This window comes from Sorex araneus, chromosome 2 (assembly GCF_027595985.1).
Source record: "Sorex araneus isolate mSorAra2 chromosome 2, mSorAra2.pri, whole genome shotgun sequence".
Classification (NCBI taxonomy): Eukaryota; Metazoa; Chordata; class Mammalia; order Eulipotyphla; family Soricidae; genus Sorex; species Sorex araneus.
Window position 1 is genome coordinate 279,039,047 of NC_073303.1, and position 288,358 is coordinate 279,327,404.

Here is a 288,358-nt window from a genome sequence, read left to right on the forward strand (position 1 = left end):
AAGTAAACAAAAGGTGGGTGTTAAAAGCATATAAATGGCACAACTAGGCAGGACTGGGAGCACAGCACTGAGGGGCAGCAGGCTCAGAGGGTGGTCGGAGAGCATCCAGCAGGCTGAGTGCATGTCTGGGAGAAGACAGCTTCCAATTCTTACCCCTGGGGTGTCCTCTGTGCACTGCTGGCAGTGATCCTGATGTAGGCAGGTAGATAGGGAAAGACCCTTGGCAATGAAAATTTAGATTTAACAGAGTCTCTGGGAAGGAGACTCTTAAGACTTGCAGATTCAAGAAAACAAAAGACCGGAGGAAATCATCAGCAGACCCTGAGGATAATGGACCCCTCCCCAGGAGGTTCCCCAAAGAAGGCCATCACCACTCCCAAACTCCCTGGTAACCTCCTTAGCAACGAACTTTCACCTGGAAAGAAGCCCCATGTGAGAGCAGGTTGAAGAAACCCTATAAAAGACACCTTGAACAAAGGAAGGGCCACATATACTGCCTGAGCCCATGTGCTGCTGCACCTATGTGGCCAAGCACATGTGTCGCCCACATCTTCTCTCTTGAGATGTGTACTTTCATGCTTTCATACTTTTGTGTCTAAAGCTTGGTAATGCGTAGGGGCTTCCTCCACCCTTGGAGAAGCCCGCGTTCTCTCTTGAGCGCGTTCTTCTTCTTTTTTTTTTTTTGCTTTTTGGGTCACATTTGGCAATGCACAGGGGTCATTCCTGGCTCATGCACTCAGGAATTACCTCTGGCGGTGCTCAGGGAACCATATGGGATGCTGGGATTTGAACCCGGGTCGGCCGCGTGCAAGGCAAATGCCCTACCTGCTGTGCTATCACTCCAGTCCCGTTATTCTTAATATTCTCTCTCCCACTTATCCCTTCCTTCTTCTCTCAGAAATCTCTAAATAAAACTTATTTACTTCACTGCTTGTCTACTCCTGAAATTCTTTTTCGAGAGCGAGACAAGAACCCAGTAACTCTGGGTCCTGGGTGGTATAGGCGGTTGGGGAGAAAGTGACCGTCTTTCTCCTCCCCACTTCACGTAAGTCACCCATGGGGCCCACCGACATCAATCCCACAAGCATCCCTAGATGTGGACTCAAACCAAAAATTAAATAATAATTTTATATAATTTTCAAATAATCGAAGGAAAAAGAAGCTAAGGGGTCAGAGATTGTATAGCATGTATGGCCTTGCACACAGCTGATCAGGGTTCAATTCTTAGCACTCCATATGGTCCTCTGATTCTGCCACGAGTAATCCCCAAGTACCAAGCTAGTGGTAAGCCCAGAGCAGTTGGGTCACCCAAAACCCAAAACTAAACCAAAAAAAAAAAATGCTTGGGAAACTGTGGAGAAAGTTCTGGAAGCAACCAGAATCAGAAGACTGAAAGTAGCGAATCATGAAATATTTTCCAGGAGAGATTTTCTTCTTAATAAAAAGGTAAGGATTTCCACTAAGAATTGGAAATCAAGGTGTAATGACCTGTCTAGGACATGGGCATATGGGAAAAGTTTAAAATTGCCCACACAACAGTACAACTGTAGCACTGTCCTGTTACACTGTCATCCTGTTGTTCATCATAGATTTGCTTGAGTGGGCACCAGTAAAGTCTCCATTACGAAACTTTTTGTTACTGTGTTTGGCATATCAAATACGCCACAGGAAGCTTGCCTGGCTCTGCTGTGTGGTGGGATACTCTCGGTAGCTTGCCGGGCTCTCTGAGAAGGATGGAGGAATAGAACCCAGGGTGGCCATGTGCGAACCAAACACCCTACCCACTGTGCTGTCGCTCCAGTACGACATAAAATAAAAATTAAAAAAACAAACAAAAAATGTAGCCCACACCACAGCTGAGAAACCTTCCACATGAAACATCAATAGTAAAAGGAGCTCCATTTGTAATGCCTGTTGAATACTGCTTATCACACTAGAGACTTTACACATGGTAACCTGCTAAAATGAAAAAGCTTCCAGTTTGATGTCTGCCTCTGATTGCTTCATGTCTATCATTTTGAGGCAGGGAGGGGGTCACGCCTGGCAATGCTCAGGAGCTACTCCTGGCACTGCACTCAGGAATTACTCCTGGCAGTGCTCGGGGGACTGTATGGGATGCCGGGGTACGAACCAGGGTTAGCTGTGTGCAAGGCAAACACCCTACCTGCTCTACTATCACTTTGGCCCCTTTATCATTTTTTTTGGACCATCTTCCTTGATTTTTATCTCCTCTCTTTCTGCTGGGTAATCTCCATCTCTCCCCCTTTTTAAATCTTTGTTCTTTTGAGAGGCTGCCAGGCACTGCTCAGGAAACCTGGGGGCCATGCTCGGTGATACTTGGCTAATCAGGCTCTGGGTTTTCGGTGCTACGACCCAACAATAGGAAGCTACTTGGGCTGGAGAGATAGCACAGCGGGTAGGGCATTTGCCTTGCATGCGGCCGACCCGGGTTCGATTCCCGGCATCTCATATGGTCCCCTGAGCACCTCCAGGAGTAATTCCTGAGTGCACGAGCCAGGAATAACCCCTGTGCATCGCCAGGTGTGACCCAAAAAGCCAAAAAAAAAAAAAAATAGGGAGCTACTTGCCCTTTGGAGACCTCTTGGGAGTTTCCAGGGCCAAAGCCTGTGGTGCTTGGGGTCTTCAGGGTTTTACCTGGCGATGCCAAAAGGAGTTATATAGAGTCAAGCTTTGAACTTGGGTCCTAGAGCATCCAACGCATACCGCCTTGACTACTAAACTGTTATTTCAGTCTTCCCGCCCTTATTTCTGTCCGTGTGAAGGCGACTTTCAAGTCTATATTCATGTTAGGGCAAAAGTGAACTTCGCTGTGCTGGCGGGTTGAGAATTGTATGAAAGATTTGCACACAAAATCTGAAAGGCTGATAGTCAAGAGATTATTGTCCAGGTTAAGTGGATAAATCTTCCCCAAATGTGCAGGTCTCTCTTTTATGAGGCATGGTGAGATAGAACACGTTCAATGTCACGTGTTCTATCTCACCATGCCTGGTCTTGTGTATGACTTCCAAAATCTTGTTGTTGAGCCTCTCTTGGATTGTACCCCACCGATTCCCTGATGCCTCAGCTTTCCTCTGACCAAGCCAGGTGCATGTGGAGAGTGGAGGGAGGAATCCTGTGCTCTGTACCTGTCCCTGGGCCTCCCTGAGCTGTACCCAGCATTCCTGTCATTCATCCTGGCTTTCCTCATCTCTGGCCATGGCCATGTGTCAGTGGGTGAGACTCCTGTGCTCAGCACCCTGTTACTATCTGGGGCTTAACCCCTGCTTGATCAGGAGTTTTCCTGGGCCTCTGAGCCCTTCCTGTTTCCTGGCCCTGTCCAATCATTCTATTATCTATTCTGATTGGTGACCTTTTTGTTGGTGAGATTTAAATTGACCAACTAAATTCACCTGCTGCTCCACCCTTCCACTCCCACTGTTTCACCTGGTTCCTAGATTTTTTTCCTATACTGGAGCCCTAGATCCTTGCTCATGATGTTGTAGTTGGGGGTATAGCACTTGCCTAGCATTTGGGTTAATCACAGCAAATCTCTGGCACCTCAAAAAATAGAAAGTCGGGGACTGGAGCGATAGCACAGCGGGGAGGGTGTTTGCCATGCATGCGGCCGACCCGGGTTCTATTCCCAGCATCCCATATGGTTCCCTGAGCACTACCAGGGGTAATTCCTGAGTGCAGAGCAAGGAGTAACCCCTGTGCATCGCCGAGTGTGACCCAAAAAGCCAAAAAAAAAACCCCCCAAAAATAAAAAGTCGAGGCTGGAGCGATAGCATGGCGGGTAGGACGTTTCCCTTGCATGCGGCTGACCTGGGTTCGATTCCCAGCATCCCATATGGTCCCCTGAGCACCGCCAGGGGTAATTCCTGAGTGCAGAGCCAGGAGTAACCCCTGAGCATCTCTGGGTGTGACCCCAAAAAAGCAAAAAAAAAAATTTTTTTAAAAAGTCTGCATCAGAACAATAGTACAGCAGGTAGGGTGTTTGCCTTGCACAAGACCAACACAGTTTGATCCCCGGCACCCCATGTAGTTAGTGCCCAGAGACTGCTAGGAGTGATACCTGAGTGCAAAGCCAGGGGTAAATTCTGAGCACTGCTGGGTGTGGCCCCCAAACAAAAATAAACTGGCACCTTAAAAGAAAAAGAAAGTCCCTTAGTGCACTAAACCATTTTACCTAATGGCCTGCTGGACATTTTATTTCATTTGGGTATTTGCCAATAACTTCAAATTGTACATATTAAAAATTTGCATTCATTATTTTCCTCCAAACCTCTTTTTTTTTTCTTTTCCTCCCTGCAGACTTCCTTATCTCAGTGACTTTGTAGAATAGGGTTAGGTGCAGAGATTCTGGAATACCTTGATTTTAATTCTTTTTTTTTTTCAGCTTTTTGGGTCACACCTGGCAATGCTCAGGACTGACTCCTAGCTCTGCACTCAGGGATCACTCCTGGCAGTGCTCAGGGGACCATATGGGATGCTGGGAATAGAACCTGGGTCGGCCGCGTGCAAGGCAAACACCCTACCCGCTGTACTATCGTTCCAGCCCCCTGATTTTAATTATTATCTCACATTAGCTATGTGACTTTGATCAAACTAGTGCCTGGGCCTCAGTTTCATCATATGTGATAGTGACACTTATAATAGTATTTAGCTCAGAGTCAGTTGAACAGTGAGCTAATATATTTAAAGTTTATATCAATGATTTATATATTTGTCTATATATCACTGATTTATATCAGTGCCTGGAACATGGCAAGCCCATGCAAGTGGTAGTCATTATTACAGCAGAATTAGAGCTTGGACCTCATTCTACGACTAAGCCTCAGTTTCAGTCCCTATTCATCATTCCTAGTGATTTAGTCTCCTTAACACGTCTTATTTCTCACTGCCATAAACTTAGCTGGATGCCCAAGATAAAGGGGCTGCACTTTTTTTTCTTTTTGCAATTCAAAGGATTTAATAAAAGTTCAAGATTCATGTGACAAATGACTAAGATTTTGTTAAGAGTTCAACTTTCGCCTTCTCCCCCATTTGTCTCATCTTGTTTTTATCTCAAGTATTTCCCCATCGATTTCTCCCCCCTCCCCACGTTCATGTACACATACACACACACACAAACAGACACATTTTCTAGTCTATGATTACATGAACAAATCCCACAGTGATTTAGAAAACATTTCTACATAAGTTAAATGGTTACCACAAATTATTTATTTATTTATTTATTTGCTTTTTGGGTCACACCTGGTGATGCACAGGGGTTACTCCTGGCTTTGCACTCACGAATTACTCCTGTCGGTGCTCAGGGGACCATATGGGATGCTGGGAATTGAACCCAGGTCGGCTGCATGCAAGGCAAATGCACTACATGCTGTGCTATCACTCCAACCCCAGTTACCACCAATTTTTTAATATGCCCTTTAACTTGACCAACATCTGCTTAGTATATGACTCTTGTCCCATCCTTAAGCATACTTTAAAATTGTCGATCACCCTGGAGAGGTATAGCATTTAATTTTCTAGTTACCCTTGTTTTATTTGGGCGTGGAAGGGAAACAGAAATTTAAGTGTTTAGAATCAATCTTGATTGCTAAAGTATATTCTTCAGTAATCCTTTTAAAGAGGATATACAAAAAATAAAGTCAAAATTCTTCAATATCAAAAAAGATCTTCGTTTGGGTCTGCACATTTTTTTTTCTTTTTGGGTCACACCCAGTGATGCTGCTCAGGGGTTACTCCTGGCTTTGCACTCAGGAATTGCTCCTAGCAGTGCTTGGGGGACCATATGGGATGCCGGGGATCGAACCCGGGTCGGCCGCGTGCAAGGCAAACGCCCTACCCGCTGTGCTATCGCTCCGGCCCCTGGGTCTGCACAGTTAAAACAATATTTTAATACCATGGCTTACAAAGTTGTTCATAATATAGCTGCTACAGGTTTTTGATATTCTAACACCAATCCCACTACCAGAGTGACCTTCCCTCCGTCATTGTCCCCATTTTCCTAACTACCTCCCAAGCCTGTCCCTTTAGCAGGCACACAATACTTTATTTTATATTGTTTGTGACAATTAAATAGCTAACAAAATTATCAAAAATACTTCAGCTTTAGGGGGCTGGAGTGATAGCACAGCGGGTAGAGCGTTTGCCTTGCACTCGGCCAACATGGGTTCAGTTCCCAGCATCCCATATGGTCCCCCAAGCACCGCCAGAAGTAATTCCTGAGTGCGGAGCCAGAAGTAACCCCTGGGCATCACCAGGTGTGGCCCAAAAAGAAAAACAAAGAAACAAACAAAAAATAATTCAGCTTTATTATTTCATTATTTGGTTTGCGGGCTATACCTAGAGATATTCAGGGCCTACTCTTGGATGTACTCTGAGATCATTCCTAGCCTGTCTCAGAAAACCATATGTGGTACCTGGAAATGAGTGTGACTTCGCCATGTACAATGCAAGCACCTAACCCTCTCTAACATTGCTCAGGCCCTTCTAACCTCAAAAAAACAAAATAATACCAGCCCACACTGCTGGGCTGAGTATTGCTGGGAGTAACCTTGGACCTCTAAGCACTCTAACCCTAATGACAACAATAAAAGACTGAAATATGAAATAAATAGTACCACATGAACAAAAATAGGCAAGGTGCAAGGTTTGGTCTGGGCCTGTAACTTGTTAATCCCTGTGTCCGGGACAAGATCATGTTTTTGATGAAATACTACAGTAGCATCTTTACTGGTCTGTCAGCTTCTAATTTTGCCTCCTAAATTCAAATCTATGGATCATTATCTATGATCCCCCCTCTATGCTACTTTGTTTTTCTCTTTGTCACACCCGGCAATGCTCAGGGGTTACTCCTGGCTTTGCACTCAGGAATTACTCCTGGTGGCGCTTGGGGGACCATATGGGATGCTGGGAACCAAACCCGGGTTGGCCGTGTGCAAGGCAAACACCCTACCGGCTGTGCTATCACTCCAGCCCCCCCCATTATGCTATTTTCAAAGTTTTATTTAAACATTTTGGTGACATGGGGGCTGGAGCGATAGCACAGCGGGTAGGGTGTTTGCCTTGCACGCTACCAACCCGGGTTCGATTTCCAGCATCCCATATGGTCCCCTGAGCACCGCCAGGAGTAATTTCTTAGTGCACGAGCCAGTTGTAACCCCCAAGCATCGCTGGATGTGACCCAAAAAGCAACAAACAAACAAACTAAACAAACAAACAAACAAAACACAGACCCATTTTGGTGACTACACTGTAATTCTGGGGCCTGCTTCCTGAGTGGTGTAGTGGTTTGGGGGACATTCCCTGAGTTGTATAGTGCTTCCGGGGACATTCCCTGTGATGCTGGGGGACCATTTAATGTCTGCATGCAAAATATGCTCTCTAGAGGCCGGAGACATAGTACAGAGGGTAGGGAGCTTGCTTGCATGCAGCAGAACTAGGTTCCATCCCCCTCATCCTATATGGTCCCCTGAGCACTGCCAGAAGCCATTCCTGGCTCAGAGCTACAAGTAATCCCTGAGCATCACCAAGTGTGGCCCCAAAACAAACGAAACAGGCTTTCTAATCCTCTGAGTCATGTCCCTCAGTCCATTTGTAACCCATTATTGCCCAGGGGTGTATTTATAGGTCTAAGTCTTTAAGGACCCTAAGATGTAGCATTCCAATAGATACATTGTTTTGTTAGGGGTTGGACCACAGCTGGGGGTGTTCAGGGTTACTCCTGGCTCTCTGTGTTCAGGGATCACTCCAGGCAAAGATAGGTTGCTTGCTCTCTCTCTCTCACTCCCCCCCCCTTTCTCTCTCTCTCTCACTCCCCCCCCTTTCTCTCTCTCTCTCTCTCTCTCTCTCTCTCTCTCTCTCTCTCTCTCTCTCCCTCCCTCCTTCCCTCCCTCCCTCTCTCTCTCTCTCTCTCTCTCTCTCACACACACACACACACACACACACACACACACATAGCTGCAATACCAAACTCTCATCACTCACTTGACAGGTTTTCCCCTCTACCTTCACTAACAGTGCAATGTGGAAGAGTCAAATTTAGAACTGGCTGCTGAGTTCTACATGCTTCAACAGAGATCTCGGGTGTAGTGCTAAGCCCTGAAGAGTAGATTATCGTCTGAGCCCGAGACTACACAACCCTCACTCAGGTCGTACCAGAGCCCATGTGAAACAGGTAGGAGTTATGAAGGCATGGAAATGTTCCTTGCTTTCTTTATTACTGTTCTTGGTTTTGGGCCACACCTGGCAGTGCTCAGGGGTTACTTGTGGCTCTACTCAGGAATTACTCCTGGCTGACTTGGGAGATCATGTGAGATGATGGGGATCAAATCTGGGTAGGTTGCATGCAAGGCAAGTGCCTGACCTGCTGTACTATCGTTCTGGCCTTGGGACAGAAATTTTCTGAAGACAGGGAATCTAGATAATGGAGAAATAGGCCCCAGGGACATCAGGCTGTATTCTAAAGTTCCATTTTAAATAGACTGTTTGGAATGCAGAACAGATTTTTCCTTAGAAACAATGCTATGAATAATTGCAGTTATTTTCCCAGCAAAGTCTACACAAGCTTGTTTAACCCATGATATAACAGAAGTATCTGGTAAGATGTTTTAGATTTGCATTGAGAGCATCTCTAACTCTTTACCGCTCTGAATTATAAATTAGCTGTGTATATAACTGCCACTCCAACTAGACTGTGAACTCTTTGAGGACTGGAAACTGTTGAATTATTCATCTTTGTATTCTGAATGCCTGGCATATAACTGGCAATAAATGTTGGTTGCATAAATGAATGGACAAATTTAATAGACATTTGAATACTGTTGAAAGTGTCTTGGGGAACAAAAACAGCAACATTTAGTGGGCACCTTAATACGTGTCTGGCACGATGCTAGATGGATGACCATTACCGCAAGTTGCTTGGTGTAGGCTTGAGTTAGGGATGAAAAAGTAAAGACAAATTTAATATATGAGCTATAAAATAAATTGGCTGACTCACTAAATAAATGTTTTTGGATGAAAAATCTACATGGATATATTGATTTGAAGAAGTGTCATAAAGATACCAACAGGAAATAACATAAAAAAAGAAGTAGTTCTATCCAGGGTTCTAGTACCGAGGGAAAGATATGACCACAGCTAATGAGCAGAAAATGGAAGAGGAAGTGTGGCCATTGGAGAGGAATAGTCAGGAAAAAACAGAAGCATTGGTCTGCATTCAGCTTGATTTAATTCCGTTTGGTTTACTGCTCCCTGTGGAGATTTTTTTCCCTCTGGCCAGGCTCTAAAGATGAAAGGGTTATGAGTTTAGATAAACATATTCTTCTTCTTTCATAGATTGAGGTTAATTAGGTGGATTTCTTTCTAGAATGACAGTATATGAAGCATTAGTTTAGTTAAATTTGGGAAGATTAGTCAATTCAGGCTGCTATATCATAATACCATAAATGGGGAGATTTCAACAACAAACATTTATTTCTCACTGATGTAGACGCTGGAAGGCTGAGACGGCGGTGCCAGCACAGCCACAGCGCTGAACAGCTGACTGAATTGAGAACAGCTGACTTCTTGTTGTACCCTACCATGGAGGAGAAAGCAGAGAGAGAGCGCTGGGGCCTCTTTCATAAAGCACTAATTCTATTTAAGAGAGCTCTACTTTTATCCTTAAATTGCCAATGATAAGAGAATAGATTTAATAAATACTACTATTATCATTAGATTATTAATAATCCAGTTACATCCTAAGGCCTTACCTTCTAATCTGATTCACTATAGGATTCAGTATGTATGACCGGGGGAGATGCAAATGTTCAGTCCAAAATGGATGATTGCCGTATAATAAAGGCAGTGGGATGGCAATACCAGGCAGTGATAGAGAATGCAGCTTGAAATGGTGGGTGAGAGAACACTATTTCTAGATTGGGTTTAGCTGGAGAAAGAAAAAGAAGGAGCAGAGAAAGAAGAGTGAAAGAACAGGGGAACGAAGAAAAAAATATCTATTTCTCAATTTTGTAAAAGGCCTAATCTTCAGAAAGTCCCTCTAATTTATTGCCAGAATAATTTTTGTTCTTTGAAAGCATAACTACAGCTACTTGTACTTTTGTTTCGTTGTCCCCAAAAGACTAGAGTGTAATTGATAAACATTGGTGATCAATATTCTGAATAGATCAAATCAATCTACACTTCTGATTTTAAGAATGTTAGCTTTGATTCAATCAAGTTAGACAAAGAACTGTCTTTCAATGTGCGTGGCAGGGTTGGAGAGGTAGTAAAAGGTGCTTGTGCCCTGGCACCATGTGGTCCCCTGAGCACTTCCTGATATAATCCCAGCGCCCCCCACCAAATACTCAAGATACTATGTTTCTCAAGGAAAAGCAAACATTTGTCCATGCTTTTAGAATGCATTACTGGGGCACTGGAGCAATGTACGAGGGTGTGGCATTTACCTTGCACATGGCCGACCCAGGTTTGATTCCCAGCATCCCATATGGTCACCTGAGAACTATGAGGAGTAATTTCTGAGTGCAGAGCCAGGAGTAACCCCTCAGCATTGCCGGATGTGACCCAAAATAGAAAAAAAAAAAAAGCATCTACTGGGGAGGGAGTTTCTTCCTCTATGGAGTTTCTAGCCATTTGTCTCTTTTATTTATTTATTTATTTATGTCTGTATTTATTTATTTATTTATTTATTTATTTTAAATTTATTTTAAATTTTTTATTAGTGAATCATCGTGAGGTACAGTTACAGACTTACAAAGTTTCGTGCTTGCATTTCAGTCATACAATGGTCGAGTACCCATCCCACCAGCAGTTATCTCTTTTTGATTGTTTTTAGGCCACACCCAAAATGTTCAGGGATTACTACAGGCTCTGCATTCAGGAATTAGTTTGTTATTCTGTTTTGTAAGATTCAGTTTCTTTATGTCCAGCATATGAGGAAGATCATTTTGTGTCAGTCTCTCTCCTGCTGATCACTTTACTCATCGTGAAACTCTTCAGGTTCCTCCACATAGCAGCACATTTCATAACTGTATCTTTTCTTATGTTGCTTCCAGATTTGGGCGGTTATGGGTAGCACTGCGAGGAACACAGGTATGCACATGTCTTTTCTCCATTTTGTTCTAGGACCCTTGGGGCATATTCCAAGAAGTAGAGTTGCTGGGTCAAATAGAAGCTCAATTCCTAGATTTTTAGGAATATCTGTATTATTTTCCAAAAGGGCTAGACCAACTGACTCCCACCAGCAGTGAGAATTCCTTTCTCTCTGCATTCATGCCAGCACTGGTTGTACTTGTTCTTTTTGCTGTGTGCCAGTGTCTGTGGTGTGTCTATGATGTGAGATGATATCTCATTGTTATTTTGATTTGCATCTCCTTGATGATTAAGGATGTAGAGCATTTTTTCATGTGTCCTTTGGCCATTTGTATTTCTTCTTTGAATAAGTTTCTGTTCATCTCTTCTCCCCATTTTTCATGGGGTTGGATTTTTTTTCCTTGTAAAGTTCTTCTAGTGCCTTATATATGTTTGATATTAACTCCTTATCTGAAGGCGCGCCAGCTCCTTGAACTATCTCCCACGCCCTAAAGTAGCACCTTGTATCTATCTATCTTTTTATTTTTGGGCCACACCTGGTGATGCTCAGGATTACTCCTGCCTCTGCACTCAGGAATTACTGAGGATATCCCAGGCATAGCTAGGATGGGATGTCAGCAATCGAACCTGGGTCTGCCGTGTGCAAGGTAAGCACTCTCCTCACTGTACTCTCTCCAGACCCAGAACCTTGTATTTTTGTTGGGTCTATAAACCTAACTAAACATAAAATATGAAAGAGTCTCTTAAAATGATTTCTATTTTTGTTTTGGGGACACATCCAGTGCTGCTCAGGGGTTATTCCCGGCTCTGAGCTCAGGGATCTCTCCTTTCCTGGTGGGCTTGGGGGACCACATTGGATGCTGGTCATCAAATCTCACTTGGCCAGGTGCAAGGCAAATGCCCTAGCCACTGTACTATGACTCCTGCCTCTTAAAATGAACATTTAGGATTTGGTTTTCACAACATCTAATTAGAGAGAGAGAACAAAAGGGAATACCCTGCCATAGTGGCAGGGTGGGGTGGGGGGAGATGGGATTTGGGGCGTGGGGAGGGATGCTGGGTTTATTTGTGGTGGAGAATGGGCACTGGTGAAGGGATGGGTTCTCAAACTTTGTACGAGGGAAACATGAGCACGAAAATGTATAAATCTGTAACTGTGCCCTCACGGTGACTCACTAATTAAAAAATAAATAAATCTAAAAAAATAAAATTTTTGGGGAAATAAAATAATAAAAAAAATTAAAATAACAGTGTTTTGGTAACACACACACACACAAAAGATTTGGTTTCTTCCACAGATTGATCCAAGAACTTTATTGGATCAATTATGAAACTCTATGAACAGTTTATTTATAAAGCATGGTTCAACTTTAAGTTGAAGAGACTTTGTCTATCAGGAACTGGTTTAAGAGTCTCTCTCTCTTTCATACACACACATCAATAAAATTCATCTTAATTTGGGCTGTGAACATCTCAGGAGATTTTTGTAAAAAAAAAATTCAGTTATGAGAAAATCAGCAACTTAAAGCACTGCAAGTAATCACTTGCCTAGGGTGCTAATTTATGCTGTCCAAATGGAAAACAGTGATTATTTTATTCTCAGCGAGTCTCCTCTGGGGGAGAAAAACCTATGTGCTGTGGGAGAAGATCTTAGAGTCTGGGATAAAAATAGAACTGCATATTACAACAGCTTTATTTTAATGTGAGCTTTAAAATGATCTGCAGGGGGGAGGAAGGAAGGGATGGAACTTTAAAACAGTGAATTTTTTGTTATCTGTTATTCCAGAAACAAGATATCCAAATATATTTCTCAGAGCATTAATTTCTGCTTTGCTGCTAACACAATTAAGGATTTGTTTTTTGGGGTGACGGCAGCGGTGTTTACGGCACAGTCCTGGTGGATTTGGGGCACCAAATGGGATGCTGGAAATGGAACCCAGGTCTGCTGCGTGCTAGGCAAAAAACGCCCTGATCAGTACTATCACTCTGGCCCAAAACTACTTGCATTTTTTTTTTTCTTTGACAATGTGGGGATTAACCCAGGGTCTCACATATATAAGGCAGGAGCTTAACCATACCCCCTGGCTCTGTAAGTTATTTTTTTGCTTCCAGGGAGCAAACTCAGGACTCGTGTATCCAAGGCACGTGCTCTACCAATGAGCCAGAAGTTGGATTCTAACACGTGTGTCGTTAATATGCCGGGCCTTGAAAATCAGTTCTTAAATACTCGAGACTATACGGTGTGCTTGATTTCACCTATTGATCTCTACTTAGTGGTGGGCCCCTCAAACTTTAAAAAAATTTTTTTACTTTTGGGGGTTACTCTTGGCGGTGCTGGGGTGGGGTGGGGGGACCATATGGGATACCGGAGCTCGAGCCTGGGCAGGCAAACGGCCTTCGCCACCAGCTATAGCTCCAGCACCCAGGGCGCCTGAAACTAACACGTGCTCAAGCCGCAGATTTGACAAACATCGTAAACTTCCCTGGGCAAAAATGTGCAGAGAAATCTGCAGAGTGACAAAAACGTGCCAAGGGCTTTGGTGCCTAGAGGTAATTGTCCCTTAGGCTGTTTCGGTTTGGGCTTCTAAAAGCGCTCGTGTGCTTGCCCAGAGAGGCGGGAAGTATATGCCTTAAAGCCCTCTGGGGTTCGCGTATCCTCGGACCTGCAGCGAAAGCACCGGGCCAAGGTTCGAGTTTTTGTTTTTTTAAAGCGCCCTTGCCAAGGTCTCGACTTTAGACCTTTCGGGTCTGGCTTTTCTGAAACAGGAGGACGCCGTCTCCCTGAGACTTGCTCACGGCGACAGGCTGAAAGCAGCGACAAAAGGGGCTCTTCGGCCGTTAAGCAGGAGCGGCGGGGCCGGCCGCCCGGGGCGCAGGGGAGCGTCGGCGCGGCCCGCCAGGCCCTCCCGCCGCGCGCGCCGCCACGTGGGCCGAGGCCGCTTCCCGGCCCGCCCGGCGCCCGTGCAAGGCGGCTGCGCCCCGGCCGGCCCTCGCGGGGGTCCCGGGGCGCCGCTGGGCGAGAAGGGTCGCGCCGGGCCGGTTTCCTCACAGGGCGGTCGGCCGGGCGCCGAGGCCCGGGGCCGCGCGCCACATGGCGCGACTCGGCGGGGCTCCGCGTCGCCGACGCGGCTCCGCTTCACGGCGGAGCGCCCACCCCGGGCCGACGAAACGCGTTTTAAGCACAGATTTTTTTTTTTCTTTCCACCGGAACCCCAACGCCCAGGAGACGGGCCGGGGTCCGCCTGAGGGGGAGGGGCGGAGCGCCCGGGCGACTCCCACCCAGCAGGCGCGCTCCCGGAAGCCGTAAGTGGGAGAGCCGGGCATGCGCAGCGCCGACCCAGCTGGGCCGGCGGCGGGGAGGGGCGGGCGCGAGCCGGCTGATGTGTTTATCCGGTCTTCTGGGTGGGCGGTCAAAGCGCACGCGTCGGGGCGCCAGGCGGCGGCGCGGGGCAGGGGCGTGCGCATGCGCGGGGCGCGCCGGCAGCCCTGGGAGGGCGTGGAGGGGGCTCTTAGAGGAGAAGCAGGGGAAAAGGGAAGCGAAGGGAAAGCAGAGGGCGGGGGGAGGGGGGGCGAGTGTGCTCTGCGCATGCGCTCGAGCGCTAGCGACGACGGCGGCGGGGGAGTCTCGGGGATGACAGTGGCTTTGCCCGTTGGGGTAACGGTCGTCGTCGCCGGCAGGGCCTGAGGTGCTGCACCGTCCGCGGGGCTCCACCGAGGCCGCAGTAGCCCGGGCCCTACCGAGCTCTAGCGGCGCGTGGAGTCGGGGTGAGGGCGGCGAGGCACGGGGGGAGGGGCCTGCGGCGAGGCCGGGCCGTGGGTGCTGGGCGGCGGCGGGGCCTGGCGGCGTGAGCGCTCCCTGCAGCCGCGGCCGGGCGTGCTCCGTGGGCGGCGGCGGCCGTCGTGCTCGGCGGAGGAGGCGTCCGAGTGTGTGTGCGCGGCGCGCCGAAGATGGCCGGGCAGTGAGGGGGCGGCGCTTGTGCCTGGTGACCTCGGAGTGAGCGACAGAAGAGCGAGGGGCGCCGCGGCGGCCCTCCCGGGCCTGCTCCCCGCCCCCTCCCGCCGCCGCCGCGGGCCCGCGCACTTCCTCCCCGGCCCTCCCCACTCGGGTGGGGGACGCGCCCGGCCGCCGCGCCGCGCCGCGCAGCCTCGGGGGAGCGCCGAGGCTCTTCACCGCCGGGGGCCCCCCGCATCCGCCATGGAGAGCGCGGCGGCGGCCTCCGCCTGCCGCAACTGCCACCCCCGCCGCCGCGGCCGCTTCGGACACTAACTCGAGCGAGGGAGCCGACGCCCGCGCCGTTGTCCTTGCCGTCGCCGCTGCCCTGCTCGCCGGGCGCGGCGATGGAGTGAGGCAGGGCCCTCTGCCGCCCGGAGAGACGCGAGCCCGCCCAGCCCGACCCTGACGAGGCGCCGGCGCGCCCGGAGATGCAGCTCGCGCGAAGGCCGCGCGCCGCGCCGCGGGGCTAGACTGAGCCGAGCCCGGCCGCGCGCCCACGCCGCGCCCTCCGCGCCCCGCGGCCGTCCGGGACTCTCGAACTCTGCCTCTTTCTCGCACCCTCCCCCCACCTCCTTTTTTTTTTTCTCTTTTTTTCTTTTTTTTTTTTCTCTGCAAGTCTCAGGGACAGGAGGAGGGGCGCCACGGCCCCATGTGTGGGAGGATTGCTTCAGTTCCACAAACTTGCACGGATTTGGGTTACAACTTTGGCCCGTGGCTCGGCCCCGGTTCCCTCCGAATTGCTGCAAATTCGCCATTGTTCCCGGGCTGCTGGCAAAGTTGGAGCCGGAATTTCTTTTCACCCGGGAGCCGGCGGTGTCGAAGCGTCTGCAATGAACCCCGTGAATGCTACTGCTCTCTACATTTCCGCGAGCCGCCTCGTGCTCAACTACGACCCCGGAGACCCCAAGGCGTTTACCGAGATTAACAGGCTCCTGCCTTACTTCCGACAGTCCCTCTCGTGCTGCGTTTGCGGTGAGACCCCTTTGATTGTTTCCCCTTTCCCGTGCGTGCCTCTCCGACCCGCTCGCGCTAACGGGAACGGCCCCGCGGCCGGGTCGTTGGTGTGAAGCTTTTGTTCCTCGTGTGGTAGGTGCCACGGTTTCTGGTTTCGAAATTTCGCTGAACGATTTTTTTTTTTGGCCCGCCCGGCGTTACAGGAAGGTGAAGTCTTTTCTAACCGCTGAAGCGCCGCGGCTTGAACGTTTCAAACGGTCGATTTCGCCGTGGGTTAATTTCTTGGCATTTCTGACGCTCTTAAAAAAAATTAATGGCTTTGCTGCGCGTGCATATTATGACTTGATTTAAAAAATTTATTTTGGTGGGTGGAGCTAAGGCTGTAGTATGGGGCTCAGTGCATGCCTTGCATGGGCCCGATCCCCGTTCGATCCCCGGCACCGCATACCACTCCTGCCCCACCCCGGGGTGGGGCGCCGTGCTTCCGCGCGCCACCGCGTCCTTTCAGCAATTCATCCGCGGGCCGCCTGTGTTCTCTTCGCCAGGGGTAGCCCCCTCGGCCCCCCGCAACCTTTGCAACTAGAGCTCACTTAATAGTACCGTGGTAAAAGGTAGTTAAACCTGGTTAAATATGTACCGTGCCCGGCTTGCGTTTCCCCAACCCGGTATGATGTGTGGGCATAAGCCGATGTTAATGAACTTTGGGCATAAGTATCCAGGTCCCCAGGTTCTTCAACTAATAATTTTGACGGTGAACAGACTGATGGCACTTTTTGCTTGGTGGAATTTTTGTAGGATTGTTTCTTTGTGATGCTAATACAGTGTGTCTTGGTGTAGATGGTTATTTTAAGCGTTTTGATTGCAAAGATGTTCGTTTGTGCTGCGGGATATTTAGAAGTTATTTTTGAGAGTGGAATAATTGCCTGATCAAGTGTTTCAAAAGTGATAATTGGATTAACTGGCATACTCCTTTCTCTCATCTGAACTGAATGCCCCCACTTTAGTGCAGGGAATCAAATCCAGGGTCTCACACATGCGTGGCTGATGTTCTAACCACGTACCCTGGCCCTTGGATTGAAAATGCTAATTCACTTCAGATGTATCCAAGATGTTATGTATAATTTTGACACTGAAGGGGTTCCCAGAGGTGCATATTGTGCCTTATTCTTTGTACACTAGATACTTAACTTTCTACTCATTTTAGTAATTGAGGTAAAATATGGTTGAGTGCCACTGTGGCTGATAACCGACAACACCGTTATTGAGGACTTGGCCCTGAGCAAATCAGCAAACTGCCCTAGGCCCGGGTTTCTTTGTTTTTACCTTTCTGGTTTTTGGGCCACACTGCAGTGCACAGGGGCTCTGCCCCATTTCATGCTTGTGGTAACTCCTGGTGTTCTTTCAGATACTACTGGTGGTGGGGGATATGCAATTGGGGGCTTTTCTCATGCAAGCTCAAGATTGAGCACTTTGTGCTGCTCAGGCCTATTAATGTGTAAAAGGGGATCTTTGGTCTATATGCAAAGATTTTTTTTTTCCTTTAACTTTCACAAATAGAACGGTAAGGATTTGTATGATTCTGATTTTACCCTTCTCCCCTACCTACCCCCTTTTCTGTTACACCAGGTACTCAGGGGCTCTACCAGGCTCAGTGCTCTGGCAATGCTGGTTGGAGAGGTGGATGGTGAGGGAGATAGGCCCCCTCTCCTTTGCTTGGAATGGAATCCAGACCATTGTACTCATCATCTCCTTCCTCCCCCTTGTTCCCTTCACCCCCTTATGGAGTGCTTTCTCTATAGGTCTTGCCAGTTCTTAATACCTTCCTGACAGGAGATGGAATTGTTATAAATTGCTTTTCAATAAACCTTGTTTTTTTCCTTTTGACCATGTGGTTGGGGACTCCAGTCCAGGCCTCCATATGTAAGTTATGTACTCTTATCACCCGGCCTCCGGGTCACATTCCTCTGCCTGGGGCACGCTGTTGTGCTGGTGGAAAGGGAAAGCGCAGGGCTCCCTACACCGGCCTTGTAGAACAGCAGATGTCATAGCAGATAACCAAGATTCTGGTAAGTCTGCCTTTTTACTAGGTCCTCTCTTTTAAGGTTCAAGTGGTAGTTTGAGCCTTATAGATGCTTGGAAATTTGATACTTACCAGTAATCTTTATATCAGGTGTAATCTTAGCCTTAGCTGAAAAGCATGAACTTTTTTTTTGGGTTTTGGGCCGCAGTGGACAGTGCTCAAGAGTTACTCCTGGCTGTACTCAGGTGTCATTCTTTTGGCGCTCAGATTATATGAGGTGCCCTGCTGTACTATCGCTCTGGCCCTGAAAAGCATAAACTTTTAATAGGGCATATGCAGTCTTATTTCACAAAAGTAGTAAATATGTAAAATAATTTTCTTGATGTTGTAAATAAGGGGTTTGTTTCAACAGGTCCTTCAATATCTGACCCAGTCTTAGCCTTTTAAGACTTGTTATATTCAACTGCCTTTTTGCATAATTTATCTGGTTAAGTCAGATTGATGTGATTTGCCTTTTCAAATACACATACCTCTGTTCCTTTACCTTCGTTCTCTGAAGTTCCTTCTGCCTAAAAGGAACATTTCCTTCCTTCCTTCCTTCCTTCCTTCCTTCCTTCCTTCCTTCCTTCCTTCCTTCCTTCCTCCCTCCCTCCCTCCCTCCCTCCCTTCCTTCCTTCCTTCCTTCCTTCCTTCATTGTTTTTGGGTTACACCTGGCAATGCACAGGGGTTACTTTTGGCTTGGCGCTCAGGAATTACTCCTGGCAGTGCACAAGGGACCATATGGGATGCTGGGAATCAAACTCGGGTAGGCCGTGTACAAGGCAAACGCCTTACCCGCTGTGCTGTTGCTCCAGCCCCAGAAACATTTTCTAAAGTCTTAATTTATCAGCTGCTTTCTTCTCTTAGAGAAATCCTTTTTGTCCACTCCAGCAGAAAGTTCTGTCTTTTGAACCTCACTTTAAACTTTTGCTCCAGTCAGAAGCATTATTTCAGTGCAGTTTTAGTATTGTCTAAAATGCTGATGTCTTAAATACTATTTTTGTGTCCCTCTTGACCCACCCTCTCCTACCTGGTTAGTTGCTTGTAGGTGTTTATGACATCAGGAATGAAGTTGAGAATAGGTTGAGGGAGTTTCAGAAAGTAAAAGGCCTACAAACTTGGCAGTTAAGTTCAAATTTTAGCTCACCCGTTTTCTGTGTGGGCAAGTTGCTTTAACTTTTGGCCCTAATTTTCTTTGTTTACAAAAGGGGGTAATTACATATAAATTTCTAAAACCTTGTGTTTCATATGGGATTATTTTTAAATTGTGGGGGGGGACTTCTGAGTTCAAAAGTCTACTTTGGTGTCTGGAACACCCTTGGTCCAGAAGAAACTGAAGTGTCAAGTCATTTATTCTCAGGCCTAGATTATTGACTGGAACTACAGGTTTTGTTATCATTGTTCTTTGAAATGTTAATTAGTTGATTGCCCCCCTTTTTTATTGCTTTGTATACTAAAACCTGAAGTTTAGTGAACTGGATAGCAGTGCTCCAATTACTGTACTAGTTTCTAGGCCACTGAAACCAAGAATATCAAGACAAATACCAAGACTATCAAGACATGAATACTATTTTTATATGTCATTTTTTTCCTGTCTTCTAAATGATGGACTTGATTTATGATTTGATAGGCAGCAGAATTTCTTTCAGTGGTATGTGACTTGATTCAACTCTTGTTCTAGGAATTTAAATTTTTTTTTTTTCTTTTTGGGTCATACCCTGCAATGCACAGGAGTTACTCCTGGCTCATGCACTCAGGAATTACTCCTGGCGGTGCTCTGGGGACCCTGTGGGATGCTGGGGATCAAACCCAGGTTGGCTGCGTACTAGGCAAATGCCCTATCTGCTGTGCTATCCTCCAGCCTTGGGATTTAAAGTTTTTTGTTATCTTTCATTTCTTTCCCCCATAATTTTTTTTGCTTTTTGGGTCACACCCGGCATGCTCTGGGGTTACTCCTGGCTTTGCACTCAGGAATTACTCCTGTCGGTGCTGGGGGAACCATATGGAGATGCTGGGAATTGAAACGGCTTGCTTCGTGCAGAACACTCTCCTGTTGTACTATCGCTCCAGCCCTGCCCCTATAACTTTTTTTTTTTTTTGCTTTTTTTGGGTTACACCCTGCAATGCACAGGGGTTACTCCTGGCTCTGCACTCAGGAATTACTCCTGGTGGTGCTCAGGGGACTAAATGGGATACTGGGAATCAAACCCGGGTCGGCCACGTGCAAAGCAAATGCCCTACCAGTTGTGCTATCGTTCCAGCCTCCATTGTTAAGACTAAAAGCAAAATCTTATCATTGGTTTTTGCTACCACTCTTGACATGGGAGGGTAAGCGCCATGCTTGACAGTTACCTGGCTTAGCACATATTAATGAAATTACCTTTAAAACGGGAAAATTTAGGGACCAGTGAAATAGTACAGTGGTACTTGCCTTGCTGTCAGCACACCTAGGTTCAGTCCCATGCACCCCATATAGTCCCCTTTACCCTGCCAGAGTGATCCCTGAGCACAGCTGGGTGTGACCCAAAACCAAAAAAGTGGGGGGAAAGTTTCAAAACAGAACAATGTACTGTTAGACTTTTTATGTCATTTATTTGTACATATATACACACAAACACATATATCCATTAAATTGATCAAGTTTCCTGAAAGACTCATTTTTCTTTTATTTTCAATTTGTTGTCTGTGAACTCACGCTGGGAATTAGTGGTGATCCAGTTCTATCTAGAATTCTGTTTCTCTTTATAAATAGCAAGATCCTTCTAAAATAAAATTTGAGGGGCTGGAGCGATAGCATAGCGGGTAGGGCGTTTGCCTTGCATGTGGCCGACCCGGGTTCGATTCCCAGCATCCCATATGGTCCCCTGAGCACCGCCAGGGATAATTCCTGAGTGCAGAGCCAGGAGTAACCGCTATGCAAAGCCAGGTGTGACCCAAAAAGAAAAAAAAAATTGAATATACAGCTTGGAGTAACATTTTTTTGGTTTTGGCTACAACAGAAGGTGCTCAGGGGCCACTCCTGACTCTGCACTCAGAAATTACTTCTCGAGGGCTCTGAGGGGACTAGTATCTGGGATGCCAGGGATCAAACTGGGTGGATGCCCTACCTGCTTTACTATCCTTAGGGTGGTCCTAGGAGTAAAATTTTTTTAAAAAAACTACGCATCTTTTAGATGAAGGCTGAAAAGTTCATTTGACTAATCATACATAAGTGTTGTATTAATATTTCATATAGCTGGAGTTCATTTGATTATTTTGGGAAGGAGGTTGGCCCATACTCTGCTGGGGGCTGCTCCTGGCTCTGTCTCCCTGCAATGCTTGGGGACACCACCTGTCTAGTGGTGAGGTTGGTGCTGGGTATCCACATTGTGGTCAGCTACATGCAGGGTTAAGTGAGTCCTACAGTTCTGGTCATTTAATACTTAAGAGTTTATTATTTAAAGAGCTGGGGCTGGAGCGATAGCACAGCGGGTAGCGCATTTGCCTTGCACGCGGCCGACCTGGGTTCGATCCCCTGCATCCCATATGGTCCCCTAAGCACCGCCAGGATTAATTCCTGAGTGCAAAGCCAGGAGTAACCCCTGAGCATCGCTGGGTGTGACCCAAAAAGCCACACACAAAAAAAAGAGCTAAATTTTTCCATTATAGTAAACATAAAATTGACCATTTTCACCATATTTGTCTTTGGTTCAGAAGTACTAAGTGTATTTATATTTTTGTGAAACATTTTCAGAATTTTTTAGCGAGTTTGGGGAACATCATTTTACATTGTGTTTCTGAATTAAACTATGGGTTCCTAATAAATGGAATAAGTCTTTTTTTAATCATTGGTTGTTTATTTAGCATAATTTTAAGATTTATGTTCAGCCTTTCTTTGAAAGTTGAATAATATTTTCTTGTGATTTATTTTTGTTTTAACTTTTTTATTGAAGCACTGAGAAGTAGACCCTTACAAAGCTGTTCATGATTGGATTTCAGTCCTACATCCATCCATCTTTCAGTTCATCCCTCCACAGTGTACTTTTCCCAGCACCAGTGTCCCTAGATTCCCTCCCATTACTCCACACCCCTGCCTGCCTCTATGGCAGGTGCTTCTCTCTGTCTCTGTCTCTCTCCCCCTCCTCCCTTTCCCCCTCCCCCTCCCTCCCTTCCTCCCTCCCTCCCTCCCCCTCTTCCCCCTCTCCCTCCTTTTGGGCATGTGGTTTGCAATATTGATACTGAAAGGTTATCAAAACCATCCCTTTACCTACTTTTTATTTATTTTTATTTAAATTTTGGAGTCACTCCCGGCAACGCACAGGAGTTACTCCTGGCTCATGCACTCAGGAATTAGTCTTGGTGGTGCTGGGGGACCATATGGGATGCTGGGAATCGAACCCAGGCCAGCTGTGTGCAAGACAAACGCCCTACCGACTATACTATCGCTCCAGCCTTTTACCTACTTTTAACCCTCAGATCTTGTTCAGCATGATCATTCCCAGCAATTATTGTCATCCTGGTCTCTTTATCTTACCTACCCTCAACCCCGCACACACTTGTGGTTATTTCCAACCATTCACCAGTTCTCCCAGCCCCTGTTTTCCCTAGCCATGGATTATTATAATCTTCTACTATCTGTCACTGTCATCCCGTTGCTCATTGATTTGCTCGAGCGGGCATCAGTAACGTCTCTCATTGAGAGACTTACTGTTACTGTTTTTGGCATATCCAATACGCACGGGTAGCTTGCCAGGCTCTGCGGAGTGGGCTCCATACTCTCGGTAGCTTGCCAGGCTCTCTGAGAGGGGCAGAGGAATGGAACACGGGTCGGCCTTATGAAGGATGAACGCCCAACTGCTGTGCTGTCGCTCCAGCCCCTTTTACTATGTATTTTCTTTATATACCACAAATGAATGCAGTCATTCTATATCTTTCCGTATCCTTCAGACTCATTTCACTCAGCATGATATTCTCCTTGTCCATCCATTTATAGGCAAATTTCATGACTTCATTTTTCCTGACAGCTGTATAGTTTTCCATTGTGTAGGTGTGTCATAGTTTTCTTTATTCATTCATCTGTTCTTCAGCACTCAGGTTGCTTCCAGATTCTGGCTATGGTGAATAGTGCTGCAATGAACATAGGAGTGCAGATGGTGTTTCTGCTTTGTTTTTGAGTCTCCACGATATAGTTCCAGAAGTGGTATTGCTGGTCAAATGGGAGCTCAATTTCTAGTTTTTTGAGGAATGTCCATACTATTTTCCAGAAAGGCTGGACAAGCAGACATTTCTACCAAAAATGGAGAGTTCCCTTCTCCCCACATCTGTGCCAACACTGGTTGCTTTTTTTCTTTCTGGATGTGTGTCAGTCTCTGGCTTCATTGTAATTTATATCACTGTATCACTGTCATCCCATTGATCATCAGTTTCCTCCAGCAGGCACCAGTAATGTCTCCATTTGTCCTAGCCCTGAGATTTTAGCAGCCTCTCTACTCGTTCTTCCCAGTGGTGCCGCATTGGAAGCTCTTTTAGGGTAAGGGGAATGAGACCCATCATTGTTACTGTCTTTGGCATATCAAATATGCCATGGAGAGCTTTCAGGCTCTGCTGTGTGGGCAGGATGCTCTTGGTACCTTACCGGGTTTTCTGAGAGGGAGAAATAGACAATAAGAAGTCAGGAGCATTGTTTTATAGTCTCTGGATCTTGGCCACTGATGGGATTGCACCGCACAGGGGCAGTTTGGGTGTGGCTGCCAAGCTACTGGAAAATGGGGGATCTGGGTGGAGGAAGCCCAGTCCCCATCTGAGCAGTCTTGGAGATCTCAACCCCCAAGTCCCACACACCTAGGTTCTACATTTTATTTATCTAGTCATAGTGATGGACGTTTGTTTTGCTTATAGCTCTAGGTTATTGTGGATAGTGTTGCTTTGGACATGAGTGTACAAGTAACTCTTTGATTCTGCTTTTACAATTCTTTTGACTATATATCCCCAGAGAGGGGGATTGCTGGATCATATGGTAGTTCCATTTTTAACTTTTTGAGAACCCTCCATATTGTTTTCCATATTTCCAACTCTTACAAACCTAACTATAGAAAAACGATCCAATTTTTTAAATATTTTTGGTCACTGTATTTTTTTTTCTTTTTTCGGTCACACCTGGTGATGCACAAGGGTTACTTCTGGCTCTGCACTCAGGAATTACCCCGGCTGTGTTCGGTTACCATATGGGATGCTGGGAATCGAACCCGGATCGGCCGCGTGCAAGGCAAACACTCTACCTGCTGTGCTATTGCTCCAGCCCCCTATTTGTATGTTTTTTTTAAAAGTATAAGTCATTCAAAAAAAAAGTATAAGTCATTCTACTGGATGTCAGGTGATAACATGGTTTTTATTTGCATTTCTCTGGTGATAAGTGGTGTTTATAATCTTTCATAAAGAGTTGTTTTTGCTCATAGTAATGTATCATTTTGTATATATTTGGAGGAGGATCATTATCAGTATTCTTGAAAATTTATTATAGCACTAAATTTTTATTAACTACTTGTGAAGTGCTGAAATTGAAAGGTGAAAAAAGACACACTGTCCTAACCCATATGTTGCTCAGTCTTATGGGAAACCAGCAGTTACTGGATAAGGGCTGTTAAAGCTATTTCTGTTACAGCAAATCTCAGGTGTCATAATAGACTTGTAAGTTAACTTACAAGTTAACTTTATTACACATATAAATTTTCAACAGTTAATCATAAACAGATATTTTCCCCTTGCATATGATATGTTCTTGAGTAACTGCATCAAAGTTTGAGCAAACCTGGTTGGTATTAAAGCAGAATTATTTTTCCCTTGGGTCTTAAGTTCATTGGTTCTTTCTGAATTTGGAAGAATTCTTTAGGGAGCATTTACATATAAACTGCTAAGGAAGAACTATTTAGTGATTTGTCTCGGCAGGTATACGTATATTCCAAAATAATATATATTTAACTGCTTTTCCTGAGAAAAGTATATTTGCAGTTTCTCCTTTAATATTATATAAATTATTTTGTATTTTAATATTAATTTTCACTTGGATGTTTATGAAAAATGAAATTATTAGTGAAAGGACTCCCTGTATGCATTGTTCTTAATGCCTAGAGAGATGAAAAGAGATATTGTCCATTAGTCCTTTTCATATGATAAAATCATCTGAAAAGTTGATAGTATTTAAATAATGATTTAGGGCAAGGTGGTAACTGTAGAATTAAGAAGGAAAAATTGTTTTCAGTCTGGTAAAATTTAGAGTGTATGAGACTTGAGCTAGACCAAGGAGAATGGTGAAGTTAGTGGATATTTTCAGAAAGGCTTAAGGGTAAGAATAGTTAGCTTGTTTAGGCTGCAGAAAGTCAAGTTTATCTGTAATGAGACTTGTAGGAGAGCTCTGTTGTGATTACACAGGACCTTTTTGTGTGGGTAGCCTTGATACCATGGTAAGGAATATATTTACCCTTATATCTGACGTACGTTCTGTGTATTAAATTGAATTGTACTTCCATCAGAGTCACCCAAAGGACTTAATATTCAGATTTCTAGTTAGACTGAATAGGGATCTCTGGAGCCTTGTATTTTATATTTCAAACCCCTCTTTTTGATAAGGGATTTTCAAATCACTTCCAAGCATTTGAGAAAGCAGCTTTTTTTTTTTCTTTTTCGGTCAAACCTGGCGATGCACAAGGGTTACTCCTGGCTCTGCACTCAGGAATCACCCCTGGCGGTGCTCAGGGGACCCTATGAGATGCTGGGAATTGAACCCAAGTCGGCCGTATGCAAGGCAAAAGCCCTACCCGCTGTGCTATCGCTCCAGCTTCCGAGAAAGCAGCATTTTAAGTAGGAAAGCAGTATGATTGAAATTTTATTTATTTTTTTGGGGGGTCGTTCAGACCAGGAGGTGCTTAGAGGTTATTCTTGGCTCTGCACTGAGGAATTACTCCTGGTGGTACTCAGGAGACCTTACTTAATGTCAGTGGTCGAATGTGAGTCGACTGTGTACAGGTGCTCTGTCTATTTTAATATTGCTTCAGCCCTCAAATTCTATTTTGAAAGAAAAGGTTAGTTTAGTGATTAAAACAGACTGATTACTGGAATAGGTTAAACCCCGATCAGGGGACAGCACATAGCATATGTATCCATATAGATGCCTGGATAATGATAAGGATTGAAAAAGGAACAACATAGGAATATGAGGGGAAAAGTTACTCCTCTGACATTTAATAATATTTTTTTGATGTGCTAGGAATTAAACCCAAATAAAAGGCAGTGCTGGGGCTGGAGCAATGCACAATGGGTAGGGCATTTGCCCTGCACGCGGCTGACCCGGGTTTGATTTCCAGCATCCCATAGGGTTCCCTGAGCACTGCCAGGAGTAATTCCTGAGGCAGAGCCAGGAGTAACCCCTGTGCATTGCCAGGTGTGACCCAAAAAGCCAAAAAAAAAAAAAAAAGCAGTGCTAAGAAAGAGAAAATAAGTGATCAAAGTATATCTACACTTTCAAAATAATTTGCAAACACTTATTTGAGGCCACCCTTTCCCCATCAATAACAAAAAGGTTAAAAAACATTTTTGATTTAAAAATTAGAAGAATTTAAGAAACTTTTTTGTTTGTTTTTGGGCCATAACCGGTGGTACTTGGGGTGGGCTTTTAGCTGTGTGCTAGATCACTCCTGGTGGGGGAGCCCATGGGGTCCTAGGGGTTTTGGGGATTGACCTCTAGTTGAATGCATGCAAAAGGGAAGCACCCTAGCCAATGTACTGTCTTTGAAAACATGTTTTTCATTTGAATTGATTTATTTTTTTGAGGCATGTATTTGCTTTTTAATTGACTATTGAAAGAAACCATGTGGAAGATTAAAGGAGCATTTTATAGGTGTTGTTTATTAAGCAAAACAAAAAAAAATTTGAAGAAAACCAGACCTGGGTCTACCAAGAGGAAAATTGGTGCTATTTCTCTGATCTCAAATTAATTTCTCTTTGACTTGAGCTTTTTTTTTTTTTTTTTGTGAAGCATGATTGTTTTTATTGAAGAAAATATACGTAGATGTTAGGGGAGAGAAAGGAATACGTGAACATGAGCTAGTGGAGGCCGTATCCTATTGCTCCTGTCCTGACAGTGCTGTCTTGACCTGCATCTGATGGTATGAGGATGTGAGGGCATCAGGGCTGATGCTGCTGGGGATAGAACTCAGGACCTTGCACATGGTCTAAAACAGTTCATTTATCTGTTATTTGTTAAATTATGGAGTGATAGCGTAGTGGGTAGGGCATTTGCCTTGCACGTGGCCAACTGGGTTTGCTTCCTCTGCCCCTCTCAGAGAGCCCGGCAAGCTACTGAGAGCATCTCGCCCCTGCCCGCATGGCAGAGCCTGGCAAGCTCTCCGTGGTGTATTCGATATGCCAAAAACAGTAACAACGAGTCTCGAGACGTTACTGGTACCTGCTTAAACAAATCGATGAACAACGGGATGACAGTGACAGTTATTTCCCCTACCTTCTAAGCAGTGTTCTGGCGCTTGGAGGCTATTCCTGGCAACACTTCATCAAATGGACCCCACAGTTCAGTGCTAGGGCTGGGTGATGCAGTGCTGCTTGCGACTCACTGGTGGTGGGGTTTACTGGGGTACTTAGAACAGTGTGTTGCAGGGGAATGTGGTGTTGAGTATCTAACTTGGGGCTTAGGCATGCTAAGCATGCACCCCTGGCTTCTGAACTCTACTCCCAAACCCCCATCTGATCTTTTTATGGTGGCATCAGTTTTGTTCTAAAATGAATCCAGAGATCATTTCAATCAATGTATGTGTCTAGAAGGTACCTAATCTGGTATTAAATGTTTAAAACATTTTGTTTCTTTTGTTTGGGGGTATAATTTTGGCACTCTAACTCAGATATAAAAAGGCTTGAGAATTATGTGGCAGAGGCAAGTTCTCTAGTACAGCACTTGCTGAATGTATATCTGGTTTCCAGAAATTATTTAAGTGATGATAAAAAGCCAGTTAACTACTAATTTGGAAAAGATTGAATGGATGAACATTTGTGAATCTGTAGGTTATTATTTGTATTATTATTAAGACCCTATGTAGAACTTTTTTTAAAAATTTTGCTTTTTGGGTCACACCTGGCAATGCACAGGGGTCACTCTTGGCTCATGCACTCAGGAATTATGCCTGGAGGTGCTTGGGGGACCCTATGAGATGCTGGGAATCAAACCCGGGTCCGCTGCGGTGTGCAAGGCAAATGCCCTACCCGCTGTGCTATTGCTCCAGCCCCTGTGGATCTTTTTTTAAATGACAGAGAGAATATATTCAGCATTTAGATTGTACCTTGACAATGCTGCCAAAGGCTGAATCTGTGTGAATGGATTATGTATCAGTCAGATTGTTATTCTCATACCACAAGAATCAAGTATATATTAGAGTTGATTTTTAAAATTTTTTAATTTTTGGACTCTTTGATTCTCAGGGTTACAGGCTCCACACTCAGTAATTACTTCTGGCAGTGCATGGATGGGGGTGGGGTTGGCATGGGGGAGTGTCTATACAGGATGCCAGGGATCAATCCTGGGTCAGCTGTGTATTGCTCTGGAAAAGTTTTTTGATTGAAAGTAATAAATTTTTTGTATTTTTGGTTGCATCTTGTGCTCAGGGCCTACTCGGGTGCAAAGGGACCATACTATGCTGGAATTGAACCTGGACATCCTGCAGCCACAGCAGGCACTCAGCTCGTTGAGCTATCTCACTAGCCTATGAATATGTAATTCTGTCTAAAAGGTCACAAATGGAACCCAGTTCAATTTAATCCTGAGTTTTATATGTATTTACTTGTATTCATGATACATATTTATGTATTTAATACGTTTAATACATTCAATTAAGAATTTTGGTGCTATAAACTTCTAGGTTGTATGTAGGCTGAACTTTGTTGGGATCTTTTTACTGAGAAGTCAGCACAGTGCCACAGTATTGGCTTCCATAGCCTATATTGAAACATTTTAGATTAACTTAATAATTAAGATCTGAACATACAGAATTTATGTAGGATTCCAGTGGCTCTAGAATTTTGCAAAACTCATGTGAGATTTATAAAATCTTTGATCCTCACATGACTACTTATAACAGCCTTTTTGTTCTTACGACCCCATCTTCCATTATTGACAGTTCATGTTCTTGTTTTTTCTTTTCTCAAAAAGATTGCCTCTCTTTTTAAAAAAAAGGGGAGTTCTCCCAGGTGGACTCAGACAGCACTTCTAGTGGCTCTGTAATATTAGGAGATCATATAGTGCTGGACATCTAAGCATTTTACTGTCTCCCTGTTCCCTTATATCTGTGTTTAATCGTGGTTTATAATCTGCTTTAGCCCAAGTGAAAAAAGCTAACATTGTTAGATGCCTTGAAGAAGTAGAATGGTGCTGTATAAACAAAAAGATCTCATTGGTAGATAGTGTATCTATTTTTTCCACTTCCAGTAAGTAGCTTTGTAATCTTAATGAAAGTCCGTTTTGTTGAAAATGAAGTCATGGAAAATAAAATACCCTTGATTTCCAAGGTCACTTCTAAGACTAGTATACTCTATCTGTTACACATTTATTAAGTTCTGGTTTAATGTACCAACTCTGACTAGAGTTAATGGGCTGGAGAGATGGCTCACAAGCTAATAATAAGCCCTGCCTTGCATGTAGGAGGCCCAGATTCAATCCTCAGCATCACGTGATCCCTTGGGCATTTCCAGTTGTTTCTACCCTTTTAAGCCCCCCAACCACCACAAAAATTTAGAAAGTGGCCTTCACTATGTGATACCTTAGTGGTGATGCAGATTGTGATATGTATATGATAGAATGTGCACAGTGCTCTTTGAACAAAATGAGGGGTAGAATTTAGGAAAACCTTTTGCAAGTCCTATTTGAAGAATAGTTTTCCATATAGGAAGGAAGAAGGACATTTTAGGAAGAACAAATCATAGGAAAAAATAAGCATACCATGTTTTGGAATGATCGGTGGTGTGAGAATGGCTTATGGAGTTACAGAGAAAGCTTTCTAATAATAAGGGGAGAATACATGGGGCCTCTGTCTGAAAGGCCTTAATATGTCATTCCAAGGACTTTGTAGCCACTTGACCAACCAGGGAAGGACTGGAGACACAGTGCTGCTTGTGCTCAGTGGTACCTGCTGGAGGGCCACACTGACCACCCCAGTGGTGCTGAAGTGTGATGAAGAACTTGATTTCCTTAGGTTCTGGGAATGCTGCTGGGCTTTGGGGAGTGTCAGAGCTCCTTGGGAATTGTCCTTGGCTAGAGGGTCACTAACTTCACTGCTGCCACCTTTCTCAGAGTAGCCTGTTTCCAAAAAGTAGTCCTTAAAAAGTTTACGCAGGTGGGGGCCGGAGCAATAGCACAGCGGGTAGGGTGTTTGCCTTGCACTCGGCCAACCCGGGTTCGATCCCCGGCATCCCATATGGTCCCCCAAGCACTGCCAGGAGTAATTCCTGAGTGCAAAGCCAGGAGTAACCCCTGAGCATCGCTGTGACCCAAAAAGTTAAAAAAAAAAAAAAGTGTACGCAGGGCTGGAGTGATAGCACACCAGGTCGGGCGTTTGCCTTGCACGTGGCCGAACCGAGTTCAATTCTCAGCATCCCATAGGGTCCCCTGAGCACTGCCAGGAGTAATTTCTGAGTGCAGAGCTAGTAGTGACCTCTGTGCATTGCCGGGTGTGACAAAAAAGAAAAAAAGTATATGCTCCCTCTGATTCCTCCAACTTAGAATAGTACCACAGAGCCGACTGATTCAACTATCAGAACTGAACTAACATTTCTCTATCTTGTTATTTTTCTCTACAAATGATAATCATAAGAGCACCTCAGTAAACTTTTTATTTTTTATTTCTTTTTTGCTTTTTGAATTGCATCTGGTGATACTCTGGTTACTCCTGGTTCTGCACTTGGGAATCACACCTGGCAGTGCTCAGGGTACCATATGGGATCCCTGGGATTGAACCCGGATTGGCCATGTGCAAGGCAAACACCCTACCCTCCAGCCCCCACCCCAGTAAACTTGACTGTGTTCCTGATAAAAGTTGAAGATACTCTGCAACATTTGAGTGTGCCTTTCCAAGATCACTGTACAGCTTGGCACCGTTCAGTCAAATGTTTTGTAATGGCTTAAGTTACCCTGTGTTGAAGCCCAAAGCTTCAGACCAGTGTGACTTACCTTGCAACATGGGTTCTTTCTGTAGTTTGTAAAGCTCTCGCACCCATTCTTTATCTGTATGTATATGTAACTATAGATAAATTAAACAATCAGTAAAATTGGGCCATTTGGGAATGAATGCTGGCAAAAAGTATGTCATGTAGTTCAGCAGTAAACTTAGAAAATTTTCTATTTAAGAACCTAAGGGCCGGAGAAATAGTAACAAGAGAAAGACACTGAAGTTGTATGTGGCTGGCCTTAGTTTAATCCCTGATACCAAAGATAGGCCCTAAGCACTGCCAGGAATGATCCCTGAGTGCAGTCAGGTGTAGCCCCCAAATGAAACAAAAGTTCTACGTTTTAGTGGTGTTGGCAGGGTGGGGGTGTCCCTTCTGTTTGGGGCTGCATGGTGCTGGGGAATCAAACCTTGGACCCACATGGCAAAGAATGTGCTCTCTAACCCTTTTATCCATCTTACTCTTCTTAAATTTATTATTATTTTTTTGCTTTGGGGCTACATGCAGCAGTCTCCTGGCTCTGTGCTCAGGGATCACTCCTAGAAGGGCTTGATGACCGTAACGTAGTGCTGGGAATGGAACCTATGTTGGGTGAAGTGTTAATCTCCGGTACTATCTCTTGGACCCCTATTTTTAAGCTAGCCATTTGGTGTTATTATTTCTTTAGTTATTATTAATAAAATTAAGGGAAACCTTACAGAATTAAAGGAGTAAATATCTTTTATCTTTGCCTTAGGAGTTACTGGTAGTTTCAAATTTTCTAATTACTTTTGGTATGAGTGTTGGTAAGTAAATTAATATGTTGGTGAAAGGCTCTTGTGATGGAAAATTTACTTTATTGAATGAGTATGTAGAAATGTATCTTTTATGATATTTCATGTTACTGTTTCTTTCTTTCTTTTTTTTTTTTTTTGCTTTTTGGGTCACACCTGGCGATGCACAGGGGTTACTCCTGGCTCTGCACTCAGGAATTACGCCTGGCAGTGCTCAGGGGACTATATGGGATGCTGGGAATCGAACCCGGGTCGGCCGCGTGCAAGGCAAACGCCCTACCCGCTGTACTATCGCTCCAGCCCCCATCATGTTACTGTTTCTTGTTTTCCTCAACATCAGAGGGCTGGGGCTGTGGAGAAGATTAGCATAAAAGACTGGAACTTAATGCAATCTGTATTTAAAAATACTTAAATTCATTAATTTCATTAGATCTTATAATGGTATTGAAGTTGCCCAAGAAATTGTACTCTGAGTGATTTATACCAGTATTTTTTTTTTCCCAAAAAAACAATCCGTTACAGTGAAATCACAAAGTTGTTCATGATTTGGTTTCAGGCATATAATGCTTCGGCACCTGTCCCTTCACCAGTGTCCTCCCATTCCTGCCAACTCCATTTGCCCCCCACCCATCAGACCATTTGTACAAGAGGCTCATATACTTTTAGCTCTTTTTTTTTTTTTTTTTTCTGTTCTGCTTTAGGGTCCTGGGGTATATTCCAAGAAGTGAAGTTGCTGGGTCAAATGGAAGCTCAGTTCCAGGTTTTTTTAGGAATGTCCATATTGTTTTCCAGGCGGTCTGGGCCAGTCGACATTCCCACCAATGAGAGCCCTTTCTCTCTGCATTCACACCAACATGGGTATTCTTGTACTTTTTGATATATGCAGGTGTTTGTGTTGTGAAGTGATAATCTCTTTTTGATTTGCATCTCCTTGATGATTAGTGATGTAGATAATTTTTCATGTGCCTTTTGTCCATTTGTATTTCTTAAAGTTTCTGTTCATCTCTTCTCCATTTTTTCATCATGTTGAAATTTTTTTCTTATAAAGTTCCACCAGCAGTGCTTTATATATCTTCTGACATTAACTCCTTATCAGATGAGTACTGGGTAAATAAATTGCTGTCTGTGGGCTGTCTTTGTATCCTGGTCCTGTCCTTTGAGGTGCAGATTTTTTTCTTTTCTGGTCACACTTGGAGATGCACAGGGGTTAAGTCCTGGCTCTGCACTCAGGAATAACTCCTGGCTGTGCTCAGGGGACCATATGGGATGCTGGGAATCGAACCCGTGCAAAACAAACGCCCTTCCTGCTGTGCTATCGCTCCAGCCCCAGAGGTGCAGATTTTTAGGTTTAGTCCCATTTGTTCATCTTTGCTTCCACTTGTGTGGTCAGAAATGTTTCATTCTTTTTTTTTTTTTTTTTTGCTTTTTGGGTCACACCCAGCGATGCTCAGGGGTTACTCCTGGCTTTGCACTCAGGAATTGCTCCTGGCAGTGCTTGGGGACCATATGGGATGCCGGGGATCGGGGATCGAACCCGGGTCGGCCGTGTGCAAGGCAAACGCCCTACCCGCTGTGCTATCGCTCCGGCCCCAGAAATGTTTCATTCTTAATGATGCCTTTAGCTTTAATGATATGAGAGTTCTGGTTATACTTTCCTCTGTACCTCAATGGATTCAGGTCTCATATCATGGCCTTTAATCCACTTTGATTTGACTTTTGTGCATGTTCATTATTTTTGCACAAGAAATTGTACTCAGTCATTTATACCAGCATTTTCCTTTTTTACACCTGTAGACCTGATCCACAGAGTGGCATGATTACTACTGATACTATATCAGTATTCAGAGATGAATTCATATATGGGTTTGCTTTGAAATATTGAAGAACAGAAAATAGGTTGATGAAACAAATGTGGCATAATCTTAATTATTAAATCTGGTTGTAGGTATATGGCTAGTACTATTTTCTTATTTTGTATATTTGATTTCTCTAGTGAAAAATTAAGACCAGAGGCTAGAGTGATAGCACAGCGAGTAGGGCGTTGTTTGCCTTGCATGAGGCCGATCCGGGTTCAATTTCAGCATCCCATATGATCCCCTGAGCATGGCCAGGAGTAATTCTGAGTGCATGAGCCAGGAATATACCCCCTGTGCATCGCCAGGTGTGACCCAAAAACCAAAAAAAAAAAAAAAAAAATTAAGACCATTAAGAAATCTATATTAAATATCTTAATTACTAAGTTATTCCCTTACATTTCCAGAATTATTAATGTGATAATCTAAAACTAGATTTCTCTTAATTTATAATTGGCTGATTTGGGGCTTGAGAACAGGGCAAATAATTAGACTTAATAGCTTTTTTATTTGCTTTTTGGGTCACACCTGGCGATGCACAGGGGTTACTCCTGGCTCTGCACTCAGGAATTACTTCTGGCGGTGTTCAGGGGACCATATGGGATACTGGGAATTGAACCCCGGGTTGGCTGCATGCAAGGCAAACGCCCTACCCGCTCTGCTATTGCTCCAGCCCTCTTAATAGCTTTTAAAAAGGATGTGTGAATTGAATATTTTCCTTGCCTTTTTTAGTTTGTCTAGGTTCAACATTTAAGTCAACAGTTCTTAAGCTTGAGGGAAATCGTATCCTTAGAGTCACTGTCACTTTCATCCCATTGCTCATCGATTTGTTTGAGCGGGCACCAGTAACGTCTCTCATTGAGAGACTTATTGTTACTGTTTTTGGCATATCCAGTACGCACGGGTAGCTTGCCAGGCTCTGCCGCGAGGGCTCGATACTCTCGGTAGCTTGCCGGGCTCTCCGAGAGGGGCGGAGGAATTGAATTCGGGTCGGCCGCGTGAAAGGCGAAAGCCCATCTGCTGTGCTGTCGCTCCAGCCCATCCTTAGAGTAGTAGGTATTAATAACAAAATCCCAGCTCTAAAATGTCCCTTTTCTTTTTCTTACTGTAGTACCTGCCTTTGTAGTGGTATTTGTCAGGTATAAAGAGCATTCTCTATGAAGCTTTTTTTGTTTTTGCTTTTTGGGTCACACCCTGGCACGCACAGGGGTTACTCCTGGCTCCTGGTGGTGCTCGGGAGACCATATGGGATTCTGGGAACCCGGCTTGGCTGTGTGCAAGGCAAATGCCCTACTCGCTGTGCTATTGCTCTAGCCCCTCTATGAAGCTTTTGAGAGTTTCAAAACAACTTTTATTATATAAAAGAAGGTGATTTCTGTAGATTCAAAATTCTGGGCAGTGTAGAGAGGAAATATTTTGTTGTGAAGTCTTAAGTTTTTAAATGTTGAAGATAGACCTTTTTTGGTTTGTTTTTGAGCAACACCAGGTGGTGCTCAAGTCTTACTCCTGGTGCTGTGCTCAGGGATCACTCCTGGGTATTCTTGGGGAACTGTGTAAGGTGCTGTGGATAGAACCATGCAGCTGTGAACAAGGTGGGGACCTTTCTGGTACTGTCCCTCTTCTCAGATCTGTAAATTATGCATTTGAATGTTTTTTTTCCCCCCTTGCACTTGAGTGCTTGACTATATGGGACTTGATCTAGTTAAAGTAAGTTAAACCCTCCCCATCTTTCTCCAGGTTTTATATAATATTCTAGGGTTTTTCCATTGGTCTTCTGTGAGCTCCCAGCATATTTCAAGGGGGCTATGATGTTAGATTAGGAGGCAGGTCATAGAAAGGAGGGATGGGACACATGAAGGAAAAATGGTTTGAAAGGTATCAAATCCCAGGGAAAGTTTAAGAAGCACTGGTACCGCTGGCAAGTATATCACTGGCAAGTGATATATTTGTCCCTTGACTCAGATTGTCTGAATGTTTTTTAGCTACAAATTCTAGTATGGTTTCATGTCTTTATTAATTATGGGAATAATCCTTTTTAATGAAACATTTCTAGGTTTATAGTTAATTTGTGGGGTGGCCCCGAAGTGGTAACAAGACCTAGGGGCTGTTCTACGGTAGTCAGCCAGCCAAGTTTGTGCTTCAGTCTCGGGCTGAAGGTTGTAGAACTGGGGACTCCAGGTCCAGTGCCTAGGAGGCCATGTGGTACTCGAGTTGAACCTGGGTTGGTCCCATGCCAGGCATACAGCCGAATCCCTGTACTGTCCACCTTGAGCTGTAGTTAATTTTTATTTATCTATTTTTTCCTTTTTTGGGTCACACCAGGTGATACTCAGGTTGCTCTGCATTCAGGAATTACTCCTGTTGGTGCTAGCGGGGACAATATGGTATTCCGGGAATGAAATCCTCGTTGGCCTCATGCAAGGCAGAACTCCCTACCCGCTGTACTATTGCTCTGGCCCCTGTAGTTGACTTTTAATGGAGTACGTTTGCAAATTTCACTGGGCTGTTGTTGGAGCTACCTTCTCCATGCCTGATTTCTAAATCATGTGACCTATAAAAGAAAATAGGTGTTGCTTTGGCTTCATTACTTTTGATCCCACTTGTCTTGCTTGGTAACCCGCAGGAGCTTTTGCTGGTTTAAGTGTGAAGATCTTAAAGGTGGATTCTTAAAGTAGATCCTTAAAGCAAGGATGTAGTTGCTTTCTCATTCCTGATTGTATATGTAGGTTATCATTTGGGAGATGTCAAACTGGAGGAGCATTTTGACCTTCTTATTTTCTTTTAAATTGCTGTACTTGTATATTGTATCTTGTCAGGAGAATTTGAGTTCAGTATAATGCTATTTTGATTTTTAATTTTATTTTGCTAAAAATAGAGGTGACTCCTTTATGTGCTTGTGGGCCATGTATTGAACTGATGAATTGAACTCATGACTTCCCACATGTCAAGTATGTACTCTGCCACTTGAGTAATGTCCGGAATATAAAGCCATTTAAAACATTTAAGATGTTGGGTGTGTGACTCAGCAGTAGCGCACTTGCCTCAAAGTGTGTGAAACCCTTTGGTTGAAGTCCCTGGTACTGAAAAATAAAAAAAATGCAGATTTTTAAAAATAAATCTTTTCCATTGTCTTTGTATCCTGATAATTCTATAGGGGAAAAATTTGAGTTTAATATTATGTGATTTTTAAAAAATAAATCATAGTCTTCCCTTATTGTAATTGCATTTTGATTTCTTTTCCTTAGCATATAATTAGTGTATGTGCAATAAGATGGTTTATTATTTTTTTCTAAAGTTCTCAAAACTGTTTCTCTGGCAGCCGGGACTAAAAGTAAGTCTCTCTTAAATGATACCCTTTTCATAGTGATTAACACAAAATGATTTTTGTGCAATATGTTGTAGAATTATGTTGCATTACTTTGAGGTCCGGAAGGTTTTAAGCCTATTTTGTTGAGTGACAAACTAGACTTTGGGAAGAGGGTAAAGAAATGGTCATTGACATATTCTTGAGGGGAGAAACACAGAATCAGAGAAAGATTCTGGCTTAGGTAAAGGAATAGGGAATGTGATATGAAAGTGAAATGAGCTATTGAGTACATTTGTTTCTTGTAAGATAATATTTTTGTTACCTTGTCTGGTGAGTTTTAACTCATCTAAATTTGTAATAGATTATACTTTGATCTTTATGAAATTTTAATTTATTTCATTAAAATCATTGCTTTCCTTTTTCCCTCTTAGGACATTTGCTGCAAGATCCCATTGCACCCACCAACTCCACCTGCCAACATTATGTCTGCAAAACTTGCAAAGGCAAGAAAATGATGATGAAACCGTCCTGTAGTTGGTGCAAAGACTATGAGCAGTTTGAGGAAAATAAGCAGTTAAGCATCCTAGTGAATTGCTACAAAAAACTATGTGAATATATAACACAGACTACATTGGCACGGGATATAATAGAAGCAGTCGACTGTTCTTCTGATATTTTGGCTTTGCTTAATGATGGATCATTGTTTTGTGAGGAGACAGAAAAACCCTCAGATTCATCCTTTACTCTGTGTTTGACACATTCCCCTTTACCTTCAACCTCAGAACCCACAACTGATCCTCAAGCTAGTTTATCTCCAATATCAGAAAGCACTCTCAGCATTGCTATTGGCAGTTCTGTTATCAATGGTTTGCCTACTTATAATGGGCTTTCAATAGATAGATTTGGTATAAATATTCCTTCACCTGAACATTCAAATACGATTGATGTATGTAACACTGTTGACATAAAAACTGAGGATCTATCTGACAGCCTGCCACCTGTCTGTGATACAGTAGCCACTGACTTGTGCTCTACAGGCATTGATATCTGCAGCTTCAGTGAAGATATAAAACCTGGTGACTCTCTGTTACTGAGTGTGGAGGAAGTACTCCGGAGTTTAGAAACTGTTTCAAATACAGAGGTCTGTTGTCCTAATTTGCAGCCCAATTTGGAAGCCACTGTATCCAATGGACCTTTTCTGCAGCTTTCTTCTCAGTCTCTTAGCCATAACGTTTTTATGTCCACCAGTCCTGCACTTCATGGGTTATCATGTACAGCAGCAACACCGAAGGTAGCAAAATTGAATAGAAAACGATCCAGATCAGAAAGTGACAGTGAGAAAGTTCAGCCACTTCCAATTTCTACCATTATTCGAGGCCCAACATTAGGGGCATCTGCTCCTGTGACAGTGAAACGTGAGAGCAAAATTTCTCTTCAGCCTATAGCAACTGTTCCCAATGGAGGCACAACACCCAAGATCAGCAAAACTGTACTTTTGTCGACTAAAAGCATGAAAAAGAGTCATGAACATGGATCTAAGAAATCTCACTCTAAAACCAAGCCAGGTATTCTTAAAAAGGACAAAACAGTAAAGGAGAAGATTCCTAGTCATCATTTTATGCCAGGAAGTCCTACCAAGACTGTGTACAAAAAACCCCAGGAAAAGAAAGGGTGTAAATGTGGGCGTGCTACTCAAAATCCAAGTGTTCTTACATGCCGCGGCCAACGCTGCCCTTGCTACTCTAATCGCAAAGCCTGCTTAGATTGTATATGTCGTGGCTGCCAAAACTCCTATATGGCCAATGGGGAGAAGAAGCTGGAGGCATTTGCTGTGCCAGAAAAGGCTTTAGAGCAGACCAGGCTCACTTTGGGCATTAATGTGACTAGCATTGCTGTGCGTAATGCTAGTACCAGCACCAGTGTAATTAATGTCACAGGGTCCCCAGTAACGACGTTTTTAGCTGCCAGTACACATGACGACAAAAGTTTGGATGAAGCTATAGATATGAGATTCGACTGTTAAATCAGTGGGTCTTTAAACCTACCTCTGGTAGGGAAAATAGCTACAGTTTTACGGCAGCTATGGTTTTGTTGGTTTAACTTGCCGGAGCTCCTGCATATAGATCACTTGTATCAAGTGTTTTCATTGCTAAGTTATATGTGTTAGTGTCGGGGAAATAGTTTGCAGATAATGGAGGAGTAACCCTACAACTATATGTCCTTAGTTCTTACAGAACCTCATAGTTTGAGAACAAATGCTGATGCAACTGATTTATACAAAATGAACTTTGGCAAGGAAAATAACATTAACCTCATTGTTTATGGTCATGCTTTGTGCATAATCAAAGTTTATGATTAAATGTAAGAAGTGGTATCTAGTCAGTCCATAAAGATTGTGCAAAGTTTTGTGGAAAAGTAGCCATTACTTTTCATTTACTGTTCGGGAAACTCAGTGTTGCCTTAGGATGCCATTGATGTTTCTCTTGTTGAAAAGCTGATGTGTCCAGCACAACCTTTGTGCTGACATAATACCATTTCCGATCATGAAAATTGGCTACTGGTGTATGTAGCAGTTCTTAAATCAGCAGTATTATGAAAGAAAATTTGCCCCTCATTAGAATGTTGAAGAAATCTGTCTTTTTAAAAGTGAACAGACTGAAATTCTGTCAGACTGCAAATGTCTAACTCTTTATGCTACAGAACTCTTCTGAGTTTATTCTAGGGACAAATTCAAAATCCTTCACTTGGAGCAATGTTCTAATTAAATGAAGTGGAGAAGAGCAGTTTTATTCTGAAGGTAATTAGACTATAGATGACATTAAAATTATTTAAAAAATAAAATTATTAAAATGTTTTAATTAGAAATTGGGATTTAAAATTATTTGGAATAATGCCCCCATATGTATCCAGATTTATGCATTATACGTATTGCCATTGGCCATTTTGATTTTTTAAAAATTTCCTTGAATAGTTTGCCACTTTATTTTGAATATGCTCCCCCTTATTTTTTTAGGGTGCTATTCTTATGAAGGCTTTTTATAGAAGCCTAATAAAAAATGTTTTTTTATGAAGCCTGTGCATTTGGGTAGGTTTGAAGCTAGGAAGATTTTCTTTAGAATGCTCTTTTGCATGTAAAGCACAAACTGTTTGAGTTTCAGTGCGCTTCTTCCTATGGGGAAGACAAGTGAGTCACATTCTGTTAAAGGGAAATCTAGTCAGTTGCTTGAAAGAGCACAGTCCACACAAAACAAGGGCTGACTAGGTTGGAAAGAAATGACCTTATGATTTAAGAGTTGCTGCTTTGACAGTGCTTAAAGAAAAATACTGCTGGAAAAGATACAATTTCTACTACGTTCACCATCTCATGAGATCTGGCATATGTTGAAGTTATGTTTTGATTTGGCACACAGCATGTTCAATGATGGTTACTCGCCTAATACAAGACATGGAGAAGAAACCGTTGGACACAGAGCAGATGACACCTCCTTCTGTTTTGTAGTGTATCCTGGTGTCATTTTCTGTGAATGTGGTCAGGTAGAGTTGTTTTTGTTGTTGTTGTTGGGCTTTTTTTTTTTCTGTCTTTTTTGGTGGGGTGGGGGTGGGCTAAAGCCATAGGAAGAAAAATGTGATGTATGTGTCCAGTATGTACTATTTTGTTTTTTTGTTTTGCAAGAAGAGTTGAACTATTTTTGATAACAAGAGTAAATGGTGGAAAATGCTTCTTAGTTGTCTTGTCTTTATTTGCTTTCGAAGTTTTGGAATTTTATTTAATTCCTTTAAGTGTTAGCAGTGTCTTAAGAAACATGTATTTGCCTAAAGTTTGTAACAGTTTTGTGTTGAACCCAGATGCTCTGCTATATAAATTTGTAAATCTGTTCTTTATTCAATAAGAATCGCTTAAAAAATGGCTAGAAATAAGATTGTATACTTGGATGATTAGGTATATTTTGCAACTCTCCCAAACTTCCCTACCACTCTTAAAATTCACAAGGTACTTTATTGCTTCCCGGGTTTGATAATTTTAGATTTGTGTTTTGATGCATGGGAGGTTGGCAATATAGACACAGTAAAAAATTAATATGTGAGGGCCTTGATTCTTCTGTAATATTGCAATGAGGAATTCAGGTTGTTCTTAGCACAAGTTTCTCTTTTTTATGCTGGTATTCTCACTGCCACATTTTTTGAAACCTGTATTACACCTTTAAACCTATCAATAAATGTTAGTTTTCTAATTCTTTGTTGTAGAGTACTTAGGAGTTTGGGATAGCATGTTCTGAATGACCTATATTGGGGAAAAGTAATTAGCGCTTTATTACACTGTTTTTCTTTATATCATAAGTTATATAGGAATACAGATCAGTGCAAATTATTACTGAAGTACCTGGACTAATATCATTAGGATTTGAAACCACCCAAACAGCAACATGATGTTTAATAGGACATGTCATCATTGACCTTTTGAATTCTTACCAAGTGACCAAATGATCATTTTAGGTGATGAAAACGTTTTTTTGGTGGTGGGGGAGGAGGAAGGTCACACCATGTGGTGCTCAGGGCTTAGTCCTGACCCTGAACTTGGGGATCATTCCTAGTGATGCTCTGGGGATCAAACCTGGGTCAGCTGCATGCAATACCTGGGCCCCCAGATAATAAAAGGGTTTTTTTAAGCTTCTATTTTGGTTAGCTTTGTTTTCCCCCAGGTGTAGTTTGGTTCCAGGAAAATTCCTCTCATTTCAGTGATCTCCACCTTCCCCCTTTCTTCTTTCCTTCCTTTCCCTCCCTCTCCCCTCTCTCTCCCTCCCCAACTCCTCTGATGGGGATTAAACTCAGGTTTCATGCATGCAAAGCATGTGATTTGCCACTGAGCCACATCCCTGGCCCTCCTTCTCTTTTTTGAGGGGAGGGGGAGCGTCCTGGTGGTGCTTGGGATGCCATATAGTACTGGGGATTGAATCCCGGCCTTTAGCTTGCAAAGCGTGCACTCCAGCCCTTTGAGCCTTTTCCTTGGCCTGTTATAAATTCTTAATTTTGGTACTCTTTTAACAACTACACATTCTTTTTAAGAGGCTATATTATGGATAAAACTGATCATTGATTTCCATGAACTCCTTATTCCGAAACCTTAGTCCTCCTTCCTAGCCTGAAAGTAAATCACTTCCAGATCTGTCTGTATGGTTTCCCCAGTGGCTCAGGAGAGTTGAGTATTATTTGGATTAGGGTCATGCCTGGCAGTGATGGTGGTTCATTCTCAGTGGTGCTTGGGACCGTGTGCTGTTGGGGATCAAACCCAAGGCATCGTATACAGACCACGTGCTCAACCCATTGTGCATTGTTTCCAGCTTCATATACTCTCTGAAACTCTTGTTCATGAAACACTTGTTCATGTTTTTCCGTCACACAAAAATTAGTTGCAAGTGTGATTAAAAATAATGACAATTGGGTAGGGAGAGATAGTTCAGCAGGTAAGGCATACCTTGCACATGGCCGACCCACATTCAGTCTCTGGGATCCCATGTCCCCCATGCCAGGAGCGATCCCAGAGGGCAGAGCCAGGAGTAACCCCTGAGCACTGCCGGGTATGGTCCAAAAACAGCCCCAAGCCAAAAAACTTGCGACATTTATTTGAGTCAAAGTGATCCATATTTGATAACTTGTCTTTATTCAGTTTTGCAAAAAACGGAAAAGTAAAAACAGTTAAATCATGCAGGCTTTTCCCACCCAAATACACTTTTAACATTTCCAAAAGTTTATCAAATGACTTACCTTATATGATTAATCTAGAGTTTATAAACACTCTGATATATAGTGACAAGTAAGATACAGGGGGAATACACAGAACTTTATAGGTTTGATTACCTTGGTTAAGCTACGAAACTCACATTTCATTGAATATCATTAAGATCATGCATGATAAAGGTTTTTATCACGGGGCCTGAGATACTTTAACAGCTTGAATTTTCCATCTGGACGGTAATAATTACATTCAATATGATCTTTATCATAAAGTCAAGTATTCTATTCCTATTTCGTCAGAACTCATGTTTCTTATATTTCTTGCTAAGATTACAACGGAACACATTCTTAAGTCTGGAGATAGACTTTGGGTACCAGAAATCAAACAGGCTTACTAAAAATGGTACGGCATTGATAGTTCTACTTTGAAAATAAAATATTGAGCTAAGTGAAAAAGGAAAGGCATTAAGAAAAACAAGATTAAAAAGAAAAACCACAGGTATGTAGGCAAGTTGAATTTTAGTTTTAGTATTTACTGAGTTTAGAAACCTTTATATATGACTCCTAAAATGTATTCTAAATACTTTTTTTTGGGGAAAAAAAGGCTTTCCTTCCTTGGTAAAGGTACATGGTAAATGTCATGAATACTTTTTTTGGGCATTTTGTGTCACATCCGGTGATGCTCAGGGATTACTCCTGGCTCTGCACTCAGGAATTAGTCCTGGCAGTGCTTGGGGGACCATATGGGATGCCGGGATAGAACCCAGGTAGTCTGCGTGCAAGGCAAATGCCCTACTCGCTAAACACTGCTCTGGAACTTATATGAATAACTTATTTTTTCAGCTTTTTTGAGTCACACCCGGCAATGCTCAGGGGTTACTCCTGGCTTGCCACTCAGGAATTACCCCTGGCGGTGCTCCCGGGACCATAGTGGATGCTGGGGATGGAACCCAGGTTCATGTACAAGGCAAACACCCTACCCGCTGTACTATCGCTTGGGCCCTTATATGAATACTTTTAGCCCTAATAATGTACCAGTGTTTATGTGCTTTATGTAGAGCTTAAATATTTAGTCACTTTTAATGCTTTCTCATGTATTAGGTTATTTTAATAGTTTCAGTGAACATTTAAGTGGAAGATTGTTTTTTGCTCATGAGGGTAAAGTGACAGGAAGTTGGGAGGATATTGACACTGATTGTTAGAACTGCTGCATCTATTACTATAGCAGTTGATGGTACATTTCCTGAACATTTTCTGCTCTGTCTAACATAGCCCAAGGTTTGATTATTTCAGTGTTTGGCCTTCATACCTCATAGGGTACCAAGTGATGATGGGAAGGGAAGTGGATTCTGACATACAGGGCTTGTAGTTTAAAAAAAGTCAGGGGAAAAGATAAAAATAGATTTAAAGTTGCTTAGGGGATTTCTTGAATAATCAGAAATGTCCTTTTTAATAATACTTTCAATTTTCAAGAGTATAACAGAATTTGACTACATTGTTTTTCTCTGGAAAAGAAAAAGGAACTGAGACTTCTGTAAAAAACCCATCTACCACTAAACATAAAATAAGTTTTATGAGTAGCATCACAGTTTTCTTGAATTTCTGTTACAAATAAAAGCTGGGTAGAGTATTAGAGTAATAGTTTATTTTCAGCATGAAATAAATGTTTAGTTTAACATTCAGTGATACCGCTTTAGTTAGAATTTTCTCATATCGTTTAAACAAGCCTTCTGATAAAGAAGTATGATTGGAGCATCAACTAAATTAGAGATTAATAACATGCTAAACATTTTCAAAGTATCAGTCAAATTACTTTTTAAATTTTGGGGGCTTGAGGGCCACACCTGGTGATGCTCAGGTTAGTCCTGGCTCTACACTCAGGGATCACTCCTGGTGGGCTTGGGACACCATATTGGGTGCCAGGTATTGGATCTAGATGGCTGCATGCAAGGGGGCGCCTTACCGGCTGTGCTTTCTCCAGTCCCAATGTACTTGTTTCTATTAAAATATTTTCTTCAGGTTTATGTAAGATCCACAGGATGCGGAAGGGTTATTCAGAGCTTGCCAGCAAGGTTGTGGAAGGCCTGGTGGTTATGATACCTGAGGATGTAAAGTGACTAGCAGTTTGGCAGGTCATTATGAAACTACATTAAACCAATCTTTGAACTCCAGTACACATAAAATTAAAGGAAGTCTCTGAGATGTTTGGCAGTGCTTTTATTACCAAGGGCTAAGTCTGTTTCGAAGACCCTTTTTCAAGTTCCAGAATTGCTTGCCTCAAGTTTTCTGCAGGTGAAGGTGTCTCTTAGCTCCATGGGAGCCTTGAGGGGCCTGGAGTGCTGGGCGGCAGAGGCAACTACCAGTTCTGTGCAGAAAACTGCTTGGTGTGTTCTCAAGATCTTGGGCCATTAGTGATTGAAGAGTGCTGATTCTCTGCAGACATCGGTAGGTGATGTACATTGTAATTGATTTCGAAGAAAAGCTCATTATGTTGAGGCAAAATGGAGGAGTCTTTCAAAGTGTATCCAAATCTATCATTTAAAAACATGTTACAGTTCCTAGTGCAGATACACATTTGCAGAAACCAAAGCTTTAGAAAGCAGTATGCAAACTAGAGCATCTCTTCACAAGAAAAATTTAAAATACACATTTTCGCGTAGACACTGGCCAGCTACTCTTCGTCCACTGACTGAAGCTTTCCACATTTCTCTGAAACACTTGAAGTTATTTTACTATTCTTGTTTCCAAATTCAGAGAGAGAGGCAGTTTCTTCTGTTTCATAATCTTCAAAAGAGCTGAGAGAAAGCAAAAATGAATTACTGATTTTTAGCCACAATTTGAGCTTAAAAAAACCCCCAAAGATTGAAGACTGTTTGCTAGTGTACTCTAATGAAGCAGTTATAAACAACAGGCCACCCTGGAAATGATGCTTGCTTAGAGTATACATTGGCCTGTTAATTAATTTCAAGTTAATGTGAAAAACCATGGCCAGCGAGCTGAGCACATTTATTTGGTCCTTGGCACTGCATATGCTCCCCCACTCCTGAGCACTGCTAGGCGAGCAGTTCCAGAGCACAGAGCCAGCAGTAGGTACTGAGCACCACTGAGTGTGGCTCCCAAGCCCCCCAAAGTGGTTGAGAATGCTGTCATGCTTTCCCAAGCTCTTGGGAATGAGCAGTATGTATGACGCTAGGTTAGGAAGGATGTGAGGTCCCTAAAGTGAGCTGCATGTGAATTCACTGAGGAAACTTCAATCCTGAGAAACTTTCTCAATGACCCCAATGGGTTTCAATGACCCCAGGTACATTACATACTAGTAATGCCCATTGTGGTTATCCTTTTTTTTTTTTTTTTTTGAAGTAAAATCCCACAGCAAGTTCCCTCTGCTCACTCCTTTTTTAGCATACTCTGCATTTATATCCTCCAAAATTTCTGGAGATTTATCTGGTTGTCAGAGTTGGGTGGGGGGGATCTTGCATCTTATCGGCAGAGTCCAAATAATGCTGTTTTAACACCCTACAACATGCCAGGCAACATCTATTAACAATTACCCAACTTAAATTTGCTCTAACTCTTGCTCTTTAAATGTTAGTGCTTCCTAGGGTGCTGCACTAGGTTTAGTATTTTCCTGAGCAGTTAATCCTCTACAACTTGTTCCCCTGTCAAGGTTCCAAACCTACAAATCCAGACTCCATAATGAACCCCTTTTAAGTTAGAGGATGTTGTGCTTATTTTATGACTCTTCCGGTATAGTAAACCTGAACTTGGCCTTCCTACATCTCTGGTTTTCTGTTTAGTGAAAGCCAGTAGCATCTACCCAAGCAGAGCCAGGAACCTGTTTATCCCTTCCTTGGTCTTCACTGTCTTTTGAATCAGACCAGCTTCTCAGACCACTGAGAATACCATGTTGATCCATCTTGGCTACTCTTCTCCATTGCCACTTTTGAGTTCAGAGTAGCTTGCTTGTTTGGCTTAAATAATTCAATTTTACGAACAAGTGGTTTTCTTGTCTTCATTTAACCACAACCTACTGCCACTGTACACACTTCTTGGCCGCTTGCAGTGTCATCCCCCCCATGGGTTGACATGTGCTTACTTTTTAGTATGAGGGGTCATTTACAGGGTTCCCAATTCCCATCTTTTATTTAGGCTTTATCTTCACCTTTATAAATCTAGCACCTTTATTAATCTAGCAGAGGAATCTTGTTAACCCTTCTTGGTAGTTTTTTTAGACCTGCACGATCTGTTGCATTAGTCTTTCTTTCCTGCTGTGGCTCACTGTGGTCTAGCTACATTGAATTTGTTAAAGGTTCTCAACAAACAAACTGTATTCTGCCTCACAGTGCACACACATTTCCCCCTCTGCTTAGGACATTTTTGCTTTCTGGCCTTTTGCAGAATTGTGTCCTTCTCAAACTCACGTTCACATCATTTCTTCAGAAAATCCTTCCATGACTGGTTCATCACATTTGTTTCCTTCCTAATCATATAACTAAATGTGTTTACACTTCACTGTAAAGTGGTCATTTTGTAATTCATTCGTTACCCTGGGCTGCTGGTAAAGTGCTTGTATTGGGTGAAATGCTGAATGAAAAAGAATGTCCTCGTGCTGTAGTGGAATGAATTCTAGAAGGCTGGAGTTGGTAAACTGGTGTGGAAGTTACCTTGAAGTCATTAAAGTAAGAACCCCGAGTCATTTTTTACTTTTTACTATTTCGTGTTTTGGCCATACCTGATGATACTCAGGGATCACTCTTACTGGGCAAGGGGGTGCCATATGGGGTGCTGGTGATCGAACTGGGGTGAGCTGCATGCACACCCCTTCCCCCCACTGTACTATCTCTGGCTCAGATTTTTTATCTTGGGGGAGATATCTTTCTTGGCATTGCCCAGGGTCTAGGGCCACCCCAGCAATACTGCTCAGCTCAGTGGTACAGGCGTGGCAGTTTCTGGGTGGTCTGGCCCAGGATCATGGTACTGCTGGGCTCAGCTCTGCCTGGGGGCACCAGGACCAAGCTCAGGTGCTCAGGGACATGGGATTGAGTTCCCTGGCCTTGTGCGTGCACGAAAGGCTTACATTCTAACCTTGGGGCCATTTAAATCTTCGGATTATCTTTTTTTAAAAAAAATTTAAATAAAACTTTTACTTATTTAGCCCTACAAAATTATGAAGTTCTTCATAGTTGGGCTTTAGGCATACAAGTTTTGAACATCGATCCCGTCACCTGTGTCCATTTCCTGCCACCATTCATTTCCCCTACCTTCCCGCCCAATCATCTCCTGCTTTCCAGGAATCCCTTAAGTAGTGTAACATGTTTACCTCTTCTTTCTAAAAGTTCTCCTTCCAACTTTTACTTGTAGATCACTGGGATTCAAATGAATGTTGGACTCAAATGAATGTTTTATGAAATACTATTAACTGGCTTTTTTTTTTTTTTTTGCTCTTGGGTCACACCCGGCCATGCACAGGGGTTACTCCTGGCTCAGCACTCAGGAATTACTCCTGGAGGTGCTCAGGGACCATATGGGATTCTGGGACCCGAACCCGGGTTGGCCGTATGCAAGGCAAACACCCTACCCGCTGTGCTATCGCTCCAGCCCCACTGGCTATTTTATAAATGAGTAAAGGGGCAAACACTGGTTTGATTTCAGGACATTATCTAGGAATTGTTTTGAACCCAGTTTGGGAGATCTTACCTATTCCCAGGACATGGGATAGACTGTGATTCAGGGTTTGAGTGGGAATATCTAAGGTATGTAAACTTAGAATAAAATACTGTGGGGGCTGTGAAGATAGCTCAGTGGTTAGGGTATATGCATTTTATGCACTGGGATGGAGTTTCAACCCTAGGACCACACTGCCATCTCCAGCCCCCTACCCTGAGCTGCTGTGGTGCTGCAGGCCCCTGGGGCCCTGCAGGATGCTTTCCCTGTTGGTTCTTGGCACTGCAGGCTTGAAGCAGTGCTGCACCCTTGGGCCCTGCATCGAACCGTCTGGCCCAGTCTGTCAAGTATTGCTGGATGACCCCTGGGTCCTCTGAGCACTACTTAGGAGACTCCTTTGTGCTTCTCCCCCCAAAATCATTTACTAATTTGGAATCCATAATCTTCAGAATAGAGTGAGTGAATTATAACTTCTTTTAAATGAAAAAACATCCATTTGTCTGAAATGAATCAACTGAAATATTCTGGAAAGTAGCTATTTCTTGCTTGGGAATTTGTATCTATCAGTTATTATTTTGGATGTAAATATGAGCTAAATATATTCTAATTATGACTTTGAAGGGAGGGTCAGAATTTAATTTTTGTTACCAATCACAGTGTTTAGCATTGGGTAGCAAATATCTAGTGAAAAATTAAAATCTGGCTGATCTGTTTCACTGAATGCAGAAAAATTGAAACTTCAAAAATAAAAATACTTCAGTTCCATATAGTGGCTCTGTTTACTGGACACTAAAAATGACTCAAAAATAATTGTAATGTTATATCTCATTGGGCTGGAGCGATATAGCACAGCAAGTAGGGCGTTTGTCTTGCATGTAGCCGACCCGGATTCGATTCTTCCGTCCCTCTCGGAGAGCCCGGCAAGTTACCAAGAGTATCTTGCCTGCACGGCAGAACCTGGCAAGCTACCCGTGGCATATTCGATATGCCAAAAAACAGTAACAACAAGTCTCACAATGGAGACGTTACTGGTACCTGCTTGAGCAAATTGATGAGCAAGGGACGACAGTTCTATAATGCTGTATCTCATTATTTGGGATGTTATTGCCTTTCTTTCTCTTTGCCTCAGTATACACAAATCATTTCACCTTTATCAATCCTGCTTTTCTTCTAAATCCTCCCCCTTCACTAAAGAAAGGCTTCAAGCAATTTATTACCGATAGGCTTGATCTTCCTAGCTAGGTACATGCCTAAGGATCGCTCTGGTGGGGTCTGGCTGGCTTCCTCTGCCTATGGTGCCTGTAATGGCTAGTGCCTATGAAAGTAGCAAAGCTCTTACAAAGAGAGTATTTCAAACAAGATTATATTTGTTATGAAAAAGAAAGATTCCTTTATCAAGATTTAGAAAACAGCTCTTTAAAACGGTCTAAATGTCCTGTAATAGGGAAATGGATTGAGATGGTGTCATGTTTTTTAGTACAGCAGTGATATTAATTGTTACAAAGAAATACATCAAAGTGTAAAAAATGATTGGATAACGGAACCAAGGACAATGTTAATCTCTGTGTTCTCTAATTTTTCTGCAACAAGCCTGTATTATTTTACTGATCAGAAAAGAATTGTTTAGATTAGTCAGCTGTTAGTAAAGCACCAGAATATTCTGTTGGAAAGCGTTTTTTAAGGTAATGAGTATATTTTTGTTTTTGAGGAGTAGGGGTTTGGGCCACACCTGGGCAGATATTGGGGTATGCTGAGGTGCTGGGCATTGAGCCATAGATATATTGAACCATGTATATAACCCTGTACAATATGGCCCTAAAATAACAAACTTATAACTTAAGAGCTTGTTTCAGGTTACTGTGGGTCTCATTTTCTTTTTGCCACTTCTGGTGGGGCGTGGTCATTGGTGGTGCTTGAGCCCACGTAGTGCCAGTCCCCACTGAGCCAGCTGTCTGGCCTGGGCTTCAGTGTCTTAAGGTAGCCATGTGGAATATTCTTTAGCCTGTTTTACAGAATTTCTGTTGAGTTTCTAACCATTGTAGAAAACCTATGAATGTTAATTCTAAATATGATAGCACACACTTGTTATCTTTAGGTAGGTGACACATTCATTTGAATTGACTGATGTAACTGAGACCCTGGTCTTTCTGGCCTTCTCTGACCACAGACCACTGTGGTTTTAGATGAATTTATTATACAAATGCTGCTGTATGTTGTAATCACATTTTCTCTTCACGTAACAATTCACAACGTTTGTATCATACTCAAGTGGTGCTTGGGATTGAGCCTGGGCTCGAGCATGCAGAGCTTGTACTCCAGCCCTTTGAATGATCTCCCTGGCTGGTTTCGACCCTCAGGAGTGCAGTTGTCAGGGTTCCTGTAGGCATTCTTACAGTGAGGGGAGCTGCTGGAATATTCTGCCTGCTGCGTCCCTCAGTAAGCACATGTTGAAGATCTACCTCCCCAACAATCTCTCAGGTGCTGGAATTTTCATGGTAATAAAGGACGTTTCTTTGCCCCAGAGAAACCACGTTCTAATGGAAAGACAAACAGCCCCATTTTTCTGGCATTTATATGCTAGATTGTGTTAGATTATCTCACACTCAGTAAAAACCCACAGTTCAATGCAACAGTGTTTACTGTGTTCCGAGTGATGTGCAGTCCTGGAAATGAAGAGAACAAGGTAAGCAGTGGAATGGTAATGCTCTTTTTTTTTTTTTTTTTGTGGGGGGAGCAGGGAGGACTCCACCTGGCAATTCTCAGAGGTTACTCCTGGCTCTGCACTCAGGAATCACTCCTGGAGTACTCAGAATTGGGGTATGGGGATGGAGCCTGGGTTGGCTGCGTACAAGGCAAGCGCCTTTCCCAATGGACTGTCTCTCCAGACCCAAGGAATGATAATGCTCTAGAGACTGAAGGTTCCACAGTGTGGCCGCTATCATTGGCAGTACTAATGAGCACTGTTTACTGCCAACACGGGCTCCAGGCCTCAGGACATAATAGAAAGGTCTTGCAGTGTTTATATCCTTGAAAGTTCTGGGTGTGGCAGGTTATATCTTCATCGCACAGGGGATACTGAGGCTTACTGGTCTAGGATTACACAGCTAGGAAGTGGCAGAGCAAGGATTGAATTTAGGCTTGTCTAAGTCCTGTGCTCTTAACCATGATGTTACATTGATGTTTTCTATACAGGAAGTAGTAACAGTCGAGAGAGCTACTACTGATCAGGTATCTGTGGTGTGCCAGGTGTTTATATATTAGATTCTCGCAAGCGCTCTGGAAGGTGGTTGCTCGTATCTTCTGAAACTGAGCCTGAGGAGTCAGGTAACAGTGTCCAGCTGGTGAGTGGTAGGCAGAACCAGATCCCCTGGCTCCCAAGTGTCTTGGCTTTCCACACGAGCATTCTCTTCTCCCTGCTGCAATTCTCTTCTCCCTGCCACTCTGATGGCTGTGTCTGGGAATTCCTGTTCGGGGTTTAGATTCATTCTAATTTGTAATTCCTCTCGAGTGAAGCCTAACTTTCATAATCTTGGGATGTTAGGTTTGGCTTTGTTTTTGACATGCCAATCATTAAGCCCTGCAACGGGACCTTGTCTTGGTTGATCTTCTAGTGCTTATTCTACGAGCAGTGGCTGTTGGAGGCCCACTCCCCCGAGGCCTGCTCTCCCACGTGTGCTGTGCTGACTATCTAATCTCTCACAAAATGAGATGGGAGCAGGGTGTCCAGCAGAGCCCTCTCCAACACTCTAGTCGAATTTCTCTAGAGCTGGTCTGCATTTTCTCTCATTTGTACTTCTCTCTCCCTCCCTTGCACCCGGTCTCTCTGGGCACTAAGCCGGCCGTAGTCCGCTAGCTGCCAGCAAGTTTCTCTTTTAACACTAGCCAGGATTTCGATGCCTCTCTTTTCCCCTTAAAGTTGGGTATGAGACAATAGGTAGTATAAGGTTCATTTTTGTAAAACAGTGATCTATTTGCATTGAGACATCTAGAATTATATATCCAAAATGACAACTACACTCTCTTGGTGGAATTTAGGTGAAGACTTTTGTTTATTTTCAACATCTTCAGTGAATACATATATCTATGTAAGCAGATAAAGGAGTAAAGTAACATTAGTGTGCTAGATATGAACTTCACAAGTTACTGGGCAATATGTAAAAAACAATTTGTAATTCTACAGCCCAAAGTTAACATTGTTCATATTCTCCCCCAGTTTAAGTGAACCCTGCAGAGGGTTCCAGGCATAGCTCAGTGGCAGAGCACCTCCCTGGCAGGTGTGAGGTCAGCTGGATCCCAGGCACTGCCCCACATATGTGGGTGTAATCCTGGCAACACAAAGTGTGCAAGCACTGCAGCTGAAGTGTGCACCCTGTGAGCACCACAACTAACTGATCCTCAGCACACTGCAACCAAGTGTGTGTGATCTCGGCTAATCACAGCAACACAAAGGGAAGCAGAAAATAGGCTGCAGAGTGATACACAGACACACAATTTATTTAACCATTCTGTTACTGTACATTTTGTTGTAGTCTCAAGTTTCACTGGCCAATGATACTGTTTGGCTAGAACAATTCTATCCAAATTTCTAATCGCTAGAGTCTTTTGTCTTCAGTAACCTTTAATTTTTGAAATGTGAAAGTTCTTTATAAGAATGTTTTGGAGGGGCTGGAGCAATAGCACAGCGGGTAGGGCGTTTGCCTTGCACGCAGCCCAACCTGGGTTCGATTCCCAGCATCCCATATGGTCCCCTGAGCACCGCCAGGGGTAGTTCCTGAGTGCAGAGCCAGGAGTGACCCCTGTGCATCGCCAGGTGTGACCCAAAGAGAAAAAAAAAAGAGAATGTTTTGGAAATATAATTCTGGAGTATTTTAAATAGAAAAAGTTTTTAATTTTGAAGGAAGTTCAAATTATCAGCATTTTGATTGCTTTTGATCAAGTTCACCAAAATTTTCGCATTTTATTCTAGAAGCTTTATAGCTTTACCTCATACATAACAAGTCTGTTATCTGTTTGTGTTAATTATTCTAGTATATGGGTTGAAATATGGATTGAAGCCTTCTAAAATTTTTTTTGTATATTCAATTATTTCAGTCTCTTTAAAAAAATACTACACTTTCTTTTTTGGTTGAAAATTAACTGGCCATATTTTGAAAAGTTTAGGGTATTTCATTGATCTACCATACTTATGTTACAAAGTCTTAATTATGGACCACATTTTCTTTTTGTATTGGAACTACCTTCGGTGGTTCTTTGGCCCTATACTCAGGGACGCTCCTGGAGGTGCTCACTCAGAGGGACTAGATACTGTGGCAGGAATGGAAGTAGGGCTGGCTGCATGCAAGGGGATTTCCTTGACCCCTTACTATCTCTCTGGCCTGGCTGAACATTTTATAATACATTTTGAAATCAGACACTTTTAAGTTCTTTTCTCTTTTATAAAATGTTTGGTTTCTCTAGGTACTTTGGAGATTATACATATATTTTAGTATCAGCGTGTCAATTTCTACAACAAAAGTCTTGCTTTTTGATAGTAAGTAGGTTAAATCTGATTATGTAGTATTTTGAAGTTTGGTATTGTGTTCTTAAATATTGTATAGAATAGGGGTTCAGACATCTGCCTTGCATGTGGTTCATCTGGTTTGGTTCTCCGGCACTGCATACAGTCCCCAAGCACTGCCAGGGGTAATCTCTGAAGCACAGAGCCAGGGATAAGTTCTGAACCTGCTGGGTGTGACCATCACCCACCCCTCATCCCCAACCCCCCAATTTCTTTTGGACACTTTTTAAAATTTACTGGTGAAACCAAAATGGTTTAATAACTGAGCATTTTTTACTTGATACATAGTTTTATCTTTTAAAGTTTTTCTTGAGTCAGTTTTTGTTTTGGGCTGTACCTGGCAGTGCTCAGGGCTTGCTCCTGGCTCTGCATTCAGGTATTACTATTGGTGGTGCTTTGGGGACTATATGGGATGTTGGGGATGGAATCCCAGGTGAGCCAAATGCAAGGCAAATGCCCTACCCACACACACTCTCCATGCTGTTAGCGATTCCTTTTTTTCCCTTTAAGTTGAGGCATCGTGATTTACAGTTATTTATGATCCGAGTTTCAGGCATACAATGTTTCTAGGCAATTCTTGGGCAACCAGACTGGATGGCTGCACTCTAGGCCCTGAGCATGCAGCACTGCTTGGGTCCTGCACTATTGGGAGTGGCCTCCTGCAAGTATTGGGCACCACTCTGGCCACACATGGTGGTGCTTGGGGACACCAGGGTCACATTTAGTGGTACTGTGAGCCTCCAGGGCTACACCTGGCAATACTTTAGAGCATTTTTTCTTTTCTTTCTTAGTGGACTAGGTGTTAACATTCTCTCTTTTCCAGGCCATATTCTTCAAGTTCCCCAATTTCCTTGAGAAAACATTAATTTGAATGGCCTAACTCTATCAAGAGTTGGTTCAGGGATTAGAGACAAACCAAGACAATGAGAACCAAATCCTGGGCTTCTGCTTGAGATTGAGGGCAAGAGATTTTTCCTTTTACTTGAACTCTCAACTATTTGGTGATTATGTAATAAAAAACTTGCCCAAAACTGAAAGAAAAGCAGCCTAAGAATTCCTACAGTTAGTAATATACCCAGACTTTCCTGCTCCATATGCCTGTAATTAATTTTCTTTTTTTGCTTATGCTTCCCCCCCCTTTACTACTTTGAGTTGAATTTAAATTCTCCACTAAAATGAAGGATGCTGATTAGCACACTGGGTTAGCATTGTTTTCTTTATTCACTTGTTTCCCAGTTAACAATCTAAAGCCTTTTCCTAAAAAGGATGTGAAAGTTTTATATTTTATTTATATTCTTCTACTGACTGACTTGAAAGAAAAATTTGTGGTGCTTGGAATTTGTGACATGAAATTTTTAACAGGTGCTTAAACTCTAGCCATTATTAGAGACATATAAATGTTATCTACAGTTTCCTTTTGTATAGAAACAAAAGCATGACATGTTCCTCTGACCATTTACTGTCTAATGTTAATAGTGTCTGTAATCAATTCTTAGCTAGTTTTAAGAATCAATTTTATTACTTTTGTTGCATATCTTCCAATATCTTTAGGATGAATTTACCTTGTTGAAGAATATCCTTTAATTTTTCTTTCAGATATAGTCTGTAAAGTGTCTGAAGTGTCTTTGTTTGGCCCTCACATTTAAACAGAAACAGAATTCAGTTCAAAGTTCTTGGCAGTATTTCAGTGATAATGTTCCACTTCTTTTTGTGTTAACTTTGTAGGTAATCAGTTTTTTCTTTCCAAATCTTCAGTTCTTTTCTTTTCTTTTTTTTTTTTGCAAGATTACTCTAGTGTAGGGGTTGGAAAATTGAAGTTTGTAGAACAAATCTGTCTTGCTGAAGACAGAAATTTAATACCCATGTGTCTTATTAAAATTTTATTGGAACATAGTTATATTATTTACTCACCTCTTATGTAAAGCTGCTTTCATAATATAATGGCAGAGCTCAGTTGTCATAGTAATCTGCAAAGTCTAAAATGTTACCTGGCCTGAAAAATATTTCTGATCCTTGTTCCAAAGGATACTTAGGTTTCGATAAGCAGCTAAACTTCTGGGAATTAATTGGTTATTATTTCCACTGCCTTGTCTGTGAGGATTTTTTACCTTCCTATCATAGTAATATCCCACTCAAAAACTTTTCAGCTGTGTCCATTCTACTGTTCAGACCACGAGTTGTATTTTTCATTGAAAAATTGTTTTTCATTTCCAACTATCTGGCTAGTCTTGTTCAGTTTCCCTAAATACAGCAGGTAGACATATGTCCTGTTCTTACTGTGGTGAGTCTCCAAGGGTAACGCTTCCACTTGCTGAGCATTGGTGTATCCATTTTACTGTGGAGTTGAGATCAACTACAGCCTCTGTTTGCACTGGCTTATTCTTGGGAAGGGTCTTGGTGGGCTGCTAGTGTTTTCAGAGAATGCAAAGGGTCAGGCTGCTGGCGTGTTGGTATTTCAGTGGCTGAGCTCAGTAGCTCCCACACTCACCACTTTCATCTTTAATTTAGAGGTTGGGAATGTCTGGACCGTGGGAAATGTCGGGGCGATGGCCTGGGAAGTCATGTGGGCTGACTCTGCTACATGATGGCACAGTGTGCTCCTGCCTACAGTTTGTTTGCCTATATCACCCACCCTTGAGTGACGTTATATATACCCAGTGACCCTTGATAAGAAGATCTCCACTCCTGAGGGTGTGACCTACACGGTGATTCTGGTCTGGTCTCCCTGCTCTTGCTTTTAGTCAGATGTGGGTACGGCCCAGCTCTGGTGTTCCACCTGTTTCCTGTAGTGATGTTTTTAATTGGGTCCCACCTAGTTTCTTCCTTTGGTGTCTCAGAAACTGTAAGTGTCCCTCTTCATACCTTAGAAGGGACACTGTCCTTCTTTTCTTTTTTTTTTTTTTGCTTTTTGGGTTACACCCGGCAATGCACAGGGGTCACTCCTGGCTCATGCACTCAGGAATCACCCCTGGCGGTGCTCAGGGGACCATACAGGATGCTGGGATTCGAACCCGGGTTGGCCGCGTGCAAGGCAAACGCCCTATCCGCTGTGCTATCGCTCCAGCCCCCCACTGTCCTTATTTTCTTATGGTATGAGTGACTGTAGTCTACTATGTATTTTATAAAGGATCTGGACAGTAAACCACATAGGTATTCTATTTTCAGATAAAAAAATGACAATGTTGGCAAATTTGTAGGTTTCAACTTCTCTTTTTTTTCTTCATTTTGGGACTTTCGCTTTTGAAAATCAGACGGTATCTGGGTGGGGATATGGCTCAGGGGTGGGTGCATACTGGCACGTGTGAACCTCTGATTAATCCTCTCCAAGAGTATATTCCATCCAATGACCCAATTCTGTTTTTAGTTTAAACTGCATGGTCTGTATTTTTCTTCTGTGTGCATATTTTATGATTTAATTAGAATATTTAGAGTATGATTTTGTCTTTTCAAATGTTTATTCCCAAGCCTTCAACTTGATTTGTCAGCTTTAAAGGATATCTGCTAAGGTCCTGCTAATAAACTTACAAATAAATTTATTCCTCTCCTCCATGTCCCTATTTTAGTTACATTATTTTCTGAGTTTATTGTGTTTACGGTGCAGTGGAATAATATGAAGCTCTAAAAAATAACTCAGAATGTTATTAGATAAATCTATGGGACAATCTCTAATTTGTATTTTCTCCTGATCCCTTACCATTTTTTATAAAATATTCCTCTAGGGGCCAGGAATATAGCTTAAAGGGCTAGTGAGCACGCTGTGTGCAGGAGGCTCAGGGTGAGTCCCCACTGCACGGTGCCCTAGGACCCCTACGGAACACACTGGGAGGAGTCCTGGAGCACTGCATGGGTGTGGCCTGAAAGCAACAAATCACTTTTCTTCACATCCTCAAGGTCCCCCAAGTAGAGGGTGAAGCCTCACTTATACCTCAGTGATATAAACTATGAGTGTTTGGTTCACCATTACCTTGTCTCCAGTCTTTTATTTTTCCTATTTTGATTTTTATTGAGAATTAACTGGTATACAAAAGGTTGTACACATTTAATGACTACATCTTAATGAATCTGGGCATATGCGTATCATTCTCTGATACCATTACTGCAACTAAGGTACTAAATGTATCAGTCACCTCCTTGTATTCTGTGTTTTTTTGTAAGATCATTTAATGTGAGATCTATCCTTAACATAAAGTGTACAACATCATGTTTCTAAATGTAGGTGCTATGTTTTGCAGCAGATCTCTGGAACGTATTGATATTGTATATCAAACTTTATATGTAAGTGTGAAAAAAGCAAGGTACCAAACAATACTGTACTACTATTTGTGTAAAGAAAATAAATAAATAAATAAATAAATTGGAGATAGAGCTCAGTGATATAAGATACAAGTGTCAGATTTATGTCCTCCATATTCTCCTTTCCCCTCAAAAAAACCCAAAAGAAAATAGCAGTGTATGTGTATGGTGCGTATCTGCTTATACATAGCCATGTATGTATCCAGATGATAGGATGGGAGTGGGGGGGGAGGGAGTGTCTTTGGAAGGGAACATAAGAAAATGGTAATGCTGCTTGTGGGGAGAACATGGCTAATTTTCACTATACCTTGTTTCTTTATTGACTGCATGTTTTAAAATTCATCATATTAATAATAAGGATTACTTGAGAGCCTTAGAGAAACACTGACAAAAAAATTGAGGAACTGACAAAGGAATCACTAGATGATTATGGAAACGAAAGTTGCTGAAATGTTCTAAGCAGTGAAACTCTTGAATAACTTCTAACAGTGGTTTCCTTATGGAGCTGTATTTTATAAATTATGTGAAGAAATTATATCCTGTTATTTACTTCTAATGCACAAAACTATACAGGACAAATTATTAAAGATGACCATATTTATCATTTAAAAAGCTTCAGTTTTGTTAGCCTCATCCTGAATTTATTTACTTACTGGCTTTTTGGATCACACCTGGTGATGCTCAAGGCCTACTCCTGGCTCTGCACTCAGTAATTACTCCTGGTGGTGCTTTTGGGACCCTATGGAATGCCGGGGATCCAACCTGGGTTGGCTGCGTGTACGGCAAACGCCCTACTGGCTATACCATCGCTCTGGCCCCTCCTGCTGTATCTGAAAGGTTTACTAACATTGCTTACAAAATAGTGTGACTGCAGATACCTCGGTTTCCAGTGAAAGGTACAGTTCTTTCACAGTGAATCAGGCAGGAGAAGACGTCAGGAAAATAGTGGACTAGGGAACAGAAAACTTGAGAAAAGTACTTAGCTGAAATTGGTGACAATCACTCAATTTTAATGATATTCAGGACCATAATAACATCATTAGCCTATTTTTTCTTCCTTTTATTTTTGAGTCACACCCAGTGGAACTAGGTGGCAGGTGAGTCCCAGCTTGGTGCTCAGGAGGCCATGGAAAGGCAGGAATTGAACCAGAACTCCCACATGCAGAGCACATGCTCAGCCTTTGGACCATCTCCCCGAGTTCCTGCCCTAACTAATTTAAAGAAAATATATACATTTTTGTCACACCTGGCAACTTGCTTAGGAACTACTGCTGGCTTACTAGTTGGGGGTCACTTTTTTTTTTTTTTTTGCTTTTTGGGTCACACCCAGCGATGCTCAGGGGTTACTCCTGGCTTTGCACTCAGGAATTACTCCTGGCGGTGCTTGGGGGACCATATGGGATGCCGGGGATCGAACCCGGGTCGGCCACGTGCAAGGCAAACGCCCTACCCGCTGTGCTATCGCTCCGGCCCCAGTTGGGGATCACTTCTAGTGGTAATCTGGGGACCATCTGGCGTCGGGAACTGAACCTGGCGCCTCACACGTGCAAGGCAAGTGCGCTGGTCCTACCCACATCCCACCCACCCACGCCAGCCTAATTTTTGACGGCGGTTTTACCATTCCCAGCTGGAAACTCCTGTGAGAGGCGCGCGATGCCCAGGGAGGCGCACTCACCCTTCCTGGAACTGCGCTTGCGCAGACTCCTCCGCAACGAGCGTCTCGTACTCCTCGGAGGCGAACCTGTCCCAGTCGGATGGCTCAGGCCCGTCGTTCTCAACATCCTGCCAGGAAAGATGATCACGGAGTCAGCGCGAGCGGGCGAGATAAGTCATCACAAACGCTGCATCACTGTCAGAAACCGGTTTCCTCTTGACACGGTTCAAAAGGGGTGCAAAGGTCAAAGTCACCTCCCCCAATTTGTGACACCTGCGGTCACAAATTCTAAGTATTCAGCAGTCAGGTTCTTTAGATCTTTATTCTTTGCACTGCGACTAGGGAGCTTTCTTTATCCTTCTCGCCCATGGAAAATTTTTATTATTTAAAAGCCAGCTCAGACACCAAGTCTACCTTCCCAGAAACAGCCAGCCTGGCTCTCTCCATTTCTCCTGAAGTCAGACTTCACTGCCACCTTTGCCCTTTTTCTTTTTTTTTTTTTCTTTTTGGGTCACACCCAGCGATGCTCAGGGGTTACTTCTGGCTCTGCACTCAGGAATTACTTCTGGCAGTGCTTGGGGGACCATATGGGATGCCGGGGATCGAACCCGGGTCAGCTGCGTGCAAGGCAAACGCCCTACCCGCTGTGCTATCGCTCCGGCCCTGCTTTGCACTTTTTCATTTACATCTCTTCATAACCAGTGTCTCCAACTCCATCTAGGACTTACTGAGCACTGATTAGTAATGTTCTTTGCAGATCAGAACAGAGCTCTATCAAACAATCATTGACATCCACCTTATAAAGAGATGGAAAAGTTAAAAAAGTCGTTATTTTGTGGGGGGATGTGGGTTTCCAAGCAATGTGAAAGGCCTGGAAGCTGCTCCTGGTGCTCCTCGGGTCGGACCCAGCAATGTGGAGTGGCCTGGGCACAGCAGAGCTGCCGCTCAAGCCCAGTTCCCTGTATGTGCAAGCAAGTGCTCTGATCACGTACCCATTTCTCTCGTGTAAAGGTGAAAACTTTAAAGTAAAATTTAAAAGCACTGGGCCAGCTGCATGAAAGGCAAGTGCCCTACCCACTGGACTATGGCTCTGACCCCGGTCTCTGGGTTTTTGTGTATCTTAAATGTACTTTTCTCTACCCAAGTGTAGACTGACTGCAAATAGTTAGCCATGCACAGAAGTTATTAACACTTGAAAAAAGGTTATCTAAGGTTGTCTGTCATGGAGAACACTTATTTATTATGGAGAAAGCTTTTTTACTCTGCTACCTGGAAATGAATAGATAGTACATTAAATTCAGCCCAACTTTTTAATACTGATATACCAATTGACATTTTCTAAAATCAGAACTAATTTTTTCAAAACTATTCTTTTTGGGTTACACCCAGCAATGTTCAGGGGTTACTCCTAACTCTGCACCAAGAGAAATTACTCTTGGTGATGCTTGGGGAACCAAATGGGATGCTGGGGATTGAATCAGGGTTGGCCATGTGCAAGGCAAAATGCCCTCCCTGCTGTACTATTGCTCCGCCCCCCCAAACTTTTTTTTTTCTTTTTGGGTCACACCTTGTGGTGCATAGGGGTTACTCCTGTCTCTACACTCAGGAATTACTCCTGGCGGTGCTCAGGGGACCATACGGGATGCTGGGATTCGAACCCGGGTTGGCCGCGTGCAAGGCAAACGCCCTACCTGCTGTGCTATCGCTCCAGCCCCCCCTCAAACTTTTTTATATCTGGTGCCTAACGTATATGTAAATACACATATACTTATGGGCAGGAGCAGACTGAAGCGATAGCGCAGCGGGTAGGGCGTTTGCCTTGCACGCGGCCAACCTGGGCTCGATTCCTTCGCCCCTCTTGGAGAGCCCGGCAAGCTACCTAGAGTATCTCGCCCGCAAGGCAGAGCCTGGCAAGCTACCCGTGGCGTATTCTATATGCCAAAAACAGTAACAAGTCTCACAATGGAGACGTTAGTGGTGCTGGCTCAAGCAAATCGATGTAAGTACACAGGCCAAACAATTCAATGGCAGCAGATTTAGGTAACCCAAACTTGAAGAGTAGGTGTAGAGAGAGAGATGACTGAGGCCCTTAATTTTTCTTTTCAGTATATGATAACATGTTTGTTTTTGGGCCACATTTGGTGATGACCAGGGATTACTCTTGGTTCTGTGCTTGGGGGCTGCTATGGGTAGTGTTCCAGGGGACCATGCAAGGCTAGGGATAAAACCTGGGCTCCTTCACACAGAGCATGCTCTGAGACTTGCTCTAGCTGGCCCCTGATAACATGCATACCTCTTTAAATATCACATTATCTACAGCACTCAGCCCTGAATATGGTAGCCCTTAAACAGAAGTTAAAATCATACAAGTAAGTACCTTCTGGACTGCAAAGGGATCTCTCTGCTCGTGGTCTAAGTATTTCTCCAAATTAAAGAAAGTGTCATAAAAGATGTGAGCCATTCTGCATCTCTTCAAATCTCGTAGAGTTATTTTGCCTACAAAACAAATGAAGAAATACGGTAAACTTCCTCCAAGTTCTACTTTGGTAAGTTTTATTTTATTATATTTTTTGGTTTGGGGACCACCCCTGGTGGTGCTCAGGGCTGACTCCTGGCTCAGTGCAATCCAGGATCACTCCCGGTGGGGGCTCAGGGGACCACATGGGCTGCTGAAGATCAAACCCTTTGTACTATCCATTGTACTATCTCCCCGACCATACATTTCACTACTTTAAAGTATATAATTCACTTTTAAGTGACTTTTAGTTTCTGCACAGTGTTATGTCGTCCATTACAGAGTTCCTAATATTTCCATCCCCTGAAAAGGAAACTAACCATCAAGCAGTCCCTCCCCGTTTCCCTCTCACTATCACCTCCCACCCTCACCCCTCACCTCAGGCCCTGGAAATCTGCTTTCTCTCTCTCTCTCTCTACAAATCCCATTATGGGGTGGGGTGAGGAGAGTGAGGTGGATGCTTTGGGTCACAGCAGGTGGTGTTCAGGGGCTCTTTCTGGCTCTGGGCTCAGGAGTGGCCCCGGGTGGTTGTGCCAAATTCGAACTAGAGTCTGCAGCGTGCAAGGCAAGTGCTGTGAGACCTGTGCTGTCTCTCCACCCTCCAGTGTCCTGTTTCTTAAACAGGATTCCCCACAGATTCCTGGGTCTGTACGAATAGCAAAGGAAAGACCTGAACACTTCTGTTTTTGGAAAACATGTTTTTGGACGGAAGGCTCTGAAAGTGACCCCTCCCTTCCTCCCTCCCTCCCTCCCTTCCTTCCTTCCTTCCTCCTCCTCCTCCTCCTCCTCCTCCTCCCTTCCTCCCTCCCTCCCTCTCTCCCTCCCTCCCTCCCTTCCTCCCTTTCTTCCTTTCTTTCTCTCTCTCTTTTTTTTTTTTTTTGGCTTTTTGGGTCACACTGAACAAAACACAGGGGTTACTCCTGGCTCTGCACTCAGGGGACCATATGGGATGCTGGGAATCGAACCTGGGTCAGCCGCATGCAAGGCAAACACCCTACCCGCTGTGCTATCACTCCAGTCCCAGTGTCCACAGTTTTAGACAATCCAGGATCATATTCTCCATTGTGTTACCTATGTGGAAATGCCCCTTCACTTATCATCTCACCATCGCTGGCTGGCTTCACCAAGTCAAGCATCTGGCACAGCAGATCATGGAACGGCAAGGGCTCAATGCCCATGGCCTCCATGCGCTCACACTGCTCCTCATAGAAGTACTCCAGCTCATACATGGACAGGACGCCATCTCCATCCACATCCATGCAGCGGAACCAGTATTCAACACTAGGAGAGAAGGACATATATTAACAACATTCTTTTTTTCTCCCTTTTTTGAGAAGCAAAATAGTTTTATTGAAAGAAATTTAGAGATGTGGGCAGAGAGAGACAGAGACAGAGAGGTCTGAGATGGACCCGTGTAAGTTTCTTTATTCACTCAGTTTATCACAGCATGTCCTTCTCACGGTTACAAACATGTATGCATTAGACTTAGACATGATTCCACCACAAAATCCAAACAAAATGGCAGATTTCTTCTTCCCTCTGTTTTCCCTTTCTTAGAACCAACTACTTTCATCTTCTGACTATTGATTTTTATCTTTTGGGGGGGGGGGCGTCCAAATTGGACCACACCAAGCAGTGCTCAGGGCTACTCCTGGCTCTCTGCTTAGAGGTGTCGAACTGGTTTGGACACATTCAAGGCAGATATCTGACCTGCTGTACTACTGCTCTGGCCCTGGAGTTTATCTTTTTATTTTCAGATCAGATGTTATACCTGGAGCCCTGATGCCTGTTGACCCAGTACTTCCAGTTCTCTCCAACCCCCTTGGTTTCTTCTCTTTCCTCCTCTCTAAACACTGGGTCAAGGGGGCTCTAGGCATCCCTTTTACTACACTACGTTTCTTCATCTCGTGTCCCATATCCCACAGATAAGTGAGATCAACCTGCTTGGCTTTCTTCTGGCTCACTTCCCTCGACATGATTATCTTCCAGTTCCAACCAAGATTGCAGCAAATGGCATGATTTCATCATTCCTTGCAGTTGCATAGTATTCCACTGTGTGTATATACTACATCTTCATAATTCAATATCTTACTCGCTGATCTGTTCAGATTTTCCATTTCTTTATGATTAAATCTTTTTATTTATTTATTATTTGCTGTTTTGGTCATGCGTGGCTATGCTCAGGGGTTACTCCTGGCTCTGCACTCAGAAATTATTCCTGGCAGTGCTCAGGGGACCATATGGCATGCCAAGATTGAAGCCAAGTCGAATGCTGTGCAAGGTAAACGCTCTCTCCACTGTACTATCGCTCTGGTTCCTAAATCTTAAATAGGGTTAGTAACGAAGCCTTTACATTTCCCATTTTTCCAGGCTAACCAATTTCTAGCAGATAAATGTTCATGGTGATTTCATATGATCCTTTTTATTTCTGTGATATAAGCATAATGCCCCCTCTCTTACCTGGTTTCATCTGAGTCATTTCCCTCCATATTCCAGTTGATGCAGAGTGTGTGAACTACACGTGTAGAAGGCTGAAAATCACTGGTCTAGCTAATGGCTCATTAGTTTTATTTACATATGAATAAGAGGTTTGTTTCACTGATCTTTTTTCCTAGCTTACATTTTCATTTATTTCTGCTCTTAATTTTTATTATTTCTGAAAACTTCAGATTATTTTTTTCCCTCATTCCTAGATAAACTTTAGCTTATTTGGTATGTGTACACTTTTATTCTATTTTATTTATTTTTTTCTTTTGGGGTCACACCCAGTGATGCACAAGGGTTACTCCTGGCTCTGCACTCAGGAATTACTCCTGGTGGTGCTCGGGGGACCATATGGGATGCTGGGAATTGAACCTGGGTTGGCTACATGCAAGGTAAATGCCCTACCCGCTGTGTTATTGTTCTAGCCCCCTGTATACATTTTTAATGCAGTTATTTGTTGATGTAACTGTCCCTCTTAAAACAGCTCTGCTTCATCTATAAACTTTTATATGAGGGTGGGGTGAGCACAGCCAGCAGTGCTCAGGGCTTACTCCTGACTGCATAGGAATCAGTCCTGGCAGTGCTCTGAAGGCCATATGCGGTGCCTGGGCTCAAACCTGGGTCAGCTGTATGTAAGGCTCGTGCCTTACTGGACTCTCTGCAGTTTACTTTTTTTCTTCAAGCTTTGGTATACCGCGTTTTTTGTCTTCTATTGCAAGAAACTATAAACTTTTAGTAAGATTTTGTTTAGCACAACACCATTCAGTTCCATCTGTCCTATATAGTAAAAGGCAAGGTTTTATCTATTTTTAATGGCTGAGAAGTATTCTGTAATCTAGCTACCTATCTGTCTGTCTATCTATCTATCTATCTATCTATCTATCTATCTATCTATCTGTATGCCTACCTCTATTTTTTTACATCTTCCTCTTTTTTTCTCAATTTTGGCAGTGCTTAGGGTTTATTCCCAGCTCTGTCATCAGGGATCACTCCTTTTGGGTTTGGGGACCTTTGGGGTGCCAGGGATTAAATCTGGACTAGGTTGGCTGTGTGCAGGGCAAACAACTTCCCCGTTGACTATCTCTCTGATCTTACCACATCTTCTTTATCCACTTATTTTTAGGCACGAGTTATTTCCAGATCTTGTCTGTCATAAATAATGCTTCCATGACTATTGACATGCATATCTTTACTACTTAATATTTTTGTGTTCTTGGGAATAGATGTCAAGGAGTGAGTTACTAAGTCATATGGAAGTCATTATTCTTCTTCTTCTTATTTTTGCTTTTTGTGTCACACCTGGTGTTGCACAGGGATTACTCCTGGCGGTGCTCGTGGGACCATATGGGATGTTGGGAATCGAACCTGGGTCCGCCACATGCAAGGCAAATGCTTTACCTGCTGTGCTATTGCTCCAGCTTGAGGAAGTCTTATTTTTAAGTTTTTGTGAATTTTTTTGTATCAGTCCCACTACAGTGAATTAGTTTCTTTTTTCTCCATACCCTTGTCAGCATTTTCTTCTGGCTTTTCTGTTGATACAGGCCATTCTCAGTGGTGTTTGGTAACCTCATTGTTATTCTGATCTGCATTTCCTTTACAATTAGTGATGTTGAACACTTTTTCATGTGTCTGTTGGCCATCTGTCTTTTTTGAGAAAAGACAGCTCTTTTCAGCTGTTTTTCCCATTTTTGATTAAAGTATTTATTCATTTTTTGAGCTATACCCAGCTGTGCTTAGGACTTACTCTGGGCTCTCAATTCAGGTATCACTCCTGGCAGGCCCCAGAGACCATGTGGGGTGTCAGGGATTGAATCCGGGTCAGCCGTATGCAAGGCAAGTACCCAACCTATCACCTAGTACTATCACTCCAGCACCTGAAGTTATTTGCTTAGTTCTTTATATATTCTGGATAACAGCCTGACAGATTATTCACTCCTCTTCAGTGGCATGTCTTTTAAGTTAAGCAGTGTAGAAGCCTTTTATTCTTGGTTTAGCTTTCTGGCTTTTGTGGGGAGGGGTGAAACCAGGCAGTGCAGAGCACTTGCATGAGAGCATGAGCACTGTCTCCATCCCTCGCCTCTGCCAATGGAACTGAATCACTGAAAATGTCTTTGAGTCCAATGTCATGGCGAGTTCTGCCTATGTTTTCTTTGATGTACTTTGTGAATTATGGTCTAATTAAAGACATAGAGGCTTTTATTTATTTCAGATTTTGGGCTACACCCTGTGGTGCTCAGGGCTTACTCCTCAATCTGTACTCAAGGATCACTCAGGGGACCATACACTATGCTGGGGATTGAACCCGGGCCAGCTATGTACAGATAAGCGCCTGGCTCGCTGTACTATCGCTCCAACCCTGCCTTGGGAATTTTGATGGTAATGCCCTTAGTCTGTACAGTACTTTGGGGTGGGATGATCTTATTAACAATGTTACTTCTTCAGTGAACAAGTAACATGTTTCCATTTCTTTGTATCTCCTGTTTCTTTTAATAGCAATTTATAAGTTTTTTTATATCATAAATATTACAAAAAAATCTGGAAAATTCTTTAATCTGCTCATAACTACTTTTGGTTTGTTTGAACTTTCATAAAAATGTAAAAATTGCACAAGTAAACAATTTACTGAAGGGAATGTTATTCATCCACTACCAGTTATTCCCAGAGAAAAAGCATTTCTTCATAGCTCTGTTGGTCATGGATGAATTGCTATTAATAGTCTGTGAATAGCATCATGGATACTCCCACGGGGACAGGACTAGTTGCTAATAATTTCTACGATGTAAATAAGCTTAATGACCCATAATGGAAATGGTAGTGCATCCTTCTGGAGATGTTTGAAGCTTTTTTTTTTTTTTTTAATTTTGCTTTTTGGGTCACATGCAGCGATGCTCAGGGGTTATTCCTGGCTCTGCACTCAGGAATTACTCCTGGCGGTGCTTGAGGGACCATATGGGATGCTTGGGAATCGACCTGGGTCAGCCACATGCAAGGCAAACATCCTACCCCTTCTACTAATACTCCAGCCCCAACACTTAATTCTTGTCCAGCGTTATCATCTCCAGCTATTGTCATACTAGTCCCTTCTCTATCTTACCTACCCTCAGCCCCCCCCCCCCACATACACTTGTGATTGATTCCAACCACTCACCAGTCCTCTTACCCCCATTTTTCCCTGGCTGTAGTAATTCCTATATTTTTAAAATACACTTTTACTAGAACCATAAAGGTGAGCAGTTAGAATGACAGCCTAATAGAGCTGTGTATGGGCTCTCAATTGAAGGAGAGCCAGGAAAGATGAGTGATATTTTTTCCTCCGCACCATATGTGGGCCACTCTCCACATGTTCGGACGAGCCTCACACATGGGAGAGCCGGTGGAGGAACCCAGGTGTGTGGGACCTGGGGCCGAGATCTCCAAGGCTGCTCGGATTGGGACTGGGCCTCTTCCACCCAGATCCCCCATTTTCCAGTAGCTAGGCAGTCACACCCAGAGACTGCCCCAGCGCCGTGTAATCCCATCAATTGCCAACATCCAGAGACTGTAAACCAAGACTATAAACTAATAGCCTAGTTCTCCCTCTTGGAGAACCCGACAAGCTACCTAGAGTCTATTGCCCACTTGGGAGAGCCTGGCAAGCTCCCCGTGGCGTATTCATATCCAAAATACAGTAACAGATATATACATACCTCTCAGAGACCCCGGCAAGCTGCCAAGAGTATCCCGCCTGCATGGCAGAGCCTGGCAAGCTACCCGTGGTGTATTCGATGTGCCAAAAACAGTAACAATAGGTCTCATTCCCCTGACTCTGAAAGAGCCTCCAATCATTGGGAAAGACAAGTAAGGAGTGGCTGCTAAAATCTCAGGACTGAGTGTAATAGAGACGTTACTGGTGCCCGCTTGAGTAAACAATAGGATGACAGTGATACATATGTACTATATTTTTCTATAAAAATTTTTTGATTGTGGTATCAGTTTACAATAGTGTTAATATTAGCGTTGTATGCTAACACTGCATGATACCCCTCACCAGAGTGTCAGTATGCCTCCACCACTATCCTACGTCCTGTGCTCCTTTGTATTGGTGATCTCAGGCTGTGTCTGTCCCCTGGCTTTGTTTCTTTAGGAATGAGATCATGTGGCATTTGTCTGTCTCCTTCTGACTCACTTCACTTCATTACACATCCTCCTGTTCCATCCAATTTGATGCAAAATTTCCTCTTTTTCTATGACTGAGTAGATAGATGTATTAGTAGGTATATATACCATTTGGTATATGTACCAGTCATCTGTTGCTGGACATTCTTTCCCAGTCTTGGCTATTGTCAGTAATACACAAATGAACCCAGGAGTCATTATCTTCAAGTTGATGTTCTGGTGTTCCTGGGGAAGATGGAGTAGACTCTCTCCCTGCCAGGTCCTGCTGTAAATGCCAGCCCTGAATCTCTCGTCTGGTAGCGTTCTTGACTTGGCCAGGTTTTGTGCAAGGTTGGAGTACTGATTTTTGACTTATCCCTCCCTTTTCTCAGAGCAAAGTTCTAGCAATCACTTCACAGCCTTTTTCCTTCTCTAGAATCTTGTTCTTTAGCTTTTAAGTTGACTATTGCTCCTTATTCCACAGCGGAAAATCTCTTGGAGATGGTGGTTGGATTCTCTGGTGAACTTTATCAGCAGGGTTGCATAAAGGATTTTGTACTTAGTTCTGTTTTTCATGTTATTTGATGTCTTTTTTCTTGGTTTTTGGGCCACCACTGGTGGTCCTTAGGGGGCTATGTGGGTTGTCTGGATTTAAACCCAGATGGCTGTGTTCAAGACAAGCAGCCTACTACTGCTCTGGCCTTCGAGTGTCATGAGAACACTCTTAAACTGATGGCTTTTTATGTCATTTTGGCCCCATATCTCGCTTTCTTCTTGATTTCTTCTTTTTTTTGAGGGGGGGGTCACACCTGGCGATGCACAGGGGTAACTCCTGGCTCTGCACTCAGGAATTACTCCTGGCGGTGCTCAGGGGACCATATGGGATGCTGGGAATCGAACCTGGGTCAGCCGCGTGCAAAGCAAATGCCCTACCCGCTGTGCTATCACTCCAGCTCCATTGATTTTTTTCTTTGAGTTTTTCAGTAGCATGCCATTAAATTTCCACTTAGTTGTGAATTTCTTCCTGTTAATGTCTAATCTCATACCACTGTGTTAAAAGACATGTGCCACAATTCTGTTAAATTTGTTAAGACTTGTTTGTGGCTAACATGATCCATCCTGGAGGACTCAGAATGCTTGAAAAGAACATGTGTTCTGGTGCGTTGGGAGGAATTTTCTGTTTATGTGTGTCAGCTTCATTTGATCTACAGTATTGTTTCAGCCTGCTATTTCCTTATTGATTTTCCATATAAAGTTACTGATCTACTGTTGAAAGTAAAGTCTTGATCACTTGTTGTATTGCTATCTCCCTCATCGATTCTGTCACTATCTGCTTTATGTATTTGAGTACTCCGATGCTGGGGACATATATATTCACAAATGTATATTCTCTTGATGAACATATCTCTCTTACTATATGTGAACTGATCCCTGGCTATTATTTTGGTTTCTCTCTAGTCATTTAAATTATTTATTTACATTTATTTTTTTGCTTTTTGCTTTTTGGTGATGCTCAGGGGTTACTCCTGGCTCTGTACTCAGGAATTACTCCTGGCAGTGCTTGGTGGACCATATGGGATGCCGGGAGTTGAACCCAGGTCAGCCATGTGCAAGGCAAACGCCCTCCCCACTGTGCTATCACTCTAGCCTCTAAACCAATTTTTAAACCAATTTTTATAGGTAAGGGATGGGGCCTGTGGTATTGGCCTGAAATAAAGGTGGGCGTGAAGGTCTGTGGGGCAAACAGTGCTGTCACCAGGGGGTGTGTATACTCCTAGGCCCACTGGAGTTTGGCCTGTAGGGACACTGCTGATCCTGGAGGATGGCTTGCAGCAGCGGCCTAGCCTTTGTAGTCCTGGTCTGGTTCTGGGGACCGCGGGTGGCTGTCTCCTGCACGGTGCTGCGGTCCACAGCAGACTTGGGCCACTTTAGTTTCCTGCTGCCCAGAGAAGGCTTCCTGAGCTTAAGTGATGAGGTGACACAGATAATGTGCTATTTTGTTCGCTACCTACTCTCCTCAGCGTATTTGTTCTGATTTTTGTCCTCCTCTTGGGTGCCTTGACCTCCTCTGGAATTCTCAACTCTTGAGAAGACAATTTTGAGCATAGACAGTTGTTCAAATCAGTGTTTTTCATGGGGACAAGCAATGGAAATTTCTATGCTGTCATCTTGGTGACATTGCTCTCTTGTGGCAAATTTTAAAATGACATATGGTTTATATCACATTTCTTCTTTGGTTTTGCTGACTATTTTGACTAACTGTCCAGTTTTCCTATCTCCTAATTTCTTCTGCTTCATCTTATTTGGCTTGTTGATACTGCTGGTCTTTCTGGGAGGTGCCCTTGGCTCTATTTTCTTTTCTTTTTCTTTTTTTTTGCTTTTTTGGATCACACCTGGCGTTGCACAGGAGTTCCTCCTGGCTCTGCACTCAGGAATTACTCCTGGTGGTGCTCAGGGGACCATATGGGATGCTGGGAATTGAACCCGAGTCAGCCGCATGCAAGGCAAACACCCTACCCGCTGTACTATCGCTCCAGCCCCTCTTTTCTTTTCGTTCTTTCTTTCTTTTTTCTTTTTTTTTGCTTTTTGGGTCACACCCAGCGATGCTCAGGGGTTACTCCTGGCTTTGCACTCAGGAATTACTCCTGGCGGTGCTCAGGGGACCATATGGGATGCTGGGAATCAAACCTGGGTCGGCCTCGTGCAAGGTAAATGCCCTACCCGCTGTGCTATCGCTCCGGCCCCATGGCTCTATTTTCTTAACACTGTCTTTTATTTCTGTTACCAAAGTTTTCCTTTGCCAGAGTTCTTTTTTGGTTCCCTGAATGCTCCTCTTATAAAGTACAGTTCTGTGGAAAATTTCTTTTATCTTTCTGAGAATAATAAGTGTCTTTGTTGCTGCTGGTTTTCTTCTCCCTGAAATTGTTTCACTCGTTACTCCACCCCATGCTCCATCTCTTTTATCGGTTTCCTTTATTAAGAAGGTTTTTCTACATACTTCTTGAATACTAATTAACTTTGTTCTCTGCTCATATTTAAAGCATTGGTTTCTAAAAAGGAAATTGAAAGTTCTGCCCTTTGCTGACACTGGACTTGACTTTAAAATAACCTGGTGTAGGTATTTTTTTTCTTGAACTGGTCAGATATCCCTAAAAAAAAGCTAAATATTCGTCCTGGAAAGGTTGCCAGATTTCCATCAGCTGAGTGAGGAAGAACACCGGGCGCCTCAGTATTCAGTGTATATATGCTTGTTTATTCTATTTAGGTACACTAAGATCCATGTGAACCTTTAGTCAGAAAGACAAATTCACTATTATAAGAAAATGAATTTATCAGATGTGTAAAGTGCTTCTGAGAAATCTATTTTCAAAACTCTTCCAGCTTTGCCTAGGATGTGGCTGGGTGGGGTGTGCTGGCCCTTCATGTGTCAAGTCCTGGTTTTGATTCCCGGCGCCGCAAAACAACCACCACCACCAAGAAAACCCCTCCAGCCTGATGCTGAATGTTACCATCAAAGAATATTCCTTTTTTTTTTTTTGTAACCCCAGCAATGCACAGGGGTTACTCCTGGCTCTGCACTCAGGAATTACTCCTGGCGGTGCTCAGGGGACCATATGGGATGCTGGGAATCGAACCCAGGTCGGCCGCATGCAAGGCAAACACCCTACCTGCTGTGCTATTGCTCCAGCCCCACAAAGAATATTCTTTAAGAATATTTCAGCCTCACGCTGAAACTTTTTGGGGGGCCACTCCTGGTGGTGTTCGGAGGACCATATTGAGTGCCTGGTCTCAGACCAGGTACGCTGCTGTGGGCAAGAGCCTGAATTCCTGTCTATCTCTGCAGTCCTTAACAACATTTCTGATTGTGAAAAAAACAAAGAAACAAAAATCACCATGTAGAGGCAAATCTCATAGGCAGAGGGCCACCACAAAACGGACTAGGTAGCTGTTACACTGCGGTGTTATTTTTTGTGTGGTAATGTTTTGAGTGTAACAAAAAGGGGCAGCTGGATATCCTTCAATAGGCCTCTATGTCTCCTGCCATCCTGAAGTTTCTATACTGAAATTCCTATCACTTCATACAAATTAGGACAATAATCAGTTTTCATTTGACAAGTACATAGTACAGAAGTGAACGGCAAAAAATTTACTGAAATACAAACTACAATACTTAGGCTTAATTTTCAATTAAGAACAGGACGGAAATCTCTACAATCAATGAAGCCAGATCCTATACTTCAGTTACTTGTAAAAGCCCATAAAAGGAAAAAAGCTAGAATTCCAAGGAAGATAGTTACACTGCCTCAGTGTCTGCCAAAGTCACATGATCGCTGCCTTTAAATATTTGAAAGAGTATCATGTGGTGGATTAATCAAATGTAATTCTTTTAGGTATAAAGAGCATATAAGGATCAGTGTACCAATGGAGCCCGAGAGATAGTATAGTGGGTAAGGCACTTGCCGATCTAGGTTCGATCCCCCACATACATATGGTCCCCTGTGCACAGCTGCGGGTGGCCCATCCCTTCCCCAAATAAGTCCTGAGCACCTGGGTATGGCCCACCCCCTCCCAAAATGAACAAGATATGTTTTAGGCTTGGCTTGGAGCTTGAATGAAATAAGATATCTCAGTAGATAGTTACTTGCCTCTGAGAGTTTGAAAGCAAGGAACTGGCAGCTGGTTAAATACATATGAGACATTTTCTACTATTTATATATTATATATAGGGAAAATTTTATTATTGAGAAATAATACTCTAGTTTTTCCTATGCATATTTTCCTTTTTTTTTTGTTACCAAAAGTAACACTTTCTTAAGAGTTAAAAGTATTTAAAAAAAGAGAGTTAAAAATATTAACTATTCACTGCAGGAAAATTAAGAAATACCAAGGACTCTTATATGCAGCGTCAGGCCAGTGAGCTAAGCTATATTTCTCCAGCTCTTTTTCAAGCAATTTTGCCCATTTTAATTTCTTGTAATTTAGAGCTTTCTTTCTGTTATATTGGTGCCTTTTTTGGGGAAACGGGGGGACACACCTGGCTGCTCAGGGGTTACTCCTGGCTCTGCACTCGGGGATCACTCTTGGTGGTTTGGGGGACCGTATGGGATGCTGGATCTGGGTTGGCCGTGTGCAAGACAAATGCCCTACCCACTTGTGTCCAGCCCCTGTACTAAAAGATCAAATTCACAGCACTCAATTCCCTCATTCCATAAAAATAGGTAATAAAAATGCTGACTAGTCCTTATTTGTTAGGGCCAATTCACAGGTCACTTTACCTCTGTTTTTGGGCTAACACTGCTTTTGGGGGGCAGGGGGATGGGTCACATTCAGCTGTGCTCAGGGCTTACTCCTGGTTCTGTGCTCAGGAATCATTCATGGTGGTGCTTGGAGGACCATCGGCAGTACCTCGTCCAGCACCTTACTTCGTTTCCCCTGCTCTTAACAGTGCTTCCTTTGATATGCCTTGGTTATAGATTTAGTGTCAACTTCCTCTTTTTGCTTGGAGAGGACAGAGATTAAGTCCTGGTAGCCCTTGGTCAAGCTGGCCTTCACAAGGCAAGCTCTGTGATTTCTACAAACCTATTAGTTTATTTAACATCCTGGCCAAGAAAGCTTAGATTTCATACCTGGTTGGGTTCCTTTTGTCTTCTTCAGAGATCAGAAACCATACAAAATCTGCATAGCTCATTCTTCCCTCTTTCTGTACAGTTTTTCCCCTAAAACAAAACAAAATACTTGGTTATAAAATTTTCCACATAATTATTCAGGTAAGTTTGACAGACTTAGAAGTAAAGTACCATTTCTTCAGAAATGAAGTTAAAATGCTGTAAACCTAACCAAGGACAAACCCTTTTATGACATATTTTGTTTTCAAAGGCCTCCACTATGAAATTAGATTTTGGATTTGAAGAAAGAAATCGTCTGTAATTTGAATGAAAATAGTCACTGAGATGAAATGCTGTTTCCTATATTTAGATGTGAGTAATAGCCATATCAAATAATTACTATCACAAATGAAGCAATGACTATATGTTTTGTCAGGTATTACCTGATCTGCAGTGCTGTAAAATTATAGTTTGCTAAAATGAGATTATTTCAGTATTACTTATAATTCACTTTTAAATTTAGATGCTTTTTCTTACCTTGTTACTGCCCCAGAAAATATCCTTTCAATGATCCTATTTGAAGAAGCTAAATATAAATCAGAAAGAAAAAAGCTAGTTAGAAATATGCTCCATATAGGGATTATTTTTGGGAAATTGTTTTTAGTAGCTACAAGCTAAAACAATACTTGCCACAATAAGACTATGACTAGTTAAGCTTTTACTTATAATTCATGTTTTTTGAAAAAAGAATCTGAGATGGCTTCATCAATCTATCCACCAATCCATTCATCTACCAATCACTGAATGCAAAAACAGAAAAAAACGGATGTGCCTGACAGCAGGATTTTATTTATAGAGTTGAGCGCCCAGTTAATTCTGAACATCCTGAGATAAATAAGACCAAGAAGTATTGAATTTGTATTGATCTTATTATCCAATAAGACAAGACAACTTTTCCTCTGAAACAAGACAAATTTTATCCTAGCATTAAATTCAAATGTGAACTAATTCTAAAGAAGGTAATTTAAGTAAAACAATGGAGAATGCTTCCCAATAGAATTTTATGAAAGATACAGAAAGATACCATAAACATACTTATTCTATCTAAGTACAGGATATAATACGATATAATGTAAAATGTTAAAAATCACTACAGTAAGTTGTATTCAATACAGGGAAAGCAGAACTGATGAGTTGGTTCAAAGGGCTAGTGTCTACTGTGCATATGGGAATTCTGGTTTAATTCCTGGCTCTGCATGGTCCTTGAGCACCTGGAGGTGTTCAACAAGCAAAAAAGGAGAGAGGAGAGAGGCAGAGAGAGAGAGAATACAGGCTGATTTTATTTTCAATGCTAGGGACCAAACCCAGAATCTCACACATTAGAGGCATGTGTTATACACTAAGCCACATCCCTCGCCCCTTATATGTTGCTTTTTGATGAATCCACACCAGTATACCTCACTGTAGGCTCAGAAATCACTTCATTTTATTATTTTTTATTTTTTTATTTTTGGTTTTTGGATCACACCCGGCGATGCACAGGGGTTACTCCTGGCTCTTCACTCAGGAATTACCCCTGGCGGTGCTCAGGGGACCATATGGGATGCTGGGATTAGAACCCGGGTCAGCCGGGTGCAAGCCCTACCCGCTGTGCTATCGCTCCAGCCCTTCATTTATTTTAAATTGTAGGTTGGGAACATTATATCTGATACCTTTGAATGATCTTACAACTGAGAAAGACATTCATGTGAAACAGAGGCGAGGCTGTGGCTTTAGACCCAGTGGTGTGATGAAGATAAGGCTCTCCTTTTTAATTTTTCTATTTAGTTTTTGGGCCATATCCAGCATTTCTCAGGGCTTATTCTTGGCTCCATGTTCAGCATCACTCCTGGTGGTGCTACAGAGACCATCTGTGGTGCTTTCGGACAGGGCCAAGGCTAACCTTGTGCAAGGCAAATAAGTGACTTAGGCACAGTCTTCTCCTTCCTACCCCAGGATGCTCTCCTCTTCCGTAAGTGCCCCAAGCAATGACAAACACTCAAATTCCAGGATCAGCGATGAGGCTGTTAGAATTAGCATGTAATTTCTCTGCATAGGGTTGAGCATAGTCAGCACAAAAAATACATTTGCAGAGAAAATACCTTTTCTGAAATTAAATTCCAAATTTCAAACCCCTAGGTTTCTAAAACATCAGAAACTATCTAATTAGATACATTACTTTCCTCTTTGTCTGTTTTTTCCCTTGGCCACACCTGGTGGTGCTCAGGATTTACTCCTGGCTCTGCACTAAGGGTTCACTCCTGGTGGGACTCTGGGGACCAAATGGAGTGCTGCAGATTGAACATTGGTTGCCCACCTGCAAGGCAAGCGCCCTACCTGCTGTACTATCACTCTGGCCCCTCCTCTTGGCTTTTTATAAATACTGCATAGTGGAAATTCACATGTAACTCATGCCTTTCAAATAAAGGGCTTTTTTTTAAAAGGTGGTTGTTTTTTTTCAATTCATTATTTCAAAATAAACATCACTCGTCACCAATTTATCAAAATCAAGACTTATCCCTAAACCCTTTTTTCCTATACCTGACTTATAAATAAACTATCTTTACATATTCTCACTTAAAAGTTACTGTCAAAGGCTTTGGAACTGGAGATTTTACCTGGGAGTGGGGGTGTCTCGGAGGGGCATTAGGGACCCTGGAGGAGGGAAGTGGGCGATCTAGTGATGGGTGTGGTGTGTGAATGATATACACATGGAAGTATACTCAACAGTACCGTAGACCATGGTGCCTCAATGAAAATGGTAAAGAGAAAAATAAAGATTAAAAAGTTATTGGCCCTTACAGAGGACTTATATTAGATATGAAATTTAAGAAATGGTAATTCCTCTAATGAATGGGGACCATTAATATAATTCTCACTTTCCTCAAAATGGTTTTATCTTAGCCTCTACAGCATCACTCACCCTGGTCATTGTAACGAGAGAGATCGTCCTGGCTGATGTAGAGGTCGTGATCACTGTCCAGTTCCCAGAATTTACAATAAATAACATAGAAATGTTCGTAGGAGAAGTAATCTGTGATTTGGTTGATATCTTCCTCTTCTTCCAGAAGAGCCAGCGTCTGAAATGATATGAACAGAGGGATTACTTTGTCCTAAGCACTTTTTTTTTTTCTTTTTGGGTCACACCTGGAGATGCACAGGGTTTACTCCTGGCTTTGCACTCAGGAATTGCTCCTGGCGGTGCTCAGGGGACCATATGGGATGCTGGGAATCGAACCTGGGTCAGCTGCGTGCATGGCAAACACCCTACCCGCTGTGTTATTGCTCCAGCCCCCTGTCCTAAGTATTTTTTATTAAAAAATTTCTGGGAGTTTTGGTGCGACATCAGTGGTGCTCGAGGATTACGTGCAGGGATGATATGTGGTGCCCTGATTCAAACCCGAGTTGGCTGTGTGTATGCAAGACAAGTTTCCTAACCACTGTGCTCTATTGCTGTGGCCCCCAAGAAGATTGTTTTAAAATGATGAAATGTTAGCCTTGGTCATTATATAGACTCTAGTTATTTTTTTAAAAACACATGAGCTCCACTACATTTCTCTTCCCTTTTATTTATTGTTTTAAACATTTCATTTATTTTTAAGCTTTTGGGTTTGTTTTGGGGCCACACCCGGCAACTGTTAGGGGTTACTCCTGGCTCTGAATTCAGGACTCACTCCTGGTGCTGCTCCAAGGACCGTGACGATCGAACCTGGGTCAGTCGCATGCAAGGCAAGTACCCTACCCCTGTACGGTCACTCTGGCCCCTCTTCCCTGTGTTGCTGATGTGATGAATGGGGTCAGTACTTGGCTGTGGTGCTCATATTCGCTTGGATGCAGTGTGCCAGACATCCTACAGTACGGTGGCACCAATGATGATAAACGGTGCCACAATCATTTTTATAATTCTATGATTATGAATTAATAATCATTTGTAATGATTATAAATGGCTGCTGGGCTCATTCTCAACATGTGAGCCGGTACCAGGGATCAAACTTGTGGCTTTATGACTGCACGGCAGATGCCCTACCACTGACCTTTATAGAGCCTCCTAAGTTTTTATTTCAAGTTTGAAATATGGCTTTGAGACAGAATAACATGGCAAGAAAGAAGTGAAACCTGAAACACAAAGGAATGTACAACAAGTTCACAACAGATGTCAGCATAGGAAACCACATATGCAAGATGACAGTGGACTGACATATTCAAGGAGAAAATCTTCAACTTTGGGTCCAAGGCTATCATTCACATTTGTGGGAGTGTTAGGAGGGACCCCTGGGAAAATGGTGGAGGCAAGTGGGCACGATGGTGAAGGGTCTGGTGTTGGGATACTGTATGCATAAAACTCTACTATTGATAGTATGACAAAACTGTAAATCATGGTCGTTAAAAAAAAAAGCTATGGGCCCGTAGTGATAATACAGTGGGTAGAGTGCTTGCCTTGCATACTACCGGCCCAGGTTCAATCCCCAACACTGCTGGGTGTTTCCCAAAACCAAAACCAAACAAAATTAAACATATAAGAGCCCTAAATGGGAAATTAGAAGGACTGGGACTAAATGACATATATAGGGTCCTCCATCCTCAAAAAGATGAATATACATTATTCCCTAGTACACATAGAACATTCTTCAGGATAAATCATGTAATAAGGCATAACTCAAAACATATATACATTTACAAATATAGAAATCAGGCCACAGTGCCATGAGGGTAGCAGTTAATTATAAATTAAAAAAAAAAGATGAAAAAACCTCCAATACCTAGAAGCTGAACAAACACTGCTAAATAACATATGTATTAAAGACAAAATAAAAGAAGAAACAAAAAACTTCCTTGAAACTATGAGAATTAAGTAAAACTCAAACTATCATAATCTCTGGGTCACAGCAAAAGCTGTAATAAGGGGAAAATTCATGGAAATTTTCCTACATAGTGCTACATAAGGAAAGAAGAAAAAGCTCAAATCAGCAGCCTAAACACAAGTCTTAAATACCTGGCGAAGGAACAACAAATGAATCTCAAAACTTGTAGAAGAAAGGAAATAATAAAAATTAGAGCAGGAACTGGTGATATGGAAATCAAGAAAGTAGAGACAATGAAAGCAGGAGCTGGTTCTTTAAAAGAATAAATAAGATAGACAAAACTTTGGCTTTACTCACAATTTATAAAAGGGAAAAATGCCCAAATGAATCATCAGAGACGAAAGAGAAATTACAACAGACCCCTCAGAAATTCAAGATGTCATCGGAGTTTACTATGAATAACCGTGCTGTAAAGCTGGAGAACCAAGGAAAGAAATGGAAAGATTCTTAGAAACACTTAATTTATCAAAACTGAGCACGGAGGAAATAGAAAACCTGAACAGTCAATCACAAGCAAGAAAATTAAAACAGTAATTAAGAATCTCCCCAAGAGGGGTTGGAGTGAAACTACAGTGGGCGAGGTGTGAACACATGGCCAACCTGGGTTCGATGGTGGGCTTGGGGCACCTTATGGGATGCTGGGAATCAAGGAGTAAGTCCTGAGCATCACTGGGTATGAGCCCACAAGAATATCTCCCAAAATAAAGGACTTGCTTCAGCTACGTTAACTGGTGAGTTCTGGCAACCTCCAATGAAGACTTAACTACCTTTAATTCCTTAAGCTCTTCCGAAATATTGAAAAAATAGGAATCCTTCATAACAGCTTCCAAGAAGCCAACATTACACTAATACACAAAGCAGATAGATACTACTAAAAAAGGAAATTTTAGACCAATTTTCCCGGTGAACATTGTGCAGAAATCCTCAGTAAAATAGTTGCAGTCTAACACTAATCTAATAGCATGACAAAATGATAGAACATGAAGAAGTGGGAATCTTCACATGGAGGCAAGGATAGTTTAACTGCATCAATAAAAGATAAATCATATGATCATGTCAACTAATGTAGAGGAAGCTTTCAACAAGATTTAAAGTTCATTCATGATTAAAAAAAACCAATTTTCGGGAGAAACCTTCCTCAAGAAAGTTTAATTGCCATCCATATTAAACCACAGTCAGTATCAGTTATAATGGTAAAACCTTAAAGTACTCCCCCCTTGAATCAGGCACAAAAGTGGACTCTTTCCACTTTTGTCCAATATAATGTTATAGGTGCTAGCAAGACCAATCTAAAAAGAAAAATCTAAGAAATTAGAAAACAAATTGTCACTGTTTGCAGATGACATAATATAATAAAAGAACCTAGAAAGCCTAGAAATGTCCCTAGAAACAATAAACCAATACAGCAAATTAGTCGGCTACAGAGTAACATACAAAAATCTGTTGTATTACTTTATGCAAATAATAAACTAGAAGAGATAGAAATCAGAACGTTTTACTGCATTCAAAATAATGTCAAAAAATATCAAGTATGAAAGTAAGGAAAGAGTAAAGTGAAAATCATCTGCCACACAGGGAGAGGGGGAGTGGGAGGGTGGGTATGCTGGGGTTATTGGTGGTGGAACATGTGCACTGGTGAAGGGATGGGTGTTTGAGCATAGTATGACTGAGACTCGATCCTAAAAGCCCTGTAACTGTTCTCACGGTAACTCAATTAAAAAATAAATTAGAAAAATAAAACAACAACAACAACAACAACAACAAAATATCAAGTACCTAGGAAAACTTAACAAAAGATCTACATTATGAAAACTAAAAGTTCTTAGTTTTGAAGTCATGAAATTTGCTTATAAATGGATGGACATGGCAAGTTATGCTGAGTGAAATGAGTCAGAAGAAGAGGGACAGATACAGAATGACTGCATTCATTTGTGGTATATAAAAATATATATAGTAGAAGACTAATATCTCTGGCCAGGGAAAACAGGGGTTAGGAGCACTGGTCAGTGGTTGGAATCAACCACAGTGTGTGTGGAGTTGAGGGTAGGTAAGACAGAGAAGAGATCAGTATGACAATGATAACTGGGAATGATCACACTGGACAAGAACTGAGTGTTAAAAGTAGGTAAAAGGGATATTTTTGATAAACTTTCAGTATCAATATTGCAAACCATAATTCCTGAGAGAGTGAGGAGAGAGCGAGCAAGAGAGAGGAAAGTGTCTGGTGGGGGGTTGGGGGGTGATGTGAGGGAACCTGGGGACACTGGTGCTGGGAAATGTACACTGGTGGAGGAATGGGTGATGGAACACTGTAAGACTGAAACAACTTTGTAAGGGTTTATGTCAGAGTGATTCAGTTGAAAAAACAAACTAAAAGTCACTTATAAAAGAGAAAAGAAGACTTTAGGAAGTAGAAAAATCTTCCACATTCATGTATTGGATCAATACTGTCAAAATGATAGTACACCGGGTAGGGAATTTGCCTTGCACTAGGCTGATCTGGGTTTGGTCCTTGGCACTCTGTATGGTTCCCCAAGCCTGCCATGAATGATCTCTGAGCACAGAGCCAGGAATAAGTCCCTAGAACTGCCAGGTATGACATCAAAATAATAATAATAATCACTGTCACTGTATCACTGTCATACCATTTCTCATCGATTTGCTTGAGCAGGCACCAATGTCTCAAGTGAGACTTGTTGTCACTGTTTTTGGCATACTTAATACGCCACGGGTAGCTTGTCAGGCTCTGCTGTGCAGGTGAGATACTCTCAGTAGCTTGCCGGGCTCTCCGAGTGGGATGGAGGAATCAAACCTGGGTCGGCCATGTATAAGGCAAACGCCCTACCCACTGTGCCTATTGCTCCAGTCTAATAATAATAATAATAATAATAATAATAATAATAATAATAATAATAATCCTCTTCAACAAGTGGTGGTGGTAAAACTGGGTAACCATTTTTAAAACATGAGCTGAATCTGTATCTCACAGCTTACACAAAACACAATTCTAACTGTATCAAAGACCATAACCCATAAAATACAATGAAAAAAAATATAGGCACAGTGCTCCAAGATTTAAACCTCAAAGTATTTTCCATGGCATGACTTTATTGGCAAAGGCAACAGAAACAAAAACAATGGGACTACATCAAGTTAAAATTTTTCTGCATGGAGAGATGCAGATCAAAACAACTTTGAGATACCACCTCACACCACAGAGACTAGCACACATCCAAAAGAACAAAAGCAACCGCTGTTGGAGAGGATGTGGGGAGAAAGGGACCCTTCTTCACTGCTGGTGGGAATGCCGACTGGTTCAGCCCTTCTGGAAAACAATTTGGACGACTCTCAAAAAATTAGATATTGAATTCCCATTTGACCCAGCAATACCACTGCTGGGAATATATCCCAGAGAATCAAAAAAGTACAATCGAAACAACATCTGCACATGTATGTTCATCGCAGCACTGTTTACAATAGCCAGAATCTGGAAAAAACCCGAATGCCCCAGAATGGATGACTGGTTGAGGAAACTTTGGTACATCTATACAATGGAATACTATGCAGCTGTTAGAAAAAAGGAGGTCAAGAATTTTGTAGTTAAGTGGATGGGCATGAAAAGTTTCATGCTGAGTGAAATGAGTCAGAAAGAGAGAGACAGACATAGAAAGATTGCACTCATCTATGGTATATAGAATAACAGAGTGGGAGACTAACACCCAAGAACTGTAGAAATAAGTACCAGGAGGTTGACTCCATGGCTTCGAGGCTGGCCTCACGTTCCGGGGAAAGGTCAACTCAGAGAAGCGATCACCAACTACATTGCAGCCGAAGGCCATGTGGGGGAAGGGAGTTGCGGGCTGAATGAGAGCTAGAGACTGAGCACAGCGGCCACTCAACACCTTTGTTGCAAACCACAACAGCTAATTAGAGAGAGAAAGCAGAAGGGAATGCCTTGCCACAGTGGCAGGGTGGGGTGGGGGGGAGATGGGATTGGGGAGGGTGGGAGGGACACTGGGTTTACGGGTGGTGGAGAATGGGCACTGGTGAAGGGATGGGTTCCCAAACTTTGTATGAGGGAAGTGTGAGCACAGAAGTGTATAAATATGTAACTGTACCCTCACGGTGATTCTCTAATTAAAAATAAATAAATTATGAAAAAAAAAAAAAAAAAAAAAAGAAAAATTCCTGGAGACACCATTCAGGGCAGACAAACATGGAACCCAACCAAATGCTCGCAGAAAATAAGGTAGAAAGTAAATATCTTACAGCCATATATGGGATGGAAATTTAAATGACCAAAGACATTAAATCGCAGTGACATAGCACTCTGTGGACTGCACTTAACAGCAACTCTGGGGAAAACCAGGGTGATGTTGAAGACAGCTCTAGAGTCAAGACCCCTGTGCTACTTCCTAATGCTGTCTGAAGTTTCACTGATTTTTCTTTGCCTCTGCAGAGGCTCTCTGTCCACTGGAAACCTTTCTAGCCTGTGTCTTGTTTTGGGAAATGCTCACAGAGAGGAAAGAAGATACTTAGCTGGAAGAGAAAGGTCCTTGACTCTGGGGAATTCAATCCTAATTCATAGTTAGATTTCCACAGATTTCTGATCACTTAAATTTTTTTTTTGATTTTTATTCTCTATTGAGTCATGGCGAGATACAGATTTACAAAGCTGATCATGGTTGGATTTCAATCATACTTTTTCCAATACCTGGCCCTCCACCAGTGTACATTTCCCACCACCAATGACTCCAGTTTCCATCCCACCACCCTCCCCACAGTCTCTTTCTATGCAGACACTTACCCTCCACTTCTCTCTCTCTTTCACTCTTTCTCTCTTCTCTCTCTCTCTCTCTCTCTCTCTCTCTCTCTCTCTCTCACACACACACACACACACACACACACACACCTCTTTGGGGTATTATGGTCTGCAATACAGGTACTGAGAGGGTATCATGTTTGTTCCTTTATCTGTTTTCAGCACACAGATCTTATGCAGAGTGGTCATTTCCAACTATCTTTGTCATGGCCGTCCCTTCTCTATCCCAACTGCCTTCTCCACCAGCCCTTGAGGTAGGCTTCCAACAGTGGCTCAATCTTCCTGGCCCTTGTTTCTACTGCTCTTGGGTATTGGTCTCACATTACATGTTTGTTGATATTCCACAAATGAGTCAAACTATTCTATATTCTGATCACTTTCTTAAAAAATGTATTATGTTTGTACTTGATATATTCTCCACCTTCTGCCTTCATTAATTCTAACAGAAGTAATAGTTTACTGCATGGCAATTTCTGAGTTCAAATCAGAAGCAGAAATCTCTGGTTTGAGTTTCAGTGCTTCTCCCTATGAGGAAAAAATTCTAAGACCTAATTTTATGGCTTGAAAACTGAATGGTAATAAATCCCTCTGCATAGGGTTAGAGGAAGGTTTTCAGTGTTATCCGGTCAAAGCAATAGTACAGTGAGTAGAATACTAAGCCTGGCACACTGCCAATCTGGGTTTGCTGCCCAGAAGGACCTATAGTCTTCTCAAACCCCTCCAGGAGTGATCTCTGAGCACTGAGCTAGGAGTAATCCCTGAGCATGACCTGGTGTGACCTCCCATAAACAAAACAAAAAACCGATATGATCATACACGAGATATCTTCTAATTGATGCTCACATAGAGTAGAATGTTCTAATGACATCTGGATATTTAGATTGTGTAGACACTGAGAACAATAGAATTTTAGGGCCTGTTCAAAATGAGAATTCAGAATTTAAAATGGCAAATAAATAATTTAAAGTGCTATTCAATGATAAAGGGGAAGACCTTATAACGCCAAAAATCCAAGTGCTCAATTCAAAGAGCAGTGCATTTTTGCAAAATAATTAGCTTTCTCACATATTCCTGTAATAATTATTTCTTAGATATTTTTATTAATGATGTCTTTCTATGACACCACTTTTGTGATATTTTCTTAAGTGAAAATAAAAGGTAATTTAATATTTTCTCTGCTAATATTTAAAGTTTGTTTTCTGTTTAAGAGTTTAGAGAAGTTTCTTTGGGATTCACTAATTACTGGAATGTCATGTAAGTTTTTAAGATTATGTTCAATTTTGTGACAATTTGTAGAAAAGTTGTTTTACGAGAAATGTGTCCAGACTTCACAGTAGGTTACCGGCCCCTCTGCCGGTTCCCCGTGGTTGCTTGGTGGCCACTATTTTCCAGAGGCCAATGGACGACCAGGTATGGGCCTGCAGTGACGAGACACGGGGGGGGGTGCTGGGGTGAGGGGGGTGCTCACGGGATGGGGGTGGAGCCGGCCCTTTCCTCCCCCACCCCAATGAGACCCCGAGTCATCACCCATGAACGGGCCTCTGGCTACTGATCAAGCAGCTTTAGCCATGATCCCAGAGACTCAGAAACAAGTCTCAAAACCCAGCGGCTTCTGGCAGAAATCCCTCCAGATTTAATTATTAAAATTTCAAAATTCCAAAATTGCACAGCCATGACATCATATGCTATTAATAATCAGCAATAGAATACAAGTTGTCTAATGTTGCCTTTTCTGCATATCTGCGTGCTGGGTCAAAATCCCAAATAATAATGGTGGGTCTGGTGTAGAAATATTGAATGTAATCAAAGTAGGAAGAGATGTGGAAATCATGTGCCACACTCTTAGGGGGACGGGATGGGATGGGGGTTACTTGAGGGTTTTGGTGGTAGAAAATGTGCACTGGCGAAGGGACTGGTGTTTCATCATTGTATGACCAAGACTTAAACCCGAAAGCGTTGTAACTGCTCTCATGGTGATTCGATAAATAAATTTATTAAAATGAAAAAAAAAAAAAAAATAAAATTTTTCTGCATGACCAAAAAAAAAAAAAAGAAGAAGAAGAAAGAAAGAAATAAAAGAAAAAACAAAACCAGGCTAAAACTAAAAGACACCAACTCAATGGGAGAAAAATATGCACTTAACATACTAAATGGTTTTATATCCAGATATATAAAGAATTCACAAAGATCAACAATAACAAAATCCAAAAGCCTTATTAAAAAATGGGGATTGGAAATGAACACATACTTCTCTGAAGACAGATGGCCAGTAGGCACATGAAACAAGTGCTCATCATCATTTGTTGTCAGAGAAATCTAAATTAAGGTGGGAATGAGATACAATCTCATACCAGTGAGAACGTCACATGGTAAGAACAAACAACTGGGAATGATCTGTGTTGGCAGGGGAAGTGATGGAAAAGAGCTTTTATCCACTTCTGGTGGGAATGTTGTCTGGTTCACTGGTTCACCCCTAATAGAAAACGGTATGGAGATTTCTCAGAACACTAAGAACAGAGCTGCTGTATGACCAGCAGTTCCACTTCTTGTTCTCTATCCCTAAGACACAAAAACATTAGTTTGAAAGGACATATTCACACCATTATCCATTACAGTGATACAGTGATATCCACTGCAGCATTTAGTCCAATAGTTAGGAGATGGAATTGACCCAGGTATCCTGGGTGGATAATGAAGTTGTGACGTGCGCGCGCGCACACACACACACACACGCAGGAATACTATGCAGAAACAAGAAATGATGTGATCATGTATTTCACTGCAACTTCAGTGGAAATTAAGGATCTCATTTATTTTTTGTCACCCAGTGATGCTCAGGACGAACTCCTGGCTCTGCACTCAGAAACCACTCCTGGCAGGGCATGGGGGATCATAGGGGACACCAGGGATCAAACCTGGGTCAGCCACATGCACAGCATATGCCCTCCCACTTTACTACAGTTCTGGCCCAGACAGAATCTTATTATAAGTGAAGTAAATTAGAAGAAGGACAATTTCAGATAACTGGACTTATGTGTGGTATAGAGAATAATAAGACAAGGGAATGCAAGGTACCAAAGGGAGGACACTTTACCCCTGACCCTAGGAGATGGAAATGGGAAGGAAAGGGAAGAAAAACAATGGATGGTGGATGTAAGAAGAGATAGATGGGAGATGATATGGGCAGGGTTCAGCTGGCCGTGGGCACTTTGATGGTCTAGAGGTGTGGTACATCTATATATCTAAACCACACAGCCAACAACACAGGAAGCATAAGACCCAAACTACAATAACCAAACTCCAAAATGTTCCTACATAGGAGACCATCTGGGGGATGGGATGGAACACTGGTGACAATGATGGTGGGGCTGGTGTAGGAATACTGTATGCTTGAAATTCTATTATGGACAGCTTTGTAAACCATGGTGCCTTAATAAAAAAATTAAAATTAAAAAGAAAAGGAAAATATGGGGCCAACTCTAGTTCAACACCCACCACAGATATGGTCCCCCGAGTATCTCCAGGAGTGCTCCCTATATATAGAACCAGGATGATGCTCTGAGCACAGGTGTGGCCCCAAACAAACAACCCCCTAAAACACAACCAAAATATGGCTATATTTTTAGAAAATAAAACAAGTTCAGGGCAAAAGTATGCTGCATGAGGCAAATATATTAATTTGATAAGATATCTTAATAATTATAAATAATTGGGGCTGGAGCAGCAGTACAGTGGATAGGGCATTTGCCTTGTATGCAGCCAACCTGGGTTTGATCCCTGGCATCGAATATGGTCCCATGAGAACTGCCAGGACTTATTCTTGAGTTCAGATTGAGGAGTAATCCTTGAGCATAGCTGGTGTGGGTCCCCCAATATAAATAACAGTTAAGTGATTGGGAAACTTCTAATGTATATACACATATATTTATTTACATGTACATATGAGAGAACATATAACAAAATGATGTTATCTGTATTAGGGTAATAAAATGTGACTCTTCTGTTTTCCAAACTTGCCTGCAATGTTTCGTTTTACAAAATGTTCTTTCATACGCATAAAGCAGAATATAAAAATAAATACAAGCATATCCTCTCGTGTTCACACAGCTGACTGTCATAAAATGAAAGAGCAAGTTTCTGCTGTCAGTGAGTATGGCCTTAAGGAGGTAAGCTGGCAGGACCTATCAAATGAAAAAAAGCATGGGACATTTCTTTTTCTTTTTTTTCTTTTTTGCTTTTTGGGTCACAGGGGTTAGTCCTGGCTCATGCACTCGGGAATCATCACCCCTGGCGGTGCTCAGGGGACCATATGGGATGCTGGGAATCAAAGCAAGGTCGACCACGTGCAAGGCAAATGCCCTACCCGCTGTAAGCATGGAACATTTCATCCAAGATTTTCCCTTGAGTAGTCTCTCTAGAGAAGATTTTACCCATACACCTAAGTGGAAAGTATGGGGGTGTTCACTGTATTACAATTGTGAGACGAGGACAATGAACTGAAAGAAGAATAAGTAGTATACTCATTCCATATGTTATGCAGGAGTTGAATCACTTCTATATGGATGGAAATGAACATCAAAACTTATTATTACATGAGAAAGACAAGTAAACAGAAAAATAAGTATTACCCTACTGGGGCTGGAGCGACAGCATAGCAGGAAGGGTAGTGCTTGCCTTGCTGACTCGAGTTTGACCCCTGGGATGCCATGTGGTCTCTGAGCCCGCCAGGAGTGGTCCCTAGTGCAGAGCCAGGACCAAGCCCTGAACACCCCCAAAACCAAAAAATGTAGCAAGTAAATGGCCCTCCTCCCCAAAAAAAGTATTATCATACATATTTAAAAAATATAAATCTATATAACCTATGTATATAAGGGAATAAAATAACAGATAATATAGGTAATTATTTTATATATATACATATATGTCTATAGAAACATATAAAAGTTATATATACTTTGACATATTGGTGTATCTGTTCTACAGCTTCCCTTTTTAGCATGTCTTTACTCTGTGTGCCCCAGATGAAGAAAAAAAGAGTAAATACGGTGACAATAGTAGCTAAAGATTCACTTAAAACATCTGATTCTGCTGGAGCGATAGCACAGCGGGTAGGGCGTTTGCCTTGCATGTGGCCGACCCAGGTTCGATCCCCAGCATCCCATATGGTCCCCTGAGCACCGCCAGGAGTAACTCCTGAGTGAAAAGCCAGGAGTAACCCCTGTGCATTGCCGGGTGAGACCCCCAAAAAAAAAAAACAAAACAAAAAAAAACAAACATCTGATTCTTTTAATTTGATTTTCTACTTTCTTTTTCCTTTTTTTTGGGGGGGGGGCATATGTAGAGATGCTCAGGGGTTACTCCTAGCTCCGAACTCAGGAATCCTTCCTAGCAGTGTTGGGGGACCATATGGAATGCAAGCACCCTATTCTCTGTATCATCTTTCTGGCTCAATTCCACTTTCTTTAGATGAAGAGATGCTTGAACAATCAAGCACGAAGATTACCACAGTAAAAAGCTCCCACTGGTGGTCAAACTTTCTCACTGTATAGCATATAAAGTAACTGAATCAGTGTTTCTTAAAATGAAGTTTTAGTGCTTATCTCAGCAGGGGCCACATCATTTCAGTGCTACAAGAATCCGGTGGCAATTCCTTCTCTTCCCTGAGGCTCTCTCTCACCTTTCAGTTCTGGGCACTGGAGTCTCTCCTCCCGTCCTTGAAACAGTCTCTAGTTTCTGGGCATTGGTTTATGCTGCTTCTTCGTCTAGAATCCCCTTTTAACATTCAATTATTTTTTTTTTCATTTTGGAGAACAGATAATCTCTCCTGTCAGGCTCAGATGATAACCCTGCGAAGTAACTGCATATTTCTCTAGACTGTTTCCAGGTGAGGTGGGGCAATCTGTACTTGTCTATGTTTCATGTCACAAGGCATGTCTAGGGGCAGGGACACACCTCGTGTGCTGCCAGAGCTACTGGATAAGGAGATGACTGAGAACGAGAGCCTGAAAGTCGTGACAGTGCCTGGCATCTTGGTGACATAGCCGTTAAATAAGAATGCTATTTAAATTACTCTGGACGTAAATCCGAAAAGGTGCATACTTGCAAAAAGTTGCTTTTCCTTATTTCTGTCGAAGTAATTTTTCCACTCCAAGATCTGTTGACTGTGTAGAATATTCTCTGAATAACCTGGATCCAAAAGGAAAACAAAGTCAAAGAAGAACATCAATAAATTAAAAGGAAACAGACATTATCAAGCAGTGACAAAGTGTTTTGATTACAAAATTCAGATACCCAAATAGTGGGGTAGGGGTGGGGCGAGGAGGTGGATGGACTAGTAGAAATAAATGGATATTGGTGGAGGCTGTTGGGCATATTGGTGGTGGTAAGGGTGCAAAAATTTTGTATATCAATATCAGAAATGTCAATGCTGATTAACCATGTTACTTATTAAAAGAAAGAGGGGCCGGAGACACAGTACAGTAGGCACAGCACTTGCCTTGCATGCAGCTGACCCAGGTTCAATCCCCGATACCCAATAAGGTCCCCCTAGACCCTCCAGGAGTGATCCCTGAGGAGAGAGCCAGGCATCAGTCCTGAGCACCAACAGGTCTGGCCCAACCCCTGGAAGGGAGGAAGGAAGGAAGGAAGGAAGGAAGGAAGGAAGGAAGGAAGGAAGGAAGGAAGGAAGGAAGGAAGGAAGGAAGGAAGGAAGAAGAAAGGGGGAAGAAAGGGGGAAGGAAGGGGGGAGGAAGGAGGGAGGGAAAGAGGGAGGAAGGGAGGAAGGAAGAAAGGGAGGAAGGGAGGGAGGAAGGAAGAAAGGGAGGAAGGGAGGGAGGAAGGAAGGAAGAAAGGAAGGAAAGAAAGACAGAAATCCTTAAATGTAAGTAAGATTTTTCCAAAGACTAGTTCTGTGAAGCCATGATTGTACAAAAAATGGTGAAACGTTTCTTCTCACCACAGTATTTAGGAAAGTAAGAGGATTCCTGCATTGGGTAGGAGAGGGGATTAAGTGCTGTGTAACTTTCTCTACTTGGCCCATAAGCCAGACTCTGAGGTAGGGGTCCTTTAGCATAGATGAAGTATCTTTTTTGAAAAACACCACTGACCAAGCAAGTGAAAGCAAAGATAAACAAATGAAACTACATTAAACCAAGAAGTTTCTGCATCTTCTGGGAATATACCCCAGGGGCCCAAAACACAATACAGAGAAGCCATCTGCACTCCTATGTTCATTGTAGCGCTATTCACAATTGCCAGAACCTGGAAACAACCCAAGTGCCTGAGAACAGACGACTGGATAAAGAAACTATGGTACATCTATACAACGGAATACTATGCTGCTATTAGGAAAAATGACATCATGAAATTTGCTTATACACGAATGGGCATGAAGAGCACACGCTGAGTGGAAAGAATCAGAGGGAGAGGGGCAGACACAATGATCACATATTTGTGGGATATAAAAAATACGATGAGAATAATACTCAAAGACAATAAAAATGAGGGCCGGGAGGGAAGTTTACCACAAGGGGAGTGCAGTTAGGACAGAGAAGGGACCACGGTAACAGTGGTCACTCTGGATAATAATTGAGTGCTGAAAGGAGGTAAAGTGGTAAATATGATAGAACCTTTCAGTAACACTACTGCAAACCACGATGGGGAGAGAGAGAGAGAGAGAGAGAGAGAGAGAGAGAGAGAGAGAGAGAGAGAGAGAGAGAGTCTGCATAGAGGCAAGCTGGTGGGGGGTGCAGGCGGGAAACTGGGGACACTGGTGGCGGGAAATGTGCACTGGTGAAGGGATGGTTCTTGGAGCACTGTATGGCTGAAACCCAATCACGAAAAACTTTGCACATGTATCTCATGGTGATTCAATTAAAAATAAGTTTTTTTTGGTGCTTCCAGGAATTGAACCCAGTCCTCACACACTACAAAGCATACGCTGTACAGCTAAGCCATACCCAGTGCCCTAGCGAATACATCTTAATATTGCATCCTTAGCAGTACTTTGGCAGCATCCATTAAAAATGCTGGAGAGGGGACTGGAGCGATAGCACAGCGGGGAGGGCGTTTGCCTTGCATGCGGCCGACCTGGTTCTATTCCCAGCATCCCATATGGTCCCTTGAGCACTACCAGGGGTAATTCCTGAGCGCAGAGCCAGGAGTAACCCCTGTGCATCGCCGCCGGGTGTGACCCAAAAAGCCAACAAACAAACAAACAAACAAACAAACAAAAACGCTGGAGGATTTTTAGCAGAGAAATTATAGGCATAAAACTAAACATCAGAATTTCATTTGTCCATGTACCTTCTCGAAAGTTAAAGTGTGGGGGGTATGTGTATATACTGGGTCTCCCTAGCAGTGTACTCCGAGGTCCTGACACCGTACGTGGTGGTCCTCAGTCAGTAATGGGAAGTGTGGCTCAGTACAGGTGCCCGAGGCTGTGGTGCTGCTTTGGCACTTTGGTGCTGCTTGGGGACTCCAGGCGGGCCCGGTGCATGTGAGTCGTGAGCCCTGACCTCTGTACTGTCTCCTCAGCCCACAATACAGAATACTGTAACAACCTTTCCTGTGTGAAACTGTCAGTTTTGTCCTTACTTATTGATTTTGAAATAAAGTCTGTTTCCTATTTGGATTTTGTATTTATTTAATAAAAATTTTTATATGAAATGCGAAAGTATGTTATACTTAAAATCACAAAATTAGTTTGTATTTATTTTTGCTTGTTTTATTGTTTTTTGTTCTTTCTGACAAAATATTGTAAACATTTTAATGGTTACATGTTTCCTATGCTAGCCTATTTAGCTAATACAATTTTTTTTAAAAAAGTATCCATATTCTATTTCCCACAGTCTGTATCTCCTGATTCAGTGGTCCCTTCTACATCTGCGCATTGGTTGGGCTATAGATTATGGATTCTGCAGCTTAGCTTTTCTGGGTAGGGGCACCATCTAGTGGTGAGCGCATGCAGCTGCTGGTTCCACATTAGGGCTGGCTATTTTGGTCGCTCTTTCAGGTAAATTAATAAAGGATAGTTTTAAAGATATCAAATAAAATGGAAAACAGTGAGAACAATTTAATGGCTAGTGCAAAAAGTGATATTTGACAATAATCCAGGGATTTAATCAATTTATATAGACAATTAGAATTGTAAGTAACTTCTTTTTATTTATTGCACTGGAAGACTAATTAATTTGTGATTATAGGTCACTAGAAATATATGTGGGTATTTGGTGGCTCTGTCAGCTAGTTTTTGGCAATTAGATAAGAAACAGACACAGAGACTTAAAAAGAGGGGCTGGAGCGTTAGTATAGCGGGTAGGGCGTTTGCCTTGCACACAGCCGACCTGGGTTCAATTCCCGGCATCTCATATGGTCCGCCAAGCACTGCCAGGAGTAATTCCTGAGCACAGAGCCAGGAGTAACCCCAGAGCATCACTGGGTGTGACCCCAAAAGCAAAAAATGAAACAAAACAAAACAAACAAACAAAAAACTCGAATTAAAAAGGTATGTCTGGGCTGAAGAGAATATAGAGGTTAAGGTGCCTGCCATCAATGCAGCTGACCCTGGGTCAGTAGGAGGGGGCGAAGGGTGGGTGGTGGGAAGCAGAAACTTGGATCTTATACTTGGCAGGGCAGTAATAGTTTCTTGATCTACTCTGTGGCAATGAAGCTTGCAAAATGTTTTTTTGCAGAATTTTTTTTTTTTTTTTTTTGCTTTTTTATGGGTCACACCTGGCGATGCACAGGGGTTACTCCTGGCTCTGCACTCAGGAATTACTCCTGGCAGTGCTCAGGGGACCATATGGGATGCTGGGAATCGAACCCGGGTCGGCTGCATGCAAGGCAAACGCCCTCCCTGCTGTGCTATTGCTCCAGCCCCTTTTTGCAGAATTTTGACTTAAGAGTTGCTGATTTTTCAGTCACCAGGAAAATTTCTTAGGATCAAAAAATTAAACTAGGGCAGGAGTGATAGTAGAGCAGGTAGGGCGTTTGCCTTGCATGTGGATTACCCAGGTCCGATCCCCAGCGTCCCATATGGTCTACCAAGCACCTCCAGGAGTAATTCCTGAGTGCAAAGCCAGGAGTAAACCCTGAACACTGCTGGGCGTCACTCCAAAAAAGCAACAAAACATAACAAAAAAATACAACAACGAAAACCCAACTCCCAAAAAACTATCAGTGATGAACAGTCTCCATTATACCTCAGTTTTCTTGGGAAATATCTGTACCTTGTTGTCAGCAATTAAAATCCTGACATTTCAGCCTGTAGTGATGGATTCAGACCAATCTAGATACCTAATATTTCATGGAGACACCATGTGAGCAAGCCACAGAAATATCTTTACCTCTAGCACCAATATCACAAAGAAATATTTTCAATTTCAGTGTTTAAAAACTCAGGTGAGACCTTCTCCTTGGAAGCCAGCATGTACCAATTTGGATAAACAATTCAGATAAACAGAGCCTTTTCACCAGCAAACTGCAAACTCAAGGAAGAACATTTCAGGAAGAGAGAAGAGGAAGAGCATAAAGCCTGAGGCAGGAATGGATTTGGTCTGTTCCAGGAAAAGTGAAGAGGCCACTGTAGGTAAGGGACAGGGCCCAGGGGCAGGGAGATAAGAGGTAAGATCAGAGCACAGGGACTGGGAGGGTATGTAGGTTTCCAAGATTATAAAGAGTCTTGGAAAGGATTATTATTATTTTTTAAAAATAATTTTATTTTATTATTTATTATTTTTTTGCTTTTTGGGTCACACCTGGTGATGCACAGGGGTTACTCCTGGCTCTGCACTCAGGAATTACTCCTGACGGTGTTCAGGGGACCCTATGGGATGCTGGGAATTGAACCCGCGTTGCCCACGTGCAAGGCAAATGCCCTACCCGCTGTGCTATGGCTCCAGCCCCCTTCAGGATTCTTTTTATTTTGCTTTTTCAGCCACACCTGGCGATGCTCAGGGGTTACTCCTGGCTCTGCAATCAGGAATTACTCCTGGCGGTGCTCAGGGGACCATATGGGATGCTGGGGATCAAACCCGGATTGTCTGCATGCAAGGTAAGCACCCTACCTGCTGTACTTGGAAAGAATTTTTTTTTTTTTCAGAGGTTAGCGGGTTGCTCAGGAGCTTTCTAGCAGTGTGCAGGGACCTGGGGCTACACTTGGTAATACCTGACCAACTGGGACAGACGGCTCAAGTGAAGATCGGAGGATGTGTTCCTGCACAGGCCCTCTGGTGCCAGGGACCACCACGCTGAGCAGTGCCTCGGGACCTCCAGGGCTACAACTTGGGATAGGGAAGGGACAGAACCAGGGCTGGGTATGTATAGAGCATGTACTGCTAACTCCAATGCGATCTCCCAGCCTAGGACGGGTTTTATTCTGAGTGAATGGGAACCTCTGGAGGATTAGAGAGGAGTGACATGACTTGACCTACATTTTCACAGGATTACTCTGTGAAGACTAGACCGCAAGGCAGTGAGGTTACAAATTGGAAGACCAATTAATGTAATCTAGGTGAGAAATGTGGGTGACTGGGTCAGGGTTCTTGTGGGGACAAACATATTTCCTAGATAGTTTTAATTGATGGTGTCATTGTCTGGCTCAAATATGATGTTATAAAATTTCTTTAATTGTTTCCGAGCCACACCCTGTGGTGCTCAGGGCATAGTCTCGTTTCTTTCTGGGATCCTGGTGGTGCTTGGGCACCAGGTGCACGGGCTGGCTTCATTTAAGGTGAGCGCCTGCCTCCTGTACTACACGTCTGGCCCCAAAGCTAAGAAGTTTTATAAGAGAAGAGAGCCAACATCAAAGTGAAGAGTGATTTCCTATTAGAGGGGAAAAAATGGTAGTATTGTGTAAGTTAACACAATTCAACATATCCAGGGTCAACAAAAAGTGCCCTTTAGGACCTTTCTCAGAGGAGAATACGCTGCAGTCAGTACCTAAGCCAGGAGCAAGAGCCACCTCACTTGAATGTGGCTGTGAATACAAGGGATGCTCTGGGGTTTGGGCTGGAAATATTCCTGAGATAACCTGGGACTCCGGCAGAGACCGTGTGAGTAAGTGCAGTGTGAGCTGCGGGCCTACGCGTGCTCACTCACAGTTCATGCCCAGCCAGTGACTGATCAGTGAGGCTGTGGTGGGAAAGAGGAAGGAGTCCACACAAAACTGCGATGCTGCTATTTTAAATTCTGGCAGGCTTTGTTTTTGATCACATGCATGCCACTCTCTTTTTAATTTTCAGTTCTAACTTCTAGGCACTTTTTTTCTGCAAAGGCTATTAAAATTTTTCTTTTAACATTATTTAGAATTACTAAACTGAGCATCAATATGCATGACAAAGCAAAGTATATATACCTTACAAGATCAGACAGGATGAATCTATTATATTAAGTCTAAGACAACTCCAAATAAAACAACCTTTCATGAAAACAGGTTCATAATAAGGCCTTTTATTCAAAGATGGTCAATTTTTTTCTCCCTCATCAGTGTTTAAAAACTGCTGAGTGAAATAATGATGTTAGTAAACTTGCTGTATTTTAATTTTGTATACAGAAGATCTCTTTATCACTGGACACATGCAAGAAAGAAATCAGGTATAAAGATTAAATTTTACTATACTTTCAGCAAGATGGGCACATTTACAATGATCATCACAATCCTATTTCCTGGATGTGTGACTTATACAGTGATAGAAGGTGAAGTAGAAGGGCACCCTCGAAGGGCACAAATTAAGACAGAAGAGGTTTCAGCCTACCGTGGTGATATATCGGGAATGGAATTCTGGAGCATCTTTCAGGAACGTGAGGCCAGGGTGTGTATCCACCACATCCTGAAAAAGATAAAAACCGAAATTAAATTACTTTAAAAAAAACAAACAAACCTAATAAATAATTAAATAATTTTAAAAAGCCTGCAGATTTTTTTCTTCCTGTAAACTGTAGTAGAGCAAACTTGTTATTCTAGAATACTGAGTAAATCACTTAAAATTTAATCAGTGTTTAAAATTCAAATTTTATGATTAAGTACCTTATTTGTGTGTGCCTAAACATATGCACAGTATACTTGAATTTTTTTAAAAAAAACTTAAATTTTATACTAAATTTGTGCTAAGTGCTGTCATTTGAGGTCTATGACAAGTTGTATTAGCCAGTTAAACTCCATTAAAATAACTATCTGAATATATCTGTTTTCAATTTAGTATCTTATTCTAAAATCTGATATCTTGTTCTCATGGAAGACTATCAGAATATTAAAACTTTGAAATACTGTTTTTACTTATTTATTTTATTATTTTTTGGCTTTTTGGGTCACACCCGGCCATGCTCAGGGGTTACTACTGGTTGTGCACTCAGGAATTACTCCTGGCAGTGCTTGGGGGACCATATGGGATGCCTGGGATCGAACCCAGGTTGGCTGCTGTTGGAATATTTCCCCTTTTCCAGATGCCTTCTGGAGTTTTGTCACAGAAACCTTTTGTCACAGAAACCTAGCTGATCTTTGACCCCCGCAGATCTAAGGGGCTAGCCAGGTTTGATTTGACTTTGTAGATTCCAGGCTCTGGCCCAGCCTAGTCTTTGGAATGTAAATTTCAGGTGCTGTCTAGTTTATAATTGACATGTAGATTTCTTGCTGCAGCCTGGCCTGGTCTTTGGGATGTAAATCCGAGTGCTTTCAGCCCAAAGAAGGCTTCGGTTTTGTTTTTGTATCTTCTTTCCGGGGGCCTAGATTAAGGGCCTGCAGATACAAGAGAATTATGTTGCCTCAATGTTCTTCCTGTAAGATCTTTTGGTGCCTTTGGTGATGTCAATGTATTGCGCCCTGTGGAAGGGCCATGATCAATAAAAAGGGTTCGGAGAGAAGGTGAGGGGGTGGAAAGTGTATAGAGGAGGGCAGAAAGTGTATAGAGGGCGGAAAGGTGTAGAGAGGACGGAGAGTGTATAGAGGGAAGACTGGAATAAACTGCAAGTGAGACCAACCATCATGGCTCCGTTCCTTCCTTCGCCTGCCACATCTTCGCCATCAACCTCCCCGGGGTGGGGGAAGTGGCCGGAGGCTACCGAGCTCGGGTGGCGGGAGAGACAGCTGCTGCCCTAGGCCCTGTGCCTGGCTCGGTGCGGTGAGGCGTCCCTTCCCTCGCCTGCGCCTTTTCTTTTTATTTTTATACAGGCTGCATGCAAGGCAAACACCCTACCTGCTGTAATATCGCTCTGACCACAAAATACTGTTTTTATTTTCTAGTAGAATTGAATGAACCCAGAATTGATTATAAATGACTGTTATTAACACCAGAGGCAACAGTAATGCGGGCATGGATAATATACTAATTGGCAAGTCAATGTAAGCAGATACAAGTTATATTGTTTTCCTTTGTTTTCTCAGAGCAGTTAGCTGCACATACCTGCCAATGCACTCTAATACCAAAACTATTTCCTTTAGTTTTTTTATTTGGGAAAAATTGTATAGTCTTACAGAAAAGTCATAAAAATATTAGATAGTCCCTTCTCACAGCTAATCATATGCTGACAACTTATAAATGATAGTACAATTTTATCAAAACTAAAAAATTGATATTGCACAACACTAAACTGCAGACCTAAATCAAATTTTTCCAGCTTCCCCCAATGTCTTTCTCTGCTCCAGGATCCTACATAGGATTTAATTCTGTTTTTGTTTATTGGGCTCTGTGAGGCAGTACTTGCAGTGCTACCAGACTGGTGCTAGGGTGTGCTGGGGACTGACCCTTTGACGTGTAGAACATGTGCTTGGGGACCTATTTCTGTTGTCATCTGTTTCTTGTAACTCATTTGTCTTTCCAAACTGTACCAGTTTTTTTTTTAAATATTAAAATCTTTGGGGGATGAGAGATAGTATAGCACGTGGAGTATTTGATCCTCAACACCCCCATGTGGCCCCCCCGAGCCCACCAGGAGTAAATCCTGAGCACCGCTGGTGTGGTCTAAAAACTGAAAAAATAAAAAACAAAGCAAAAAATTTTGGGGAGGTGATTGGACCCCAACCAGTAATGGTCAGGGCTTACTCCTGGCTCTGTGCTCCAGGCATTGAGGGTCCAACCAGGGTTGGTCACATAGGGCAAAGCACCTTGACCCCTGTACTATCTCTCCAGCCCACTGCCAGTTTAAAAATCTTTACAAGTATTTCATAACTTTGACATTTTATTGAGCTCTGGTTATTCTGGGTTTATTATACTCCTTAGACTCTGATTTTTCTTTTGGGGGGGGAGGCTCATTTCTGGTGATGCTCAGAGGTTACTCCTGGCTCTGTGCTCGGGAATCACTTCTGGCAGTGCTTGGTGGATCATATGGGTGCCGGGGGTTGAAGCAGAGTTGGCTGCGTACACGCAAGCGCCCTACCCGCTGTCCTAGCTCTTTGTCCCCAAGAGTCTGACGATTTCTCATGATGAGATTAAGGTTACAAACTTCCAACATGCCCTACAGGAGTATGGTCTGCTGGTGCCGACTTTGATCATGGCTGAAGTGATGTCTGCTGTTTTGCCACCAAAAAGTTATTTTTCCTTCCAACAGTCGATAAATATTGTGGGGAGAGATAACAATCAAGTAATTTTTCCTCTCAACAGTTGACAAATATTGTGGGGGAGATAACTGAGACTGCCAGTAAACATCCCGTTTCTCTGTAAACATTGGCCCCGTGATTTTAGTTTTCATTGCCAGAAATTGACTGCTAACATTTATGTTATTTACTTAATAGTTATCTATAGCATACTTCACCCAACTTAAGAATATGTATTCGGGGGCTGGAACAATAGTACAGCGGGTAGGGCGTTTGCCTTGCATGCAGCCGACCTGGGTTTGATTCCTAGCATCCCATATGGTCCTCTGAGCACTGCTAGGGGTAATTCCTGAGTGCAGAGCCAGGAGTAACCCCTGAGCATCACCAGGTGTGACCCAAAAAGAAAATTAAAAAAAGAGTATGTACTCTTTTTTTTAAACATAAACAGAATATTTACCAAGACAGACTGTATTCTGGTCACAGTACAAATCTCAATAAACCTAAATTCTTCAGTAACTTTGCCGGTTAGAGGGCCACGTAGCATTGGCGCCCTAGTAACAGTGACCACACCTACCACCCAGACTTGTGTCTGAGTACCACTTTCCAATAAAAGGAATCAGGGATACTTGGTGAAAAGGCTGAGATTCCAGAGATGGAGAGAGAGAAAAATTTAAGACAAGCCTGGACCATCTTGTGTTATCAGAAGATTGGAAGTGTTCCCCAAAGGATGCACTAGGTCAAGAGGACACAGAAGCCAATCTAACAGAGTCCCCAATGGCTAAATGCTAGATCAGTTAGAGCAACAGAATAATAGCACTGAATTTAATTCATAGGATAAAATAAATACCTGTGAACCCCATCTGGCTGGTACTACTGTCAAGATAATTAAAAACAAAAAAAAAGTCTAAGAAACTGTCACAGTCAACAAGAGTCTAGGCCTCTAATGTTATGTGACATTTTAGAGAGGACCTTGGGATAGTAATAGGATGTAAGGTAGGAATGAAGGAAATGTGAAGAAAGCATGGCCTTTAATAGAGTAACAATAATGTATCAATAATGGTTCATTGATTATGTTATGAAGACTAACACAAGGAAGAGCTGTTTGAATTTTATCATGCAAGTACAACATTTTAAATTCCAGCATAAGAGCTTAGTGGTGTGAGTCAACGGTAAACAGGATGTCAGAAATTTGATCCCCAACAAAGACTGTTCCACGTGGTAAGTGTGATCCACTGTTACTAGAATCTCAGCCACCACACGTGTACAGCACTCATTAGAATCTCTGCCAAAAATTTCAAGTACACCATTATTATTATTATTATTATTATTATTTTGACTGAGAAATCTTGGGCTTTCTCAGAGTGGAGGGGGGCAGCCTCCCCACCCCTACCCTGTACTCCAGGGAGCCCTGGCAGCCAAAGCTACACCCCACAAAACCCACCATGTACAAGCTCAACTGCCAAATATTCTGGCCTTTCTGCAGCGAATGTGGCTTGTGTAGCAACGCCAAACTGTATTACTGACGTCCCAGTAGGAGCACCCCAGACTGGGTGCGAATGTAACAGAGAAGCCAACTAAGCTCAATTCACAGAAACAGTAACACAGACGGGCCAACCACCAACAACAGCCTAGTAATTTCTCAGACATGGACAATGCCCCCATGGTATGTATAACAATTTTCAATTTATAATTACAACTGATATATAATTTTCACAAATTTTCTTTTATGGAAGTATTTTTTCCACTTAGTGGTAACCAGCGATATAAAATAAATTTTTTCGTGCCTGCTATTGGTGCAGGCTGGAGGGGTGGTTGGGGAAATGGGGACAGTGGTGGAGGAAAGGTGACAGCGGTGGTGGGATTAGGGTTAGAATGCTGAATGCCTGTAACAAATGAACAAGTTTGTAAATCGCAGTGTTTAAATAAAGTGGGAAAAAATGTGAAAAAAAAAACTTTGTTATGACTGCTGTACAAAAAAGTACACATTTAATATATTTAATTCATGAGTCTGAACATATGTAAGTAACCAGAAAACCATTAATATGGGAGATAAAATATATCTCCATAAGTTATGAGAGTTCCTTGCATTTTTGTTTGATTATTTTTGAAGAATACTTTACATGGAATCTACCCTCTTAACACACCCTTAAGTGCACAATACAGTTAGCTATCAACACTATGCTATAAGCACTATGTCAATAAGGAAATAAAACAAATTAAAAAGAAACTGGAGACAATGAAAATGAAAACAAAACTTATCAGAACTAATGAGATAAAGCAAAATCAGTACTAAAAGAAGGAAGTTAATAGTGAAAGGGGGCCTTCATAAAGAAATAAGAAAAAACAAAATTTAACCTTACAGACAAAGCAATTGGAGAAAGAACAAATACAAGCACTAGCAAAGGAAAATGATTAAAAATCAGAGAATTAAAGTAAAAACTAAAACAAAAACCCTGAAAAATAACAGATCAATGAACCTGAATTGGTTTCTCAAACTGATACATAAAATTTAATATTTTAGGAATGTTAAAAAACACTAATAAACAAAATTAAAATTGAAAGAGGAGAAACTATAAAAAATACCAGAGAAATACAAGGATAAGAGGCTAATGTGAACAACCAACGTCAAAAAATACCCTCGATAATCTAAAAGAAGAAATTGATACAATCTCTTATACACACACACACACACACACACACACGTCTATATATACATATATGTACATATATGTTTTTCAGCCACACCTGGCTGTTCCCAGGCCTTACTCTTGGCTCCGCACTCAGGGATCACTCCTGGTAGGTCCAGGGGATCGTATGAGATGCCGGGGATCAAACTTGAGTCATCAGCATGCAAGGCAAGTGCTCTACCCACTGTCCTATTGCTCCAGCCCCAACAGGTACAAGTTTAGATATATAGCACTGTAGCACTGTAGCACTGTCACTGTCATCCCGTTGTTTATCGATTTGCTCGAGCGGGTACCAGTAACATCTCCATTGTGAGACTTGTTACTGAATATGCCACGGGTAGCTTGCCAGGCTCTGCTGTGCGGGTGGGATACTCTCGAGTGCTTGCCGGGCTTTCCGAGAGGGATGGAGGAATTGAACCTGGGTCGGCCACATGCAAGGCAAATGCCCTACCCGCTGTGCTATTGTTCTAGTCCACAAGTTTAGATATATGCAACCTATTAAAAACAAAATGATAAGGAATATAAAGCCTGAGTCAACCTATCACAAATATGGAAATTACAACAGTAATTAAAACTTTCCCCAAATAGTTTCTCCGTATGTTAGGATCCTCAATAAAAGGAATAAAGGTTTATTTCAGCAGGAAATAGCTAGTTCTGGCTAAACACCCCAGCTTCCATAGATAAGAAAGAAAAAACTGACAGTGGGAATTGAAACAAGCCAAGAGAACTTAAAAACTGGGCACAGCCCAGAGGGGTTTGTATTGTTCATTCTGGCACCCGCTGGTTTTCAGCCTTGCTTTCTTCCCTGTTCTCTTTCTCTTTAAAAATCGTTTCCTGGGCCTGAGTGATGGTACAGTGGGTAGGGTGTTTGCCTTGCATGCAGCTGACCTGGGTTCGAACCCTGGCATCCCCTATGGTCCTCTGAGCCCGTCACGAGTGATCCCTGGATGCAGAACCAGGAGTGATCCCTGAGCACAGAGCCAGGAGTAAGGCCTGAACATAGCTGTGGTGAGCTGTGGCCTTTCCTTCCCCCCAAAAACTGGCTGGTAAGTTGACAATAAAGCTTTCTCTTGACCTATAAAAGAAACAAAATGAAACAAAAACTCCTCAAGATTTTGCCACTTTGAGCCGGAAAGATAGTTCAGTGGGTAGGGCATTCGCCCTGCCTGCGGCTGACTCAGGTTTGATCCTGGGCATCCCATATGCTCCCCAAGCACCGCCAGGAATATATTTCTGAGCGCAGAACCAGGGATAACCCCTGAGAAATGCCAGATGTGGCCCAAGCAAAAACAAACACAAACAAACAAACAAGATCTTGCCACTCTGATGATGGGCATCGTGTGGTAGTACTGCAAGTATAAAACTGGTACTGTAGGAAAACAACGCCCCCCTCCAATATGAAACAAAAACGAAAGTCATGCCCCCCACTACACGAGCTAAAAACAAAAACATGGAGCAGATGGCTTTACCAATGAACCACATCACAGTCAGACAAAGATGTCACACACAAAAGCAAACTACAGGGCCAGAGAGACAGCACGGGGGTGTGCCTGACCCCTGCTCAATCAATCCCTGAGGGACACTGGGCATAGCCGTGAGGGCGTCCAGCCTGGTTCTGGTGTTCCCTGAGCACTACTGGCGTGGCTCTTGTATGCATGGCACTGCAGAGCCCAGGAAGCACCATATCCTGGGTCCTTCCACTGAACCATGCCTGGTTGCTATGCATTGCTAGGGACGGTGCAAGGCTGCATCCTTCAAAGTGTTTAGGAGAGGCTGTGTATCACCGGGTGTGACCCAAAAAGCCAATATATGTGTGTGTGTGTGTGTGTGTGTGTGTGTGTGTGTGTGTGTGTGTGTGTGTGTGTGTGTGTGTGTGTGTGTGTGTGTGTGTATTGGGAGCAGTAAGTATAGCAATGTCTAATATACATATATTATTAATTAATGGGCTGGAGCGATAGCACAACAGGGAGGGTATTTGCCTTGCATGCAGCTGATCTGGGTTTGATTCCTTCACCCCTCTTGGAGAGCCCGGCAAGCTACTGAGAGTATATCGCCCACATAGCAGAGCCTGGCAAGTTACGCGTGGCGTATTTGATATGCCAAAAACAGTAACAACAAGTCTCACAATGAAGACGTTACTGGTGCCTGCTCGAGCAAATCGATGAGCAACGGGATGACAGTGATACAGTGATTAATTAATATAAGTTGGTCACAAAATCAATATATAAAAATCTGTTGTGTTCTTAAATGTACAAGGCAGAGGAGAAAAAAAAGAAATTAAAAAGCCTAGTTGTAGCAACTAAGCATGAAGTTAAGCTGCCAGTATTTGCAGAGGACATGATATTACAGTAAAACCTCCCTAAAGACTTCACTAAAAAAAAAAAAACCCATAGGAGTGAGGAACCTATTTATTTATTTATTTATTTATTTATTTTTTGCTTTTTGGGTCACACCTGGCGATGCACAGGGGTTACTCCTGGCTCTGCACTCAGGAATTACCCCTGGTCGTGCTCAGGGGACTATATGGGATGCTGGGATTTGAACCCGGGTCGGCCGCGTGCAAGGCAAACGCCCTACCCGCTGTGCTATCTCTCCAGCCCCTGAGGAACCTATTTAGTAAAGCAACAGGTTATAAAATAAATACACAAAAATCGGTTGATTTCTATACACAAACCGTAATAGAAAAAGAAAATTTAAAAAGTCCACTTACAGTTGTATAAAAACCCAAGTACTTAAGGATCAACAAAGGAAGTGAATTATATAAATATAAAAAACTGGCTATTATAAATGAAGAGATACGGTCTTAGAAATTAGGATAGCACTTGCTTTTAGGGGGCAGCAACTCAGAGGGGCACGAAGAGGCTTAGGGTCATTCATAATATTTTTTTCCTTGATCTGGGCATGTTACACGAATGTGCTCATACTGTGAAAATCACTGATGAGTGCACTTGTGATATGTGTCTGTGAATTTTGGGGGGAGCACTCCCAAACAGTGCTCAGGAGGCTGGGGGTCCCTTTCAGTAATTCTCAGCCAGCTTGGCCAGTGGTTGAATACCAGAGCCTGATGGTGCTGGGGACTGCTCACGCCACCCCAGAGGTGCATGGGGCCTCCAGGGCCGTTCCTGGCAGTGACCGGAAGCCACCAGGGCCGACCTGCAGATGCGCAGACCTCGTGCTCTCAAATGAGCTGGCAACGAGCAAGGCATCGGCCCTAACTCCCATACCCTCATGCTGGCCTCTATGTTTCTGTGCATGGGCGTGTATTATGTTTAATCTCAGTGTAAATATTAGTATTTAATTTTAATGAAATTATAACAAGTTAATTAAAAAATATGTATTTTCTATGAAATGCATTTTCCCTTTCTTCTTCAGGTATCCTCACTGAGAGTCCACAGGATTTACTCAAACAACAGAAGCAATGGTGCACCTTCAACAGACATGAAAGGCAGAGCTTAACTTCAAGAAGTTTGTGACCACTTGGAAGAATGAAACATTTAGGGGCTGGAGTGATAGCACGGCGGGTAGGGCAAAAAGCAAAAAAATAAAAAAGAAACATTTAGACATAAGATTAAGAAGCAATATATCAGGCTGTACAGAATGCTACAGTTAAAACAGAATCGATACTGGCACCTAGTGACACTGGAAGAGCCAGATATTAATAATCTTGTAGTAGGCTTTCTGTTCTTTTTTCTTCTTTTTTTGGGTCACACCTGGTGATGCTCAGGGGTTATTCCTGGCTCTGCACTCAGGAATTACTCCTGGTGGTGTTCAGGGGAGCATATGGGATGCTGGGAATTGAACCTGGGTCGGCCACGTGCAAGGCAAATGCCCTACCGGCTATGTTATTACTCCAGCCCCCTTTCTGTTCTTTTTGACCATAACAAAGGGCAACTGGGTCAACAGGACCAAATGCCTGGTTTCAGAAAGTGCTTCAGTGGTTGCCTTGGTGGGCAAGGGAGATGCTAAGTAGCTGCTCTCTGCTTTGGTAGAAGCAGCTAAAGTTCACCTCTCCTGTCCCACAGACTCCATGCGAGGAGATTCATTCATTTAAAAGGACTGTGTTGCTAAAACTTAAAAAAAAAAAAAGATTTTTAGAAATATAACGATATATTTCTAAAAGAAATGTAATGTTATATTTCTGAGTATATATATGTATATATGTATATGTATATATATATACATATATATATATATACACACAGACACAGACAGAGAGAGAGAGGATAGAGAGAGACAGAGAGAAATAGAGAGACACAGAGAGAAGAAAACTGCTTGCCTGCTTGCCATAAAGGCAGGCTGGGGAGGAACCTAGGGACCCTGGTGCTGGGAAATGTACACTGGTGGAAGGATGGGTGTTGTAATACTGTATGACTGAAGTCTAATCATGAACAGCTTTGTAAGAGTCTATCTCACAGTGATTAAAAAAAAAATCTTAAAAAAAAGAAATAATTTTTAGATTTGTACTGACAAAGAGTCAAATTTGAAGAATCTCTGAAACTAAAAACTGAAATTTATTCCAAGGAAATGGAAATTACCTGAAGTAAAGGGATAAAGTCCTCCTGCTCCAGAGAACAGCAGCTGGGTTTTGCTAGAAGATGAATAAACTTAGAGGCATCATCATGATGGTTATTCACCAACCTGAAAAAGAAAGAATTATCAGGAAAACTGGCTTTCATGAACCTCTACTATAAAGACTCCCAAACTGATTTGGGCTACCACCCCATTTCCAGGAAAAAAAAAGTCAGCACTCCCTGAAAATCAAACTTCTGTAAGTAAACAGAGTCCCCCTTCCATCTGCATCCAAGGTTACTATGCACCCCCCCCCCCCCCAATTATTCCATCATCACCCACTCTGGGAAATACTGGACTATAACATCAATAGCTGGTAATTTAAATCTGATCTGATGGCTTTTAGATCAAGAATCTTGTGTTGTTCCGCCTGCCCCTAAAGAACCCCAGCAGCTACAAATTCCAGAACCCAAATGCCACCATGCTCATCATGGCCAATCTCTACAGGCTTGGGATGAGCCCCCCATGCATGAGAAAGAATCCGCTGAAAAACCCAGTTTGCAGGTTTTGTGACTGAAACCTCCAGGCTTACACAGAGTAGGGAATGGGTCCCTCCTCCCATATCCCTGTGCTTCCAGCTACCTGGAAGTCAACCACGAACTGCCTCTGGAGCCGTATAAGCTCATTAACGGCCATAATCCAGAGACTCACAAATATATCTCGGAAGAGAGCAGCATGCTGCAAAGATTCCTCCAAATCACCACCTAGGTAAAAATTCAACTCCAGCTCTAGCACTGTATTTAAAATTTTAGAATTCCTGGAGCAACATCTCATACTTTATGCCACTGATATATCAAAAGTAGCGCACCACATCTGATTTGTAAATCACACATTTGGGGTGTAAAGTGAGGGCAACTGATCTTGATTAAACTTGATTAAAACACACACACATGTATGTGTGTGTGTATATATATAAATATACATATATATGTGTGTATATATATATATATATATATATATATAAGCACACACAAAGCTCAACCTGTAACAACACAACACATTAGTGCTCTCCTATACAGGGGCTTCGTGGCTCCAAGGCGAGATACAATCATTTTCACACACTTTCCTCTAAGGAAAGCATTTTTGGATCATTTTTAGTGAATTATTCATACCAAGCAATACAAAATAAATTATTTAGCATCTGCCTTTGGGGCAGGTTTGGATGGTGGTGGTAAAATTCGAAATAATGGTGGTAGGAAGGTATAATGGTGGTGGGACTGGTGTTGAAATATTGAACATAATAAACTGTAAACAACTTTATAAAAATAAAATTAAAAAAAAATCTCATGTTGTCTTTTCAGTCATTTAAAAAAGTCAGTCTGGCAGCCAGAGATGTGCCTCAGTGTTGAAGAGTTCCTGCTGTGCAAGTCTAAGGTTCTGTGTCCTGACCCTCAGCCTCTACTCTCTGCTCCACCCTGCAACATGGGGGAATCTTTATTACTTTTTATTTTGCTGAAGGGACATTTCAGTAAAAAGTCAGCAACAAGATGGGAGTGGTTCTGACCCCTGTTCGCCCTTGAGTGTGGATTAATAACAACAACAGAATGAGAAATAAGAAGATATATTATTTTTGTGATGTTTCCAAAGAGGCAACATAAAAAGTACTTAAGAAGACTTGGAACAAGGCAAGGATGTTCAATCTTTCGACTGCTTATCAACAGTTTTGATAAACTCTAGCAAGAGCAATTAGGGGGTAAAAAGTAACCAGGCAAGAAAAATATATAAAAGAAATCCAAACTGAGAAAGAATAAGAAAAATTACCACTTGTGAATGACAGGATTTGAATTTTTTTCCCTTTTTTAATTTTGGACTATATCTGCCATGTTGCTAAAGGACTGTTTTGGTGCCAGGGATTGAACCCAGGCCTCCCACCTGCAAAGCATGTGTATGAACTCTTTGAGCTAGACCTTGGGGGACTATATGGGATGTCAGGCATTGAACCCAGGTCAGGTGTGGACAAGCAAAGCCAGGAATAACCCCTGTGCATTGCCAGGTATGACCCAAAAATAAAAAATAAAAAAAAAATAATAATAACTTCAGTATTCCAAACCTTACTGACCTTACTGTCACATTGGCCACTAGGTTTGGAATACTGAAGTTATAATTATTTTTTATTTTTAAATTTTTGGGTCATACCTGGTGATGCACTAGGCTTATTCCTGGCTTTGCACTCAGGAATTACTCCTGGCGGTGCTCGGGGGACCATATGGGATTCTGGGAATCGAATCTGGGGCGGCCACGTGCAAGGGAAATGCCCTACCCGATGTACTATTGCTCCAGCCCTGTCTGAAGTTATTTTTATCTTTATTATTTCCCAAGATAATATATATATATATTTCCTTCTTAATCATTTATTGAATGCCATTTGTATGCCAGGTACTGAGATGAACACATCCACTGATTATAAAATTCTCTTACTTTAATATGTTCAGCAGTTCTGTATCACTTGCACAGTAAATTTAAGTGCCTAAGTTGGGGGCTGGAGCACATGACTTTCTCCTTGTCTGATCCCTTTCACTGCATGCCCCCATTTGTCCAACACTTCCAGGTATATCCCTGCTAGTCCCTGAGCACTACTGGGCGGGCCATTAGCACCAGTGGACCGGAGCAGCACTTCATGGCAAGCCTTAACATTGAACTACCAGAAATCCAAGCTGTGAGAAGCCCCAGGGTCCCCTGACTACTGTGTGGGAGGCCCCCACCCCGAACAAGGCCCAAGTTGGGCATTGAATTCCATATATAATTAGGCTCAAGCTTACCTACTTATCTATCTCTCTACTTTGCTAAATAAAACTTCTACCCAGATAGGGGCCTGAACATATTCTGAGTGTGTCAAATGCCTCTGTGCCATTTCTTATGTTCTCAAGTTCTCAAGTACCCTTTCACGTTGCTCTCTGAATGCTACATATTCTTCCAGGTCCAGCTAATAACCCACTTCTTTCAAAAAGTCTTCCAACAACAGAATTCCTTTTTGATCTTAGTACAATTTAACATGTGGGGTGGGGTTGGGGGTACAGTTTACTTTTATCTCTCTGGCTTGTAAGGAGAAGCAAAGTTCTAACTCTTTTTTAGCACTCAGCATAGTACTTCCATATAGGAGACTCTCAAAGGTCATTGTTTCAAGCTACAGAATGATCTTTCTTTATTCTATATGCTGAATAAAGATGCAGCATGCTGAAGTTAAATATACATCTCAAAAAATATGAAAGATCAGTGCAGTAGGTACTGGTGGGAATCACCTCTTAAGATGAAAAATGGGGTGATGATCACAACAAAAGGGGAGATGTGGGGCAAGAATCACTTTTATAGAGAAAGGGAGCACTACTACAGCAAAACCATACAGAGGTGATGTGACCAGTTTTCAGTGTGAAAAGGAAAAGTCAAATCAGGGACGGCCTGTTGCTATCAGAAGCATGAAAGAGAAAAATAAAAAGGCGAATTTTCAGTCAATGTGAGTAACCGGCGAGCTCTCTATGCAGGAGAAAATCAAACAACGAAAGCCATGAGTGCTGGCTACAGAAGGTGAACACAGCCATACTCATCTCCCAGAGCTCTTGAGACACGATAATGGTGCATTAATAGGCAAGTGGCATGTTCACCTGGGAAGGTTCTAAGAGAAGCAGCGCGTGATGCAGCTGGAGCACTCCTGCTGTTTGAGGGCAGCGCTGCCACACAGCTCCTGGCACTCTTGCAAAAATGTCGCTGAGCAACGCCTTTCCCTAAACATGTCCTGACTACTTATGAAACAGATTTCAGAGGACAGATGTGAAGCGAACATCAGAGTTGAGGCATGGGTGGGGCAAGAGATAGTGCACGGGGTAAGGTGCTTGCCTTCAGCACGGCTGACCAGGAGTGATCACTGAGCACAGAGCCAGGAGTAATTCCTGAGCGCATCTGGGAGGGGTCCCTCCAAAACAAAACAACAATAAACAAAAAGGAAGAAGGAGAGTGGGGCAGAGCAGAGGAACATGGACCCATGAAGGAGAAGCTCTTGGGGAAGGTCAGGAAGCACCCCCTGCCCAGGAACATTGGGATAGGGGGCAATTATTTCCCATTATTTTGTGGGAAATAATTTTCATGTTTGTCTTTATTTTTTAATACCAGCTAGAACTAGGGCTGGAGCGATAGCACAGCGGGTAGGCCCTTGCATATGGCTGACCCGGGTTTGATTGCTTTGCCCCTTTCGGAGAGCCTGGCAAGTTACCAAGAATATCCCGCCTGCACGGCAGAGCCTGGCAAGCTCCCCATGGCGTATTCGATATGCCAAAAACAGTAACAACAAGTTTCACAATGGAGACGTTACTGGTGTCCGCTTGAGCAAATCAATGAGCAACGGAATGACAGTGACAGTGACAACTAAAACTTAATACCTTAATAAGTCAGTAGTATTATGTTCAATCTGTCTCCGCCCTGTAAAAAATATTTTACCTGTGCCCCAAACACATTATAAAAATCATTTAAAAAAATTGTAAGAATAAACATGTGCCCTTCAAGTGTGGTAATTCAAACCATTATATTTAGCTGTTCGTTCTCCCCAAATAGCTTGACTCTGATTTTCCTTCAACTTGGCCCTGGCTGTTTTCAGTTGTTTTAAGAGCTCAGCAAGTAGCTGTCACCAGAGGGCGCTCAGACCTTTTAGCACTTGGCCCTGGGAAGCTTTAATACAGCGGCCCATCTGTACGTAGAAAACAATTTTAATGAAAAAGATAGGGACAGTTGCACATATTATGTAACTTTATAAGCATTTTCCTACAGTTACCAAAAATGAAGACGTGTGCTTCATGTCCCTTTCCCCTTTTTGCAGAGTTTATTTTTCTGAGACATAAAATCCAGAGTTCAGCTGTTGTGGCTGCTGCTTCTCTTCATCCACAAAACTGTCCACCCTGTCCCAGTGACGTAGGATCGATCTTAGGACAAAAAACTGGAGGTTACAATTTTTAACATTATGCAGTTAACTGCAGGTAAATCAGCTTGGGTGCTGTTTTCCTTTGCTATAGTTAGCCCCTGGCTCATAATGACAGGGTCCCAGGGTACTAAAAAGAATAGAGGGGCCAGAGTGACCTCACAGCAGGTAGGGTGCTTGGCTTGCATGTGGCCAACCTGGGTTCAATCCCTGACGCCCCTATGGTCCCCTGAGCCCTGCCAGGAGTGATCCTTGAGCACAGAGCCAGGAGTAAGCCCTGAGCACTGCTCAGGGTGTGACCCCCAAACCAAAGCAAAAACCAAAACGAAAAAGATCGGATTTACAATCAAGAAATTTTGTCAAAATGTTGGTGGGAAATGAGCCCTGGTGGTGGAAAGGATGTTGGAACATTGTATGAATGAAACCCAACTTTGTAACTGTGTATCTCACTGTGATTTAAAAAAATGTTGGGGTTGGAGCGATAGCACAGTGGGTAGGGTGTTTGCCTTGCACGAGGCCCACCCAGGTTCAAATCCCAGCATCCCGGGGCCGGAGCGATAGCACAGCGGGTAGGGCGTTTGCCTTGCACGCGGCCAACCTGGGTTCGATCCCCGGCATCCCATATAGTCCCCCAAGCACCGACAGGAGTAATTCCTGAGTGCAAAGCCAGGAGTAACCCCTGAGCATCGCTGGGTGTGACCCAAAAAGCAAAAAAAAAAAAAAAAAAAAATCAAATCCCAGCATCCCATAGGGTCCCCTGAGCACCGCCAGGAGTAATTCCTGAGTGCAGAGCCAGGAGTAACCCCTGTGCATGGCCGGGTGTGACCCAAAAAGAAAAAAAAATGTCAAAGCAGTTACAAAATGGGAATTATAAGAGAGAAAGAGGGAAGTAGTCTGCCATAGAGGCAAGGGGAAGGGTGGGACGGGTTTGGGGGGGAGGTGGGGGATATTGGTGATGGAAAATGTACACTGGTGGAAGGATGGTGTTCGATCACTATATGATTGAAACTCAAACATGAAAGTTTTGTAACTGTGAAAAAAAATGAGAAACACTTGATAAATATACTATTCATTTGTTTCTTAACTGAGTAATTCAAAACTAATGATAAAATATATTATAATTAAGTAATTTTTAAATAAACTATTTAGAATTCTAAATTGAATATAAAAGTATAAGCTTTCCTGTCAGATCCAAGTACAAAATATAGTAACAATAATGGGCCTCATTTCCCTAATCCTGAACGAGACAGGGACGAATGAGACGTTACTGGGGCCTGCTCGAGCAAATCGATGAGCAATGGGATGACAGTTGATACAGTGATACAGTGATATTTTAGGTGCCAAGGTTAAAAATTTAGTTATGCTAATAAGAACAGAGAGTATACTGTATTGTATTGAATTATTTGATACTTTATTTACACAGGTTAAAATCATACCGCAATAAATACTACAAATTGACTTTTGATTTATTTTCTGACAATTCCACTTGCCATTTCTTTAAGTTTTGTTGGAGCAAGTAACTTATTATATGCCTTCCAAGGAGGTAGGCTGGGGGGTGTAGGAAACCTCCACACTGGTGGAGAGAAGGGTGTACTGTGGTGGGACTGGTGTTGGAACATTATGTATGCCTGAAACAACTCTATTAAGAACAACTTTGTAAATCACAGTGTCTTGGGGCGGATCAATAGTACAGTGCATAGGGCATTTGCCTTGCATGCAGCTGGCCCCAGGTTTGATCCCGGGCATCCCATATGGTCCCCCGAGCACTGCCAGGAGTAACCCCTGAGCATCGCCAGGTGTGACACCCTGCCCATCCCCCCAAAAAAGAAATAAATCAGTGTCTTAATATATATCTGTAAAAGAAAAACATAAGCTATTTTCACAAGACACATAGTTTGAGTCTCTCTCACTCTTACTGGAATGAAATCTTAAGATCTTAAACAGAAAAAACTAAGAAAGTACAGGGGATAGAGACAGTACAGTGCGCAGGGCACTTGCTTTGTACGAAGCTGACCTAGGGCTCTATGCCCAGCACCCCATATGGTCTCCTGAACCCTGCAAGGAGTAACCCCTGAGTACAGAGCCAGGAATACCTTCTGAGCACCAGTGGGTGTGGCCCCAATACTAAATCAAACCAAAAAAAACAACAAAAAAGAAAAGTAAGAAAGTATCAGTTGTTATTAAAGAGGTATTTCTAAAGAACTATTCCATTGATTAGATATCCCAAGATAAGGAGCATGGAAAGAATTTTTCCTTTTGGTTTCTGGGTAAAACCTGGCAGTGGTCAGGACTTACTTGTGGTGCTGTGGGTCATGGAGGGGACTGGACAGTGCGCTGGGGATGGAACCTGGGTCGGCCACATGCAAGGCAAGTGCCCTACCCGCCCACTGTATTTTCTCTCCACCCCTGGCAATAATTTTCTGTATGCGTATAAGTGACTGTGAATCACTGACTGTAGCTGACTGCAGCACAGGTGGTACAGGGGAAATCAATCAGTGAGGAAGTGACACTGAGAAAGCATGTCATGAAGGCCACACCATTCTTTGCCCACCTCCAGAGGAAGTGCTCGGGGACTTACTCTCTCCACATGGCAATGAACGCCTGTGCCGACACAGATCCCGTCCTGTCTCCTCCGGCCGCCCGGAACATGGGGGCTTTCCAGTAGAGAGGGCAGCCACAGGCCTGCGAAGAGAACACACAGAGTAAGCCAAGGGCTGTCAATCTTGATGTGCCCAACAAAGGCCCTTTTCACGGCTACCCTTGAAGGCAGCCAAACTGGGGGAGAGGCAAATGTATCAGTGAGGGATGGGGTTGAGAGAGGCAGAGGGAGAAACAAGAAAATTATACCAGGTGAAAAGAAAGTAAATGCATTAATTTTCCCCCCAGTTTTCGTATAGAGATGCTTCTGTCTTCTATCCTAATAATTTAAAGCAACCAGTCTTCTCTCCTACCATAGCACAGCGGGTAGGGCATTTGCCTTGCACCCAGCCAACCTGGGTTCAATTCCTCCATCCCTCTCGGAGAGCCCGGCAAGCTACCGTGAGTATCCCACCCGCACGGCAGAGCCTGGCAAGCTCCCTGTGGCGTATTCAATACGTCAAAAATAGTAACAAGTCTCACAATGGAGACGTTACTGGTGCCTGCTCGAGCAAATTGATGAACAACAGGATGACAATGACAGTGCAGTGCTACCTTCTAGAAAAACAGAGAAGAGACTGCCACAGTCCTGCCTCCCCTTTCTTCATCTAGCAGGCAAATAGTCACTTTTATGACTAGGGCCCTGGATATTCATACACTTGACTACTATCTCTCTCCCCATTGTCTATTATGTGATTAAGGTCCAGTTTCTAGAAGAACCAGAAGAGTCTACAGTCTTTAGGAAAATAGCTATAAGCCCACTTAAATGATTATAATTAAGATAAAAGGTAAAAATCAAATGATAACACTTAACAAATTAGACACAATCACAAACAAGTATGTACATAGTATTAAAACCCCAGGAAGAACTGGAAATGAACATAAAATAACCATAATACCTTAAGAGGTACTTTATCTTATCTACTCAATCAACAAGTTCAGGGCCGCCGCCAGTGACTCTCAGCAAACCAGGCTGGCAGTTCAGTGCAAGGGCTCAGTAACGTGAGGCTACTTGGTTCCTGTGACACTGGGGCCACCAGGGCTGCTCTGTCAGTGCTGGGGGTCTCCAGGAGTGCATCCAGAAACCTTCAGGGGGCCAAGTGGTACCAAGAGTCGAACCAGTGCAAGGGGAAGACCTAATAGCTGTGCTCTGAACTATCTTCTCCCACACCGCTCCGCATTCCCTTCTTTTAAAAATATTTTTTTGGCCACACCAGGAGGTGCTCAGGGCTTACTCCTAGTTCTGTGCTCACAAGTAACTTCTGGCAGCCTTGAGGGACTCTATAGGGTGCCAAGGATTATACCTGGGTCGGCCATGTGCAAGGCAAGCACCTGACTGGCTACTATCTGTCCAGTCACTACTATCTGTCCATCTCCTTTCAACTTTCTGTTGAAAGGAGATTCAACAGAAAATCTCCTTTCTGTTGAAAAACAAAGTTTTTTTGAGCGGGGGGGTAGGCTGGAGTCATAATCTCCTGGGTATGACCATAAAACCATATAAATAAATAAATAAGGAGACAGTCTTTTTTCTTTTTTTGGGTCACACCCGGTGATGCACAGGGGTGACTCCTGGCTCATGCACTCAGGAATTACTTCTGGCGGTGCTCGGGGGACCATATGGGATCCTGGGAATCGAACCCGGGTCGACCTTGTGCAAGTCAAACACCCTACTCACTGTGCTATTGCTCCAGCCCCAAGGAGACATTCTCATACTCTATAAGAAACCTGTTTTGTCTTTTTTTCCTAGCGGGAGTGTGTGTGGGGGGAATCTATAAGTAATATATTAGCAGATTATAAATATTTGGAGACTATTTAAAGAAACATTTGTAAAGAAACATTGCAAACATACTTCTAAGGCTGAAACTCTCGGTCCCACTGCCGTTACAGACACCAGTGTCAATACCGACAAGGAACGGCTGAGCATCCTTCTCCCTCAAAGGGAAGACTTTGGGAGCTGTGTAAACGGAAACCAACATAGGGTCGAATAAAGCCGTCCTGGCTCGAGACCTCAGTGCAGGAGGAAGCCCCTAGAGGGGCGGCCCACGTCCGAATCTGGACTGAGTTACCCCCTGACAACACCCAGGGCTGATGGGCTCTGGCAGGGATGAGGATCTGGAAGGTGAGATTCGAGCTGAGGAACTGAGGGAAGGAAGGACAAGGCCGAGTTGCTCCAGCCAAGGCCACTGAAGCATGCTTTGCAAGCCAGGTGGAACTGAAGATTTCTTCAGTGTAGAGGTCAAATACCTACACCGAGGTCAGGAATGAGGGAAGGTGTTGCTTAGAAACCAAACATGATTTTGTTTATCGTGCTAAATTACGATTGCCAAGGGACAAAGCTCACAATTAATATACTTTGGATGGTAAACTGTCAAATCCACTTTACCCAATCCCAATTTTTCCTTTCATGGTTTGCCAAAGAAAAGCTCTGACATGTGACAGACTACTGGCAACTGTTGGGGTAACTAAAGAATAGTCGGTCCTGTGGAGACGGAGATGCAGAGCTCCAGAGAAAGCCCTGAGGAAGGCTAGAAGTGCCGGCTTGCAAAATCACTCGAAACCCCCATCGTTAGTCACTCGTGGAGTTTTCAGAATTGGAAGGGCTTATTTCCAGGCTCGACCCAGGAAGTGGGCATTCAAGGGGCAAAATGCCCCCTGGGGCTGTGTGCTTACTGCCAGGTCCGGGGGGCTCCTTCCGCAGTTACAACAGATTCAGAAGAGGAGACAAAAGTTTGTGGGGGAGCAAAGAAAACTTGATTTGATCTACAGAAAACCTATGATTTGATCTAAAACTGGCAGCACCATAAATAAAAAAAGCAAGGCTGTCTAGTGATACACACAGGAGATGATGATTCAACAAGTATAGCGGCTTATTTTATTTCATATTTTGGGTTTCAGAGCCACACCTGATGTGCTTAGGGCTTCATCTTGGCTCTGAACTCGGGGAACTTTGCAAGTTCCATGCAAAGCAAGTGCCTTCGCCACTGAACTGGCTCCGCAGCCTTCCCTACGGTGGCTTAATTAAAAAAAAAATTAAAAAATGCCTCATGTATGCTACTTCATTTGGTAACTCAATGATTACCGTGTAGAAAAGGACAGGTATCTGCATTCCATTCCTTAGATGAGGAAATCTGAGTATGCACAGGCAACTTGAAGGGTGATGGGTGTGTCAGGACAGTGCCACATCCGTCAGCAGGCAGAGTAAGAGGGCAGGAGAGGGCGGGCTTTGTGTGGTTCAGAAAATAGTTTCATTTTCCCCCCTCAACTAGAGAAAAACAAGACTCCGCAGGGAATCCTCTGGTTCCATTTCTGACATGTTCTTTTCTTCTTTGTGGGAGTGGGGCATGGGCCCCAGCCAGTGGTGCTCAGGGATCACTCCTGATGATGCCAGGCCACCATATATGATGCTTGGGATGGAACTCTGGGGGGCATGTGCAAGACGACTGCTCTAACCCTGCACTCCCCTGGTCTTTACACGTCCTTCCTTGCTCTTCCTCAGTTTCTGCTCTTATACTGGCTTTTATCCCTCTTAGATCCATTCCCTACTCTTTTCTTTCCGATTGTCATTTAAAGCCCTGGGAAAAAGCACAATTCACACACTGATAATTTCATCAGAAATGGATATTAATTCCCCAGGACTGTTAGAGGCGGGAGATGAATAAGCTAAATTTCCCAAGACAAGCAGATTTCTGAGAGAAGAGTTTTCTTTGCTCTTAAAAGATCCCAGTTTCCACCCCAAACACAAGCATCATTAGAGCAGACAGCACACCCCAGCGGCTTCCCAGATGGCTTCATACACTACAGTAACCCCTAAAGATTCCCTAGCACCTCCCTCCCGTCAGGCTCTCTGCTCCTGCACCAGTTTTTTTTTTTTTTTTTTTTTAATTTTACTGAATCACTGTGAGACAGTTACAAGCTTTCATGTTTGGGTTACAATCACACAATGATCAAACACCATCCCTCCACCAGTGCACATTCCCCACCACCAATATCCCGGGTTTACCCCCCCTCCCCCCCAGCTTCCCACCCTCCCCCTGCCTCCACGACAGACAATATTCCCCATACTCTCTCTCTACTTTGCTGCTGCACCAGTTTGTTGTGAGATGTCAAGCCCAGGGAAATCAAGGTCTGCAGGTATAGAGACACCTAGCGGCAGAGAAGATCAGTTTCCACAGCAAAGACTGTCAGAAAAAAAAGAATTTCCACAGCCAAGTAAAAGCAGGATTAGCTGGGGATTAGCTAACTGGAAGCACAATTAAATGAATTTTTTTTTAAACGGCTCTAAGAATAAAGAGGCAAGAATCAATAAAATGATTCAGTAATCCAAAAAAAAAATACACCCAAATTATTTTCTGAGATATGATATAGTCTTATTTTTTATATGCAATATTAGTTTTAACTTTTTAAAGATGTGAGCAAGTTTTCCTTGATACCTGAATGGGCAGTTAAGGAGATGACCTGTGAATCACGGGGAATGAACAAAAATGCTTGCTAACCATAATTGGAATTCAGAACCAAGCACAATTCAGACAATTAGATATCATAGCAGACTGCTTATTGTACCACATGATGGTCAGGTGTTGCCAATGTTATGTAAGTGACTTACCATGGCTGGTTTTCTTTCTTTTTTTTTTTTTTTTGCTTTTTGGGTCACACCCGGCGATGCACAGGGGTTACTCTTGGCTCTGCACTCAGGAATTACCCCTGGCAGTGCTCAGGGGGCCATATGGGATGCTGGGATTCGAATCTGGTTTGGCCGCGTGCAAGGCAAACAAACGCCCTGCGCACTGTGCTATTGCTCCAGCCCCCATGGCTGGTTTTCTAATTTTTTCTGGTTTCTATGCTTCAACCCTAGTAGCGTCTCATGGTGCTATATATAGAAGGATCTCTGTTCCTTTCCTTTGACATCCCAAGTACAGAGCCTTTCCCTCACTGACTAATTTTTCCTACAAGTTCCCTGACCTTACAGGGTCCTGAGGCATTCTGCTCGTCTTTCACTGAATCTGTTGGATGTTCAGGGCAGCAGAAGGTCCAAGGAGAATGGGGTCCTTAGTCAGGGGGAGGGAATGTTCAGGGGAGGGAGGTATTGGAGACAGTGCAGTCTACAGCGAGTGCATCCCAAGACTGGCTCTGCAGTGAACCGGCACATACTGCTTAACTAGCAGGCCCCTTACTCTGGGCAATTGCTCCTTGACTGCCTACCTGAAGCAATCCTTGAAAACCCATCTCTCTCTCTTGAAAACTGTTACCATGTTCGAAAAACTACATTTATGCAGCTAACAGATTATCTCCAATTTAGATAATCTAGATTCATTCTTGTTAAACTTTACTCTTCAGATTTAGACTCACAGCTTAAGTCCACTTTGATAATGTACCATCTTGGTTCAAACACCAGACTTCTTTCAAAGTTTTGGGTAAGAAAATGCTTAAACCCTGAAAGAATTTAAAAATGTATCTGGGTGGATACTATTGGAAGTTAGCCTGTTCAGGGAAGATAACATGGTAGAAACAGCAAAAAGTTAGGAGATAAATGAACTGTCTCCAGACGGGAACTAGTTCCATGACTTTAGTTAAATACCTGCAAAACTTCAGTTTCCTCATCTACACATGAGTAGAGTAAAAATTGGCGATTTCTTAATTCTGGAATGAATGAGTTTGTTTCACCAGAAATACTGAGGGGATCAACAAGCAAGTAAGATAGGAGGGGTGAGGTAGGGGAGAAGGAAATAATTTCTGCTTATCTGCCTAAAAATCATTTATTAAAAAATTATTCAACAAAAATAACAAATGTTCTAAGGTCAGTGGAGAGGACAGAGTAAGATTACAGTGGGGTATGGAATGGTTTAACCTAAAGCTAAAATGGGGCTGTAAAACCTAATCCTGTAGGTTTTACAGGATTGGGGATGAGGTGCTTAGTAGTAGAAGCCCATTTTGGAGGGGAAAGCTACAAGGTCCAGACGCAGAGGCAAGCTTTTGGTAGGGGCTGAGGATGGGGCAAGTTGGGTCAGGCTCACACAGGGAGCTTTAGTTTGAGTTTTATCTGAAAGATATAAGCCTGGAAACTCTTAAATATTACTACTGAAAGCAGGAAAGGAAAACCCTTCCCAGGAAAAGTACATGAAGTTTTTAGAACTCCCACTTGGTCTCCAACCTGCCCAGAAGAAGTCCTCAAGTCTACTGAATCTCTCTCTTGAAAAACAGATCAAAAACTCTGCTAAATCCTGAAGTATGGTCCGGATATACCTCATGATACAAATAAAGACTAACCAGACACACAAAAATACATAGCCACAGATGGTAGGAATCCCTGAATACTGCTGAGCTGGGAATGGCATAATCAAATATTTTGATAATCATGCTCAGGATTAAGTATTCTAAGAAAAAGACTGAGGTTGGAATGCAGTCACTGAAAATGACTCAGTAGATGAGGCACTGGGTGACACTTCTCATGTCTTACTTTAGAAGCAGGTATATTGGAAGATATGTAAAACTTGCTACCTACCAGCAAATCCATTTGTTTCTGAATATCATCATATTGTTAAGCTGGCCCACTGGTTCCTTGGCTGGCACTAGGGGGACTAGCCCTTTAAATTAGGAGCAGATACATTGTGAAGTATGGAAGACTTGCTTCCTAATGGCAAAGCGTTTTGCTTCTGAGTTCAGTTATAGTGTAAGCTGTCCTTCTCCTTCCTGGTCTGGCTGCAGGGCAGAGTTATTAAGATCAGTGAGAACAGGAAAGACTAATATTTGATGTGAGGGAAATTTTCCTAACAAGCAAGACTATTTAATAATTAAACCATTCGACAAGGTAGTGAGTTTCTGGAAACTGAAAACATTCAAGTAGAAAATGAATTTACATGTTATTGCTATCATCAGTATAATGGATGCATTGAAATGGGAGGTTGGACAGAAGACTACAAGAAATTCTTCTAGACTCTTGAGTTCCATGAAATAGAAGCAAAACTAGAATTTTATCAAGATCAAATTAATTTTTTAATCTGGGGGGAGGGACGACCAACCGAGAGCAAAGAGGCAGTGTGTGGGGGGGATGGGATCACCAGCAAATGGGAGATTACGCATCACTTAGTAGTTACATTACCTTTGCAATTTTTCCCATTTCATATATGTCTGCTTTCTGATCTTCAATATCCATGAAAGCAGCTTCAATTTTGCTTAGCGTTTGTTCGTGGTTACTGCAGGCATCTGGGAGTCCTTCAGGAAAGTAGAACTGTGGAATGTTTTTGGACAACGATGCATTCACAACATTGTTCACATGAGGAACTGGGGAGAGCGGTTGAGGACTACTTGGAAAGGTGGCTGGAGAGGAAAGTGGCGTTCCAGGTTTCTTTTCTTGTTTGTTTTGAATCTAGAAGGGAAATGTGGTTATGAGACACAAAGATTCCAAAGAGCATATACTTCTTTAAAGTTTTCACCAATAACAGGAAGATGGGTATAAATACAAAACCAAACCAAACCAAACCAAAAACCACAGCTGCAGACAGTAGAGACAAAGAGCTGACTCAACTGTAGGGGGCAGTAGGCGTATGGGAATGCTTATCCACATTAGATTATGCAGATTTATGCTTAGAAATTCGATAGTACATTTTCTCATTAGTGATGTGGCAGACATTTAGAGCAATGTTAGTTTGAACACCTTAAAGATCTCAGTCTGTGGGAGTGAATTAGTAAGTTCTTTTTGAAGACAATTCTTGGTCTGTGTGAATTTCCCATTAGGCAGATAGAATAAATTCTTTAAAATATGGAGATCTTGCTGGGGAGGGAACTCTAAGGGCTAGCACTTAACACTTTGCGGGATCCCCTAAGCAACTTTGGAAGTGGCTTCCCAGCATAGCTGGGTGTAGCCAAAACAAAACAAAGAAAGAAACAAAATAGTAAGATCTAACACTCAAGGGCAGGGAGGGGGGATCCGAGGCGGTGGGAGGTGGGTAGTTTCTTTCACCTTCTGTTCACCCTAAGCAGACCAGTCTAAGTTTGTTTGGGTGGAATCATTTCCAGTAACTCATACTGAGAAAGTCTTTGTTAAGGACAATAAAGTCACTTTAGTCTTAGAATGCCTTCTACTTTTATTATCTTCATTTACTTGTGACTGGGGTGTGCCACCTTCTTTCCCCCTGAGAATCACACTTCTCTCACTTTTGTTACACTCTAATAAGCAAGGATCAAGGTCATTGATTTCACAGTCATATTCTTCGCAGTTAAGTAGCTCAATTGTAGTCTATATTGTTATTTCCAAACAGGATTTGAGATGGCATACCTTGAGACACAAATAAGGACAGTACAAACAGTGAGGACATGGAGCCAGGGAGATCGTACAGGGGTTTTGAGGTGCTGGATTTGCATCCTGCTGACACAAATCTGATTTCCAGAATCACATATGGTCCCGAGTAGCGCCAGGGGTCACTTGTAAACACTACATCAGAAAGAGTCCCTGAGTACTGTTGAGTATGTCCCCACCAAAACAAAACAAAACAAAAAACCAAACATAAAAAGTGGAAGCAGTGAAACAATTAAAATTTTCCATGATTTATGAAAAGGGGTGGGAGGTATACTAACATTCAGGTAGGAGTTATTTCTGCCAATGAAGGCTAAAGTTAGTCAAGAGATTCCAAATAGTAAAAGGAAACATGGTTCCATGAAAATTTTCAGTGCTCTTGTGCTCTTGGGGCTGGACATAGTATAGTGGGTTGGGCGCTTGCCTTGCATGCGGATGACCTGGGTTCAATTCCCGGGACTCTATATAGTCCCCTAAGTCTTTCTGAGCACAGAGCCAGGATTATGTCCTGAGCACCACAAATTGTGGCCCCAAACAACAACAAATTATATTCTTTGACACAATTTTTTTTTCTTTATGGGTCACACCCGGCGACACTCCTGGCCCTACACTCAGGAATTACTCCTGGCGGTTCTCAGGGGACACAATTTTTGATCAAAGCTCCAAAGCATGACAGTAAGGCATACAAAATGAACATTATTGTTAGCTATGAATGATTTGTTTTGTTTTTGCCTCCTAAGCAACACTTAGGGGGCCTGAGCCCACTTCTGGTGATACCTGGTCCAGTAGAACAGGACTGAGGGTTTAGTGCTTGGGCCCCATGGAACTGGGGGTCACAAGGGTTGCACCTCGTTACCGCATTGTGCATGCCAGGCAGGCATCGGCTGTGGTCTTTTAGGCTCTCTCCAGACCCCTGTTTTAAACTCACTGTTAACAGGTAAGCCCACGGGCTGAGATCTCTCGAGCCTTCTCGAGAGGGGGGCAGGTGGAGTCCCCTGTGAGAGCCTAGCATGCCATCCACCTGACCTCCTCCAGCAAATAAACAGCCCAGCTTCACAGCTCTACGATTACTTTCGAGGAGATGCCGAGCTGCTGACTGTCCCAGTTCCACAGACGGGCTTGTAAAATGCTGCTGAAATTCAGAATAAAAACTTAAGCTACCCTTGAAAAACTTAAGAATTACAGGAAGATAAGCTTTTTTATGTGTAAATCTAAGATAGATTAAAAAAATAAGCTTTTAAAAATATATAAATCTAAGATGGATACGATTTAATCACCTATTTTGTTATAATGGCCCATTTCTAGTATCAACATCTAACACTAATATCTAGAATGGAATCTGTGTGTATTAATACTATTACAAATAACAAAGAAAAACAAATAGCAAAGAAGAGTTGGTCATTACAAGCCTTTGCTGTAGCATTAGGATGTCACCCATACAAAGCCCAGGACAAAATGACATTAGTGAACAAGAAAAAGAATAAAGAAAATTACTAGCTCTTTGACTTCAGAAAAGTTAAAAACCTTTTAGGTTTCTGTACTAAAGATTACAACCCCCACTTCTTGGAAAATTATTTTAAGAATTAGAGGAAATTACTGGATATAACAAAGTAAAAGCTTCAGAAAGAACTAGGTACAAGTAAGTATTTATTTAAGAAAATAAGTCATAAGGTTAAAGATTAAAGGTAACTTGATCTGGTCCTTCATATTTAGTAATAAAATAATCACTTCACATTTCTGTATTTTTTTGTTTTGCTTTTATTCTGGGGCCACACACGGTCGTGCTCAGGGCTTAATCCTGGCTCAGGGATCACTCAGGGATCACTGCTGGCAGGGCTTGGGAGACTACATACATTTTTTTTTTAACATTTTATTTATTTATTGCCTCTTGGGGTCACACCTGGTGATGCTCGGGGGTTACTCCTGGCTCTGTACTCAGGAATTACTCCTGGCATTGCTTGGGAGACCATCTGGGATACCGGGGATTGAACCCAGCTCAGCGGTGTGCAAGGCAAACACCTTATCCACTGTACTATTGCTCCAGCTCCCGACTACACACATTTTAAGGCCACAGGACTAGAGCCACTGGTACCAGTGGGGATACAACCAGTAAGTGAATGAAAACTAGTAGAAAGGATTTAGAGTAAAACATTAAATGTTTACTCTGTGATTTTGCTTTGAAAGAATTAAGTTACATTCTGAACAAACCCTGGCTCTCTGTCAAAGATTTTATTTGAATGGGGAAATATTTGATTATGTAATACTTTTCTCTGCTTTCCTTATATACTTCTTAACATGAACAATACACTGATAGGCAAGTACTTATTCACTGGTTAATTCTGTATTTAGTAAAACATTAACATTTAAATAAAAAGGTAAAGCACATTTATTTTGTACTTTTGGAAGCATGAACTTATATAATACAATAGGAAACGCATAATTTAAAACTTAATGTAGGGGCTGGAGCAATAGCACAGTGGGTAGGGCGTTTGCCTTGCATGCAGCCGACCCGGGTTTGATTCCCAGCATCCCATATGGTCCCCTGAGCACCACCAGGGGTGATTCCTGAGTGCAGAGCCAGGAGTAACTTCTATGCGTTGCCGGGTGTGACCCAAAAAGCAAAACAAAACAAAACAAAACAAAAAAAACCCACAACAACTTAATGTAGTTCAGTAAAACTGAAATTTCACAAACATTATAGAATAAAGTTAAAAATTTGTCAGATTAACCAGCAAGTTTAATATCTATTCACTCTGTATGAAACTGCTTTGCTCAAATGTTAGGAAAAAAATTAAAATCATATAAGCTGGGAAATATATCTCAATTCTCCACTTCCTTCTTTATAAACAGCATCATTTAGATATTTATTCTGAATAGAATCCTTATGCTTCTATGTCACTATACCTTATCCTTATCCAGTATTTTATAAATTTTTTCTATCAAGCAAACTTTCCTATAGGGGAACTTTATTCACAGCACCAAACACCAACTGTTCCCTTGCCTTTAACATAACTCAAGATTTCATTATTTCCATAATAAAATTTGAAGATTAGAATTGGATCACTTGGCCCTTTGTCTTTTATCTCCTCTCAGTTCAGAATGCTTGTATCTTTTAATGGCCAGCTTTTTCTACGTCTGCACTTCGGCACAATGCATTCAACCTCAACATGATCTTCTTTGTAGTGTTAGTCTTTTTCTGGAAAACTGGCATAGTCTGAGCTCCATAACCACTCTCTTTCTTATCATAATGCCGCTTTCCCTGTGTATACAGAAAATCCTTATTTTTCTTGTACTGTGCGACTTTGTGGGACTAATGCTTGCCACATTTCTTACGAAGAGTCTAGTGGGTTTTCATTACATCACCATGCATAAGAGCTGGGTCGAGGAAAGCTATTTGATTATTTTTTAAATCTATCTTTGTGAAAGACATGGTTCACCCAAATAAATAAAAATTACTGCAAGTTAAGATTAATTATGAAACTATGTTTTTTTTTTCTGAAGTGTAGGTTATCTTCATTTATATGTCCTTGATTTGCATTGTATTCAGTGTCAGAGTTTATATGGTAAGATGCTGGCTTACTTTACTAAGCAAGTAAACACAGACTCTGCAAAACAATCATCAAGACAGAAATTACAACTCACAGTCTGCTGAGGGAAGACATTCCTGTGCAGTTCACAAGTTACTTACATACACCGTATCATTCACAAACAATTAGCTATTACAAATAAAGCTTCCCTTTCTTTCTGTGTGTGGAATTCGGGAATAAGCCCAGGGCAAGCATTCTGCTGCTGAACCACAACCTGGCTCTAAAACAGACCTTTTTTTTTTTAAAAGAAAATGATCAGGATCAATATTCTTTTTAAAAGGATGTCATTACAGAGATGTATGCTATTACAGTCTGAGTCAAAGTGCAAAGAACAGTTTCAACACAGAGACTAATTTCTCAAAGATATTTCTATTTAAAATGCTAGTATTCTCCTTATTAAAAGAAAAATATTTATTAGGTTGCAATTATTGTCTCTAAAGTTGGATTCCCTCTCTACAAGGAAAAAAAAATGTGAGTACTGTACTCCAGGTCCAAGTCTATTTTTAGACCTGCTGGAATCTCTACAAATAGCTTTCTGCAAATAGCCGAATAGAGAAGACACAGATTAATTCCTTGATCTAATATCAAGTGAGCTGTAAAATTACTTCCAAGTTAGTTCACTGGGTGGTTTGATTACTAATAAACATTTTAAAAGAAACACCTAATTTCAAACCTGTGTTTGCTGAAATGACTTCAGCCGCTTCTTAAACCTTGATGGGAGAACAAAATCACAGCCCCTTGCCAGGAAAGCTAACTCTCCCCTTAAGTCCGGGTCCCTTCGAAGAGATGTTTCCTTGATCATCATCTTTGAAAAGTGGGTTTACTTAGCAACTGTCCAGCACACTTCTCAAGGGAGTCAGATTTAATAAGTTGTCAGTCTTGTCAGGTAGAAAGCTATTTTTTTTTCTTCTTTTCTCCCAAAGAAATAAAGTTCAAGCAGTGTGCTCTCCCATCCTCCAGGGACCACAGTCCATGCTTGTACTGACATGCAGCTGGCTCCCAAATACAGCCCGTGGCTCCCAATGCCTGCTCATAATTTTCAAGTTAGAAAAACAGCCCGCAATAGGCCTGCTGTTCCTTGGAGGCAGCTTTCTGTCAAATTGACTTGCTCGGAATACTGAGCCTTCTGGGAAAGAAAGAACCTACTACTGAGTACCCAAGTTAGAAACATTACAGCTAGACTTAAAATAGCTACTTCTCAGAGTGTGAACTTCTCAAACTCAGAGTATGGAAGGTGTCGAGCCACACACACCATTTTCTTCACATCGGGCAATTTTTGATTTTGCTATTTAATATTTTATGAAAAGAACAAGCTGCACTGAGAATCTGAAACTCTAATTTTAAGAGCAGCTTGTTGTTTGACCAGAAGCGAAACATCAACTCTTGGGAGATATCTAGTCAAAATATGGAATACAGTGAACTTCCATCTTCAAATATTGATAAATAAAAATATTTATTAATTTCTCTTATTTTTTGGGGGGGTGGGATGGTGGTGATGGTTAGGGACACACCTGGCGGTGCTCAGGCATCACAACTGGTGCTCAGGAAATGTCTGCAGTGCTGGTGACGGGAATGAGGACGGCTGTGTGTGGAGTAAGAGCCCTAACTCCTGTGCTTTCTAGCCCCCGCTCTTAGTTAATTTAATCAATAATAATAAAAACTTATTATTTTTTAAAACTTAACCATTAATCATACTTTTTGAAATGATTCTGGACCTGGATACAATTGAAGACTGCTAAGGTGTTGGTTAAGAAAGAAACTTTACGGTCTGGAGAGGCAGAGTGGTAGGTGAGGCACTTGCCTTGCATGCAGCTAACCCGGTTCAATCCTTGGAACCACATCTGGTTCCCCGAAGCCTCACCATGCATGACCCCTGAATGCAGAGGTAGAAGTAAGCCCTGAGCACCACCTACTGTGGCCCCCAAACAAAACTAGCAAAAATTACAGGAAAGAAACTTTGAGACATATAACTGCGGGGGGGGGGGGGGAATCTGGCTTAATAATAGTACTAAAGATGATCAAAGAACAATGAATGACTTAATGCATCTTGGATCTGCGAGAACATTTTGACTTTTTAAAAATTGTTTTTTTATTTTGCTATTTAATATTTTATGAGAAGAACAAACTGCACTTAAAATTTGAAACTCTAATTTTAAGAACAGTTTGCTTCTTATTTGACCAGAAGCAAAATATCTGAAACTCCTTAAAGATATCTAAGTCAAAAGATGGAATAAGGCAAACTTTCATCTTCAAATGTTGATAAATAAAAATATTTTAAATATTTTTTATATGGTGTTTTGTAAAATAAAAAACATTCTAACTTTTTTTGTATGGTGGGACTGCTCAAACCCAGGGCGTCACACATGCAAGGCTGCTGCTCTACCACTGAGCTATATTCCTGTATTTCAAATATTAGAAATATCCCATTACTTTGTCAGACATTAGGCATTTGCCAAATTCAGTCATTTATCATTCATTGAACTTTCAAGTCTAAAGACTTTAATGCTGCTTCTTCTTTTTTTTTTTTTTTGGGTCACACCTGGTGATGCACAGGGGCTACTCCTGGCTCTGTATTCAGGAATTACACCTGGGGGTGCTGAGGGGACCATATATGGCATGCTGGGAATTGAACTCAGGTCAGCGGCATGCAAGACAAACACCCTACCTGCTGTGCTATTGCTCCAGGCCCTAATGTTTATTTTCTAATGACATTATTTATTTTGGAATTTTGGGTCACAGTGGGTGGTATCAGGGGATGAGGCAGTGCAGGGGAATCAAACTAGGGTCAGCCACGAGCAGGGCAACAGACTTAACCCCTGTACTATCTTTCTATCCCTAAAATTTAATCAGTATTTGTTTTCTACTTCTAAAAAAACACAAACAGAAAAAAAAAAAAAACCAAACAAACCATCTTATCTCCTTTACCTTTAATTTTGTGAGAATTAAATTATTTGTTTTTCGCTATTTTTTGCAACTTAAGTTAGCTCTTTCTTGGTTTCCTTTCCAGACATTCTGACAACAACACTGGAGTGATAGCACAGTGGGTAGGGCATTTGCCTTGCATGCAGCTGACCCGGGTTTGATTTCTCTGTTCCTCTCAGAGAGTCCGGCAAGCTACCGAGAGTGTCACACCCACACAGCAGAGCCTGGCAAGCTACCCGTGGCATATTCGATATGCCAAAAACAGTAACAAGTCTCACAATGGAGACGTTACCAGTGCCCACTTGAGCAAATCGATGAGCAACGGGACAACAGTGCTACAGTGAAGTTAGCTCCTTCTTGTTTCCCTTTCCAGACATTTTGATAACAATTTGTAATGTGTACACTGAGCTTATGTCTGAACTTTTTTTTTCAAGCTATTGTGGTACTCTCCACTTATACAAAATCTTATCTAAAAACTTTCAATAAACACTATGGTTCAGAGAAGATTAGAAGAAAATCTACTGATCCAATACTTCATTTGTTTCCATAGGATTTACGAATCTACTCTTGGAGCTAAGCAGTTTTAATGTGTTTTTATTCCTTTCTCCCTAGAGTACTCTTCCTCTTTCACTGTTTGCCTTTAAATTAAAACATGAAGTTTGTCAAGAATGCTACTAAGTCTTTAGGACTATGATTCAGTGCCTTTTCAAGTAATCAAACAGCTGGTATTTGGCAGTACTCTAATGGCCCTTGGGGGGACAATAGGGAACAAGAGGGCACCCTCAGAATGTCCACCACAGTCTAAAATCAAGACGTCTTTATTTATAGAAGGGTAAAATAATTTATGCTTAATGGGCCACTCTCCTCCGTTCAGGAAATATGATAGGACCCTTCCTTAGGACACAAGTTTTTTTAGGTGCTAAAAGCCAGAGGCATGAAGAGGTCAGAGACTGGGGTGAGGAATGTGAGCCCTGAAGAAGCACTGCTCTCATTTCCTACAAGGATGCCCTAAAGTCAGGTCTTTTGCAGGCTGTGGTGCTAGAAACCAAACTCGTGCATGCATGGCGTATGCCGTACTACTGAGTTAATATGCCTGGCCCATTTCTGGTCCTTTGTATGTCCACTTTTGAGAAACAGGAGCAGGAAAGTGCCTAAAGCAAAGGAGCAAAGTTTCCTTTGAGAAAGGGCAAAGCAGGCAAGCAAAAGTCCCTTCAATTGACTATTCACTCACTGCTATTCTTACTCATGCAAGAAAAGGCCATTTAGAGCCAGAGCAATAGTACAGTAGGAAGGGCACTTGCTTTGCACATGACTGACCCAGGTTTGATACCTGGCATCCTATATGGCCCCTCAATACTGCCAGAAGTGATTTTTTTTTTTTGGAGCACACCCAGCAATGCTCAGGGGTTACTCCTGGCTCTGCACTCAGGAATTACACCTGGTGGTGCTCAGGGGATCATATGGGATGCTGGGAATCGAACCCAGGTCGGTCCAGTGCAAGGCAAATGCCCTACCTGCTGTGCTATTGCTCCAGCCCAAGAGAAGTGATTCTTGAGTGCAGTTAGAAGTAATCCCTGAGCATTGCTAGGTATGCCCCCCTAATCCCTTCCAAAAAGGACACTTAATGCTCCCATTTGCTAATTAAAGGTTAATAGAAGGTAGTGGTACAGACATGGAAGCTTGAGGGGAATTTTCTAATTTCCTTGTATTGTCTAGTATTAATATATTTTTTTTCAGGTTTTTTATCAGGTGTGGATTTGGGAGCTAGCTATCACCAAAGAGAGAGAGAGAGAGAGAGAGAGAGAGAGAGAGAGAGAGAGAGAGAGAGAGAGAGAGAGAGAGAGAGAGAGAACAGCATTCAAGTTGTTAGAAAGGCTATAAAAATTCTTTTTGTATAACAAAAAAAATTAAAACAAAAAATGGTAGGGAAGAGTTTTTATCTTTACTCTTTTCATGCTTTGACCTTATCAGTCATCATCATCATCATCATCATCATCATCAACATCATCATCATCCCATTGATCGTCAAATTTCTAGAGTGATCTCAGTAACGTCTCCATTCGTCCTAGCCCTGAGATTTTAGAAGCCTCTCTTTACTCATCCTTCCCAATGATGCTGTGTTGGAGGCTCTTTCAGGGTCCGGAGAATGAGACCCAGCTTGTTACTGGTTTTGGCATATTAATACACCATGGGGACCTTGCGAGGCTGTCCCATGTGGGCAGGAAACTCCCGGTACTTTGCCAGGTTCTCCCAGAGGAGAAGTAGGCTATAAGATATTTCGAGGCCACTTTGCAGTCCCTGGGTGTGACCACCTAGCTACTGGGAAATGGGAAATCTGGGCGGAGCAGGCCCAGTCCCAATCTCAGCAGCCTTGGAGGTCTCAGCCCTGGGTTCCACCCACCTGGGTTCCTCTGCCAGTACCTTCATGAGTGAGGCTTATCCGAACTGGCCCCAGTGCTGTGTAGTCCCATCCTGAAGACCTCTGGAACCTAGCTACAGCCATGCTCAAGGCCCCTCTCTACACATTCGGAACCCAGGTGTATGGGACCCGGGGCTGAGACCTCCAAGGCTGCTCGGATCAGGACTGGGCCTGCTCCGCCCAGATTTCCCATTTCCCAGTACCTAGGCGGTCACACCCAGGGACTTTAATCAGTATAGATTCTATTACTGGAATTCACAACAATGTAAGTAGAGAATTCTGGTATTTATTTCATACTAAACTTGAATGGAAATTTGTTTAGCAAATTTTTTGCCACCTTTGGACATCAAGATTAGACTACCCAGGAGTTTAGGTAGGAGAGAATAATGGAGTCATTGTATATCCCTCTAACTTCACTTACTGGTGTCCTCAGAAACCAAAGGCATATATCCAAGATAGATGGAGAGGATTAGATCTTGGAAGAACTGATGTCTTGGAAAAGAATGGAAATGGCCCAACTCACTGTGAGAAATAAACCTCTAACCTGCATAGCATATCATTAATACTGTGAGAATCCAGCAGCTAAGACATAAGTAAGTTAACTGATTAAGAGCATGGCCTCAAGGGCTAGAGCAATAGCACAGCGGGTAGGACGTTTGCCTTGCACGCGGCTGACCCGGGTTTGATTCCCAGCACCCCATATGGTTCCCTGAGCACTGCCAGGGGTAATTCCTGAGTGCAGAGCCAGGAGTAACCCCTGTGCATTGCCAGGTGTGACCTAAAAAGCAAAAAAAAAAAAAAAAAAAAGAGCATGGCTTCAGGGCCGGAGCAATAGCACAGTGAGGAGGGCATTTGCCTTGCTCGAGGCCAACCCAGGTTCAATCCCTGGCATCTCATATCCCTTCATCACCAGGAGTAATTCCTGAGTGCAGAGCCAGGAGTAACCCCTAAGCATTGCTGGGTGTAACCCCCCCCCCACAAAAAAAGAGCATGGTCTCTTTATCCATATAATCCAATAAGTGCTGTATCTTCCAGAAAAAAACTCCTTAATGAGGGATGCAGTGCTCCTTGCTCTGACCTCCTGCAGCACTTCACTGATCTCTCATGGACTCCATTTTTTCTATTTACACCTCAGGAAATAGCTCATCTCTCAGACTAACGGCCCCAGAAAGGTCTGCCATATCTGATTCATCTCCTACTCAGGAAGAAGTTTCCTGAGGCACAAAAGGCTGTGATAAGCACAGGAGAGAAAAATCTTGAAATTTTAAGCCAAAAATTCAAATTTCTTTCCCTACGACAACACCCAAACCAACTCTTCTTTCTACTGATTTTGGGGCCATACTCGTGGCACTCACTCAGGGATCACTCCTGGGCGTGCTCTGCAAACCTTATGGGGTGTTAGGGATCAAACCTGGGTTGGTTATAATGCAGGCAAATGTCCTATCCACTGTACACTTTGGCCGCAGATTAAGTTTCATGCATGTGGAGAAGTCCAGGCCAAGGCCAGTTGGAGAATATCCATAGAGACCCATTCCCAAACTCTATTCAGGACTCTCTCTTATATGTGTTTCTCTCCTCATCTGTCCCTAAATAAAACTATTTTATTTGTACTCCCCCCAAGAAAACCCCCACAAAAACCAGCAATAACAAAACTGCACAGGTTTAAGTGAAGAATTATGAATACTCCACATATTTAGAAACTATATTTGAGCAATAGCAACCTCCACTGTGTGTACCAGTAATGTATTAACTATGTTATCTTTGTCACTTTTTTTTTTCTTTTTGGGTCGGGTCACACCTGGCAATGCACAGGGGTTACTCCTGGCAGTACTCGGGGGACCATATGGGATGCTGGCAATCGAACTTGGGTCAGCCGCGTGCAAGGCAAACGCCCTCCCCGATGTGCTATTGCTCCAGTCCCTCTTTGTCACTTTTATGAAATTAAGTCCAACTAAAGCGCACATTTGGCAATATTTTGACAGTTGTTTTACTCTTTAATCATGAAATCAATATACCTTTTAAAAAACATTGTAAATCTTAATTTGCAATTTTTAGCAATTCATATTTTATCCTTGATTGAAATTTGTAAGATTTCATTAGACAAAGATTATAGTACAGCTTAATAATTTTTTAAAATTTATCTTAAAATTTTCCTCCAATAAAGAGTCACCCTTCCACTCCATATATTTTTTTAAAAAATTACAAATAATACATATTTGGATTTTGGGCCATACTGGTAGTGTTTAGGGTTCACTCCATGCAGTGTAGGGCAAAATATGAAGTGCCAGGAATTGAACCCAGGTCAGCTACAAACAAGGCAAGTGCCCTGCCTGTTGTACTATCTCTCTGACCCTCACCTATATTTTCAATTGAGGAAAGTAATAAAGTAATATTTTCTTGCCTTTGCCTTTACTAAAATTTTGAAAAAATAAATAATTTTCAGGGGTGATTAGGTATACTGTTTTGACCTATTAAAAGGCTATTAGCCTGTAAGGATGAAAACATACCAAAAATGACTGCAATTCCATCTGCTGGTGGTGATAAAACATAAAATTAAGAAATCATTTATTCTATGAATTACCAAATTAGGTGGGTAGGAGCGATAGCACAGTGGGTAGGGTATTTGCCTTGCATGCGGCCGCCCCGGGTTCAATTCTTCCATCCCTCTCAGAGAGTCCGGCAAGCTATCAAGAGTATCTTGCCTGCATGGCAGAGCCTAGCAAGCTCCCCGTGGTGTATTCGATATGCCAAAAACAGTAACAAGTCTCACAATGGAGACATTACTGGTGCCCGCTTGAGCAAATTGATGAGCAACAGGATGACAATGACAGTGACCAAATTAAGTGCTTTGAAAAAGTGTGATATCACCAATGTCAAAATTTGTTCTCAATAATCCATTCATTTATAATCATGAAACCCTCAGAGACCTCAGCCACATCCCCTTACTCCCTTCTTTACAAGCTGTTCTTTCAGTTTTGTTCCGCTCATCCAGGCCATCTGCACACCCCAGCTACTCCAGAACCTAAAGGGTTGTTTCTCTCCACTCACGAGGCTTTGCACATACTGAACACTCATTTACTAGTTAATGATAGCTTCACACAGAACGGGACTTAAGATGTGGATAAAAAGAAATCTGTTTTAAAAGGAGAATACAGAGACAAATGATTAATGGAGGAGAAAAATTCTATAGATCAGGACCCACGATCAAAACTCATGATTCTCTTTGAAATTCTGGGGTTATTTATTTTTCTATTTCTCCTGGCACAGTGTCTGTTATCAACCACTGGGAGTTTTCACTAGTTATTCATATTTAATGATGTTTCCAATCTTTCCAATGTTTTAAGCAAACATCACACCAAACCTTATGAAAAGTGAATACAGTTTTGCTGAGCTATTATAAGAATATCTAGATTGGGAGTCAGTAAACATCAGCTGCAAATGGAATAAACAGTAAATATTTTATGCTTTATATCTGTTGTAATTATTCAGCCCAGCAGGTGGGCACAAAGGCTGTCATAGACCATACATAAATAAATGGATGTGACTGTGATCCAATAAAAATATTTATAAACACATTTGGCAGATCAGATTTGGACATGAGCCCCAGGGCACTGACCCCACCTGATCTATTCTCTTCAGAAAACTCTCAATATCTTCCTTGTACTTTTTATTTACCTCACTCTTCCAATAGAACCTTAGTCTTCATTTACATATGCAAAACAAATTCTACTCACTCTTAGAATTCATTTTGAATTAAATATTAAGATATTTATGAGAGGGCCTGGAGCGATAGCACAGAGGGTAGGGCGTTTGCCTTGCACGCAGCTGACCTGGTTTTGATTCCCAGCATCCCATATGGTCGGTCCCCTGAGCACTGCCAGGAGTATTCCTGATTGCAAAGCCAGGAGTAACCCTTGAGCATTGCCGGGTGTGACCCCAAAAAAAAAAAAAAAGATTAGCACGGTCACTCTTTCTTCTCAGTGGTAATCATCAATATGAGCAAAATACCCTTTCTTTCATGTTCCATTACATATATCTATTAATTAAAATGCTTTGAATAACTTTGAACAACTTTTTGATTGCACAAAATGTTAAAAGTCTGTTTAATTGTACAATTTATTGCTATTTTTATAAAAATCATTTGGGGGCCAGAGCGATACGACAGCTTGTAGGGCGCTTCCTTGCATTTGGCCAATCCAGGTTTGGATTCCTGGCACCCCATATGGCCCCCTGAGCACAGAGCCAGGAGTCTGCTCTGAGCACTGCTGGGTGTGGCCCAAAAAACAAAACAAAATCACTTAGTGAGATGAAGCTACTTATCCAATTTAATTTCCTACTGCCTTCTGTTTAATCTATGTAAGAATAAAAACCATCATAGAAAATAACACACACAAACTTGCAGGAGAAGATAGGCACCAACTTTAGGACAGTGATGGTACCTGGAAGGGGAGTGAATACTGGGGAGGGGGCTGGCGGTATTGTGACGAGATCTGAGGTGAGCTTTTAGAATGCGAATGATAGTAATAAACATTTAGCAAAAAGATATGAAGTATGGCAAAATATTAAGATCTGGCAAAGCTTAATGGGCACTATTATTTTTAATATTAGTGTATTTTCTCTAACTCATACACCTTTCTATTTGTTTAAAATAGGTCTTGATGAACTGTCGTCCACAGATCAATTCTGGCCCACTGCCTGCTTTTGTAAGGCCTGTAACGAAGCAAGGTTTTTACATTACTGCAGAAAGGGCTGTTTCAAACGGACAAAGACGACATGACAGGCCTCCTAATCTCCAAAGCTGGAAACACATGGTGTCTCGCCCTTTACAGAACATGTCTGCAAACTCCTGGTTTAAAACAGTTTTTCAGAAGAGGGAAAAAAAAAAAGAAAAACCAGTTAAAATAAAGAACTAGCAGGAAGGCACTAAGTCAGGAAGAATGGTAAGGTTTTCTTGCACTATGTCAATTAAATGTCATATTGGGGCCGGAGAGAGTACCGGGGTAAGCACTTGCTTTGTATGTGAGTAACCCAGATTATACTGCTGGTACCATATATGGTCACAGAGCCCCACCAGAAGTCATCTCTGAGCACAGAACCAGGAGTCAACCCTGAGCACCAGCAGGTGAGGTAAAAAAAGAGACAAAAAATGAGCAAACAAAGTTTTATATTCTCTGACCCTTTAGTCTTCTAAAAATGAACTATCTTTTCCATTTCTATAAAAAAGAAAAGTTCATAAAATTTTATCATATTTTATGATTTTGGAACTCATCTAACAGACTAATGGGAACATCTTTTAACAAGATTTTATTTTAGTACATACTTGGCAAAATTTTGGGGCCTCGTTTGGAGCTCATTGTGGCACCCTGGGGTGTGGTCCCGAGACAGGAGCCGTCATGGGCACCTCTCCCAAGCCCTCAGGAAAAGGGCTGCTGAGGCCTGAGTTGGGGCTTCAGCTTCTCACTTTCTATATCCTGTCTCTTAGAATTTTGTTTCCTTTTTTTCAGAGACAATGGAATTCAACACACTGTATTATGGTAAGAATTTCTGACTATAATGGTTGTGAGATTTTGGGGGATCATCAGAGTAGCTGAATTCTTTTCTATTTTTTTTTTGTAAAAAATAGACTTATTATGGAGAAAAGTGAGATAATGCATTTGAATGTCTTAGCCTGACTTATCTTACAAACTGCTAGCCCTTACTATGCTATTATCATTGTGAGGTTGTTACAGAGGTATTTTCTTTCCTTTATAAAATATTAAGCACATCAGTGTTGCCTATGTAATGAAAAATTTCTTATTTTTGTCATTAATTTCCATAGTTCCTATCCCCAGCATTGAGCCAAGTTAACTGAAGATATTATCATCTGTAAGTCAATGAATGAGGAGACACATAAGGAGGATTAACAACTTAGTGAATGTAAGGCTATTTGGAAGGAAATTACTGTTTAATAATGTTAACAATGTGTTATTTTAAATTTTACTTTCATGGTAACTAACAATGCACACAGGAGAACCACAGCCACAAAACTAGTAAGAGACAAAAATTACTTAACTCTCTCTCTCTCATGGCATACCTTCTTTCCAATAAAACTCTCCTAAAAAAATTATTCATCTCATCTACAAGGTCCATCTTTTCCCCTAAAAGAGAATTCTAATGAGAATGCTAAAATAGGCAATTGTTGTTTTGAACTTGGCCATGTATCACATAAATGCTATCACTAATAGCCAATTGATTTTTAAAAAGACAGTATTTAATATATTAAAACATGCAAATTTATGGTAAAATATTCATAATACACTACCAGATTATGGGATAGAACATTACTGAAATTACAGAGGCCCCCAGTGTACCCTTCCCCTCTTCCCTAAGGAATTAACCACACTTCTGAAGATAGTGTATCCATTCATTTCTTCATACATTTTGTATAACTCTGGTTATCTCTAAACAAAACATGTCATTAATTTCGTTTGTTTTAGGACCACATCTGCTGGTACTTAGGGTTTACACATGGCTCTATGTTCAGAGACCATCCTGATGGTGGCTGGGGATCCAGCGAGGGTCAGCAAAGTACGGAGCAAGTGCCTTAACCCCTGTACTATCTCTTCCATCCATACCATTACTTTTCTAAGTGCTTTACTAATTTGGCTTTATGTATGAATTCACTCACATGAAGATATAAATATATATAAATCTCTAGTACATTCATGTGCTAGAGATAGTATTAAACAAATAGTCTGTATTTTCTTCCATTTCTTAGCCTTTAGATTGGAATAATTGTGAGTAGAAGGGATACTGTATGTTATGTGTGGGATAAAGCATTTTGGAATATGGATAAAGCACATGGAAGTACTATCCCCTCCTTCCCCTTTCATGGAATATATTAATCATATATTCCAGAAGGGGCAATGGGAAAGCTATAGGAACAAGGGGTATCTACCAATCTGAGTGATACGGAGCTCAGTTTCTTGTTAATCCATGTTGTGATATGTAAAATGAGTAAGAAATCTCTCTGAACTAAAAAGCATATACAAATGGAGTAATACTTCCTTCCTGGGATTATTCAAATGGAGTGCTACCAGTTTCTAGGTAAATTTCAAAGTCTAGTCTTTACCTTCTCTTCTTCGAAGGATTGTTGTACTAACAATACTTTCAGAGTAATGTTAAAATGCTCATGTTAAAATGCCCTAAAAGAGAATTCTAATGAGAATGCTAAAATAGGCAATTGTTGTTTTGAACTTGGCCATGTATCACATAAATGCTATCACTAATAGCCAATTGTTACTTACTGTTTTGGGCAACAGCATTTTTGTTGCAACTAGATTTTAAGTCAGCTAAAATGCCTTTTTTTTTGGTACCCTACACTGCATTTATAATCACAGAAATGCAGTAATAACAACTCTAAGGGAAGTTGAAGACTAATATAATCATGTATTGATTAATACTGTTTCAGTCAAGATGCATAGATGACTATTGCTCCAGCAGGTTACACCACATAGCCTAGGCTGTGGCAACCTACGTTTGTGCTCTTATTCTACAACATTCTCATGATTATAATTTACTAATGACCTATTTCTCAGAATGTATTCCTCCGGTGAAGTGCCATATGACTGTACTAAAAAATGTCTTGGTGTAAGACAACTTGCTTATGTTTCATATACCTAAGTTATCTTGATCCTTTTTATCTCCAATGCATAGATGAGGCTATTAAGGCAAAGTAACTTTTCTTTGATCACAGAGCTAGAAAGAGAGTGGGGAAGAGACTTGAAATCAATCAGCTTGATTCGAACATTTTATAGTGATTGAGTGAGACCATTCCTAGCCTAGGACAAGAGCTTTAGCAGAACAAAAATGGCTAACATAATCTGTTTTTATAAACTGTGCGATCATTTAAGGTGCTTCTTTTGAGGCTTGTTGGGACTCAAGAATTTGAGGTCTTACCTTGATCACCTCTGGTGTCTGCTGAATCAAAACCACTGTAGCATCTTTAGCTTTATCATCAACAGGGGAACTTCTACATATTGAATTGGGCTGGGAAGATGTTGTCAAAGTTTCCTGAAGAATCTGCATCATTTCCTTTTCTTGTGAGAGGCTTCCTCTACCTGATTTACATTCAACTAGTTCTTGAGCAAAGTCTTCAATACTTTCTAGAATTCGCAGTAAGAGGGCTCGATCCTCTTCCTCTATTTTGTGTCCATTGGTTTCAATAATTCTTGTCAGACAGGAGGGTGAGACTTTTTCCACGGTCGAAGAGATTTTAGATTTAGATTCAAAATCTACAGGGCTCTGACCAGTCAATGGACTATAACTATTTGCAGGGTTGGAGCTTTTACCCTTGGCAAGAGGGTCTCTTAGAGAGGTCTCCATTTTCTGTGAAAAAGATTCCAAGTCCATTAATAACTTATCTATTTCTTCCTGACTATTTGAATTCATAAAACCTTTGTGGTCTCCCTCTTCAACTTTAGCAACTTTTGATTTAAAATTTTCCTCAGGTAGGTTAGCAACTGACTTCTTAAAGATCGTCTTAGCAATTTCAGTCTGCATGGAGGCAGGACCTTTCTTAAGATGAGCACCATGATCTGAAAATTCTGCTTTATCTTCATTTTCCTTTAATGATTCCTGACTGAGTCCATTCTCTGTCCTTTGTCCTTTAGCTAATGCTTTCTCACCATCAGACTCTTCTTCAATAAAAAGGGTATCTATTACATTACCAGAAGAATTTTCTAAAGGATTTATGGTTAATGACTGTGATGGATGCTGGGCATCTTTTAAAGATTTGGGATCATTTTTCTCTAAATTATATAAGGAATTCACTGAATTGGTTGGAATGGGTTTTGTATTATCTATTTTCCTAGTATTGTGCTTTTCATTTTGCATTTCTATAGCCTGAAATCTCCCTGCATCAGGGGCTGTGAGCTGGACAACGTCTTCATATTTAGGAGGCTGTTCGGTGCCAAATATCGGGGAGAAGGGAGTCAGTTGTAAACTAGGCATATTACTGACAAGTTCTGTTAAGTCTATAGCCTCATTATTCCCAGACTGCATGAATTCAAATGGTAACTTTTTCAGGTATGATGCTAACCTGGTCATTACAGTCATATAAATAGTTTCAGGGCTAGAAATGGCATCATTACCATTTCCTTCATTGATGTTGCTCCCTGACTTTTTCTTTATGCACTGTTTAATGATGTCTGTGCATTTTTTCAAATCCTCAGAGCATTTCAGCAAGATGTCCAAGCACATCTTTATGTCTGTTCCAGGAGAAAAATGATCGAGTTTATGTTTTTCCAAAATTTGAGTGACTAAGTCTTCTTCAGAGATGTTCTGAAGAAGCATTGAAGCGAGGCCTGAATCAAGTGAATTTCTATGGGACAAAGATTTTTCCTCAACTGAGGAACTCCGAAGTAAACCAAAGGACGGGGAGTTCCCGTCATTGCTATAATGGCCACAGAGCAAGTCAAAATCAACTGACCTCCTATTAAATGAATCAGACTTAACTTTCCTTCCTTTTTTGTAAACTGCATGGTTAGAGTTTTTGAGTTTTTCAAGGGAAAATTCCTTTATTTTCCCACTGGCAAAACTGATTGCTTCTCCTGCAATGTCCTTTAAGTTACAGGTGTTTTGAAATGTAGATCCTTTCCTGATCCTGGGTATGCCAATAAGGGCCTGATGGGGATAGTCGCCGTCAACTGAGGAAAACCCATTTTCATGGGGTAGGAACATAGAGTCCAGGTCGGCATCTTTGAACTGAGACACGGGAATGTGCAAGAGGTCTGCACAAACGCTATGGTGCACCACAATGCAATCCACTCCATGGGCGAAGGTGTGGCAGGTTCCAGTGCAATAATGTATAGCTTGTTCAAAACGCCGGTCTATTATCACGCTGCTATAGTGGTTCACAGTACTGACCACAAGTCTGTAAGTTGCTGCCATAATATCAAATCCACTTAGTGGGGGGGATTTGGAATTCTATAGTAGTTGTTTCAAGTAAATTTTCCTAAGTGACACTTGGTGGCAATGTTCAGTGGTTTCTTGCAATGACTTTCCTACAAAAGGAACTGTCTAAATTTGAGGTTTAGTAAAACTGTCAGGATACAGTAGCAAATGCACATGTGTGCTTTTATTAGCAAATCTAATAATTTAATAATTGAGTTTTTAAGTGTTATTTAGTAATATCATCACACTACAGAACTTTTTATAGAAGAATATCTTCTTTTAGTTCTTCAACAGTTCTATAGTGAAGAAATTTATTGTCACAAATCTTAGTTGGTAGTACTGAAGTGTTATAATTGAGTCCTCCAAAGGTTTAAATTATTCATTTTTCTGTGAATGACAGGGAAACCTATGATAAAAAGAAAACAAAGAAAATATGTTTTTATAAATTAAAAAATATGATTAATATGACAGACCTTTTTATTTCCTCTTCCTTTACATCCCACTTATAGTTCATCATCAAACCTTATTCTTTGTCACATTACTGATGGGTGATATTTAAATCATGTTTTGGGTCATCGGATGCTATATTCCTTACTACCTAGAACAGCATTCTCACTTCTGCATTGTTACAATGGCCTCGGACTTGATATTTCTTATGCTTTATATCCTCCTTATCCCCAGCTTAGATAAGGATAGCCTTTATATTCCACCAGTTGAATTCATAATGTGATATCCAGCACAGAGAGATAGAGAGAGAGAGAGAGAGAGAGAGAGAGCACCAGCCAGCCTAATTACTACCTAATTACTGTTCTGGTAGCGCCGTCTTAGATTTTACCACAATTAAGTAGTCTCTCTTGCCATCAAGTGTACACAATTTATGTAGTCTTTTTTTTTTCTTAAGGTTTTTTTTTTTTCTTTTTGGGTCATACCTGGCAATGCACAGGGGTTACTCCTGGCTCTGCACTCAGGAATTACTCCTGGTGGTGCTCAGGGGACCATATGGGATGCTGGGAATTGAACCCGGGTCGGCCGTGTGCAAGGCAAACACCCCCGCTGTGCTATTGCTCCAGCCATTTTTAAGGTTTTTAAACTATGTTGTCCTTGCTTGCCAAGAAGGTTCAATCAATGCATTCACACAAAAACTGAGCTGAGTTCTATGTAAGGCACTTGCTAGATATTGGGGACACAGCATTAAATAAAACTGTTTCTTCCTGTTCTTATGGAATTGATAGTCTAGAAAGGAAAATACCAACATGCAAAAAAAAAAAAAGGTATAACTTAGATGGTGATTTGAACTACAGAGAAAAAAGTAATCTGGGTCAGGGTTTAGAAAGATGGTAGAGTGTTGTGGGGAGAAGAGCAATTGAGAAAACCACTGAAATCTAAAGAGAGACCTGAAAGAGAGACTAACCCTAAGTAAACAGGCCTGAAGTGAAAGCATGCTTGACTGACTACACGAATAACAAGAAGCTAAAGTGACTGAAGCGTAGAGAATAAGACGGTGGAATATGAGGTCAGAAGGGAAGGTGAGAGTCTCAACAATGCAGGCACTATTGACTTAGTTTGATGAACTGGGCCTTAGTGCTGTGTGAGCTAGGAAACTGAAGGCCACTGGGCAGGGGATTACCTGAGCAGACTTAAGGCTGTAAGTAGGTCATTCTGGATGCTGTGTTTAGAAGAGACTGCAGGAGGGCAAGAAAAGAAGCAGGGTAACTAATTCAAGGCTACAAAAAAATCATCAAGGAGGCTGGTGACTTAGACCCGGACAGCACAGGGAAGACATCGAGAGACTATATATTTAAAAAAAAAAGAGTCAGTATAATTTGTTGAATGACAGAATGAATGATCCTACTGCATGAAGGATGCTGCAGTAATGGCAATGATGGAAAAGTAGAAGGTGAAAGCAACGAAGTGGAACATCCAGTGCCATCAACAGTGCTGGTATTTTTAACATTACCAAATGATCTTTCTAGTATGTGGGATATAAACAAACATAGGAAGAGAGCAACAAATGGCTAAAGTCAACAGAGCATGAGAACTGGTCTAAAGAAAGGAGCTTACCAGAACTGTTCACAATAGCCAGAATCTGGAAACAACCCGAGTGCCCGAGAAGAGATGACTAGTTGAAGAAACTATGGTACATCTACATAATGGAATACTATGCAGCTGTTAGGAAAGAAATTTGCTTATAAGTGGATGGTCATGGAGAGTACCATGCTAAGTGAAATGAGTCAGAAAGAGAGGGACAGACATAGAAGGACTGCACTCATTTGTGGAATATAAAATAACATAATATGAGACTAACACCCAAGACAGTAGAGACAAAGGCCAGAAAGATCGCTCCATGGTTCGAAGCCTGCTTCATGAGCTGGGGGAGAAGGCAGCTGGGATAGAGAAGGGATCACTGAGTCAATGATGATTGGAAGGATGGCTTGGGATGGGAGATGTGTGCTAAAAGTATATAAAGGACCACACGTGATGGCCTCTCAGTATCTGTATTGCAAACCATAATGCCCCAAAGTATAGAGAGAGTAAAAAGGAAATTGCCATAGAGGCAAGGGGTGAGGCAGAGTGGGGGTGGTGGGAGGGATATTGGGGACACTGGTGGTAGAAAATGTATACTGGTACAGAGATGGGTGTTGGATCATTCTATGACTGAAACTCAATCATGGAAGCTTTGTAACTATATCTCACAGTGATTCATTACAGAAAGAAAGGAGTTTACCATGGAGGGGTACAGGGGTGGGAATTATAGGTTGGGGGGTACTCTGATAGAGGGTGTGGTGCTGAACACTGTAGACATGAAGCCCTATCATTAGCAGTTGTGTAAATCACAGTGACAAAATAAAAAAAATACCTTTCTGGGTGATGAAAATAGTCTACATTTCTATCTCCACTGACAGAGCTGCCGTTAGCCATAGGAGACTATGGGGGTATTTTATTTATTTTATTATTTATTTATTTATTTATTTATTTTTTGCTTTTTGGGTCACACCCTGCGATGCACAGGGGTTACTCCTGGCTCTGCACTCAGGAATTACTCCTGGCGGTGCTCAGGGGACCATATAGGATGCTGGGATTCGAACCCGGGTTGGCCGCGTGCAAGGCAAACGCCCTACCTGCTGTGCTATCTCTCCAGCCCCTATGGGGGTATTTTAAATGTGGCAAATAATGTCCAAGTGAAAAATCAAATTGTATTTTAATTTTGAGATTTTAAACTCAAACAGAAATTGCAAGGTTATTTAGAATCCCTACGTACTCTTCTTTCAGTTCCTTTCACTGATGATATCATATGCCATATGATCAAAACCAGGAAATTGACAATGGTACTGTTAACTGAACCCAGGGCCTTTGGGGTTTCATCAATTTTACATGCATTCACTCCTTCCTTCCTTTTTATCCTTTAATAATAATTATTACCACAAGCAGGATGATCCACCATCCTCCAAAGCCCTTCACTACTACTCTCTGTATGCACACATTCATTCATTCTAACCTAATCTCTGGACACCAATGACGTGTTTTTCAGCATTATAATTTTCCTTCTTCCCTCCCTTCATCTCCCCATCCACTTTTTGTGCTAAGAAGCCCTGAGCACACCTGAGAATGGGTGACCATACAGTATACTAGCACTTAACACCTATAATTTTATTTCAAACAATGCTTTTATGTAAAAAAAACAAAAGTTTTTTTTTTTTTAAGAAAAAAATCTTTGTTTAGGAACTCTGAGAGAGAAGAGAGATGATAGAACACTATGGTGTACAATAATTATATACTCAAAATTGGGACTTGGGTGATTTCAGAGTGGAATGCATGAAAACACACAGTTTATTTTTTTTTTAAGGTCACACCCGGCGATTCACAGGGGTTACTCCTAGCTTTGCACTCAGGAATTACTTCTGATGGTGATCATGGAACCAATGGGATGCTGGGAACTGAACCCGGGTTGGCCGCAACCATTTGCAAGGCAAATGCCCTATCCACTGTACTATCACTCCAACCCCAACATACAGTTTTTTATGTATTACAATCATACTAACTTTTGAAATAGGCTTCTGTCACTTAACATAATGATCTTGTGAATTGTTTACTTCACACTCTATATCAACAATCCTGTCCCTTTAATTACTATTATTTTACTTTATGACCATATTATAAGTTAATTCATTTACCAATTAAGGGATATTTATATTATTTTAAGTTTGGGTCCACTATAAATTAAGGTACTGTAAATATTTTTGCACAAGGCTTTTATGAGGACATCATTTTCATTTCTCCAGGTAAACACCTAACAGTGTCATTGTTGGGTTGTACAGTAAGTATATTTTTATAATAAAATGCTTAATTGTGTACTCAAGTGATTATACCATTTTACATATAGCCAGTAAATTATGAGATAAAGTTCACTCCACAGCCTCTTCAGAATTTGGGACAGTCAATACATTCTACTTTAAACATCCTGCACATTATTATTTCATTGTGAATTTTTCTATAAATAATGTTATAGATTTTTCATTTGCTTATTGGCAAATATTCTGTTAAATATTCAAATCTCTTTTTTTGTTTTGCTTTTGGTTTTGGGTCACACCTGGCAGACTCAGTGTCTCCTTCTCCTGGCTGTGCTCAGGGTTGCTCCCAGTGGTGTTCTGGGAACCATACAACTACAGGCACCAAACACTCCAGCATGCAAAGTATATAAGCTACATCTTCAGCCTGGATTGTATCTTGTTATTGAGTTCTAAGAGTTATGGTTTTAGATCAGACATTATCTCATGACTCCCCATTCCATTTTCTGAGCAGTAACTTTTGAGAGTTTTTTTGTTTTGTTTGTGGGCCACACACCCAGCAGTGCTCAGAGTTATTTACATCTGGCTCTCTGCTCATAGATCAATCATGGTAGTGCTTAGGAGACCACATTTAGTGCTGGATATTGAGCTAGCATTGACTATGTGCAAGGCAGGCCCTTTAACCCCTGTACTATCTTTCTGGCCCCACTTTTGAGCGGTTTCAGTGACCAATTCTAATAATCAAATCACTTAAATTTTTTTTTTCTTTTCAGCTCACACCCAGCAATGTACAGGGGTTACTCCTGGCTCATGTACTCAGGATTTACTCTTGGTGGTGCTTGGAGGACCTATGAAATGCTGGGAATCGAACCCGGATTGGCGCATGCAAGGCAAACACCCTACCTGCTGTGCTATTGCTCTAGTTCCTAAATTATTTTTAATTTTTTAAAAATTTTAAGTACATTTGAATCCATCAATTCAAGGTGATGAAGATTTTCTCTTATGGTTCATTTTGGTAGTTTTATAGCTTCAACCGTAATGTTCAAGTCTAATAATTCTGAATGAATTTTTCTGTATGGTATGAGGCTGTTGTAAATTATCCAGCACCATATGTCCAAGAGTCTATTCTGTCTTGGTGAATAATGTTGGAGCCCTAGGTGAAGAACAACTGACCATATATAGGGGTTTTATTTCTGATTTCCCTGATCTTTTGTCTCTTTATGTATACCAATACCCTTCTCAATCACTGGAGTTTACAGAAAATTTTAAAATAGCAATTTAAATCTTCCAAATTTTTTCTTTTTAAGAATCGTTCTGGGAAGGGCTGGAGTGATAGCATAGCAGGTAGGTTGTCTGCCTTCCACATGGTCGACCTGGGATTGATTCCCAGCATCCCATATGGCCCCCCGAGCACTGCCAGGAGTAATTCCTGAGTGCATAAGCCAGGAATAACCCTTGTGCATCACTGAGTGTGACCCTAAAAAAGGTAAATAAAAAAGAACTGTCTGGGGCCATAGCAATAGTACAGTGGTAGGATATTTGTCTTGCACACACCGACAAAGGTTTTACCTGGCACTGTTAGGAGTTATCCCTGAGGCAGAGCCAGGAGTAAGCCCGAATATCATGAAGTAGACCTAGAATAGCCAGAACAATTTTTTTTAGGTTTTTTTTTTTTTTTTTTTAGTTTTTGAGCCATACCCAGTGATGCTCAGGGCTTGCTCCTGGCTCTGCTCTTAGGGATCACTCCTGGCAGGCTTCAGGGTCCATATGAGATGCCGGGAATCAGACTCTGGTCAACTGCATGCAAGGAAAGAGTCCTACCCACTGTACTATTGCTCCAGCCCTTTCAAATATCAATGCCTCTTGCACTGATCAGGATCTCCCGAAACAATTATGAATACAAGCGGTGAATACAGAAATACTTGACCTGTAACTGATATGTATTTTTTCTTTCTGGGGGATCACACCTGGCGTATTAGGGTTTACTCCTGGCTCTGTGTTCAGGTATTACTCCTGGCAGTGCTTAGGTGACCACACAGTACCAAGGATCAAACTTGTTTGACAAGTGCAAGGCAAACACTTTAATCTCTGCACTCTCTCTCCTGTCCCGTGTACCTAATTCTACAGAAAAAGTATTAAATCTTTTACCATTAAATATGATGATAGCTGCAGGGATTTTGGTGAACACTGCCTTATAAACTGAGACAGTTTCTATTTCTAATTTGCTGAGAATTTTACAAGATTGCATATTGTATTTATTTATTTATTTATTTACTTATTTATGCCTTTTTTTTTTTTTTGGGTCCCACCTGGCAATGCACAGGGGTTACTCCTGGCTCTGCACTGAGGAATTACTCCTGGCAGTGCTCAGGGGACCATATGGGATGCTGGGATTCGAACCTGGGTTGGTCGAATGCAAGGCAAACGCCCTACCCGCTGTGCTATCGCTCCAGCCCCTGCATATTGTATTTATAATTCTGGCAAATAGTCATATACAAAAGTAGCAAAATTATAATATGAATTTTAACCACATGATTTAACTATCATGTAATCACATGATAATCTTATCAACTGTCATCCCGGTGCTCACCAATTTGCTCAAGCAGGTACCAGTAACATCTCCATTGTGAGACTTGTTGTTAACCGTTTTTGGCATATCAAATATGCCACGGGTAGCTTGCCATGTGGGCAGGATACTCTGGGTAGTTTGCCGAGCTCTCCAAGAGGGACAGAGGAATTGAACCAGGTCGGCTGTGTGCAAAGCAATTGCCCTACCCGCTCAACAAGTCTCACAACGGAGATGTTACTGATGCCCGCTCGAGCAAATCGATGAACAATGGGACGACAGTGCTACAGATAATCTTATACTTTATCTTAATTAATATGCAGAGAACTGAAGTTCAGATCAGGAAGGGAAGATAGAGCATTTCAAATTAATCAATGATTCATTTGTAACATACAAGCTACTGGAAAAATGGAAGTAGAGGAAGAAATGGCTTAAAAATGGTAGCGATGAAGAAGCAGGCCTAGTTAGGAGTAAAAAAACTGGTATTTCAAAGAAGCTTTTAAAACACTATTTGAAACTTTAAGTATACAAATGTAATTGATAACAACCTAAAAGATAAAAATTGGTTTGTAGCGAGATGTGAAGATGAGGCCAGAGCCAGAGCCTGGTTATAAACCACATGGTGCTGCTGGAATGCAGGCTGGGGGAAACAGGTGAGCTGACTTCAGCTTCAGGCATGGGTAGGACATTAAGGAGACGACAGAAGATAATATATGCAACTGGGAATCCTTGGTAGTGAAGGGATAGGAGCTGAAAATCAAGACTTAAGAATGAAGACCAAAAAAAGGCCTTAAGGTCATGAGTGGGCAACTCTGAAAGTACTTAGATGAGGAAAAAGATTAAGGATAACACTTTAGGGAAATAAGATTAATGACAATACTTTAGGGACAACACTATATGGGACAAGGATAAGGATGCAAGGAAGGAGAAAGATGATGCATTTTCAAAGGGCAGGAAGAGAAACAACTTAATAGGACATGGAAGCCAAGAGAGGAAAGTGTTTTACTGTTCTGAAATACTAAATCCCAAAGATTTTGTGTCCCAACAAACACTGGTGCTATACTTTTTTTTTAACAGGTGTTTCTTCCTAATTTCATAAAGAAATCTGGGCTGTTAACAGAACCGTAAGTAATAAGTTTAATGATAGAAAGTAGAGAAAGATGTACACATATTTTTTATATTACATTTATGAGTTTGATTTCAGGAAACATCTGGAGCAGGGAATATGAGGTAAAGAGCTTCCACTGGTATCTTAACTGATGAAAGTGTTCAGTAAGAAAATGAGGAACATAAATCATAGATGAAAGAGAAAATTGGTTGAATATTCACATCACTTACATGAAACATTTGAAGATTAAGAAGAGGAAATACTGTGGAAAAGTGCCTAATTTTTTTTTTTTATTTAACAGAGTACACAAGGTGTGATGATTCAGAAATAATGAGTCATTTAGAAATAATAAAACTAGTAGCTTGCCTGGAAAACAAGCACTCTTTGGATGACTCAGTGTGGAAACTGATTCCAAGAGAACAATTTAGAGGGCTACAAAAACATATGCCATAGAACTAATTATAGGATAAAAAAGGAGCCTAGAATGTTTTCTATGTTGCGCTCGCTGTATGACTGAAACCCAATCATGAACAGCTTTGTAATGGTATATCTCACAGTGACTCAATAAAAAAAAAAATTAAAAACACCCCACCCCCCAGCCCCATAAAACAGATAACTGAGAAAGTACACTTTAAAAGTCTCTTAAAAGGAGGGGTTTTAATTTTTTTATAAAATAAAAAAATAATGCTTTTTTATTTTTAAAACTTTATTTTATTTTTTCCACATTTTAAAAAATTAAAGCACTGTGGTAGGAAATGTACACTGGTGGAGGGATGGGTGTTGGAACACTGTATGATTGAAATCTGATCATGAAAGCTTTGTAACTGTATCTCACGATTATTTAATAATTGAAAGAAAACATTTTTAAAAAGCACTGTGATTTACAAAGTTATTTGTAGTTGGGTTTTAGACATACAATATTGCAGCACTATCCACCACGAGTGTCAACTTTCCTCCACCAATGTTCCCAAGTTTCCTCCCATATCCACCCCCACACTGTGGCCCGCCCTAGCCTGCTCTCTTGACAGCGTCTTTCTAAGTTTGGTTGTCAAAGTTTGGGTCTTTTAATTTCAGTGTTGTTGACGCTGTGGTTTTCAAATCTGGCTTTATCGTTCCTTCATACACCTTTGTACCAGGCTCCCCCTGGCTTCTCATCTGTCTCTTCCGCCCCTCCCCTCCGCTCTTTCTCTCCTTCCCTGCCCTATACTCTGGGGCCAGGGTTGATGACGGCATCTCTCCTGCATTCCCTCATCCAGTTATTCTAATTACTACACATAAGTGACATCATCCTGTGTTTACCCTAAAAGGGAAGCTTTTCTGATGCTCAAAATATTGTATGAGAATAGAACAATCAGTGCTGTTTAGGACTAATGTCCTAGCAAGAAAAGTCAAACAAGAACACATCAGCTGCATACCTAATCTGAGCATATGGAAACCAGAAAGTACTTTAAAACTTACTTTTACTTTTCCTCCAGTGGAGAAACAGGAAATGAGGCAGAGTGGAAAAGCACCAGGTGGTAGTCAGGAGCGCCTCACTCCAGCTCAGTGAGTTGTCGAGTCACTTTCTTCACTGGGATTTTGCCTTCTCTTCTAGACAAACAGGACAAAGAAACAACTTGAGTGCACAGAATGTGAACAAAACAAACATTTTCCCCTTAGTCTGAATTATGAAAACAAAACAAAACAAAACAAAACCCTACATTTCATTTGTATTTGCACTGTATTTGAAGAACTGGTTATGAATTTTTTAATACTTACTGCTTGGGAAGTTGCTGATTTTCCTAAGTACTGGCTCCAAAAGGAAACCTTGGGGGTTAAGTGTTTACCATTTCACACAGAGGGAGGCTGTGGGTGGTGGGGGTAGGGATGGGGTGGGGCTCAAGGAGAACCCATAGCAGGAGGGAAATTGAGGACATTGGTGGTGGGAAATGTACTCTGGTGAAGGGATGGGTGTTGGAACACTGGATAACTGAAACTCTATCATGAACAACTTTGTAATTGTGCACCTCATGATGACTCAATAAAAAAATAATTAAAAAAATTTTTTTTAACCATTTCACAAAAAAATTAAACAACTCTATCCATTCAATAATAGTCTGTCTGCAGGTAGTATTTTAAGAACTTTTAATTTGCATGGCTCCCTTTTCAAAGTCTTTTTCTTATTTTAAATTAGTGAAAATCAAATCACAATTCTGTAGATAAAAATCAAGTGGCTGGTTAGACAAATATATCTACAACACAGTTAGATAAACACTGATGTTCCTATGAGTCAGGTAAGTCATAGCTCGCAATGAAAGCAGGCTGAGAAAGGAGACAACTATGTGTGGATCAAGGGAAGCATCTCAAAGGACCGACTGCCTGGCGAAGAGCTCTAGGAACAAAGAGAATATGCATATTTTGGCGGGGGTGGGGGGTAGGGGGGCGGAGAGCCAGGTGTGGGCACTACCAGGAATTTGATATTTTAAAGTGTTAAGCTTGAAGGAAACTACCCCAAAGAGGGGAGGGAGAGTCAACAACGTGCCAGAGAACCCCTGAGAGGGGGAGAGAGGGAGAAGGTCTGGTTTAAATTCCGGGTGAGTCACTTTGTGTGGCATTGGAGAGAGCACTTTTGGAGGAAGACAAGACCAAAGTAGCAAGCCCAGGATGGGAGGTGTGAGAGTCAGCAAGGCCGCTGTAAGCGAAGGCAGCTCAAGAGACAGACACGACTCAGCCACAGTCATAAAACCGTGTAAATCTTTCTTCTTTGGGTTGTGGGCTTTCCCAGGTCCCTCTGCAAACACAGACTGGTTAAAACAGATGGCACACCTTACAGTCATTTTTGTTAAAGCACAGGTTTTTCTAAAAAGGCTTTATTATTGTATACTGTGCATCCAAAGTATAAAGGGCATTATAAAAAATAAGCAAAGTTGCTATACTGAGGAAACTTTAGGGATAAAAAATAACGAAACAAAAGAGAACAGGTCAATTCATTCAACAGGTACTCTCTGGGACCCTGGTGGAGACCATATTTCAGCGGCAGCCTCTTTTAGAGCAAAATTATAGTTTATTACCTATTTTTATACTTAATAAAGAGAAAGACCTTTCCATAAAAATAAAAATATAACAACACACACAGTGAATATACCAAATTTACTTAATTCAGTTCTCTCTGGAGGGGCGTTCGGCTACGGTAACGTGCAGGAGAGAAGCACGAAGCAAGCAAACGGCAAAATGGATTTTGACTGTGGTAGCACTCCGAGTATTCCAAAGGTGGAAAGGGGTAAAACGTATGGAAGCTCATGAGATTTTAGTGTTCCAGACAGAAGATGAATAATGTCTGAATCTGAAATTCTTTTTGGATGAAGAAGAATTTCCAAAAGGGAAACAAAGACTATAACCCAACACACACTAAAAATAAAGCAATTTCAAATGCTTCACATCTGTAGAACAGATAGAATGCTGAAGAAAGGATTCGGACAATTTAAAACAGTGGGTGGATGGCCAGGGAAAAACCAAGCGCTGTTCCAGTTGTGGGTACAACCGCAACTTTCCAAAGGAGCTCCCCAAGTTGTGCCCGGTTGGAAATGAGCTGAGCCTTTCCTGTGAGATATCCAGAAGCTTCAGATTCCAGAATTCCCTCTGGGTCTTTATTTCTTCAAGCATTTGGATGTACCCTGTGAGTTACAAACTACACTTATCGGGAGTTCCTTTGGGAGCTCCCCAAACTAGGCAATTTCCACCACAGCCAGAATAACTCTTTTATCTGTCTTATATATTGGATTTCAAAGAAATTTTCATTTGAAAACAGTTTCAGGGGCTGGAGCAATAATACAAGAGATAGGGCGTTTGCCTTGCATGCAGCCAACCTGGGTTCAATCCCTGGCATCCTATATGGTCCCCGAGCACCACCAACAGTAATTTATGAGTGCAGAGCCAGGAGTAACCCCTGAGCATCACCAGGTTTGAATCAAAGAGAAAAAGAAAAAAAAATTCCAAAATTAAAATAATTCCTAAAACCACAAGATTAAAAAAATCTACTTTTTATGTTATCTGCAAATACAAAGGTAAAAGTGCTAAGAATTTTTGTTTATGCTTCCTAGGTGGTGATCAGGAGGTCTAGAGGTCCTCCATGTGAATCCTGGCCAACTGGGCTGGTGATTTAACAAATGCAAGGACCCGAGCCACACCTGCGGTACTTGGGGACCTCTAGGGTTGCACCCAATCATGCTCAGGGGACTGTACAGTGTTTGGAATACAGCTGAGGTTAGCTTATGTAAGGAATGCATGACTTACCCCCCTACTATCTTTCCAGTCCCCAAAGTATAAATTTTTAATGAAGATATCTAAAGGCCATTACCTTAATATCTCGTTAAATTTAGCATCATTAATGGCAGAACAATCAGATACTATACAGCTTTTGATGTGATGCAGTATGAAAATCAAAGTATCATATATGGTGTTTTCTGTCCCAAATATCTGGTTTTAATTTATACTTCAGGTTCAGTGTTCAATAATAGAAAATGCAGTTGATAGTTTATAATACACAAAAGTTTATCAATACCATAATGAAAAATAAATTCATGACATGGATCATTCCATAAGGCGACTGGCCCGATTGCTCCCGTAAGTCAGCATAGTACTCTCACGATGTGTGTGTAGAGGTGGGGAGAGGGAAGATGGTAAGAGGAACAACATATTAAAGATTCTGAGATAGGAGCAGAGCTTGACTGTTTCAGCAAGAGTGGGAACATCAGTAATTAGACAGACTTAGGACTGGAGTGACAGCACAGCGGGTAGGGCGTTTGCCTTGCATGTGGCCGACCTGGGTTTGATTCCTCCGTCCCTCTCGCAGAGTCCAGCAAGCTACCGAGAGTATCCCACCTGCACGGCAGACCCTGGCAAGCTCCCCATGGCATATTCAATATGCCAAAAACAGTAACAAGTCTCACAATGGAGATGTTACTGGTGCCCACTCAAGCAAATTGATGAACAACGGGACGACAGTGCTACAGTGCAGAGGAGAAGCTAATGGAAGATTTTTGAGCAGAGAAATTTCATGATCTGATTTACTTTTTTAACAAGATCATGAGAACAGACTATAGGAGACAGAAGTTGAAGCAGAAAAACCAAATAGGTGGCAAAATTGCCTGGAATATTCAAGGTGAATGATGATGTTGGTTTGGACCATGCCATACATAGTAGGGCAGGGGTGAAAATGTAATCAGATTCTTGATATATTTTGAAATAAAAGCAAATGGAACCCGTTGTGTGGGTTTCATGGACAGGAAGAAAGACAAGGATAAATCTAAGAGTGATTTTAAAGACATTAGTTTTTCCTTGGTGGTGACTGTTTGAAATAAGAATAAAGGTTTGTTGTCTGAAACTAGTACAGATATACCCAAATTTATTTGACCAACTTTCCAGGAAAAACTAATTACTTAGTCCTTCCCCTGTCCATGGTTATCTACCTTTTACACCCTAATTGGTTTTTATTGAGGTACTGATACCGTTGTTTCATACTCACACCACGAGTGCCAAGCTCCCTCCCAAAGTCCCTTCTCCTGTTAATGTGCTCAACTCACAGTTCTACAGACCATACGTCAAAATTCCCTTCCAGTGGAATTGTTTAATCCCATGCTTTGCATCTTTATACTTTGCATACGAGCTTTTTTATTTTTTAAATTTACTTCCAACTGACACCTTCCAATTCCATCCAAGTGGCAACACACTGCAAACTTTCATCTCTTCACCTAGCTGGGTAGCATTCCACTATGGAAACCTACCTTATTTTAGTGAATGAACAGAAAGAACCCCCTAATGCAAATGCAGCTACTACTTCTTCACAGGACAACCCTCCGGGGAAAGGGCAGGTGGCTATCATTTATTTTGGGAAGCACTGATTACTTTTTTTTTTTTTTTAATTTTATTGAATCACCATGTGGAGGGTTACATAGTTATCAGGATTATGTCGGTTATACAATTCTCAAACACCCTTCCCTTCACCAGTGCCCATCTTCCATCACCAACCCCCCCAGTATACCTGCCGCCCCCTCCCACCTCCCCAGTCCCCACCCTTGTACATGATAAGTTTCACTTCGTTTATGCCTTATCTCGATTACATTCCATGTTTCAACACACAACTCACTATCGTTGTTGGGGTTTCCCCCACAAAAGAAAAGCAGTCCTATTGCCAAGGAGGCATTTGATAGTTCTCCACTGCTAAGAATATAGAGATATTAAGTCCCGCTGTTTGTTACATAACTTTTCTTTTTCCCCCTTGCCCCACGCCACCGAGTTCACGCCTGTTTAGTAATCGCCACGCTGCCTGACAAGGGAAAAAAACCGAAAAGGATGGTTATTTCCCGTCAGCACTGATTACTTTAAAGAAGAGAACTTGAAGAGAATCGATACGAATTGAGCCTGATAGTTTTGGAGATTAACAGATTTGGTGGTGGGAGAGGAAGAATGGTGAAACTCAGTTTCAGACATTAGCTTTGACATACCTTTTAGACATTCAGTCAAAATGTGCGGAATGCTGTTGGGGAACAGAGTCTCTACTTTCAGAGATATGGCTGATACAAATGTTAGAATCATATTTAAAGTCCCCAGGCGAGATAAGATTATAAAGGAAAGAGAAAAATAGAAATATGAATTGTAAAATATATATGGTTTTACAGAAATCTTTATTCTGATTTATAGGAATGTAAAAAGAAATGTCAAAAGGCTAAGTGCTGGGGGCAGTCAACCAGGCCGAGCAACACTGACCAACTTAACTTTCTATCATGATACAGAGCATACCTGTACCCTCCAATAGCAGCCTCTACCCATTTATGTCTATTTAAGACTGAAATATGGCCAGTACAATTAAACAACTAAAATTTTAAATAGTTGTATGCAGCTAGTGGCTACACTTCCGGACAACAGAGATTTAGAGCTTGGGGGAAAATGAGAAGGAATCAATAAAGGATAATGAAAATATATTTTTTTCCAGGGAGGGAGGAATATTAAGATAATTCAACACGGATCTCTCATGCTTCTGCACACACTGCAGATGATTCACGGACTGTCGATATGATCCTCAAGGTGAGAGAACTAACTATCTTCGCAAGAATATGTGCACAGCAGACAGCTTTGGAGATTTAGTAGTGCCATTCCTATAGTAAAGAGTCACCAACCAGGAAACATTAAGTATTTTCTTCAGGAACAAAGAAGGCACGCCACCTGTGTCGACTATAAAATATCTGGGATCTGGGGCCTGAGAGATAGTACAGTGGGTAGGGTGCCTTCTTTGTTCATGCCCAGCTGGGTTCCATCCCTGGCATCCTATATGGTCCCTGAGCACCACCAAGAGTAATCCCTAAGTGTAGAGCCAGAAGTAAGGTCTGAGCAATGCCACATGTGGCGCCAAACCCCCAAATAAATAAAAGATCTGAGTTATCATCATATGATCCAGTAATACCATTTCTAGGCTTCTGGGGATGGGTGGTGGGGTTTGGGTCACAACTGGTGGTGGTTGATGGGGGTGGAGGGGGCAATTCCTGTCTCTGTGCCTGGGGGTCACTTACGGCAGTGCCCAAGGGACCATGAAGTCCCTAAGATCAAATCCAAGTGTTGTGCATGTAAAGCAGACATTCAACCCGGATGGTTATTTCTCAATCATTTATCCAAGGAATATGAAAACAATACTCTGAAAGGGTATTTGCACACCTGTGCTCACAGCAGCATATTCACAATAAGCTAAGACACTGAAACAATCCAAATGCCCACTGCATCTACTAACATTCAAATAAAGGTATCAGCCAATACTTTTACTGATATTGTAGATTAAATGGAATCCTATTTGGCTATTAAAAAAATGAAATTATGCCTTTTGTAAAAACATGGACTGAACTTGAGGAAATTATGCTAAGAGTGTGTCATAAAGTGAGAAACAACTATTGAATGGTTCCATCCATATGTGGAATATAAATAATCAAAACAAAAAAATAAAACACAATAAAAATAACTCAAACTGCGAGAAGTGTGGTGGTTACCAGATGGAAAGCAGAAGAGTGGGGAGGGCAGCAGTGTATGATATGGGGGTGGCTGGGAAGCAAAGGGTGGGAGGGTGCTTTGATAGTGTAATTTCATTGGAACTTTGGTGGTGGGTGTAGTGAGGCTTACACGCATATGTAAAGATGCATCACTGTACTCCTGAAATTTTATAGTATTAGGCAGTGAAAAATCAAGCCAATCGATACAAAAATAAACACTTGGAGCTGTATCAAATCAAGCAGCTTTTTCACTGCAATATAAACTATGAGTGAAATAAAAAGACACTCCACAGGCTGGGAGAAAATATTTGCTCATTTGACAAAGGGAAAATTATCCAATATTCAATACATGTAAAGCTTAATGACAAAAACAAAGCACCCCATCAGAAACTGAGGTGAAGAGATGAACAGACACTTCCTTACAGAAGTCATAAAGTATATGAAAAAAATCTTATCAGAGAAATAAAAATTAAAACAACTATACGATATTATCTCACAAAATCAGTGATATTGGCACACGGAGAAAAGAAAAGAACAAAACAGGAGGTGGAGAGATAGGACAGAGGGTAGGATGTTTGCCTCGCATGTGGCTAACTCTGGTTCATCTTTGGCACCCATTTTGGTCCCCTAAGCTATGCCAGGAGATTCCTGAGCACTGCTGGGTGTGACCTTCCTCCCACCTATCCTCCCCCAAAACAGTGCTGGTATAGATGTGGGTGAAAAGGAAGCCTCCTCCACTGTTCATGGAAATGTTGACTAATTCAAGCTCTATGGAAAACAAGATGAACACTTCTCAAAAAAATAATCACTGAACTTCCATCTGATCCACCCAGCAATTCCACTTCTTTCCATCTACCTCTAAGATCCCAAAACACTATTTCAAAGACGTTTGTGCCCCTACGTTCATTGCAGCACTATTTATAACAGCCAAGATCTGGAAACAGCCTAAATATCCAAGAAAAAAATGATTGGATAAAGAGATTGTAATCTATATACACAAAGGAATACAACTCAGCTGTAAGAATCATGCGGTTTTCTTCTACATGAGTGGAACTAGAAGGTATAATGCTGAGTGAAGTCAGTCAGAGTAAGAGGGACAAGATACAAATGATCACTTGCATATGTGGAATATATAAGAAAATAGAAGGGGAGTAACAAATGACCAAAGGCAACGGAAATGAGAGTTGGTCTATGGAACTTAGCTTACTCAGCTGGGGGTGGGGTGAAAGTGGAAAGGGACCTTGGAACACGGGTGGAGAGAAGCAGACACTGCTGGGAATGATGCTAGAACACTGTATGCATGAGGCCATCATTTAGTTGTATAAATCACAGCACCTCAATAGAAATTAAAACATAAATGTTATTTTAAAATTGGGTTCTCTACACGGAACCCAGGGTAATGTGGAACTGTGTAACCTTGGACTCTGGGCTCAATGGGACCCAGGAGCAGAGATCCTCTGCCCATCTCCCCCAGTTTCCAGTGATCCAGGGGTCATGCCCATAAGCCACCTCCTGTGGGCACCAGATAATCTTGCTATAGGCCACCATCCAGATCACGTGGCTGCTTCTTCCTGAAGGAAGCATAACATGAGGCCCCCATAGCCACGTCACCAGTCTCTCTGCACCAGGCTGCTTTACTTGGGGTGCCCCAGAGGGGGGCAGGTGAGAGCCCCCAGCCCCATGGGACCCAGCCCAGCAGCCAACCTCCACAACCCAACTGCCACCACACTCCAGGCCGCTCCCCACACACTTGGGCCAAGCCTCACATATGAGTGCACATATTCCTGGACACATCATAAGAAACTCCCGACCCATTCTCCATAATTAACACACCATATTTGATGGGGTTCAGACAGTAGGCAACAAATCATTAAGGAAAAAAAAAATATATATATATGTATATATATACATACACACATATTTTCAGATACATATATACCAAAGCTCAAATAACTCAAACTTTAACAACATGTTAGTAATACCCTATAGAATGTCTTAATGGCTCCTATATGAACACTGTTTTGTAAGCATGTTCAGCAGTTCTTCATAACAGACAATATGAAATATATTCTTTCAGTTGTGTTTTGGGACAGGGCTTGGGGCTTGGGATGGAAACATCCTGAATTTGGTGGTGGAAAGGTGTAATGGTGGTGGGATTGGTGTTTGAATATTAAATGTAATCAAATATTGTGAACTGTCACTGTCATTCTGTTGCTCATAGATTTGCTTGAACGGGCACCAATAACTTCTCCATTGTGAGACTTGCTGCTACTGTTTTTGGCATATTGAATATATCACGGGTAGCTTGCCAGGCTCTGCTGTGTGGGCGAAGATACTCTCAGTAGCTTGCTGGGCTCTCCGAGAGGGGCGGAGGAATCGAACCCAGGTCGGCCGCGTTCAAGGCAAATGCCCTACCCGCTGTGCTATCGCTCCAGCCCATTGTGAACTAACTTATAAAATAAAAAAAAAATTAGGTTCTCTAAAATCAGGCTTCCTATCCTCTGACGCTCTACCACTGAGCTATGTCCCTGGTCCCAAGGAAGGGTATTTTATTATTTATCTTCTTTTTGGGTCACACCCGGCGATGAACAGGGTTTGCTCTTGGCTCATGTACTCAGGAATTGCTCCTAGCAGTGCTCAGGTGTCCATATGGGATGCTGGGAATCGAACCCGGGTTGGCCGTGTGCAAGGCAAACACCCTACCTGCTGTGCTATCACTCCAGCCCCTTCAAGGATTATTTTTAAGATGAAAGAAATGAAAACATTTTTCATGCATAAAAATGCTTTCAGAAAAGGAAAAAATGATGCACAAGGAAGAATTACAAAGTATTTAGGTTAGTTCTTTCATGGCAACAGAAGAGAAAGAGCATATATGCCTATAACTATATAAGTAATAGAGAGTTCTTTGCCTTATTTCCTTTCTGACACAGGAAGCAAGGTCAACAGCTGAAAGTGAAGATGGAAATATGAGAAGATTCAAGATGTATGATACTCACCTAGATGAATCTTAAGAGGGAATCACTAGAGAAATCTAGTAACAATGCAAGGCAACACTACGGGTCCACTTGAGTAATAATCATTAATTTAACGCAAGCTCAGCATCAGTTTTGTTTTGAAATAGAGCAAATAACAGGTTTAATCAATGCTGTGATTTATTTTTTAAAAAAAGGTTGCTGAAATGACACAGGCACAACAATTTAGGTAGTATGCAAGGAGAGAAGTTAATGACATAATGGAACCTAAAGCTCTACCCTATTTCCTGAGATTCTAACCGAAGGACTTCTAAGTAGTTATCAGCAAAGCTGCCCTATTCTAGACTTCTATGACACTTTCTCAGTCTCCTGTACCTTCTTATTTAAACGGAAACTTCCCAGGTATGCTATTTTCTCTGTTGTTCTCTGAGATAGTGACACTTTCTTCCCTACAACCTTCAAACACGATGCTCTGCTGGTGTCCTTCCTCCCTGCTTCTTCCCGCTCACTCTCCCTTGCCCTCTTCTCCAACCCTCCCTGCCGAGTCATGTATCATCAGACTCTTTCACCCACTTCTTCCCTTAATGTAGTGATTTGAATGTACTACTTCACGAATTTAGATTTGGGTCCACTGTCTCTCCAACAATGTATCTGTCATTAACTTTAATGATTTCAACATCTAAACAGATAATCCATCTGTTATCCTGGTCTCTTAGTTTCTTGTCCTATTATTCCAAAATGATAATTATGTTGATCTTGTTTGCTAACAAGTCTTAGCCAGTAGATTTTAACAACCACAGACATAAGTATATTTACTAAAAATTTTACTTTCATATTCAAAGTACAATTACCCATCTGCAGGCCTCACTGAAAGAACTATAATACTTCTGGTCTACTGGCATCTTCTGCAGGAACCATGTAGCCCTCATCAATCCACAACGAGGGCGCAAACTAGAAGAACTAGGCATACTTCCTCTTACCTTGTCCTTATATTTCTGAAACATGGAGCAGGGCTGGGGTAAAGGCAGAAACATGTGAATATTCAACCAATCCTTACTGTCTGGAGCTCTTTGAATCTAATTTAATTTTTTTTTCTTTTTGGGTCACACCCAGCGATGCACAGGGGTTACTCCTGGCCCATGTACTCAGGAATTACTCCTAGCGGTGCTCGGAAGACCATATGGGATGCTAGGAATCGAACCTGGGTCGGCCCGTGCAAGGCAAATGGCCTACCCGCTATGCTATCGCTCCAGCCCTCTAATTTAATTCTTATGACAAGATTAAAGTTATCTCCATTTTTCAGATGACAAACTGAGGTTAATAAAAATTAAAGAAAAACTTGTTCATTTTACACATACTCACAAGTGGAAAAGCAGTGATTTGAGCCCAAGTTTCTCCCACATCAAAACTTCTCTGTCCTATACCATGTATATATTAAGGCTAAAGAAGCTGAGGTAGTAACAGAATCCCTGTCATAATTCTAAATTTCTCCACTTCTAGGGAAAACAAGTCTGTCTCAAAATGTTAGTGGGCGTAAGGAAAAGAAAGTATGGAGAGAAGGAGATATGACATCTATAGAACACTAAAAGGTTGCTGTAGTTTTCTGGACAGAAAGAACAAGTGGTTTGTTTTGCTTTTCTTTTTTCTAATCTCAATTTTGCTTTTCAGAAGGCTCGAAAACCTAACACATTCACTGGAGACCCACAAAACTGTGACATATAAAATAGCTATCTAAAAAATAAAATTAAAGGGGTGAAATTTAGACTCTTAAAAGCTAATGAGTAATATTAAATGCCATCTTTCTAAATAGAGAGGATATCACCAGCTTTAATTAGAATAATTAAGACAATGAGCTATTCAACAGCTAAATTGGAAATAAATAAAATAATATCTATAAGTGAAGTCATATTCAAGTAAAATTACATAGAAGATAGACATGCCATTAGGCCAAGGACAAAGCTGATTTATTTATTTTTGGAACAAGTGACCTGTGAGATTAAATCAACAGGAGGAAATGGAAGATGCGGAGGACTCTAATCTTCTGTAATTATCAGAGCAAGAAGCAATTAAACTTAAGAGTAAAACATGAAATCTGATTTGAAGAATACATAAATGCAAAAATTCAGTGAGAGTCTGAACAGAAAAAAGGGGAATAATTTCCATTTATTAACAAAGTATTTATTAAATATTTATAGCACTGCTATAGTTTTTCAGGAAGGGGGATTTGAGGATTTGGATGGCAGTAGGATGGATCAGGGAAACAAAAGCAGAGATTAGTTGGAAAACCACTGCCGTGGACTCATCTACATATCCCATACATATGTAGCATGTATATATATATACTAACATACTAACATATATCTCAATGATTCCCAAAGGGGGTAATATTACCCCAAGGGGCTCATGAAGTAATGGAGTGGGGAGGGGGGTGATAGTGGTAGTAACCTCCAGTGCAACTGGGGGAACTTTCTGTTAATTCACTTTAAGATGGTAGATTTTCAGAGGGCACTGGGTGATTTTTTAAAAAAAACGGGATAGTAGATAAAGTACCTCTAATGTAGCTAGTGCAGAGCATAAAACAGAAATTCAATAATATTTCTTAATACATGTACTGTGAAATGCTGTTCAACATCCCCACATTTTAACTGAGGTAGGGAAATGGAACAGAAGTCTAACGAAATATTCCTGGGTATAAAGGAAACATTATTTTCAACTGATAAACTTCACAGGTTTTACAGCTATTCATCAACTGAACCCACTGCTTCACCATGTCTAGGTTTCTTTCCCGGAAACAGCACTGGTATCTTCCTTCTGAGTCCCACTCTCTGCTCTATTTAATCAACCCTAACCATGTCTAAGGTAAGATTTTACTGCACATTAGTCCATTAAAGACCACTAGTTATTTTTGCACTGATTCTAGCTCTGAGACTGCCCAGTAGAGGCATCTGTGAAACACTCTTCTATCTATGAGACAATTTTAGGCAAAAACTTATGGCCCTTGGTGTTAACTTGTCAGGTTGAGCTGAAAAATACAAATCCAGGTTTGGTCAAAATATTCACTAAGCCTGACTCACCAACTTCAATCGTCTCAAATATCCCGAGTGGTATTATGACAACCCAGAGAAACTCAAAGTTCTTCATTTAGTTGATAGTCTATAAAAGCCACTGAGGGAATTCTGAATTCTGCAGTGAGGCCCAGCAATGTTATTGTTATTGATTACTTACTGCATTAGAGAGACAACTTGAAAGTCTAGTATGTATACAAGAAGAGTCCTGCAATAGATTTTTAAAATTTTTTTTAAATTTTAATTTATTTTTTAATTGAGTCACCGTGAGAACAGTTACAGGGCTTTTAGGATCGAGTCTCAGTCATACTATGCTCAAACACCCATCGCTTCACCAGTGCACATGTTCCACCACCAAAAACTCCAGCATACCCCCCTCCTACTCCACCTCTAGCTGTGTGGCAGATAATTTTCACTTTGCTCTTTCCTTATTTTGATTACATTCAATTTTCGACAGGAAACTCACTATCATTATTTGGAGTTTTTCCTCCAACAGTCAGACCTGTCGGAATGGCGTCATTAGATTGTATGTTTTCTATTGTTGGTAATACAATAGAACTTCTAACAGGTAATTTTGCAGGTGCTTGGAAATCCATAAAATCTCTATGTGCCATATTTGCAAGCTATATCATGCAGTAACATATATTATACACAATAACATATATATTATATATATAATATAGTCTGTCAATCACTGTTACTGTCATCCCATTGTTCATCGATTTGTTCGAGTGGGCACCAGTAACATCTCTCATTGAGAGACTTACTGTTACTGTTTTTGGCATATCCAATATGCATGGGTAGCTTGCCAGCCTCTGCCGTGCGGGCTCCATACTCTCAGTAGCTTGCCGGGCTCTCTGAGAGAGGCGGAGGAATCGAACTCAGGTTGGCTTCGTGAAAGGCGAAAGCCCAACATGTCTCTCAAATTTGGGGGAGGGTTTGGGCCACAACTAGTGATGCTTAGGGCTTATTCTCGGCTTCGAGCTCAGGGGTCAATGCTGGCCGGCTTGGGGGGACCACATGGGGTGCTGAGGATCAAACCTGGGTCAGCAGCATGGAAGCCAAACACCCCACCTGCTATGTACTATCACTCCAGCACCTAAAAATGTCTCTCAGTTTTAACCACTTCTAGAATCTGACCCACACTATCATCCTTTCTCACCTGCTTGACAGTCACGGTCATCTACTTGGCGTCTCCATTTTCCACGCATGCATTGCCATACTGCTGTCATTCTCTGAATAGCACAACCAGACTAATGTAAAGCATAGCAAACCTTGATACTACTGTCTAAATTGCTGCAGTGGAAACATACAATTTTAAAGAGGTTTGATATTGTATGCCTAAAACACAAAGTATTAAAAATGAACAATACTTCAATAAAAAATTAAGTCATACACATGGTTAGTGGAGTAAGGTCTTGCATGTGTTGATGGAGATGAGGTGAGGATTAACTCTGACCATCAAAAACCATAAGCAGTAACACCACTGTAAATACATTAAACTGTATTAAGAAGAAATGTTCACAAAGCGGGGAGGGTGGGAGGAGAGGAGGAGGTCTTGGTAGAGGCATGCTGACACTAAGTGGTGGGAATGGAGCTGGAACACTATTTACCTGAAATTTTATTGTTAACTATCATAAATCATGTGTGAAATAAAACAAAAAAATCTGTGGAGGGTGTTGTACTGGAACAGTTTATGTATAAAATCCTACTAGTAATGGCTTGTAAAATACAGTGCTTAAAATAAAAACAAAACAAACAAAAAAAACCTAAAAACTTTAGGCATTATAAAATGAAAAAATATGATAAAAACATAAAATGCCCCTATATGGACTGGAGCAATAGCACAGTGGGTAGGGTGTTTGCCCTGCACACTGCCAACCCGCATTCGATTCCTTCGTCCCTCTAGAGAGCCTGGCAAGCTACCTGTGGTGTATTTGATATGCCAAAAACAGTAACAAGTCTCAGAATGGAGACATTACTGGTGCCCACCTGAGCAAATCGATGAACAACGGGATGACAGTGCTACAGTGCCCCTATATTTGGGCTGGAGAGATAGCACAGAGAGTATAACATTTGCCTCATACATGGCTATCCAGGTTCAGTCACCAGCAAAAAATAATGTCACCTGAGTCCCACCAGAACTGATCCCTGAGTGCAGAACCATGAGTTCTGGATGAAATAAACAAGCAAGGAAGCACCACAGGGCATTGGTCCCAAAACAAAACAAGTCCCAATGCTACCTATTCTGTTTTGAATAAAATCTAACCCCCTCTATGACCTAATATTACTTCAAAACTTACAGAATGCTACCCCCGGCTCATCTTTTAATAGCTTCCTCATTCTTCTCCATCTCACCACTCTGCCTCATTATTCAGCCTGTACAGCACTTGTTTGTACCTAAAACTATTTTAGTGTTCACACATCTATGTTATCCATGTATTAGAATGTATACTCTTGTATCAAACAGTACTTGCAACGGAAGAAGCCTTGACTGAAAAAGGGAAGGGAGGAGGGAAGCACACGATTGGCTGTTGCACTTCCATTTGTTCCCGTGGTCAAGGTATAGACTGGGTCGGGAAAAACATCACCTTTTATAACCAGTTTAAGGAGGGAGTTAATTTTTCTGATAAAAGGTTCAGGATAAACTTTGAACCTCAGACAGGCAGGACTGGTTTCCAACGCAGCACAGGTTTCCCCAACCACTGCCCAGATCTGCCAGGCTGTGAGTCCGGGATGCTGACCTGGAACCTGACTCACAGGTGTCCCTGACACACATGTGAACTTGAATTCTTGATCACAGTCCAAGGCCATTCAAACTCAGTGCCTCATGGGGCAGGCACATGACACTGAATCACTCAACTGTCCCAGTAAACTCATCTTGAGACTTACTTGCTTCTGCTCAAACACAGGCCCCCAGCCCTTCCCACTCCCTCATGGAGTATCAAACACAATTGGGGAAACGGAGTCTAACACTGACAAGGATATATCAAGACAACAGCTTGGAGAGAACTTATAATATATGAAATATGCAAGCTACCTTAAGGGGACTCTTTGGAACAGTTCTTATGCTAAATTGAGGAGGTCAGTGGAAAAGATGTCAAAGAAGACAAGAGAAAGTCTGAAAACAGTTCAAAAGAATTCATAGAAACAAAGATATAGTACTTGAAGAAAAAAGAACAAACAAAAAACCACAATACAACAAAGGGGCTCACAAAAGAATGGAAGATGATAATCAGCAGTGAGCTCTTTGGTGAGAGTGACAAAACAGGACTGAGAATTTTTAAAAAATCAATTATTATCTATAAGCTACATAGAATAGCACCAAGAGGAACAACATTCACATCAGAGGGCAGACTTCTTACTTGAAGAAACAATAGCGGAGACCTTCCCCAAGCTGAGAAAAATGTTAAATACTATATTCAAGAAGCTCAGAGTCTCTCTATCTCTCTCTCTTTCTCTCTCTCTCTCTCACACACACACACACGCCTCATTATAATTGGCAAAAATCAAAGATAAAGGAAGATAGATCAGAGGTTAAGGTACTTGTCTTGCAGATGGCTAACCCTGGTTCAATTCCTGGCCCCACAACAACTCCCAAACACTATCAGGAGTGATTCCTGAGCACAGAGTCAGAAACAAACTCAGATCAGTGCTCAGTATGGCCCAGGAACAAAACAAAAACAAAGAGAATCATAAAAGAGAGAAAGAAAACAAAGAGTCATATATCAGGAACCCTTTTAAGACTAATAGCATATGAAAATAGATAAAGGACCAAACATGATAGCCTCTCAGCATCTGTATTGCAGACCGTAATGCCCAAAAGCAGAGAGAGAGTATGGGGGAAATTGTCTGCCAAAGAGGGGGAGGGTTTCGGACATTTGTGGTGGAGAATGTGCACTGGTGGAGGGATGGATGTTTGATCATTGTATGACTGAAACTCGAACATGAAAGCTTGTAACTGTACCTCCCCGTGACTCAATTAAAAAAAAAAAAGACTACCAGCATATTTCTTCACAGAAACTCTATAGCTCTATAGTACAGAAGGGAATGACATAATGTGTACAAAGTGGTTAAGGGAAAAGTCCTCCAACTAAGAAGATTCACCCATTTAGATTATAACTCAGACTTGCAGGAGGAAGAGCTTGTCAGCCAACAGCTAAAGGAAATGACGCCATTAAATTGGATATCCAAGAAATACTTAAGGGACTGTTACGAAAGGAAAAGAAGTTCCAACTAGAAATAGTAAAAAAGATAAACTTTTGCTTTATATTTTTAAAAACAAAAATGTGGTGGGAGAGAAAATGACAGTGACTCTTTTTTTGGGTTTTCAAGCATTAGGTTCATTTCATCCAAATTTTCAAATTTAAGCTTATAGTTGATCCTTAATAGTAGACAAATCTGTCTACTATTAAGGTGGAGAGGGATTTACAGTAAAATTTTGTATTTAATTTCTGATATTGATAGCTCTTTTCTATTGTCTTTCATTTTCAACTTTGTTGTTATCTGCTCTTATATTTCCTACTTCATTTTTTTCTACTTCAGTGAGACTTACTGTGCTCTTCCCTTTCTAGATTCTTTTTTGCTTTGCTTTGTTTTGAGGGAATGCAGCCAGCAGTGCTTGCCGGCTATTCCTGGATCTGTGTGGGGATTTGTGGGGGTCCCTCCTGGTGGTGCTTGGGGGACCATGTAGTGCAGGATAACAGACACAGGTATCCTACATGCAAAGCAAGTGCTCTGCCCATTTAATTATCTCTCTGGCTCCCCAATCTAAGATTCTTGGGGTAGAAACAGACTATTGAGAACCTTCCTTTTAAAAATACAAGAATTTAGGGGTTAAATCGCTGACACCCCAAGCAGCCCCTAAGCTTGCTAGGCGTGATCCCTGAACACATAAACAGGATTAAGTTCTAAACACAGCCAGGTGGGGTCCCCAAACCAAAAATAAAATAAAAATTAAAATATATAAGAATTTAACACTATACATTTCTTGCAAGAACATTGTTCAAAATATTTCTAATTCTCCTTGGGAAAACCCGTTTCTCCTTTGCCAACTGAAGGATATGGTTTTAAGTTTGAAGTATTCAGAAAATTTTGTGATATTTTTCTGTTACTGATTTACAATTTAATTTTATTATAGTTAGCAAACATACTTTAATTTAAAAAAATACAAAAAAATACATGCAAAACATTTTACCTTAGATCAGCATACCACTGAAGATCCGTTATGAAGTTATGTGGCAAGGTCTTTAATTATACTATTAGTTATAAACAAATTTTAATATTTTAAAACTATTTCAACATGTAAAGAAAATCATGATGTAAAATAAAATTGTGAAAAAATTAAAAGATTCATTTTCAACCAAGTGTATTAAATTAAAAGATAGACTCAGCTCTAAATGTACATTGTATACTAAATGCACATTGGGAGGTCAGTAGCCTCCAAGATAAACACATTGCTTTTATAACTTGATCCTTGTCATTCTTCCATTTTGAACTTACAAAATTCAAATGTGGGGCCAGAGAGAGAGTGCATGAGGAGTCCATGTATGCAGAGATCCCCAGATTAATCCCGGCACCACATGACTTGCCTGCTTCAGCACTACTGGGTGAATGCAGCATCGTATCACTAGGTCCTCACATTGAGCCACCCAGCTTGGCTGGAGTGGCCCTGGGGATCCCTGAGCATTCTGAGCAATGCTTGGGAGGTGCTCCCCCAACATTAAATGCTTATTTTGCTTCTTTGGAGATTTAACTTTTTTATATCAAAATAGTGGAAATGGCTTCATGTTGTCTGTCCAGATACTCAGGGAGCAATACACCGTATATCTTTATTGCCAATAAAACCCAAACAGACAAAATACCATTTCTCTATATTTTCAAGTACATAATTTTAATTTAAAATTAAAAATTCCTAATTTAGAAAATGTGAATATAATATCCAGTTGCCCATAATTTTAGTAAGTTGAACGTGAATCCTCGTCAGAGAAAATCTATTTCTTATTTAATAACATTGGATATTCAATATCGTATTGTCAATATAAATTGACGATCCTTTTAGACATACAAGCAATTTAATTCAATTAATCTTCTATATTCAATAACATCCTACAAAATATTTTTCCTACTTTTATTTGGTGAACTAAGCTTATTTCCTTGAGAGCAGTCTTTTTTTTTTAATAATTTACTACTTTTTAAATTGAGTTACCATGAGATACAGTTACAAAGTTGTTCATGATCAGAGAACAGTCTAAAAAGATTCTAAATAATTATGCTAAACACTGCAATGAACAGAGGTGTGCATGTATTTTTAAATTTTTTTTTTAAATTTTATTGAATCACCGTGAGATAGTTATAAGCTTTCATGTTTGGGTTACAATCTCACAATGATCAAACACCCATCCCTCTGCCAGTGCACATTCCCTACCACCAATATCCTGAGTATACCCCCCTTTTCCCACCCTCCCCCTGCCTCTATGGCGGACTATATTCCCCATACTCTCTCTCTACTTTTGGGCATTATAGCTTGCAACACAGATACTGAGGGGTCACCGTGTTTGGTCCATTGTCCACTTTTGGCAGTGCATGTATCTTTTGGAACTAATGTTTTTGTGTTTTTGTTATATGCCTACATATGTAACTTTTTTTTGGCCATACTCAGTAATGATCAGGGTGCTTGGTGCCCCACAGTCATTCTTTTTTTTTTTTTTTGGTCACACCCTGCGATGCACAGGGGTTACTCCTGGCTCTGCACTTAGGAATTATCCCTGGCGGTGCTCAGGGGACCATATGGGATGCTGGGAATCAAACCTGGGTCGGCCACGTGCAAGGCAAACACCCTACGCGCTGTGCTATTGCTCCAGCCTCCCCCACAGTCATTCTTATCGGTGCTCAGGAGACTATGTGTGTGTGGTGCTGGGGAGAGAATCCAGGATTCCTACATGCAAAGCATGGTGTGCTCAGTAACTGCTATGTGTCCGCCCATAAGTTAAATATGAGGTATGCTTAGCTAATTTTTCTATATTTATAATCATTTTTTTAAAAATTTGAAATAATCTTAGATTTCCAGAAGAACTACAAAAATACTGAGAACATTTCTCATGATTGCTTCCTGTAATCAACAGAGGTTTTTTTAAGTACTAGATATTAAAATAATTTAATTTCCGCCCAAATTTTATGAAAGTACCATGAGTTATAAAGCTATTCATAGTTAGGATTTTTACATACAACGTTGCCTCACTGATCTCACCACCAGTGTCAACTTTCCTCCACAACTGATCAGAGGTTCCCTCTCCTATCTTGCCCTCCCAGCCCCAGCCTGCCATCTTGAAAGGCTCCTTTTAAGTTTTATTAAAGGCTGGGTCTCATGACTTCAGAGTAGTTGACTCTGTGGTTTGTATATTTAGCTCTGCTGTTCCTTAACAATACTGATGTACCTAAATCTCCTTGACCCCTGCCACCCTGCCACTGTTGATTCTCATCTCTTCTCCCCTTCCCTTCACTCGTTTCTTTCTCTCTCCTCCCTATACACTGGGCCAAGGATGATTTAGGCATCTTCCCATTAAATCATTGAATTTCTCATCCAATTGTTCTAAATAACACATATAAGTGCTATCATCCTGTGTTTGTCTTTCTTTGGCTTCCAGTTTCATCCATGATGCAGCACATGGCAGGATATCATTTACCACAGCTATATAGTATTCCACTATGTATCTATTCCACATCTTCATGATTCACTGATGTGTTGCTGGACATGTAGATTGATTCCAAATCTTATTGTACTGAGTGCAGCAATGAACAGTGGTATGCATACATGCTTTTGAATGAATGTTTTTCTGTCCCTGGGGTATATATATCTCAAAGTGGAAGTACTGGATCATAGGATAGCTCAATTGTAAGACTACTGAGAACCTTCCATACTGTTTTCTCTAGGTGTTGAACTAGACAATATTCTCACCAGCAGTGGATGAGAGCTCCTTTTTCACCACACTGCAGCCACCACAGTGGTTCTGTTTGACAAGTACGATTCTCACTGGTCTGAGATGGTATCTCATTGTCAACTTGATTTAGATTTCCTTAATAATAAGTGATGGTAGTTTTTCCATGTGCCTGTTGGTCATCTGATGGTCTTCTTCAGAGAAGTCTCTGTTCATTTCCTTTCTCCATTTTTTGATGGGGTTTTGGATTTTTTGGTTGCTGATTTTTGTAAGTACTTTATATATCTTGGATACCAGTGCTTTATCTGATGTGCTGACTGCAAATATTTTCTCCCATTCAGTTAACTGTCTTTCAGTTTTTGCCCATGTTTCTTTTGCCACACAAAAATTCTTTAATCTGGTGTAGTAACATTTATTTTTTATTCTGTTGCCTTTGCCAGTGGCATTGTATCACTGACAATATCTTTAAGGTCCAAATCTTGGAGCATTCTGCCTGTATTTTCCTCAATGTATTTTATAGATTCTGGTCTGATCTCGAGGTTTTTGATCCACTTTGAACTGACTTTTGTGTAAGGTATGAGATATGAATCCAGTTTTAATTTTTTATATGTGGCTATCCAGTGTTGCCACCACCAGTAAAGGCTGTCTTTACTTCACTTTATGCTGTTAGCGCTTTTGTCAAAAATTAGTTGATCATATATGTGGGGGGGCTTGTCCTTGGATATTCTATTCTGATCCGCTGGTCAGAAAGTCTATCCTTATTCCAGTATCATGCTGTTCTGATCATTATGGCTTTTAGTATAATTTAAAGTTAGGTAATGAGATACCTCCAGGTTCTTATTTTTCACTATGGTTTTGGCTATTCAGGAACTTTTATGATTCCAACAAACTTTATTATGGGCTGTTTTAAGTCCCTGAGGAATGCTGTCTGAATTTGGATAGGGATTGTATTAAATCTATATTGTAGTTTAGGTAAGATGGTCATTTTGAAAATATTCAGTCTTCCAATCCAAAAGCACAGAATATTTTTCCATTTCCTAAGGTCTTCTAGTTTTTAAGTGTTTTGAGGTTTTTGTGGTATAGATCTCCCACCTCTTTTGTTGATTCCTAGGTTCTTGAAGTTCTTGCACATTATTTTTAATAGTATACATTCATTGATCTTTTTCTCTTCTGATTCATTATTTATATATAAGGATGTGACAATTTTTGTGTATTGACTTGGTAGCCAGTCACTTTGATGTCTTGGTTTATTGTTCCTAGAAGGTTGTGTGTGTGTGTGTGTGTGTGTGTGAACTCTTTTGGGTCTTCTATGTATAATATCATGTTATGTGCAAACAGAGATAATTTGACTTCTTCTTTTTCTAATTTGGACCTCTTTGGTTTCTTTTTCTTGCCTGATAGGTGTTGCTGGTACTTCTACTATAATGTTGCATAAGAAAGGCGGCAGTGGACATCCCTGCCTTGTACCTGATCTCAGTTGGAATGCTCTCAGTTTTTCACCATTAGGAACCATAAACAGATATCGGATCTTGTCAAAAACTTTTTCTGCACTGACTGATATGACCATAAGATTTTTTATTTTCCCTTTTACTGATTTTGTGTATTATGTTAGTTGACTTCTATATACTCAACTATCCTATTTCCCTGAGATAAATCCCACTTGATCATGGCGCACAATTTTTTTTTTCAAATACTATTGGGTTAGGTTTGCTAAGATTTTGTTGAGGATTTTTGCACTGATGTTTATCAAGGAGACTGGCCTGAAATTTTCTTTTTTAGGAAATGTCTCTATGTATCAGTGTAATGTTAACTTCATAGAAAGTATAAGGATTCCTGTTTCTTTGATATTTTGGAACAGTTTAAGGATCAACAGCATTAAAAATTCTCCCCTTAAGGTTTGATAAAACTCAGTATACCCATTTGAACCAGGACTTTTGTTTTTTTTTGAGATTCCTGATTATGGTTTCAATTTCCTTGCTTGTGACCTGGCTGTTCAGACTATTTCCTCTGTTCAGTTTTGGGAGATTACATGTTTCTAAGAATCTGTCCATTTCTTCTAGGTTTTCCAACTCAACTAAATAGAACTGTTCATAGTAGGCTCTCATGATGTCTTAGATTTCTGAGGGTTCTGTTGTAATTTCTCCCCTTTCATTTCTGATCCTATTTATTTGAATACTTTCTTTTTTTTTCCTCATGAGTGTAGTCATAGGATTGTCTATCTTATTTTTGCATTGCTTTCTTAATTTCTACTCTGGTTTTTATTATTTCCTTCCTTCTCATCTTTGGATTCATTTGCTGTTGGTTCTCCAGATGTTTCAGATGTGTATTTAGGTTGTTAATTTTCTTTTTCTTTTTTTCCACCTGTATTGCTATGAGTTTCCCTTTAAGTACAACTTTTGCTGTGAATCACAGATTTTGGTAACTTGTTGCCCTATTATCAATTGTCTCAAGGAATTATTTTAATCTCTTCCTTGATTTCCTCTTTGATCCATCTGTTACTTAGCAGTGTGTTGCTCAGTCTCCAGGTATTAGAATTTCTCCACATCTTCCTTTTGTGATTAGTTTCTATCTTTGTGGCATTATGTTTTGATATGATACTTGGTATGATTTTTATGTTTGTGAATTTATGTAAGTTTTGTCTTGTGATCTATCCTGAAGAATGTTTTGTGTGTACCAGAGAAGAATATTTACTTAGCACTCTGAGGATGTAAGGGCCTTTCTATATACGCTAGTCCTGCCTCTTCTTGTTCTTAATTTAGAGCTCTTATGCCTTTATTGACATTCTGTCTGATTGATCTATCCAGTGTTGATAGTGGAATGTTCAAGTCCTCTACTACTGTTTCCATTCATATGTTTCTTTTTCTTTTTCTTGTTGAATCACTGTGAGATATACAGTTACAGAGTTTTCATGATTGAGTTTCAGTCATACAATGCTCCAACATCCATCTCTTCACCAGAGCACATTTCCTGCCACCAATGTTCCCAGTTTCCCTCCTGTCTGTCCTCCATCCTGCCCACACAGCCTGCCTCTTCATGTTTCTTCAGATTTGTGAGCAAAAGCTTATAAACTTTGCTGATCCTATATTTGTTTTGTATATGTTAAAGTTAGTACTTCTTTATTTATTGTTTCCTTAACCAATAAATAGTGTCCATCCCTATCTCTACTTCCTTTAGACTGAATGCTGCTTGATCTGACAGAAGTATGGCTGTCCCAGTTTTTTTCTGTTTACTCTTGCTTGTATGACTGTTTTCCATCAGTTTGTACCTATCCTGTGATTTTTAGATGTGTTTCCTGTAAGCAGCAAATGGATGGATTTTGTTTCCATATCCATTCCACCACTGTGTGTATTTTGATAGGAGAGTTCAGTCCACTGGCATTCAGATAAATTATTGATAGAAAGAGCTGTGTTGCCATTTCACTGTGTGGGGTTGTTGCTCCTATAATTAGCTGTTTGGTTGATACAAATGGTCTTTCAGTATTTCTTTCAGGGCCAGTTTAGTTATGGCAAATGCTGTCAACTTTTGTTTTAGGATGTTTTTCATCCTTTTCTCCCATTTAAATTGAGAGCTTTTCAGGGTAGTAGACTCTAGGTTTAAAGTATTTTTAGTGAGTAATTTGTATATGTCATTCTACTCTTTTCTCCCCTGTACCATTTCATATGAGAGATCTCTAGTGATCTTTATGTTGTTTCCCTTATATTTAAGATTTTTCTTCTTTCTAGAAGCTTTAAGAAGTCTATCTCTCCGTTTTAATTTTGATTTCTATATGTCTTAGCTATCGCTCCAGCTGAGAGTATCTCGCCTGCATGGCAGAGCCTGGCAAGCTACCCATGGCATATTGGATATGCCAAAAACAGTAACAACAAGTCTCACAATGGAGACATTACTGGTGCCCACCTGAGCAAATCGATGAGCAACGGGATGACAGTGCTCATCATAATGTTGCTGATGTGCAATTGGGTCTGGCATGTTACTGGCTTTATGTCTTGGCATTTTTCTGTTTGGGTTTATTTTGCTTGCTTAATTTTGTCCTTGAGTATCTTGAGTCTGTATATCAGCCTCCCTCAAGACAGTGGGCAGTTCTCAGCTGTGATCTTTCCCAACACTTTTCTTCCCCTTTCCTGTTTGCCTCTCCTTCTGGCATTCCTATAATTGAGAATTTGTTCCTCTTGCTGTTACCCATTAAGTAACTTACATTTTCTTCTAATCTAATACTTATCTGTTGTCAGTTGCCTACCAATGCTGGTTTGTATTTTGTTTTCAAGTTTGCCTATGTGGTTCTCCACCTGTGCAATTCTGCTACTTATAGCTTGCTATTGTGTCCTTTAGTTACTTCAGTTCATTTCATACGCAATCTCTCATTATCTGAATTAGTTCTTTGAGCTGGTCGAATTTCTCATCTAGTGATTGCTTAATTTCACTGGCAAGTGCTTGCTTAATTTCAACTGCAATGTAGTAAGTGTTGATTTCAGGTCTTCACTGACCGAACTTGAGAGTTTAATGGTCTTGAGGATCTGCTTGGGTTTTGCCTCTGTCTGACATAGCAGTTGGGTCCTATCATAGTTTCTGCACTGTTCTTTGAATTTTATGTGGATTCATGTTAGAGGTTTAGATTAAGAACTGATATGTTCAGCTATTTATATCAGAGGGCTACTGATGATACCTCTGTTGTTCAGATTATTTCCTTTACCATGTACTGCTATTAGACTATAACAAGGGGGGTTTTGAATTAGTCAGCACATTTAGCTGAATGAGATTTACGACTGTATAAAGGCAGTGAAGTATGGCTGTTGCATCCACTGGCTTCAATATGAAGAGTGTGCGTCCACACAGTTTTGGGTTTATAGAATAGGAGCTGATGTGAGATGGTGCAACCCTGTGATCTAGGGGCTGGGGCCGGTGAGGAGAAAGCTCTCAGGGTCTCAGGTTCAAGGCTTTCCATCTGGAGCCTGGCTGTGGAAGAGGGTGGGCCAGAGACATCTTAATGTTTATAAAATGTTTGATCATATGAATATTACTTGAATATTTCATAAAGAACATCTTGAAATAATTTTTCAGAATTATTATTTTATGCTCCTCATTAGTTTATGATGTTTTGACATGTGTTTCACACATGATCCATCTTTAACCAGCAGTCTTTCACACACAAATTAGACTATAAATTAGATTACATGCACTACTAAGGATGATAGTTAAAAATTGTAATGTTCCTTTTCAAATGCTTCCAAAACAGAGTGGCAAAAAACTTTCAAACTCATTTTTGGAGCCAGCTTTATCATTATACAAAAACCAGTCACATACATTAAAATATAAGAAAATTACTACATTATCACAGATAAACACCAATGCACAAACTGTCAACCAAATGTTATCAAACTGAATCCAACAATATATTAAAGTTCATATACAATGATCATGTGGGATTTATTCTGGGACTCAAGGGCAGTTTAACAACTTCATATCAGTGTAACACACCTTATGATTAAATTGAATTATACAAATTCTATCAGGGGCCTGAGAGATAGTACAAAGATTAAGAAGCTTGCCTAGAATGTGACTATGGTTCAAATCCTGGCAACAGACATGGTCTCGAGCATTATCAGGTATGGTCCCAAAGCACAAAGCCATAAATAGCACCTGAGCACAGATCCAAGAGTGGTCCCTGAACACTACTGAGTGAATCCCCCTAACCCCCTCAAATACACCTTCATCTAAATAGATAAAGAAAATACAGTTAACAAAATGCAACATCCATTAATGATCAATATTCTCTAGAGGCCATAGAGGGAATGTACATAAATATAAAGACCAGGTATGACAAGTTCATAGCAAACAACAAAATTAAAAGTGAAAAGCTGAAAGTTTTTTTTTCTCTAAGATCAGAAACAAGGTCTGAATGTCTACTGCTGCTACTTTTATTCAACATAGCATTGAAATCCTAGTTGGGGCAATTAAGCAAGAAAATGAAAATCATTTCATCAGAAAGGAAGAATTAGTCTCTATTTGTCAATGACATACTATATGCTGAAAATCCCAAACCTTCTACCAAAGAGTTAGAACTATTAAATTCAGTAAAGTTTCAGGATACAAAATCAATACAAAAAATAACTAGTTTTGCTCCTTGGGGCTGAAGAAATAGTATAATGGATAGGGCAGCTGTATTGCATGTACAGACCTGTATCAGAATTGGTAAAAAAGTATGTGTCACCCAGAAATTCAGATTCAATACAATCCCTCTAAATATTTCTATGGTATTTTCCATAGAAATAGAATAAACATGCTAAAATGTGTATGAAGTCACAAAAGCCCCCAAAGAGACAGTGCAAATTTGAGAAACTAGAGGGTTCTTATACATGAATTTCAAATGATATTGCAAAGCTGGAGTAGTCAAACCAGGTATTGGAATTTTAAAAAAAGACCCACATATCGAAATGAGCCAGAAAGAGAGGGACAGACATAGAAAGATAGCACTCATCTGTGGAATATAGAACAACAGAGTAGGAGACTAATACCCAAGAATAGTAGTATATAATACCAGGAGGTTGGTTCCATAGCTTGGAGGCTGGTCTCACATGCTGGGGGAAAGTCATCCCAGATAGAGAGGGGAACACCAAGTAATATGCGACTGGAGATCCTGCTCGGGAAGGGAGATGCGTGCTGAAAGTAGACTAGAGACTGAACCGGATGACCACTCAATACCCCTATTTGGAACCACAACACCCAAAAGGAAAGAGAGATATCAAATTGGAATGCCCTGCTACAGAGGCCGGGTGGGGTGGGGGGGCTGGGGCTGGGGGTGGGTGGGAGGGATACTGGGTTCATTGGTGGTGGAGAATGGACACTGGTGGAGGGATGGGCTCTTAAACATTGCATGAGGGAAAAACAAGCACGAAAATATGTGAATCTATAACTGTACCCTCACTGTGACTCACTAATTAAAAATAAATAAATTAAATAAATAAAAAAAGACCCACATATCAATGGAACAGAAGAGAGCTCAGAAACAAAAAAAATGCATACTGGGTCCTTCAGTTTATACACAAGGAGCCAAGACTACAGTGGGGAAAGAGAGTCACCTCAATAAATGGTACTGGAAAAACTAGATAGTCATATGCAAAAGAAACTTACACCACACACAAAAACAGTTTAAAAATGAATTAAGTGAATAAAACCATAAAATTCCTAGAATAAAACATTCATAAAGTTCCTTGAGATTGATGATTTTTAAAAAATCTGATAACTATAGCAAAAGTAAGTGCTGAAGAGGTAATATAGTGGGTTGGTTCTTGCCTTGCATTTGATTTGATCTCCAGCATTACATATGGTCCCCCAACCACCAACAGGAGTGATCCCTGTGTACAGAGCCAGGATTAGGCCATAAGCACTGCCAACTGTGCCATCTACCCATAAAAAAAGCAAAAATAAGGTTACTTATAGCCAATAATTATCTGTAGAAAATATATTATTTTTTAGCAAAAGCAAAAATAAGTATTACTATACCAAACTAAAAAAAACAAACAAACTCTTGCACAGCAAAGGAAACTATCAATAAGATGAAAAAGCAAAATTCAGAATGGGCAGATGTTACAAATCACTATCATATAAGGGGTTCATAGCCAAAACATAAATAACTCACACAATTCAATAACAGAAAGCTTAAACAGGCAAATTTTAAAATGGCAGGGGATCTGATCAGGTATTTTCCAAATAAGATATACAGAAGGCCAACATGGAAGTCTAATGCCACTAATTATTAGGTAAATGAAAATTAAAACCACAATGATACATCATTTCACACCTGTTAAAACAAATATTAGTTAAAAGGTGAGAAATAAGTGTGAGAATGGTGCAACCACTACGGAAAACTATGGGGTATGTAGTTTCTTTAAAAAATTAAATAATAAGTCAGAGAAATAGTACAGAATTATGGTATATGCCTGGCACACAACCTGCCACAATCTGATCTCCAGAATCATATAGAGAGCCCCAAGCACTGCTAGGAGTGATTCCTGAGGAAAGAGCCAGGAGTAATAGCTAAGTACTGGCAGGAATGGCTCCAAAATAAAATAAAACAACAACAATCTTTAAAGAATAAAACTATCATATGATCCAGCAAATCCCCTTCTGTGTATTTATGCAGGGGAAATAAAAACAAACATTAACTGGAAAAAAATTCTATGTTCTCATGGGTATTGCGGACAAAACACAGAAACAGTTATGCCTATGTCCATTAATGGATCAATGGACAAAAAAATAGTGCTCTACACACAAACACACATACACCAGAATATAATTCAGCCACAGAGAAAGAAGAATGAAATCTTGCTATTTGTAACAACAAGGAAAGATCCTGAAAGGCATTATGTTAAGTGAAATAAGGACAGAGGAAGACAAATGCTATATAATCTTACTTACACAGAGAAATGATTGGTGACTGCCAAAGTAAAAAGATAGAGGAGGCAAAGATAATAAAGGGTACAAACTTCTGGGTTACAAATAAATCCTGGGATATAGACAAATGTAGGTAATGACCACATTCAACCACTATCCCTCTTTTAAAAATTTTTTTTAATTGAATCACATGAGAACCAGTTACAAAGTTTATGTCATAGGGTTTCGATCATACTATGTCCCAACACCTATCCCTCCAACAGTATACATTTCCACCTCCAATATCCCCCTTATCCCTCTCACCCCTCCCCACCCAGCCTGCCTCTATGGCAGGCACTTTTCTTTTCCTCTCCCTTCCTCCCCGCTCCCTCTCACTTTCTCTCTCTCCCCCCTCCCTCCCTTCCTCTCTTCCCCCCCTCTTTGGGCATTATGACAACCACTATATCTTAATAGTTGTTCACATCACTTCAAATAATCTCTTAACAGCTGTTCACATCACTTAAAATTACTTTAGATGAAAAAATTATTATGCTTATCAATTTCTGAAATATAGTTGGTACATAAATTATTATGGCATCCAATGATTTGAACTGATTCTAAGATCAACTCTAAGTTTATTCTAAAATATCACAAAGAAGAGAAGTTGTGGTGGGCCAAAGCAATAGAACTATTTCCCCCTTCAACTCGGCAATGGGTAACCAGTGCTCACTATGTTACTAAGATCTACACCTAATGATTGTTTTACAGACACTGCATTATAGCCAGTATTTATTTTTAAAAAATAACAAGTAAACAAAGAACTTATGTCTTACCAAGAATCATAAAACATTACAAAACCACAGTAATTAAAAATGCTAATGGCACAGGAACAAACAAACAAAAAATAGAATAGGTTCCCCAAACCAACTTTGTGTACATGAAAATTTGTTAACTGATAATCTGACATTTCACTGATTATAAAAATTATAAATGTAAAAGTTGGAATAACAAGATTTTTCTGAACTGAACAACAGGTTTCCCGTTACACTCTTCACTAAAATAAATTCTAGATGACGTAAAGAGCTAAATTTTACAGTACAAGATAATTAAAATCTATGTTTATAATTTTACAACAGGAAAGACATTCATTAGAGATTGTTCTTTTAAATTCGAGTAGAGTCCAGGGAGACCATACAGGGATCACAAAGTATGCAGCTGACCCCAGTCTGGTCCCCAGCACTGCAGGCCCCCACCCCGCATGGTGAGTACAGCCCTAGAAGCGCCTCGGTACCACAGAATATAGACCTGGTGTACCCTGAGTACTGCCCGGGTGGCCTTGGCATCACAGGTTCCTGGCACTGAGTCATCCTGCAAGGAGGGCCAAATTTCACTGAGAGTGGTTCCAGGGCCCCCTGAGGACTGCTTGGGAGGCCCCTAGCAAATAAAAACCACAAGTGCAAAGAACATCAGTGCAAAGGTCAATTTAACATTGAAATAAATAATTTGCAAAGAAAGGGAGTGAACTTCAACAAATAGGAGGGAAATATGCCATTTTCTAATTGAAAAAATGATTACTTAGAACACGCTCATAAATAATACAAGGATTAGTTAGTGGCTGGGGACCAGAGACATAGTACAGCAGGTTGGGTGCTTGTCTTGCATGTGGACTAACTGGGTTTGATTCCTGGCATCCCATATGACTTCCTGAGCCCACCAGAAGTTCCTGAGTGCAAAGCCAGGAGTAACCCATGAGCACTGCCAGTGTGCCCCTTCCCCCCACAAAAAAGTGCTGGGGCTGGAGAAATTCAGTGGGAAAGATGCTTGCCTTGCAAACAGCACCCCATATGATTGCCGAGCCTGCCTGAGTCAGAGCCAGGAGTTCCCTGAGCACCACCAGGTATGAACCCCAAAGTAAAACAAAACCACAAAATACCTGTTTAGACAAGACAGGAATTAAATTTCTCTTCCAAGCAAAAACAGATGAAGGTTGATGCAGTGGCTCCACCAAAGGCTCAGAGACCATGTTTTCTAGCTAACTGAGCTACTACTACAGTCCTCATCATGCAGGACTGTCAGAACTTCAGACTTTATATCTGCATTCCACTAGATATGTAGGGGAAGGGCTAGGGAAGAGATGAGATTTCACACCCTTCTGTGAATGAATCATTAGCTAAAGCATACATGACTAAACATGGCTCCAAGGAGGCCAAGGAGCAGAGTCTCCTGTATGGGCAGCAATGGGCTAAAAAGCTGGTGTTACTACTCGAGAAGTGAAAGAAGAATCGATCATAGGAGAAGACTAGCAGTCTCTATTATACAATACAAGCTGACAGAAAAAGAAATACAAATGGTCAAATGTAAAAAATTACAAAGGCACGCGCGCAGGAGGGTGCAATGTGTGTTGTTGTTCACAGGCTCTTGGGCTGGCGCGCTCTCTTTCTCTCTCTTGCTGCTCGTGTTCGGTGCTCTTGAGCCGCTGTGCATGGACTGGCTCAAGATGGCTCCTCCTTGTGCTCTGCTTCTGTGTCTCTCTGTCTCTGTCTCTGTAGTCTCTCCTCTGGTCTCTTCCGACCTCTCTTTGTCTCTGCTTCTGTGTCTTCTCTATTGCTTCTGTGTCTTCTCTGCTGTTTCTTCTCCTGTGTCTTCTGTCTTGCCTGTCTTGCCTCCATTTCTTCTCCCTCGCTTCTGTGTCTTCTTCCTACTTCTGTTACAGTCTTAGTTTATATAGCAATCACATGGGGCAGTAACACAAAGGTGGGTTGAACATTAACAAATCAACAACAAGGGGTAAGACCACTTCTCCAGGAGATTAACAAAATCTCATCTAAAGAGATTACTCCAGATTACTAGGAGATCAGCTCAAGGGTGGGATCCAAACAAGGGTGTGTCGCTTTCTTCCTTCCTCAGCTAGTAATCTACTTAATTAGTTGTAGTAAATCTACTTCTAACATTTCTAGCAATATCATTCTGTATGAGCAAGGAGATATATCAAACTTAAAGTTTGGTTCTTCCTGAGGATATTCACTATATATTCCAGACCACAGTCCTCAGGCCAGTTTAGTCTTCCTAACCCCAGCAGGGTCCTAGTCTTGTCATTACTTTGGATCATGACGGCATTTGTCTATGACCATGTTCTCAACTTATAGTTGAGTATTGTGGCACTTTGGCCTGGCCCATTTCGATGCCAGGGTAGCTCACAGCTTGCCCTGGGTCCATTCTGTCCCTCGTTGGGACCCTGTTTTTAGGGCACTAGGAACTAAGGGAAACTAAGTCAAGAAAATATGCCCGGGAGTAAATATTATTGAAGTAGTCAGCTCCCAAATTACAAAGCATAATATTAACTCCCTTCCTATGTCCATACAGAAAGGACACTGCTTTAAGATAAACTAAGTTCCCTGAGGCAAGGCTAAAAGGGCAAACCCCATGTTATTCTACAGTCAAATACTTGAGAAAAGCTATGGAGAAGTAAAAAAGAAGACACCACATATAAGCTTTTGAGAAGCAAAACATTTTCAAATTGGAGAGGGTATGGTAATCTTCAACTTCATGATAAATATATTGAGGTAGAGTCAGTTTGGATTACACCTACCAGTACTCACGGGCTTCTCCCAGGCTCTGGGGTTACTCCTGTTGGCGTTCAGGGGACCATGTGGTGGCAGCAGTGAGCCAGAGTCGGCCCTACGCAAGGCAAATGCCTTAACCAACACACTATCCCTCGGGCCCCACGACAGAAATTTTTACAAAGAGAATATATCCAATATTATGGGTATAACTAAGGAACAATGAAAATTACTCATTTAAAAATACACATTATTATCACATCTAATTATATATTATAAATTTTATGTTTTGGTCTGGACTGGAGCTATATCAGTGGGTAGGGCGTTTGCTTTGCATGCCGCCGATCTGGGTTCGATTCCTCCTTCCCTCTCAGAGAGCCTGGCAAGCTACCGAGAGTATCCTGCATGCATAGCAAAGCCTGGCAGGCTCCCCGTGGCTTATTCGATATGCCAAAAACAGTAACAAAAAACAGTAACAACAAGTCTCACAATGGAGAGGTTACTGGTGCCTGCTCAAGCAAATCAATGAACAATGGGACAACAGTGCTACAGTACTATGTTTTGGTATAAAGCCTTGGGAACTAATTTGACAGCATCTATTGCAATTTTGGTTGTATGATTATTTGACCCAGATGTAATTCCATCTTTGAGGATCCATGAAATATTAATACATGTTTGTCTAAGTACAAGAATGTTCACTGCAATTATATTTAAAACAGGAACAGAGGGCTGGAGAGATAGTACAGTGGGTAGGGCATTTGTCCTGCATGAGTCCAACCCATGTTTGCCAACACTGGCACCCTCCAATCTTTGCCAGGAGTGATCCCTGAGTACTAAGCCAGGAATTAACCCTGAGCACACATGGGTGTGCTTCGTCCACCCCGCCAAAAGAGGAACAAATTGGAAGCAATCCAGTGGTCATTATGAGGGCAATGTCCTCACTTAATTTTCTTCACAGCGCTACTAACGCTATCTTAAATTACATTATTTTTTTCTACTTGTTTGTCATCTAGGAAATTAGATCATCTAGGAAAAGAACACAGGAAAGGAAATATATATTTATATAATACTTGTTTGGTTGAAGATTAATTAGAAACAATACATTGTCTTTTAAAACAATGAATCAAAACAGACATCATTCCAGTCTTGAATAACATAAACCAACATAAATCCTTCAGGAAAGACTGCAAGTTTGCAGACAGGCTGAGAAATGATGACCCAGAAGAAAAATCTTTGAACTTACTAACCAGGGAGACTGTGATTGGATATGATCTGTTTGCCCTTATTTCCCTGAAAAACCAACTTCTCCCTTTTGTGGAGAACACTTAGCATCTCTCAGGATGTGGGTTCTAAAACTGCTGTCAGCATGGACTGAGTCTTGGCTCAGTGAGAGCCCACCATGGAAAGAGGGTCCTAACTAGACTGCTAGAAGAATACCGACTTTATGAAGATGTTGCTGTTGCTCAGTGATAACAAACTATTGACACCTGGGCCACAGTATTAAGAGGGGACTTGACACCGTGGTTTGGTTTAGTTTACAAAGTGTTTTGGGACTCCATTTCCAAGATTGTAAAATAGGCAATATGTCTATGATCCAAAACATGGATAATGTAAGTATGCCCTTGCTATGATTTCTACATTATTAATCATATATCCAGTCACTAATCTCTACTTTTTATTTTTAATTTCAGACAAACAACGTTCAAACTGCTTTTTAAACTAGTAAGGACAAAAGCCAGGAAAGTGTGAGGATGGTAAGAATCCTGGTGAGATATAATGGGGGATGTGGACAAAGTGCAAGCAGTAGACACTGAGAACTGATCAACTCTAGTTATATTCTAAAGGTGGAATGAATAGTGCTAACTACTCCCTAACAAGCAGGGATTGGATACAGGATGAAAGAATTAAGGATGACTCCAAGGTTTTTATCCTGGCTACTGAAAGAAGGGAGCTTCTAATTTACTGAGCTGTAACAGACAGGTGGTGGAAAGAGTTCTTTTTTTTTTTTTTTCTTTTTGGGTCACACCCAGCAATGCTCAGGGGTTACTTCTTTTTTTTTTTTTTTCTTTTTGGATCACACCCAGCAATGCTCAGGGGTTACTCCTGGCTTTGCACTCAGGAATTACTCCTGGCGGTGCTTGGGGGACCATATGGGATGCCGGGGATCGAACCCAGGTCGGCCGCGTGCAAGGCAAACGCCCTACCGCTGTGCTATCGCTCCGGCCCCTCAGGGGTTACTTCTTAAGGAGGAAATAAGAGGTTCCATTTTGGAATGTCTATAAGACATACAAATGAAGATATCAGGTAAGTGCTTTGATATCAGAATGAGATTCAGAGAAAAGGTCTAACTGGAACTAAGATTTGGAATCCCTGGGCATGTAGCTGTAGGTATAGAGAGTTTAAATCATTAGATTGTCTCAAATGCCATGGAAATAGGATTGATAAAGAATAAAGGTTTGAGAAATAAACAGCACTCCTACTTTTAGAGATCAGGGGGGTGGTGAGGTATTAGCAAAAAGACTGAAAAAGAACATCCAGTGAAGAGGAAGGAAATATAGAAAGTGCAATGCTCTGGAAGGGACAAAAAAAGAACAAGGCATTTCAAAGAAAGAATCAACTCCGTAAAATCTTGCTGAAATATTAAATAAAAGACCGAGAATGGACTCGCTGGAGTTAAGGAATATGGGTCTTCAGTGAAGAACAGAGACCCAATTAGCATGGATGGAAGAGAGCCCCAATTTAGTGAGTTAGAAAACTACCGAGAAGCAGTGTGTCTTTACAGAGCCTGGCCCTTGGTAATGCAATCATTATTTGTTGGTTTTTCTGCAGGTTCCCTCATAGGTGAGGCTAGTCCGACCACCGCTAGGAGTGATACCTGAGTGCAGAGCCAAGAGTAACCCTTGGGCATCACCAGGTGTGGCTCGAAAAACAAAACAAATGAAAAACTTGTGCAAAGCATACTCAAAAAAGCGAAATAACAAAAAATTCCTGACAAAACAAAACAAAACAAAACCCTCAAAAAAACAGTCTACAGTATGGGAGAAAGTATTTGCAATTCGTATTTCTGACAACATCTAGAAGCTAAAACATATAAAAAGTTCCTGAAGCTCAATAACAAGACAAATAGTCCAACTGGAAAATGGGGAAAGAACTTAAATAGACATTTCTAAAAATAAGATACACACCTAGCCAACAAACACACAGAAAAGACACACGACATCATTATTATCAGAAAACTGCCAATCAAAAATCACAATATTACTGGATAGCTATAATGCTGGTGGTACTCAGGGCTTACTCCTGGCTTTGAGCTTAGGGATCACTCTTGGCCGTGCTCAGGGGACCATATGTGATGTCAGGCATCAAATCCAGATTGGCTGTGTAAAAAGCAAGGACCTTGCTTGTTGTATTTCCAGGCCCTGAATATTTAAAAATGACTGAATAATTCCATTGTGTGGATAAGCCACATTTTGTTTATCCTTTCATCAGTTGATGGACATCTGAATTGTTTATACTTTTCTGTTACTCTGTTTTGTTTTGGGGATACAGGTCGCAGGGTTCAGCAGTTACTTCTGGCTCTGCTGCACTCAGGTATCACTCCTGGCAGAGCTTGGAGGATCATATAGGATGCCAGGGATCAAAACCAGGTAAGCTGCCTATAAGACAAACACCCTACCCACTGTACTATCTTTTCAGATCCCCTTTCTGTTTCTCCCCTTGGTTGTTATTTTACTTTGTTTTGGGGCCACATCCAGTGATGCTCAAGCTCAAGGGTTACTCCTGGTTCTGCATATCGGCAATCACTCCTAGCAAGCTTGAGGACCAAATGGGATCCTGGGGATCGAACCTAGGTTTGCCACTTGCAAGGCAATTGCCTTGCCCACTGTACTATCTCTCTGTTTGGCCCCCCCTCTTCTTCTGCTACTTTAGACAGTGCCACTTAGAACTTTAAAACACAAGTTTTTGTGTAAATACCCATTTTTAATTCCTTTGTGGATAATACACACAAGGATGGAATTGCTGGTACATACAGTTAATTCTACTCAATTTTTTTAGGAACTGCTGAAGTTTTTCACAGAAGCTGTACCATTTTCTATTTCTATTTAGCAACATCTGAAAGTTCCAATTTTTCCATATTCTTATTTCCCTTAACCCAATATATATATATGTATATAACATACATATATACAGATATTACCTAAAGAAAGGAATGCATGCTATATTAAATATGAAAAGTCTCATATTGTGTGATTACATTTAAATGAAATATATAGCAACACAGTAAACTGGATCAGGGCTAGAGAGGTAGTATGATGGGTAGGGCCTTATACAAGGCTGACGGCAGCACCTTATCACTGCCAAGAGTGATCCATGAATGCAGGGCCCTGTGTATGCCCTCAGTACCGCCTGGTATGACACAGAAACAAACAAAAAAAGAAAGTAAACTGAATGATTCCAAGGAATGGGATAGAGAGAAAAGGTGACAGGATGGCACAATTTAAAATGGCTGATTTTGTTATCTGAATCTGAACAATGAAAATCAGTGAGACTTCTCACAATTGGCAAGAACTTGTAATCAGGAAGAGATTCCAAGTTCTCTGCATATTCAACACTTCTGTCTCCTCCTTTATAAACCACAGGAACTCTGGAGCATCCTTCTAGCAATTTTTTCTTTGTATCTACCACCATGCAGCCTAAGGACATTTCTATGGTGGAATTCCTATAGCTCCTAAGCATGTACAGGCTTCTAAACAAATTACTTAGATTCACAAACCATCTTTGGCGAAGACCTGCTATTCATGTCATAAAACATTAATCTACAGAAGGTAACCATCATCCACTGATTGACCAGCAGCAGTCATGAAGGTCAATACCCCACAAAACTCCTGTTTGCAAAATTTCTGTTACCAAAAGAGTATATCATGCCTTCAACCAATACAAAATTTTTAATGAAGATTTTAATTTTTATTGTGGTTTAGATAACAGGATTACCATAGTGTTCATGTTTGCAGATTTTATATACAAAGTTGCTACATATTCCTGAGAGTGAAAATGCCTCTACCTTCTATCACTGTCCTTATGTCATTTCTAGAATGTTCTTATTTTACCTCTTCCTTCTTCAAACCCCTCCTCCCACTGCCTGGAAATCTCAAATAAACACAATTCTTTATTATTATATACTTTTAGGTAATATGTCTATAACAGTATTAAAAGTAACAGTACTGATGTACAAAGGTACTGCATACCACCACTACCAAAGTGTCCATGACCCTTCACCCCTGTCCTTACAACACCTCTGGTCCAATCTTCATTCCTCCCAACTATATCTACTGTTTGTTATTATATTTTGTAACCTAAGGCCAATGGTTTGTCACTGTTCCATACGATCTATTCCCTAGTTTTGTCTCTCACTATTCCATTAGTGAGATAATCCAGAATTTGCTCTTCTCCTCTAATTTCACTTAACATGATACCATCTGGTTCTATCCATGTAAATTCTTAAATAATAATTTTAATAATTCTTAACTAATATGCCTTGCCATTTTCTAACTCAATGATTTCTCAACTAATGGTAGATCAAAACTCTTAGAAACATGAGCTACAAAACTGACCTTTAAACGTCACTGTCTAAAAGAAGGTTACCAATGAGGCAAGATGGACAGAGATGGACTGCCAGTAGCCATCTGATGATAATACCTCTAGAAAGTCCCTCTAACCCAAGATCTTTAAGGTAACTGCATCTATATAACCTCTTGGAAATTAAACTTTGTTCATTGTTCTCTGTGAGCTCAACAGAAGTCTAATTCTCTAATTTCTATCTATACTTTTAAACTGCCATCAATAACAAAGATTTTAAAGTATGGAAAATATCAATATCTAACTTGCAAAGCAAACTATGAAAGTTAACTGCAAAAAAGAAAGAAAATACAGCTGCATAAACTACTCCTGGGAATCTGGTAGCTAGATACATATTCCCTGACATAGTCAAGTATTCCATTTCAACATGCCAACAATCTGGTCTTTGTTCATCAGCGCAATGGGAGGATGATGTCAGGGTCACTGAAGCCCAGATGATTCTGGACCATTAGGAGCTCTATCACTTTCTAGACAAGAGACTAATCACCAACTTTGAGTTTCAAGGGTCCTGGAGAATAACTTCTGGTGAAGAAAACACAGTCTCCAAAACAAATACAAGTAAGATCTCTTTAATGGGGAGAGGGGTCTTTGGGTACCTGTCTGAAAAAGTTAGAAGTGTTTAGATACCTAGTGCTGACTGGGCACCTGCCACATAAAAGAAACTCCTTCCTCCTTTGTCACTCCTCTTTGTGGAGAAAACTTCTCAAAAGACTTTCCAATAGTTACCATATGCATTTCCTTACTTGCAACTCATTTTTTTGTTTTTTCTTTTTTTTCTACAGGCTGGAGAGATAGCATAGCAGGTAGGGCGTTTGCCTTGCACGCGGCCGACTCAGGTTTGATTCTTCTGCCCCTCTCAGAGAGCCCGGCAAGCTACCAAGAGTATCTCACCTGCACGACAGAGCCCATCAAGCTACCCGTGGAGTATTCGATATGCCAAAAACAGTAACAACAAGTCTGACAATGGAGATGTTACTGGTGCCCTCTCGAGCAAATCGATGAGCAACAGGATGACAGTGACAGTGATCTTTTGATTTATAAAGAAGTTCACAATATTTGATTACATTTAATATTCAAACACCTTCCCACCATATTTCAGATGTTTCCATCCTGAACCCCAATCCCTGTCCCAAAACAGAACTGAAATAATATATTTTATATTGTTTATTATGAAAAACTGCTGAAAATAGTACATAAAAGTTTCCTTAGAATAAAGAGTGTGAAGATAGTTGTATTTCACCCAGGGGCCATTAAGCTCTTCTATATGACATCACTAACATGTTGTAAAGGTTGAGTCTTGTGTGCTTATATGTATATATCTGTGAAAAAAAATATTTCCCTCTAAGATTGGTTGTCTCCTACTTTGAATTCCATCAAATGTAGTGCAGTACTCTTGGAGTATGGGTGGTGTGTGGTAGGAAGTGTTGCGTGGCCACATGGTCCAGGAGTAGGTTCACTCATGGGTGAGGTTTGGACTGAGCGTGTGAAGAGTGGCCATGAGCAAGGAGGTGGTTGAGTTCTGGAAGTTTTTGGCTGCCAGGGCTGGGTCTCTTGGGGTGGGGAGGGGTCTCACCCACCCCCCTCTGGGGGGTCAAATTAAACAGCCTGGCATGGGGATCAGGTGGCATGGTTATGGAGAGTGTCATGTTATGCTCCCTTCCGGGAGAGAAGGACATGCAGCTCTATATCTTGGCCGATGACGAGATTATCTGGCGCAAGCCAGAGGTTGCTTATGGGCGACTGCTGAGTTGCCGGAAACAACTCATTTTAATTTGGTTTCTGCCTCTTCTAATCTAAAAGTGTTCTTGCATAGGTCAAAGATGCCATCTTACTAAATTCAACAGATCATTTTCAGTATACATCTTTGCTTGATCAATTCTTATTTTGAAACACAATCACTTCCCTTACTTTTTTAAGTAAAAACATTTTATTTGGAGGTTTTTTGAGGAAAGTGTGTGTGTGTGTGTGTGTGTGTGTGTGTGTGTGTGTGTGTGAGAGAGAGAGAGAGAGAGAGAGAGAGAGAGAGAGAGAGAGAGAGAGAGAGAGAGAGAACATACTCAAGAGAGCATGCATACTTCTCCAAAGGTGGAGAGAGACCTAGTACACATCCCAGCATTAGATGTGAAACAGAAAAGTACACATCTCAAGTGGGGAAATGTGGATGACACATGTGTTTGGGTTCCACATGCACTTGGGCACGACACATGGACAGAAGCAGTACATGGGCTCGACTCTCCTTGCTTTTTATGACACATCTTAAACTGGAATAGATCCCAAAGTAAGTGTCTAAGACAAGAATTAAGGATAGCTTATACCAACCTTGAAAATCCTTTTGAGTGGACCATTGAGTATAGAATGCTTGCTTTTTGTATATGTAATTCTCTGCAGTAGTGACTAACATATATTAAATATACAAGCAAAATGAAATTTACCTCTCTCAATTATAAAGTTGTTCAAGTGTTACTGGACTAAGTCTGCAAACCTTAAGTGCAAGCCAGCTGCTATTCTACTGTCGCTCTCTATCCACCTCTTCTTTCATGGGGCTATTCTTCGTTACTCAACTTTGTTTTGTTTTGGTTTTTGGGACACGCTCAGCTGTATTCAGGGCTTAATCCTGGCTTGAACTCAGGGATCTCTCCTGGCAGGACTTGAGCGACTGTATGGGGTGCTGGGGACTGAACCTGGGTATGTTAAGAGCAAGGTAAACACCCTACCTGCTGATTCTCTCCAGTCTCTCCTCTACACAACTTTGAGATGCTGGACCTGAGGTCTCATACTTTCTTAATCTCAATCTGTGGTTTTCAGCCTCCATTACTCAGTGGAATCAATTGAGGGCCTTTAAAAAACACCACAAGCTACAATTTAGACCAAGTAAATACCAAGTAAAATTTTGGGCGTGGGCTTTGAATTTAGTATGTTCTCATCATTCAATGTTTCCAATATGCAGCTAAAATGAGAATCATTATTATATTCTCTTCTAAGAGCAGGGAGTACACATTCAAGTATATACAGCATTGGAGAAGGGAATAGACAAAGCAGGCCAGTCATAGATTTTACGGAGCAGCAGGTTTTCTGGTTAATTAGAAAGCTGGGATTAGCTGGGATTTATTTCCAATCAACTGTTGCCATATGGGAAATCCACCTCAACAGTGGTACATTTCATTTTTTAATTTTTTTTAGGTAAAAATTTGTGTTTTCATGGGAAATTCTCAGATTTCTAACTGGCAACTAACTCACAATTAAACAATAACAAAAATCACTGGATAGGGAAAACAATAAATCCGTAAGCCAGATTCAGCTGTGGGGTGCTACTTCTACTCTAAGTAATTTCATAGCTTTCAACGTGCACCTAAAAATCTGGTTGTCCCTGGTTCAGCCCACTGCTCTGTGCTGTGAATTTTAATCATGAAATGCTTATGTGACAGCTACACTTGAAAGTCTCACCAGTTCCAAAGTGAACTGTGATTTGAACATCTCAAAATAATTTATTCTTCCAGTATCCTCTATCTCATGTAGCCACACCATTCATCTGGCTAAGAAAGTAAGAACCGTAGGACTCCTTCTGAACACTTATTTCTTCCTCTCTCTTCCTACAAACTATCAGTCACCACATCTGATAATTATGTTTCATAAATATGTCTCCTGTTTCCATCTCTTCCACTACCACTTTGGTTCCTGCTATCATATTTTTATGGTAGTATATTCAAAGGCCTAGGGTTCTACATCATAAACTGGCTCAAACAACAGAAATTAATTTGCAAACAGCTCTGGGGCCTAGAAGTCTCACATTAAGGGCAGCAGAACCAGTTTCTAGTGAGAATTCCGGTTTGCAGATGACCTATCATCCTTTCTCTCTCATAAGGTCACCGATCTATTAAAATCAATACTACCCTATGTCTTCATTTAATCTTAATTACTTACTAAAGACTATCTTCAAATAAAGTCACATTACTGGCCATATGAGGAAATCACAGTGCATCATATAGTTCAGCGTTACTATGATTCGGGTCAGCTCTCTCCCATGTTTACTGTTTCCATGCAAGTCATTTTTAAAAATCAATTAATTTTAATTGAGTCACCATGAGATACATAGTCACAAAGCTGTTCATGATTGGGTTTCAGTCATACAATGATCCAATACCCATCCCTCCACCCGTGTCCATTTCCCACCACCAATGACATCCAAGCCATTCTGTACTATACAACAGGCTTTAACAACAACAAAAATAGCTGTTGTGGGCCTAGCAGGACCATACCCAGAGATGCTGTGGCGGGGGGAGTGTGAGGTGAGGGAGGAGCATTACAGTGATTGAACCTAGGGCTTAGCACATCATTTGAGGCACATTCCAGTCCCAAGTGATTTCCTTTTCATAAGCACAAACATTTACAAGTATGTGTATACACACTGGGCGCAACAGTTCCACTTTTAGGAATTTATCCTACAAATATATTCCCATACATGCAAACTATCATGTATATAGTACTATTGTTACAATAAATCAATGGAAAGTGTAAATTTTTATCAATAACTGTTAAATAATCTGTGTTGGAGCCACACAACATCATACAGTTAATTTAAAAGCTGAGAAAATTATATACTAAAATGGGAAGATTCCTAAGACATTGTTAAAAGAACAAGGAACTAAAAAAGTATGTAATATGCTGCCATTTGTATTAACAATAATATGCATTTGATTAAATGCCCACAGAAAATATCGAGATTAGTAAATAAAAGGCTATCCCTTTGAAAGACATGGGGAAAGTGACAGGGACAGAACCCATCATAAACATCCTGACTTAGTAAGTATGGGACAGGCACTCTACTATTTTAAGTTCCTCCAGGGACTCTAATGAACTGGCTGAACTAGGTACTACTCATGCTCTCTGGTACCACATGGCCTCTGGCATCAACGGGAACTACCCCTGAGCACAGGTCTAGGATTACCTTCTTCTCCCTGTCCTAATACAACCAGGTGTGTCCCAAGAACAAATAGTGCTTGTTAATAGCCTTCTCCTACTTTCTAAGTTTTCTTTTGTATCATCATTATGTTCCTATCACAATCCATACTGTAGCCACACCAGTCGCTGAGTTCCCATAAAAGGCCCATTCCTGGGGCCGGAGCAATAGCATACCGGGTAGGGCGTTTGCCTTGCATGCGGCCGACCCGGGTTTGATTCCCATCATCCCATATGGTCCCCTGAGCACTGCCAGGAGTAATTCCTGAGTACAGAGCCAGGAGTAATCCCTGAGCATCGCCAGGTGTGACCCAAAAAGAAAAAAAAAAAAAGGCCCATTCCTTCTACTCGGTTCATCACTCTAAACTTCTTCTTTTAGTAACTTCTATTAATCTCTCAAAGTTCATCATACCTTAAAGGTCATTTCCAAAGGAAACTTTCCCTAGTTTCCAAACAGTTCTGGAAGCGTTTGATGCTTTCAGCACAACCAATACTTCCAAATTTTATCACAATTGTAATGAGGTCATTGTATGATTATACAGTAGTATCTGACAATGTCATCAGTTGCTTGTACTATTGTAATCCCAGACCTTAACCAGTCTGGCTAAGGGTAAACTCTCCTTCAGATATCTGTTAACACTCCTGACCACAAGCTAGGCATTGTAGAAAAAGGACACATATAGCAAGTGAGAACAATACAGAATCACTGGAGCTGAGTTAGTAGTCTGTTTGTATAGTGGTTCACAACATCCCACAACATGGGAATGTCAGGAACCAGTTTGACTGTCCCACCTCGAGTGTCTGTGTAACTAAACATCTTGATTATCACAACTAGACGGGTGGTGGTATATTATTAGTATCTATAAATAAAGGCTGAAAATGTTGCTCAACATCCTATGACATACCAGATAGCCTTCCACAACAAAGAAATTATCTGTTCCAAAATGTCAGCAGGACCAAGGTTGAAAATATCTGATTTAAAGGAGGGTAATATGTAAAGGTGATCTAACCCAGGGTATTGGGTAGTTGGCTTGTTTGGCTTGTGGGGCAGGGTTTGGAGAAGGGAGAATTAAGAAAAGCTTCAGAAAATAAAATTTGGCCACACATTGAGAGGTGGCAGGGGTCATGTTAAGGTGACTGCCGTAGGTAATGAGGTGCTCCTGAAGAGTTCAGAAGCAAGTTATAGGTTCAAACAGGAAGGCCCCTTAAGTACCCCATCCTCCAAATTCCTCCAAAATCACTCAGATCCTTTATTCTCTCTCTCTCTTTTATTTTTGTTTTTTGGGTCACACCTGATAATGCTCAGGAATTACTCTTGGTGGTACGTGGAGGACCATATGGGATACCTAGAGTTGAACCCAGGTCGGCCCTGTACAAGGCAAACACCCTTCCTACTATACTATGGCTCCAGATCCTTTATTCTTATTTTTTTCCCTCTTTGGGTCACATCCGGCAATGCACAGGTGTTACTCCTGGCTCTGCACTCAGGAATTACTCCTGTCAGTGTTCAGGGGACTATATGGGATGCTGGGAATCGAACCCGGGTCAGCCGAGTGCAAGGCAAACACCCTACCCACTGTGCTATGGTTTTATTCCCCCAAATCCTTTATTCTTGCTGAAACAAAACTTCCATTCTTTGGGCTAAACACTAAGATCAAGTTAATTCAGACTAAAGTCAGATAAAGACAAAATATCACGGTGGAGAGGCAGTGCAAAAGGTAGGGGACTTGCTTTGTTTGCATGCAACACTGATAACACTTGTGGCTGGTCCCCAGAGCCCTGCCAAAAGTGATCCCAACTTGAGCAAAGCCAGGAGTAAGCCCTGAGCACGAGGGTGTGGCCCCCCAAACAAAAACAAAATAAAGATTAAATCACTTCACAAAAAGCTGCATTTTAAAATATGCAACAATTTAGCAATATAAATAAAATCTTTTTATGTTTTTGGTTGGAGTTTTTTTCAAGCCCTGTTCAGGGGGTCCAGAGTCATTCCCTGCGCTTCTTTCTTCCCTGGGGTTGAGTGCAAGGGCCCATGGATGTGAAGCTTCTTGGACTCTACGTTTCTTTGGACCACCAGGCTCACCTCTGGGGATGCTGAGAAAGCCCGGATTGAGGCTGGTCGGGGGCTGTGCATCCTAACCCATATACTGTCTCCCCACCCCCACAAATAAAATCTTTTACTGGTTAACATTCAGAAACCTAGTGGATATAGCTAGATTAATACTGGTTAAAGACTTCCACAAAGCTTTTCATTTTATGAAAAACTTTGTTTCCCTTGACCTCAATTTCTGAGCTCCCAGACTGTATAAAAGATCCACATTTTTTCACGAGTATCTCATGCTGTAAGTGCTTCTGCCAAAGAGGATAGGGGAGCCATTTGGATGCAATTGTGAATGAACTGAATGCATAAATTAGGAGTGGCCATAGGATTTTAAAAAGGCTTTCATTAGAAGTCACGGATACGACTGAAAGAAATGAAACCGAGATAATTGCTAATGGTTTAAGAAAGAAAGAAAATCGTTCCTTGCGGCGTCCAACACAAGCCTGCTGCCTACTGAGCAGGATGCACAGGCTCTGACCTAGTATGGCAATTCTTAGGGTCTCAGCACCGGGTGCTGTTTACAAGAAACTGAGGACTGAGACTAATGAAGAACAAAGAAAAATGCCTGGCACCAATGGTTTGGGGGATGTTTTGTACATCTGCAGAAGAACACTGAGATTTTGGAAGGCAGTACAAATCAACTCTTCTTTTTTTTTTTTTTTTCATTTTTGGCTGACGTGTAAAGAATTTTTATTTCGTGTTCTCAGACCATTTTCTCTCCTAAGAAGTCTCATTTACAAGCGGCAATTCACCATTTCTCGCAGTGGCCGGCCACAGAAAACGGCGTAGAATTTCCTACAGCTTCAGCAGAGTGACAGGGCTGGGAACGGTGCGAAGGCACCGCGGGAGGTTGCAGATGCAACACCGACTCCACGCCGGGCCAGCTGGCATCCATCGGGAGCTGCCCCCCGGGAGCAAAGCCCCCCGGAGGCGGCGCGGAGGGGAGGGGGCGGCCCCCCTTCCACCTTGCTCCCAGGTGCTGCCCCGCGCCCCGTCCAGGCCGGGGTGGGGGGGCCCGCCCGCCGCCCCGAGCGGGTGACACATCCTTCTTTGGCCAGCGCGGCCGAGCCCGGGCAGGGGGGCGGGGAAGGAAAATAAAGCCTCGGCGCCTCGCGACGTGACTCTCACTTCTTCCGAGACGCTGGCATCTGCCGCTCTGCCAAGCGTGCCCGGGACAGGCTCCCGAGGGCCGTGCGGGCGCGCCGGCCGCGGAGCCCCCCGAGAGGGGCGGGACCGGCCCGGCGTCCCCGGGGCGGGCGCGCTGCTCGGCTCCGCGGCGGGCCCCGGCCCCGGGCCTCGGCCGGCCGCACCGAGAGACGCCCCGGCCCGCTCCCAGGCCGGTCCCCGCCTCCAGCCCCGCCCGCCGGGCCTCCGCGCGCCGCCCCCCGGCCTCGCCGCCCCCCTCGGGCCGGCCCGCGGGCGCTCCGGGGGCTGCCAGGCCGCGCGGCGGGCGACCCCGCGCCTACCTGGGCGCCCGCGGCTCCTCCTCCGGCCACGGCGTGGGCTCGCGGACGGCGCTGGCCGCCGGGCTTCCCCGCGGCGCGCGAGCTGGGGCTACGAGCGCGGCGCGTGAGGAGCTGAGGCCCGCGCGCGCCCCGCCCAGCCGCCCGCCAGCCCCCTCCTCCCGCCCGTCCCCACCCAGGGCCGCGGGCTCCGCGCCCCGCCCGCCCGCCCGCCAGGCCCCGCCCCCGCCAGGCCCCGCCCCCCCGCCGGCCGGCGCCTAGATGGGGGGCCGCCAAGGGGCGCCGCGAGAGTCGCGGGGTCGTCGCGCGTGCCGTCCCGGCTACGGCGGCTCGGCGGGAACGCCGGGTGGAGCGCTGCCCCGTGTTCGGGACCCCGCGAGTGTCTCCGGGCTTTACTGCTCTGCTCGCTATCCTAATCTCCGTCCTTCTCGGTATCGGTGGTGCGGCCCGCCCGCACTTACTCGGCCACCCGGACTGCGGAGCGAGGGCGCCCGCTGCCCTCCTCGGCCGGGTCCGGGGCTGGCACCTGTGCCACCTTTCCTTGTAAAGTCAGCGAGTGAGCAAGTTGGCGTGGTGTGTGAAAGAGGAGAGGTTGTTTTCCATGTACAAATACAGGAAGCCACCGAGAACCAATGCACAGTGTCAGGAATTGTGGCAACAAGACATCCTTAGGACCACCCCCTAGATTTAACACCGGGGGAAAAACGGTCTGAATTAAGACAGAACATCCGTGGCGGGCAGGACGCCGTCAGGGAAAGGACTTGGGAATTGCACAGGAGCTCTGAGCTCATGTGTCCGTACTCATTCACACTCCAAGAACGTATCTGAAAACTGGAAATCCCCTCAGGATTAGGGACTTCCAGTAAGTGAGCATAAAGTCCTTAATTTAAAAGGTAAGTCAGGAAGTGCAGAAGCATACACACGGCAATAAAAGAGTCAATCAGGAGATGGAATCGCATTGAGTAAGGCCACTTAGGAGTCGGGGGTGGGAAGTATGTAAAGACTTAAAAATAGCCTAGGATTAGGTGTCCTGTGAGGAATGTTCTGGGCACCTGGGCTGTCTGTCCTTCCTCTATGTCATTAGTACAGGACAAGGCATATAATCGATCTAATAAGTTCCATGTATGTGTGTTTGCAGTTCAAGAAAAGAAATGTATATATAAATATATAATCAAAAATAAATGTATAGTCACCCCAAAACTGTTTCTGCTTACTGACCAATTTGTTCAAGATCAGTTTTCCCAACAGCTAAATGATATGCTTTGTGAGATGCACTAGATGCCTTGGGGACAGATCATTGTCGTTTAAACTTTTTTAATTTTAAAGTCACAGTATCTTGAATTTGAGGTGTGGAATATTCACTCCTGTGAGAAACTCATGCCAGGACAAAGGACTTCTCAAAGGTCACAGTGTAACACATATCAGTAAGAAGAGGAAGAACATAGTTGTTTATAGTTCTATAAAACAATTCTAAGACTGCTGACCCAGCCAGTCCCTGAGGATTCCTGGTGTGTCTTGACAATTTTATTGCCTGAAGGTTTCGGGGGTTTTGTCTTGCTGTCTTTGTTTTTAGAACAAGACACTGTTGGCTCCTTTGCCATACATTTATAGTCCGTATAACTTGAGTTTATAAAAGACTCATACCTAACTGTAAATTTGATTCTTTACAATGCAGTTAGACCATTGAGTGAATTGAGACTAGAGAGTTGCCAATTCACCAGCTTTTATTGGGCACCCTGGCTCTGTTTTGGATGGTAGGACTAAGAAAGAAAGATTATCTTACACTGCTCTCAAGGGGTTATGGTGGAATTAAGGACAAAGATTTGAAAATAAGTGTATTTTTTAATTTGTTTGGATGGTGGGGGAACAGTCCTGGACTCAGTTGGTTGTATTAAGTATGGAGAGGCGAGGAAGCACCTCTTTTCAGAGAAAGGGACAAATGATATTTTGTTTTATTTTGGGTGCTGCATAGTAAATGGTGCTCAGGGAATGAAAACTAGAGCTCCATATGCAAAACATGTACTCCCAGATCTTGAGTGCTTTCCCCAGCCATAATTTTTTAATTATAGAAAAATGTCAAATACTGCATAAGTAAAATAGTAAATTAGTTACTATGCACTCCTAACCCTGGATTGTTATTTTTAAAAATTATTTGGGGATAAGGGAGGAAGGTAGGGCCATATCTGGCTGTGCCTAGGGTTAAATCCTGGCTCTGTGCTTAGGGATCCTGGAGAACTTAGAGGACATATGTGGTGCAGGGGATTGAATACTGGTAGGCCACGTGCAAGACAAGCACCTTACAGGCGGTACAATTTCTCTGCTGGATTATTTTGAAGCAAGTCACAAGAAGTATTATTTTATACCCAAGTATTTTGCTATATATCTAAAAATTAAAATATATTTTTAAAAATACAAAGATCATGCAAATATCTTCAAAATTTAACTATTTTTTAACATCTAGTCAGTGTTCAAAATGTTTCAGTCTTTTCATGAGTATTTTTGTATAGTTTATGCCTTCAATTCAGGATTCAAACAATGTCCTTACATTTCATTTTTTAATTAAATGTTTCAAATTTTTTATTTGATAACTTATATATATGACATAGAAATCGATAGCTGGTCCTCTGGAGTTTCTGACTTTGGCATTTTGCTGACTGCATACCCGTGGTGACGTTTAGCATGGTTCTTCTACCTCCTACCTTAGATTTCTCATAAAAAGTGATAGAGCTAGAGACTCAATCAGATTTAGGAAAATAATAACTGGCAAATAAAAATGACTAAGTGACAAATGACAATTCTTAATAAGGAAAAAAGTAAGGAAAAGTGGACACAAAACTTCCATCAATGTTAGAATTAGCAGGTAAAGACATAAAAACTGTTACTATATCTATATTACAAATGTTCAAAAGTTCAGGTGATTTCCCTTATGTTTCATTATTTAGGGTACATTGAAATTCTTATATCCATACATATAAAAAATTTTCATAAATTTGGAATCTTTTTGTCATTATTAATCCCATTTTTTTTTTTTACTATCTCTAGTCTTTGGTGATCCCATTTATACAAATACTAGGTCACTAACTATACCACAGATTAGTGGCACGTCTTTTAAATCTTTTTTCCTATGTATATTTCAGTTTGCCATGAATCCTATTCAGTGAAATTTAAATGTTGTAGATTTTATCTCTAGAGTTCAATTCTTCTTTTATTTTTATTTTTTTTCTGATGGCAGGAACCAGAACTAGTGTAGAGTGGGTAGCGCACTTAGCTTGTCCATGGCCAACTTGGATTTGTTCCCTGGTTTCCCGTATGGTCTCCTGGGTCCTTCAGGAATGATCCCAGAGCTCTGAGCCAGGAGCGAGTCCTGAGCACCATTGGGAATGGCCCAAAACAAAAAAACAAACAATAAGCAAAACAAAAGATAAAGTAGCAACAAAATTCTGTCGGTCTTAAATTCATTTTTCATTTAAATTATAGAGAAGGAAGAACACAGAATAGTAACTGCATGTATAAATATATAAATCTATAATCTTGAAGTTATTAATATCTCTTAAAAGAATTAGCTATCTAACTAAAACCACTACAATGTATTCTGGGTTTGAGTGCTAGATAAAGTACAGGAAGCCCAGTTACACTTGAATTTCAAGTATTGCTACTTTTAACTATAGATATCTCTAAATATTATATGAAATGTAGTTATTAACAGAATTACTCATTATCTGAATTTAGATTGCACTTGGTGTCCTGGCACTGAAACACCTGAAATTATTCACAGTTCGACCTCTATGCAGAGAATATTAATGAAGTGGTGGAGTTGATCTCTTGGCATGGTTGCAGTGATGGGGTGTGGGTGCAGCTGCTGGGGGTTCACAGGGTGGGTACTCGTCCCGCCCACCTCCTGAGGGTGCCCAGAGTTTTCAACCATGGGGACCTGTGTTCCCTCGAGTTTTAATTGCTTGGCTTGCATCTCCTGGGAGGTTTAGTCATGAATGATAGAGCAGGAGTGGTGGGTGAGTCAACATGGCAGCAGCTGTGAGTGTCGGACGTGGCTGTCGGGCTTCCAGAAGTACTTTCACACATACATGGTGGTGGCTGTGCAGATTTGTTGTTTTAAGTAAAATTTTATTGATTTACATTTGTCTACAATGGTAACTAATATTTTAACAGCATAACTATAGCTTTACAGATTTTTGGGGAGCCACTCCCATCAATGCGTAGGGCTTACTCCTGACTATGCTTAGGGATCTCTCCTGGCAGGGTTTGGGACACTATATGGGATGCTGGGGATCAAACTGGGTCGACTGGGTGCAAGGCAAGCAATCTACCTGCTGTATTATCTCTCCGTCACCAGCTTAAAGATTTTGATAAGTTTAAAGATTAAAACTTTATAAGTATAGTGACTACTACTAAAATGATAAGATAATATGCTATTAAGGAAGTGAAAGAATTAAAACACAAACATAGATTTTTTAAATTAATCCAAGAGAAGATAGATAAAAGAAAAAACAAGAGAGCCTGGAAAAAGAAAACAACTGATAAGATGATAGAGCTAAGTAAAACCTATTCATAATCACGTTGTGTATTAATGGACTAAGGATATCTAATTAAAAGGTAGAGACTGGACTGGAAAAAAAGACAATATATTACTTACAAGGAATGCACTTTAATAAAAAAAATAAGTACAAGTAAAAAGATAGATGGGGATGGAAATATAATATAGCAAGTAGGCATTTGCCTTGCATGCAGCTGACCTTGGCTGGATCCTGGCACCCCACATGATTCCCTGAGCATCAGCAGGTGTAATTCCTGAGTGCAGAGCTAGGACCAATCAGGATATGCATCACTGGGTGTGGTCCCCAAACAAACAAACAAACAAAAAAGTAAGAAGGTAATAAAAGATTTATGGTACAAAGAAAAATTAAAAAAAATTAAGAATAGAGAGCATTATTAGTGGCAAAGAAGATCATTTCATAATATCAAGGAAGTTAATTTATCAAGAGTAAATAATTATAAATCTTTAAATACTTAATAGTACTTGAAACAAGTGTAAAAATAGGAGAAAGGAGAAACAGACAAACACACAATGATAGAGTTCAATATCCTTTCTTCAGTAATTAACGAAACATGTAGAAAGAAAATCAGGAAAATGATGGAAGATTGAATAAGCCTATCAAGTAACTTTACCTAATTATGACAGGTATGACTCTTGGTTTGATATCAGAATCCATATACTTTCCAGCTGCACATAAAGTACCTACAAAGATGAAACATATTTTATGCCATAAAATCAAGCTCAATAAACCAAACAACTCAAATCAAAGGTTGCTTCGTCACTAAATGGGATATATTCAGTAACATGTCTAGAACTCAGAATATTCTTTTCTCCCTCTCTTATCTCCAAACTTGTTATTCCTCCTATGTTGCTTTTATGTCAGATTTCATTATGTGTTAAGTAATTTAGGCCAGAAATTCTTTTTTTGTATTATAAACCTAGGCTTTTTATTATTAATTTCTTTTTTTAATAAATTATTTTTTACATGAATCACCGTGAGGTACAGTTACAGACTTACAAACTTTTGTGCTTATGTTTCAGTCATACAATGATCGAGTACCCATCCCTCCCCCAGTGCAGTGCCCATTCTCCACCACCAATGATCCCAGTATCCCTCCAACCACCCCCACCCCTTTTCCCCCACCCCACCCTGCCTCTGTGCAAGGCATTCCCTTTTGTTCGCTCTCTCTCCTTTTGGGAGTTGTGGTTTGCAATATAGGTATGGAGTGGCCATCATGTTTGGTCTATTGTCTACTTTCAGCTCGCATCTCCCATCCCGAGTGGGCCCTCCAAGTACCCTTTATTTGGTGTTCCCTTCTCTATCTGAGCTGCCTTTTCCCTCAACATATGAGACAGGCTTCCAAATGGTGGAGCAATCCTCCTGGTACACATCTCTACTATTCTTGGGTGTAAGTCTTGCATTCTGTTACTTTATTTATTTTATTTTGTTTTATTTTATTTTATTTATTTACTTAAAAAATTTTATTAGTGAATCACTGTGAAATAAAGTTACAGACTTACAAATTTTCATGCTTGCGTTTCAGTCATACCATTATCGAGTACCCATCCCTCCACCAGTGCCCATTTTCCACCACCAATGCTCCTAGTATCCCTCCCACCACCCCCTCCCTCCCCCTACCTCAGGGCATTCCCTTTTGCTCTCTCTCTCTTTTTGGGTGTTGTGGTTTGCTATAAAGGTATTAAGTAGGCATCATGTTCAGTCTATAGTCTATTTTCAACCCGTATCTCCCATCTCTATCGGACCCACCTAGCACCCTTTGCTTGGTGGTACCTTCTCTATCTGAGCTGCTTTTCCCTCCAGCACGTGAGGCCAGCTTCCAAGTTGTGGGGTAATCCTCCTGGTACTTATCTCTATTATTCTTGGGTGTTAGTCTCCCATTCTGTTACTTTATATTCCACAAATGAGGGCAATCTTTCTATGTCTATCACTCTCTGTCTGACTCACTTCATTTAACATGATCCTCTCTTATACAAAAATTTACTCTCTTATATGCAAATACATCCACTTATATGCAAATTTCATGACTTCATTCTTTCTAACAGCCGCATAGTATTCCATTGTGAAGATGTATCAAAGTTTCTTTAACCAGTCATCTGTTCTCGGGCACTTGGGTCTTTTCCAGATTGTGTAGGATAGAAATTCTTTTTTTTTTCTTTTTGGGTCACACCCGGCAATGCACAGGGGTTATTCCTGACTCTGCACTCAGGAATTACTGGGAATGGAACCCAGGTTGGCCACGTGCAAGGCAAACACCCTATCCACTGTGCTATTGCTCCAGCTCCTCAGCCAGAAATTCTTAATTCCTTCTTCTCCCTCATTTCTTTTAAAGAATAAATATCTAAGTTCTGATTTATCTTTTAAATTTCCTTTCACATATGCTCAGTCCTTTTTGACTATATCACTGACTTGTCAATAATACTTTGACTAAGTAATACAAAGGGCATCTCTTTGTGGGCTTATATCAGCCTCTTAATTGGCCCCTTGGCCTCCCATTTTGTTCCCTTAAATCCACTTTTCCCTTGTGGCTGAGAGTATTGAACAATTGGCCACATTCTCAATTTCCCCACTTCTATTCCATGATATTCTTTTACTTGGGGAAAAACTACTACTAGTACAGGGCCCCGATTCTCAAGTGGGACACCAGCTCCCACTTTCCTTACTTGTTTGAAGTTAGGAAGGGCATGTGATCTGCACTCAGTCAGAGGCACCGAACAATATTTTATTTAAGAAGAAAACACGCCAGGGAGATGGTTCAAAATAGGAAGAGGACATGCCTTGCATGTGGAATCCCTGGAATTCTTGGTATAGCTGGGTGTGACCCTCCAAACCAAAAACAAACAAACAAACAAACAAAACAGAAGATTTCTATGTACATTTATGTGCAAGTCTTTGTATGGATTTATAGCTTCATTTCTCTCGGTTGTTTATTTAACTGTGGAATTCTGGGTCATGTGTTAAGTCTATGTTTAAAGTGTTATATATTTTCTTTGTTTGAAGGTTAGTGAAATTATTTTTATGAGAATCAGAATGTGGGAAACGTTGGTCCTTTATTCATTTAGACTTCCTTTTCTGGGAAGCAGTGATGCAGTGCAATTGGAGCCCCACAGCACCGCCCCCCCAGCCACTTTGCAGTGCTCAGGGGCCTTTGACTTTTTTTGAAATATGAGGTGAACATTGATTTACAGAAAGGAGAAAAATGCAAATACTTGGAGTCACTTTGTTTAATGACCACATTTATTTAAAGGCATCAAATTTTTTTTACTTAAAAATTGATTCATTTTTTATTGAATCACCATGACATATACAGTAACAAAATTGTTGTGATGGGGTTTCAGTCATAGAATGTTCCAACACCTGTCCCTTCAGTGTACATATCCCACCATCAATGTCCCCAGATTCCCTTCCTCCCCCAACCCCCCACCTCCCCACTTCCCTCTGTGGCAGGCACTTTCTTCTCTGTCTCTGTCTCTCTCTTATCCCTACCCCCCTCCTTCCTTCTGACATTATGGTTTGTACTATAGGTACTGAAAGGTTATCATGTTTGCCCCTTTACCCACTTTAAGCACTCGTTTCTTGTCTAGAGTGATCATTTCCAACTCTCCTTGTTGTAGTGGTCCCTTCTCTATCTTAACCAACCTCTTCCCCTACCACTTATGGCAAGCTTCCAACCATGGACCAGTCCTCCCAACCCTTATTTCTACTGACCAATACTCACAATATGAGTACTAGTCTCATATTGTGCTTTTTTTATATCCCACAAATGAGTGCAAATCATTCTATATCTGTCCCTCTCTTTCTGACTCATTTCACTCAGCATGATACTCTCCAAAAAGGCATCCAGTTTTAAAATATGTTTTTTCTTAGGCATTTAAGCTTACTTTAAATTTGTAATTTTATCTATAGATTTATTTTTTCTGTATTAACTCAAAAGTACCTTATAAATATTATGTATATAATTCCCTAGATGTTTATTATTAGCTTAAGTGAATCTCAGATATTTAAACTACAACTATGAGCATAATATATTTTATTCTCTAAAGCATTTTAAGTATTCAACAAACAACCATACAGATATAATAAACCAATATTCCTAAAGCACTTAAGCTATGTTTATAAATCTAATAACTCAAAAGTTATAGATTTATTACCTCAAATTTCTCTGAAAAATTCAAATCAAGTTTACAAACATAATCAATTCCACTTTACACATCTCTGATTTAAATCTCCAATCTACTATTAAATTCCTTTGAACATTTTAAATGGAAATCAGAGGCACAAATTCAACATTTCACGTACTCCATCTGTCAAGCAAAATACCCCAAATTGCTATGAGGGTTAAAAATAACATTCTCGAACACAACAGAAAATGTGTCAAACGTTAGATTTGAGTAACTTCTTCACTTATATTTGGAGACTGTGTAAGTGTGACCAGAAAAATTTAGGTAAGGTGATGAATCATAAATAATGCTTCATGCATAGTTTAATATTTCAAGTTAATGTTGAGAACTAAACATATGAATGCTTAGTTGGTAAAACAAAAATATACTTATTATATCTTTTCTTTTTTAAATTTAATTTAATTTTTTAAAGTTCATGATAATTTTTTACATTTAATATTCCAACACCAATCCCACCACCATTACACCATCCCATCACCATATTTTGAAATCCTACCCTCAAAGCAGACCTAAATAATTTATTTTGTATTGCTTGTTATGAATAAATCACTAAAAATGATCCAAAAATTTCCTTAGAGGAAAGTGTTGCTATACCCTTTCTTAGATTGTCTGTTAATCCTTTCTTAGAGTATGATCTGTTAATTGAAGTTCTAAAATATGTATTATACACAAACTACAAACCAGCGTTAACTCTTAGATTTCTAGATTATATTAAAATGCAGTAAAAAAAACATGCAAAGCAATGTGAATTTGGATTGAGTACAAATTTATATGTTTCCTTGCAGTCCTTTATTATCTGCTTTTAATAAAAAATATTTTTCAAGGGCGCTGGAGCGATAGCACAGTGGGTAGTGCTTGATGGTGGCTTTGTGATAGCATAGTGGGTAGGGCTTGATGGTGACTTTGCCTTGCATGCGGCCGACCTGGGTTTGATTCCCAGCATCTCATATGGTCCCCTGAGCACTGCCAGGAGTGATTACTGCATGCAGAGCCAGGAGTAACCCCTGTGCATCGCCAGAGTGTGACCCAAAAAGAAAAAAAAATTTTTTTCAAGGGCCACACAGATTTTTAATGGACTGAGCATTTCTCTTGCATTCAGGAGACCCAGGTTTGATATTTGGCACCACATGTTCCCCCAAACAGTGCTAGCAGTAAGTAGACCCTAAGCACCACTGTGAGTGGCCTATCCTCCAACCCCCCAAAATCAAGTCATAACTTACATACAATAAAATTTTCCATTTGAGTATAGTCTTCTGTGCTTTGATAAATATCTACAATCATATAATTTTTAACCATGATCAGCATATAGACTATTTCCATCATCCCTCAAAATTTCTTTGTGCCACTATTCTTTACATATTCTTTATCACTTGTCACTTGTCATCATTTTTCATCCGGTTGTTCGTCGATTTGTTTGAGTGGGCGCCAGTAATGTCTCCTTACATCCCTGTCGCATGCTAGTGTAGCCCAATGGTGTCTACTTGCTCCAGGAACACGAAGAGCCTCAAACCATTCACTCAGGGTCTTGACGAAGAAGTCTGACCATCTCACGCAGCCATGCGGTCTTTTGACGTCCCGTGGAATCCAGTTGGTATCAGCTCTAGTACAGTGGTTGTCTCTAAATCGCATTATGTGTCCGGCCCATCTGATTTTCGATGCCTTGGCAAATGAGACACCATCCCTGATTCTTGATCGTTGACAGAGGTCAGGACTCTGGATTCCTTTTCCCACTTGAGTGAAACGTGATATTCCAAGCATAGCTCTTTCAATTCCTCTTTGGGATACCGGAATAGTGTTCTCATCCTGTTTCCTTAGGGCCTAGGTCTCTGAGGCGTATGTTACTGCAGGAAAACAGTGGAGTCGAAAAGATGTGCCCAGAGCCGGAGGTTCTTCGTCCTCTTAACCACTTCTGCAATGCTCTTGAAGGCTTTCCATGCCGCTCTCTTTCTCCTGCACAGTACAGGTGCCAGGTCGTTTGTCAAGTTGAGTTCTCGACCTAGGTAAAAATAACTGCTGCATCCGGACATGTTCGTTCCGTTGAGGGCAAATGGAACATCAGGAACTAGTCCATTTCTCATGAACATTGTCTTCATGAGGTACAGCTATAGTCCGACATTTCCACACTCATGGTCAAAGTTGGCCAACATTTGTGCCGCTTGGCTGATATTTGGTGTTATGAGAACAATGTTATCAGCGAAGCAGAGGTGGTATAGTTGCTGACTGTCTATCTTCACTCCCATTCCTTCCCATTCCAGTCGTCGCATGATGTTCTCGAGGGTGGCACTGCAGAGTTTCGGTGAAATGGTGTTGCCCTGTCAAACCCTCTCTTTACATTGATGATCACTTCTTTGTAGAATGGTGAGATCCTGGTGGTGAATCTGTAATACAGCTCATGGAGAATCCTGATGTATTGAGTTTGAACACCCTGTTTGGCTAGGGCTTCTATGACCGCTTCAGTCTCAACAGAATCAAAGGCCTTCTTTAAATCAATGAATGTTAGACAGAGTGGCATCTTGAACTCTCTCGAAACCTCAATGAACTTGGTCACCGTGTGGATATGGTCGATCATGCTGAATCCTTTTCAGAACCCAGCTTACTCGCACGGTTGTCCTTCATCTAGTGTTCTGACAATACTCTTTAGAATGATTCGAGTGAATAACTTGTAGACGATGGACAACAGGCAGATTGGCCAATAGTTGCCAATGTCGTGGATGTCTCCCTTCTTATACAAGAGGATGGTCCTGCTGTATTTCCATTGGGACAGAACCTTGCATTCAGATAGGTAGTGTGTGAAGAGATGAGCCAGTGTGTTGTCAAGTATACTTGCGGCATATTCTTCAGGTGTTCGGGTCTGACCTTCTCTGGACTGGGTGCTGTACACTTCTTTACCGATGAAATGGCATGTTGGATTTCGGAAGGGAGAACGCTGGAAAAAACATATCCATCCTGCGGAATTTGGCATGTGGGCAGGTGGATGGGGCTATGGAAGAGATCCAAGTAGAAGTCATGAATAATCCTGCTCTTCTGGAAGATGTGATAGACCCATCAGGACGTCGGAGGGCAGTCATCTTGGTCTTGTAGTTGGCGAAGGACAGGCTAGTGTTGCAAATACTTTTCCTGGCTTCTGCCACATCAGCCAACACTGCTCTCTTCTCTCTTTGAGTTCTTCTTTTGTCACCTCTCCGCACAGCTTTGCCAGCTCGTACATTAGCTTGTGATTGCTTGAGGCTTGTGCTAGACCACGTTGGTGAATGAGCTCAAGAGTTTCCGAAGATAGGTGACTTTTTGTGGCTTTCTCTCTCTCTACATTCCTCCCACGATCATAGAGGTGCTGAACCAGTTGATTGTATTCCTTGTTGATGCTGTCAATGACAGCAACTTCCCATGTTGCTGCAATAGTGCAAAAGAGCTCCCAGTTTGTGGTTGTTCTGGGAGTTCTCTTCTTAAACTTTTCAGCCCTTTCTCCCTGCTCCGTGAAGTAGAATTTTGCACAAAGGAGACAGTGGTATGATCTCCTTTGGAATTTTGGGACAACAGTGATATTGGTCAGGCAAAACTGTAGATTGAATAAGATGTGGTCAATTTCATTGTGGAACTGTCTACTGGAGACTCCCATGTCCAGCGTTTAGATTTGGCATTCTGGAACTGCGAGTTACCATGGATGGTCTTGGTCAACATGATGAACTCAGACAGTCTCTTACCCTGTTTGCTCCATTCTAGGCCATGGGTCCTGATGTGGAGTTCTTCGGGTGACCTTCTAGGTCCTATCTTGGCATTAAAATCACCAACAATGACCTTGTAGAAGGTGTGGTCTTCTTTATAGAACTTCTCTCCAGCTCCACGTAGAACTTCTCAATTTCTTCGTCATAGTTGGATGTTGGTGCGTAGACAACAAAGATAGAAATTGCCAGCAATGAGCCACATCTATCAAACATAAGTGTCTGATTTGGGTTGTTAGTCATTCAAACGAATCAATGCTCATGGCCAAGTTTGTGTTGACAAGGACACTGACACCACCGACGCCTCTACTGTCACATGTTCTGAGGAACAGTTCTCCAGTGTTGAAAACGGCGTGATGTGTTTAATGCCTTTTCGTCTCGGTCAATCCAATGACGTCATACTAGATTTTTCTGTGCTTGCACCGTCAGGTCCTTGATGGATGCTTCTGATGCCAGTGTACGTGTGTTGAAAGTGCAAACAGTCATTTTAGTCCTTCTTCGTTTTGGCAGCCTAGTTCGGCCCTGAGATTTTATCAGCTTCTTCTTGTTCGTCCTTCTTAACGCTGCCATATTGGGAGTTCTTCCAGGATGAGGGGAATTAGGCCTATTGTTGTTACTATTTTTGGCATATCGGATACACCACAGCTATTCGAGGCTCTGCCGTGCAGGCAGGATACTATCGGTAGCTTGCTGGGCTTTCCGGGAGAAATGGAGGCTTTTAGGGCAGCCTCCAATCTCCATTATAGGTGCTCCAATGGTTGACACCATGTTTGAACTCCATTAAATATGGTGCAGTAATGATGAAAATAGGTAGGAAGTGTTTATGATATGTCGTCTGGAAAGTGGCCTGGAGCGTGGCGGCAGTTGGGTCATATTCTTTATATATTCTGTCTAATCACCTCTACCACCAGTTCCACCTTTTGGTAACTACTGATTTATAATTCTATGGAGATTTATTCAAGTTGTCTCCATCCCTCTCGGAGAGCTTGGCAAGCTACCGAGAGTATCTTGCCCGCACAGCAGAGCCTGGCAAGTTCCCAGTGGTGTATTCGATATGCCAAAAAGAGTAATAACAAATCTCACAATGGAGGTGTTACTGGTGCCCGCTCAAGCAAATCGATGAGCAACAGGATGACAGTGACAGTGACAGTGATAGTGTTTGTTCCTTCTTATTATTAGTTTGCTACTTTTTATTCTTGAGAGATATTCCATTGTGTGGATGCGCCACATTGACAATTCACCTGCTAAAGGACATCTAAGCTATTTCCAGATTTGGGATAGAATTTAAAAACTACTAAGAATATTCATGAATAGTATTTTGGTGTGAAAATGTTTCCATTTCTCTGTGTAGTGATATATAATTGTGTTTTAATTTTCATTTAATTTAATTAATTTCATTTAATTTCCATTTTTCTAATGGCTAGTGAGGTTGTACATTTTTTCATGTGCTTATTTACTATCATGCTTATTTTCATGTGCTTATTTTCTGATTCTGTTAATTGAAGTTCTAAAGCATGTACTCTACATAAACTACAATCATTTATACAATCCTTTTTGTTGAAATGTTCAGTTTTGCTTATTTTCTGATTAGATTTTTTTCACCATTGAGTTTGAAATTTATATATTCCAGGCATTAATATTTTGTTTGTAAATATTTTCTCACAGATCATACTCACTTTCCTTTTCGTTCTTTAATGTAATATTTGTATGGCACAAAAGCTTTTAATTTACAACTTTGACAAGGTTTAGTTTTTCACTTTTCCCCTTTTATGTGTTTGTTTTGCTTTTAGGCTATATCCAGTGGTGCTCAAAACTTACAATATGCTGAGGATCTTTCCTGGAGAAGGTCGGCGCTCAGAGTTCAGAGGACCGTATGGTACTAGGGATTGTCCCCATCCGCCACATGCAAGGCAAGCATCTTGCCCACTGCATAATCTTTTGGGACCTGCTTTTTATAAATTTTGCTTTTGGTGTTAATGCTAAGAACCATTTGCCTATTATAGTTCTTAAAGTTTTTCTGTTCTATTTTCTCTAAGCATTTTTGTTTTATACTACATCTATGATTCATTTTCATTTAACTTTGATACAATATATGAGTTTTGATTGAGGGATTCTTGTTGCCTTTCAGCCTCCCAAGCAATGCTCAGGGAACATGGGGGCCACTTCCAGCTATTCTTGGCTAACTGACTGGTGATTCAATGTGAGACTCTCAGGCCTCACTGGTGTTATTTACTTATTTCTTTTGGGTCAATGGATGTCCAATTGCTACAGCACCATTTGTTGAAACAATATTTCTCTACTAACTTGTTTTTCAATATTTGCCAGAAATCATTTGGGCCTTTTGATAGTAACAAGCACACATAGGCCCCGATTGTGGCTTCTCCAATAAATAGGATTCCTTGGAGAAATGATTGTCTACAGAATAGGGGAGGAAATATAGTGGATACTTTTGGAGCATTTTCTTATATTAGAAAGCGAGGGATGGAGTCAGAGACATGGTTGTTTGGTAGGTGCTTGTATTGCATGCAGCCAACCTTAGTTAGCTTCCTGCCATCACATATAATCTCCTGAGATCTGTCAGGACTTCTGATCTGGAGCACAGAGCCAGGACTAAGTCCTGAGAACAACTGGGTTTAGGTCCAACACTCTCCCCCTCAAAAAAAAAAAGAAGCAAGCAAGGGGCAAGGGTGATTAAAACACACATATTGGTGAAGTATGTCAAAGGTGCACAGAAAGTAACTGGAAGAACTCCCAGTGTTAGTATAATAGGAGCAATAGAATAAAGAAATTTTATATTATAACTCAAAAGTATAGACTAAATATCCATGAATCCTTACTGAGATAAAGGATTGAGTAATAACTGGGTGAAAATGGACAAATCCCCTCTACAGAAGAATTCTAAATAATGGATGCAGATACTTTATCTTCAACGACAGGAAGACAACTTTCTTCTCCTTAGGTATGGACTATGCATAGTGACTTCATTCTAAAGAGTAGCTTGAAAAAGGGGCAAAGGAACTTTACAGGGGGAGCAGGAGGGAAAATATGATAAATGTTACATTAGCTAGGTGATCAAAGTCAACACTGACAGTAATACTCAGGTTAACATTATGTTGGTAGGATGTAATAGAAATTACAAAATTGTTCTCCTTCCCCATAACCCATCACTTCAGTCTTTGTTTCTCCTTTCAGTAATAAGGATTGAATTCAAGGTCTCAGATGCAAGACAAGCACCTATTACTGAGCTACATCCCTGGTCTCCATGTTTGTTTGTTTGTTTTCTCCCATTATTCCAGTTTTAACACAAAAGAAAAACGTAAAATTCCAACAAGAGGGCATCCCAAGTAATCTATGACCAGTGTTCCTAAAACTGTCAAGATCATGAGGATGGAAAGATGGTCCAGCAGGAAAGGCACTTGCCTTGCACATGGCTGATTTGGTTCAATCCCCAGCTTCTCATGTAGCCCCCAAGTACCACCAGGAGTGACCCCTGAGTGCAGAGCAAGGAGTAAACCCTGAGTATAGCCAAAACAAAAACAAAAACAAAAAGTATTAAAAATTGTTATTTTATTCACAACAAACATACTATATTTGATGTTAATAATAAGGGAAATGTTTGTATTAGAGAGGAAGTACATTGATTACAGGTATCCAGTGTGCCCTTGGGCTACTGGTCAGTTTTATAGAAGAAATGAAGAATGTTAGTTACTTTAATAATTTGACTAACTGGAAGTTGACTAGAAAATCTATTATTATCATTAGTTTCCTTTCCAGGGTTGAAAGTCCTTGCCTTTCAATGGGAATGCAAATTGTTTTACATTGGAATGTAAATGTAATAGTGAATTGAATGTACCTAATAGTATGCCTTTACCCTGATCCCCCTTTTTCTTCTAAAATTTTTTGCAAAGTTTTTGAACTTTGGTTATTATATATTCCAACTAGCCTGTAGCTGCCTAATGAAAAAATTCTAACTTTTTACCTCCCCACATATTCCTTTGGCAGTCTCATGAAACTGTGGATCTCCTGTTTAGAATAATATTCTAAGCTTTTAATAAAATACATAGAATTACAAAGAAAACTACTGGATATTGTTATCAAAATATTTTAAAATGCATAATATATTGATATATTCTTAATCAATAGACTAAATATAAATATATAGTGACAGATTCAATTACTATAATAATTTTAGAGTAATGAGCAAAAAGGTATTTCAAGATATTTATAACAACCATAAAGCTAATTGAAAATATCTGTGTGTTCTATTGGCAACAAATTGATTACTATTAATGCTGCCATGGTATATTGCCTCCACTTAAAATAGAAGGAAACTGCTTTGTTTTCAGTTATGGGTTGTTGAAAATAAAGATGCAACTGGATTCATGACTTAATGAATTCCCACTTTTGTTCTGTGAGACACATTTAGTTTTAGAAATTTCTCTCATCTATTCCCCCCCCCCTTTTTTTTAGGTCACACTTGGCAATGCACAGGAGTCACTCCTGGCTCTGCACTCAGGAATTACCCCTGGCGTTGCTCAGGGGACCATATGGGATGCTGGGAATCCAACCCGGGTCGGCCGCATGCAAGGCAAACGCTCTACCCGCTGTGCTATTGCTCCAGCCCCAACCCCCCCGCCCCCTGTTTTTAAACGGATGGCCTTGGGATGAGTTTCAGGAGGTTGGGGGACTGAAGATGTCGGTTGGAGCATATTTTCTCCCTGGAGCTGATGCCTGTGTCTCTGTGCCATCCCCTCCAGTTACCCTAACTCACAACTTTGTCTCCCAGCCCAGTGTGCTTTTGCAAGAATCCCTCAACTGTGAAAACCAGTCTTAGTCACAGAGAACTTGGACTCTGTGTTGTTCCCCGGTGCTTTGTTGATTTATCTGCCAGACCTGTTCACAGCTAGTTATTCTCTCTTCCTTATGAGCCTGAAACTTGTCATGGTGGGAAAGTGCCTGGTTTAGACTTTTTGACATGGCCAGGCCCTTTGGAATGTGGGAAACTTTGAACTTTTTCAGCTCCAACCTCTATGCCATGTTTTTCAGCTTTCCAATGACCCTGGCCTCCTTCCAATACCACTGCCTTCCTATGGCTCCCTTCCCACCTGTTGGATCCCAAGTCTTTTGCTTTGCGCACTCCCATTAGCATAATTTTCACCAATGAGCCCCTTGGAATCTTCTGGGAGTTCACACCATATAGGATCCTAGAAAGGAAAATAGAGCCACACATTGAGAAACTACTGCACAATATTGAAGACTTTGATATGGAAAAATGAGCCTTCAAGAAGCTAGCAATATGTTGTCAGTATTGTAAGCTAAACAATGGAGGTAATTATTTCACTACAGTGGGGGCAATGATTAGTCTCTGCAACATTCTTTTCTCTTCAGTCCGGGCGCCTGGAGACTGACAATGAGTGGGTCTCTCAGTGGTGAGAACAAGATGTGTTTTCTGCCTTTGGCTACACTACCGCTTTTCCTGTGCTTTTCTTGCTGTGGGATTCTTGTTGATTTCCACTCTAGAGGTCAAGGGCGAAGATGTTCCAGCCCTCTTGACCGGTTCCCAGGGGACTGGGAGTGAGCTGGATTCTGGCCAGGGCCATTTATTCTCAAAGAAATTAGAAACCATTGGGCTATTGCTTTGCTAATTCAGGAGTCAAAAGTAAACTAGCATGTGACAGAGCGAGGGAGTTTATCTCCATCTACACAAACTTTTATTTTTATAGGCCTATAGAGGTGATAAAAAAATGAAAGGCCAGGAGAGCTGAAATTTCTGGGTGGTAAAATGTGTGTCAGAGAGAGAGGTATTAAGAGTCAAGTTTCAATCTACAAAAGTGCTGCTTTTTTTTTTTTTTTTGTAGTTAGGATTCTTCCTCCTTATTTTCTCTCATGGTTCTTTTTTCTTTTTATTTTTTGGGGGGGTTACACCCGGCAATGCACAGGAGTTACTCCTGGCTCAGCACTCAGGAATTACTCCTGGCTGTGCTCAGGGGACCATATGGGATGCTGGGAATTGAACCTGGGTTGGCTGCGTGCAAGGCAAACGCCCTACCCACTGGGCCATCACTGCAGCCCCCCCCTCTTTTTAAAAGAAATTTAAAAAGCATGCAGAAAAAATTGTTGATTAATACGAAACAGCTGTGTATGCACCACTCAAATGGGACAAACCTTTCAAACGTCTGAAGAAAGAAGGAATCTCTGATGAGCCAATGAAGATACCCTAGAGAAAAGTTTTATATTAACAACTTCCTGGCCTAGAGAAAGTGAAGCCTCTGAGCCAGGTCCCTCCCCTTCCTCTCTGCTTCTGAAGCTCTGTCTCCCATTCTGGGGTTGAACAAAATCACAGGTGGGCAGGGTGGGGAAGATGGGCAGGGAGAAGCAGAGAAATGCAGGCCCTTTCCTGACCTTTTCTGCCTTTGGCGCCTTTGTTGGTTCGTTTGTTTGTTTGTTTTGAAAAGGAGAAAATGCTACCCATTCTATTTTCAACAATATCTGTATAAGGCATACAGCGGGCGTGAGACAGCAGCGTGCCTCTGCGGGTTAGCGCTGAGAACCTTTGTGCGCTGTTGGCTGAGACAGAATAAACACCAGTGCAGGAGGGCGGTAGTGACCGACCCCCGGGGACTCAGCCCCGTGCTGACACGTGCAAAGGTCCCATCTGCATGGCAGACAAGGCTCTGGACAGAGTGTTTGGCCACAGAGGCCTTTAGGCCAGAGCCAAGCTAGCGAGCTAGGGTCCGAACATCCCTGCGGGCAGAGCAGGGTCCCGCGGGGCCAGGGCCGCCTGGAATGAGGGTAGTTGGAACTGAGGGTCCGAGGAGCAGAGACAGCCTTCGAAAGCTCCGCAGACGCAGAACAGGTGCTGGGGCCGAGCGAAGGCTGAGGCAGCGCTGGAGGGGGGCCGGGTTGGGGTCCCTACGGCTCAGGAATGCTGCTATTGAGCTCCAGGTTCTCTTTGTTGGCCCAGTGCCTGGTGGTGCAGGGTGGGCGGGTGGAGGGGCGGGGGAGGGGGTTTCGTCTCCGAGCAGGTGGCGGGGAGCAGCTTGCTGCCCAAAGGTGGGAACAGCGACCCCCGAGTGAAACTCCAGGCCACGGGCTACTGTTGACCATAGCGCTAGTGAGGCTACCAGGGGGTCGCTGGAGGAGAGATTTACCACGAAGTCGTGACTTTTGATTGTTCCCAGGGTTCGTGCACGTTAATGGCTAACATGAGCCTGTGTGTGGCTGTGGGACTCACCTGTTATTTAAGAGTGAACAGAAAAAGCCATTGGAACCACGGAGCTTTTGTTTAGGGACAGGGGGATGACTTCTAAATAAAAGTTATTTTTGTCGTTTTAGTTTGTTTTTTGGGGGAGCTACACCTGGCAGTACTCAGGACTTCCCACTGTACCCTCAAAGATCACTTCTGGCAGGTGCAGGGCACCATATGGGGTGCCGGGAATCAAACCAGGTCATCCACATGCAAGGCGAGAGCCCTACCCTGTACTATGGCTCCAGACCATAAATATTTAAAGGAAACATGGATGATAAAATCAACTTGAGTCAGATTATCAGGAGTAAAAGTTGTTCCACACACCATCAAAAAAGCACGTAGTCACCCTGGGATGGTACCAAGGCTAGTACAAAGGATGATTTTAGATGTTGTTACAAAAAGAAAAAAAATCAAAATTCAGGCAAAAGTCAATGAGCTAAAGACCAATGTCCCCCCACCCCCACCTTGATTTGGGCACATCCAGTGATGCTTAGGAGCTGCCGCAGTGTGTGGCTTACAGGTCAGTCCTGGAGTTGCTCTGAGGACATGTGGGGCTAGAGATCAAACCCTGGCCTCCCACATATATATAAGGCATGTCCACTAGCCTTTAGAGCTGTCTCCCCACCATGCAAATGCCAACTTTTATTTATTTTTATTGATTGAGATTCTGTGGTTTACAATACTGTTAATGGTGGTTCCTTCTGCACATAACTCCTGCACATAATTCCAAATCATACCCATCACCGGTGTACCTCCCTCCCTTCTCCTAGGACACTAACACCCTCCCTTTCACAACCCCTCAACTCAATTGGGTGGATCAGTCCTCCTGTTGTATTGTCTTTGGGCTCCAAATGCCAGCTTTTAAATAAAGGCAGGGTATACTGATTTTCCCTTTGCTTCTGGCTTCAATCTGTCAGGGCACAGCACCATTTAACATTTTGATGTTTTATGCATCATGAAGTTTGGGGGCATTCATTTTGTTTAAAAACGTATTAAAATAAACTTATCTTAATTCCAAGTTGTTTGACAGAATAAAATTTTCTTCTGAGTCAATGTCACACACAGAAAAAAAATTCTTTTCCTTATTTTCTTTGCCACATAATTGCAGATGAGAGAAATCGTTCCATAACGTTCACCAACTTGGTTCCTTTAAAGTTCTTGCTGGAAAAACCTCAGAGCCTGCCTAGTTGACACTGCAGAGGCAAATTCTCATCGTGGTAAGAAGACTCCAATTTGCTGCCCGGATGACAAAAACACACAATAACCAGCCGGACTGGTACTTCCAATGCTGCTGAAATTAAGGTAGGAAACAAAATCTTTGTGCTTATTTCCTCATTCTTTCCATTTAAAGAAATTCCCTCTAGTACAATGGAAGTATAAAAGGAGACTTAGGATACTGGTTTGTAAGGATAATCTCTGGTGTACAGTGCTTAATTCTTGTAGCAGTTCTCACTGGATTCTCATAATGACTACAGGGACACATTGCCCCCGTTTAAGACAAGGAAGGCATCAGTCTCATTTTTCAGATGATATTGACCCAAGTCATGTGATGAACTGCCAGGAGATGGTAACCTGCACTCTGATCTTTCGACTTTAGGGACTGTCCCTTGCCTGTCTGGTGTGCTGTGCCACATGTGAAGAGACTTGAAATGGCTGCATGGGAGGCATTGCAGCTATAATCTGAGCTGGTTAGCAGCTGATCTCCCCGAGGCTATACTCAGTCTCCTGTGCTGTTTCATATTAAACAGGTTTGAGAGTGAGTCACTTGGCTGGCACTAACTACCTCAGTGATTGCTTCAGTCCTGCTTGGAAACTCAAAGTCCTCCCTTTGCCCAGGGGTAACAAACTCAATGCAAAGCTACCACGATATTGCAGCTGCTGGGGCCTGACTTTGTATCTCACTCCTATCATTTCAGGCTTCATTTACCATTGGCCTATTTCTCCTTCCTCTGTTTACATGATTTGCTATAGAGTTTTCAGGCTGACGTCTTCTATGTTCTTTTCATTAAGATTGGAGTAAAAGGGACAAGCCCTACCCAGGAGCACTTGGTCAAACAAAGAAAGGAAGCCTTTTAGTAACTCCACTGGCCTGCTTCCTGACACCCAGGTGACCCTTCGAGGTGATGGAATTGTAATCAGTTTGGGGAGGGAATATGGAATTTTGGTTTCTTCTTGTCCAGGCATCGGTAGTTCTGGTAAATGATTCAGTAGCTAAAAGAAATCCCCTCCTAAATTCCACTGGCCTTTCTGCTGAGGGAATCCCTGGCTCTTGTGTAGCTTGAGGTTAGTGCAGTGACCTCTCCCCGATTGGCCACCACCTCCCTCTGGAGACTGTGGCACAGCACACACATTCTTTCACTGTGCTGTTGTATGTCACATCTCTGTCCTGCTGACTTGACTCAGCACTTAGAGGACAAGGACCATGTCTTATTTATAATCCCCTCAAGCCCTAAGTCAGACTATCTGGTTTTGTCACTGTGTAGCATCCAAGAGTAAAACACAATTCCAACAGCCAAGAAGTGCCCGAAGTCTCCAAAGGCCCAAGTGCAGAAATGTCACTATCACAATCACACACACAGAGCTATTCTTGCCTTGACTTGAATTATCCTGATTCTACTCATTGACCCACTTGCGCCTAATTTTTGAATCATCTCACTTCCAGTTGCACTCACTTGTTCTCTACGTCTTTTTGTCTTTCCATTAAAAATTTGGGGGTGGCACATCCAGCGGTACTCAAGGTTTACTCTGGGGCGCACTCCTGGCAGTATTTAAAAGACCACATGTGGTGCTGGGAATCAGGACCAGGGTCAGCTAGCTGCACGAAAGATAAACTCCTCCTCAGATTATCTCTCTGCCCTGTTTTTCAATTTTTCACTCCACTCCTCCAGCCACTTCTTGTTCAGTTCTTTATTATTTGGTCTCCCTTCACTTCTTTCAATTTTCTTTTTCATCTACTGTCCCGCGTAGCACAGAAGTAGAATGGGCCGGGAGTGTTGATATACAGGGAGGAGGCATGAATACATATAGGTTAATATTTGTGTTCTTGCCATATTTTTCTTTGTTTCCTTGGCACATAGTTCTGCATTTATTATATATTACATTTCCAGTAAATGATCCAGGAATGAATGAATGAAGTATCATCAGTCTTTGCTGCAACGGATCATCAAAGCTGTATTGATGAATGCCAACCTTTTAAAAAAGAGATTGCAGATCAAGTAGTCTGCATCCCATGATCACTGGGATTTGGCCATAGGTGCCAGGCTCCCTATAGCTGCTCTCCCTCATGGAGGTGACTAGCTCCTTCCTAGCTCCCTTATACCTGGGTGCCTAGGCCGCGCATTCCAGGTGATATGGGAGATTGAAAGTCTTGTGCTTGGAAGTCAGTCAGGTGGACAGGGCCTGCTTCATTCCTTGATTCTGCCCACACTGCTTCTTGAGCCTGTTCCTAATTTCCCTGTGTTTTATTCAATCACCACTACCCAGTGATTCTCCCTGTCTTTTTTTTTTAAATTAATTTATTTTTTATTGAATCACCATTTGGAAAGTTACAAAGCTTTCAGGCTTAAGTCTCAGTTATATAATGCTCGAAAACCCATCCCTTCACCAGTGCACGTATTCCACCACCAAGAGCCACAGTAAACCTCCCCCCACCCTCCAACCCCCAGCCTCCCACCCCGCCTGTGTAGCTGATAAATTTCACTTTACTTTCTCTTTACTTTCATTACATTCAATATTTCAACAACAAACTCACTATTATTGTTGGGAGTTTTCCCGCCCCCCCCCCCAAAGTCGGACCTGCTGGAAAAGAAGCATTTGATAATTTGTTTTATTTTCCATTGCTGAGAATGAAGAGATATGAGGTCATGTGGCCACAATAGCAGCCTCGGATTCTCCCTCTCTTAACCACTGTTCTAGAATGGGCTCTCCCTGAGGCCACTCAACCCATGGCCTATAACTTTGGATAAGTCAACTGGAAGATAGAAATGGTGAGAACAAAACTGGGATAGCATTCAGGGCGGAACAAAGAGTGGCGGTAGTAAAGAGGTCTGTGAAGCCAAATGAACTATTCTGGGGATAGTTCATTTGGGCCTCTAGCATATGGGGTTTCCAAATTCACACAGAGAGGATGCTAGGGGGTATCTCAGGTCAGGTACTGCCCACCTGTGTGGTTTATTATGCTATGAGAGGCTGCTCCCAGGTTCCCAAAGGGCTGTAACAAGATGGTAAGATTGTTTTGTGCTTAGCATGATGTAAATAGGGTAGAACTTTAGGCATGAATCTAAAAGATGACAATTATGCATGCCCTCATGCCTGCAAAGGAAATGCATCTGGGCACTGATTATAAATATTAACCCAAATCCCTTCTTGATGGTGATAATGTAGGTGGGAGAAGTGGATTCCCCCAAAAGAATTAGGTCTCCTGATTGTCTTAAAATGTTATCCAACTCCTAACTTACCTAATGATGTGGGTGTCTTAGGTGAAAAGGGGAGCGAAGGAGCTAATAGCCTCTAGAATAGAGACTGCTGCCACCTTTCTGTCCCACCCATGTGGGTCACGGAGGTTCTCAGAGGTTTTGGTCCCCATCACCTGAGTTCTCTGAGAGCTGGGGCCTCAGGCTGGAGTGAGGAATAGCTCTTCACAGGAAAAGGAAAGTGAGTTCTGACCTACATCCAGTTCCCAGGTTCTTAGTTCTAGGTTTGTTGTTCTACTTTTGTAGAAAAGAATTTCAGGCAAAAGATGAATAGTGAAATTAAATATTTTTATTTTTATGAAATATGAGGGGAGAGAAACAGAGAGAGACACTCCCAGAAAGAACGCAGGCTTCTCCAGAGGGGAGAGAACAGAGAGTACATATAAAAAGGGGAGAGGCTAAGAGGTAGGTGACCTCACCCCAACCCCTCCCCCGTGGGGAGGATTTCCATGGGGAAATCCATGTGTTCAACCCTCCAATTGGGAGATATACCCCACTTGCTTCTGCAAAGTTAGTTAAACAATTAAAAAATTATTCACTGGGTTTACAAAGCTGTCGATAACAGTTCCAAGCACTCAACATTCTAACTCCAAACCTTCCATCATTGTTAATGTCTCTCCTCGAATGAGCCAGGGTCCCTTCCCTCTTCTTTTCTTGCCTTCTTCGAAAACTTCTTAATTTATTTATTGCCTGTTATGTTTTGGGTCGCATGTTTGCTTATACTAGTGTTGGCTTCTGTGGTTTTGATGTACTTCATCTCAGCAAAGTTTGTTAGTTCTATAGAGTATTTCCAAACTGGCCCCCCCTTTAAGCTTTCTATGTAGAAAGCATTTGTTGCTAGAATATCATCAAGCTTGAAACTATTGTTTATTTTCTCTCATACTCTTTTTTGCGGGGGGTGGGGGGCACAGGGAGAGGGCCTTTGGGGACATACTTGGCAGATCTCAGGGTCAACTCCTTGCTCTACACTCAGGGATCACTCCTTGAAGACTCGGGGGACCATTTTGGTAAAAGGCGAAAGATTTATGCGATCTGAAGAGAAACCAGAGTATTGGAGGACCATTTTGGGTACCAAGGACTGAACCCAGGTCAGCTGCATGCAAGGCAAGTGCCTATCCAGCTGTACTATCTCTCTGACCCCTCTTGTCTCTTATTCTTACCAGGAGCTTCCATTCCTATAGGAGCTACGCCTGCAGGTTGGCAGTGTGGGTTGCATCCAGCGTCTCTGGGCCTGTGCTTCTGCATCTCCGTGGGTTTCCAGCATTCCTACTTTCAGGCTGGAGCTGAGTTCCTCCTTTAATCCACATTGCTAGGGCCTTTCTGTCTCTCTGCCTGTCTGCCTGTTATAGTGACCACCCTCATCCCTAGTGTTCCCTCAGATGTTTGGAATTCTCAGACCTAGGAGTATTAGAACTTGGTGCCGAACTCTTTGACCAAGTCAACTTGACCTGGTGATCATAAAATATTCTCCCAAGGATCTCAGCCATGGCAGAATGGGTCTTCCCAGCACTGCTTTTCTTTGTCTACGTGGCTACGCCTCTCTCAACCCTATACTGGGCAGGAGACCAGTTGCTGGGGATTTAGATATGAAGTGGGAACTTGGCCCAGAGGCGAAAGTTGAAAACTTTGGGGAACTGTGATGTGAAATCAAGACAGGAAAAGCTGCTAGATAAATGCAATATGACAGTGATTAATACTTTATTTTCTATAGCTCAGATGTCAACTGGGTCACTCCCCCCCTTCATATCTGTTAGGATTGGCTCCTATCCTGACCTGAGAGAAGCATAGAGCCTTCCTCAGGGTTTCACACAGTCCCGTGGACTAACACTTTCTCCAGTCTCTACTGCTCTGTTTTGGCTGAGTGCTTTTACATATAAATATGGACCTCATCATAGGATCCGTCTCCTTTTCTGTGGTTTCCTCCTAAGCTTGCAGTAGTTAAGTGTATTATAGAGCTTCTGCTGCTGGGGGTTATAGGTCTGTAGCGTTAATATCAGAGAGTCCTTTCTTCTGGGGGGGAGTGTTTTGGGACTACACCAGGAAGGGCTCAGGGGTTACTCCTGGCTTTGCACTCATAAATCACTTCGTGAAAGGCTCAGGGAAGGAACTACTTAGGATGAGGGGGAGAAAACCTGTCAGCCGTGTGCAAGGCAAGCATCCTACCCAGTACTATCTCTCCTGCCCAGAGAGCTTTCTTCTTAAAAAGTCTTTTTGCCTCTTCTGCCAGCTCTGAGATACTACACTCCCACGCGCTGCCTCTTTTTCCTTTTCTTTCTCCATTTCCTCCCTCTCCTCTACTACAGATTTCTATTTTTTTTTTTTTTTGCTTTTTTTGGGTCACACTTTTCGATGCACAGGGGTCACTCCTCGCTCCGCATTCAGGAATTACCCCTGGTGGTGCTCAGGGGACCAAATGGGATGCTGGGAACCAAACCTAGGTCAGCCTCGTGCAAGGCAAACGCCCTACTGCTGTGCTATCGCTCCAGCCCCAGGTTTCTATTTTTTGAGGAGAGAAGTTTATTTGCTTCCTTGTTTACTCCTGCCAACACCTGCCCTGAGGCTTATCATCATCTTTACCTAGCTGTTAAGTTGGTTCTGTCTCTAAGAGAAATTCCGGGAGCAAGTGAGATAGAAGATTGTCCTTGCCTCTCTATTTTTATTGCTATTTATAGTAAAAAACAGGATTCATATAGCGATAAGGTGCTAGCCTTGCATGGGGCCGAAGTGGGTTTTATTATATTATCTTATATGGTCCCTGAGTCTAGCCAAGAGTAAGCCCTGAGCACCACTGGGTGTCACCCCAAAACAAAACAAAACAAAACAAAACAAAGACAGCACCCAGAATCTGTAAAGGAGCTTATCCAATGTTTTAAGCTGCTCCCTACTACAAAAGAGGGGGGAGGAGCATTATGTAGCCAGACCTGGGCTGTCCGGGGGACCTTACTAACAAGGTTCTTAATCGGCTTCAATATTGGAATCTCGGGGGTAACTCCTCTTCTGGGACCAGATTCTTCATAAATTTCCTTTTGAAAAAAAAATGCATCAAATTGTTTTGCAGGTAACAACTGGTTCTCACTCAGATCACTTTCTCTCTGAATTCCTAGCTCAGGTATTTTCCCTGCTTCCCAAGAGGAGGACAGACACAAAGCAGCTCTTTGTTTAGGACTTGAAAACTCCGTGTCTTTTTTCTCCTCATGAGAAGGAAGTATTTTTCCAGTCACCTCATTTTCTCATTGAAATTTTCTAAACTGGGGCTGAGCAGCTTCGTTTGCATCCTAGGTTTGTTTATTAATTAACAGCCTCCAGGTTGGGTTGTCCTTATCCTGACTTAATATCTAACTCAGCACTGGCTGAACCAGGAGTGCCGGGGAGCTGCTTCCAGGCTTCCGTGGGAAGGACCTTTCAGAAGGCGGCTAAACTGCTCTCTTCTTTTTTGCTGGAAACTATTCTGAAGTGTAATTAGAGTCACTGGGGCTCCTTGACAGAGATCAGGGATGGCCACCTCTTTGCCAATTTCTCTTAATAATGAAAGGACTCAGAACTCTAGGGACAGAAAATTGTTAATAGAGATTTCCAAAGTTCTATTTTCCAACAAATTCTTTTTTTTGTTTTCTGTTCAACAAAGAACCAATTACAAGCTGTTGCCGAATGATTTCTCTACGTTCTGCTTTCAGGTTGTGAGAGGCAGAATTCTGAGCCTAAGATTTTTGTTTCCTGATGTGACTCCTTTGATGATGCTTTATTAATTGGCGAAAGAAATTTTGCAGAAGTGATCTTAAGAGGGAGAATATTATCAGAGTGGGCTATGTGAGTCCTTGTAAGCTGAGGGCAGAAAAGGGAAGTAGAGACAGTCCAAACCGAAGAAGATTTGATGTGTCATTGCGCCCAAGACAGGGGGGTCAACTGAGAAAGGCCTTTACCGTTAAGGGCAGCCCCGTCCGACAAGCAGCAGGAAAGCAGATACCTCAATTTTATGAAAGCGGGAAACTGATTTCTATCAGTAACTTGAATAGGCTTGGAAGTGGGTTGTGGTATTATGATGTAGAGAAATATTTGATTGTTGTTCAGATGACTGAAATACATTTTTTTTATACGCAACTGGAATTCACTTACAGTTCCTGACTCACAGCTTCCCAAAGGTTTGAAATACCTTGTGAGGAGAATGAAAAGGTATTTCTTATTATGTAAATGAATTACCTTTGGGGAAATACCTAAGGATGGATGCCAGGAAATTGAGGTTGAGATTTTTTTATTCCCTGATTTCCTGGCTGTGGGGGAGGGGGTGGCGGGAGGGGAAGGTGACACTCAGAGAATAGGCTACTATTTGCATTTAATACCCAATAATCTGTATTTACTCATTCTTGCCTATGTAATAAAGCCCCCACAAAATACCAAAAGTAGAACTGTAGGGCTTTGGGGAGCTTCCTGATTGGTGAGCACCTGGAAATTTGGAGACAATGTTATCTAGAGAAGGTGTGAAATTCTGTGCCCTTTCTTCACAACTGGCCCTGGGCACTGCTTCCGCCTGGCTTTTCATGAGTTCTATCCTTTGTACCTAACTGAATAGTGCTTTAGTTAATGAATTTCCCGAGGTCTAGAGCCCTCGTAGAAAATTAATCAAATTGGAGGAAAGGATGGTGAGACTGTACCTGGTTAGCAAGAAGCACAGGGCCTGTGACTGGCATCTGCAGTGCAGGGTGGCCTTGGAGGACTGTGCGCTGGGTAGACAGCATCAGCACTGAATTCAATTCCGAGGAACTCTGCGAGCTTCTGAGAATTGGTTGTTGTGGGGGAACCTCCACTCCTACTCACTTTGGGATGGGGTTCAAAACCCTAAACAATAGTTCTTTCCCAGAATCTCTAGGAAAAAAATGCCGTCTGGCTGACACTAAGTAGAGAAGCCAATTGAGCAGCAATCTTTGTACTTTGATCACATAAACTGCGGACAATAAACATTTATTGGCTTAATCTACAAATTTATTGCGGTAATTTTTACAATAATAGAAAATGATGATATGAGGTATGATCTTTTGTTCAAAAGGTATGAACACTTTACACCACTGACATAACAAGAGTAGCACATCACATTTGATGGGGTGTAAAGTAGAAGGCGATCAATCTTTCTCTCTCTCTCTCCATATATATATTAGCACACAAGGCTCAATATTTAGCAACAGATTAGTAATCTCTTAATGGCTATATGGTGAAATATAACAATCTTCACACACTTTCCTCTAAAGAAACTTTTTTGGATCATTTTTAGTGGATTATTCATAACAAGCAATACAAAATAAATTATTTAGGTCATGCTTTGGGGGCAGACTTCAGGGGTCAGGGTGGAAACATTTGAAATATGGTTGTGGGAAGGTTTGATGGTGGTGGGATTGGTGTTGGAGTATTAAATGTAATATATTATTGTGAACAACTCTATAAAAATAAAATACAATTTAAAAAGTTATGAACAGTGGAGAGCCCCCTTTCATATGAGAAACTGAGTAAGCAAGACTCTTCATAACAAGGTTCTGTGGGAAAACTTGGTCATTTGTTCAAAAGGATGTGCTGGCTTGGTCAATGGTTTCATACTCTACATCTTTATAGTCTCGCTAGCTTCAGAGGGCCCAATTGAAATTTAAATGAATTAAATAAGATTCATTTATTTAAGAGAGTCTCTTGCTCGCATGCCTGGTTGTCTTCCCCGGGACTTCTTGGAGGGGATGGGCTCTACCTTCCCTCCCTGCCCCGAGCAGAGCTCCTGGTGGCCGAAGACCTCTGGAACCTAGCCACAGCCATGCTCAAGGCCCCTCTCCACAGGTTCAGACGAGCTCATGCATGAAGGTACCGGAAGAGGAACCCAGGTGTGTGGGACCCAGGGCTGAGACCTCCAAGCCTGCTGGGATCAGGACTGGGCCTCTTCCGCCCAGATTTCCCATTTCCCAGTAGCTAGGCAGTCACACCCAGGTTCTGCCCCCTGCACCGTGTAATCCCCCTGCACCGTGTAATCCCATCCCACCGTGTAATCCCATCAATCCAGAGATTTAAAAGCAAGCTCCCAGAAGCACATGGCCGCTTTGCGGCCACGAGATATTTTATAGCCTACTTCTCCCTCTGGGAGAAACAGGCAAACTACTGAGAGTTTCCTGCCCACATGGGACAGCCTCGCAAGCGTCCCATGGTGTATTCATATACCAAAACCAGTAACAAGCTGGGTCTCATTCCCCTGACCCTGAAAGAGCCTCCAATGTGGCATCATTGGGAAGGCTGAGTAGAGAGAGGCTTCTAAAATTTTAGGGATAGGATGAATGGAGGGGTTGCTGAGACCGCTTGAGAAATTCAACGATCAACGGGATGATGATGATGATGATGATGAAGAAATAAGATAAAACACTCAGTTTATCCATTGCATTACCTACTAAATTATATTAACTTTCCTTTCAAAATTGTTTTTGGGTTTTGGGCCATATCAGGGTGTACTTAGGTGCTTACTCCTGGTTCTGTTCTCAGGGCTCACTCCTGGTAGTGCTTGGGAACATATTGGGGGTGGGTATTGAACTTGGGTTGGTGTGTGTAAGGCAAACATCCTCTCCACTGTACTCCCTCTCTGCTCTCCCCATTTAAAAATTTCCAGGAATCTAAATACCATTCCCATGCTGAATCCATCATTCTACATTTCTGCAACAGTGTACCAGAGTTCTTTTTCTCCACATCTTTGCCAACACTTATTTCCATTCTTTTTGATATAGACCATTCTCATGGATGTGAGGTGTTTTGATTTGCATTTCCCTGATAATTACAGATGCCAATGCCTTCTCAAAGTTGGTGCTTTGAGAAGAAAAACTCCTTTTTAACTGTGTCTTGACTGTCTCTAGGCTTCCCTGCCCATGGGGATTGAGGAAAGTTGTATTCATATTAATACCATAGTGTGGCTCATGTGCATCCTGATTGTAATGCTCTTGTGGCGACTGCTGTGCTCACAATTGTGGTCACCAGGTTCGTATTCATGGCCATGGTGCTTCCTCATGGTTTTAGTGTGATGCAACTACTGGGTGGTCATATACTCTTGGTTGGGGTGTTTGTACACACTTGACTGCAGTATAGCAGCCAGAAATTGTTGTAGCTTTGAGGATCAGGGCTGCAGAGCTGCCAGGATTGAGCACAGCTCATGTGGCTAGTACTAGGCATGGAACTTTGGCCTCTCTCTTGCAAGGCAGTCACTTAGCGTAGTCAGCTCCCAGCCTCAGAATGTGCTCTTGAGCATTTAAATGCATCCTATTTGTAAATATTTATTATAGTCAATCTCTTTGGTGAAGTACTCCTTGTGTTCTTGTAGCTTTTTAAAAAAATAATATTTTTATCTGTGATTTGCTTCTCTGTATTCAATTGCAATTTTCTGAGTTTTGTTACGATGGTTCTTTTGTCTGTTACCTACTCCAGTTCTGTTTTTAAGTCTGTTCTCTGGAGACCTGGCACTTTGTTTGAGGAATTCCATCTATTGTGCCAGTCCTGAAGGGCATTGAGAGGGGACTTACCTGGTCAGTCCATGCTAGCCTTTCTGTTTTGTTAGCTTTGTTTTTGGTTTTAGAGCTTAATTTTGTTATTTTGGGGCCACACCTGGTGACACTCAGGGGTTAATTATGGCTCTCCACTCAGGAATTCCTCCTTGCCGTGCTTGGGGGACCATTTGGGATGCTGGGGATTGAATCTGGGTCAGCCATGTGCAAGGCAAGTGCCCTACCTGTTGTCCTATCTCTCTGACTGCCAGGTGGACTAATATTTCTTCAGTATTATCCCTGACCTGCCACGTTGGGTCCACTGCCACCACATCCATTTATGGATCTCTTCATGGATTGATCCTTTCCCTCTGTCTGTGCAGATCATTAGCCATCAGTAGACCAATGCATATGTGTCTTAGGCAAGCTTGGCTAAAAGTGGGTGAGGAGTTTACTCTGATTGATTTCTAGTTGTTCTTTAAAAGGTGATTTTCGTACAAGCTTCTAATCCACAATTTTCCCAGAAGTCCTCTCTTGATCAAGAATTCCAACACACTATTTCATCTTGACCAGAGAAAAATCCTCAGTCACCAAAAAATACTCCCTTATGATTCCTTCAATTCCTCTTTAGTGGCCAGAATTACTATATAGCTTAGGTCTGGTTAGCCCTAATTCAGCAAATGTATTTGGAATACTTACCACATTCCAAGTACTATTCTGAGAGTGCAAGAGAGTGAGAGTTTACTTGAGGGAGACAGAAAACTTTTAGCTGATCAAAGAAAAATACTTCAGAGGAAGGACACAGAAGGTGATAGAAACGATGTTGTTTAAGATAGGGTAGTCATAGGAATTTCTGGATAACATGCCATGCCAGGCCAGTTAAGCACTGATATTTAGTCGTTCAACCTAGAGAGTCAGAGAGTCAGATGCAGATAGAGAGTCATGCAGATATCTGAGATTAAGTGATTCAACTTGAAGAGGTATGTGTAGAGGTCCTGAGGCAAAGGCATTCTTGGGGTTCTCCAGGAGCATTATGAAAGCCTCTAGCTAGAGTGAAGTGAGTGAGGGGGGTTGTGGTAGGAAATGAAACTAGTTAGAGTGTTAGGGAGGAGGGATTCACCCCATGAAAGGGATATGGGGTTTTCTTCTGACAGGTAGGAAGTCAATGAAAGAATCTGAGCCAAGGTTCTTAGGATCTGATCTATATATTTTAAGAGGATCTGCCTGCTGATCTTTCTTCACATGGTGAAGAATGGACTTTATCAGAAAGAAGTAGTAGTTTGTAGCTGGAAGAGTATTTGGGCGGTTACTTCATTAAAGCAAGTGGTTACTTTGAGGTAGTAGGAGGTGGTAGGAAGCATTGTGTTTAAAATTTGCTTAGAAGGTAATGCTAGTAGAGTTTTCTGAGCACATGGAACATACAATTCATTTGTTGAGTGCACGTACACATAGTATATGCTGGGGTGAGGTGAGGTGTTCCCCTGGCCTCCATAAAATGCCCCTGCCCTTGACACCTTTCCTCTTTGTACTATTTACACACTCATTTACAGTCATTGAATGACTAATACTTTGTTCCCATCCCCTGATTCTACTGAGGGGTGTGTGTCCAGAACCTTGAACACTGGGGCATTGTCACTGCAAAATATCTACAACTCAAATTTAGCTAATTTGATTTCAGGATTATTTGTAATTCTCTTTCCAATTTCTCTCTTTCTCTTTCTCTGTCTCTCTGTGATAATAACATTGAACACTCAAAATCAAATTTTTTTTTAAATTCTTGCATTAAAATTGAGTAGGTAGCAAAGTTTCAATATTAATGGCAATAAATCTAAAGAATAAACTTATGAAAACATTGTTATGTCAGATTTCAGGCTTGGTGAGTTCTTGTCTAAGAATTTATTAAACTTTTTGTTGCTTCAGGAGGTGTCTAAGGACTGCACATGCGGCTGCACCATTCAGACATTTACAGATCTATGGTTGGGCCAGAGAGTCGACAAGGTGGCAGCCATGGGTGGTGGGATTTGGCGGAGCAAGACTGATTCATGAATATTCTCTGTAGAAACACTGATCTCCTGAATAATTTCAGGGACCAGTGCCTGGGCTGAGATCTCTGGTGTTTATTTTGGAGTTTGGGTGGGTAGCTTTCTCCCCTCCCCCGCTTTCAGAAGCTCCAGCAGTTCTGCCCACCCTCCGTGTCTACCATCCATATGGACTCAATCTGGGGTCCTGCTCAAAATCTAAAATCTTGAGGCCCTCAGTCTGAACCATGATGTTCCCATAGGATTGTTCCACACTATTTGGCCTATTCTGAATTATTAACTGGACCCGTTTGTGAGATATTTTTTCTCATTTGTTCATATTGTAAACATATTTAATTATGGAGTGAATATGTGAATATAATTGGGTAGAAGCCAGATATTATGGCCAGAGGTTTATAGAATTCTTTGTTTTTTCCAGGTCCTTTTCTTTAATTCCAAGGGCAGCAGTAGTGCCTACCTTGAGTGTGGGAAGGTGGGGGAAAGTGAGGGATCTGGGACACCTGTGAGAAAGTTCACTTTCAACTTACTTGAATGCAGGTGGCCGTGAGAAGGAGGGTTTCCCTAAGTGTGGTGCTATAGTCACCTTGGTTGCCTCGCCCTAGTCCTGGTCCTGTGAGCTACAGAGAAGCATTTTGATTTGCTAACTAGGCAGCTGTAGCATCAAAAGAAGGACGAGTTTCCCACTGTTGGCTGTGACTGTGCGACAGAAAGCTACTCCCGGAGAAGCAAATGGCATGGAGAGGAGCCATGTTCTGGGAAGTTCTGCCAATGTAGAACTTAAAACCAGTGGGAAAATAGTGATGAACATTATGGAGTTTGCTTCATAATCAACTCAAGAGGCTACAGGCATTTCTTTTTTTTCTTTTCTTTTTTTTTTTTTGCGGGATTCCTGGATTTAGTAATCATGTCCATAGCATTTCTGTCCTGTTTGCAATTCCTCAGGTATAGCATCGAGAATACTTATATTCTCAACTATTTCTGTGCCCTTTTATGTATCGCAAAAATTAACAGAACAAATAATGGCTGTGTCATTAATGCTTTGTACAATCAAGTTGAGGCTTATTTTTAAGGCTGGGTTAACAAGTTCTATTTTCAAAATGAGCCCAAGTCAAGTGATTCTAAATTAGTTCTTTAGTTTTCACCCATAACCACTGGTATTAATTTCAATTATTCAGCAGCGACATTAACTTGCGTGAAACAAGAACAGCGATAAAGACAAAATGGAATAAATTACTTGCTGCAAGACAGAATGACATTTTGACTGGCACAGAGATTTTTTTCTTTCACACACTTTGTGCTTTGACATTTCACTTGGCACAAACATTTCACAAATTCTTGACCTAATCTGATGTTCTGTTGTTTAGCAATTGCTGACATGACACGTTTTAACCTCAAGCTCACTGGATTCTAAATGTTACCTTTTCCTGTCAATCAGCGCTCTATGACCTCCAAAATACAGCCCAAGTTAAAACTTATGTACTTGGAAGGTTAAGTATATTTGACCACAATGGATAAAGAGCAGCTTTTCTAAAAATTAATTTCATTAATTTTTTTACAAAGTTGTTCATGATTGGATTTCAGTCATATAGTGTTCCAACACCCATCCCTGCACCAGTGTACATTTCCCAGCATCAGTGTCCCCAGGTTCCCTCCCATCGTCCCCCCACCTCCCACCCCCTGCATACCTCTATGGCAGGCACTTTTCTTCTCTCTCTCTCTCTCTCTCTCTCTCTCTTTCTCTCTCTCTCTTCTTTTGGGCATTGTGGTTTGCAATATTGATACTGAAATGTTATCCAGAATATCCCTTACCTACTTTTATTTTCCTTTTTGGGTTACTTTTTTTTTCTTTTTGGGTCACACCCAGTGATGCTCAGGGGTTACTCCTGGCTCTGCACGCAGGACTTACTCCTGGTAGTGCTCGGGGTACCATATGGGCTGCTGGGAATCGAACCCAGGACAGGCATATGCAAGGCAAATGCCCTACCCTCTCCAGTTCTCCCTTATCTACTTTTAACCCTCAGCTGGATAAAGAGCAGCTTGAAGAAGGAATTTGGGGAGGGCAAGAAGAGGTGGCATTATTCAGGGAAATTCTGGGGTAAATAGGGTTCAAAAGAGAGATTCTCAGGAAATTTTAACATAGTTTTTCAAATTTTATTTAGCTTTAAAAAAAGTGTTTTAACTGAAACATTGTGTGATACACAGTTACAAAGTTGCTCATACTTGAGTTTCAATCATACAATGTTCCAACACCCATCCCTTCACTAGTGCACATTTCCCACCATCAATGTCCCCGCCTTCCCTCCTGCTACTCCCCCTCACCCTGCCCTGCAGCCTGCCTCTATGGTAGACACTTTCTACTCTGTCTCTCTGTCTGTCTTTATCTGTCTGTCTGTCTGTCTATGTCTCTCTTTCTCTCCCTCTCATTTTCATTTTAGGCACTGTGAGTTGTAATACTGTTACTGTTATCACTGTACCTCCTTTCATAGGTCAGTTCTTGTCCAGAGTGATCATTTTCAACTATCCTTATCATAGTGGTCCCTTCTTTGTCCTAACTGCACTCCCCCTCCCTGTTGTGGCAAGCTTCCTACCATGGACCACCTTGTTTCTACTGTCTTTGAGTATTATTCACATATTTTTAAATATCCTGTAAATGAGTGCTATTTTTTACCCCGCCCTCTGACCCATTTCACTCAGCATGATACTCTACATGTACATACGTGTATAAGCAAATTTCATGACTTCATTTTTTCCTAACAACTGCATAGTGTTCAATTATGTAGATGACCCATAGTTTTTTTTTTTTCTTTTTGAGTCACACCCGGCGATGCACAGGGGTTACTCCTGGCTCATGCACTCAGGAATTACTCCTGGCGGTGCTTGAGGGACCATATGGGATGCTGGGAATTGAACCTGGGTCGGCCTCGTGCAAGGCAAACGCCCTACCCGCTGTGCCATCACTCCAATCCCTGTCTACTCATTTGTTCTTGGGTCGTTTCCAGATTCTGGTTATTGTGAGTAGTGCTGCTATATACATAGGAGTGGAAATGGCTCTTCTGCATTGTAGTTTTAGGCCATTAGGATATATTCCAAGGAGCGGTATTGCTGAAAAAACTGTAACGTCTTGAGAAAGAGGACAGTCCCAAACACAAAGTATTTAGGAATAAACTTAGCAAACAAGAGCTAGGTAGGGCACATATGATAGAAATATGTAAAATTTAGCAATGGAATGAGAAATACATTATCTTTCTAAAAGGAAAGACTATATTATATGAAAATGTCAGTTCTTCTCAAAATGAAGTAGCACTGTCATCCCGTTGTTCATTGATTTGGTCGTGCGGGCACCAGTAATGTCTCTATTGTGAGACTTGTTACTGTTTTTAGCATTATCGACTATGCCATGGGTAGCTTGCTAGGCTCTGCCGTGTTGGTGGGATACTCTCAGTAACTTGCTGGGCTTTCCAAGAGGGATAGAGGAATTGAACCCGGGTTGGCCTCATGCAAGGCAAATGCCCTACCCACTGTGCTATTGCTCCAAAAAGCTGTAGCACAATTTTTTTTATTCTCCGAATCACACTCATTTTCATAAAAATATACAGGCTGGGCTTTAAGTCTATTTTAAAATAACTAGGACTGGAAAGACAGAACAGAAGGTAAATAAAGTGCTTGCTGTGACCAACCTCAGTTCAAATCTCCTGCATCACATAGGGTCCCCCAAGCAATGCCAGGCATAATCTCTAAGCACTGAGTCAAGAGTCAATCTAAATCATTACCAGGGAGGATCCAAAACCAAAATAAATGGCTAGTAAAACATAACAAGTCATCAAATGTACCCCGGGTTTTTCTATTTATAATACAATTAAAAGTGAATTGTAGGGGTCGGAGCAATAGCACAGAGGATAGGGTGTTTGCCTTGCACGCGGTCGACCTGGGTTGGATCCCTGGCATCCCATATGGTCTCCCCAGCACTGCCAGGAGTAATTCCTGAGTGCATGAGCCAAGAGTAACCCCTGTGCAACGCCGGGTGTGACCCATAAAGAAAAAAAAAAGTGAATTGTATGTGGCAATGAAAAGATTGCATGATTTGTTTTGTTAACTATTTTCTTTGGGGGGGGTCACACTAGGCAGTGCTGAGGAGGGGGGATCATGGGGTACCAGGAATTGAATTCAGGGGCCTCAAATAGTACTTGCCAAGTGTTCTCTTACTCAACCATATGCCAACCCCTATAAATCTATTTCCAAGTAAAATTATATCTAATGACTAAGGATAGAAATTTACTTATTTATAAATGCTAAGATTCTAGGATTTTAATTTTTTACATTGCATGAATAGTCTAACAAAGCATAAGTCATGTCCTTTAAGAAAAAAAATCCTCTGTAGCTATAACTTGACTGTCTCTAGACCTCACTGTCGTGGAGATTGAGAAAGGCCCCATTCATATTCTTACTCATAATTTTGCTTACTCTTTATCTTCCAGGGACATCTACCCTCCCAGGTCTTCACTCAGGAACAAACCAGCTTACAATGCTCAATTTTGTTCTTTGTTTGTAGAGTCCCTGTGGCTTAGAAACCCTTTCATCTGTGAGTAAAAACTCCAGTAACAGCGGTTGAAATAATAAGGACATTTAAAGCTCTCCCATTATTGACCCAGAAGAAGGTTCTTCCAGAAAAATCATCAAGGACCTGGGCTTTTCCTTCACTTCCACTCTCGCAGCCTGGATTTCTGTTGTCCTGGGGCCGCAGGTTTGAAGAACCACAACTCCAAGTGGTCTAGCACCACTGTGTTTGAGCCAAGTGGGCAGGAGCAGCAGCAAAACAGCTTTCTTCTCACAATGGTCTTTAACATTTTTTAAAATTTAATAAAACCAGACTTTCCTTTCCCCTAGAAATGCTTCCAGCTGACTCCTCTGTAAGGAGTCATTAGCCATCGCTGAGTCATGTTGCCCACCAGGCCAACTGCATGGCTGTGATGGGCTCAGCTCAGACATGATTCATCCATGGGTGATGGGAACATGGATGCCAGAACAAATCTGTTCGGTCAGCTATGAAGAAGGGAACAGAGGTATTGGGTTAGTGACCAAGAGCCTTGGCCCTTGCATGCAACATCCACATATGTTTGCCAGAGGCCCCTCACAAGACCACTACACTGCTGGTTGCTTTAGATTCTTCTTTGGTTTGCAAGACTCTCCCAATGGATCTCTGCCAGTCCCCCACGTGTCCTAGTTCTTTGGTTGCCTGCTGCAGAGAGGGACAGAGTGCACCATGTTGTCTGTTCCCACAGCAACACTCTAGTGACCAGGCACACCCAGGTGCTCACAGATGCAGCTCCCGTCTCTGAGCCCTCTTCCAGGGAGATTTCACAGCAGACCCTTCAAGTAAAATCACTCCACGTTATTTCTCAGCTCCCTCTCCCTCTCTTCTAGAACATGGAAGTGAAATATCATTTGAAGCTTCATTTGCAGAGAATGGTACTTACATGTTTATAGTTTTGGGATAATGTTTTATAAGCAGACGTTTGCTTACAAAATGGGAGTGGGTTCTAAAAAAATCTTTGCTTTCCGAACAAGGCCATCGTTTCTGTTTGGCTTATTTAAGGTTAACATGATCCTAGTCAACATATTAATAAGAATTTTAGAGGGATGATAGCAAAATTATGCTGTAGTTTATCTGGAAGGACACATAAATGAGAACAGCTAGAATGTTTTATTATGGCAGGGATTTAAATAAAAGTGATTTTCTTTTCCTTCCTTTCAATACGCTTATGCATTGAAAAGACTTTCTAGTCCTGAAGTCCATTAAATATTTATATTTTTTGTTTTCATTTTTAATATTTGAGAATCCATCAAAATTTACCATAATAAGAACATTTAGGAGCCAAGAACAAACTGAGAAAAGTTTCTTTTTCTGTCTCACAGCAGTTACTATCAGCAAGTGGGGGTGAAAGCCATGGTGGAGAATGGAGTCTTCTTGGTCTTATAAGTGCTAATGTTTTCTCATTGCTCTCACATATTATTATTATTATTATTATTATTACCACTCAGTGAGGAAATTAAGAAGTTAGATAATTTGCCCAAGTTAAAGTGTAATGAAATGAAATCCAAATCCAGGTATTTCAGATGATATGAGTTTGCTCTTTTTTTCTTTTCTTTTTGGGTCACACCTTTTTGGCAATGCACAGGGGTTACTCCTGGCTCTGCACTCAGGAATCACCCCTGGCAGTGCTCAGAGGATCATATGGGATGCTGGGAATCGAACCCGGGTCGGCCGCATGCAAGGCAAATGCCCTACCCGCTGTACCTATTACTCCAGCCCTAAGAGTTTGCTCTTTCCTCTATATTCCATTGCTAATAAAATCCTGAGAAAGATTAAGTTTCCAGTAGGATTACCAAAACTCAGAAAGTGGAGAAGAAGAGGTCAATTTTAGAGATGTGGGATGGAGGAGGATCTGTATTAAAGGGTGAAGATGCAAATGTCAGTCATCTGGCATAGAGTCTAAATTGGGTCTAAGGTCACTGAGAGTGGGCAAATATTGCCTGTGATTTGGACTAAGTATTTGGTAACACATAACCAAGGCAGTGTGCACAGTCCCTTTATTTCCAATATATCTTTGTTGATCCCCTTTCATCACTTACTAACAACATGTCAAAATGAGGATAAAACTCAATCCTTAAGTAATCCAACTACAGCCTCCATCACACTGCAATTTTCTTCCTCCCAGGATACTGAGGCTGGGACTTTGCTCCCAGAGTTCTAATTCATACTGTCATACTGTATTCCCAGACACCAATGGTATAGACCCAGATTCACTTTTTTCTTATTGAGTAATAAACATTGGTTTTTAATATTATGTAAGTTTCCCATGGATGAATAAAAATGTGCACTACATTAAACTCTCCACTAAAAGTTTAATTCTATTTTTCACCATACAATAGGCTTCTACTCATTAGATTCATTAGATTCATTACTGCCCTTCCCCCTTTCCTTCTGGTAACCTCTCATTGGTCTTACAGTTTAAAAGTTTATTTTTGTTTTACTTGGTTTATCCATTTATTTGAGCTTTCTATATACCACATACAAGTGAGATCAGATGGTGTTTGTCTTTGTCTGACTTATTCCAGTAAACACTTTACCCTCTAAGTCTGTCCATGTTGTTTTTAAATGGTAGGATTTCATCTTCTGAAAAAAAAACCAAACAAACCCAAATAGTATTGCATTATGCATATATTCTTTTTACTTAATCATCTGTTGATCAGCATGAATATTGTTTTTAACTCTTGCCTACTATGAATAATGCTTCAATGAATAGGACTCAGAAATACATTTAAAGGGGAGTGGAGAGATAGTACAGTGAATAGGGTGCTTTTCTTGCATACAGCTGATCCTCGTTTAATCCTGCAACTCCATATGGTTCCCTGAGCCCTATCAGGAGTGATCTCTGAGCACAGAGTCAGGAGTAAGCCCTGAATGCTGCCAGGTATGACCCAATTCCAATCCTCCCACTCAAAGAAAAAGAGATACATTTAAAGATGTAGGGGTAGCAGTAAATGTGCTTGTTGCCAATAGGAATCCAAGTTTTCTTTTTTGTAAATTCTGATATCAAGTACACACCAAAAAAGCCACACATGAAGCATGCCACTTTTTTTTTTCTGGTTTGTCCTTACATCAAGGGCCAGAGAGGTGGTACACAAGTTAAGGGACTTGCCTTGCACACAGTTGACCCTCGTTGAATCACTGGCATTACATATTGTCCACTGAGACTGACAGGAATGATTTCTGGGCGCAGAACCAGGAGAAAGTCCTGAAATCCACTGGGTATGGCCCCCAAACAAAAACAAACAAACAAAACCCAAACAACATATTGCATCAAGATTGCAAAATTGCATCTAGCCATCAGATAAAAGCATTAACTAAGTTCGTTATATTGCAAAATTGCATCCAGCCATCAGATAACAGCATTAAATAAGTTCGTTATATTAAAACAGGTATGGCCATTGTATATTGATCAACATAAAATGTAATTAAATAAAAATGATTATACTCACCATGGAAAAATTTCTGTTGGGGTTATTCATTTGGTGAAATAAAAAATTCACGATGGACTAGTTCCATTTAAAACTAATGTCACTCAATTTATGGCTAACTTTTCAAAATCTAATTTCAATCACTTTCTTAGAGAACACAATTATAGCTGTAAATAATTCACATTGATTAAATTCAAAAATAAGAAATTCAATTTGTGAAAGGTTACTAAACAGTAAAATGTAGCAAATTTCTATTTATAAGTACAGATTAGATAGCACATAGAAAATGACTTATATTATTTGCAAAGAAATTCTTAATTCAAGTAATTTGGAAATAAAACACCATCTTATCAAACTGATCAGTAGACAACTGGATTATTATAATAGATTTGTTTCATGAGTAAAAATAACTGACACAGAATTTATATTATTTATCTTAAGGGCTGGACACATAATGTGATTTGGAGACAACTGCTGGACTAGAACTGTTACCAACTGAATTCCACAGGATGTCAAAAGAACTCCTGGCTGCCCACCTATGAGATGGTCGTACTTCTTTGTCAAGACCCTGAATGAATGGTTTGATGCTCTTCATGTTCCTGGAGTGAGCAGATGCCATTGGGCTACACAAACATGCAACAGGGATGAATGGAGACGTTACTGGCGCCCACTCGAGCAAATGGATGAGCAAGCGATACAAGTGATTCAATAATGAAAAAGAACACTCAACTAAAATTACCTCTACTCTTTTCCTAATTTTCCTCATTATTATTTTACAATTGCTCTAAGCTATTACTTTGTTGTCTGTTAGAAATGCAATTTTGCAGAAAACTTAAAATTCAATATAATTTCAAACTACTTAATAACCAAGTATATAAGGAAGGAAGCTAGCAGGTAAAACTAATCTTGATGCATTGTTATGGGTTTATTTAAAGAGCATATTCCTGCTTCAGATTATTCTTAGTTATTTATAATACCACATTTATTTTTGAGAGACATTTATGAAGGCAGTTCCTGATCCATATTAGGTCAGAAAATGTTTGTTGATAAAATGAGTTATACAGTTCACCAAATAAAAGGTGAACATCTCCATTTCATAGAACTCTTAAAATTATGGAATCTTAAACCTTAAAAGTGAATTTAAAGCATGTGTGGCATATTTGTTGGGGGGGGTAGGTACTACCAAGTCCTCCACAGTGTTAACCCACATCTGTTGTGTTTGTTTGTTTGTTTTTTGCTTTTTTGGGTCACACCCTGCGATGCACAGGGGTTACTCCTGGCTCATGCACTCAGGAATTACTCCCGGCAGTGCTCGGGGGACCATATGGGTTGCTGGGAATCGAACCCGGGTCGGTCGCGTGCAAGGCAAATGCCTTACCCGCTGTGCTATCTCTCCAGCCCCACAACATCTGTTGTGTTTGTTGCACAGCACGGCACCTATACCTGCATTTCCAGACCCCCTTCCATTTCTGCACCTGTGAACTTAAACTCAAATATTACTAGAAAAGTTTTATCCTTCCCCTAGGGAAGCTGAGTTTCCACTTCTTATTTTAGAAAGAATCTCTGCTGGATTAGATGCACTTGTACAATTTTCTCTGGCTTTTCAAAACTTCTTTTTAGAACCTCTTTCCTTTTGCACACAACCCTATTTTCCACTTTATTTTATTGGTTCTTGGTGGGTAATAACATTTTGGTAACCATGTTTGTTTTAGGTTTCTCCCAAATCCATATGATTTTATCTCACATCTCACTCCATATACAATCAGTTCGATGGCCTCTTTGCATTTTGGAGTGAAAAAAGACTTCATTTGTAACCACATTAGTCCAGCAGATGTTCTTGTTTTATAAAGAGGAAACCTATTCACCCCAGAGGAAATGTTATTAGGGACCACAAGGGATCTCTGAGCAAAACTGGCTCCAAGGGGACTGAGGCCACGATGGGGACAGTGAGAAAGATCTAGAATGCATACTAATCACAACTTAAAGAGGTGAACTGAATTCAGTTGCTTGAAGAGAAGTGATTCCCTTTTATTTTTGCAATGGGAAGGAGGACAGTTTTGGTTTCTGCCTGAGAGTGGCTCTCTCCCGGAAGAGTTAGGGCCAGGCAGAGCACTTTGTCTCCATAAGCAAGTACCAGATACTGGGATTCTCTACCTTGTACCTCCGCTTCCCAATCCCACCTTCTAACAGCCCACTTTAATTCCCATACCATCACTCTGCCTTTTCTGCTTAGGAGAAGGAGGTCTTCCCTCAGTTCTATTGCTGGGCTTGATTGGGCCAATAGGACGCTTTGTTTGTCAGCGATTAGGTCATGATTTCGCATGAGATCTAATTTGAGCCAATGGGGTCTGAGAGAAGTTTGCTGGCTCTTTGGGCGAGAATTTTTCACTTTCTAGGAGAAAGCCTGGCATCAGGGGGCTTTCTCCTCCTCAAGCTCTTGTTATAACACATGTAAGATGCCACACTGGCTGCAGCTATGTTGCTTCCAGCAGCAAGAAGAAGCCAAAGTAGAGAAGAAGGCAGTGTGGAGGCTGAAGAGTCCCCACTTTTTAATCTAGATTTTGGAAATACAGTCTTTTTTTTTGTTTTGTTTTGTTTTTTTGAGTTACACCCAGCGACGCTCAGGGATTGGCTCCTGGCTCTGCACTCAGGAATCACTCCTGGTGGTGCTCAGGGACCATATGGGATGCTGGGAATTGAACCCAGATTGGCGACATGTTAGGCAAATACCCTACCCACTGTACTATTGCTCCAGCCCCGGGAAGACAGTCTTTGTCCTTTACATAATCCCTTCAGCGGAGAGGGGCTTAAAGTTGTGTCAGAGTATATCCGACATGGACTGTAGAGAAATCACAGTGCGTAGGATGCTTGCTTTGCTCACTGCTGACCTGAGTTCAATCGTAAGCACCCCTCATGGTTCCCTGAAACACTGCCAGGAGTGATCCCTGAGCACAAAGCCAGAGGTAAGCCCAGAACACTGCCCAGGTGTGGTCCCTAAGTGAAAATGAAAAGAATGTACACAACACAAACTGTTACTATGGGAGATAGTATATGTATGTGATTCAGCAGCATGAATTATACAGTGGTTGATGTGCAAGTATCATCTTTGCTCACCTACAGAACTTTTCCAACCCAAGACATTTTCACTCTCTTCATCACCAACTGAATCACTAAATACTAATCACGGGGAAGGACTTTTGATCAGGGTAGATTGTAAAGGGTAGACTGGGACCTTGAGAATGGCACCTACTCCAAAAAATAACTGTTTTGTGGGCTGAAGATCTATGATAGCAGTTAAGGCACCTTGCATGCAGCCGACCAGATTCAATTCCCTACACCGTGTATGTACGATTCTTTGAAGACTGCCAGGAGTGATCCCTGAGAATAGCCATGTGTGGCTCCAAATCAAAACAAAAGAGTGTTTTTGAGTATAATCTGCTTGGGGGGTTGAGGGATGCTATTCTCTGACTTTTTTTTTCAGTTTGTGAGGAAGTTTTGGTCATTCTGGCCCCTCCACTTCTGCTTCCACCAAGAGCTAGTGATTGGTCCACTTAAAAAGGACAGATTCCTATTTTTCAAAATTCAAAATTTAACAAGTAATTACTTTTATTTGCTAAATCTCTCTGACATCCCTAGATGACATCTCTGGGTGGGAGTGTCCAGCCAGTTGAGTTTGTTGACTTTAAGGATCCACAGGCCCTCTTAGCAGTGGGAAACAGTAGCAGCGTGCAGTTAGGCAAGGCTGGTCATGCTCAGAACCCTTTGTAGGGCCTGTTCACGGGACCCAGCTGGCAAGTGTGGCGAGAAGCAAGAGGAATTATGACCTTTGCTTGTGTAGTTGTCCCTGTTTTCTTGTGTTGCTTCTTAAACATTAAAGTTGAGAAGTTGCTACCGTTAATTATTAACAGTGAGAGGCAGCTGTTTTTATGCCAACTAAGTTGATTTTAGAGATGTTTTCTTAGGAAAGCTTTGAAGGACCTTTCTAGAGAACCACCTGGTGAGCCAGCACATTTTCTCAGGGGGTGTGACAAAGGACTCTCAAGACAGCAAGTCCAGAAGCCGGGAAGGAGAACTGTGGCAGAGGGCCCCAGGCCTAACTTCCCACCTAGTCCAGCAATGCTTGCGCCAGCACATGCACTGGGCTTGATTGGGAGCTTCCCCTTAACCTTCAGAAGAGACGGGAAGCTCAGGCAGCGAGGACCCATACCAGGCGGGGAGCCAGACAAATAGTCTAAGAGAAGAAGGGGGTAAGCCAGTCTCAGGATACTTGAACAAACAGAGGCCCAGCGGAGGAGCTTCTGGAGGGGACACCTCTGTCCCTGGGGCAGGGAGGCAGCTTTCCACTCCAGCCCAGCCACTCCTCATGGCACTGACGGCCAGAGAGCCCTGCCCCGGAGGGCACTGGCAGCACGGCTGTTCCTCCCAGTGTGAGTCATGGAGGTTGGTGACTAACTCGGTTCCTGGGAACTTGGTGGCTGATACAGGGAGTAGGGGTGAATTGTGCTGAAGCACACAGGCAAGTAGGGTGTGGCTGAGCCCACCTGTAATATCAGTCCTTGGATCCATATTCACGCCCATAAATTGACGTATGAAGGAGGGGAGCCCTGGAGGAGAATGTTGCCATATAGATCGTTATGGGCCTCCAAGGCCTTAGAAAAGACATGGAAAGCTAAGGATAAGGAGGGTAGCGGCCAGAGCTAGAGTGAAGTGGGTAAGGTGGATAAGGCCTTGCACACGCCTGACCCAAGTTAGAGACTCAGCATCCCATAGGGTCCCCTGCACACCACCAGGAGTAAAGCCTGAGTGCAGAGCCAGGAGTGACCCCTGAGCATTGCTGGGTGTGACGCAAGAATTTTTTTTTTTTTTAAAGGAAAGGAAAGAAAAAGAATAAGAAAAGAGAAGGGGAGAGGTCATGGAGTTGTCGCCATCTTGTAATCACAGAGAATTACAAGAGTTAAAATGGAAGTATTGGCTACCCTGTGTGATATCCAGCATGCTTTGATTGTGGTTTTTGATACCAACACTTCAGGAAGAGATCAATGATTCCTCTACACTAGCCTGGAAAGACCAGTTTGACAGGAAACACCTTGCTGATTGAGAGATTCCTCCCCAATTTGGAAGAGGAGGGGAGGAATTGAACGAATTAAACCATGACAGAGGGTAACCACTCTAACCCCAAAGGGATGAGAAATCAGAGCAATTTTCAGGTGGGAGCAAGCAGTAAACAGTTCAGAAGCAGTATCCACGGGCTTCAAATTCTGTCCAGCATGATGCAAAATCTGGGGCACAAAAACAATGTATTCATCATTTTTACCCTGTGAGGTAAACCTGAATCGGCAGGGATGAGGTGCAGTGGCGACCAGTGGCTGGCCCAGGCCTGTCATAGCTGTGCAGACGATCAGGAAGGCTCGAGCTCCCAACAAGCCAAAGCTTGTGAGGAAGAGCAAAGCTAACGACAAGCAAAAGGCTTTTTGAAAACTTTGTTTGGAGCAAGAAAAACACAGAAGTCGGAGGCCTGCTGTTTGGGGAATTCAGTGTAGCGTTTGCAGATGACAGAGACCAAGGGAGAATAGAGTGGGTGTTCCTGTGTGGTCCCCAGCAAGGAAATGGTCTCCAAGCTCCACAGAGCCCAGCAATACTCAGAGGGAAGGAAAGACAAGGGGAAGTGAGCCAGGCCTCAAGCATATTACCACCAGGGCCATGATTACTGAAAAACAGTGCTTAATTAACTTAGTGATTCAAAAAATGGTGAGGAGGAAAAAAAGAGAACTTAAAAAGGGGTGTGGACTGTTATCTCCCAGCATTCTGGGGATTTCTGCGAAGCTGAGCGGGCTGGCCTTGCCCTCCCACCCGCAAACCCTCTCCTTGCTTGATCACAGAGAACAGACATAACAGTTAAACTTGCAGTTGCTCCTCAAGGTCAAATTCCCTGCCAACCTCCCATTCTCCAAGGTTCCTGTAGTGGAGTGGAAAAGGTGGTAGGGCAATGGGAGGTCCTGGGGTCCTGGGGGCAGGGGAGGGAGCCACCATGTCATTCTCTACTAAGCTGACACCTGTTCCCAGCAGGTGACTTAATCACTAATCCCTTAAAATAGCAGCTTGTTCCCTTAAGCATTCTGGGCTCCTAGTTTAAAAGGTTCTTTAGTGGTTTGCTTTAAAGAGCCATACCCAGTCTTGGAAATGCAAAAAATATTTTGGAAACCCTAGTTAATGATAAATGTTAACACTGATCTAATCGGCTAGGGAAAAAATCACTGTTTAGCGTTTTCTTTTATAACATGTATTATTTTTCTTCTAATAATGGTAGGTCATACATAGGATCACAATTTGGAGTATAGAGAAAAATGTAAAGTATAAACTCAGAGGCCGAGGAGGTGGCTTAAGGAGCTGAAGTGTGTGCTTTGCAGGTGGGAGCTTCAGCTTTGAGCCCAGCACCTAATGGTTCCCAAACACGGTCAGAAACCCAAAAAACAATGCCTTCCCAAACCAAAAATAATTGCATGTAATTCTACCACTACTGGTGCTTTCTCCTCTAGTCTTTTTTCTTCACAGACATAGCACTGTAGCACTGTTGTCCCGTTGTTCATCAATTTCCTCAAGTGGGCACGAGTAACATCTCTATTGTGAGACTTGTTACTGTTTTTGGCACACGGAATACGCCATGGGTAGCTTGCTAGGCTCTGCCGTGCGGGCGGGATACTCTCGATAGCTTGCCGGGCTCTCTGAGAGGGACAGAGGAATGGAAGCTGGTTCGGCCGGCCGTGTGGAAGTCAAATGCCCTATCCGCTGTGCTATCGCTCCAGCTGCTGTTTGGGGAATTCAGTGTATGTGCTAATCCATTAACACATAAACAATACATTTTAATAATGTGAGTCATAATATATATGCAGTTTTGCTTCCAATATTTTTGTACATAATAACACCTCATAAGATTTTTCCTTATTATTAAATGTTCTTCAAGAACAAGATTGTAGGGCTGGAGTGATAGCACAGCAGGTAGGGTGTTTGCCTTGCACGCGGCCGACCCGGGTTCGATTCTCAGCATCCCATATGGTCCCCTGAGCACTACCAGGGGTAATTCCTGAGTGCAGAGCCAAGAGTGACCCCTAGCCATCGTTGGGTGTGACCCAAAAAAAGCAAAAAAAAAAAAAAGGAACAAGAAAAGAACAAGATTGTAACTGGACTGCCATTCTGCTGTGTCATTGTACATCTATCTCACCATTACTTGGCTTGTTTTCAGTCCTTTGCCATTTGAAAATAATAAGATTGGGGGAAGGACAGTTTCATTATAAACTCCCTATGTAAAAAATTTACTAAAAATGTACTTAAAGCACATTCCTAGGGTAAAGAGAGAGAGTACAGTGGGCAGAGAGCTTGCCTTGCACACAGATGACGCAAGTTCCATCCCCAGCACCACGTAAGGTCCCTCACACCTAGCGATGAGTGATCCCTTAGCACAGAGTCCAGAGTAAGGACAGGAGAGTGAAGGACGGGAGTAATAGTACAGTGAGTAGGTTGTTTGTCTTGCACACAGTCAACCCAGGTTCAATTCCCAGCATCCCATATGGTCCTCCAAGCACTACGGAGGAATTCCCGATTGCAGAGCCAGGAGTAATTTCTGAGCACTGCTGGAGATGGCTCAAAACCAAAACAAAGCAAAAAGAGCACCAAGTACCACCAAAGGTAATCCCAAACAAGCACAAAAATCAATTTCTAAAGGCTAAATTTGTAGGTCAAAGGCCATAGAGATTTTTTAGGACTTTTGATACATATCACTGCCTTGTCCTCCATGAAGGTCATGCCAGTTTTCATCTTCCACTGAGCAAGTGAGTCCCCTTTCTTGTCCACTTGTGCTAGAATTCATACTTCCTGTCTGATGCCTCCAGGCTCCCCGATTTGTACAATCCATCTCACCACTGCCATCTTGTGTTTTCCCTTTGTGGTTCCTCCAGGAGAGAGGAGATCTGTGGTCTTGGGACTGTTGAAGGACTCTCCCTGTGTTCCCGTAGGTGTTCACTGTTTCAGCCTACTGTGCTTGGAGGTGGTATGGGTTTCCTTGCGTTTCACCAGCTGAGGAATTAATCCCTCCTACCAAGTTGTGACTCAGCTTAGACCTGTGCAGAGCTTCCTCTGACCCTCCACGTGGGAGCCCTTTTTCTCTCCCCCAGTCCTCTTGGCACTCCTCACCCAGTACAGGTACTCAGCTTGGTTTTCCAGATGTGTGCTCGCTGAAGGAAAGAACATATATCTCTTTTTTGTATCTTCAATGCCTCGCACGACACCTGGTAGAAACAGATATCCAACAGATGCTAAGTAAATGCTTACCTTATTAAAAATAAACATTCAAATATAAAAAGTTTATTAAAAAAATCTTTGAAGGTTCAGCTCTATTCCCTTATTCTGCATTCTATCACTCTCCTTCTAGAATGTTTTGATTGTATTGCCATCTAGTAGTTTATTTTTATGTTCCTGGCTTTATTGATACATAATTGAATTTACTAGAGTAAAACATTAAGTCTAAGTTATACAACATGATGGTTTGATAAGCATAGATATTGAAAAAATGATGGCAGTGATGGGTTGGAGAATTAGCAAAGTGAATAGGCCTTACGTGTACTGACCCATTTGCTCCTTGGCACCACACATAATCCCCCAAGCACTGCCACGAGTGATCCCTGAGCACAGAGCCACGCGTAAGCCCTAGGACCACCAGGTATGTGCCCAAAGATCTTAAAAAATGATTAAATGATAAACTTAGTTAATACATCACTTCACTTTACATACTAAATAACGTTTTTATGTGAGTAATTTTGGGGGATGTGCCACCACTAGGTGTGTCCCCAAAGATCTTAAAAATGATTAAATGATAAACTTAGTTAATATATCACTTCACTTTACATACTAAATAACGTTTTTATGTGAGTAATTTTTGGGGATGTGCCGCCACACCTGGTAGTGCTCATGGATTTAATCCTGGCTCTGTACTCGGAGGCCACTCAGGGGACTACATGCAGAGCTGGGGATCAAACCCAAGTTAGCACCAAAACCTCTGTACTAAATTTCTGGTCCTTTGGTGAGAATGTATTTAAATTTTTTTTTTTTAAAAATTAGGCACCATAATTTACAATATTGTTAATGGTAGAGTTTTGTGTATACAATGTGCCAGCACCACCCCCTCCACCAGAGTGCCCACTCTGCTCAATGTAACCCTGTCCTTTGTCCCCCCACATGGAAGCTCAGTTCTGTAGACCAGATCTTGGGCTCTGTTGCCTTTGACGATTTATTATCCTGCCTTTGATGATTTATTATCCCTTACTATGTTTCTTTATAGCCCACATGCAAAAAAAAGGTCATTCTGTAATGATTCCTCTGCTGAGAACATTTTACCTTGAATTTAGTTTACTTTATTTTCCTTTCTTCTCCACTTGATGTTATTGCAGTGACTGGAGTTGCCCCCAATGTTGGTTGTGGTGCTTACACATTTGGTTATAGTGTTTGCCTATGGTTTGGTGCTCTATTTTATTTTACTTTTTGTTGTCTGAGCCACACCTGGCAATGCTCAGAGGTTATTCCTGGCTCTGAGCTTAGGAATTACCCCTGGCAATGCTTGGGCGATCATATGGGATGTCAGGGATTGAATCAGGGCTGGTGTGTGCAAGGCAAATGCCCTACCTACTGTGCTTTTCAGTTCCTGGGTTGTGCTCCTTTAGTTGTGTTCACAGTCATGGTCACCAGAGCATTACACTTCTGTTCATGGTGCTCACACATTCTTTCGGTTGCGTTGCTTGTGAGGGGGGGGTCACATCCCCTAGTTAGAGTTTTTGCATACACCTGGCTAAATTGTAGTTAGAATTGCTTGGGGTGCTTACCCAAGAACAGAGTTGCCAAGGGTGATGCCGGGGATCAAATTCATGGCCTCATACTTGCAGGGCAGGTGCTTTACCCACTGAGCAATCCTCTGGTCCCCTTGGTGAGAATTTTCTTTTTGGGTCTCCCCAGCTCGTTCAGGAGTCTGGGTGCTACTCCTGGCTGACACCAGGTTAAGTGGTCTGGAGGATGTGGTGCTGCTCAGGCCTCACAGTGCCAGAGATACCCAGACCACTTCATCCTGAGCAGCACCACATGGCCTCCAGGGCCACATCCAGTGATGCTCCAGGGATCATGGTGATGTCATGGACCCTACTGGGATCAGTTGCATGCAAGACATGCATCTTAAACCCTTACGATCTCTCCAGTCTGAGTTCAGCTATTTTAGAACCCACATGTAGGTGAGATGAGACAGTGTTTGGATTTTTCTGGTTTATTTAGTTGAGCAAAGTGCCTTCAAGTTTCAACCATGCTGTAGCAAATGGCAGGATTTCCTTCTTTCTCCAATAGTATTCCTTTGTGTATTTATCCATCTTCCTTATCCTCGCATCCTTAAATAGAGCCTTAGGTTGTTTTCATATCTTGAATACCACAAAGAATGCTGCAATGCACGTGAGATACAGCTATCTCTTTGAGATACTGATTTTTATTTCTTTCAGGTATATCCAAAGAAAGGTGATTGCCACAAAATTCAGTAGTTCCATTTTTAATTTTCTCAGAATATTCCATGCTGTACCAAGTTGGCTGTACCAAATTTACATTTCCACGGATGGACTAGAGCTCCCTTTCATCTAATAACATTGATTATTTCTTCTCTCTTAGATGGAAGTAATTATGTAAGGTGATGCCTACTGGTTTTGATTTGTACTTCCTTGATGATTAGTGATGTTGAAATCTTTTCATTTACTTGTTGGCCACCTGTAATTTTTCACTGGAAAATATCCATTCAGGCCTCTTTCCCATTTTAAAATCAGATGATGATTATGACTTTTAAATCATGCTTTATGAATTTCTTACATATTTTAGATATTAACCTTTTATCAGATATGACATTTGCATATCTGATAAATCTTATCCCATTATGCAGTTGTCATTTAAGTTTGTTTATTAACTGTTCCTTTTGTATTGCAGCAGATTTTATTTATTCATTCACTTATTTTTATTGAACCACTATGAAATACACAGTTGAAAAGTTGTTCATGATTGAGTTTCAGTCATACTCTGTTTCAGCATCCATCCCTTCACCATGTCCCCAGTTTCCCTCCTGTTCCCCACCACCCCCAGCCTGCCTCTATGGCAGGTAGTTTTCCTCTCTCTCTCTCTCTCTCTCTCTCTCTCTTCTTTTGGACATTATGTTTCACAAGACAGGTACTGAAAGGTTATCATGTATATCCTTTTACCTACTTTGTTCAGAAGATTTTAGTTTGATATAACCTCACTTATTTATTTAATTTATTTATTATTATTTTTGGGTCACAATTGGTGGTTCTCAAGGTTTACTCCTGGCTCTGTGCTCAGGAATCACTTCTGTTGCTTCTCAGGGGCCCATATGTGCTGCTGGGGATTGAACTGGAATCACCTGCTTGCAATGCAGGCACCTTAACCCCTGTACTATGTCTCAGGCCTGGTATTTTTGTTTTTATTGCTTGTGCTTTACACATCAGAGCCAAAAAACTAATGTTCAGGGAATTTTTTCCTATTCTCCTTTAAGAATTTTATGGTCTCAGATCTTACATTTGTGTTTAATTTATTTTGAGTTCATTTTTGTCAGTTGAGTAAGATAGGAGTGCAATTTGATTCCTTTTTTTAAACATATGTGAATATTCAGTTTCCCTCAAAATAATTTATTGAAGAGAGCATCTTTCCTCCATAGAGTATCCTTGACTCTCATCAAATATGATTGGACTATGTATGTGCTAGCTTATTTCTGGTGTCTCAATTCTGTTAGATTGTTCTATGAGTTGTTTTTATGCTATAACCATACTAAATTAGTATTGCTTTGTGGTATAACTTGAAAATTTGAAATGTGCCACTTCAACTTTGTTCTTTTCTCAAGATTTTCACTTTTCAGGATCTTTTGAGGTTTTACAATTATTTCTTTTAGGATTTTTTCTCTCTCAGTAAGAAATTTCAGTGAAATTTTGATAGGAATAGCACTGGGTGTATAGATGAGTTTGGGTATTTTGTTGCCCTTAGTTGATAATCTAAAGTTGACCTTGGTGGACTAAAACAGAAAGAAGGGAAAGAAGGAATAAATAGAGAAGGAAGAGATGAGCATGTAAATTATTATTTAACTTCACATTTCTAACAAATCTTAAAGTATACAATGTTCTCTCATACACTGTGGCAATTCTAAACCCCCTCTTGGAATGGATAGTACTCTGTATTTTCTTTTGTACTGCTTCTTAAAATTGTTGGCAAATAATTATTAGTGTTCACTGATGTATCTCCAATACCTTACACAGTGTGCTCATTTAATATTTATGAAAAAATCATTATCTCCGACTTATAAACATATTATAGAGAGTTGACATTTCAATGTAGTGATCTGAATTCCAAGTTTGGTCTTCTTTCCAAGATAGATCAGTTAATGTAGAGGACTTTTTTCCTTGTGGAAAGATTAAAGTGGTAGAAAATGATAGAGTGAAAGAAAAAGGTAGAAGTTCCAGGAGGAAATTAGAGGTGAGAGAAGTAGTCTGAAATTAATACTTTGGGGGCTGGAGAGATAGTCACAATCACAAATCACAAATCACAAAATCCTCTTAATCATTGATTTCTCAGTGGGCTCAGTAACCTCTCATTTCATCCTTTCCCTGAGATCTTAGAAGTCCATCTCGATTCGGCCCTCCCAACAATTTCACACTGGGGGCTCTTTCAGGGTCAGGGGAATAAAATCCAGCTTGTTACTGAATTTAGCATATGAATACACCATGGGAAACTTGCAAGGCTGTCCCATGTGGGCAGGAAACTCTCAGAAGATTACCAGTTTCTCCCAGAGGGAGAAATAGGCTACAAGATATTGCGCGGCCGCTTTGCGGCTGCACGCTTCTGAGAGCTTGTTTTTAACTTTCTCTTAAAAGGGAGAGATAGTACAGAGGTTAAAGCACTTGCTTTGCATTTCACTGACCCTAGTGTGAATCTCTGGCATCACGTACGATCACCAGAGAACTGCCAGGGGTCAGTACTGAACACAAAGCCAGGAATAGTTCCTTAACTGTACTGGGTACGACCCAACTCTCTTAGCCCCTCCGAATAAAATTGGTACCTAGATAATCAATGGAGGATAACAGAACATTATCTCACTTATGTAGAATGCATAATTTTGTTACTCTAGCAAATTTAGTATACCAAGATTCTACATAAAATTGATGTGTTTAAAGTACTTGTCAAATATAAGAATTTTCTAGTTCTTTTTCCTATCCCACCCCTCCCCCATTCTCAGCCTAATTAATGATTCAACCAACCACAGCTTTGAGAATACAAAGAGTAGCAGTGGGGGTTGAGAAGCAGCAGAGTGTAGAGGTTAAATGTAGAGACTTAAGAAGGGATGGGAGAGATAATACAGTGGGTAGAGTTCTTACCTTGCATTTGCTCCCCATATAGTCTATTGAGCCCACATAATTGAACACAGATTTGGGAGTTAGCCCCGAGTACTGCTTAGTATGGCCAAAAACCCAAAAAAGAGTACACACTTAAGCAATCAAAAGCAAGCCATTTCATTGTTGTATGATCTTGAGTAAGTTTCTTAGCCTCTCTGTCATCTAGTTTTCTAATTTTTTAAACTGGGGAGAATGAAAAATTCTTAATTCTTTGGGTAGTTGTGAGTATACACATAAAAAAGGCATAGAACAGAGTCTAATCTATCATCACTTGATAGATGTTGATTATCTCTGTCAGAATTGGCTTCAAGCTCTATATAGGGGGGAAAATGTTAATGATGGCCATAGCAGGTACCAGTTTCCATTTCTTCATATTCTCTAAGTATTCTGAGGCATCTCAAGGGCATCCACAAAGTCATACATCACGGCATCCACAAGGTCATGCATATTGGTAGTCTTCCCTTGACCCAAGCTTCTGGGAAAGTGACTGGACTCTGCAAGAGCCACTCTTAGTCAGTTCTTGAGGATCTGAAGGAACAAAACAGAACTTCTTGGACAGGCAACGACTTAGAGAATTAATAGTCTGAGACCAGTTTTGCAAGAAGCATTAAAGGAGCTTTTCTAAAACACGAGACAAACTTCTCAGCACTTTTCTATTAAGACATTAACTCACAGGGCTTATGATTTTCTCTGCATGATTAAGAAAGTTCTGTTTGTTCCTAGCTTGCTAAAGTATTTTAGAGGGTAGCAATGATGAATTAATGTTTCATTTTCATTGAATGTTTATGTATATCCAGGTGATTTTGTTGTATCTATTAATTAGATGCTTAAGCATTATCTAAAATATAATATTTTCTAACATCACTGTCACTGTCACTGTCATCCCATTGCTCATCAATTTGCTCCAGTGGGCACCAGTAACGTCTCCATTGTGAGATTTGTTGTTACTGTTTTTGGCATATAGAATACACCACTGTGTAGCTTGCCAGGCTTTGCCGTGTGGACGAGATACTCGTGGTAGCTGGCCGGGCTCTCGGAGAGGAGCGGAGGAATCGAACCTGGGTCGGCTACGTGCAAGGCGAATGCCCTACCTGTTGCGCTATCGCTCCAGCCCATTTTCTAACATAAGGTCATTATTTCACTTTTTGTCATACTCAGCAATGCTCAGGGGTTACTCCTGGCTCTACACTCTGGAATTACTCCTGATGGTACTCAGGGGACCTTAGGGAATGCCAGGGATCAAACACAGGTCAGCCACGTGCAAGCAAACTTCCTACCTGCTTTACTATTGCGCTGGTCCCTGATTTTTAAGATAAAACACACTGTAGTATTTTATAGACCTATTCAATTTTCTTTTAAAATTTCCTTAATTATTCTCTCCTCACTCTTACTAAGTTATATATTTGTAAGATTCATTTCATGTTGATTTTTAAATGTATTACGATAGAATTATTTATGATGTTATTTAAAAAATATTATATACCTACCAAAAGAGGAACATACCATTATTGGAAATTTAAAAATCAATTTATCCTTATTTTACAATTTGGGGGAATTTTAGAATCATCTATGTATGTGTAGGTGTCACCGCATCTACGATAAACAAACTGACTCTCATATGTTGTCTATAAAGAAACATGTAAGGGAAAAACAAATGGCTAAAGTAATCAGAACCAGAGGTTTTATCTGTAGAACTGACCTTATGTGGAGGAGGGGAGAGTGGAAAGGGTCTTTAGGCCTCTGGTGGAGAGAAGAGAGCTCTCTGGTGAAGCATGTCGTATTGGAATGATGTATGCATTAAAAGTATAGTTAACAGTATATATAAACCCTAGCACCCCAATAAAAAGGGTTCATTTTTGACAAAAGGGGTAGAAATTTTAAAAAATAAAGAAAATAGATATAGCAAAATATAGAAGTTATAGAGTACCAAAGGGAAAAGTAGAGAATAAGTGTAAGAATTCGATAAAAAGAGAGGAAAATTTTATATAGAAAAATTAGGACATATAGAAGTACAACAAAAGCGACAAGATAGAATAGAATTATCAGTAATCACAATAAGTATAAAGGTACAAAATTCAATTGTACATTTCTGTGTATAAGAGACAACGCTAAAACATAAGGAGAGTGAAAAGTTGAAATAAAAAAATTATATTATGGGAGTCAAGGTGATTCCATTTCATGTGGTTAACCCCAGTTGGACCCATTGCACTACATTTCTCCACAAGTCTCTGGGTCCAGCTCTGGAGTCCCTGGGTACCCCAGGATGGCGAGCACAGAGGCTCAAGCAGCACCACATTCTTGGGAGCCTGTATTAAACTGCTAGCCAGGTGACTTCACTTCCAGGAGAAATCCTGGAAGAAGGCCCCAGGCCTCCTGAACGCTGCTTGTGAACCTTCCCAGCACCCAGAAAAACAGTTAGACAACTCAAAATATGTTTTAAGAAAGGCAAATGGTTATAAGTGTCATTATTATATGTAGTGATAAAAGAAAATTTATTAGGAATAACAATTTAAAACTTGTATGTACCTAATACCGTATCCTCAAACTATATCAATCATGTCAGAATTATAACCACACAATAGATTTTAGACAATTTTTGTATATGAAATATACAGTCTTAGAAAACTCCTCCAGAAACTTTGATAGAATTAATAAACTTAATCTAATCTAATTTATTCAACTGTACAATTGTGTTATGTTCACTTGGCAACACCACCACAGGTAGAAGAGCGTAATGGTTCTCAAATATATGCCTCCCAGTGGGCCACGGATCTCAAATATCAAAACTTTACTGGCAGGCAGACTGGACCAGCTGATCACAGCTCAGTTCAGGGGGAAATTGGTAAAAATGTGACTGAAAGCTTTCATACATTTGGTACTTCCAAAGGTGGACAGTCGAAGGACACATGAGATAAAAGAATAGAAATGAGCAATCACACAGATATAGCACATCAGACATTATTTAAGATTGAGTGGGTACGAAGCAGAGAGGTCATCTTCTTTGGGAGGGTTTTCAAGATGAGGATAAACACTAGGGTAAACTTTTCTGAGCAGCACTGCCTATTAGCCTGCTTTTGAATGTGCGGCAAGGTGGACACAACTCCAGTTTCCCTGTTGGATTCATAAACATATAGCCAAGATCCGGAAGTGAGCTCTCCTGTGTTCTTAATTAGAAAGTCACATCAGGAGGCACCTTGCTAAGCAACAGGAGAACTCAGGGGTGCAGGTTGAGTCAAGATAACGATATTAGACTTCTGTTAAGAGAAAAGGAGGCCTGGGGCTGGAGCAATAGCACAGGGGGTAGGGCGTTTGCCTTGCACTCGGCGGACCCACGTTTGATTCCCAGCATCCTATAGGGTCCCCTGAGCACCGCCAGCAGTAATTCCTGAGTGCAGAGCCAGGAGTAAGCCCTGTGCATCGCCGGGTATGACCCAAAAAGAAAAAAAAAAAAGAAGGGAGGCCAGACTAGCAATTACCATAAACTGGGATCAAAACTCCAAATGCAGACCTGAGACACTCATACTGGATGTAGAAGCAGAAAACAATCAGGGTACCCTGGAGGAAGTCTTCAGCTCAGCTCACATTTGGCGAAAGAAGTCATTATAATATCCATATTTAAGGACTCCCTTGCCCCCACCTCAGAGGTAGCTTAGGGTCTGAACTAGAAATTGTTTTCTTCTCCTGTGCTTCTTACATGGCATAATGGGCGTGCTGCAGGACTGGGTAGCAATTTAGTGTCTCACTCTGTTTCAAGGTCTCAATATGGCTGAGAAAGAACCCAGCATTTGAGTGTTAGGAGATGGTCTCATTCGTACTTCCTTGAAGGCAAACAGGGAAATCTTGTGACTGCTTCACCCCAAGCGCACTCCCCTCACCCTTGTCCTGGAGTTCATGACCCCAAATGCTCTGTTTTCCTTGTGAGTCCTGATGGGCGAGAATTTAAGGAATACTGCCTCACCCAAGACCCTGGTGAGAGAGGAAAAAGTGAATTAACATTGACTTGCCCTTGCTGGTTGGGAGCTTATAAATTTGTATTTTTGATGGGCTTCCAGCCCATGCAATGCACTAAATTTAAATTTAAGCGGATTAAAATGAAATAAAATAAAAATTTTGATTCTCAGTTTTACTAGTTATATTTCAATTTCAAGTGTGTCATAGCCCGTGTGGATATTGCGTGGGACAACACCAACAGAGAACGTGTATATCATCAGAGAAAGTTTTATTGGACAGTGCTGCAACCATATGTTATTTTCTCTTATGTTTATTGAATAAAATTTAGTTGCATTATATTAGCTAAAAATTTATTGGTTGTTTTGTCTTAATTTCTCGCTCAGTACAGGAGCCTTTAATTTACTGCTATTAGTAATATCTGTTCCTTGCTCTCAGTTTTGAGTGTGAGCTATGTTCTGTTGAGGAAAAGCCCATACCCTCTTTCAGTGGGTTGTTTTTCTTAAAGGCCTCTCTGAGACTTCTTCAGTGTGTCACCTTCCTATGAGATATGTCCTTGGTCACTTCCTAAGGCTTACCCCCTTGAGTCTCATTCTTTAGTAAGGAAACCTCTGAGTAGAGTTTATAAGACTCAGGGTGTATTGCCACCCGTAAGGGTCCTTTGTCTTTCTTGACAGCTTTCCATGCCTGAAAGGAGCTAAAGACACCTGTACACATCTACCCATGTCAATTAGCAATGGTCTTTGAGGGATTCTTATGAACTACTTGCAAAACCAATTATCTATAGAAATTGTTACTGTAAGAGTGACCACGAGAGGGCACCAGCGTACCTTAAACAGCCTTTACCTCCAAAATCCTTGGGAACATCTCCCAGCATTGCAAGGGCAGGACAGAATGGAATTCACATCGGATATGAAAGGGAATCAGAAAAAAAAAATGGAGAAAAAAAATCCGTCAGATTGTTATATCTAAACTGTAAGACCTGATTACCATATATTTATGCAACCTGGACCTTCTTAAATATAGGAATCACAAAAACATTAGACAATAATAGGTAGACAAGGGATTAGATTGAAAATACTTCATATAAGGATGCTGAGTAGGTCAGTAGACTTTAAAACAAAATAAACCTCTCTTTGAAGCAAGGTAGCTATGGAAACATTACCAAAATCATCCTGTTACTCCAGAGCTGCAGTGGTTTCTGCCGTCAGGAAATGCTGTCAAGGGAAAGCAGAATATTATTTTCTTATAAATAATACAACACAGGATTCTATATGGAAAGTTGCAAGGAATTAGATTTCAGAGGCAGAGATGTTCCAACAAAAATACCCAACAGCTTTAATTTGGTTTCTGAAAACTTAGCTCTGGGTTTTCTGTTAAGTTTGTCTTGATTTCTCTTCTCTGCTGCAGAAAGAGAGATGGTGTGAGAGGGTTAGTTCTCTGTTTCTGGAAATGCGTGCACACCAAGCATGGCTGACGGATGTCAGGCCTCAGTCACACTCACAGATGGGTGATGCCCTATATTTAGCACTTTAGGATTTTCTTTCTGGCAGAGGATGGGCCCAGAGCTCTGCTGATGAAGGTTAAGGGTTCTGCCGCTGACCCTCAGAGTGACACCCGCCTCTGGTGCCCTGTACTTCCTTCCCAGCACACGCCATTTAGCACACACAGGCCATTAGACATACCTGTTCCCTGTAGGTGCGGGTATGGGTAAACAAAGTGGTTGATTTAAGAGGGGGCAGATGTTTGGTAAGCAGAAAAATAGCAGTATACACCCTGCAGATACGGCAAATGTCATACTCAGTGATGCTCAACATGGAGTAAAATTTTGATGCTATTATGAGCTCATTCACCCAGGGACTGATACATCCCCTTCTTGACTTGACAAGCCCTCCTTCTCCTCACAGAGTTTCTAAGAAGCTGCATGCATAAGGAACAGCAACAAATTGGGAATCAAATATCCAATATGACACTGTCGGATGCTCTACTAAGAGGCCCAGCTACCTGTATACCAGGGGGTCTCCGAACTAAGAAGTGGGCTTTCCTACATCTTCCTGAACCTACATATTGGGATATTACTTCTACCAAGCTGACCATTTCAAGAAAGGCAGCCTGACAGTGGATGGAATCTACTGCAAGCGTGTGTGGAGAGGAGGGTAGGTAAGATAGAGAAGGGACCATAATAATAGTTGGAAATGATTATGCTGGACAAGAACTGAGTGTTGAAAGTAGGTAAAGAGATATGCATGATAACCTTTCAGTATCTGTATTGCAAACCACAGTGCCCAAAAATGTGGGGGGGGGAGAGAGAAAGAGAGAGAGAGAGAGAGAGAGAGAGAGAGAGAGAGAGAGAGAGAGAGAGAGAGAGAGAGAGAGAGAGAGAGAAAGACAGAGACAGAGACAGACAGAGATACAGAGACAGAGAGAGATACAGAGAGAGAGAGACAGAGAAAGAACAAAGGAAAGGAAAGTGTCTGCCATAGAGGCAGGCAGGGGGTAGGGGGTGGCGGTTGAGGGTTGATGGGAGGGAACCTGGGGACACTGGTGCTGGGAAATGTACACTGGTGGAAGGATGGGCGTTGGAACACTGTATGACTGAAACCCAATCATGAACAGCTTTGTAGTGCTGTTTCATAGTGCTGTTTCATGATGATTCAATAAAAAAATTTTTTTTTTTTAAAAGCAGCCCAGAGGTGGGAGTAAGTATCAGTGTGAAAGTGGGCCATGGTTCACTGAATGTGTGGAGAAAGTAGAAAAGATCAAAGCAGCCCTGCCTATTATTTAAGGAGAAATCAAGAATTCAGTATCACAGAGGTGTGGTGGGGAGGGAATGTTGTAGATACAAACTTGTTCTAGGTGAAGAGAGCGTATGCTTCATTTTGTCCAGGGGAGTGGGTCTAACACTTTAGTAAACACCCAAATTACCTAGTGGGTTTATTGTAGCTCATGTTAGGTTCAGTACCAGAGTTTCTGATTCGGTAAATCTTTGTAGTGTCAAAGTGTCAAAAATTTACTAACAGATTCCTGGAAATGTTGATGCTGCTGATTTAGCAACTCTGCTAACCTAGAAATGCTTTCCTTGTGTTATAATGGGTGTAAATTTACTTTTTTTTTTTTTTTTTTTGCAAGTGGAGCAAACTCACCTACAACAGTTCCGAGGTCCATTTTATAGAAAGTTCTGCCTATGTTCTCTTCAATGTTTTTTTGTTTTGTTTTTGTTTTTTTTTTTCTTTTTGGGCCACACTGGCAATGCACAGGGCTACTCCTAACTCATGCACTACTCATGAATTACTCCTGGCAGTGCTCAGGTGACCATATGGGATGCTGGGAATCAAACCCAGGCTGGCTGTGTGCCAGGCAAACACCCTATCCATTGTGCTATTGCTCCAGCCCCTCTTCAATGTATTTTTTTTAAAAATTTCAGTCTAAAATCGAGGTTGAAAAAACCCCATTTTCAAGAAACTTTTGTGTATGGTGAGAGATAGTGTTCTGATTTCATATTTTTCATATGTGGATACCTAGTTTGTCCAATAGTATTTATTGAAGAGGCTTTTCTTACTCCATCTACTGCATCTAGCTCCTTTTTTTAAACTGCCCATGAATCTGGGGTTCTACTTCCAGTGTCTCAATTCTAGTCTATTAATATGAAAGTCCGCTTTAATTCCAGTACCCTGCTGTTTTGAATACTAAAACTTTATAGTATAGTTTGGAGTCAGGGATTGCAGTGCCTCCTATCTATTTTCTCAGCATTACTTTAGCTCTTTAGGGAGTGTTATCATTCTATAAAGATTTTAGCAGCATTAGTTCATAACCTTGAAGAATGCCATTAGAATTTTGGTTGGGATAATGTTAAATCTACTGTAACTAGCTTAAGACCAAATTAGACATAAGTATTAGAAAAATAGTCTGTGAGTTGGACTGAAGGACCTAGAATTGAGACCAGTGTTAGTTTAGGATTTGAGAATGAGACATCTGACTGATGAGGGTTGAGACTGAATGTCTTCTCCTCTTTGCTTATATCTATAAGTAAAAAATTTTCCATTTTGGGGGGCTGGAGTGATAGCACAGTGGGTAGGGCATTTGCCTTGCACGTGGTAGACCTGGGTTCTATTCCCAGCATCCTATATGGTTCCCCAAGCACTGCCAGAAGTAATTCCTGAGTGCAAAGCCAGGAGTAATCCTTGAGTATTGCCAGGTGTGACCCCCAAAATGAAAAGTTTTCCATTTTTTTCTGTGGTCATGGCAGCTGAGGTGAAGGGGTGGGTATGGATGAGCGTATGACAGTGAAAATGGGGCAGTGGATGAGCCCTTGAATGTCCTCAGAGGGACCAGGACAAAAGGGCAGAGGCGGTGCATGACATACGGCAGGACTCTGAGTATGTCTGTCATCTCTGTGCTGCCAATGAGCTGAGAATTGTGGGTTCTTTCATAGACCATAAACAGCAACTTACTGGTTTAAGAACTACTGTTTTCTCTTGTGTTGCTTTTGGGCCACACCCAGTGGTGCTCAGTGCTCACTCCTGGCTCACTACTCAGAGATCACTCCTGGTGGTGCTTTGGGGACCATGTGGGATGCCCAGGATTGAATCCTGGCTGGCCACTTGCGAGGCAAGTACACTACCTGCTCTACTATCTCTCTTGCTCATACTCTGAATTTTAAAGTTAGGTTAACAATGGTTTACAAAAGTGTACCTGTTTATATTTAGGGCCATAAAGTACCTGAAACTAAAGATCTGCAACTAAAGTGCAAATCTCTCTTCACTACTATCAGCAGGACCCTTCCCATTCTCTAGGCACTCCACCGCAGCCTCCATTCTGTTTTCAGAGTCTAAGGTTTTCTTCCTTCCTCTATTAGACATAATATCTTTTCTTGCTTTGTTTCTTTATATTCCATATAAGAGTGAGATCATCTGGTATTTGTTTTTTTCCATCTATTTTTTTCTTAATGTAACCCGCGTGAGTTTCATCCATGTTGTAGAAAAATGCAAGATTTCTTTGTTTCTTATAGCTGAGTTTTTTTATACACCATCGTGTTTTTCACTCAGTTGTTTCTCCCCCCCACCCAAAGATCTTGGTTACTGTAAATACTGTTATAATATAGTTTTTGTATTGTTGTAATACATGCTAAGGAATAGAATTGCTAAGTAATATAGAACTTACATTCAAAAAATTTAAAAACTGTCCATACTATTTTCCATAGAGGCCTAACCATCTTTCCAATTCAACAGAGAATAAGCGTTTTTTAAAAAAGAAGAAGAAGAAGAAGAAGGGGCTGGAGCAATAGCACAGCTGTTAAGGCATTTGCTTTGCACGTGGTTGACCCGGGTTCGATTCTCAGCATCCCATAAGGTTCCCTGAGCACTGCCAGGAGTGATCCTGAGTGCAGAGGCAGGAGTAACCCCTGTGCATCGAGGGTATGACCCCCCCCCCCAAAAAAGAATCTCCATTAGCACAGGTTTTTTACTGGACTTATTGATATAGGCCATTTTTACCAGTGAGAATTCATTGATCATGAATTTCTGAAAATTAAAGGAATAAATACTTTTATTAAGCACTATAAGTAACATTCAATAATCTTCAGATTTACCTCATAGAAATATAGCTACAATTAATTAAACTTAGTACTATTTCATTCTTGCACAATTTATGAGTTTGGGTGAAATTCCCTCTACTTACATTAAGCCGTTTAGATACTGAGATAGCTCTTGTGTGTGAGAAATGAGGAGCTGCACCTTATTTCTAATCACTGGTGAGCACACCAGCTGTTAGTGGAAAGACAGGTCATTTGTATGAGGCAGAAAGAGTTCTGGTTGATGGCACTGGCCATAGAAGTCACATGGTCACCAGCAAATCTAGGCCCAAAGTTTGCTGAGAAAAACAGCTGACTGCCCGGTAACTCTGGGCAAGTCCTGTGAATAGGTGAATTTAGTTGAGTCCAGTAAATGGTGCTAGTGAAATAATTTTGTCAGGCACTTGCTAATTTAAAGGTGAAAAAAATCTGCCTGTCACTTCACCTGTCTTTATATACTGTGTCTTCAATTCTCTTTGTTTTCTTTCCCCACAGTTTTTTTTTTTAAGATAAAAATCAAATCAAAAACAAAACAAAACTGAAAAACTGGCTTCACCCATTTCATCTGATCACGATCATGATCACAAAATCCCATTAATCACCGATTTCCCGGACGGGCTCAGTAACTTCTCATTTCGTCCTTTCCCTGAGATCTTAGAAGTCTACCTCAACTCTGCCCTCCCAGTGATGTCTCACTGGGGGCTCTTTCAGGGTCAGGGGAATGAGATCCAGCTTGTTACTGGATTTAGCATATGAATACACCATGGAAGTTTGCAAGGCTGTCCCATGTGGGCAGGACACTCTCAGAAGATTGCCAGTTTCTTCCAGAGGGAGAAGTAGGCTACAAGATATCGTACAAGATACAAGATATTCTGGGAGCTTGCTTTTAAGTCTCTCTCTGGATGTTGGCTGTTGATGGGATTACACACACCTGGGTTCCTCTGCCGGTACCTTCATGCATGAAGCATGTCCCAAAGTGTGGAGAGGGGCCTCGAGCATGGCTGTAGCTAAGTTCCGGTGGTCTTCGGTTGCCGGGAGCTCTGCCCGGGGTGGGGAGGGAAGCTGGAGCCCATCCCCTCCGAGGGGCCCCTGGGAAGACAGCCAGGCATGCGGGCAAGAGATTCTCTGCCTTTCATCTGAACCAAGAGAAAAATAATATTTATTAAATTCTAAGCCAGGCTAGGTAGGGAGAGTATCATGCTATGGGGGGCAGTTAGCAGTGGTCTTCTGTCATAGAGGAGTCTGGGTGAGGCTGGGTGAGGACAGGGGTAAAAATGGAGTGAATTGTGTATGGAGATAATTTGTCCATTCCATGTAGGAATTTTCTCTCATAAATTTCTCTCTCTTGGGGCTGGGGCAATAGCATAGCAGGTAGGGCGTTTGCCTTGCACGCTTCCAACCTGGGTTCAATTCTCAGCATCCCATATGGTCCCCTGAGCACTGCCAGGAGTAATTCCTGAATGCATGAGCCAGGAGTAAACCCTGTCCATCGCTGGGTGTGACCCAAAAAGCAAAAAAAAAAAAAAAAAAAAAAGCAAAAAAAAACCCAACCCCCCATATTTCTCTCTCTTTTCTCCATGCTCTCTGTCTCCCTCTCACCCTCTCTCCTGTCTATCCCCTCCCTTTCATATTTTCTAATTTTCATTTGAAAACACTTAAAAATTTATAGCATAACCGAAAGAATAAGAACAGAATCCAGAACATGTATAAACTCTTTTCTCATACTCACCAATATGAATATGCTCAATTTGTTTGATTGTTTGAACATACACACACTCCCAGAATTTTTTCCTCAATAATTTGAATGGATGTTGCATATGTACATGCCCTTGCCTCTAAATTCCTCAGCATGTATTTCTCAAGAGTAATATAGCTTCTTAGCTACAGATATAGTTATCAATTCTACTGAATTCAATGTTGATATACTGATATAGAAGATTAATCTAACTCCTATATCCTCATCTTTCAGCTGGCCTAGTAATGTCCTTGCTAGCATTTTCTACTTTAGTACTGCATCCAGTGTAAGATCAGATGTTGAATTTATTTATGTTTTTTAGCACCCTTTAATCTGGATCATTTCCATAGCTTTTCTTTCTCTTTGAAAACATTGGCATTTTTAAGGATTTCAGTTTTTTTTTAAAAAAAGAATGTTATTCATTTTGGATTTTTCTGACATTTCCAGCGAGTTAGATTCAGGTTATACATTCCAGGCATAATCTTCAGATGGAAGCACATCTGGAGGCACATGAGTCCATCTGCCCCTCATTGGTGATGCTAATTTTGTTCTCCCACCTGTAAGGAGACCTTTTAAGACCACACAAATATTCTGCTCCTTGTCAACATTTCCCTCCAGATTTAGCAACCATTGTTGATTCTTGCTTGAACCTCTCCTGGCCCTGATGGTTGCAAAATGATGTTTCCCCAACTCCAGCACTCCTCACATTTATCAGTCAGCATTTGGCATTCCCTGTGATTCTGATTCTGTTGTAAGAGCAACTTTTCCTCATAGAACTCAGACAGAGCTGATTCCCATGAGATACAAATTTGAATTCTATTTTTGTACATAGGAATATGAATAGTTTTAGCTTTAGATCTGACAACGTACTAAAATAAAATATTGTAGAAAAGCTTCTCTCAATCTTGGCTTAAAAATATTACTTTCTGTTTAAGTGTCGTGTAAGTAGAATGAGGATTGTAGTGAGCTGGAGGTCTTTTTGTCCTAATTACAAAACCAAGAAAATAAGAAGACAGTTGACTCTCTTAGACAAGACAGCTAAATCCTGGAGAAAGACCTGCCCCTTTGTAACAAGTCATCCCATTCTTACTAGAGCCACTGTGTGTACGTGCGTGTGTGTTCCACACCACGGATAATGTGTGTCCTGATTCTAATCGCTTCCTCTTCTTGGCTGTTGGCAAACGGTGTGGAGTGGAAGGTCAGCCTCTCAGGCAGGCAAGAAGAGTGATTAGGCAGCAAGACTGTTAATTAGAATGCGAAGACTCCAGCAGGGCACCTTCTCACTCATAATCTGTGTGAAGGCAGCCACCGTTGTGAAACAGTGGAGAAAAACATGCAGAATATTTGTTGGTGCCCCAAATCTCTAATGTTCCATAGAAAAAGAAGGCCAGTGTCAACTCCAAAGGATTTAAACTCTAAGGGGGAAATAAAGGGGTGAATTCTAGTTTAAGCTTTGGGCAAGTGCCAAGATTAGATTTAGTTAATTATTACTGGTTAAATGTACATATATAAATATGTCTTTAAATTTCACTTTAAATGCTATGCTCATTTTTTATCTATAATTATTTGAGATGAGTTATTATGCTTTATTAACTTAATAATTATTTTGTTTCTATAGGAATAAAAGCACAAAACATGGAAAAGCATGTTAACTTCTCTTTGTGCTGTGGGTTGCCTTTTATTCCATTCTATAGTTCAAGGTTGGGTCTGCTCCAGGAGAAACTGATTCAAATGGTAGTCATGGTCATAAGGAGAATGATTTCATGGAAGCGAACGCCAAGATCCAAGCCTACAAAAGAAGGTGAGCAAGTTCCTTGGAAGAGTGAGAGATGAGAAGGCCATAAAGCTGCCCCTGGCCCCGGAAGCCAGGAGCCCTGCCCTGCACATCTGATGGATGGCTCTGAAGCTAGGGAAGTGACTTTTGACATGGACATTAATTAAAAAGTTGGGGAGCCCTAAAATATAATACTCAGTCTCTTTATCTTGATGCTGCTTCCTAGTCATACTGCAGAGCCAGTCTCTGCCATTTTCCAAATCTCTTCTGCCATGTTCCTGTGTTTGTCAATGTGATAATTCTACATATCCTAAGGACCAGTTAGGAAGTTAGTTTTTTAGTGTTAAAAAACAGAGTAAGGGTAGATGGCTGGAGAACATCTTGCATCTGGGCACTCTGGCACTTTGTGGTCCCCTAAGCACTGTATGCCCCCTCACTTCACAAAAAAGAAACAGAAATTTCAGATGTGATGCTTGGATACTATGGATATTGATGCCAAAACGTGGAGGCCACGTGCTTCCTATTAAAAAATGTTTGAAGGCAGATGTTTGAAGACAGCAGGGAGGAAATTATTTACAACTACAGTCAGACCACCATTTCTAAGCTTTGTGATTTTGGGTGTTAGTTACCTTAACTCCCCTAACAATCAGTTTTTTCATACCAAAACAGTTTAAAATTATTTACCTCTTGGTATTTTGAAGACTCAATTTACTAACATACATTTTATAAATTATATAAAACTCTGTTATAAAGTTTGAAACACTGTGTTAAATAAATGGTAACCAGTGTTGGTAGCTCTAACTGTGTGCCTGAGTTTGAAATTCCTGTGAAGTCTGTCTCTGACCTACTTATCTTCTTTCCTATTTGTTCTGTCATTCTTGGGATACGTGTTCATCAGGAGCATGCGTCAGGCTCTGGCCAGGCCTATGCCCGTGTCTTCGTATTCTTACCTTCCTTCTTACTCTGGATTCTGAATGCAATAAATCCCCCTTTCCCTTTCATCTCATCCCTCAAGGCTCAACTCACATTCCATTTCCTCCCTGAGCCATTTCTTTGTAGCTATTTCTGCTCACTTTGGCTCTTCACTCTTTAAGTCACTCTTACAATTACTGTACGTGCCACAGAGTTCTCTGCTGGAATACAGGGAGAGCTTTCTATGGTAATAAAAATGTTCTCTAACTATGTTGTTTAATCCAGCATTCACGGGATCTATATGTATAGCAAGCAATTAAAATGTGGATAGAGTGACTAAAGTTAGATTTTAATTTAACCTAAATTAATTCACATTACATTTGAACTGGCTACTCTGATCCAACGTGTCAACCATCTACTTTGACAAAACTCTATTTGAGGTTACACTTGTATTTTCCTTCTGGTTTCCTAAGGTTAAATATATCTTTTCTCCCCCCATTTGCCTATAGTGAAACTTTGGTGTGGACTCAGGGGAAGAAGAAACATAGGATAGAGATGTACTGCTCCATTAGTGGGCCTGGTTATGAACAAGACTAAAATTGAGGGTGAATGGGATTCTCCCATATGTTTCCATGAATCTTGTAGAAGAGACTGTACTGTTTAGTGGAACTTATGATGAGAAACCTGCTCTGGTAATCTCAGGCCTATGGCTTCATTGGCAAGTGAGGTCTCACTTCCTCTGTCACTGTAGCTTTCCCATGAACCTGACTATTTTAGAGATCCTTAGAATCAGTGCTATGCATCGCATTTGGCCTGCACCAAGCCTCTGCTTGACTCACCCTTTTCAGGTGCCTTTCAGCTTAGGTTTTGATTTTAGACTCTTCAGAGCTGCCTTGGACTCTTTGTTCTTGAGTGTTTTCTGTTGAGTTTCTTCATGGTTGATGAATCTACCTGTAGAGATCACAGACCTTCCTGAGAGGCAAATAGGTGCTTTGGACACTCTACTGAGAAAAATGCATGTGGCCACGTTCATTTTGCATGTGGTGCTTACAGGACCTCAGCTCTCCTACAGTCAGATCTATGCCTGAGACCCGTGGTTAAGTCCCCGTTCTTTAATCTGCCATGGAGTTTCTATATTCTATCTCCTTCTGCTCGGCACCAGCTCAGCTCTAATTCTATACTCATTGGGTAATTTCTGATGTCTGTTTGGGATAATAATTTTCTTGATAACAGGAAAGTAATTTGGGGGAATATTTCAATCACTACTAATATCTGTCCCCATCACTAGGCTGGCAACTCTGGTTAATTAAATCCCCAGTTTGCAAAAGAGTTCCACTCTCTCGCCTCCCCGCCCCCCATGTTATTGAGGTACCAGGATTTAAAATGCAGTAAATGATAGTTTCATGCATACAAGCTTCCAACACTACACCCACCACCAGAGTGCTTGCTTCCCTCACCAAAGCCGCAAGGTCCCGTGCCATCTTCTCCTTCCTCAACCCCCAAGTAAGCTGACTTCTGTAGAGCACTGTTCAGTTCTGCTGCTTTCGGCCATTTGTTGCGCCCTTACTAGGTTTCTTTATTATCTCACATATGAAAGAGACGATTCTGTATCTGTTCCTCTCCTGGCTGACTTCTCTCAGCATGATCTCCTCTAGTTCCATCCACATAGTGGCAAATTGCATGATTTCATCTTTTTTTAAATAGCTGAGTAGCATTTCATTGGGCTTGTCTGCCACAGTTTCTTTATTCAGTCATCTGTTCCACATTAATTTGAAAAGATGTGTGCGCCCCTGTATTCATTGCAGCACTATTCACAATACCAAGATCTGGAAACATCCCAAGCGTCCCCAAAACAGATGAACTGCAAAAGAGTTTTCTGAGGCTGGCAATATCTAAATGAAACAATAAAATTCATAAAGCAGCGACACGGACCTTTATATTCTAGACGGGTGGTCTTCACTGATCCACGGACCAGCAATAGCCCAAAGGTGTAAAAAGCTTGAAAACCACTGCTTTACTGCCCTGGCTAGAACTGTCTGTCCGTGGACTTGCATACAGGTCAGGAGCTGGTGTGTGGGGGTAAGGTGGTTGAGAATGCTGCTCTAGACCCAGAACGCTCTCTCCCACCATGCTTGATCATCTCCAGCTTTCCAGCTCTGCCAGGTAGTGACATTTATTTTTATTTTATTTTATTTTATTTTTTTTTTGCTTTTTGGGTCACACCCAGCGATGCTCAGGGGTTACTCCTGGTTTTGCACTACTCAGGAATTACTCCTGGCAGTGCTTGGGGGACCATATGGGATGCCAGGGATCGAACCCGGGTCGGCCGCGTGCAAGGCAAACGCCCTACCTGCTGGGCTATCGCTCCGGCCCCTGCCAGGTAGTGACATTTATATCCTTACTTGAACTTTGAATTTGCACTCTCTGATTCAGAAGGGTTTTCTACTGATCAGATTCTCTATCAGAGGTTCCCAATGATACGGGATTTACCACCACCTATTTAGAAAAAAGTAATCATGCAGTTCCCCCCCCCCCAAACCACATTCCAACTCCCCCAACCCCCACTGAAAACCTGTCATCTTTGCACCCTATATTTGCATTGTAGGCTACTACTGCCCCCTAGATTGATTCAGCGCCGCGCCTCCCCCCTCCCCTCCTCCCTTCCCTCCTCCCAGCTTGTTATCACCCACTTTGGGTAAACACTACTATCTCATAGGTCACAGAAATTTAGGGTTAGAAGATACTTTTTTCTGAGATGATTTCTTACAGAAGCCAGGGGAGTGGGAAGTGGCTGGTCTAATGTCCTACAGCCAGTGGGTGACAAGTCAGGGCTAAAAAACAGTGATTTTTATTCCAGTTCTGTCTGAATTTCTCTATGCTCTGTGGGTAATTTATCCTTGAGTTTAAAATGACTTAGAAGGAGAGCTTGTATCATATGCTTAGAGATATACCTCATCATATGCCTCAAATATATTCTTGCAAATTTGATAATAAAAGTAATTCCAAAAAATTATATATTTTATCATGTTTTTCAAAGATTAGAGCTGTATTTATTCTGCGAAATCTTTTAGTCTGGGCTTACAATGGCATGACTAGATAAAAACCACATGCTTAATGGGAAAGAAATTTTCAGATGAAACATTAAAATAATGTTTAGAAAAACCAATATACATTAAAGCACAAATCTTTTTGTCTAGAAGAAGATATAGACTATTTCTTTAAATCTAGTATGTATTTTTCTCTATCCACAGGTAAATATTCCATTTGAAAAGCTTGAATTTTTCTTTCTTCTTTCTGAAGAATTTATCTTTCAGGATAACTATTAATTGTTTACTTAACGGCTTGGATTAACTTGCTGCAATGTTTGCTTAGTATCTTGTGTAAATTCTTTATCGTTAAAAGTCAGTTTTCCTGATGGCATTATTAAGATTTATTGTTTCTGTAAATAGGCCTTTCTCTATAGTGGGGTTTCTGTAAGTAAAAAAGACAGAAGAGAAAGCAGTTATTTTGTTCTTTTGCTAGCTAAAGGAGAATGTATTTTATAATTTAATTTAACTCTAAGTTGTTTTATTTATTTATTTTTTTTGGGGGGGGGGCTGCACCTGGTGGTGCTCAGGGCTTAGTCCTGGCTGTGCACTCAGGGATCACTCCTGGCAGCTCTTGGGGGACCAGATGGTGTGCCAGGGATGGAGCCCGAGATCTCTGCATGCGAGGCAGCTTCCTTTCCACTCAACTGTCACTCTGGGCTCTAATGAAAACACTCTAAAAAGAAGAGCGATAACAAAGTGTGGAATCTTTCACAAACCAGATATCTGCTTTCTTCCCTCAGCTCCACCAGCTTGGAGTCACTGCCTTTGTCTCTTCCTGCAGCCTGTGCATTCTGCAGTGTAGCCGACATCAGGAGGAAGAGCTTCAGCAAAGAAGCTGCAGAGCTGTCTTCAGATTTCCTAAGAATGCATCATTTCAGCCCACCCCCTTCTAAAGTTTTAACTAAAGCAGCTAATAGGGAGCAAATGGATGGGTTTGAATTTCATCTCATTGTGTTTTCCCTGCTCAGTCTCTGGAAAAGGGGCTAATGAACAGTGAAATAGGCAGGGGTGAGAGCCAGAGGAGCTGAGGGCCTGCTTGTAGAGATGTGGCTGTGTAATTGGCTCCTGAATTATCACAAGGTGCCCTGCGGTTTTATGAAGGTGTTGGAAGTATCCAGGACCCACTGTTGACACGAGTAAGAAGAAGAAAAGGTGGTGTTCCAATTGGCACGACATCCACACTGCCCATTTGGTTTGGAGCGGTACACGCCATAGAAAGCACTTTAGAGAAAATGCAATAGAAGGCCAAGGTTGGTTTGCAGAGCGTAACAAACCTGTTGGTATTTACAGTGCAGCTGCTGACACTGTTTAACCTAATAGCAAGCTGTTGTCTCAGCATCTTTCAGAAGGTAATTAAAGGTTCTTAGATGCACTAAAACTGATTATATGAAAATTTTATTTCTAGAGAGTGCTCAAGATTTAAGGTAGGAAATCAGAATCCATAATCCAACTGCAGATGCCTTCCTACCCTGGGCAACAGGGATGGGGGCGGGAGGGGACCACAGCTAAAGACCAGGACTTACTTGCCAAGAAAGAGCACTTAAGTCAGCTTTCCTCCCACCACACCCAACACAACTTAATGAGATAGGAGAAGTTCACAATGGGATCATTATTAAGTAGAAATTAGAAGAAATAACTGGTTATTTCTTGGAGAAAAGACCAGAGCAATGATGTGGCTGTGTCAGACTGTGCAGTAGCAGCAAGGCAAAGCAAGTGCCGAGAGGGCTCTGAGAAGGCGCCTTGTTCAGAGCAGAGTATTCTTTTTTTTTTTTAAATGAACAAATTATTTTTATCTTGTTGATAAGAGTATAAATTGACAAAATATGTCTAAAAATTGCAAGTCTAGGAATTTAACACAATGAATTTTTAAGTGTAAAAATAACCCCACAAACATATATACCAATGTACATAATTTTGTATATTTTATAGAAATTTATTTATTCAGCAATACTCCTCTTCAAACTTATCAAGTAAATTAAATAGCATTCCTACCTACATAAAGAAGGCATCAGACATTATTAACCTGAAACAATAGCTACTTCATGATAAGGTTATTTATTTTTATTTTATTAAAAAAATTTTATTCGTGAATCACTGTGAGCTACAGTTACAGACTTACAAACTTTCATGCTTGCGTTTCAGTCATACAATGATCGAGTACCCATCCCTCCACCAGTGCCCATTTTCCACCACCAATGGTCCCAGCATCCCTCCCATTACCCTCATTCTGTCCCCTCCACCCCACCCCACCTCTGTGGCAGGGCATTCCCTTTTGCTCTCTCTCTCTCTCTCTCTCTCTCTCTCTCTCTCTCTCTCCTTTTGGGTGTTGTGCTTTGCAATAGAAGTATTAAGTGTCCGTCATGTTCAGTCTATAGTCTACTTTCATCCCGCATCTCCCATCCCAAGCGGGTGCTCCTAGCACCCTTATTTGGTGGTCCCTTCTCTATCTGAGCTGCCTTTTCCCACAACATATGAGGCCAGCTTCTAAACTGTGGAGTAATCTGGAGCAGAGTATTCATTAGGTGGAATGGTTACATTATGTTTACAGTCTGCTTTTTGCCCTAAAACCCCAGAAACTCAACCTGGTTGGCCCAGGTGCATTCCAGAAGAGATGCATTGGATGAGCCAGCACCAGACAGCTGTGTGACCTCAGAACAATTACTGTCTTTCTCTGAGCACCAGTTTCCTAAGATCTTTAGAGATAGGACTTCCAGTTCTCAAAACCAACAAGTCCATTGAAATACTCTGAAAGTTTTTTTGTTGTTGTTTGTTTGTTTGCTAGCATAATTGGGTGGTAGAGGTGAGGGTGCTCAGGAGACCACGTGGTGTTAGGAATTGAACCTGTGACTCCAGCAGGTGAAACTTCCACTCAACCTTTTGAGTTAACTTCTTGGTCCCTGAAATAATACTTACAACTCAGAAAACACCTTCCTTTTTATTTTTTGCAAATTTTTTAAAAATTAATTTATTCTTTTATTGAATCACCATGTGGAAAGTTACAAAGCTTTCAGGTTTAAGTCTCAGTCATACAATGCTCGAACACCCATCCCTTCACCAGTGCACATATTCCACCACCAAGAATCACAGTATACCCCTCCCCCCATCTCCCCAGACCCCCACCCCACCTGTGTAACTGATACATTTCACTTTACTTTGATTACATTCAATATTTCAACAAAAAAACTCACTATTATTGTTTGGATTTTCTCCTCCCTAAAGTCGGACTTGCTGAAAAGGAAGCATTTGATAATTTGTTTTCCATTGCTGAGAATGAAGAGCTATGAGGAGAGTGGCCGCACTAGCAGCCGCACGGTTTTGGATAACACCTCCCTTTTAACCCTCAAGCGATCTGGAAAAATCTATCAGTCCCTAAAACTCCACTGTAATGGGACACTGGGTGAGGAACTTGAACACTTTGGTAGTGTGTCCAAGAGGTGAGGCAACTGTGCAGGTCGAAACTGTAAGTTAACTGTAACTGTAAGTTAACACTATTATAAACATGCTGTCCAAACTATAATCATTGAATAGTAAATAGAAGAGTTTTCCAGGGAAGAGGGGTGGGAATGAGTGGGAGGGGGCTGTAAGATGTTGGTAGAGGGATGCTATGGGTAGTGGGTGTGGAATTGGAACACTGTATGCCTGCAACTCTATTATTAACATATTATAAAATCATAATGCCTAAATTAAAAAAAAACCCTCCCATGTAATTCACAAATATCATTTTCTCTATATGTGGGTGGCATTACAGACAGTTCTGGGAATGGCAGGCATAAAATCAGTCACCTTTAGAGCCTTCAGAGGAGGTCAGAGAACTGTACTCTTGATTTTAGCCTGGAATTGTGTGGAACATGGAAAAAGAACATAATGGCAGACGGTGTTCTTAGTGACATCAAACAAACTCAGCTGTATGAGTCTTTCCATCCCTCCCACCCCCAGACCTCTCCTTTTTAAAAATTATTTGTCCAGAGTCCGTCATTAGTAGTTGAAAACAAACATGGCAGGATAGGAATGCCATCCTCTTTTTTTGTCCTTGTTGGCTGCATCTATGGGGGTGGAGATGTGAGGGGAAAGTCTTCTTGTGTCCAGAGAGCTCATCATATTTCCCGTTGGGGCTGGCTGCACGATCTCTGGAGAGAGCACTGCACTGAACAGTAGGATCATTTTGCCAGACTAGATCTTTGGCTGGCAACTCTCATGCATGTTTCTTGACCTTCCCAGTGCTGAGAAGTTGCAAATCTGCAAGTTCTTCTTCATAGACAGTTCTTCAGCTGTCTGTCATAGTTCTTACAGACAGTCCTGGGAATTCTGGGTATCTCAGGCATTACTGGCCCTGTGGCTTTGGTTAATTTCTGCACCTCTCTCTACCTCTGACCCATAGAATGCTGACTCTTAGTGTATATGCTTCCTAAACTGTGCCCAAGGGACTTGGCAGTCACTCCTGGCAATACTTGGCCAAGTATATCAGACAGTTCAATGCTTGGGCCAGCATCATGATGCTGTGTGGACCCAGTGATGTTGAGGGCCACTAGGACTATACCTGGTAGTTCTCTGGGGACCAGTGATGCCAGGGTTGAACTCAGTGTTTTGAATGTGCATAAGATTGTGCTGCTGGGACATTTCCCTGGGGAATATTGATTCTTGATGCTATTGCCCTTGGTCTTGGTATAAGCTCTTGGGCCTGGAATTAAGTGCATTTGAGTGTTGTCACCTGAGTGTGGTTCTGGTTAATCTTGAACTACACTTCTGAACTTCCACCAGGCTAGGACTTACTCTAAAGGGTCCTTAGTTATTCATATAAATTGATTTTTTATGTTTAAGTCTCAGACTCAAGATGAAGCCCTCATGCCCAGATACTAAATAGTCAAAGTTGACCTAACTCTCTTAATATGTGGTCCATGATGCTGGAAGGCAGAAAAATGAACCCTTAGTTCTACACTCCCCCAGTGATAGATATCCTACTAGGAGGAAGTAGGGGAAGAGAATCTCTGTCTCCAGGGGATTCTCCCATAGTACAGTTCAGTGTCTTTTTGACCAAAAATTGGAGAACTGGGCTGGAGTGATAGTACAGTGGGCAGGGCACTTACCTTTCACATAGTCAACCCAAGTTCAATCCCTAGCATCCCATGTGGTCCCCAGAGTCCACTAGAAATCATTTCTGAGTGCAGAGCCAAGAGTAACCTCTGAGCATCATTGGGTGTGGCTCAAAAGCAACAAGAAGAAAGAAGATGGAAAGATTTCCTTTGTTACAAAGCTCTCAACTTTTTTTCTGCTTCTGCTACCCTTCAATGTCTATTACTAGTGGTGTTACCACTTATGTTCTCTTAGTTCTACACAAGTGCTAGGGTTATCCACGGTGCTTGGTGACTTGGACTGACCTTTTGAGACAGAGCCCTCTTCTGTGACGTTCTTCTCTTCCTTGCTTCCTCATCAGAACTATTCTGTGCAGGACACATTCCACAAAGGGTTGATATTTTTGGCAAAATAATGAGTTGAATTGATCAGAGGCACTGGATAATGATAATAGTGCCTCTCTCCTGCCTCTGTTCCTGATGAAATGTGATTCCAGTTGATAGATGAGACCTGTCTTTGGGTGTAAGCACTGAAGTTGGTAAGCCTTGCCATGAATAGGAAAATAACAGCTCACTTAGAAACAGATCTCACCTGTAAGACAAAATATATAGGTGGCTCTTCACGTACACTTAACCATCTCCAGGATTCCTTAAAAATGAAAACTTGGACATATATTTAGATCCTGAGTATGCAGCTTTGTTGAGAAAACATGTTTACTTACTAATATTTAAGAAAAAGGGGGGCTTGAGCAATAGCACAGTGGGTAGGGTGTTTGCCTTGCACGCGGCTGACCCGGGTTCGATTCCCAGCATCCCATATGGTACCCTGAGTACCGCCAAGAGTAATTTTTGAGTGCATAGCCAGGTGTAACCCCTGTGCATTGCTGGGTGTGACCCAAAAAGCAAAAAAAAAAAAAAGGGGAACTGGGAGGTAGCCAAAAAATGCATTCTCACATGCGTGGGACCTTGATTGGATCCCTGTCACCGCATGGCTCCCTGAGCACTATCAGGTATGCTGTAGTGCCTCTGAGCAGCTCTGCGTGGTCATGGCAGTCCCCAAACAATAGGGTCTAAACAAAATTGCCATCTTGGTTCCAGCACCGAACCACATGGCCTAGTTGGCCAGATATCTCTGGAAGGAATATGCAGATCCTCTCACCACTGCTTTGGAGCTCCTCCCTCACACAGATAATATGCAATTATCTGCTGGTGTGAGGCTACAGGACAAGTCTGAAACTTCAGGTAGTAGGCCATCTGGTAATTAAAGGTTGACCTAATAATATTTAAAGAGTGACCTACAGAAGCTATTGATGTTGGTAAGGAGATAGGCAAACAGAAGAATTCATTGGAAATATTTGACTCCAGTTTTTTAAAAATTTTTATCTGAAGACCTAGATTATGGTCACAGAGAGGTTTAAGGAGAAATAAGGCAAGAGGACGGAGGGAAAGAGATGGAATTGATTGGAACAAACGTTATCCTTGGAGGAACACATTTGAGGTCAGTGCTAGAAATAAGGAGAAGGGCAATGGTACCTCTACGAGACTCTGTATGCTTACTCCCACAGCACTCCTTGAAGAGCAGATGGGAGAAAGGTTAACTGAAAAAGAAATGAATGAATAGTGTAAGTATACTCTGAGCTAAAGATTTGTTGGGTGAGTCATAGTTATTAATATAAATAGTTACAGTGGCAACAATATGTCCCAGTGACAGTCTTATTTTAAAAATTAACTTTAAAATCTATTTAAAAATGTTGTTCCGAGTCCTAGGCATATTCTCTTTTGCATTCCTTTGAGGATTCAAATCTGTTATTTACAGTGTTTATTACTTTTAAGCATATGGGTGTACATATGATGTCTGTCCACTTTTTTTCTTAGAGTTAGTAAACAGACTGGGAACAGGACCAATAAGATTATATTCATTCTGCCACTGACCTTGCGCAGGTTCTCCAAGGTCAGTAATAGTGGTTGGATTTTTGTCAGAATTGACTTGTTTTCAGCAGAAGCTGGGTCTCCCGCCTACTAACATTTGTAATCTTTCCCTACTATCAAGCCTGCTGTAAAATTACTGGTACAGTTTCCTCAGGCAATGACTTTGTGATTTTCTACTTTTTTATTGATCAATAAACAGTTTTAAACCAAAAAACCCCACAGTGAGAATAGAAACTTATTTGGTACTTGTAACTACCTGCCTTGGAGAAGAGAGAGGGATTGGGAAGATAAGAGCCTTAGGCTTCTGCAGCCGTCTTGATGCCAACACTATTAGATAAAAGAAAAATTCAGCCATAGGTTAGCCAAATAGTGACAGACTGAACTATGCTAAATAACTGATTGTTTCTCATGAAATAAACCCATTGTTTTTATTTTCATGACCCCTGGGTATATGTGTTACCTTCTCATTTTTCAGTGTCAGGATAGAACACTGGGTCTCACACATGCAAGGTGCTCCCAGACCCTCATGTGTCACCTGTAAAATTTAAGAGGTCAGGCTTTTTGCTACTGTGTTTCCTTGTGCCAATCACAATTGCTGACGCACATTTAGGGTCCAGAAAATATTTGTAGAACACATCATAGAATAAAATATATGGTTATGTCTTAAGAATGAAGAATGAAGACATACACAAATACCAAAAAAAAGGGAAAATAATTAATAGGATGAATTTATTTGTCACATTGAGACTGCTGCCCAGTTATTTCCTTTTGCTGGTCTTTCTCCAGCTAGACCAGGAGAGATTGTGGGTCTTATGTTCTCCATGGCAGCAAATTTAGTTTTTGATCATGGAAGTCATACTACTTTTAAGGAGCAATGTCTGCCTCCAATGGTCACAGACACCCATGATCTTGTTTTTGCTGTTTGGGAGTAGACAAAATTTTGAAAATAAATTCAGAAAATTAAACAATGTTTTTAGTAAAACCAAGTCAAAAACCAGGTAAGGATAAAAGAAAAGTTATGATTGAAAACTGTCTGCATGCGAACATTTTAAAGCTTGGGAGCAGGTCCTTTGTCGTCTAATGATGATCCTTTGTTTTATCCAAGGAACAATTGGAGGGAGGGTTAAGTGAAGATGTGTGTTCTTTTTTTCCCTCTTTCCTTTGAAATTATTACTTTTTTGGATAAAAAATATTGAAAGTCAACTTTTGGTTTCTTGCTTTCTGTGATGACATTCACTGGCCCACACCAATCTGATTAAAGCTCATGGCTCAAAAATATGAATTTAGTGATTACACGTAGAGTATTAAAAAAGAAGCAAGAAGAACTAGTGTATAGGTGATTAAATCTTTCATAAATTAAAAAATATACCTTTATTTAGCAAAAATGGAATCACATGGGGAACTAGAAGGATTTGAGGAGGCCCTAACTGCTTTGATTATTTGACATAAAGGACACTGATCTAGAGTGTCTCATGGCTGCTGAAAGTCACATAGTAAGTCAATATCAGATCCATTCCACACTAGACTCCTGCCATGGGTTGTGGGAAAGAATCATAAACCCACTGTCCTTACAGAGACAATGAGGAAATAAAAATGTCACATATTTCTGTTGAATGTTTGGTCAATAATGGATTACACATATAATGATTCCAAGAGACTAAACCATATAGTTTAGGTGTGTAGTAGCAATGCCACTGAGGGTTGTGTCTGTTCAATTCTTTGATAGTCCTACAATGATGAGAATTGCCTAGTGATGGGCTTATTAGAACATATCCCCATCATTAAGCGATGACGATTGTATGCATTCTAGATAGAGCTCAAGAAGTCATTTACTTCTATGCCTTTGTTGCTCTGCTCTCTCCGGTGGCCTCTTCAGTTGCCCAATACTTAAAGCCCTGGGGGGGCCCTTTTCAGGGCATTGACAGAAGGCCTGGGTATATATAGACAGGAGTGAAAGGCTCACTGCCAGGAGGCTCTCAATTAATGGCCCACTCCAGAAATGTTGATCAGTGCCCTCGGGCTTTGTGTATAGATGGAATAGGTCCAGTAGCAGCAAAGCATAAGGCCTTTCACTCAGTCAACTGATGAAAACTCTGTCCTTTTCAAAATGCTCCAGAAAGCCAAAATAACTTGTATTTCCCACGTAGCGTTAGAGCAGATTTATGCCCCCTTAAGAACACATGTAGTGTAAAAAAATGACAGGAGAAAGGGCTTCAAGTTTTACATATGGCACCAAGGTAATCCTAGCCGAGTTGGCTTCTCTCTGGAGAGTTGCCTGCAGGGTATAATTAGAACAGAGCTAGCCATCCCAGCAGATCTATACTGGAGCAAGTCGTGGCGAAGACAAAATTGAAACTAAGGCTAAATTTATCAATAACAGGGCTTAAAAAATAGGAAAAGAAAGACAAATGAAGTTGAAATTTCTCCTTGTTTATTTTAATGTTCAGAACATTTTCTAGCTGATTTATGCCACAGCTTCAGTGTATTTTTCATTTTTTATTTATTTTGCAGTTAATTGGATTTCCAGGCTTTGCAGCCAGTCACTGCAATTGATCCCTGAAAAGATGGATTTATTGCTTAGACAGGCAGAATTCTGACAATCTTCAGAGGATGGAAAATAAAAGAAAACAACCCATACACAGAGCAATGTGGGTCAACACTGGGTCAGGCCAGCAAGATATGTTACAGCTGGCAGGTTTATGCTAGAACTTCAGCACAAGCAATCTTTTTGCTAAAAGGGTATCACTAGGACCCAGTGGAATATTTTCTAAGATATTGCCAGTGATCCATGCTTACGAGGGAATGTTAGCCTTGGATGAAGACCCCAAGGTACTTGTCAGATCTTAGATTGGATGGATGGATGGAGACAACTGATACCTTTACTGGTCCAAGCTTAAAATGGAATCTTATTTTGTCTGTTAGGTAGATATGTTGGAATGCTATGGTGGCTCAGTAGTGGAATCAATGTGAACTCATACCATAATCAACTCTTTGCAGGGGATCTTGGAGATTGTCAGCTGAGACACAGAAGTACAGTGTCTTCACTTTTTATAAATTGACACCCTGCTCATCCATCCATCCATCCATCCATCCATCTATCCATCCATCCATCCATCCATCCATCCATCCATAAATCAATCCATACATGCATTAATACATACTAACACCTATCCATCCATGTAAGACTTCTTAATGGTTCTCTACCTTATGTCAAACATTTTTTTCTGGTGTTGAGAAAAGTAGAATGAGTAATTAGAAAGATACAGTTCTTATTATCATGGTGTTTATAGTTTATAGCCACACAGTTGAAAGTTTTCTGAAACACTGAGAAGATTAAAGAACTGTAATAATGTATCACAGATGGTTCTATTATGGTCTGGGAGGAAGGCTTTTAGAAGGAAATCTTATAAATTGAAACTTAAGGGACTGAACAAATGGCAAGCACTATAGGATTGTAGCACTGTCTTCCCTTTGTCCATCCATTTTCTCGAGTGGGCACCAGTAACGTCTCTATTGTGAGACTTGTTGTTACTGTTTTTGGCATATCGAATATGCCACGGATAGCATACCAGGATCTGTTGTGCGGGTGGGATTCTCTCGGTAGCTTGCCAAGCTCTCCGAGAGGGATGGAGGAATTGAAGCCACGTGCAAGGCAAACGTCTTACCCACTGTGCTATTGCACAAATGACAAAGATTAGACTATATATAAATTAGAACTTTGAGTCTGGAGGGATAATCTGGGATTAAGGAAATGCCTTGCATGAGACCAAAACTAGTTTGTTTTTTTTTGCTTTTTGGGTTATACCTGGTGATACTCAGGGGTGACTCCTGGCTCTGCACTCAGGAATTATTTCTGGTAGTGTTTGGGGGAACATATGGGATGTCTGGGATTGAACCTTGGTTGGCTGCATGCAAATCAAATGCCCTATCCTCTGTACTATCGCTCTGGTCCAAACCTAGTTTAATTTGTGGCACCACATGGTTTCCCAAACATTGACAGGCACAGCCCTGAAGGCTCCTGAGCATCTCCTAGGTGGTCTGGGTAATGCCTGGCACACAGAGTCTGAACGTTGCTGCAATCTTGAGTCCTCACATTTAACTACCCACTTAGTTCATGAAGAACACTTTGAAGGGCCCCTGGACTCCTGAGAAACACTTGGGAACCACCTTCCACTCCCAGAGCTCTGGCCTACAATCTACAGCAGTTTGCACAATGTCTAGGAAACCAAATCATTATCTATAGAAACCAGCCTACATAGCCAGCCTTCTACTTATGTAAAAAGTCAGATCACTATTACAGCAATCAGCACAATGAGCCAAAATGATAATATCTGTAACAAATGGACCCAAGTGGTCAGGATTTTATTAATAACTGGCAGTTCCCTATATTTCTGTCACTATTTCCAACTTAAGGTCATACAAAGAAAGTCAAATATATACTTCTGATCAATCACAGAATTCCCTCTTTTTATTCCCTGGCCAACAGTTCCAGTCAAGTCACAGCTGAGACCTCCCTTTTATCTATTAAAAGAATTTTGCACTCTTTTCACTGATTTTGAGTCTTTTCAAAACTCGGGTGACAGTGGTGACTCTTTTGCTATAGAAAACTTGGGATATACACTTTTTTTTTCATTTGTGGCCCAAACAAAGATGGGGAAAAAAAATTTCTCCAGGAGATGAATCAGTAAGTGCAAATACTCTCAATCTAGAAAAACTAAAGAAAATGTTTCAACAGAAGATCTGAACATGACTTAAATGTATGGAAGAGAGAGAGAGAGAGAGAGAAAGAGAGAGAAAAGAGAGAGAAAGAGAGAGAGAAAGATTGGCAGGAGATGGAGCTAGAGTCATGGTTGGGGAAGACTGTTGGAATTCTTCAGGGTCTTGCAAGTTATGCTGATGAGCTTGGCCTTTAACTTAAACAAAATCTTTTTTTGTGTGGCTGATTCTTGGGAGCTTTCCTCTTAACTAGTATTTTCCACTTTGGCTTATCTCCAGCTCCTGTCTGCTGTTTTTTTTTTGTGAGCCAGCCTTCCTTCCTTCCTCCCTCCCTTCCTTCCTTCCTTCCTTCCTTCCTTCCTTCCTTCCTTCCTTCCTTCCTTCCTTCCTTCCTTCCTTCCTTCCTTCCTTCCTTCCTTCCTTCCTTCCTTCCTTCCTTCCCTCCCTCATCTTTAATTAATTAATTAATTAGTTAATTTATTTTTTAGGACACACCTGGCAGTGCACAGGACTTATTGCTGGCTATGTGCTCAGGGATTACTCTTGGAAGGCTCAAGAGACCATGGAGGGTGCTTGCTGGGTATCAAACCTGTGAGCTACTGTTTCTTATCCTACCTGCTTTGAGGATTCCTCACATTCTGTTGGCAATATATGTTTCTGTGTGCAAACAACCAGGCAAAGACATCTTGCTGTGTGAATCCAGTCTTTTTTTCTGGGCCATTTCCCCTGACCTTCTGGCCAGCATAAAGAAATCCCTGGCTTGTCTGAGCACTTCCCTGAGTCTGTTGAACCTGATTGGAAAGGTCAATGTAGCAGACACTGAGAATTATCTCCTTGTTCTTACATTTGTCTATAGTGAACAGTGGTAACTAGATTAGAGATATTTCCAGTCTCTCCTCTGCACCTGAGCTATAGACTTTTGTCTAAGATTGAGCCAATGGGATGCTGATGAGTGATACACACAACTTTTGGGATATGCACATTAAAAATAGAGGCTATTACCAACCCCCCACTCTCTTTGTGCTAATTAGAATAGAAGAGTTGGTACAGAGAGAAGCTTTGGATGATATCTATCAGGCATGGCAGAACGACCCAAAAGAGTGCCATGACTGATAGAACTCTTACATCTAAAGAATTAGGCCAAAGAGAAACATATTTTCATCTTATTCAAATCACTGTTATTACCATCTGTGCAATGACATTATCTCTTGCTTCATTCGTCAATTCTCAAAGTATGGTCTTAAGCAGTGGAGTGGGGTGGGGTGGATTGGGGTGTCACTTAAACTCTTTCATGAGACTCACTAGGCCAAAACCATTTTAAAAGCATGATTGTGACTTTATTGCCCCTTACCCTCTCATTCTCTCATGAATGGATAGGTGGGTTTTCTAGCAGGTATGTGATAAGTTATAGCACAACAGATTGCATACAGAAGCTGATTTGCAAATACAGCTGTCTCCTCTTATGCTATATAGTAAAGAGGTTTGCAAAAGTGAAAATCAATCCACTCCTCTCAAAGAGGTTACTCCCCAACCTCCCACCCCAGCCAGTGGGGCTGGAAAGATAGTACAGCAGGCAGGACACTCTTGCAGGCAGTCAATCCATGTTTGGTGTCCACATTCTGTATGGTCCCTCAAACACCACCAGGAGTATTTCCTGAGTGCAGAGCTGGGAGTAAGCCCTGAGCATTTCTGAGTGTGACCCCCAAAGAAACAAAAGGTATTTTGTTGTTGCTGAAATCATAATTTAAGAAAGTACAAAGAGGGGTTGGAGCTATAGCACAGCGGGTAGGGTGTTTGCCTTGCATGCAGCCAACCCGGGTTCGATTCCCAGCATTCCATATTGTCCCCCAAGCACCGGCAGGAGTAATTCCTGAGTGCAGAGCCAGGAGTAACCCCTGTGCATCGCCGGGTGTGACCCAAAAAGCAAAAAAGAAAGTACAAAGAAAGTAGAAGCAAGGGTCAGGAGGACTGGTCCATTATTGGAAGCTTGTCACAAAGAGGGAGGTAGTTAGGACAGGGAAGGGGCCACTATGACAGTGATAGTTGGAAATGATCCCTCTGAATAAGAACTGAAAGGAGATAAAATGATATGCATGATACCCTTTCTGTAACAGTATTGGAAACCACCCCAAAAGGGGGGCATATTTGCATGCTTATTACTGTCATTTATAGTAAATAAAGAAATTTTAAAACTTTTCTCCATTTAATTTCTAATGGCAAATATGGAAATATTTATCCCACATGTAGGAAAGCTCTTTGGAGTTGTCAGCCACTTTCAATAATATAAATGCTTGAGAACTACTGTCCCAAATAATATAGCAGCTAAATATTCCCTGCAGATCAGCTGTAACCAACTTTACAAGCTGGGCACTTACTATTTTGAGATTAGTTAGGGTGGCCAACACCCCCTCTTCCTCTTTCTAAACGTGGATTCTGTTCTCTTCTGTTCTCTGTTTGATCCTCCAGGGATTGACTCATTTAATTAGAAGCTACTGGAATTTCTTCCCGCCTTTATTCTTCAGGGGTTTATCCATTCATTCAACATGAACACCTAATATGGTCTGGGAACTGTGTGCAATTAGGGATCAAGGATGACCAGAGCATGGTTGTTGCATTGGTTTGTCACAGAGTCTAGCAGTAGATCAGCAGTGTCAGCCCATCAACAATCATCAACACGTTTGTGGCTTCTGTGGGGCGTGGAAGTGATGTAGAGAGGGGCTGGCAGCAATCCTTGGTAGTGGTGATGCTGGGGCATCAGAAAGACTTTAAGGTAGACATGGCCTTAAGAGAGCCTGGATTATAATTTCAGAATTTTACATGCAATATAGATCTAAGGAGTGCAAGGAGAGGTCAGAGAACCCAAGGCGGGAGAGCCACTGTGATAGCATCCTTCTGTCACTGTCACCATCACTGTCACTGTCATCCCGTTGCTCATCAATTTGCTTCAGCGGGCACCAATCTCCATTGTGGGACTTGTTATTACTGTTTTTGGCATATCAAGTACGCCACGGGTAGCTTGCCAGGCTCTGCCCTGCAGGCTAGATACTCTTGGTAGCTTGCCAGGCTCTCCGAGAGGGGTGGAGGAATCCAACCCAGGTTGCCACGTGCAAGGCGAACACCCTATCTGTTGTGCTATTGCTCCAGCCCTAATAGCATCCTACAGGGGATTTTTTTTCTGTTTGTTTTTTACTTAAATTTTTTTTCTTTTTACTTTTTTGGGTCTCACCTGGTGATGCACAGGGATTACTCCTGGCTCATGCACTCAGGAATTAATCCTGGCGGTGCTTGGGGGACCATGTGGGATGCTGGGAATCAAACCTGGGTCGGCCGTATGCAAGGCAAATGCCCTACCTGCTGTGCTCTCGCTTCAGCTCAACTTTAAATTTTTTTAAATTTAATTAAAAAAAAATGCCCAGACTGTTCCTTGGACCCAGAGCACCCCAGCCATCCGCCCCTCTACGGACTGCCGCCCTAGTGGCTGACACACCGCCCCCAAGGACCGAAGCCATTCTCTTTACCGGCACAGGTGTATGCTATTGTGGGAAAGGGGCGTGGTCTATTCGTCAGGGGCGTGACCTAGGCAAAGTGGGCGTGGCCTCTTTTGGGGTCAGCAGATGCTCACGCGGCCGCAGTTATTTTCCAGCGCCAAGCAATCTGTTGTTACATCTCAGCCTTTATTACCTATATGCATGAGTAACATCCTAGCTATCCAAAGAACAGTAAGATAATAAGCCAGTAGCCTATCCTAATTTCACCCAACCACCAATAAATACAAGTACCCGTGCAAAGCCCAAAGTAGAAGAGCACATTCTCCAAAAGCATTATCTTAGTCCTTACCTAAGCATTAGAGGAACATCTGAGAGGAAGGACATGTTCTAGAAGAGGAAAATAAAAAGGTAACTACCATTGACCGATGCCATCCAGATTCCTTTTTTGTAACAAGAGGAACAGGGATAGTGAACTTGAAGGTCCCTCTTCCATACCACCACAACAACATGACAAAACAGCGCAAATCCCCATCACAAGGAAAGGACGATGAAAGGAGTCCAGAAGCCTAAATAGGCATTTCCTACAAACTTGAACTCTCCGATAAAGAATTCAGAGTTGAACTGCTGAGGATGTTCAATGAACTCAATGTAAAGATTGAAAAGCTATCCATTAAATTAAAGGATGACCTTTAATTTAATACAACATATAGCCAACAAAATACGGGGATAAATGAGAGCAGAAATAAAAAAGCTACAAAAAGAAATGAAGGATTTGGTAGATGAAATAAAAAACTGGCTGCCCTTAACAATAGAATGACTACAGTGGAACACAGAATCAGTGAGCTTGAAGATGAGCTGCAAGAAGCCTACAGGCAACAACAAACAATAGGAAGAGACCTCAAAATAGCTCTAGGGCGACTCAGAGTTCTAGGGGATGATTTCAAGAGGAACAACATTAGAATCACTGGAGTACCAGAAGGACAGGGAAGCAACCCCAATGAAAAAGCCACAGTCAAACAAATCATTGCTGAAAAGATCCCAGAGCTGGAAAATGCAGGCATCCAGATTCAAGGCTCCAGGAGGGTGCCAGCTAAAAGAGACCATACAGAAAAACCCAAGACATATTATAGTTAGAATGATGGATGTCATGGATAGAGACTCAATACTGAAATCAGCAAGGTTGGAGAAGGAAATTGCATACAAAGGAGCACCCCTTAGATTCACAGCAGACCTATCAGAGGAAACCCTCCAAGCCCAAAGGCAGTGGTGGGATATAGTGAAAAAACTCAATGAGGGGGCCGGAGCGATAGCACAGCGGGTAGGGCGTTTGCCTTGCAAGCAGCCGACCCGGGTTCGATCCCCGGCATCCCATATGGTCCCCCAAGCACTGCCAGGAGTGATTCCTGAGTGCAAAAGCCAGGAGTAACCCCTGAGCATCGCTGGGTGTGACCCAAAAAGCAACAACAACAACAAAAAAAACTCAATGAAATGAACGCTTCACCAAGAATACTTTATCTGGCTAAACTCTCATTCAAACTCGAAGGAACGATACACTATTTTGGGGATAAACAACAGCTCAGGAACTTCATTGACTCAAAACCAAACCTAAAAGAAGGACTAAAGGGGCTATTGTAAGACAAGAAAAACCCCTACGAACACAACACACCCTTACAGAAAGATGGCGCAAAATCCAATAACAATAATCTCTCTCAATGTCAATGGTCTAAATTCACCAATTAAGAGACAGAGTGGAAAAATGGGTTCAGAAACAGAACCCAACATTCTGCTGTCTGCAAGAAACACATCTGAATAGCCAGAACAAACACAGACTCAAAGTCAAAGGATGGAAAACAATACTGCAAGCAAACAACTCCTCAAAAAAACAGGGGTGGCATTACTAGTATTGGACAACATAGATTTCAGGTTGAAAAAGGGATAGTGAAGGCAATTTTTTATTAATCAAAGGATATGTACAGCAGGAAGAAATCACACTCCTAAATGTGTATTCACCCAATTAGGGACCAGCTAAATACAACAACTGCTAACAGACCGTAAGAAGGACATTGTGAACAACACAATAGTAGTTGGAGACTTCAACACTGCCCTATCACCTCTGGATAGATAAAGAAGATTAAAACTCACCAGGAAATACTGGCTTTGAAGGAAGAAATAGAAGAGAGAGGGCTAATAAATTTATACAGGGCATTATATTCCCCAAAAAGAGTACACATTCTTTTTCAGTGCACATGGAACATTTTCCAGAATAGACCATGTGCTGGGCCACACAACATACCTCAACAGAATCAGGAAGATAGACATTGTGTCCGCTATCTTTTCAGACCATGATGCACAGAAGATAGAAGTGAATCATGTACAGACGCAGAAAACCAAATCAAACACCTGGAAATTAAACAACCTGATGTTGAACAATGAGTGGGTCAGGAAGGAAATCAAGGAAGAAGTTAAAAGGTACTTGGAAACAAATGATAATGAAGACATGAACTACCAGAACCTGCGGGACACAGCTAAAGCCGTGTTAAGGGGAAAATTTATAGCTCTGCAAGCATTTCTCAGGAAGGAAGAAAGGACCCACATAAATAACTTGACTTCACAACTTAATATTTTAGAAAAGGACCAAAAAAAAAAAAAAAGGCGCCCAAACCAGGCAGAAGGAAAGAGATAATAAAACTTAGAGCAGAAATCAACGGCATGGAAACCCAGAAGAAAATCTGAAAGATCAATGAAACCAAGAGTTGGTTCTTCAAGAAAATAAATAAGATTGATAAACCACTAGCAAAACTCACAAAGAAAGAGA

General features: G+C 41.6%; 2 protein-coding genes across 3 annotated transcripts; one reads left to right on the forward strand and one right to left on the reverse strand.

The window, feature by feature from the left end:
- Window positions 1–14,188: 14,188 nt before the first annotated feature.
- Window positions 14,189–41,473, forward strand: MSL2 (MSL complex subunit 2). 2 transcript variants are annotated; one of them, XM_055126128.1, is made up of 2 exons: window positions 14,189–14,406; window positions 37,673–41,473. In XM_055126128.1, exon 2 carries the CDS (start codon window positions 37,753–37,755, stop codon window positions 39,262–39,264), a length of 1,512 nt encoding a protein of 503 aa, XP_054982103.1. In that variant the 5' UTR covers window positions 14,189–14,406; window positions 37,673–37,752; the 3' UTR covers window positions 39,265–41,473. The 2 variants fall into 2 exon arrangements, with proteins under 2 accessions (XP_054982103.1, XP_004603014.2); XM_004602957.2 differs by lacking the exon at window positions 14,189–14,406 and adding an exon at window positions 15,690–16,069.
- A 1,404-nt stretch (window positions 41,474–42,877) lies between these two features.
- Window positions 42,878–198,251, reverse strand: PPP2R3A (protein phosphatase 2 regulatory subunit B''alpha). The gene is made up of 15 exons (XM_055126127.1): window positions 198,115–198,251; window positions 151,500–151,631; window positions 140,087–142,487; window positions 122,027–122,293; window positions 114,872–114,975; window positions 107,357–107,459; window positions 97,361–97,435; window positions 90,705–90,791; window positions 77,844–78,000; window positions 75,419–75,467; window positions 74,903–74,992; window positions 63,763–63,938; window positions 62,520–62,638; window positions 60,164–60,270; window positions 42,878–45,769 (listed from the first exon to the last, which is right to left on the reverse strand). Exons 3-15 carry the CDS (start codon window positions 142,076–142,078, stop codon window positions 45,646–45,648), a joined length of 3,450 nt encoding a protein of 1,149 aa, XP_054982102.1. The 5' UTR covers window positions 142,079–142,487; window positions 151,500–151,631; window positions 198,115–198,251; the 3' UTR covers window positions 42,878–45,645.
- Window positions 198,252–288,358: the final 90,107 nt, after the last annotated feature.

Coding starts and splice junctions, on each gene's coding strand:
- MSL2 (XM_004602957.2), top strand. CDS start 15,928: ATGAACCCCGTGAATGCTACTGCTCTCTACATTTCCGCGAGCCGCCTC. Junction 16,070..37,672: donor CCTCTCGTGCTGCGTTTGCG/GTGAGACCCCTT, acceptor TTTCCCTCTTAG/GACATTTGCTGCAAGATCCC.
- PPP2R3A (XM_055126127.1), bottom strand. CDS start 142,078: ATGGCAGCAACTTACAGACTTGTGGTCAGTACTGTGAACCACTATAGC. Junction 74,993..75,418: donor TTTTCTGGGGCAGTAACAAG/GTAAGAAAAAGC, acceptor GTTTTGTTTTAG/GGGAAAAACTGTACAGAAAG. Junction 62,639..63,762: donor GGTGAAGCCAGCCAGCGATG/GTGAGATGATAA, acceptor TTTGTTTTGTAG/GCAAAATAACTCTACGAGAT.